Below are 243,793 nucleotides of genomic sequence, written 5' to 3'. Positions count from 1 at the left end.
TTTGCTCTGCTTGCTCCCTCACGGCCATTTTCAGTCCTTGAGATCTCTTCCCTGCTAAGCTGTCAGCTCCCTGGGGAAGATGTCCTTTAAATCTCCCATACTGCAGGCTCCCAGTGACCTGGGCCAAGGCAGGCTATGCCAAGAGCCACGTGAGATTTGGTATTGAATAGATCCAGGATGTATCCTGAGCTTTGCTACTTAGTAATATTGATAACACTTCTAATTTACTGGGGGCTTACTATTAATAGGTGCCAAGCCCTATGTCAAATATTTTATATCCTCTTGTTTAATGTAATAACTTTGTGTGGTATGTATTATCCCCATTTTACAGATGAGAAAACTTAAGCTCAAAAACAGTTTACCGACTTCAAATGCCTTTTTCTCAGTGAAGCCCAACTAACCCACCCTATTTAGAATGGCAGTCTGCCTATCTCAGCACTCCCAACTTGCCTTAATGCTGTTTCCTTGTTCCCCTAACCTCTAACATATTATATACCTTATTATATTATTTAGTGCCTGCCATATGTCACCAGGGCATTCAGGAATCTTGCCCGGTGATGTTCACTGATGTACATCCCAAGCCACTAGAACCACCACCCGGCACATAGTAGGTGTCTGATCAGTATATGCTGAGTGACAACTGGTTAAATAATTTTCCCAGGTGTCAGTTACTTAACTAGCCATATGACCTTGGATATCTTGTTTCCGATCCTCACTTCCTTTGGTCGTAAAATAGAATAAAAGCATCTATCCCATAGGATGGGTGTGGGGATGAACGGAGACGCAGATGTACAGTTCTCAGCACAGAGCAGGCATTCTGTAAATGTTAGCTCTCTTCCCCGAGGAGGGTTATTTCTTCTTGCTTCTCATTGTTCTCTGATGGCCTACCCTTTGACCACTCTGCTGTTCAACAGTGGTTTCTTCAGAGGACAAGTGCTGAAGGAGGGGTTGACATTACCTATGGAGTTAACTGGCCCCTGTTCTCTCACCCTCATCCCTCCTCCTTCTAGGATGTGCTCGTTGCTAAGGAGACGCAACATCAGCTCCTGACAGGATGTGGCTGGGGTCTGGTCCACCCCGAAGGAGTGAGACTGTGGCTGACCCCGGGGAGAGAGGGAAAGGGAGGAACGTGGCTTGCCTCAAGGGCTGAGAGTCTGGGTGGGGTGTCATTCGGGAATCTGCTGGAAAAAACCAGCTGGCTCCCTGAGAAAGATACGCGCTTGTCCTCCTGTCTCATGTGACTCTGGAATGATGACCAAGGGCTCTGTTTGCTGGCAGGAGTGGAACCCCTGCTTAAGCTGCGGTCCAGTGCTGGTCAAGGTGCGATGCCCAGACCCTGGGAGGGGGCCATAGCAGCCAGAGTGACTCATAATCAAACTCCTGGCCCTCAGAATGGCACCTCCCCAGAGCAGGGCTGATGGCTGAGCAGATGCTTGAAGAGGTTACATGGCTGATTGTGTGCCCGGTGAGGGAACTCCACACAGGGAATGGCATTTCTCCTTGCAGGTTGAACGAGACTGTAAGGACATTGTCTCAGATCCTGGGCCACCCCTACGGAATCCTTTCCATACCTTCTTTCCAAACCCTCCCTTGACCCTGGGCAGCAGGAGAGATCGTGCTTTTTAGTAACCAGTCGGCCAGCTCGAATGGAGAAGGAAGAGTGCGAGCTGAGGCCATACCACCCCGATGTAGTCCTGCCTCTGCCCGCCCCAATCGAGTGGCCCTGGACACAGCACTCAGCATCTCTGTAAGACTGGGACGACTACAGCACCTTCCTCTGGGAACTGTATGCAGATGCAACAAGCTGATTCTTGTAAAGAGTTCAGGTCTGACCCAGAAATACCAAGCACTCACTAAATGAGGCTAGTATCGTCATTTTGGGTGGTACATTCCTGGAAAGATCAGCTTCCCTGATGGCTCAGCAGGTAAAGAATCTGCCTGCAATGCAGGAGACACAGGAGACGGGGGTTCAATCCCTAGATGGGGAAGATCTCCTGGAGAAGGAAATGGCAACCCACTCCAGTATTCTTGCCTGGGAAATCCCATGGACAGAGGAGCCTGATGGGTTACAGTCCAGCGGGTTGCAAAGAGTTGGACATGACTGAGCGACTAAGAGAGATTCTTCCTGGGAAGAGGAACATCCTTGGGCAGAGTAAAAATGGTATTATTATCATTATTTGGTTTTTCTTGAAAAATGGGAAGTTCTGGCTGAGCTGGCCCCTCTTCCTGCTCTGCTGGATGAGCCCCTTCAGTGCTTCAGCTCTCTATTTGCATAATCCTTTTTAGCCCCTGCCATTATTTGTCAGCTCCTGAAGGCATCTGCTATTTTTGTTATAAACTCAGGCCCAGGAGAAGCCAACAAAAATGTCAGGAGCCTGCGTGGGGCTATCATCCAAAAAAAAAAAAAGAGAGACTGAACTGTTCATGCTCAGAAGGCAAAGGGCTTCCCTGGTGGCTCAGATGGTAAAGAATCTGCCTGCAATGCAGGAAATGTGGGTTTGATCCCTGGGTCGGGAAGATCCCCTGCGGAAGGAATGGCTACCCACTCCAGTATTCTTGCCTGGAGAATCCCATGGACAAAGGAGCCTGGTGGGCCACAGTCCATACGTGACTAACTTTCAGAAGGATTTGGGTGCCCAAGGGCCTCAGAGCAAGAGGAATTAGAAGGAAGAGGGACTCTGAGCCTGGCCGGTTCAGCACAGATCAGAAAAGTCCTACATTGAGGCCCTGGGCTTGGAAGGCACCCTGCTGGCCCACTGCAGGGGTGTTGTTATTTGGAGGAAGGTGAGGCTGAGTCGGTTCAGTACCTGCCTGTCCTCTGTATCTTTTCGCCTCCTGTTTCTTCTAACCCAAGCATCTTGGGGGCAGGGAACTTGACACCCTCAGAGGAGGGACCTTGTCACAGTATTCATGGGAGGGACCTAGTGCTCGTCACACAGGAGGTTTTCAGTAAATGATTCTGTTAGTCACTCAGTTGTGCCCAACTCTTTGTGACCCCATGGACTGCAGCCCACCAGGCTCCTCGGTGCGTGGGATTTTCCAGGCAAGGATACTGGAGTGGTTTGCCGTTTTCTTCTCCTTCAATAAATGATTGTTCAATAAATACAGGAGTGAATGCAGAGAGTCAGCTTTCTGGTACAGTGATCCAAGAATTTAGTTAGACTTTTTAGAAAGCCCCTCTGAGTCTGAGTCCCATTGCCATCCTGTGTACCGGGCTCCTCCATCTGGCTGGTGGGAGGCAATATGGGGACAGCAACCACGTCACCTTTTGTCCCCACTGCACTCGCAGAGCCTAGCGCAGTACCCGGCACATAATAGGTGCTCAACCAATATGTGTTGAAAGACTGAATGAACAGAAGAACGAATCTAAATCAGGGTATGAATCTAATACCCTAGACTCAGGATATTATAGTTGTGCTCTTAATAGCTGGAGGGATTTTGAGCTCCTCTTTGTAACTCATCTGGCCCCATCCACCTAGTAGGGTAAAAACCACACAAATACACCCGGTTATATGAAACTCAATGTGCAGGAATTCACGGTTATTACTTATAAGTCACCCTCTGAAGTCTGCTATCACCTCAGCTCTCCTGATGTCCTTGTCAGGCTGTCACACTAGCTGTCTTAGCCCTTATTTCTTGTGCTGTGTGTGCAGGAAGTCAATGAACACCATTATCTTGTTATTTACCATTGCATTTGAAACTGTAGTCTCTGTGGGTTTTGGGTTTTACTTATCTCCCTATCATAGATCCCCTTGTTCGTCTCTAAAAAGGCAGCATCTTCCAGAATGACGAGGGAATCATCTGAATGGTGACAGCGCTGTCTGTTACCCCCTCAACAAGACAGGGTGGTGGCAGAGGGCTCCAGCCCTGGCTTGGGGACCAGCTGGCTCACGACCTTGGGCTGATCTTTTCATCTCCCTGAGTCTCATGTCTAGGGCCTGTTCAGATCTTTAATTCTGTGTCGACACACAGGAGAGTGCTTCCCAGAAGTGGAACGATTTTTAAGTGGGTGTATGCTTTTCTGTGAGATTGTAGCTGTTTTTATTTTAAAACTTTTCATTTTAGCTCCCGTTCCAAGTGTAAAAACAACACTAGCAATGAGGAATTAATATTTTGTGATTTATGGGGCATATAATTATTATATCAGAATATGGTAGTTTTTTGTTAGATATATTTTTTTAAAGGGTTGGTGGCTTTCGTAAGAGTGATTTTATTATATCTTGAGGTGTGCCTTTTTTCCCAATCACATAAAGAATAGATCTGTGATTTATAAGGCTCCTGCACTACTGAAGCTAGTCATGAAAGTATTCTAAGGTGTTACATCATTACTAAAAGTGAGGCTTTCAGGAACTTCCAGGTTTCCAAGCATATTGCAGGAGAGACCAAACCATAAAGTTCTTTCTAGAAATTAGGGTAATCTGACACTAGGCATGCCTATGTCCAGCCACATTTTCAGGGGTCTTAGAAAGGAAAAGGCTCTTAGGGATACACCAGCCCAACTCTGCTGCTGTTTAGATGTGGGATACTGAGGCCCAGACTTCTGGAGAAGTGACTGCCCCAGAACATTCCCTCCGTGTCTGTCCCTTGCTCATTACACACGCCTCACCTGGCCAAACCCCAGTGTCCCCCAAGTGAACACTGGTGCACAAACCCAACCATTGCTCATGCCTGGGGCAGACACTTTCTCGGTATCATGAGTTGCTTTCCAAGGGCCACGTGATGGAAGGGCTGCTGCTAATTCAGCATTCCAACCAGCTCTGCTTGCCTCAGACACTTTTTTTTTTCACCAGCTAGACACTAATATCCAGCAGAGAGTTTATTGGTATAATTTGTTCAGAAAGAGACTGGAAGACTTAGCAAGTTCAAACTTTAACATTTTTTATCAAGAGTCCCAAATGGCCACCCTTTCCCCCACCCCCCATCATCACCACCAACCCCAATATGGCTTTCTCTACCACAGGCACTCAGGGCCCGCAGAGCAGAAACAGCACAGGCCAAACCAGAAGGCATGGGGCACACTGTCAAATCAACTGAGCAAGCAACCGCCTGGAAGCCATCTTTGTTAAGGGCAAAATAAGCCGCTCATGACACTGGAGGATACAGAAAAGACAGGACTATCTTGATTCTTCTGAAGGAGTGAGGGAGGCTGGATGGGGTAAAAAACATATTCTCAGAAGACATGCAAAGAAAGACTTCACAAGCAACTAAAGGTGACACAAATATCAGTATCTCCCAAACTTCCCTTTTCAAAGATGGCCACCCCCGCTGTCCATTCAGAAGGAGCACGCAGCAGAATCTACTGGGCATGGAGAAAGACAGGCAGCGGGAGAGATTTAGTTTTCCACAAAGATCGTTAGTTTTTTTTTTTTTTCCTTTATTGATGGAATTTAAAGTGCATATAACTGAAGGAAAAGTCCAAGGCCTAGAGAAAGAGATGAGGCCCAAGAGAGAGGCTCAGAGATTCTAAAGGCGGCAGAAGGATACCCACCTAAAAAGGCCACTTGAGCTGCAAAAAGCATGGAGTGGGAGACAGAAAATGGGGAAAAGAGAAGGGGAATGGGGGTGGGGTTGGGGTGGGGGAAAGCATTTGGGAGGAAGAAGACAAACACCAGTTCAGAAATTCAGACAAAGGTGAGCAGGAGCTAGTCTATATCCCCAGGTAAGAAAACGTGGGCTGACCCTAAGGTTGGAACATTAGTTTCAGGAAAGGGAGCAACAGGAAGAGCAATGGCTTCTGGCCAGGACACAGCACCCCAGGGGCCCTTCACTTGACGGCAGTAGTGGTGGGGCTTCTCCAAGCCTGCCATGGTCTTCCTTGGAGACCCCACAAAGGTCTAGGGAGATGTCCTCCAGCCAGGAGAAGGCAGGGGCTGAGAACCTCAATCTGGGGCCTCCCAGACTTTCATGCATTGGAGAAGGAAATGGCAGCCCACTGCAGTGTTCTTGCCTGGAGAATCCCAGGGATGGGGGAGCCTGGTGGGCTGCTGTCTATGGGGTCGCACAGAGTCGGACACGACTGAAGTGACTTAGCATAGCATAGCATAGAGCTTCCCAGTGGATGGCAAGTTCCCTTTGCTACTGGACGGTGGCCAGGGCCCCACTCACCCACACAGGCTGTGCCGTCCTCGTTGGGTTCATAGCCCCGACTGCATCTCTTGTTGGTCCGGCACCTGTAGCTTCCGTACGTGTTGACACACACGGGCTTGTCTCGAGGGCACACGAACGGGAACTGGATGCATTCGTTGGTGTCTGAAAGGCAAGGGGAGCCGCTCACTGGGGGCTGGGGGCAATGGCTCCTTGCTCAGGCTCTGCTTCCCCACTCCCGCCATGACCTTGGGCATGGCCCTTCTTCCTGGGCCTCAGCTTGCTCAGTCTTCTTGGCTGCCTCCTCCTATACTTGATCTTTACACCTTGAGGGCACTCATGCTTTCCTGGGTCTTCTTTTCTATCTCCCACAGTTTCTCTAGGTGGTCCCTTCACATACGGATGATTCCAGGCCTCCTATCTCAAGCCATGACCTCTCCCTGAGGCTCCAGACTCATGAATTCTACCCTGCATCTCAGACTTACTGGGTTGAAATGGAACTCTAGATCCCCCGGCCTTCAAGCCTCTTTTGTCCCCTGTTCCCATCCTCCCCAGCTCAATCAAGGCCACCATCAGCCTCTTGGCTGCTTAAGCAGACATTGGAGAGATTCCTGATTCTTCCAGTTTCCTTAATTTGCAGGTGATTTAACAACAGATCCTGTCAATTCTGCCCCATCGTACCTCTCCGTTCTGACCACCTTCCTCTCACTCCTCTGCCACCAGCCTGTCCCCAGCCACCAGCAGCTCTTACTTGGATTTCTGCTGCTGCATTCTCTCCTTCCCCTGTCCTGCCACCACACCTCCATCCACTCCCCAGGCCTCCTGGCTTCCCTGCTTCCTCCAATCCTATCTGCAATTCAGCAGTCAGGTGATTGCTGAAAATATGAACCATACCATGACATGCTCTTGCTTAACTGCAAAGGGCCCTGAGAACAAAGTCCAGACTCCCTTCTGGGGACTCAAGATCCTCCCTGTTGTGGCATCCAGCTTGTTCATCCTCTCCCAGCACTCTGGCCTCGTTCTTGTCCATTTGACACAATAAGCCTTTCTCCTGCTGCATGGTCTTTGCTCCCACTCTCCCCTCTGCTGGGCAAGCTCCTCTCTCTGCTCTTTCTATGGCTGGACCCTTCCTGTCCTTTAGGTCTCAGCTCAAAGGTCCTCTTCCTGCCCACATCTTCTAGAAGAGTCTTCAGAGAGCACCTTGCTTAAAGGGTTCTTAACTCATCTCATCCAGCTCTTGGGCCACGTGGTTTGTGGTCAGTCTGCCCGACTAGAATGAACACCCTTCCAGGGAAGGTGCCTGACCTGCACCCCCAGCTCCCCACGTAGGGTGCTGTGCAGGAGGCACCCAAATGTCTACTGGGTGATGAAATGAAGAGGCGGCTGCACTGTGGAGGTCATGGAATCTTCCCAGCACATGGGGGAGATGCTGGAATTTCTGGGTCTGGGCATCATCTGTTAGAGTGGCCATGGTGGGGACATGAGGAGCGGAGGGAACTAATTTCTTCCTCAAGCCACCCTTCCAGCCATCCTCTCCACTTCTGACCTGTGGTCCTTTGCCCAGGCAGCGCCCTCCATTGGAACACTTTCTCCCTACTGTCTGGTGGACTCCTCATCACCCCTCAGGTCTCAGCTCAGACCTAAACTATCTCTGGGGCACTTTCTTGGACCCTCACTAGACTGGCTTAGCAGCCCCCCCACCTTTGTGCTCCCATAGCACCCACCCCCCCACAAGCCCTGCCCAGGTTGTGTGGTCAATCTGTTTCTCTGTGCACCCCTCCCACTGGGTCTAAGCTCCAAGAGGGCAGGGATTATCTCATTCACTCTGGCATCTCAATAGCAAACCATTCACCTGGGGCTGATGAGTGGCTGCAGAGGGGACTTGGGAAGAATGCCGCCTGAGCATGTAAGGGCAGGTGGAGTCCTTGGCCAGACCCCCTGCTGGTCCTTAGGATGGAAGACATGGGGTTGAAAGTCTCGGTGCTGAGCCTCTTGGCTACCTTGCCCATTCCAGGCCTTTGAGAGGTCTTAGGAGGTCCCTGGATCCTCACAGAGCCTGGCTGTGCTGCAGTTACCTGCCCCCCAGTACTGCAAAAGGCTGCAATCTCCCTTCTGAGCTGTGACAACATGCCACATCCTAGTTTGCTCCAATGCCCCCTGGCTAGCCATGCCCACTCTTGCATGCCAGCCCCTTTGCTGGCTGCTGTGCTGGATGCAGGGTGCATGCCCACCCACCATGGCTTCCAGGAGCGAGGCCTCCCTGTGCGCTCTGTCTAGGCAGTGTGTCTCCTCCCGGTGATTGTTCTCTCTGTATTCACGGCAGGGAAGTGCTGCCAATTCCCAGAGCTGTAGTGATTCAGCCTGCAGGTTGCTACCATCATTCCCACCTTGCCGAGTTACCTGGCGGTTGTCTTGGCATCAGGTGCCCCAGGGACAAACAACACATTCCCCTTCTCACCGCTCCCACCGCCCCTTGTCTGCAACCTGAGTCTTCCAAGGCCCAGGCTGACCCTCCCCAGCGGCCTCTGCCTTGTCCTCTGGTACCTGCAGGCAACTTACCCGCACAATGGCCATTTTCCTGCTGGGAGAATCCTTGGCCGCACTGCAAGATGGGCAGAAGCAGAGACACTAGTGAGTTGAGAAGATCCCATCTTAGGTCCCCTCCCAGTCACAGCCACAGAGCAGCTGTCACCCTGACCCCACAATAAAGGACTGCTCGCAGCTCTGAATCAGGAAGAGCCCCTCCTGCCAGGATTCCTTTGCACTGATCAGAGGAGACTCGGGGGAAGGCCAAGGACAGAGCCTGTACAAACTCCTGCTCATTTCCCTCATGTGGGATCCACAGGCCTGCCCCGTGACCCCCAACAGAGTCTGTCCCTCCTATGGCATCACCTGAGACAACTTGGGTCTCAGGAAGGTAAAGTGTAAAGAGGACTGGATAAGCTCACTCCCCACACCCCTTTCTCTGAGAACCTTCCCCACTCCTGGGGCTGGGGTGCCTGTGAGCCAGGCCATCACCCCACCTTGGGCAGGGCTGCACAAGAGGTGGATATCCCATCCAGAGGAGTGACTCAAAGGCTTTGCAGCTGGAATTTGATCTAAGTGAGGAGGAGACAGAGATTGGGGAGCCTGGTCACTCCAGGCTGTAGGGGCTTTGCTAGGTTTCTGTGGAGGTCTCAGCAGCCTGGTGGCTGGGGACGGTGGTTGGGACTCAGAACACTTTACACAAGACAGAAAATGTCGACTGTTGGAACTGACGAATGATGGGGTGCTGGTGAAGATTACTGGGGAAGGATAATGCTCTCCCCACAGAGCCAATGCACTAAAAACAGAGGTCCATGAGCTCCTGGGGCCACCAAACTGCCATGGCTCTAGCTCATCCCGAGTGTCCCTTGAGTTTTGTGAGCTTCCCTGGAACCTCCCTGTAAGTCCCCTTGTCTGTATGAGTTTAAGTGGCTCCTATTATTTGCAATGGCGTGATCCTCTCTGGACAGGGGCCCAGAGCTCTTCCTAGGAGTCTGCAGAGGTAACGGGAGGCTGTCAGAGCCTTGGAAAGAATCAGAGATGAAGCAGGAGACCTGAGGCCAGTCCTTAACTCTGCTCACAAATGGCTGTGCAGTTTTGGTGGGTTCTCTTTCTTGGTCTCAGTTTACCTTCTCTGTAAAATGGGTGAAAAAAAATGCTTACCCTTCCAACATGCTAGGATTTCTTTGAGGAGCAGAAGAGCTGTGGGTGTGATAGTGGTGTGGAAACTACAATTGGAGGGGTCACTACGAAGCCTGCCCTTTGCTAAGAAGATTTCCATCATTCTAGAAACAAAGTCTACAATTCCTGGGAATCCAGCTTCAGCCCCCAGGGTTGTGGGAGGGGCCTGCTTGTTTGGCTCTAAGGTCCAGATGCCTCTGCTCACCTCCAGGCTGGCTGGGTCCTGAGGTCTGTCATCATCCCGGGGATAGGGAATCTCCAGCACTGAGTTCATCTCCGAGCTGGCCACGTTCCTGCTGGCCATCTTGCCATCTGGCCATGTCACCTCCACGCTGCTGGCTTCATCCTTCCCTGTGGGAAGAAAGGTGAAATGATCAGCTGCAGAGGAGAGTGGGGGCTGGGGAGGGATTCTCTTCAAGGGTGTCATCATTCATTCGTTCATCTGATAAAAAACATGATCTGAATACTGTTCTAAGTGCTGGGGAAATAGTGAACAAGGCCGACAAGATCCTGCTCCTTTAGGACAACGCCGTCCAAGAGAACTTGCGTGGTAACGGTGATGTTCTCTATCTATCTGTCAGCTACGGTAGCGGCTAGCCATAGGTGTATGCTGAGCTCCGGTGTGGCACTGGCGTGATAAGGGACTGGATTTTAAATTCTATTTAAAATAGAATTATTTAACCACTCACCTAGTGGCTACCATACCAGACAGCGCAGTTCTAGAACTTACATCCTAGTGGCTAGGCCAATGGGCAGGAGGCTGTTTTGGGGAAGAGGGTTAAACCTGGTGGTAAACAGATTGACTTTGGAGTCCTGGGTTCAAATCTTGGTTGTACCATTTACCTAGCATGTTGGGAAAGAAAGAGTGGGGGTGGGGCATCTGGGAGACCTGGGGACAATGATCAGCTTTACAGCTGATTTGCTTTTTAATATTGGGTGTATTCCATTGATTTGTATCTAAACTGATAGCTAAAGTCTGCAAGGGGCCGTCACTGGGAAAGTCCCTGTTTTCAGGGAGCTTCTACTCTAGTGGGGATAGATAGGCACACAGATGAACCGATAAACAATGCCAGATATTGACAAGCTCTGTGAAGAAAACAAAAATCGGGTGATGAGATAAAGAGGAAGTAAGAGTTACTGGGGGCCTTGTCTAGTCAAGGTGATGAGGGACAGGTTCTTGGGGATAAGGTATTTGAGTTGAGCTCCATATAAAAGCTGAGGTGACAAAAGCTCAGGAGAAAGACAAATCTGAGAAGCAACAGTGAGAACTGGACATGGAACAGCTGACTGGTTAAAAATTGGGAAAGGAATATGGCAATGCTGTATATTGTCACCCTGCTTATCTAACTTATATGCAGAGTACCTCATATGAAATGCTGGGCTGGATGAATCACAAGCTGGAATCAAGATTGCCGGGAGAAATATCAATAACCTCAAATATGCAGATGATGTCATTCTAATGGCAGAAAGTGAAGAGGAACTAAAGAGTCTTTTGATGAGGGCAAAAGAGGAGAGTGAAAAAAGTGGCTTAAAACCCAACATTCAGAAAACTAAGATCACGGCATCCAGACCCATCACTTCATGGCAAATAGCAGGGGAAAAAATGGAAGCAGTGACAGATTTTTCTCTTTTTGGGCTCCGAAATCACTGCGGACAGTGACTGCAGCCATGACATTAAAATACACTTGCTCCTTGGAAGAAAAGCTATGACAAACCTAGAAAGTGTATTAAAAAGCAGAGACAGCACCCTGCAGACAAAGGTCTACACAGTAAAAGCTATGGTTTTTGCAGTAGTCATGTCTGGATGTGACAGCTGGACCATAGAGGATGCTGAGCACTGAAGAATTGATGCTTTCAAATTGTGGTGTTGGAGAAGACTCTTGACAGTCCCTTGGACTACAAGGAGATCAAACCAGTCAATCCTAAAGGAAATCAACCCTGAATATTCATTGGAAGGACTGATGCTGAAGCTGAAGTTCCAATTCTTTGGCCACCTGATATGAAGAACCAGCTCACTAGGAAAAGACCCTGATGCTGGGAAAGATTGAAGGTAGGAGAAGAGGGTGGCAGAGGATGAGATGGATAGATAGCATCATCAATTCAATGGACATGAATCTGAGCCAACTCCAGGAGATAGTGAAGGACAGGGGAGCCCTCTTGTGCTGCAGCATGGGGTCACAAAGAATCGGACACAGCTTAGCAGCTGAACGACAACAACAAAGCCGAGATGTTTACAGAAAATAATGGTGGTGAAACTCAGGGAATATTCATTGTGAATCCATCTGCACACATCCTTAAAGCAACATGTTACATCACTGGCAGAAAGCAGGTTGGAAAGATTTATCAGGTGTTTAGGCGTCGTCACAGCCGGCCCCGGCTTCCTGCTTAAAGCAACAGGCCTGTCACTGAGACAAGGTCAGGCTAATGGTGATGGATTGGGGTGAGAAGAGCGGGAGCTGGGCCTCACCTGCTGGGAGAAGCCTTTCTCCAGTCAGTCACCTGGGAAAGAGGGCAGCGCTCAGTACAGGTGGGAGGGATGCTGCAGCCCCTCATTGACACCCACCTGGGCTGCCTAGACATGGGCTTGGTGCTCGGGGCTCCACAGACTTGCACACTCCCCCAAGCATCAATCGAGGGCTGAGAATAAAGTCACCCACATTTGCGTGCCACGTTCTCCTCAATGCGTATAGAGACTGTCACAAAACAAGGGAAACTGAAAAGTGCCATCGAATTTATAGCAGCTTTTGGTCATTACTGTCCACCAATGGATTTTCTACAATGATCACTGCGATGGGGGCGGAGGGTGGTCTGTGAAATATTTTGCGTATGAACGGGGTTCCTGTATTTTAGAAAAGGGAGCAGGGGGAGAAGGGGGTTATGAGAAATGTTTTCTGGTTTAATAGAGCCAACCTCAGAACCAGTAAGCCATGGGCCTGGAAGGGGTGAGTCTCCATGGGGAAAGAAGCTGCATGCCTAGACTTTAGGGGAATCAATATAGAGATTCCAGTATTGGAATCTATCTCTACCTCTGAGGTCCCCCTGGGGTCGGAGCTAAGACAGCACGGTGTGGAAGGACCCCACTGCAGCTTTCTCCCCAAGTCCCAGTGCGTCAGTCTGGAGCTTCCAGAGAAAGGTGCATCTTGAGAGCCACACTGTCTACTTTCTGAGCCTCCCTGGGCTTGCTTCTCTTCTGCTCCCTCCAACCCAAGGCCTCCAGAGAAGCCTCTCCTCTGGCCATCATGAATTAATAAGGGCAGGGACCAGCCACCACCCTCCGGAAGTGTCAAAGGTGAGCAGCCCCCTGCCCCTGTGCCTGCAATGGGGCAGCAGCACCAGATAGAGGTCCCCTGAGCAGAGACCCCCACATGACCCAGAGCCCCCAGACAGGATGCAGCTTCTCTCCCCATGGAGGTTCTCCCCTTCCAGGCTGGGGGTTTGCTGGTTCTGGGATTGGCTCTATTAAGCCAGAAAACATTTCTCATAACCCCTTCCTTCCCTGTTCCCTCCTACCACAATAATTTATTTTGGGGAAGGGGGTGAAAATAGGATTGGGGATGTCAACTGCCCACTCTTTTTCTGTTTGGAAGTAGTCTCTTGAGGTTCAAGAGATTTGGCATGTTTAGGGTGTTCAGCGCCCAAACTAAGTGGCAGATGTAAAAAGTAAACATTTTTCTATTAAAAAAAAAAAAAAAGGAGACAAAGAAGAACAAATGTTTCTCGCCTAAGCCAACAGAGCAGCTACACAAATACATTTTCCAGCCTGACAGAAGTGCCGCAAATAACTCAAGAGCTGCCAAATATTCATAGACAATCACAAATTTACATCCTGCCTCTGAATCCTGCTTCCTCTCTTCCTCCAGACCCAGGGATTGGCAGGACTAGGATAGAAATCAGCCATGGGGAGGGCACGTCTCAGTAGGACTCACTCTTTTGTTACTGATTATTTGGGGGCCTCAGTTTCCTCATCTGTAAGATGGGAGCTCTAGCCTATCCAGGAAGGACAGTCTTTTGGATGTGAGCGCTGCCCCAGCCAATTTTGACCCTCAGCATCCCCATCATCTCTTAGACATGGGGGGCACCCTGCAGTTCCCAAAGGGCTTCCCCTTGATGCCAGTAACGTTACAGGGTATGCACTCCAAACTGCAGGCAGTGATTCTCAGTCAGGGCACTGGATCCTCATAGCAGCCCCCTGAGAAAATACTAGTTTTATAATTTCCATCTTAGAGTCGAAGGGGATGAGACTCAGAGAGGTGAAGGGAATTGCTCACAGCTACCCAGAGAGGGAATGTCTGATCCTGAAGCCCGCACCTTCGAAACCCTTGTTCTATTGCCCACCTCCCCGCCCATGACCAAACCACCATGGACCAAGCATCATGCAGGGAGCTGGGATTCAGCAGGAAGGAGACAGACCTAGGACCCATCCTGGAGGAGCTGAGCCCTGTGGGGGCAATGAACACAGTGATTATGTTAAAATAAACTGGGAAAGTGCACATATAGTATGGGTACCACTTGGTGAGAGAGGCGGGTGTCAAAAGTCATTTTGTTGGAGGATGCAGGAGGAATAAGAGCTTGGGAGGCACAGAAAGGAAGGCAAGGGAAGGACGTTCCAGGCACAGGGTACAGAACAGGCAGAGGTATAGAGATATGAAAAGGACATGTGTGTTGAAGATCAGGGAGCAGATTAGAGTGGGCGAAGCAGGGTGTGAGCTTGTGCGTTAAGTGGGGTGGGTGGGAGAGGAGATGGGGAGGGACTTGGAACTCTCGAAGGTGTGACTGATTGAAGCCTCTCAACTACTCCACGAGGGAGAATTTATACCCACTCCCCCGATGGAGACACTGAGGCTTGGCAAGGTGCAGGGAACTGCAGGTGTTTGAGTTCGGACTGGAACCCAGGCTCCTGCCCCCAGGCCGGGCCGTTCCCTTTGCCCCAGAAATTTCAAGTCTTCCCGCAGCTGCAGAAGCCAGGGGGCCCGGCCACCAGACACTACACAAGGACAGACTTTAAGTTGGCCAGACTGCCGGGCCTGTGTGTCTGGGAGCAGAGGAGGCCCCATTAAGAGCAGCAGGGAGTCGCCTCCGGCAGCTTTTAAAGGACAAAGGCCAAAGAGGCACAGAGAATTGCGCTTTTCAGAAGAATCACAAGCAAAACAGATGGTGGGAATACAGTTGGTGGAATATTTTTGCACTTTATTAAAGCCGTTTTTATGTGGGCCACTGAATTTTCCTTTCCTAAAAGAGCACCAGCCGGCTGGGAGGCAGCTCTGAGTCACTTGCGAACAATCAGCTGAAGGAAGGAGGGGTGTATGTGTAGAGGATGGGGGCGCCAACAAAGCCTGGGGTGGGTTGGCCCAGGGAGTGAGCCCAAGTGGGAGGCTGGCGGAGAAAGGAGATTATTGGCGTTTGTTTTCACGTATTGGCTTTGGTAGAGCTGCCTTAGCTCTCTGCTAGCTCAGAACCAGAGAGCCTGGGTGTGGGCTGCACAGGGTGGGTGTGGGCTACATGGGGTGGGTATGCGGGGGTTGAGATGTTGGGGTTCAGAGCAACCCGAGTCCAGCAGGGCACTCAACAGGGACTGTGAGCAGAAATGCTCGTTTATGAGGTTGGCTGGCCGTCTGCATTGGGAGGAGCAGGGGAAGGGCAGGACAGGGTAGGGGATGGTGGAACGAGGCCAGGGGGCTCCCTGAGCAGGGGTGCGTGGGATGGTTTTATAGGATGAAGCTGAGAGCTCACTGCACAACAGAGTGGCCCGCTGAGAACCCCCTGCCCCTTGAAGCATGAAATGCAGCAAGGTCCCTGAGTTTTACTGTGTGATGTGATGCAGTCTGGACTCTTAGGCATGCACGTGAGGGTCTGAGAAGCTGAGTCCTCTAAGCACAGCTCAGTGCTGACCAAGCAAAGGCCCACAGCATGGGAAAGCACTGGTTCCCCAGCCAGTGGCCCAGGAGCTGAGAGGAGCTAGCCAGGTATGTGGGGGAGAGAAGTGCCCCAGGGAGGGGGCTGGCTGCTGAGGGGCACATGTGTGCACCCATACGTGTCCATGGACAAGCCGATCACCACACTTTGCTGCAAAATCCGGAGGAGGCAGGGGTGGTTTTGGAGGCAGGAAGGAACAGGGTCAGAGGGGATGAGCAGGAGCATTATGGGTGGTGGAGGAGGCTTCCTGCAGCCCTCTGCCCTCCTGCACAGCCTCGGGGGGCCCCACATCTTCTTCCTTGTCCTACTGACATCAGGACAGCCCTTTCTGCATTCCCATTCTGGACCTGCCCCTGTTCACTGCAAACACCACAAAACAAACTACTTCGGCCTGGAGACCGCCCTACTGTCCGTCAGCAGCGGCCTTGCTAAATAAATTATGAATGCAGCCACACAGCAAAATACTGTGCAGCACTAAAGGAAAACAAAGCAGACATGCACAGGCTTGGAATGATGTCCAGGATATACTTACTGTTAAGAGAGAGGGGGAAAAAAGCAAGTTTGGGAATGATAGGGAGAGTCTAATAATTTCCGTTAAAAAAGCTTCCGAGGCATATTTATTTATAAACGTGCTCCTGTGTATTTTACATGCAATAAAATCTTATCGAAAAGTGTGGAATTGGGAAGAGGCTGCCCCAGACTACCTACTGAAACCGTTCCCGGCTTGTTCCCTTCTGCGTTCCTAATTCCTTTACCCTGTTCTGCATTTTCTTTTTTCATAGCGCTTACCGTCTTCTAACCTTTTATATATTTACCTAGTTGTTATGTTTATGAGGTATCACATGTGACTCCTCGTTCCACTAGAATGTAAGGTCACCCATAGCAAGGATCGTCCTTCGGTTAGTGTTTGGCACATAGTAGGTGCTCAGTAAGCAGCAACTAAATGGGTCACAGGACCCTGGGGGAGGGTGAAGAGAGAACATTTCCTTTTTGCTTAATATTCCACACGTAGCGGTGAGATTGTAGGTTATTTTTACTTTCTTTTTTATGGTGTTATATTTTCTAATTTTTCTATAATCAATATGCATTATTCTTGCAGTCAGAAAAAAAAAAAACAAAACAAAACTAAAGCTTTCTAAAAAAATTGCAAATGCGGCTCTCCCTGCAGGGCTCTAGGTGCCAGTCTTGTGCCCGGAGAGGCTCCTGGGCTCCTCCTCCTGGTCCTTCCTCCCCAGCAACGCCCCTCCCACTGAAAGCTGAGCCTGGCTGTGGCTTTCCCGGCTCAGCGACCCCCTCCACTCTGCCCACCCTCTCTGCGTGGCTCTGGGAGCTCCTGAAACATTGGCCCTGGCCTCCCTTTTCAGATTCTGCTCCCACCAGACCCTTCCTGTCCTGTGGACATCGTGAACACTCTCACCTCTGGCCTTTGTTCAAGCCAGGACAGCCCCTGGATGCCCCGCTTTGGCCCTCATCCACGCCTTACAAATTCCTACCATCCTTCTAGACCTAGTTCAAGGCCCACTTCCTCGCTCAGAGCAGAGTGGGTTTCTCCTGTCTCAGTCCTCTCACAGCTTCTGGGCCAGTGTGATGGAGCACCCAAATCTGCTTGCGACCAGAGCTCCTGTGTCCATCAGCCTCTCTCATGGGACTGCGAGCCTGGAGGGCAGGGAGCATTTCCTTGTTTCATCTGTCTCTTGGCCACATCTCTTGGTTTCCCCTGCGTCCCATTTCTGTCTCCTTATTCTTCTCTCTTTCCGCAATCCTTCCTTCCCATCTGGCTTTCCCACTGGTTCCCTCTCCTCCTGCCCCACTGCTGGCCCCTCTATCAGTCAGGAAGGCCTGTGCTGTGCTGGATCCATGAAGATCCTTCTGGATGTGGGGCTCTTGAAGCTGCAGGGGTGGAGCCTCCTGCCCCTCGCTGTGTCCCTGGCTGTTGGCCCTGCTGCCTGCTGAGCGGCCTTAGAGAGTCTCACTGCAAGGCCCACAGCTGATCCACTGGGGTCGGTCTCCAAGTGTAGTCTTCCTTCTACGCCTCTCTGGGAGTGGATCCATTGGCAGGGGAGGCTGCAGGGGACCTGTGGAGCAGTCTGAACCAGAGTTCAGACCCAGAACAAACCCCATGGCAATGTAGAAGAGCAAGGACTGGCAGTCTGGGCTGTCAGGGAGTCCCAAGCAAGAGCAGCCTCCATAACCCTGAGCTGTGGAGGCAGACAGTTGGGAAGAGTCATGGAGGCTCTTGGGACCCTGTGATACCATCAAATGATCCTGCCAAGGCTTCCCAGCTGAAGAAGCAGGTCCATTCTGGCAGGGACTGACACTGGCCAGAGAAGAGGCCCAATAAGACCCATAAGACATACCTCAAAATAGCAGAGGCAGCTCAAGGGGAGAGGGGAAGGAGAACCCAGCCCCAGTCCTGGCCTCAACATTGATTTGCTTTGTGAGCCTCAGTTTCTTTATCTGTACAATGGGGTGTGGGTTGAGAGCCAAGCCAGATGTCTGGATAAACATCCCACCTGTGAGACCGTGGCTGTCACCGTGGTGTGGATGGGCTCACTTGGGTCATTTGGTAACTGAGGGGTCGTGGATGTCCAGTGAGAAAGGGGCAGAGCAGGACCCTGGCTGGCTGCGCACAGAACAGCTATGGGAGTCTGGCAGTCAAGTCATAGCGGTTAAGACGCCAGACTGGGGTGTTCAAGGAGATGGGGTCCAAATCCAGTCCTCCCTATCTTCTGGAGGTGTGACTTAACCTCAGTCTCAGTTTCTGGACCTGTAAAATGGGGTTATGATTCTTAGTTCATCCTGTGGTGCCGAGAGTGGAATAAGGTATCTTCGTAAAGCATCTAGACCAGGGTCAGGCATACACTAAGCACTTGATTAACGTTGACTACTACTATATCGTAAGAGAGGACTATGTATTTAAAAGTCACCTAGGACTTCCCTGGTGGCCCGGTGGCTGAAACTCTGTGTTCTGTGTAGGGAGACCAGGTTTGATCCCTGGTTGGGGAACGAGCCTGCATGTAGCAAGTAAGACCTGATGCAGCCAAATAAATAAATAGATACATATTTAAAAATAAAATAAAAGTCATCTTGTACCATCAGGGCCAGCAAAGTGAACGGCTGCCTTAAAAGTGATAGATTTCCAACTCCGGGCTGACCCACCCAGGGTGAAATAGCCTGAGAAAATGCTCATATAACCAGGCCCTGGGTCCCCTAAATATTTATGCTTCTTTTTCAGATGACATAAATATTATGTGCTGCCTATAAAAATTGGAAAACACATACACACATACACAAAATATGAAAGTGAAGTGTTAATCACTCAGTCGTGTCCAACTCTTTACAACCCCATGGGTTGTAGCCTGCCAGGCTCCTCTGTCCATGGAATTCTCCATGCAACGATATGGAGTGGGTAGCCATTCCCTTCTCCAGGGGATCTTCCTGACCCAGGAACTGAATCTGAGTCTCCTGTATTGCAGGCAGATTCCTTACCGTCTGAGCCACCAGGGAAGCCCAAAATACTGAAGACAAAGTATGGAATAAAATAAAAATCACCTGCCCAGTTAGGTCTGGATTTGAATCTCAGCTCTGCCATTTATGTGACTGGGGAATGTTTAATGGTTCTGATCCTCAGGTTTCCCATTTGTAAAATGGGGATAAATCATGCCCACATCAAAGGGTAATCACGAGGATGATGTAAAATAATAAGAGTAAAATGTCACCACACCTAGAACAAGAAAGAATTACCATACGGATCCAGCCACTCAAGGAGAACCACTGTTCACACTTTTTGCATTTTCTTTTAGTTTTTTTCTATGCCCATATGATGTATATATAATATTAACATACACATATATGTCTGTTAATTTGAGACCGTATTGCCTATTCTTTTTATGTTAATATCATGAGGTGCTAACATAAGGGGGAGGGTATCTGATTTTGAACCTAGGTATATTTGACTCAAATGGTTTCCCTTCTTTTTTTTTTAATACTTATTTTATTTTCCATTTTTGTCCATGCCGCATGGCATGTGGGATCTTAGTTCCTCAGCCAGGGATTGAAGCTGCACCTCCTGCAGGGGAAGCACGGACTCTTAACTCTGGACTGCCAAGGGAAGTTCCTTAAATGTTTTCTTAATCGTTGTGTTTTAGTAAAGACACTGTTGCCCCCATGTCCCACCCCATAGTGTTTCTCGACACTTTTTCCATTACTGTGCTTCCTCCCCAAGAAGGCCTTTTATGACTTTTCCCCTCTAATTCCCTTCCGTAGTGCATTTCTTTAAAAATGCTTTATTTTGAAAGAATTATTGATTCATATGAAGTTGTAAAAGATAGTACAAAGTGGTTCGGTATGTCTTTCACCCAGTTGCCCCCATATACCTTATGTTACATATACCTTATCTAACTATAATACAACATCAAAACCAGGAAGTTGACATTGGCACAGTGTGTGTGTATCCGTTCTTTGTTTTTTATCACCTGTTGAATCATGCAGCTCCCACCACGATCAAAACACAGAACTGCTCCATCACACGAAGACCTCCTTGGGGTTCTCCCTTTAAAGTCATACCCACCCCTCCCCTTTTCACCACTTCTAACCCCCAGCAACTACTGATCTATTTTCCATCTCTATAATTTTGTCACTTTGAGAATATTATATATATGGAATCAATAGTATGTGACTTTCTGAGACTGACTTCACCCCCCCACCCCTGCCACTCATCATAATACACATGAGAGCTATCCAAATTGCTGCATGTATCAATGGTTCATTCCTTTTTATTGCTGAGTAAGCTTCCCTAGTGGCTTAGCTGGTAAAGAATCCACCTGCAATATGGGAGACCTGGGTTCGATCCTTGGGTTGGGACGATCCCCTGGAGAAGGGAGTGGCTACCCACTCCAGTATTCTGGCCTGGAGAATTCCATGGACTGTAAAGTCCATGGGGACACGATTGAGTGACTTTCACGTTTCAATATTCCATGGTGTGAATGGATGGCAGTTTGTTGACCCATTAACCCACTGATGGACATTGAGGCTGTTTCCAGTTTGGGCTATTAGAGACAAAGTTACTATGAACAATCATGCATAGATTTTTATGTGGACATAAGTTTTCATTTACCTGGGATAAATGCCCAGCAGTGCAAATGCTGGGTCTTACAGACTGAGCGACTTTCATAGTAGTTGTACAGTATAGATTTTTTTTTTGTCATAAAAGAAACTGCCAAACTATTTTCCAGAGTAGATGTACCAGCAATGAATGAGAGATCCAGCTTCTCCACATTCTTGCCAGCATTTGGCCTCGTAACTTTTGTTACTTTAGCTATGCTAATAGATGTATAGTGATATTTTATTAATACCACAGGTATACTGTGTATCTGTTGATGTTAATATGTGTATACACACAGATACCCTATACATATTTATACATACATAATGTGTGAGCGCTCAGTCGCTCAGTTGTGTCTGACTCTTTGGGACCTCATGGACTGTAGCCCGCCAGGCTCTTCTGTCCATGGGATTCTCCAGGCAAGAATACTGGAGTGGGTTGCCATTTCCTTCTTCAGGGGATCTTCCTGACTCAGGGATTGAACCCATGTCTCCTGCGTCTCTTGCACTGGCAGGCAGATTCCTTACCACTGAGCCACCTGGGGATCCCATACATACATATATATATATATATACATAAAAAAGTAGACGTTTTTTCAATCCCCCTCTCCCAGTCAAGAACCTATTTTTACCTTCTTGGGGATGGCATCACCGCCATGCTTCTCCTGAGCCTTCTAGCTAAGAGAAGGCACCCAGGGTTTGCTGAGACACTTTAATTACTGAACCAATACCCAGGCATCTGGAGAAGTAGCTGGTGTGGACAGGTTTGGTGTAGCCATTGTTTGAAGAACAAGGCCATAGCCTTGAACACATGGAGAATTAAATACTCTGACCCCAAGGTGAACTGCTTCCTCAGAGACACTGGGATGGGGACCCCAGCAAGAAGTGGGCCATAAAGAACCTCCCTTCTGAGTTCAGGTTCATCTCAAAGCAGGGTTGCCTCCAGTAGCTGGTGGTACCTGAAAGATGCTCAGGCTGTGAGCCCTGCATTTCAGTGGGCTCTGCAGAGCCCTGCATCCCACTGCCCTGACAAGAGCCCATGGCACTCCCCAAACCCCCTTACCCCTGAGCCCTGACTCACCCAAGCCAAAGTGAGCCACGGGCTCCATCTCGCACAGGTAGCCTGAGCCCCCGTCAATGATCCTCAGGTGTGCCCCGCTCTTCTTGGTGTAGAGCACGACCTTGGCACCCCTGGCGAAGGCCCCAAACCGGGTTCGTGGCACCACCCTCAGCCAGTTGTTGCTGAAGCCCTGTAGCAGGGGAGGAACACAGGTCTGGGCATCAGCCGGGTGGATGGAAGGATCAGAGAGGAGGAAGAGGGGAGAAGAGAAGGGGCAGAGGAAAGAGAGGAGGAGGGAGCCAGGCAGGGAGGCTGAATGAGGCAGACCGACTGATTGAAGTTTGCCGGGAGCAGCTCTGGAAAGAGCAGGGAAAGCCAATTTTGTGTCTTATTGTTTAGTCACTCAGTCGTGTCTGTCTCTTTGCGACTCTGTGGACTGTAGCCCGCCAGGCTCCTCTGTCCATGGGATTTCCCAGGCGAGGATACTGGAGTGGGGTGACGTTTCCTTCTCCAGGGGGATCTTCCTGAAAACAGTTTTTGGAGATGTGCCAGAGGAAGGAGAGGGGCAGAAGACTTCTCTGAGAAGCAGCCCTTCTCAGGGGCTTACTGACTGTCTGGGAACTCATCTGCTTCCTCCCTGGGATGTCCATTTCCTGCCACTCTGGTCAAACAAGCACCCCGGGCTCCTCTGTTCTCGTTCATCCCAGGCCCAGGGGAGCATGCCAAGCAGGGCTCTGTGGGTCCCAAGGTCCAGGCACACCTGATTCCCCCGGAAGACGGACAGCGGCTGAGCCATGGACTCTCCGTGGGACAAGATGAGATCCAGCATCCCGTCTCCATCGAAGTCGGTCACCACGCCTCCTGCAACAGCACAGGTTTCAGTCTGGCCATCGGCCAGGAGACCAACAGGAGAAGGGCTCCTAACCTGGGCCAGCCCACGCCCTGAGTGTGAAGGAAAGAGCACAGCACTGGGGCATGAAGCCTGGACCATGAAGCTGCTCTCCTTCTCACAGCTGCTCGTGATAGGAATTTGTGGAAGTCGGGCGGGGGTCCCTTTCCTTCCCCTGGACTTTTGCAAGGAGAGTGTGGGTGCAAACAATTTGGAAGATGAGGGCTTCTGTCTGGTCTGTTATACATAATACAGACATGTGCACAGTTTTTATCAATCTATCACATGTTTGCACATACTAGTCTCCTTTTCGTCCTCACTACAACCCAGAGACACGAAGAAGGCACATGCAGTTATCCCCACTTCATGGGTGTGGAGAACAAGACCCAGAAGATGGAGCACCTTCTCCAAGACAATGGCAATGGCAGGGCCGGGTCTTAGGCCTCCTGATCCAGTGCTCTTTCTCTGCCACCAGCCTGAATGCCAGGAGGGGTCAGACTGCAGGACCCCCAGCCTCTCCTTTCCCTCCCCTCCCGGCACAGCATCAGCAGAGACTCTACTGCCCATGTCTCCCCACGCCTGTGACCCCACAGCCCTGGGGCTGGGAGAATGGATCTTTCTCTCCTCTGCTTCCCACCTGGCACTCCCAGGCCCCTCCCCGCTCCCACCCCAGGGACCTCAGCCTTCAGGGTGGGTGGGGACAGGACAAGCCAGGCTCTGGGGCTTGCTGCAGCATCCCTGCTAAGGGCAGCACTGAGCTGGGGGAGAGCAGGCTGAAGCCCTCAGATGTCCTCACCTGTGCCCCGGCCCTCAGGCTCCAAGGCATCGCCAGGGTTGAGTTCCTCGATGAGGGGGTCGCCGTGCTCCCTGTGGATGACGCTGCAGGAGGGGAGACAGGCAGTTCATGGATGACCACACGTGGCGAAGCCCCAGTGGGCCCTCTGGACGTGGGAATCCACTAACTCCATTCTCCATGCTCTGAGCACCCTGAGACCCTGCCACCTGCGCACCGACAGAGCCACTGCTCACAGACCCTGTCTACACCCTGGCTGTGCCTTTCTCGGGTTTTAATTTATGTTGGTAAATATCGATTTTTCCTTCTCTAATGGATGAATTATAGACAGCCTGGGGAAGGGCAGGTGATGGATGGAGAAGGGGCAGGGACGCAGCTACCTTCAGCTGACCTTCACTTTCCTTCATGTGGCCCTGGGTTTTCGAGTTCTGGATGCTACGTAGGGTCCCACCCCAATTCAATGCCACCTCCTCCACACCCTCCCTAATCGTCCAGCTAGAAGCAGTGCCTTCCTGCTCTGCCTCTGTCACTTTCCTGGCCTTTATCACTTTCTGCTTCGGGTTGAAGCTCTGCATGAATGCATCTCCTCAGTTAGACTGAGTTCTTTGCAGGCTGGGACCACGTATTCTTCTTTGAATCTCCTGCAGCATCTAACGATGCCTGGTTCTCAGGAAGCTCCAAGTGCATGTCTGGCCTGCAGGGAGGAATTTCGGAGGCAAAAGGGAGGGAGGGGTCCCTTTGGGTTGCTGGGGTTCTATTTTGCACTCTGAATCGTGGTAACATTTGCTGTAGACAAGTCCACTGTGAAAGTGCTGCTCTTCTTGCACTTTGAGCTGAATGTTGATGACGGCCTTAAGCTTCCTCTCCAATTTTTCTCCCTCGTTAGGGTCTTGAAGCCTTGGGGGCTCTGCCCTGGCTGTGTGGAGCAGTTTTGGGGTCAGGGTCAGGGAAGAACCAGGAGGGATCTTTATCACTCTCCCCACACATTGCAGGTGCGGCTTGTTGCTCAAATCACAGGGTCACCAGAGGGCTGTGCTGTGGCCAGTGCTTTCTTTTAGGAGCAGGTCAGGGTTCCCTGAGCCGGAGCTTCTGGGGGCTGGACGGCAGAGGGGGCTGGCAGAACTGCAGGGTGGGTGTAGGCTAGAGCACGTACCCTGGGACGTGTCCTCTGTCCACATGCGGCAGCTGCACGAGCACATGCTCGTGTGCAGCCTGGCCAGGGAGCAGCAGGCCTGGCAGCGCGCTTGGCGGGTGTGCCGGTCTGCTGCAGGTGTACATGCCTCAGCCGGCTAGCACCCACGGTCCCTTTACCCATTCACATCCTGTAACCTCTGTCACCACTGGGCAGAGACACCCTGGAGTTCAGGTGACAATGCAGTTAAGGGTTCCTGGGGGAGAAAGCCCAGAAGTGCCAGTGCAGAGCTGGGCAAACTCACCCAGATTTGGGCAACCAGGGCAGGCTTCTCAGAGGAAGGGTCAACAAAGCTGAAACCAGAAGGATGTCCATGTCACTCAGAAGAGAAAGAGGGGCAGAGGGTGTGGGCAGCCTGAGAGTCCAGGCCCGGCCCCGCCCAGAACTGAAGGAAGCTCAGGGTGTCTGGCCCTAAGGTGTAAATCGGGAAATGGAGAGTGACAAGGCTGGGGACAAAGCCAGCCTGCGGGATGTGTCAACGAGAAGGTGGTGGCGGTGGGGGCTTCTAAGGGGTTTATGTGGAAGAGGGGTGTGGCCAGAATTGCATTTTCAACAGCTTGCTCTGTGGAACTGGGCGCAGAAAGGCAGCTAAGGAGCGGGAATGTGCAGGGGTGGAGCCATGGGAACAGAGCAGCACGGTAGGCTGTCAGTGGTGCCACTATACACATCCCGCCTGGCCGGGGAGAGTCCTCGCTCCTGCCCGTGGTCCTGCCATTATTAACAGGGTCCCTGCATGCTTGTTTAGCACCTGGTGTGGGCAATGAGTTCCCCGGTTTCCCAGGCATCACTGAAGGACTTGTGGACTCAAGCACAGCGAGGTTTTGCATCTCCAGTGACTCCTATAAGGAGCCCACCATGTTCATTTCAGCAACAGGTGACAAGCCCGCTTGGTGTGGGGTGGTGGGGGCTCAGCTTCCAGAGCTGCCAGCTGAGTGGTGGCCCCAGCCAACTGCCACAGGGACTCAGGGCACAACCACGTATCTGGGAAATGGCTTTCCTGCTGCTGCGTGGAGGTAGACACACTGACCCTTGGGGTGACCATGTGGTGGGGTGACCATGTGGTGACCACGTCTGTGGACAGCCCCGGCCAGCCTGCCCTCGGGATGGCCAGAGGGAGGACGGGGATTTGATGGAGGCCATGCGGGCAGGGGAGATGCCTGGGTTCTTGGGCTACAGAGACTCTCCGGCGCTCAGGGGACCTGGTGAGGGACACTTTATTAGCCAGAGAAGGAAAGCAGTGTCTCTGTTAATGAGCAATTGATCTTCCACAATTAATCTGGAAGTTGTGAATAAGCTTTTTGCGAGGCACCTAATTAGTAAATCTGGGGCCTTCAGGGGGTGATTACAGCTGGTCAGGATTGATGCTTTGTTAATAATTATATTTTAAAACACACTTAGTCACAGCCCTTGCCTTTTATAAATAGTCGGGGGCCCTCCTGGGGGAGGGGGTGGGGTCTTGGGGAACCGAGCAGATGATGTGGCCCATTTCCTGCATCCAAGGCCCTGGGCCACCCTCCTCTCCCCACCTGGTCCTGAGGCCCATTAGCATGTTTCAGGCCAGGAACAGGGCCATCTCTGGCCACATGGGTCCTGAGGTTTGTCCCCCAACAGCAGCTCTCCAACCTCAATGTGCTAAGAATCACCTCATGCCTAGCATATGTGTTAAAAAAGACAGATATCTGGGCCTCAACCCTGGAGATTCAGATCCGGGAGATCTGGGCTGGGCCTAGAGATTCTGTATTTTAAAGAAGCACTCCAGGTGATTCTGACACCAGTGGTCTCTGGACCCTGATTAGAGAAGTGCTGCCTTGGAAAATCTAACCCCTCCTTCTTACATGCAATGCTCAGATGCTTTCACTCTTGTCCACCACTAATTGTCTCATCCAGCATTTCCCAAAGGATATTTTGCAGAGCACCAATCCCAAAAGCAGAATCTCTGAAAGCAGTGCCCTGTGGTCAAATCTATTCGAAATACTCCATTCACCTCTCAGAGCGTAAGATACTCAGAGTCATGTTAAGGTTATGAGAAGTCCTGTAGTCAATACACCTGTCTTGGCTTCATCCAGGTGCACCCAGATAGATTTGGCTCTGGGACTCCTTTGGATGGTAGAGTGGAACCTGGCTTCTGTGTACACTTTGCCCAGGTCCCCCCCTCCCCCACCCATTTCCACCCTCTGCTAACAGCAGGAGGCCAGCTTCCTGCCATTCTCTCAACTTTTCAATCAATTCCTGTCCTCCCCCCTTCTCTGCTCCTTCATCAGGGGACCTGCCTCCTCCCTTCCCTTGGAGCTCCTCTTCTGAGTCCTAAACCTTCCTCCCTGACCCCACTGCGAAGGCTGAGTAGCCACGAGCCGGGCTGAAGCATCTACCGGAAAAGGCGGTTGGCTGAGGAGCTGCGGTGGGCGAAGTTGTTGAAGAAAACCTCCAGCTCCTGGTCATTGTCAAAGTCGGCGGCGATGACTGTGCGGACAGGGGAGGGCATGGAGAACTTGGGCGAGGCGATGTCCTGGGGGAGAGAGGGCTGCAGGTCAGTGGACAGAGTGGGCCAGGGGCCGACTCCCACCACCCCTGTGTGTGCATGTGTGTGCGTGCCTGTTTGTGTGCAAAGATAAAAACCCACGCTAGCACATCCTCTATCATCTTTCCCGTGAGGGCTCCAGGGTGCTGTGTTTGGGACCACATGAACCCCAGGCTGCTAGCAGAAGAACAAGGAGGTAAGAGGAACAGTCCAAATTCACACCAGGGAAGCACCTTGCTGTTCCCTGGTGGGGACCACACGCGGCCCTTCCATCAGTCACTCGAGGCAGGGCTGACATGAGCGTTCCCATTTCACAGGCAAGGTAACTGAGTCCGGGAGAGGACGGAAACTGCCCATTGTTGTAGCTGATGAGCTGGGCCACCGCCTCGCTCCAACACCAGATGCTAGAGGCCCTTTCTAGTGTGTGCCCTTCCTCCTCCACAGCCAGAGGCACAGGCTGGGTGGAACCTGGGAAATCCTGTGTATTGAATCCAGGCCTCGCTGCTGACTCGCTGTGATCTCAGGCAAACTACTCAACCCCTCAGATCTCATCTTTCTCCTTAGTAACACAGGGATAAGTAACAGCTGCTCAGGCTGTGAGGACTGCATGTAAAGAGCTTGGCAGAGTGGGCTCAAGATGAATCCCGAGGGGTCTATCTTGGCCTTGCCCCTGCTGTCAGCCTCATGGAAAGTGGCAGAGGTGGCCTTCAGCTGGGTATTGCTGCCTGTATTATCTTTTTTCTTGGACTCTTGATTTTTTTTTTTTCTTGAGACATCCACTTTGGGACTTGCAGTATCAGATACCTCTGCCCAGGGCTCATGAGGAGACCCCAGACCCAGGACAGCCCAGCAGGGACCTCCAAGTGCTGACAGGGCCTTGTTGGGCCTGGCAAAGGGTCCCATGTAAGGGGCTTGACTTTTAAATAGAAGAAGAGCCGTATAGGGAGACCTTTTTTTTTTTTTTTTGAGCAGACTATCCATTCCAGGTGGGTTTGTCCCTTAAAGACTTAGAAACCTGTCTAAATTCCAGGGCCCATGTGGGGAGAACTGGGAAGGACACATGGGGGCTTCTGGGGGTGGCTCCCTGCCCCTTGGCCCCAGGCTTCCTGCTTCAGGCCCTCTTCCCTGGTGGCAGGAATGAGCTGCCTGCTCTGGGTTGCCCAGGGAGGGAGGCTGTCCCAATCAATGCAATCACAAGGCTGAATGAAAGCCTGGCCAGCTGTCAAAGGTGGGCTGAACAGGGCCACGAGAACTGGTAACAAAGAGACCTCAGGACCTTGAAGTTGTTATTCTATTGATTCTATAAAAATGGAAACCTACATAGGCCCCTTGGGGTTGCCCCAGCTGGATGCCCAGGCTTCCAAGATAATGTATGTAAGATGCTTAGCACAGCTCCTGGCACACGGAAGGCGCTTGATAAATGGGGCCTCTATTATTATTATTATTGCTCCTGTGAGCCCTGGGCTGGGCTGTCGAGAGGGCTGGTTGACATTTGGGGCTGGATCACCCTTTGTCGCCGGTGCCTCGTAGGATGTTTAGCAGCACCCAGTCCTCTGCACATGAGATGCCAGTAGCACTCGATCCCACCTGTGACAACTGATCACGTCCCCGGACATCGTCAAGTGTCCTGGGGTGGGGACAAAACCACCCCTGATTGCGAACCTGGGTTGGAATAAAAAGCTGAACAGAGATGAAAATCACCCAGGATCCTAGGATCAGCTGTCCCGAGTTCAGGGTGTGCCTCCTCCCCACCCGGACAGCCTGGGTCTCACGCCTCTGCAGGGAGAGAGTGGCTGGGCCCGAGCACGCCGAGGTGGCTACCTTCAGAGAGGCGGCTTGTGGTGGTCCCGCAGAGAGAAGGTCCCTGGAGACTTCCCTGGGATCATCAAGTTTCTTGCTCCCTTGGGGGCTTTTGGCAAGACTACATACCTCCAGAGCCATCCTGACTCCTGGAAAGCATCTCTAACTGTCCCATGCCCTGCATCACCTTCTCGGAGAAAGGCCCAGTCTCAAGCTCATTAGCCTGGTGGCACCTCCCTTTCTGCCACCGAACAGTCTTTCTGAAGAATTCTTGGCATCACAGACCATTGATAGCTCAGGGAGGGGGCACAGAGAGGGGTCTGATGTCACCTTGCCCACCACCTGCTGTTTGGCCAGAGGGGGCAGCTGTTGGGAGCTCTGTGACCTCAACCTACCCTGACCCCCACTCCCACTGTACCCTTGGCCTGAGCGTCAATTTGAAATGCTCAGGCCCGGGCTATGGGAGAAGCGCTCCCAGTTCAGACAATGAAACCCCTCTCATGGGGCCTTTGCCCTGACTCCCACCTTGGGGGCTGCTCTCTCTCCTCTGCTAATGACCATGCTCTGGACACTACAGACAGCACAGCAGCCCGGGCTGGCTGGATGTCACCTTCGCTGTGGCCACCCTGCCCCCAGGCTCTGCAGAGTCTGCTCACCCTGGTGGGAGTCACAGGCGGATAGAGGGTGGGGAAGTGGGAGAGAGGCCCCTTCTTACCCGAAAGCGGACCTTCCCGTGGGCACTCATTTGCAGGTAGAGGCGGTGGGGGCCGTTCCAGTTGCCATAGACGATGTCCACTTTGCCATCGCGGTTGAAGTCCGCCAGGGCGACTCCACGCCCGTGCTGGTGGGGGTCGTCCACACCTAGGAGGAAGGGCAGGAGCCCTCAGGGCAGCCCTGTAGGCTCCACAGACACTTGCCTTGTCGGGGGTTGAGGGTGGTGGGGGCGGCCTGGAGAGCAACCAGGAAGGATGAACCTCATTGTGTCCTGATTCCTCCACAGGGGTAGAAGAGGGGGAAGCTGTCTGGTTGCAGAAAGAGCCAGAGACTTGTTTTCAGGATGCCTTTGCCCAGAAAGTACTATTTTTTACTTGGTTTTGGGGTAGCATGACTTTGGGGAAGGAGACTTGTGGAGATCCTGGAGGACTTAAAGCCTTCCCCAGCCACCCCTGACATGGGGATACATTGAGTTGATCAGCACTCTTTTGCTTAAATCTCAGTGATTCCCCAGTGCTCTTAAGTCAAGTTCAAATTCCTGCCCACCTTATCTGTCTTTATCTTGCCTTCCTCACATGCACCATTCATACAGGGTTCCTTTCATTCCACAAACGAACCAAGCTCTTTTCAGCTTCTGGGCCTTTGCCTAAGCTGGTCTCTTCTCCTAGAATGCTCTTTCCCCAGCTCATGGTTACCTGGCTCCTTGTTTCTCTTCTGCTCTCAGCTATAATGTCACCTCCTCAGGGAAGCCTTCCCTGATCACTCCCATAAAAACAGCCCCTCCCACCGAGGGGTGGGCTGTTCATCCCAACAGCCTCCCATTCTCCTCCGTTGTGCGGATCACAGGTGCAATCATGCTCCATGGCAGGGTCCAGTTTTTCTACTAGACCGTCTGCTCCATGAGGTCAGGGTCTGTCTTCTTGCTCATCTGTGTTCCCACAGCATCTATCTCAGTGTCTGTGGTGACCTGGCAGTTTTCTGTAAATACTTACTGAATGAAGAGACATAAATACTTTGACAGAAAGCACCCGGGGACTTTGGTGACAGCAGAGGAAATAACTGCTCCGTGACTGGGAAAACCAGTTTGCCTTGTGAGATCTGTGGGGGGAACTTGTGTGTCCAGGGTCACCTGTTTGCATTGTGCCTGCATCTGCCAGGGGCCAGTGGGACTGAGCTGATCCTCGGGGAGGACAGAGGCTAGCTTTGCCCAGAGGGGTGGCCTGACCTCCTGGCTGCCCCTGGCAGACACGATCCCTCAGGCCAAGGGCACAGCTGAGAGGCAGTGGAGGCCAGCTCTAAACACCCACGCTGAGTCTTTTGGAGGACAAACTGCCATCGGCAGGTGAAATGACAATATGACGGGGGTGGGGATCACAGACCCAGGACACAGGTAGCTCTTGCCAGCTGTGAACATGGCGATCCTGAGATGGGGGCCAGGAGAAGGCAAGGTGGGATCCACCTTGGGAGCCTTAGAGGCTGATCATCCTCTTGGGAGAGGGAAGGATTTGGAGAATGGGTGGGGGTTGGGCAGAAGAGGCAGGGAGACCCAGATTTGAGAAAGAGGGCTTTCAAAAGAATGGGGGCAACCCCCAACCTCTAGGATTAATACCCCATTAATTCTCCACAAAACGCCCCAGCCCTAATGTTGGTGGCCTTCTGCGTTGGCCCATTTCTCTCCTATCTACAAGGCACCTTGACAAGGAGTTGGTTCCTTTTCGCGGGAATAATCGGTGCCAGGCTGCACTTCACAGCAGCATCTGTTTGGGTGATGAATGCCCTCTTGACATGTCTTGTTAAACCCCTGCAATCACTCTGACTTTCAATTACGGGCCTAGCACCTTTCCTCTCTTCCCGCCTGATACCTTCCCCCCCTCCAACTTGTTCGCTCACCTCTGCTTCCATCTCTTTAACACCTTATCAAGTCCTCTCGGTTTTCTCCACCACCACCTCCCCTTCATTTTATGATTTCTCAGCAATGAGAAAATTTGCTGCTGGAGTGTACAGCAGGTGAGCTGGGTGGGAAGACAGGCTGGGGAGATGCCTCCACCTTTAGCTTTGCCCGGAGAAGGAGATAAGGGGAGTTGATCCGCTGCAAGGATGCGTTGGCGGAGTGTTCGAGATGGGAACTCTGGAGCAGAGCGCTGGAAGGGCAGTTAAGTCACAGAGAATGGATTGGTACCTGCTCAGGGATTGGATGTTAGCTGTCAGCACGAGCTGGAGCTTGTAGGACCTTTGATCTGTGTGTCTGCATCCCCGCTCACCTCTTCTCCTGGAGACTGGAGCTTGTCGCTCCACTGCTAAGAGGAGGAGAAATCAAACCTCCCGTTCCTGGGCAAGGTGAGTGGGGGGAGGTACCAGGTGGGGAGAAGTAGTTGAAGGGCAGACTGATTACGTCCACAAGCTTTTATTATGTGTCCCAGGCCTTGCAGACACAGACAGATGGTCTTAGTGGTGTAGGAGCCTGAGTGAGTGGTACCCGCAAGGGCAGTGGGAACACAGAGGAGAGGGGTTCCAGTCTCAGCCAGGCAGCACATAGGGAGGCTGGAAAGGCTTCACAGACAATATCTGAATGAATATTGAGGGACCAATAGAAGTTCTGCAGGTAGAGAAGGGGGAGAGGGCATTTCACGTAGAGAGAACTGGCAGGTACAAAGGCCCTGAGGCAGAGGACAGAGGAGCACAACAGGAGGAAGGCGAGCAGAGCTGGGAGCCTGGAATACTATTTTGGGTGGATTTTACTCTGCTTCTTATTATAGCTATTCATTTATTTGTCTGTTTCCCCCTCTAGATCGTCAGTGCCTTGTTTATGGGGGGTGAGAGGGGGGTAGGGTGATCTTATTCAAGTCAGGGTCCCCAGCTCTTAGCACCAGCCTGGCACTTAGCAGGGGCTCAATTAATGGTCACTGGATTGAACTGAATGTTTAAGATGGATGGGGGATTAGAGGTGACACGCACCACTAGCTGTGCAAACGGTGACTTGTCCCTCTCTCCCTGGGGCCTGTGGGGCCGGAGGGAGCAGGGCAGCCCAGAGTCCCCTGTGGGGAGGGGGTGGGGGGCACAGGGCAGAGACTGCACTCACCAGCGCTGGCCGCAGCATCCACGAACGTGCCGTCACCCCGGTTGTGGAAGAGGAAGTTGGGCCCGTTCTCATTGTCGCAGAAGATATCCGAGGCACTGCTGCTGAGGATGGGGCCCACGCTGACGCCCCGGCCCCCTGGGGAGGACATTGACCTTCACTAAGTGGAAGAATCAAAGCCCCAGGCCCATGCAGAGGAGGGGAGGCCTTGGAGGCAGGCGGGGGGGGCCCTAGAGAAGCTGCGATGGTGATGCCACAAGGAGCCTGGGGAAGGGGGATTCTGATATTTCTGATGCTTCCTGGAGCCCAGATGTGGGCTCACGGTTCCATAAACCGATGCGGTGGGTGGCCGCACTGCTGGTGAGGCAAGTGAGGAGCAAGACAGTCACTTAGTGCCCACGGAATGAGTCCCTGCGTTGAGGAACACAGGCCACCACACAGAGCTTTCCCTTCCCTTCGGTGACTGAATTCTACTCCTAAACGCACCTCTGCCAACAACATTTTGATTAAGTCACAGATTCCCTGACAGCCCCCCGCCTTACCCTGATTGCACGTATGCTGGTCACGATACTGGGTGTGTTCCCATTCTAAGGACCTAGAGAAATGGGTTCCAGGCACAGGTACAAGGAGGCCTCCTTTGGTTTGACTGGTGTAGGAAACAAATGTGAGCACCTGCCTGTCTGTCCATCAACAGGGATGCTGAATGGATTACAATGCATCCATATGATGGCCTAGTCTGCAGCTGCTAAAAAGACCGTGTAGATCCATAATATTGACTTGGAGGAATGCCCATGACATATTCTTAAATGAAAAAGCAATTTGCCAAGTAATGGTCTATGATCCTGTTTTTATTTTTTTAAAGGAAAACAAATGATATTCCTGAATATATATTTGTGCAAACTTATTCTTGAGTTTTGGGAAAAGCCGGGAAGGCCACACCCTGAGCTGTTCACACTGGCTGCCTTTTTTGGGGAATGTCTGTATTGTTTGGCTTATTGCAACAAGAATTGCTTCTGCAGTTTGAAAGGAAAAAATCCAATAAGGTGTATATTTTTTAAGGAAAAAAAGAAAGAAAGCCAGCTCTATGTTAGGGTTTGAAGTGCCAAAGATCGATGTGGACATGTCACCAAGTTCAATCTTAAGATGTTTTGAACAAACCACCCCCAACCAATGAGTTTCAAATAAAGCCCTGAAAGCCTTCCCTCTGCCCCATCCCCACCCCAAGTTCAGGGGGAGAAATAGCTTGACCACGACCAGGATGTGGGTTCTAGTCCCAGCTTGGCTTTTTTGACCTCGGGCAATTCATGTTACCTGGTTAGCCTCAGTATTCTCATCTATAAAATGCAGATAATGTGCCCTGCCTTTTCTCTTTCAGGCCTTTTGAGAGGATCAAATGAGGTGAGAAAACTTAGAGGACCAAATGATGTGAAAGGTCTCTGTGAGCCCTACAGCCTTGCTACTCAGTCAGGTCCGTGGACCAGCTGCTGGTGTGCCACCTGTGAGCTCGTCAGAGATGCAAAATCTCAGGTGCCTACTCACCCGACCAGGACCTGCATTCTAACAGGATCCTGGGGGGTTTACCTGCATGGAAAAGTCTGGAAAGTACTGCTCTGAAGAGCTGTTCAGTACAATAACAGCAGTTTACTAGGGCACTCAGAAGAATGTGATTTTTAAAAATAAATAAATGAGAGCTCAGTAGACCTGAGTGATGCTGAGCCAAGCTCCCTCATTAGCCCACCTCCAGACAAGGCAGAGGTTTCTACTATGGATAATGTGAAGAACTGACTCGTTTGAAAAGACCCTGATGCTAGGAAAGATTGAAGGTGGGAGGAGAAGGGGACGACAGAGGATGAGATGGTTGGATGGCATCACCGACTTGATGGGCATGAGTTTGAGTAAGCTCCAGGAGTTGGTGATGGCCAGGGAAGCCTGGCATGCTGCAGTCCATGAGGCCGCAAAGAGTTGGACACGACTGAGTGATTAAACTGAACTGAATTTGGGATGGAGGTTTTCTTGGTCCCCAGGCCCTTTTCTTCTCTGAGATTTCTCCTTGGAGGAAATCATGGGACCTTTCTCACCTGTGGAGCCTGCCCACCAGGGGCCAGCTTTGGGGGCAGGGGAACAGACTGGGGCAAAGGGCATTGCTATGGGGGTCCTTGTGGGGCTCCTTGTTAACACATTCTGGGCCCTGTGTCTCCCGATTCCCCCCAGGGAATCTAATTAACTCTCAAGGTGAGCCCAAGCCTCATGAAAACAGAGCCCCTGAATCCACAATGCTTCCAGGGAGTGTCATCCAAGTTGCACAGGCCAGGCATTTTCATTAGGAGAGCCATGCATGGGGCTTTCAGATGCTTTTCTTTTCCTAAGTCAGCAGGGAGGGTGCCGGGCTACTATACTACCTGGGCACCTCTTCTGCCCATTCAAGGAGTTGCCGCTAAGTGGTTGCTGGTCCTGCCCTTGTCTTGCCAGACTCCAGGCCAGGAGCAGGCTTCGGTGAGAAATCCTCCATTTTGTCTGGACCCCCAACAATTCCAGGTGGGACTCGAGGACTTGCTGCCCTGCAACTCCATCCTTCTTCCCCCGCTCCAGCATCCTCCAATTTCCTCTCTGCCTCTGACTCCCAAGCTGTGACACATTCCCTTCATTTTCTCCAAAGCAGGTTATTTCCCTCTTGGACAAATTTCTAAATCTTTCTAATTAACTAATTGGGTTGGGTTGAAGCCTTGCACCATTTGTAACCTGTAATTACTAGAAAATTGCCATGGTAACCACACTACTAATTAGTGACAATTTATTGCCATGGCAACTGGACCATAACAGAGATGTTACCCACAACTCCTTCTTGGCAAGTTCACCACACAGTTGGGGAGCAGGTGAGTCGACAGTCAGGGAGCTAGCCTCCTGGGCACCAGCTGTAGCAGACTCAGGATGGAGGGTCTAAGGGGATCTGAAGCAGGGGCAGCCAGGTACCTGCACCCCTCTCTGAGGCCAAAAGGGGAACACTACTCCCAGGTCCATCGTGTAAGGGCTCTTCAGACCAATAAAATCCATTCATCTTAAGTGCAGCCTGACCATCCCACTCCATGCCCGGTCAATGACAGAGGCCCGTTATCTAGGAAGGATCTTTTGCCTAGACCTTGCCCTCTCCCGTAGCTCTTTTCCTGACTTCGCCCTGTCTTCTGTCATACCCACCCTGTTTCATGGCCTCTGAGGTTTAGCACACACCCTATGGGACAACCCCAGGGCAGTTAGGAACATCTTTATTCAGCCTTGGAAAATGATGTCCCAATAGGGAGTTAAACTCCACTTTACATCAATTAATTCCTTTATACTTGAGGCCAGAATATTCTCCTGGGGGCACGCAGCTCCGCAGTTGGGGCTAGAGAGGCGCACTGGTGGTGGGAAAGATGGGGGGGTGGTCAGGAAGTTCGAGTTGTGTGGCCTTGGGCACGTCACCGAGCCTTTCCAGGCATCTGGTTTCTCACCTATAACTCGAGACTGATAATAATAACCCCTTCTTGGGCTGTCATAATTATTAAATGAGCTGGTATTTGGAAGGTACCTTGGAAAAACGTCAAGTGCCACAGACTCATTAGTGCCAGTATTTCCCACCTGCTGGGAGAATAATATCACTTTATTTTGCTAATACTCTCAAGCTTCAAAGACCTCCTTGTTCTGCTGCTGAGTATGAATGCGGCTCCCTCCGCACCCCTCCCTGAAGGCTTTTCACTCTGCCCACCAGACTGGGTGGGAGAGAGGGTCATGGGGAAAATGCTTTCCTGTGGACCCCTCTTTCTCCGGTCGGTTCCTGGCACCCCTTGATGACCAGCTCCATGGCTCTGAGCCCAGGGGGCAAGCCTTGCTCACTCTTAAGAACTGCACCCCTAAACCTCTGGGGAGGGAGATGCAGACCCAAATCCAATTTAGGTGCAGAGGGAATCAGAGGATGAGATGGCTGGATGGCATCACCACCTCAATGGACGTGAACTTGGGCAAATTCTAGAAGATGGTGAGGGACAGGGAGGTCTGGCATACTCCAGTCCACGGGGTCGCAAAAAGTTGGACAAGACTGGGTGACTGAACAACAACAATCCATCTCTCAAACCACATGAGGGCAGCCCTCATGGTTGAGGGTGGGGAAGGGAAAGAGTGTTGTAGGAAGTTGGGGGCATGCTGCTGCACCACCCCAAACAGTACAGCAGAGGGGCTGGGATGAAGAGGCGGGGGATTCACTGTGCTAAGGAAGAGCCTCCAGGGACTGCCTAGAGTGGCAAGAACTTGGGGAGTGTGCCCTCCAGGCATTGGTCTCCCTCCCTGTGAAATGGTGTGGGGGTGGGGTGAGAAGGTCTCCAAGGCTCCTTCCAGCTCTACTTTTCAGGGCATCCTCCAAGCTGGACCTCAGGATAAGTGTGGCTGGGAGTGGATTCCTGGGCCCATTCACAGTCCGCACCATGGAGGCTCTGCAGTGAGGCTGTTAGACAAGGAACTTGGGACCTGTGGGATTATTCTGCTGATTAATGATTCCAGTGGATGCTAAGGACTGCAGGCTGCCAAGAACGTCCAAGATATTAAGAGTAGCAAAGCAGTGGCATGAAGGGGTGGAGGAATGAACAGTGTGTGTGTGTGTGTGTGTGTGTGTGTGTGTTGGAGAAGGGGGTGTGAGACGGGCAGGATGGTAACAGCCCACATTTCCTGAAGCTTCTAACACAATAATACGGTGTTGGTGCTGGTATTGCTGCCCCCGACCCTGTGAGAGCCGTCCAGGCGCTGGGAATGGTTCCAAGCGTGCAAGGATGGAGGGTGTTAGACAAGGATATTCCCACTCGTCTCTAATCCCTCCAGCCTGTCCCTGCAGAAGATTGAGGGGGTGGGGGGGGTGCGGGAGGACAACCCCCATCACTTGTCTGCTGGGTGGGGATTTCCAAACCTTGGGCGCCTGGTGGGTGCAGGAGCGAAGTCCTTCTCTATGTGCTCCCCTGCCCTGCCCCCAGGCAGGGCTGGAAGAAGCTATTTCATAAGAGAGGGCTGGAAAAGGAGGGGCAGGAAGAGATGCTCTGTGGTTCAGTCCCGTGTCCTAGGTTTTGTGTGATTCACCTCACCTCACCATTTTCTAGGTGAGGAAACCAAAGCTCACAGAGGCGTAATCTCAGGTAGGGGGCAATGGATCATAGCTGAAACCCATGCCCAAGTGACTCCAGAGCCACTCTCTCCCCACAGGGTGCTCTCAAACACTTCTACTCGAGTTCCCTCTCCCTAGAAGAGGGGTCTGTACTCTTGATAAGGCCCCAGAATGGCCAGCCATAATACGCTCGACATTAAAATAAAACTCAGTTGTTTTCGCTGAAGAAAATGCATACCAAGATTGCATTTGCATTCTGTAATACATCTGTGCTTGCTTTAAATAAAAAACGATGTCCCTTCTTGTCAGTCATCTAATGCATCTGACACTGTGTGTTGACTGGGGCTTTGGGTACCCCCGGCAGGCCTGTGGTTGCACTCCCCGGGGGTCCCAGGCCCTGGCTGAGGAGTCTGTCGCTCTAGCCTTGCCTGTCCCCAGCTGACACATTTGGCTGCACACTCACTGAAAGGCTAGCACCCGCCTGGGAACCCGGGAGGCTCTGAGGTCCCCAGGCTACCGCCCCTTCTCTGGAGCTGGCTAGTGGGGATCCGCCAGAAGGCCTCAGCTGGGCTTTAGGCATCTCTGTCTCCTCCAATAATGACTTTCTATAAATCAGATCTGCCCGCTGCTTTGTTCTACACTGCTCCCAGCCAACAGCAAAACTCTCCACCCAACATTGTAAATCCACCTTCATTTTCTTTCCAAATTTCTTTTAAGGCTTCTTTAATCACCACCTTGCAGCCTGGACAGATGCTCCCTAAAAGGGTGAGGCCAAATCGCATAGGTCCTCAGAAAAAGTAGAGGCTGGGGAGAGGCAGGGTCCAGAGGGAAGAAGGGAAAAATAGATGGATTCCAGCGGGAATAGGGCTAAAATGCCCACACCGGTGCCCTGGAGGACACGCCGGTGTAGACACATGGAGAATACCTCCAGGGCAGGGGCCGGTCCTGCTTGCTTTGTGCTTCCCTCTGTGTTCAGACAGTAGAGAATTCACCTGCAGTGTGGGAGACCTGGGTTCGATCCATGGGTTGGGAAGATCCACTGGAGGAAGGCATGGCAACCACTCCAGTATTCTTGCCTGGAGAATCCCCATGGAGAGAGAAGCCTGGGGGGCTACAGCCCATGGGGTCCCAAAGCATCAGATACAACTAAGCAACAAAGCACGTGGCTGTGCTCCCTACACTCAGGAAATGACCAGCATCCCTCTGTCAGAACCTCAGAGCAGGGTGCGGATGTCCAATACACTTGTGTGTACTGTCTGTGTGCCAGGCCCTGTGCCAGGCATGCCCTATGTTTACCTCTTTTAATATTCCCATTTTGCAGGCAAGAAAACTGAGGCTCAGAGGGGTTAATAAGTTGCTCTCTATTGCCTGGGCAGGAGGACGTGGTGGAAGCAAAATCTGCACCCAGCACTCTGGCTCCAGATCCTGGCTACGTAGCAGCTCTGCTAGAGGGCTAATTTAAGGTGCTCAGAGAGGCGTGGGGACATGTCTGAGATCACTGGGGGGCCATAGAGGCGGCTGCAAAACTCTTGGTCCCCTCGAGTTCCTGACAGGCTCTCGGCCATGGGGAGAACTAGTTCTTAGGATTCCCATGCAGGGCAGTTCAGGCTATAAGAGGCTGCGGGCAGCTGGGGAAGCCGGGGCTAGGAGAACCAGGAACCACCAGGGAGTGATCTTCCCGCTGCTCAACTCTGCATGCGAGGCTCGGGCTGCGCCGCCTCCAGGGACCCTCGAGTCCCCCGAGAGCGGGCGCGCTGGCCGCTAGATGGCACTGTGACCCAGCAGAGCGGCGGCCGGCCGCGGAGTCGGGCGTCTAGAGAGGATGCCTCCCCTCCCCCTCCCGCGGAGCCCGACAGCCGGGTGTGGGCTTCGCCATTGCCCGCCCTGCAGCCCGGGATGCTCGGGCCAACTCCCCTGCTTCCCTGAGTAGACCAGGCCAGGCAGCTGTTTCAATCAGAAAAACCGGGAGTCGCAATTAAAGTCCAGAGGGCCAATCCCTGGGGCTGCGTTTCTGGTGGGTGCACCTCTTCCTTCTTCACCAGCCCCTCCTGTCTTGCATGCTGGAGCAGGATTCTCAAGCTGGAGGTCGTTTGAAAGGTCAGCTGATTCTGGTAGTTTAGGTATCAGCGGCTGGGGCTCTAAGTGCTAGTGTCTCTGTAAACCTCCTGTGTGACCTTGGGCAAGTCCTTTCTCCTCTCTGGACCTTGATCTGTTCTTTTGCAAACGGGTAGTTCTCTGTGGTCCATCGGGCAGATGGGTGTTGTGTGCCTTGGCTCCAGGGACATGCGGCTCTCTGACTGCACAGCTGACCGAGGCTTGCTTCCCTCCCAGCCTGTTCAGGCCCTGCTCCTCACTGTCTACATCTCTCCCAGGGCCCAGGGCACCCTCCTGGAGCTGAGCCTTGGCCATGTGTCAGAGCCTTGGCAATCAGGCTGGGCTCTGGTGGTGGCTGTTACCTTTGGGGTCCATTCCTGAGGGGGCATCTGGGCTAGTTTTCCAGCCAGATGTCCATGTGTTGTGAACAGAGTGACTATGGGGGCTGCAGGGTAGCGTTGGGGGTCTTGGCGGGCAGGGAAAGGGTGGGCTGGGGAAGGCGGGTAGACAGAATAGTAACTTGGTGGGCCAAATAGGTTCTTGTCAGCCAAATGGCTCTTGGAAATCTGCAGAGCTGCTCTAACGTGTCCTCTGGGCATGCCAGCTGCCCCGGCTTGCCTGCATGCTCCATAGAAACTGCTGTCCCTTCCTTGAGCTGTCTGGTCCTTCCAGCACAGCCTGGCACAGCTGCCCGGTGCCCCCATCCCCACCCGTGCTCCTCAGCTGTCTTGTCTTGGAGACACCCCTGGTTCTGCCAGCCTTCCTTCCCCACCCCTGGTTCTGCCAGCCCCCCTGCCAGCCTGCCGGCATGAACAATGTCCCCTCTTGCTCACACCCTGCTGCAACCTTATGAATTCTTTGATTCTGTGTACAGCCCTCGCTCCCAGACCTTGCTTGCCTTCCAGCTCATCATTTTCAAGCGCTTCATCTCCCCAGCCCACCCTCCTTCTGCAGATCAAGGCACTTAATTGCCAAGCCAGCCCAGTGCGCAAAACTGGGAACTATTCAGAAAAATTGACTGTACAAGTCGAGGCTGAAGCTCCTGCATGTTTATTCCTTTTCCCAGGAAAACATGGTTTACTGCTGACACTCAGCCTCTTTGCTGCTCGCTCCCATGCAGAGCTCTCGCACTCTTTGATGGGGCTTGAGCTGTGTAAACTATTTTATTGTCTAGTCATTTGTTCCCACAAACTTTGTCAGACAGGTTAACATCAATCTCCCCCTTTCACTGAGGTGGAGGGCTGGCTAGAGAAAGGCATCGTAAACTCAGGGGAGGCCGTGACAATCGTTTCTGGGGAGGACTTTGAGATTATGCCATTACCCAGGTGGCTGAAGGCAGGGGAGTGGCCCAAATGACCCATCAAGGATCCTTCCAGCCCCCAGATTTGGAACCAGGTAGGCTGCCACTTGGAATTCTGTAGTGCCAGTTGGGACGGACATATCAGGAAGGTCAACTGCTCAGAGAATTTCTACATTCAAGGTGCAGGTAGGGTGTCAATGAGGCCAGAGTACACGTGAGAAGTTGTGTACAGCTCTGGCTTCCTGATTTTTGGCATCCTAAACAGGAACTAGATTGCTCTGCCATCAGCAGTCTATTGGCAGATTATCAGAGTTTAGTCAGCAGCCGTGCTGGAATTAGAAAAACAGCCTTCCCTAGAAAGATCTCCCTGTCAGAGACTCTGACAATAGGTCCCCCATTCTGAAAGATGTGGGGGGAGTGTGCCTTAAAAAAAAAAAGTGCTGGAGAGGTTTGGGAATAAGAACACAATTCTTTGAGCTCAGTTTACTGAGACGGGACCCAGCTGAAGCTTAGGGATTTAGCACTCAATTCCTGGCTGCTTATGTGTAAGTAAATAATTTCATCTGCTGTTTGGCAATAAAAAATGCTTTAAATCTTGGCCTCTGTGATTTGTCAGTTTTCTCCTACAGAACCTGTTCACCCAATCACTTGGGTTACAGCAGAGAATGGGGCAAGGGGTTCCAAAGAGAGAAAGATGCGGTGATCTTCTGGGCTATGTCCGACGTCACCCACTGTGCCCGCCAAAGCCCACCCCACCAGATGTCCCATCATCTGGAGAGGCGGCCTTTGAGGAAGCCGTCTGTGGGTGGTGGGATAGAATAAAACCTTCACCTTCCCTCCCCAGGGCACAGACGCACCCTCTCCTGTGGGCTCTGATGAATTAGACTCAGCCTTGTGGGGCCTGAAGCCTAGACCTAGCCCCCAGCCCCTCCAGCTCATAGGTCCCCCTGTTCCACTCTGCCTACCTGTGTATTTGCTGACCCCAGCCTCAGCTGCCACGTCTCTGAGCGCCAGAATGCCCCGGGAGAGGTCACTGGCCTCGGGGTCCATTTCGATGAGGGCGTCAGGGCCCACGTTACCGTAGGCATAGTTGGCGATGTAGATGGAGTAGCGTCCGGAGCCCTGAGCAGGAAGGGAAGGAGGGTCAGTGAGCAGGACCATCTGGGGGCCCGGAAGCAGATCCCCCCTCCACTCACAGGACCATAGCTCTTTCTCGGGGTTCGGGCTCTGCTCCTGGGGTCTGGCTCTGCTCCTGGGGTCTGGCGTGCATGACCTTACACGACACGGCTCCAGAGGTGCTTTTTCACAGAGGCTACGAAGTGTGGGATGCCCCCAGAGTCCTACAGCACAGTGCTTCCCCTTCTCTCCTGTTCCAGAAGAACATCCCTCCTTCTCCCCCACAACCACCTTTTTATAGACAATTTTCTAATGTGCCTCCCTCCAGCTGAGCTCTCTCCAGCTGCCAGCCAGGGTAGCTGCTCAATAAATATTTGCTGATTGATTGATCTACCAATTCCCATTATTCTCAGTCTCTCTCCCATTCAAGCTTGCTCCAGCCAAGATGACAAGCAAATTCCTGAGCCATCTCCCTCCCCCATCCCCACCCCATACTTCTTCACTCCTTAATTTGGATGGCACAAGAGGTTCAGCCACATCAGGCTCCTCCTTCCCACTTCTACCCCTTGCTTTTCCTGTACCAGAAAGAAATTGTATATTGCTTCTGCCTTTATAACAGTGTCTCAAATATATATATATATATTTCCCCCTTTGCATCCAGGAGAAGCCCTGGGCACCAGTTCCTTGTTACTGTATTCATTCTCCTCTCTAGTCCAAAACACGGCTGATGAAAGATTCTTTCCTGCCTGTTATTATAATGGTGTTATTTCTTCAATGGATGCTTTCTTTCCCCCAAGAGATCCACACAATTTCTCAATCAGTTTTCTAGCTTTCCTCTTATCCCTTGCAGCGTTTCCCTCCAATTAATCAGACAGTACATATTTCTTGAGCTCCAACGATGTGCAAGGTCCTGGGTTATAAATGTACTTCAGACAAAGTCTTTGTCCTTAGGTTGCTTATAGTCTGGCTTTAAGGAAGCTGACAAGCTGCTGTATAGCACTGGGAACTATACTCAGTATTTTGTAATAGCCTGTAAGAGAAAAGAATCTAATATATATATATATGTATGTATGTAGGTATAGATGAATCACTTTGCTGTATCCTGAAACCAACACAACATTGTAAATCAACTATACTTCAATAAAAAATAAAATTAAAAACAACAACAACAAAGGAAGCCATGAGCACAAAACAACCTGGGAGAAATAGCTGAATTTAAGACAGCACGGCGCGCTCTGTCTCTGCCCTCTTTTCAGCCTTCTTTACTTTCTTTTATTTCTTCCCCAGTGGTCCCATGAGAGCCCTCTCTCACCTAACTGGTCACTTTATCCCTTTGGAACCATTTTCTTCGGGGAAGTTGATTAAGAGCCACCTGGGGCTAACAGGTAGGTGAAGCAAGGAAGGTGCTCAGGTTCTCCTGGGGGAATCAGACGTGTCAGCAATTACAGGTCTGATTAAGAGTGGGTACAGGGTTTCCCGGGTACACAGAAGAAGGGCTCCTAACCCAGAGGAAGGGCGCCTGGCCACAGAAAGTTCAGAAAAGGTTTTCTACGAGGAGTCTCGGCCGGGTGAAGTGGAGGGGAAAGAACCTTCCAGACAGAGATGAGACAAAGAGTGATGTATACCGTGTGTTGGGAAGCTGCAAACAGTTTGTTCAATGTTCCCGGAATATAAAACGCAAGGTGTGGCATGTCGGGGGAGGAAACTGGAGCTGTTCCAGTTTCCAGCTCCATAAAGACTTTTCTGCCTCTTCATTTCTGGTTCTCTGGGTCTCTAGCCTGCTACCTGAATGATGTTTAAAGCGGTGCGACTCAGACTTCAGTTTTGCGTGGGGATCATGTGGGGATCTCGTGAAAATGCAGATTCTGATTCGGCTACCTGAGTCTTGTTACTCAAGACCGTCCCTGGGCCAACAGCATCCGTGTCACCTGCAAGCATGTTAGAAATACGGACTCTCAGGCTCCAGCCCAGACCTGCCGAATCAGAATCTGCATTTCCACAAGATCCCCATATGATCCCTAAGCAAAACTGAAGTCTGAGTCGCACTGCTTTACAACATCATTTGTGGTTAGGGAGAACTTTGAAAGATTCTTGCCCATCCCAGGAGCTTGGTGTACGTGTGTGGAATGACTGGATGAAGAGCGAACGGATGGGGCCAAAGGGGAAAGTGCGCCTTTACCGTGACGCTGCCTGACCCTACCAGCTGTTAGCAATCGCATCGGCAAATGGGCAATTAAGCCCAAATGAACTGAAATGCACTCTGCTAGAAATCAGGATATTTATAAAATGTGGTTATACCTAGTTCCTTACATCAGTGTATTGGGTTGACAAAATAGAAAAATTGGAGATGTGTTACAGTTCTAGAAGACTGCAGAAAGTCACATGTGAACTTGACCACGGTAATTGTGGGTGGGGGAGCTGATTCCAGGGGAAGGAAGATGTTCCTGCAGCTTTGGGTCCAGGGCAGTGTTACCCATCCTTTAGTCTACCTCAGAATCAACTGGCAGCAGGCAGGGGCAGGGGGGTGGTGGTTGTGAAAGCAACCTGGATGCTGGGTCCTATCCCCAGAGTTTCTGATTCAGGAGGTCTGGAGGGCACCCTCAAATCCGCATTTCTAACAAGTTCCCAGGTAAAGCTGGTGCAGCTGTTTCAGGAACCGCACCCTGAAAACCACTGGTCTAGGGCTGTGAGTCTGGATCCCAGTCCAAGCTCTGCCCCTAACTGGCTCTACGTCCTTGGGCAGGTTCCTCACCCACTTTGGCTGCACCTCCTCATGTGTTACATGCGAATCGTAGCCCCCCCTGCTTCCTGGCAGGGTCGTTGAGAAGATGAAATGAGACAACGCATGTGAAAGGACTTTGAAAAGATAAAAATGCTATATAAACATGAGGCATAATCATTATCGATCAGGGAACGCTTCTTGTAAGAGATCGGCTTTGGGCTGGATCCAGAAAGGTGGATGAGTGATGAGGCAGCTGAAGACGAAGGGCAGCGGTGTTCCAGGTTAGGGGCAGAGAATGGATGAGGGCTGCGAGGGGAGAGGGAGAGAACAGCACACTGTAGGGGTTGAGACTTTTACCTGGCGCAAAGCTCCCAAGCTTAGCATACATCAGAGTCACCTTTGGGCCTAGTTGAAACCCAGGCTGCTGGGCCCCACCCCCAGTGGTTCTGATGGGTAGGTCTGGAGGGTGGGGCCTGAGAATCTGCATTTCTAACAACACTGATGCTGCTGGTCCAGAGACCACCAATCAGGTACACTAACAGGCCCCAGCTAGGGGCTGTGGGGCTGAGGGAGGAGTAGGTCAAAGGCTGTAACAGAACCTGTGGTTAGAAATGTGTATTTGGTACAGGTTTACCCAAAGGCAGGGTAGCAGGGAGGTAAAAAGGTGTCTGACTATTTTCAGCTAGGCAGGACTCAATTTCTGGCTTTGCCTGTCACTTGCTATATGGTAACAAGGTCAGTTGCTTAAGTGCCAGAAGCCTCAGTTTCCCTATCTGTAAAATGGGGATAATGACAGCATTTACCTCATTGGCTTTTTTGAAAATTCAGTAAGATGGTGAATGGGAATCACTTAGCACAGAGCTTGGCACGGGGTTAGTTTAATAAGCATAATAGCTATTATTATTAGTGTTCTGTTAATATTATATTCCTACTGTTACGATTGCTCTCGTGTTTTCCTGCACCACACTGCATCCCTGTCTCTCAGCTTCCACTCAGCCTTGACCTCTCCACGGTTCTCGGGCCTCGGGGGTTGCCAAGGTGGTGGCTGAACACAAACAGAAGCCCCTCTTCTGATGGCAGACAGACCGGTGCTTTCTAGTTTCCTGAGGCTGGGTCTGAGTAGGGAGTGAGCGAGCTGCTAAGTGCCTGCCTACTGTGCTTCATGCCAAAGTGTCTTTTTTCCCCCTTTTTTCTTTTTGCACTTCACATGGTGCCTCTGTCCTGTGGTTAAATGCGTGGGTGTGTAGGTGACCTTGTTAGGACAGAGTGCGTCTCTCTGTGATTAACCTTCAGACCCTCCTACCGGTGCTGAGACGGTTCCTGCCTTAGCTGGGTGTGGGGCACCCTGGTCCTGAAGGGGCTAAGGAGACTGGAAGCCAGGAGGAGATGGAAGAGGCCTCTCAGAGGCCAGGCCTGGTGCCCCTCCCCGCCCCCCAGATCCTCCCCACTCCCTGGGGCTCTCATGGAGCCTCCTCCCCTTTCCTCCCACCAGGCGGGAGTCCAGGTGGCACAGATTCAGGTCAGGGCTAAATGTGGCTTCACAGCCCAGCTTGGCTGCTCTTCCTAGCACCAGCTTGTTAAGAAATAAATATTTATACCTGGCACCTGCCTTTTCCCAAGGCCTGGAGGCCCCTGCTGTGAAGATTCACTCTGAATCCCCAATCCCCTTGGTGCCATCTCAAATCCCAAATGAGTTGGCCCCCTCTCCCCAACTCCCACAATGGGGACCAGAGACGCTCCCCTGGAAGCTGGGCAGCAGCTGGGTCCCTGATTTAGTGATGATGTTTTGTAAAAGCCAAGGAGGGGCGGCAGGGGAGCAGGTGACAGGAGGGGATGAATCAGCGCCACGCCACGCTCTGGCTCTGGCTGGCTTGGCTGGGATGCCCGGGCGGGGCCCCCTCACAGGACGGATGGTTGCAGCTGCTGCTTCCCTCCTCACTTGGCCTTTCTCCCCGACACTTTGAGTTAGCAGTTGTATGCCGGGTGGACCAGCAGGGCAGGAAGGTATCGATGGTGCTTTGAATGGCACTGTACATTCAGGCAACCCTCCACTCACCCGCTCATGAGCCCCTTTGCTATGCCTTCATTTGTTCCATAAATATTTATGGGGGAGGGGGCCTGATGGCTCAGTGCCTGGCATATAGTTGGCACTTCATAAATGAGTTGAGTTGAATGAACGAACACAAGGTTACGAGCTGACTGATTCTGAGTCACATCTGAGCCACATCACCAATCCATTCTGGGTCCTCAGGCAGGCCCCTGCCCCACGCTGGGGCTCAGTGTCCTCTGTCCAGCAGACACAATGATGACAGCCCCTGGTTGCCGGGAGGGCCTCAGGGGAGAAAGGATGTGAAAGGATGTTAGCATCTACTTTGTGCAAGGCCCTGGGAGTGGCCTTGAGCTCTGCCCTTGGGAGCCGTGCTCTGTCTGGGGATGTCTGCTGGCGCTTCCTCCTGGCCATCACGCTGCCTCCCTTCTCCCCAGGCCCCCATGTTCCCCTGGACTCACCTTCCTGTCCACGCAGGCCACAGAGCGCCCGGCAAAGAGGCTGGCCACGCCACGGGCCACATTGACCTCGTCACTCAGGATGTCTTCCCAGCGGTTATTGCGGAACTTGAACAACTTGTCCGTGTACGTGGCCACCCCTGGAGACAGGAGGGAAGAGAAGGCTGGTGGTCGGTGGGGTGCCTGCCCCAGGTCTTGGGGCCACAGGTGGACGGGTCAGCTGCTGCACGGTGAACGCTCCTCACAGCCCTCAGGCAGTGGGGACCCCTCTCCTGGGGACACCCAGTTATTCTCAATTGAGGGAAGACACTGAAGCTTATGAAGATGGCCAGCCCAGGCCTCAGGAACTTCGGAAGAAGTGTGACCGCTAGTGTGTGTCAGAGCTGATCCTTAATAGCAGGATCTTATGGTCTGCACCACGCTTCTGCGGCACCAGGAGGGACATCCTGGGATCGCCAGTATTTCACATCCAGACTCAACCAAGAATGTCTCTTTCTCCAGGAGCTGCTCCCTGCATGCTCTGCTGAATCACAGAGCCTGATGTGGGTCTCAGAAGAAATGGTCCCCGTCAGTGGGTGGGTCTCAAAGTCCAGATGGAGGGTGGGGCTGGGAGTTGAGCTCTGACAGGGGTATCACCAACAGCCCGAGAAACCTGGATGGCAGTGGGGTCAGCACTAATGGGGCAAGGGTTAGTGGAGAGGCAACGGGCTCAGACTGAGGGGAGCAGGTGATGCGGCAGCTAAAACTTGGGGTTTTGAGTAAATTGGCCTGAGTCTCAGGTTCGGTTCTACAGAGACTCTTTCAGGATTTAGTTGTTGACTGTGGGCAATTTGAGCCTCAGCTTCCTTATTTGGAAATGGGGATAACGATAATAACTACATTCCACTTTAACTCGAGGGATAAATGAGATAACTCAGGTCAGAGGCTGCGCACAGCGCCCCCCAGAGTTGGGGGTGGTCCTCGACAGAAATGATTGTTCTGGTTTCATAGACGGGAGACCCTCTGAGGTGCTTCAGGGACTTCAGCCCTGCACTGCAGGGGTGTGTTGAGAGTGTCTGAGTGTGTGAGAGAGTGTGTGAAAGTGTGTAGGAATAAGCAGGAGTGAGTGGGTGTATGAGAATAAGAGTGAGTAAAAATGAGTGAGTATAAGTGTGAGATTGAATGAGTGTGAGAATGCGCGTGACAGAGAAGGGGTGAGTGCATGAATGTGAGCATGTTCCGGTGAGGGCTGTTTTTGGAAGGGTCCTCAGGGGGCTCTGACTCAGGGGGACAAAGGCTGCCCTCTGAGTGGCCTCCCATGGGGCCCTCCTAAGACCACGGGGACCCACAGGGGAAGGTGCATTCTCTGTAGGGCCTGGACTTGACCTCAGGGACACTTGCTGGACTCTGGGAAGCTGGCCCGGGGACTGAGCCATGCCACCTGGCCTGACCCTTCTGGGCGTGCAAAGACCGGTTTCCATGAAGGGGAAGGCCCTTCCCGAGTGGAACGGGAGGCTGATCCAGGAGTCCTGCAGGTGTCTGTGGCTGGTGGGGGAGTGCCCACTGGGACTCCCAAGGGTCTGCACAGAGCTGTTGTGGCTGCTGGGGGCCCACTGGGGCTCCTGGGGGTCTGCCAGAGCTGCCGTGGCTGGGGGTGGGTGCTCACTGGGACTCCCGAGGACCCCGATCAGGACAGAAGCGCAGGTGTGGACTCTGCCCGAGCCCAAGTCTAGCTCTGACTCCCATTTGTCTAAGCCAGTTCTTTATCCTCTTAGGGCCTTGGTTTCTTCATCTGAGAGTTGGGGGTAACAGCTGGCCTCCCCACTCCCAGCATGGCTGTGGGAACTGCAGGGGAAAACTCTACGGCCCTTGGCTGCTCTGCACCACCTGGGTCTCTAGGCCCTTGTCACAATCCCTGGGGAACAGATATGTTTAGAAACTTAGATTATTTTCCCTTTCACATTTCAGAAAGGTAACACAATGCACACCCTATTTATTATATAACACCCCCAGCAGGAACCAGGGCAACACCCTGTAATTAAACACATTAATATTTCTGCAGTGAAATATATGAATATCACACCAAGTGGGATAAATAAAGCCCATAAATAGCTCACATCAGCTCAGGACAGGTTTTGCTATCAATTCACTTTCCCACAAACTTAAAAAAAGCACTTGAGGCTTTCAGAGTGTTCTGGGTTTCAGGACTGCGGGAGAGGAACTGTGGACTGTCATACTCACGGCTGCTCCCCAGGCAAGTGGCAGCCTTGTCATCGCCTTCTAATGCCTGGGGGCCTCCGAGGATGGTTCTGCAGCTTCCGGATGCCCAGCCTTCACAATAGCGAGCGACCCTTGCCCTTCTCTGTCAAACCAGGGCCTCTTTAGACTACACCTCAGCGTGTCTCAGAGAAGGCAATGGCACCCCACTCCAGTACTCTTGCCTGGAAAATCCCATGGACAGAGGAGCCTGGTAGGTTGCAGTCCATGGGGTCGCTAGGAGTCGGACACGACTGAAGCGACTTCACTTTCACTTTTCACTTTCATGCATTGGAGAAGGAAATGGCAACCCACTCCAGTGTTCTTGCCTGGAGAATCCCAGGGACGGGGGAGCCTGGTGGGCTGCTGTCTCTGGGGTCGCACAGAGTTGGACACGACTGAAGTGACTTAGCAGCAGCAGCAGCAGCTTGTCTAGTTCCCCCTGAAATTTGACCAAGGATTAAACTCAACCAAAGCTTGGGCTGGATGAGAAAGCAGCTTCAGCAGTGGGGGCTCTGCAGACCTCTGATGGGCGCCTCTGCGTACAGTAGGAAAATTTTCTCAAACCTCTGAGTCCCTGCCTTAGCTAGGCAAGAGGAAAAAAAACGAGCCCAGGGTGACTTGATCCTCCCTCTATTTGCCTAATTACCCCCGATTCTTCCTGCTCACATTTCCCAAAGTGTGCTTAGTGGAACCTGGTCTCTGTGAGCTGCCTGGAGAAAAGATTTCATGATTATCTGAGCTCAGGAAAGACTGAGCCTTTCATCCCCCACTTGGAGATTCTCAGTGGACATCAGTCTATCAAAACTTTGAAAAAAAAAAAAAAAAAACTTTGAAAAGTCTTGCAGTATATTACAGGCTTAATTTCATGTAAGCCAGCCTTTCCCAAACATACTCAGCCATGGCACCCCTTTTTGCAGCTCACCTCTTAGCATCCTGCAGAGCTAGCACTGTTCTGTGCAAATTGCTGCCCTAGGGTGTTGACATGGGGCCAGATTCTGGGCTTTGTGGCCAGAGGTGTTAGGGTGACACGTTAGCCTCTTCCCTTGTTCCAGTCTCCTAGCTTCTGAGCTGACCAGGGACGCCCCGAAGAATAAACTAATTAAGGTAAAATGTGCAACAGTGATGCAGAGCCTTGTAGATCATAAATGGGAACGGCAAAATCAATGGCAGGCCTTCTGCAGGCAGAGGCCTGGAGGCCTGGGCGACAGGAGGGATGGGAGCCTATGATTTAGGAAGAGCAAACGCTCTGGCAGCTGCAACCTGGGTAATTAGGTGTGTCAGGAAGACAGATAAACATCGAGCTGTGCGGGTCGATGGCACTGGCAATAAACACCCAGCACTGGCCCCTGGCCCATGTCAGCGAGTAATCCCACCTTCCTGCTCCTTGTAGCTGCACTCTGCCCTAGGGTCCCTCACTGAGTCAGGGGCAGCAGCTCGGGAAGGAGAAGGCAGAGGGCCTCTCCTGGGTCCTGGGGGGAGATTCCTAGAAAGCAGAGGCCTGGGAGAAACAGAGGGCGTTCAAGGGCAGGGTGGGGGGCTCTGGAGGTCACATCCCCTGTGAGGCACAATCCTACCCAGAATCTGGCATGTTGGCACTAAGGGAGCTTAGAAGGCCTCAGTGTGTGTGTGCTGTCACTTCAGTTGTGTCTGATTCTTTGGGACCCCATGGGCTGTAGCCTGCCAGGCTCCTCCATCCATGGGGATTCTCCAGGCAAGAATATTGGAGTGCATTGCCATGCCCTCCTCCAGGGGGTCTTCCCAACCCAGGTATTGAACCCGGTCTCTCATGTCTTTTACATTGGAAGGCGGGTTCTTTACCACTAGCATCACCTGGGAAGCCAGCCCGATGGAAAGGCAGTTGCTGCCAGGTGGCAAGACAGTGGGAAGGCCCAGTGGAGGAGGCTCAAGGGCCCACCACTCCCTGCTTGTGCTGGAGAGGCCCCAGGGAAGTAGGAGTCTTGGTCCCTGACTTGGGGCGCTTACAGTTCATTAGTGGACAGGAAGTTTACAAAAAGGAGATGCCATGGGACTGTAGTAAAAATAAAACTACTTAACATTCCTACGGTGACTTCTATATGCCATGAGCTTCACATACGTTCACTCACTAACACTTGCCACAAGCCTACAAGGCAAGTACTATTTTCAAGATCAATTTACAGATGAAGGACCTGAGGCTCCAGAGGCAAGGGGACTTGCCTATGATCCCACAACTAGCAGAGCCCCGCAGAGACGATAGGATAGTACATCCGGAGGTGCTGTGAAGTCAGTCACAGTGATCAGGGAGGGCTTCACGACAGAGGAGGCACCTGAACCGGGACGGGAAGCATCAGAGGAACAATAGCACAACTCCAGCGTGCAGAGCACCCAGTACAGCCAGGCTCTGCACGAAGCACTTTTTTTTTTTTTACAATCATCATCTTGCCTGAATCTCACACTGCCTTGAGAAGTGGTGTAGCCCCATTTTACAGATGGAAAAATCGAGGGGCAGAGAGGTTAATTCCCCAAGAGCCAATGTGTGGTGCAGAGAGATTCAAACCCAGGTCTTTCTGACTCCGAAGCCTGCACTTCTGAGCACCGCACCCACGGCTCATCAGGTAGAGAGGAGGAGGGAGGGTGCTAAGGGCAGGAAGGGAAACAGACAAAGACATGGAGGGGACGCTGAATATGCCTCGAGGGGAGGGCTTGTGCAGGGGCAGGAGGAGAAGCAGGCAGGCCAGGAGAGAGCCGCTAATTCAGCACTGAGGCCGAAGGGGTCACGGGTGGTTTCTGATCTGGGGAAGACAATGTTTCTGGAAGATTCACCTGGCAGTGGGGTGAGGTGTGGGCTCACAAGGGAGATAGTGAAGTGGGGAGGCCACTTCTGTACTAGCTCAGGCACGAGAGGTAACAGGGAAAGTGGGGAGAAGTGCTGGGTTCCAGAGGCTAGGGCGGGAGGGCGTGGCCAGGTGTGGTGGGTCAGAGCAAGTCCACGGGGTGGGGGAGTGAGGGAAGCGGGGCAGGGCCAGCTAGGGTGGGAGCAGGAGCTTGGCATTTTCAGGGATCATAAGGTGGCCAAGAAGGCATGCCCAAGAGCTCGCTGGACATGACAGATGGCAGTTTGCAGGGAAAGGAGGCTGGAGCTGGAGTAAAAGGGAAAGCCCAGGGCCACAGACTCAGTCCCAGGAAGGGGGCACATTTGGGCATGGGAGAGAGAAGAAGGGGCAGCAGTGGAGGAGTCACCAGACAAATAGAAAACAGAGCAGTTCCTCATCAAGGGCACTGGTGTCCCTAGAACAAACGGTCTTCAATTCACCATCTTGTCATCTGCACACCCAACTCTACCCCCAGAAGTCATCCTAGAGCCACTGGGAGGGTGAGTTTGGGCTACAAAGGGCTCTCGCTAAGGATTGATAACTTGAGTGCCTCCTCCCTCAGGAGCTGCCCCCAACCCGGGAGATGACCTGACTTGAGTCTGACAATGGTGGCAAAGAGAAGCGTGGGCCAGTGCATACGGTAGGGCTGGGGGCTCAGCCTCCAGCTACATTCTTAAGGCAAAGAGATTACTGCCAAGCAGCAGGGTCAGGAGCTAGCCAGCAACATCCCGGGCCTGGGATGAACTTAGACAAGTCATAAATTTGTCTTTCTTGTGTATAAAATGGGATAATGAGAATGACCGCCTATTTATCAGGTTGTTGTGAGGATTAAACTAGATAATGTAAATAAAGTACTTAGAACAATACCTGGCTCATGATAAATTCAATGAACAATAAAAACACTGCCATCACCATCACCACCATCACCACTGCTATCTTCTTCCTCCTCCTCCTCACCACCACCATCATGATCGCCACCATCATCATCCAGGTAATTACAGGGCATGGCCACTGCAAATCCTCAATAAGCCACACCCCAGAAGACAACTGTGACATTAAGTATAAAATGCTTTATAAGACTTAGTGGAAAACCAGCAAAGAAGTGATGGCCCTAGGGGAAAAAAGAACTGGCTCTGGCAAAGGACATTTTAAAAAAGAAAGAACCCAGGCTTCCTGTGTCCCACTTGCATGCCACCCCCACCCCCAGGATAATTTCAGACCTTAGTCTTCCTTCCTCCATTCCAGGGAGAAGAGGGAAATCCAAAGAACTGCCGAGTGCTTCCTTCACGTTAGCTCAGTTGGTCCTTTCCATAGTCATGTAAGGAAGATAGACTCTTTGAGAGAGAAACTGGGGCTCAGGGGCTTAAGCCATCTACCTAAGATTGTTAAGTGGCAATGCTGAGCCTCAAATTGTGGTCTGACTGCAAAGTACCCCCCCCACCCACATATTAAAGAGTTGGGTGGACTGTGTAAAAAAGTATGGAGGTTCCTTAAAAAACTAAAAACAGAGCAACCTACATCAATCCTACTCCTGGGCATAGGAGAAAATCTAATTTGAAAGGATGCCTGCACTCCGATGTTCGCTGCAGCACTATTTACAGTAGACAGAACTCGGAAGCAATCTGAATGTCCATCAACAGAGGAATGGATAAAGAAGATAGAGTACATATATACAGTGGAATATTACTCAGTCATAAAAAGAAATGAGATAAAGCCATTTGGTGTGGCTTTGAATGAAACTAGAGATTGTCATATAAAGTGAAGTAAGTCAGAAAGAGAAAGACAAATGCCATGTAGTATCGATTATACATGGAATCTGTAAAAATGGTACAGATTAAGTTATTTGCAAAGCAGAACAGAGTCACAGATGTAGAAAAAAAAAAGCTACTGTTGCCATGAAGGGAAGAAGGGGCGAAATGGGAGATTGGTGGGATGGATTAGGAGATTGAGATCGACATATATACACTGCTATATATAAAATAGATGACTAATGAGAACCTGCTGTATAGCCCAGGGCACTCTACTCAATGCTCTGTAGTGACCTAAATGGGAAAGAAATTTAAAAAGAGTGGATATATATGTACAGCAGAAACTAAAAGTAAATAAATAGCTGGGTAGGAGCCAGTGGAAGGCTGTCCCAGCCCCTGAGGAACCTCTTTTTGTGTTAGGACTGAGGAAATAGGCTTCAGGGCTCTATACAATATATTTTTTAAAATTATTTATATATTTACTCATCTGGCTGCATGGGGTCTTAGGTTCAGCCCGATGGATCTTTTCTTGCTGTGTCATGTGGGATCTAGTTCCCTGACCAGGGATCAAACCTGGGCCCCCTGCACTGGGGGGTGTGGAGTCTTGGCCACTGGACCACCAGAAATGTCCCAGGGCTCACACGCATTATGGTGCTACTTTGACAGCCTTATTCCATTCTTGCTTCTTCTGAGGCCACATGGGAATGAGGCATATGGTGGTGGGGGGCAGGGGGCCTGAGCAGTTCATGAGCTCATTTCCCCAAATGGGGTCATGCTGGGTGAGCTGAAAATCTGGAGCTTATGTCTAAGGGAAATATGGCTGGGGGTCAGGAGACCCTAGGATCCGTTTTAGGTCCTATAAACTATTATTTTTAGTTTCTGCTGTACAGTAAAGTCCATCAGTCATACATATTCACTCTTTGAATTCCCTTCTCATTTAGGTCACCATAGAGCACTGAGTAGAGTTCCCTGGGAGTACCTGATGGTTCAGCAGCAAAGAATCTGCCTGTAATATAGGAGACCTGGGTTCGATCCCTAGGTCAGAAAGATCCCCTGGAGAAGGGATGGCAACCCACTCAGTATTCTTGTCTACAGAATTCCATGGACAGAGGAGCCTGGCAGGTTACAGTCCATAGGGTTGCAAAAAGTCAGACATGACTGAGCGATTAATGCTTTCACTTTTTTGGAGGATCCTAGGAAAAGAGAGTGGAGCCTCAGAGCAGTGTATCTCAGGCTTTACCAGGCACAAGAAGTCCTGGCCACCCTGGTAAAATGCAGATTCTGGTCTAGTAGGTCTGGGATGGGGCCTGAGATCCTGCAAATTGATGAGCTTCCAGCTGTTGCCAGTGCTGCTCAGTGGCAAAACATGCTTTGAGAAGCAAAGTGCAGAGCATCCTCAGATATCGTGGGAACAGGACCTGGGTGAAGAGCTGTGGACAATGGGTGTGCTCCATGCAGACGGCTCATCTGCTGTGGAGGCAAAAGAGGCTGAAAGTGCAAGGCGCCCCTGATTCCCTTTCTTCTCTCTGGCACAGTGACTGATGCCTCTTCTCTGAGAGGTTACAAAAGCCCCACTGAAGGCCTAAATATAATACGGAGCTCAGAAGCCATCAGAGAAAAGAGTGATAAATCCAAGCTCATAAAAACAAAAACGTTCCGCATTGCAAAACCCACCATGAACAAAGACAGAAGAAAAATGACAAACAAGAAGAAACTATGTGCAACTGGTATTACAGACAGAGGCTTGGTTTTCCTAATTTATAAGGAGGTGTTACAAATCAATATGAAGAAGGCCGATAATCAATAGAAAAAAATGGGCAAAGCCTCTGAGCAGACAAGAGACCCAAATATATAAAAATATGTTCAGCCTCACTCATTTTAAGAAAAATGAAAATTAAAACTGAATATAGATGCCAGTTTTCCTCCCATCAGATTAGCAAGTATTTTTTAAAATGATGACATGAGGTGGTGAGAGTATTGGTATGGGAGAGGCTCACTGGCGTGCGGGCTGATGGGAGTGTGATTAGGACTGTCCCTTTGAAGGACAATTTGGCTGTGCCTATCAAAACTGCCCCTGTATACTCCTTCGATGCAGCAATTGCATTTCTATGAACTTACCTTACAGACATACCTGCAGCTGTGGAGAATGGCATGCAGTACAAGCTTATTCATTCGGTGGTTTGCAAGCAATTTAAATATTCCTCAATAGAGGGCCAATTCAGGGAATGGCAAATCTATATAATAGAGTACTATACAGCCATAAAAAGAATTAGAAAGCTGTCTGTGTGTGGCTGTGACATAATGTCCAAAATCAGTTCTTAAATAAAAAGTAAGGGGCAGTACTGTGAGTAGTACTATTTGTGTAGAAGAGGAGGGAGGTGTATGTAGACTGAAGACGCCAGATGGGCAGTGACCATTCTGCTGAAATGAATGAATGAATGAAATTGTGGGGCTCACAGTCCACACTGGCCCATCTACTACCACACTGCTGTAACCCCAGGCAGGTCACATGGGGAGGAGAGCTCAGGGCCAAGCTGAACAACAGCGTGGGTAGTTAGTGCAGGACACTGGAGGGATGGGCTCTGAACAGGAGCTGCAGGGGGTCCTGGGTTCCTGGATTGTGGATGGGGTGCTGGAGCAGGCTCTTATCCCCCTTTGTCCTGCATAGGCTCCTACCTGATTTTTCCAGAATGGTGTTGCCTGAAACACTGGCTTACGTGTTGCCTGAAACGGTAGTACTTTTCCAGGTCAGTTAAGCCATCGGCTGCTTTCCTTGCTCAGGCCTCTTGGGATTGTGGTCAGTCCTCCTCTGCTCCCTCCCTCTTACCTACTTTCCAATTATTAACCCTTGAGCTGCACGCACTTGACACCCTCATTTGTGTGGTGTCTTATTTACATGATGATCCTTTCTTCTTTCTGCTCCTAGAGTCTCTTCCTTCAAGCAGCTGGGAGGGAGGCCCATGGTGCCTTTGTCCAGGACATTTTTAAAGTCTCTGCCTTTCTTCAGCCCACAGAATTATAACAGCAGTTGCTTAGAGAGCATGGATTAAATCCTAGACACCATAATAAGTGACTTTCATTCACTAGTTTAGCTGTTCAGTCAGATATATGTATTAATGTTTACTAAGTGGCATAAGTATTTCTTTGGTCATGGAGATACAGCAGAAAACAAGACAAAGTCTCTGTCCCCATGGCGTTTAGCAGAAGAGTAGAAAGATGAACAACAAATATATAACCTCCTCTCAGACAGTAGGAAGTGCTCCAAAGAGAAATAAAGCAAGTTAAGAGCATAGGGAATGACAGGGAAGACACATCTAAGAAGGGGCCTGAATGAAGGGAAGGACTGAGTCCTGAGAACAATGGTGGGAAAAGCATTTCAGGTGGAGGGAACGGCAAGTGCAAAGGCCTCAGGTGGGAATGAGGCGAGCAAGAGGAAGAGGGGAGGAGAAGGAGTCAGAAAGGCAAGGGACTCACATCTGGAGGGGTGTGGTGGGTGACGGTAAGACTTTGGATACAGTCTATGGACGGAGTTAAACTCATGAAGTTGATACAATTTTGCTTGTTCTACAGGTGAGGGGTTGAGACAGAGAAGTGTCCAGCACCCTGGGTGCTCAAGGTGACCCAGAAGTGAGGGGTAGATCCCAGGTTTGTACAGGCTGACTCCTACAGGACACTGCCAGGATGCAGGGTCCCAGCCCTCTTCCAGGGACTCCAGTGCTGACTCCCTAAGGCTGGCTGAGGGAGAGGGAGGGGCCCCCGTTCCCCAGGTCCCTCCAATGCTTGGGCACAGGCCGGGGGAGCCCCAGTCATAAGCCATGGGCAGGTGTGGGCTGGCTGGGGCTCCTGGAGAGGATCTCAAGTTCCTCATGGTGGGCAGGGTGGCAGTGGCTTGGCTGAGCCTCATGCCAGCTGGACCCAGGGAAGTGCTGACCTGGCACAAAGGTTCTGGCTCCACAACCCGCCCACTGTCGATGAATCAACTGAATCACTCAGCTGAAAAATTAACTCAAACCCAGAGAAGGCCACTGGGAGGTACATGCCTGGGACTAAGGCTGCAGGGCCCTGTCATCCTCACCCCAGCTCTGGGGGACAAGCTCCACCCTCTCCCAGGCGAACCTTCTGGGGGCTCCATATGTTTGCCTCTCCTCATATTTCCTCTGTTGGAGAACCTTCTCATAGGCCTAATGGTGTGTGCCTTGTTTCTGCTTCCTGGATTTATTTATTAAGTTTTAATTGTACTCTTAGGATGTTCAAGTTCTGGCTGGACCAGAATGGGGCACAAAATGACAAACACAGGGACTTTGCCCTCGAGGAACTTAAGAGTCCACAGGGCCAGGAGAGGGGGGTCAGGTTTCTAGAGAAATAGAAGGTTGCACTGCGGAGAGAGGGAAGGATTTTTGTCAGTTCATTCACTGGGGCATCATCAGTGCCTAGAACAGTGCTTGGCATATGGTGGGTGCTCAGTAAGTACATATCCAGTGAATGAATATGTGAGTGAGGGAATGGGCTGATGATTAGGCTGAGCATGGAACCAACATGACCCTAGGGTATTGCTGTCAACCTTGACTGCACGGGGGAATCACCCGGAGAGCTTTCCGATCTTCCAATTGGACTGACCAGGATGCTCCCTGGGAACTGGGAGTGTTAAAGCTCCTCAGGGACGTCTCACGTGCAGCCTGGGCTGAGCACCGTGGCTCTTGGTTTCACTACGAAATGCTCGAAGAGCATGGGAGGGCTGCCGCTTCAGAGACACCTGACAGGTCCCAGCCCAGGTGCTCTGTGTTCAGTGACTGGGAAGAGTCTGTCCCCTTCCTCTGGCATCGCGCCCGCTGAGCCAGTGTTAAACACCCCCTTCCACAGTCCTCCCCACTTCGGCTTCCCTCCAGCCGGGGACTCACCCCTTCCACAGCATCCCTTGCCGCTGCTCCCCTCCTGACCTTGCCCCACATTAAAGAGTTGATCAGCCCATCAATTAATTGTGTCCTAATCCAATCTTGGCTTGGTTGGAGAGAGGGCAGTAAATCCAGCTGGGTAATCATGCCTTGATATTTGTGTAGGGATAATTACTATCTCTCAGGCCTCACTTGGTGGCAAGATGAGATGAAAACCCATAAAACACCACTTGGGGCTGTGGCTCATTGTTTCTTGGCTGCACAAGGCTGGCTGTCAGCCAGTCAGCTCTGCCTGCCCCTGCCCCTCCCTCTGGCGCTGGCCCCAACCCCATCCCCTCCCATTCAGGCAACTGGCAGGGCTCAACAGCAAGGGCAGTCTGGGGCTGGATCCTGGCTTGGGCTCAGACACCAGGAGGGGCAACAGTATAGGCCAGGGTAAAGCCACTGTGTGTGTGCGTGTGTGTGTGTGTGTAAGCAGGGAGGGTGGTCCCCAAAGTCAGGTGACCACCTGACTCCAGGAGGCTGGGAGGGTGCAGGACAGTGAATGCACAAGTCTGAACAGCACAGCGTGGTCCAGACCAACCCAAGAGGCTGCCACCATCTGGAAGAGTCCAGGGCATGTCCAACCTGGCCCCACAGGGACATGAGACCCTGCATCCTTCAGGAGGAAGCTGTGGCCTGGGACTTCCCTGCAGATGTATGGCCCCATGGGAGCAGACTTCTATCTGCAGCCCCAAGAATACAGCCTCCCAACTCATGGAATACTGAACACCAACTGTGAGCCTGGCTCTCTACTAGGTCCCGAGGGCCTCAGATTGAGTAAGGCCATAGAGTGTGCTAATTAAAAGGATGGATCTGGAGTCAAACACTTGGGTTTGAATCCTGGGGTGTACAAGTTGTGTGCCTTGGGCAAGTCACGTGACCTCTTTGTGCCTCAGTTTCCTCAACTATAAAGTGGGCTATACCAGGACCTACATACTTGAGCTGTTGTGAGACTTAAATGAGATGATTCTGGGAGATAGTGAAGGACATGGAAGCCTGGTGTGCTGCAGTCCATGGGGTTTCAAAGAATTAGACATGACTGAGCAACTGAACAAGACAAAGCACTTAGACCCCCACCCTGGTGCCCAGTAGGTGCTACTAAAATATTAGTTATCATCATTGTTACTATTATGTAGCCTTCTGAGCATCAATTTCCCTCAGCCATTCCTTGGGATGTAGGACGTCTTAGACCAGCAGCAGCAGTATCGCCTGAGAGTTTGTTAGCAAGGCAGGCTCTCGGGCCCCAGCCAGGCCTTCTGACATTTACACAAGAGCCCAAGTGACATGGGATGGTGCTCTGGGCTAGGACAGGCCCCAGGTCTGTCTTCCTCCAAGTTGTGTCCCCAGCCCCGAGGGCCTCCTGTCTGGCAGGGAGCAGGTGCTTGGCAGGGATGTGGGGTGAAAGAATGAGCTCATCTGAACACTGTGAGGACCCCTGAAGGATTTCAGAGCATTTTAGAAAGGCCCCCTGAAAGTACCATGGAGGTCTATGCCAGGGGGTGGGGTTCATCTGCGGGTGATGGTGTGAGAAGTCCTGAATGACTGAGTCGCACAGGAGCTGGGGGAGAAGGGAGGGTGGGTTACTTAGGAGGATGGTTGGGGGGGCGGTCTGCTGAGACTGGAGGGTGAACAGGACATAAATTCTGAGGGAGAGGGACTGGTCTTCTGCTCAAGGCATCTATGGCCAGGCCCAGGGGCTGGGAGGTGAGAAAAAGCTTCATGCATAAGAGAAGAAAGGGCCTCCTGGGGGTGTCTCTGTCGGGTCATTGCTGGGACAAACCGAGGTCCTGGAGGTGGCAGGGCCTGGGCTTGGAGAAGCCGGTGACTGTAACCTGGTGATGGGAGGAGGAAGGTGGGAGCAGGGAAGGCCCAAGGCCCGCAGCCCTTACCTGAGAAGGCGTTGTTGGTGTTGAGGAAGTAGATCTCCTCACGGCCGTCCCCGTCGATGTCACAGGCTGTGACCCCGATGGCGTTGCCCTGCCGGTCACGCAGCGCGTAGTACGGGGAGCTGCGCTCGTCCACCGCAATGTTCACCAGCCGCTTCTGGGCCCGGTCATACTTCAGAACCAGGTTGGGGCCGTTGTACCTGCAGGAAGGCGGAGGGGAATGCTGGGGAGGAGTGGCTGGGCCCACCTGGTTCCACCCGACCAGAGCAGTGGGCTCAGAGCCCTCCTGGACAGGCCAGGGTGGGGACACATCAGTCCCAGAACATTCCCGGGAACTTTTGGCAGCCTTGTCTTGGGGTCTCCAGGCATCTGATGAGCGTTCCTGAATCAGAGGTGGACTTAAGCAAAGTGAGAGTCAACAGGGCCCACGTGGGATGCAATATAGGGAGCAGAGTGGTGGAAGGGAGTGGGCAGCCAGTGATGAACCCTTATCATAGGCTTTGCTGAAGAAAACAAAAAGCAACGTGACATTATCTTACCCATTTCAACGTAAAAGTCACTTTCATATTAATGATCTCATTAAATTTAACAACAAATGGGCTTCCCTCATAGCTCAGTTGGTAAAGAATTTGCCTGCAGTGCTTGAGACCTGGGTTCGATCCCTGGGTTGGGAAGATCTCTTGGAGAAGGAAAGGCTACCCACTCCAGCATTCTGGCCTGGAGAATTCCATGGACTGTATAGTCCATGGGGTCACAAAGAGTCAGACACAACTGAGAGACCTTTACTTTCACTTTAAGTTTAACAATAGTCAAGTGAGGTAGGCATGCTGCTGCTGCTGCTAAGTCGCTTCAGTCGTGTCCGACCCTGTGCGACCCGATAGACGGCAGCCCACCAGGCTCCCCTGTCCCTGGGATTCTCCAGGCAAGAACGCTGGAGTGGGTTGCCATTTCCTTCTCCAATGCATGAAAGTGAAAAGTGAAAGTGAAGTCGCTCAGTCAAGTCTGACTCTCAGCGACGCCATGGACTGCAGCCTATCAGGCTCCTCCGTCCATGGGATTTTCCAGGCAAGAGTACTGGAGTGATTGCCATTGCCTTCTCCAGAGGTAGCATGGGTGGCTGCATGGGTGGCTGCATTATTAACCTATTTTGCAGATGAGGCAACTGATGAACTTTAGCAGTGTAACTGAGGCTCAGAGAGGTTGAAGGCCCTTCCCAAGGTAACATAGCTAGTGTCAGGTACTGGGACTTGAACCCAGGCTCTCTCTGCTGTCCCAAGGGCCCTGTGGTAAATGAGCCCTAGAAATGCAGAAGGCTTTGTCCTTGAGGTTTGGAATGAATCTCTTAAATAGTAGCATTATGAATGCATCTAAAGTCATCAGGTGGATCTTTTTTTTCCTGAGGAACAAAGCAAAAGATTAAATTGCTCCTCAGTTCTCATCTCTCTCTTGTCTGCCTCTCCTGTAGCCACACTGGCCTCCCTGCTGTACGCTCCTGCCTCAAGGACTTCACACTTGCTGTTCCCTCTGCCCAGGACACTTTTCCTTGAGATCCACATGGCTGTCTCCCTCCTTCACATCCTTCAGACTTTCACTCAGTTGTCCCTTCTTGATGAGGCCTTCCTTCCCACATTTCTGAAACTTGCAATCACCATCACCCAGGATCCCTTACCTCTCACCCCTCTTCTCCTCCCCATGGCTTTTACCACTAGCTGATCATTTTCTATTTTCCTCTTTATCTTTTCTCTGTTCCTGCTAGAATATCAGCTCCATGAAGGCAGAACTTTTTGTCCCCTTCATTCCCAAGGCCTAGGACTGTGCCTGGTACACAGTAGGTGCTCAATAAATCTTTGTTGACTGAGTGGATCCTCAGAGCCCAATAGCTGAGTCAGAAGGGCTTAGGTGTCCCATGGCTGATTTCTTCCCGTCGCCTTTCCACCTGGAGAAAGTGGTGTGCCCAAGGTCACCCCCATGCAGCACCGCCAGGAATGTCTCAGGACTCCTCCCTCCTCCTGGAACACCTGCTAGGCTCGCCAACCCCCATCCATTATTCCCCGGGCTCCTGCCTTTGTTTTAGCCCAAGCGTGTGCATCCTGAGCAGAGTTCGGCTGCCAGCTGCTGGACGTCCCCTGCGGAGCTCACTGCGGGGAGGGAGGAAAGAACTCTCCAAGGTCTTTGAGAGAAATCACTTCTTGCTTTCCTGAAACACATCCAATTTGGCCCTCTCCTTCGTCACCAAGACACATAGCCAGTGAAGTTTAGGGGGTGCTGAGTGACTGGCCAGGCGCCTTCTGGCATCCACAGTGTGCGAAAGGGGAGCTGAGCTCACTGGGGGCTGAGTCAGCACCCGGTGATGGAAGGTCGTGCCTTCGACGCCTTGACAAAGAGTGTCTGAGGGCTGCATGTTGGGGTGTTGTATGACCTATGGGACGTGTCTAGGCAGCAGAGACGCAACACTTGAGTTCCAGCCCTGCCAACAGCTGGCTCAAGCCCTCAGGGGCAGCAAGTGCCTTCCGGGCACTAAATGCTGGTCCTCAAAGCCTTCAAGTCTTCCATTTACTACCATTATTGCTCCTCAAGAGACAGTATAGTTCTGTCTAGGCCTGGCTACAAGCACTTTCCCAGGCATGGCTTCACCTGAACCCCGGTAATCCAGAAAGATAGTAAAGAAGGCGTTTTTCTAGAAAAGGAAATGGAGGGTCAGAGAGGCAAAATAAGCTGTCCAAGGCTGCATAGCTTGTACGTGGCAGCATAAGGCTTCTAAAATAACTGTCTTCAGGTCCAATCCTGTGCTTTTTCCACACTGCCTGTGATGCCAACACTCTGTCCTTTTTTTTTTTTTCTGGTGACCTCTCCCAAAGTAGGGACACGGGAAAATGCCCAAGAACTTGCCATAAAGTGGAGACAATAACCCTACACTTTACAGTTTATAAAACACTTTCTCATCCTTGATTTCATTTGCTTCTCTGCAGGTCCTGACTCTTTCAGAGGTAGTTTAGGGACCTTAGGCTGGTCAGTTCACCTCTCTAGGTTGAGAGTTTCTCTTCTGTAAAACGAGAGTTGGACTAAATCACAGGGTCACAAAATGTGTGGACACACGTGGGGGTGGGCCTCGGGCCCTCTTTGCTAGGTTTCATCCAGAGCCATTTCTATGCGGATGCATTCTACTTTGGGAGCTTCCCCGATAGCTCAGCGGTAAAGAATCTGCCTGCCATGCAGCAGGAGATGCAGGAGACACGAGTTCAACCCCTGGGTCGGGAAGATCCCCTGGAGGAGGAAATGGCAACCCACTTCAGTATTTTTGCTCGGAAAACATCCCAGTCCATGGGGTCATAAACAGTTGAACACGACTGAGTCACTAAACACACATGCATGCATTTTATTTTATGCATCACATTCCATAAAATGCAGTTTAAACAAGGGATTCCAGAGCCAGCATTTAAAAGGCACTGGACTAAAACCTATGTGAGAGCCCTTCTTGGTCTGTTGCTCTTAAAATAGTGCCTTGAGTCTAACTCACCTCAGGGGACAGAGTGGGCTGGGCCCCACCCTCTAGGCTATGGTTGAGGAGCTACCAAAGAAAGTCCAGCCCTGACACCCCTCCTTCGCACCCCCTGTCCCTTGGGTCTCCTGGAAGGTCTCTACCACCCCCAGGAGCCACTTCCCAGTGAGGGAGAGGTCATGGCCTCCACACCTATTGGAGGCCAGTCCTTTCACCCTGAATGTGGGGTGGTGGGTGGTCACACAAGCTCCCATGGTGGTGACCCTGGGGTAGCAGATGACCCTGGATCATCTCTCCTTTGAACCACTTTGGGGTGCTAGTCCCAGTACTCTCTAAGGGGTAGAGGGGTGGAGGTGCCAGGCTGGCTCAGGGTGCCATAGCGTCTTCCCCAAACCTACACGGCAGCCTGGGATGAAACCTGACACTTTGGCCTCTGTGTCCACCACTACACCCAGGGGCTACAGACACAAAGCCAAACCAATGGCTCCTACACAGGGTGTCCCAGCAACCCGGGGAGAAGGCTGCAGGTGGGCACGGAGTTGCCACTCCTTCCTTCCACCAGGGCTTCCCTTGGCTGGCTCTGCTGCCCCGACACCAGAGCCTCTCAAAATCTCCCCCCAGGACAGCCAGCCGCATCCCCTCCAGCTCTGCTCCATGGAGCTCACGCTCCAGTTGGTTCCTCACCACCCGGCCTTTCAGGTGGGGGTTGTTCTCCCTGCCCTCCCCTCCTCCCAGGAAGCCTGCCCCAGCTGCCTGGCCTAGATGTAATCTTCTCTTGTTTGGACACCCACAGCATTTTGCACCTCACTTATTCCCTCGAGGCAGAATTGTTTGTGTTCCAACATTGCTTCCCCTCATTAAAACATATGCTTCTTGAGCCCAGGAAGAATGTGTGTGCATCTCTGCATTTGCTGCGCCTAGAGCCATGCTTGGCAGAGAGAAGGTGCCCAGCAAGTGTCTGAGTGAATGAGTGAGCGAATACAGGAAAAGCATCATGACTGGCACTCTTAGAGTAGTCACCGTGTGCCGAGCATCCTTCCAAATACTCTATAACCCCTACCTCATATCATCCTCATGACAGTCCTAGGATTTTACAGATCTGGAGACTGGGGTGTGAGAGGTTAGTCACGGTCCCTCTGGGGTGACAGTTCCCACAACAGGGGTGGGGAGATGGATGTGAGGTACATGGGGTTTCACATTTCCTCTAATACCTGCCTGAGCTTGTTGGGCACTTCTATAAATTCAGGAGGCTTTGAAGCGCAATTGAACAGGCTTAGGAAGTGGGACAGGGTCCCCTGTTCTTGAAAAGCAGCTGTGACTTTATAATATCAAAGGCTAGGCCAGCAGGTACAAGTGATTGGCTTGGTGGAAATTTAAAAATCTGCTTGCGAGACATCAGTGGGGCACGACCCATTCTTGCGTGTGTGCTGGCCAAGTTTCGTGCCAGTCGGCTGCAGTGGACAGGGAGGGGCCTGGGGGTCAGGTCAAGAAGAGCAGCCTGGGCGTGGGGTCCTGGGCCTGCCACTTCCTGGCTCTGACCTTGTGCTTGTCACTCTGTTCCCCTAAGCTTCAGCTTCCTCATCTACAAGTCTGTGAAGATAAGCCAGTGTGTGTGATAACACTTGGTAAACTGTGAAGAGTTACATAATTGTAAGTTCTCATCGTTATTAAAAAACAAAGCCAAGGCACCATCTCTCACCCTCCAGAGTGATCACTTTGAGTTTCCAAACACACAATAATGTTTCTCCTCCCCAAACATCCCACCCGTGATCTCTCACATTTCTTTATTCCCCTTTGTCACTCAACTCAAATAGTTGTCTTCACAAGTGGTCTCCACTTTCTTGCCACCCGTTTGCCTCACCCCAATCCACATTCTGGGCTGCCCAGGTGGTGCTGGTGGCAAAGAATCCACCTGCCAGTGCAGGAGATGTCCGAGACAGGGCTTCGATCCCTGTGTAGGGAAGATCCCCTGGAGGAGGGCATGGCAACCAACTCCAGTATTCTTGCCTAGAAAATCCCATCGACAGAGGACCCTTGGTGGGCTACAGTCCATAGGGTCACACAGAGCTGGACACAATTGAAGCAACTTAGCACACTCGCCATCCACCTTCCACCTCAACTCCAGTCATGTTTATACGACTCATCTAACTCCAGTCAAATTTACATCAACTTGTTATGGCCATTTGCGGCTTTCACGAGGCCACAGACAGGATGCATTTTCACTCCCTTCTCCTGGGGACTCTCAACAGTACCTGGCACAGTGGCCTGCGCTCTCGGCCACTTGCCTTTTAAAAACACTCTGCTCTCTTGGCTCCAAGGATGCCATCCTCCTCCGGCTTTCCTTCTTTCTCTCTGGTTTCTCCCCTTTTTCCTCTTTATAGGTGCTTCCTCCTTTTTCTGCCTCTTAATGTCGGAGTTCCCAGGTCTGGTCCAGGGCTCCTTTCTCCTCTCCTTGTCCCCTTTTCCCAGGGCTTAATATCCATTCCCATGACTGACAACTCCCAAATTTATATCTCCAACCCAAACCCCTAGTCCAAGCTCAGACTCATATATCCGACTGCCTACCTGACATCTTCCCCTGCACGCATCACAGTCATCTCCGACGGAACGCGTCCAAAATGGAACTATTGATCGCTCCTTCCCCCTCCTCCCTGCAGTGGGCCTCCAAGTACCAAAGCCAGAAGGCTGGTGTCAGTCTTGGTTCTCCCACCCTCTTGTCTCCACATCGGATTCATCAGTCAATCCCGTCATTTCTGCCTCTTAAAATATTTCAAATCCTTTCTCTTCTTTCTGCCTCCATGGCCACCATCTCTGGAGAGCCTCCTTTCTCTGCTTCCCCACTTCCCCCACCAATCGAATTCCCCCACACCCTAGCCAGAGTCATCGTTTTAACACATAAATCAGATGAGCCATTCTCCAGCCTAAAACTCTATGCTGGTTTCCCACTATGTTGGAATGAAACCCAGACCCTTTATCACGCCTGGCCTGGGAGCCGACTCGGTCTGCCACGTGCCTCGCTGACCTCCTCCAGACACAGCAGCTTCCTTTCAGTTCCTAACGGCCCAGCAGACACGGTCTCAGCCCTCTGACCAGAACATTCTCCCTCCTTCTCCCTCCTGGGCTGGCTTCTCATTTTTTAGGTCACACCTTGAAAGGCGTCTCCAAGAGACCCTCCCCTCGTCTATATTCCAGTCGCTGCATCCTCTGCCCTACTCTGGTTTGGTTACTTACTTATCATCCAGTTCTCCCTGTGAACCATGAGCTTTAGGAGGGAAGAAACTGTGAGTTGTGTTCACTTCGGTCTCCCCATCACCTAGGGCATAACGAGTGCTCAGAAAATACTAATAGTGCGAATGAAAGAGAAGGAGCCTGTGGGAGTACCAGATCAACACTGGGTGGCTGAGCAAAGCCAACTGAGCCTCCAGTCTATTGCCTGGACTTCAACCTTCTACCTTCATTAGTTCCCAAAATATGTACAAGCATGGTAATGACATGGAGTAGGTCGAGAGCGGGTGTCCTGGGTAAGGGTGAGAGAGTAGCAAGGTCTTCTAGATAAAGACAGGGGACCAACCTTTTTTCCTGTTGAAAATTGTTGACCCATATGAAAAAAAAAAAATAAACTCAGGCAGCTACATAAAGGGGAAGCCAGATAAAAGGATGTAATGCTTATTGGGTACCTGCTATACACTGGATACCTGCTATACACTGGATATGCTAAATAGTTTACACGTATTTCATTGTATGTAAATAGAAAATTTTCTAAAATTTGAAAAATGTACTATTTTGAAAATTAAGAATAGGGGAACTTTTTTCATTAAAAAGGAAATAATGAAAAAATATAGAGCTATCCAACATCATAATCAGGAAGAGATGCAGAGAAATGAGATAGATGTAGAGAAAAATCTGAATGCAAGAGAGATACACAAGAATATACAAAATTGAAATTGAAGGGCAGTAAAACCCTGAGAACAGAGAGAAAAACACTGTAAACACAGCTAAAGAGACTCGCTCTTAAAGAGAAACCCACAGAAGGGAGGGTACGCAGACATACGGAGACAGAGACCCCTGGAAAGATGGAAAGTTGTGGAAATATCAGCAGGGCTCTGAGACATTGTCACAGGGAAACAACTCATCTTGTGGCCTTTCTGGGAATTTCCTTCAAAGGTTATTTAAAGATGTGTGGTGTTTTCAGAACAACATTTCAGAGTAATGTTGATTACTTCAGTGTTGTTCAGTCACTAAATCGTGTCTGACTCTTTGGTACCCTGTGGACTGCAGCACACCAGGCTCCTCTATCTATAGATAGATGATGCTATCTAATCATCTCAATCTCTGCCATCTCCTTCTCCTCTTGCCTTCTATCTTTTCCAGCATCAGGGTCTTTTCCAGTGAGTCAGCTCTTCGCATCAGGTGGCCAAAGTATTGGAGCTTCAGCTTCAGCCCTTCCAGTGAATTTTCAGGATTGATTTCCTTTAGGATTGACTGGTTCAGTCTCCTTGCAGTCCAAAGGACTCCCAAGAGTCTTCTCCAACACCACAATTTGAAAGCATCAATTCTTTGGTGCTCAGCCTTCTTTGTGGTCCAACTCTCACATCTGTACATGACCACTGGAAAAACCATAGTTTTGTCAGCAAAATGATGTCTCTGATTTTTAATACTCTGTCTAGGTTTGTCATAGCTTTCCTTCTGAGGAGCAAATGTCCTTTAATTTCATGGCTGCAGTCACCATCTGCAGTGATTTTGAAGCCCAAGAAAAGAAAATCTGTCACTGCGTCCATGGTTTCCCCTTCAATTTGCTATAAACTGATGGGTCTGGATGCCATGATCTTAGTTTTGAATGTTGAGCTTTAAGCCAGATTTTTCATTCTCCTCTTTCACCCTCATCAAGAGGCTCTTTAGTTCCTCTTAACTTTCTGCCATTAGAGGGGTATCATCTGCATATCTGAGGTTGTTGATATTTCTCCTGGCAATCTTGATTCCAGCTTGGGATTCATCCAGCCCAGCATTTTGCATGATGTACTCTGCATAGAAGTTAAATAAGCAGAGTGACAATGTATAGCCTTGTCATACTCCTTTCCCAATTTTGATACAGTCAGTTGTTCCATATCTGGTTTTAACTGTTGCTTCTTGAAGGTTACTTCAATATCCTTATTTCATAGAGGAAGAAAGTGAATTTTAGACTTTCTGAAAGTCAAACAGCTAATCATTGGATGAAATATACTGAAAGACAAATGGATCCCTTATTCTAAAGCAGGTGTCAACAAAACCAAGCCTTTGTGCTGAGTCTGGCCGGCTGCCTATATTTGTAAATAAAGTTTTACTGGATCAGAAGCCTGCTCATTCATGTACAAGTTTTCCATGGCTGATTTTCCTATATGACAGAGCTGAGTAGTTGTAACAGACTATATGGCCCCAAAGTAAAGAATATTTGCCATCTGGCACTTTGCAGAAGAGATTTTAAAGGGTTGTCAACTTATAATATGAGTATATTACAAGTTCTAGTGATCATTATCATAACAGAACATAAAATTAAAATAAGCTTTAATAAAAATTAATTTGAGCTGTGTGCTTGGGAATATAGTTTTCTGAAACAAGTATTCAGGGAGAGAGTAAGTTGAATGGAAGGAAGATACTAGGTTTTAGAATGGAGATTGTGAGGCAAAACAATCTGTAGGGGAAAAGAGACAGAAGAGTATTCTATACATGGGGTTTATCTAAGGTTGAGAAATAAGCATGTGACCTCTGAGTGACTGAAGTGGTTAAAGAGATGTGGCAGCTGATCTCCAGAGATGGCTGTCATCATTTTCTTTCTTCTTTGTATGCACATGTTAATCCACCCATCAGGAGGTGGAATCTGCTTTGCCTCCCCTGACTCAGGCTTTGTGACCTGACTCAATTGGCAGAATGTGGGCAAGTTCTGGGTCTAGGTTTAAAGAGGCCCACCAGCTTCCACTTTGTCTCTGGGAGAAGCCAGTCACCAGTTGAGACGTCTGACTTCCTCGAGACCTCCATGCTCTGGGGAAGGGCAATCTAGCCCCAGCAAGAGGCCACGTGGAAGAGCATGAGGCACCAGCTAAACGAGCAAAGACTCTGTGGGCCTTCCAGCCCAGCCTGGCGCCACCGACAGTTGACTGCAGCTGAGCAGGTGATACCAGCTGATGTCACATGGAGCAGAAGAGCCGCCCCTCACGCCCCTGCCCAACCGTCCCCCCCCTCCCAGCTGAACTTGCCCTAATTCCCCACCCACAGCATTGTGAGAAAGGATAACTTGTTTTTAACTACATTTTCGGACAAGAAAGTAATAACAATGCCCAATCATTTCAGACCTAAGGGGAAGAGGAATTTCCCTTGCAAAGTAGGAATAAACATTACTTATTAATCAGTAGAATTCTCTAAGATAGCCATTTGAATTCACAGTAGGCAGGTCTTTCTAAGGGAGGCCTGGATCTGTTGAGTTGATACTTAGAATATCTGAGGGTCTCTGCAGAGCCTGAGGGTGGAGGCGTAAAGAGAAATACAAGGAGTCCAGAAACCCCTATTTTTTTCCTCCTCCTCTGAATTCTTCTTTCGTTTCTAGCTACATCTGTTTCCCATTTGGAAAGCACAACCCTGAACATGGATCATTTCTTTGGAATTGGGTATAGTGCACTTTTTTCCTTTTTACAAGCTTAATTCTTTGAAACCCATTGAAGTTAAATAGGACCAGAAAACATCTGGGAAGGCATTCCAACAGGAGATTCACAGATTGTATCCCAGAAGAGGACATATCCAGAGGCCAGGTATCAGTTTAAAGGAATGAAGACTTTGTTAACGGGAGGTTTTGAGCCATGATGAGAAATCTGGAGCTGGGGATTTTATTTGGGGGTAAATTGAATGAGTCTGGAAAGGGCATTCCAGAAATAAACAAACAAATTTGATCCTGAACTAGGAGCTAACCAGGGTAGAGAAGACCCCACAAATACAGGGCAAAGAATAAGAGGGAAACTTTAAGATGAGGATAAAAACCTTTTGTCCTAAGGGGTGGTTGGTTTTTCCAGAAAGGGATGTTTGGCACTGAAAGGTCAGAATAATCTGCAGTGATGAGTGTCTCTGTTCTGTGAAAGCTCCACGCAGACTGATTGATTTATGCCTTGTTCTAAAAAAGATCTGTGCTCAGCATGTGCTCTGTGCCCTTGGAATTTCTTATATTTTGATGAGCATGGAGGCATCCAGAAGGCAAACACTACTGTTTGCAGCTCCATGCCCTCCATACCTAGGTTGATGCTGGGAAGAGACAGGTCATGGTGTTGATGCTGCTGCTGCTGCTGCTGCTGTGATGATGATGACGGTGGTGATGGTGAAGATTATGACTCCATCCCTCGAGGCGGGTTTATTTCTCAAGAAAAGAGGAAGATGGGGAGGCAGGAATTCTATGAATTATCAAAGGAGGGATTCAAGTGATAGATGGAGGCTAGGTTAATCAGGATTCTTTTGCAAGTAGCAAACACTCCACCTGAACTAACTGAAAAAGGATTGGCTCAGGTGTCCAACCTGCCAAGAGCAATGGCACAGCGAGGCCTTGGGGTGCTTAGAACCAGGGTTCTGACCAGGAGGGTGTCAGGACTTCTTCTACCCTGCCCTCTCCCCTGTTTGCTGTCAGCTTCATCCCCTCACACCATCTTTCCTTGCAAGGCCTGACCTGTGTATATGCTCAGACTGACACCTTCAGCATAGAGTAGAGGCTTATTTTCCTCAGCTCGGATGTGAAAGACCCCAGGGAAGCATCCTGATTAGCCCAGGCTGTGTCACACATCCATTCTGAGCCAGGATCTGGAGCCTGCAGTTGACAGCCCTCAGCCGGGATCAGTGCTCATGAAAGCAGCAGCTCAGGAGCCACGTCCCTACAGGAAGGGAAGGGCCAGGAAGGATGAGCTACGTGTCTCTATAGAGACGGTGGCTCATCTGGGCCTGTACTTCTGGAGACAGACTTGCCAGGCCTACTGATGGAAGGCAGCAGTTCCCTGGCACCACTGAGTCCCAGATACATCTCAAGGTCCCCCCACTCCCCTTCAGGAGCCCCAGAAAGAGGTAAACAGAAAGTGGAACAATTGACTCATTAGGTTCTAGAAACGGGTCCAGTTCTTGGCTTCCTCCTCAGGCCTCTGTTCCAGGCAGCATGCTGGCGGTGGGAGGTGGGAGGGCATTGAGAGTTGGCAGTGCCAGCCCAGCATGGGGCATGGAGGGACACAAGGGGAGCCCTGGCCCCACTGTGTGATTAACTTGTGGACTAAGACAGATCATGTTTAACTGCTGGGTTACAAATACTTTAAATGTCTGCTCAAACTTTTTCTCCTTCCTGCTATAACTAGAAGATTTAGCTCAAAAGCTATTGGTCTTTGTCTCTTGTTTGATTAAGATGGGTCAGTTCAGGGGCAGAATGGTGGGGCAAGTTGCTCACAGATGCTTCACTCTTCTCGAAGAGTTAAAAAAAAAAAAAGATAAACCAATCATTCTCAATGAGTTCATTTCCCCTTCTGGGATCCTATTTTCAGACTGGGCATATTGCATGGCACATGAGGAATTCTCTGCTCAGACAGCCTCCAACTTAATATGCCAAATAAGGAGTCATCTCAAGCCCAAGCTTTCAGAGGAAGACAGGTCACTTCCACTGGGATAGTCTTCATAAAGAAGGTTCATTTGATCTAGAACTGGAAGGATATATAGAATTTTAATAGAAGATACAGGATTTGTGTGCTCAGTCGCTTCAGTCATGCCCAACTCTTTGCGACCCTATGGACTATAGCCCACCAGGCTCCCCTATCCATGGGACTCCTCAGGCAAGAATGCTGGAGTGAGTTGCCATGCCCTCCTCCAGGGGATCTTTCTGACCCTGGGATTGAACCTGCATTTCCTGTGTCTCTCGCATTGACAGGCAGATTCTTTACCCGTGAGCTACCAGGGGAGCCCCATACGATTCAGGCATTTACAAAAGAAATAGTGTGAATTATGAAGCAGATCAGAGAAGAGAAAAACATGGTTAGGGAATAGAAAGTAGACTAACTGAATAACACAGAGGTATGTATTGGACAATCATGGAAAAGAGCAGAAGCAAGCTGGAGAGTATCTGGCAGTGAAGACAGTGGAAGATGTGACATGTAAACCAAGAGTTTAGGTTTCATCTGGCAGGAAATGGGGAGCCACTGAAGAATTCTGAACAAGGGGTACCATTACATCAGAGTGCCGATTTGCAGAGTGTTGTCTGGTGGCCGTGTGAGTGAAGGATGGGTCAGGGGAGAGAACTGTAACAACAGTGCAGAAAATGGAAATTCGCCTGGATTATTCCAAAAACTTCTTCCTGTTCCTTGCCCGCAAATGACTCCTAAGACAGAGCATGGTCAAGAAGGCACAGCATGGTCAAGAAGGCACAGAAATGGGGAAAGCAAGGGTTAAAAAGTGAGGCATGGCCAACAGTACTAAGTGCTCCCAAGAGGTCCAAAAGGCCAAGGGCTGGAAGTGGAGAGTGGATTGGGCAGTTTGGAAGCTCCTGGTAACTGTCAAGGAAGCCGTTCATTACAGAAGAGAGAGGAGCTAGATCCAGGGCGTAGGAGAGAGGAGGAGTAGCCACGCACATAACTCACTGAGGGTGGAAAGGCTCAGGGAGGCCTGGGATACCGGCCAGAACACAGAGAGATGAGTGATGGGATGGGATCACCCAGCTCTGAGACCTATGCATGTTTGTGGGCAAGAAGAAAAGATGCAAGAGGGCAGTGGGTTTAGAGGGACATGAGCAAGAAGCATGGAAGGTTGAGAGGGAGAGTCTAAGCACCAGCAGGTAGGTTGGGTTTGGAATTCAGAGAAGACAGAGAAGGGTAGAAGGGTAAGAAGATAGGATGGGTGGAAGACTACAGAGCTGATGCCCAGAGACCTTGATCTGCTCATGGAAAAATAAAAGGTGAGGTCCTTAGCTGAGGAGCCACTACACTGCCATTTTCCACAGTAAATGGGGCAGGCAGGGTGCAACGCCTCAGAGGGTGAAGTGGGACAACGTGAGGGGTGGTGAGAGGCAGAGGGCAGGGGCAGGACAGGATTTGTCTCTGAGGTTGCAAAGAAGACACAGACACAACACCGGCAGTGAAGCAAGCAGAGCAGGGACACTGGGCAGGGGGCTGACAGGCAGCCGAGGGAGAGGCACAGGCAGAGGTGGAGGGCGGGCGGGGCTGGTTCAGGCTGCGGACAAGTGAGAACAGGCGTTTCAGGTTTGGGATCCAGAATCGGAACTGCCTGCCTCTGTCTGCAGTGGCTGGGAAAAGGCAGTGGGAACATCTTCTCTTGGGAGTGAGGAGAGTTCTGTGGGGGCAACACGGGGCAGCAGAAACCACAAGGGACCTGAAGTGAGAACAGAAAGGCTGAGAGGCAGCACAGCTCCTTGGTGAGGAGTGTGGACCACAAGCCAGACTGCCCAAGGTCAGGTCCTTGCTCACAACTCTCCAGTTGTATGGGTGACTTCGAGCCAGTCACTCAGTCAGTCCAGGCCTCAGCTTCCTGATACGGGCTCCTCTGCCATGGGTGGTGCTGAGGATGAAGATAAAGCCTGTAAAGTTGTCAGCGCAGTGCTGCGCGCAGATCAAATGCTCAACAAACACTAGTTAGAAAGTCTGTCTTCTCCATCTACACTCAGTGCCCGACACATGATGCGAACTCGATAAATATTTCTGAAAGAATGAGTTATTATGATTATAACCCGTGTAGCCTTGAGCACAGACGACTGTGAGCTCCAAGGAGTCCCAGACTGTATTTTATTCTTCTAGCCGCCATCACCGTGTTCGATAAAGGAACCTGCTTACATGCATTCTCGAGGATTCAGTTTCCTCATCTATAAAGTGGGGCTATTAATATTTGCTCTACCTCGAGGTCAGAGGAGAGGACATGTGTAAGCCACGATACAGCTGTGGGTTTTGCATGTGCACGTACACACACACACATGCACACACCCACATGTGCATACGATACATGACTGTTGTCTACAGCAGAGGCAGCTTCCTGAGCCCCCGGGGAGCCCTCACTCTTCTACTCTCTTCGACAAGAGCTGAATGATACGCCCATTGAGCTGCAGGAACGCCTCATGAAATAGAGACAGGAGGAATTTTCTGAGGGCCTGGTCAGAGACAGCTATGGTTTTCTCCAGCAGGGAAGAAGTCTGGAGCTGGGCACTGGACTGGACATGAGCTAGGCAGGTGGCTGCTCTCAGTCAGCCTGGCCTGATGCCCGGGTTGGACAAGCAATGAGACACAGGTCACAGACCCTGGTGAGGGCAGAGGACAGATGGGTGTTGGCTGGTGAGAGGCAGGGCTGTCATGTGAAGACAAGGACCAGTGGGCTCCTGGTGGTTGGAGCTCAAGGGGGAACAGAAATGGCCACCTTCAGCTTAGAAAAGGCCTGTTCTTCTAGTCCAGGGCTCTGTCCAACCAGAATCGCAGTCCAGACTCTAGCTGGGTGCAGGCCCCTTTTCGTGGTGATGAGCTTGCCCCCATGACAACTGTCTGCTTGGAATTGTGAGTACAAGTCACTGTGGAGCCCCCACCTGCGCTGGCCAGGATACAGGGGACCTATTGTTCCCCCTCTGCCCTCTGGGACCCCTCTGCCCTCCGGGACCTCCCCGTGCTCTCACTGGTTCCTGTGGCTGTGTCCTTCCGCTTGCTGGCCTCCACTCCCTACACACCTGGCTATCCCCACCCAGCAGGAAAATCAAGTTCCTGCCAGTTTCCCCTCTCTCTGCAGCTAATGGGGGCATGCCTGGTTGTATCTTGAGAAATAATGGTTGGAGGAAGCAGCAAAAGCCTGCCAGTTGCTATGGAGTGTTAACTGATGAATTAAACTCTTCGTTTTGATTTGAAGGAAATAGTCCTAGAAGAGATGCTTGCTTTAAAAAAAAATATAAAGCTGCCAACTATGAAAGGCGTTCATTCAGAGGGGTCTTTGTTGCCAAGCTGACTTGAATTCCCTGAGCCATGCATTAACACTAATCAGAATCTGGCTGCTGGAGCAAATGTGCTTTAAAGTTTTAGGGACAGAAAATGTTGTGTGTTAAGTATTGGTGAGAAAGCATTCAAATGTACCTAGATATTTATTCTTTAAAGTGCTTGCAGTACAAAAACTACCTACCTGACTGGCAACTCAAAATAAACAGTTATATTAATTACTAATGAAACGTACATGACTATTACCTAAGGTATTAGGTAACATAGGCTTTTTATGTTTGAACCATCCATCTAGATTAAAGACCATGCTGGAGCTGGTACCTTCCCATTGCAGGGGGTTGGGGGGAGCTTGCAGGTACTTAGAGCCCTGCTACTCTAAGTGGGGGTGGGGATAGGTGGCACCGGCAACATGTGAGAGTGTTAAAAATGTGAAATCTCGGGCCTCAGAATCTGCCTTTTAATAAGATGCCAAGGTGATTCACTTGCACATTAAAGTCTGAGAAGAGCTAGCTGGTCTGAATTCGTATTTCTCAAAGAGTAGCCTGTAGACCAAATGTAAATACATCAGAGACACCTGGAGAGCTCGTTAAAAATGCAAATTCCTAAGCCTAGGGATCAGCATTTGAAACAAACTCCCTGATGGCTTTCCTGTTCAGCAAACTGTGAGACCACCCCTAGTCCTTCTGATCTTTTCATGATCCAGGAAGGACCAGTTGATGGGAGGTGTTCTGAGTCCAGTATGAAAGGATTTGGATGGATGAGATCTCTGCCGTGTAGGGGCTTCTAACAGCCGAGCAGGTGGAGAGCAAGCTATGGCATAAATAACTAGAAGGATTCTATTACTGACTAGTTTACAATGCATTTGAGTCTCTCATCCACACTGGTGGATACGTGTCTTCCCTGAGGGTGAAGGATAACAGACCTGTGGTCCTCATCCTTCCTAGCTTTTCTCCTGGAGCAGAATAGACTCCTCCTTTCAGGGACCATTCATTCTTTGGGGCTACCAAGCAGAGACCAGCCCAGGGCTCAGCTGCTTGAGCCGAGATAGGAAACTGGTGATTCATTTCATTAGCCTTTTCCTATAAATCCTCCCCTCTCCTTCTTGCGTCCACCACCCCTTCTCAGGGTCAGTAGGGTCCAGCACTCTGTAGCTCTGCCGACGTGGCTTCCCCAACACAGGTCAGGAGAGGTCAGATCAAGGCTAGGCATCTGCCAGCACTCAGCCCTTGGGGATGGCGTGAGCTTTCTTCTTTCCCTTTTGATGTCTGCATTTCAGTTCCTTCAGAAAGAGAGACACAAACCATAACACTCTCTTTTACAGATAAGAGAAAACCAGCCAGCCTCTTTTGAAATTCAATGTACAACAAGTGGAAAAGGGCCAGTGTGTGATGGGAGCCCAGGTGGGGGTCTTTCTTGACTCGGAGCATCAATAAATGTGGGCAAAGAGGCTGGCACTCAACAGCGATCCTTTAGTGGAACAGTGTCTGGCCCAGATCCTGGGAATCAAACTTTGACTCAGACGGTAAAGAATCCACCTACAATGCGGGAAACCTGGGTTCAATCACTGGGTTGGGAAGAGAATGGCTAACCACTCCAGTATTCTTGCCTGGAGAATTCCATGAACAGGGGAGCCTGGCAGGCTGTAGCCCATGGTGTCACAAAGAGTCCAACACGACTGAGCGACTTCCACTTTCACTTTTCATGGCCTTGCAGGGTGTGTGTCTGGTCGTCTAGTGCTTTCTGGTTTAGTCACCGGTATGACTCAATCCTCTCAGCCATCCAGTGGGGGTCATTAGTTATTTCCTCTCCCCTTTAAATATGAAACTAAGGTCAGGGATTAATCATGGACCCATCACACAGCTGGAAAGTGGGCGGGCTGGGTCTTGAATTTGCTTCCTCAGATTCCAAATTTGACTTTCTTTGTACCCAACTGTAAGGCCTTATTTTTCTTCTGTTCCTGAACCAACATATTATTTTAACTAGACCAGGGATTCCTTTTGGCAAGCTCTCTCCAAATTACACCAGTAAGTGCAGATGTAGCCCGTGACAGCCCCTCAGCGGGTGCGGAGGGCAAAGAAGAGCTCTTGCTTCTTTCTTTTTGTGACTTTGGTGAATTCTCAAAGGTGGAGGTGAAAAATCAATGCCAGATGGCTCTTGCGGAGAAGTTTCCATGGCCTGGTTGCCAAGGATCCACTGGGGGAGGAACGTCTTTGCAGCTGATGAATGTGGCCCCTCATGGCAGCACTGATGTGACCCGGCTCGGCTCCATGTTCAATGTTCAAGGCTGACGATTGAGTGAAACCAGAGAGAAGGTGCTGTGGTGAGAGCGGCATCCGGAAGGGTTACTTGTCCTGAGAGCCCTCTCTGGGCCCAGATGTGGATGGAGACGAGGCTCGTAGGTGATAGCACAAATAAGGCTCCTGCCTCCACAATCACTGGCCTCAACAGATAAATGCAGGCCTAAATGTAATGCCTTAGTCCAAGGATTCCAGCATGTGCCCTTTGCACCTGTCCATAGAGCATGCGCTGGGGCCCAGTGGAGGCAATGAGCCCTACGTTAACTTCCTGTGGTTGCTGTAATAAACACATGGGTGGCTTAAAACAGAAATGGATGGATGTCCCTGGTGGTCCAGTGATGAAGAGCCTGCCTTCCAATGCAGGGAGCATGGGTTCGATCCCTGGTCAGGGAGTTAAGACCCCACATGCTGCACAGCAATTAAGTTTCTCTGCATGTAGCATCTAGAGAGAGCTTGCTTGGTACAATGAACACCCAGCACAGCACCACACCCCCCCAAAAAACAGGCAAAAAAATCCCCCACAAAAACCCCCAAAACCAGAAGTGGATTCTCTCACAGTTCTGGAGACCAGATATTCCAAAATCAAGGTATAGCAGGGCCACACTCCTTTCAGTTCCAGGAGAGAATCTGTCCCTTGCATCTTCCAGCTTCCTGTGGCTGCAGGTGAAGTTTGGCTTGTGGCCGCCTTCTATCTAGGCCTTTGCGATATGTTACCGCCTCCTCTTTCACAGGCCCCTCTGCTTCTTAGAAGGAAATGTGTGATTGCATTGAGGTCCCACCTGGATAATCAGGACATGCTCTTCTCAAAATCTTTAACTTAATCACACATTTTGCCCTATAAGGCAATCCTCACAAGATCCAGGCATTAGGCTACAGGTGTATCTTCTGTGGGAATCACCATTTGACCCAGTATAGCATCTTCTGAATTAACTCAACTTCTTTTAAAGGCTTCCCTGGTGGCACAGACTGTAAAGAATCTGCCTGCAATGAGGGAGACCCACGTTTGATCCCTGGGTTGGGAAGATCCCCTGGAGAAGGGAATGGCTACCACTCCAGTATTCTTGCCTGGAGAATCCCAGCGATGGAGGAGCCTGGTGGGCTGCAGTCCATGGGGTCACAAAGTCGGACACGGCTGAGTGACTGAAACTATCTTCCTATAAGACATACCAGTTAGGATAACACTAATAGTAGCCAGGGGGGCTTACTAGGTCCTGCGTATGCCTTAGCTCAGTTATTCTTCTCAGTAACTCTGGAAGGTGGATACTTGTATTACCCAATGCAAGGGGAGAACAGATGCTCTAACGTCCATACTCCAGCTCCACCAGGTAGTTGTGGGTCGTGGCCAGTGGGGCCAGAAGGTCCTGAAGGATTCTGGGGAAAAGAAAAGAGGGCAAGAAGGTCTCTGGCTCTGAAGCCTCTTCCACCACAGCAGCCCCACCTGGGTCTGATGTAGATGTTAGGAGGCTGCAGAAGATTTCCTTTTGCTCCAAAGGGCTCAGTTCAGTTCAGTCGCTCAGTCGTGTCCTGCTCTTTGCAACCCCATGGACTGCAGCATGCCAGGCTTCCCTGTCCATCACTAACTCCCGGAGCTTGCTCAAACTCATGTCCATCAAGTCAGTGATGCCATCCAACCATCTTATTCTCTGTCATCCCCTTCTCCTCCTGCCTTCAATCTTTCCCCGCATCAGGGTCTTTTCCAATGAGTCAGTTATTTGCATCAGGTGGACAAAGTATTGGAGTTTCAGCTTCAGTCCTTCAGCTTCAGCATCAGTCCTTCCAATAAATATTCAGGACTGATTTCCTTTAGGATTGACTGGTTTGATCTCCTTGCAGTCCAAAGGACTCTCAAGAGTCTTCTCCAACACCACAGTTCAAAAGCATCAATTCGTCGGCACTCAGCTTTGTTTACAATCCAACTCTCACATCCATATACGACTACTGGAAAAACCATAGCCTTGACTAGATGGACCTTTGTCAGCAAAGTAATGTCTCTGCTTTTTAATATGCTGTCTAGGCTGAGAAAATAAAGTTTGCGAACACAGTTCTGAATTCCACTGACTTGGTATTGTTTGTGCATTGGTCCAGGTTCAGGAATCCCGCCTTTGGAGGCAGACACATCTGAGTTCTGTGTCTTTGGACAAGTTACCTAACCTGTCTGAACACCACATTTCTCATCTGTGCAGTGGAAATAGTAACAGTGTCCACCTCAAAGAGTTGGCCTGAGAACTGGATGAGCTTACAGTGCACCTATAATGCTTCAGAAGTGCTCGGTAAAGAAGAGCTGTCATTTTCATCGTTATTGTCATTGACTTGTGCATTTCTCTACTGATCAGTTTCCTAGATATTCAATCTAGGACCTCTTGAAAGTGAAAATGACTCTCCAGAACTGGCGGGTCCAGCTGTTTTCCCTCACTAGAGCTTCTAGAGGACAGAGGTGCCTCAGGCCAGGACAACGGCATGCAGTGTCATTCCTCCTGGCTCATGCACGAGGACCCGGTCATCCACTGCTGCTGCTGCTGCTGCTGCTGCTAAGTCGCTTCAGTTGTGTCCGACCCTGTGAGACCCCATAGACGGCAGCCCACCAGGCTCCCCCGTCCCTGGGATTCTCCAGGCAAGAACACTGGAGTGGGTTGCCATTTCCTTCTCCAATGCAGGAAAGTGGAAAGTGAAAGTGAAGTTGCTCAGTCGTATCCGACCCTTAGCGACTCCATGGACTGCAGCCTACCAGGCTCTTCTGCCCATGGGATTTTCCAGGCAAGAGTACTGGAGTGGCTTGCGCCTTCTCCGCCTGTCATCCACACGTATGTCCAAAGGGTCCGAGTTCCAGTCTTGGTGATGAATTCAAGGCACAGCCATTGCCTTGACAGGACAGGAGTCCCAGAAGAGGCTGTGATGGTGAAGCTTGCTGGGCCTTGGAGGGAGGTGTGGGACTTTCTCGACAGCTTTGATAATTGAAAAGGTTTATTTGCTGACGTCTGTGGGGTTCCAGGTGATCTTGCAGCAAAGCAGCTGCTGCCTCAACGGCCAAGCACAGCTCCCTGTAAGGTGAGACGTAAGCGGCAATGGGCAGCTTACCTGCCTCTGTGAAGGGCTTACGATTGCATTTGCTTCCACTTGAATGAAACATGTGAGTTCCAGGTAGCAGGCTGATTGACACCAACCTCTTCAATGTATTAAAAAACAGCTGCTTTAAGCACAGGTTCTGATTGAATTTTAGAATGTATCATAATGAGAACTCAGCGTTTATTGACTGCATACTGCCTGCCAGGCTCTGGGCTAAAGATGTGTGTATCTGCATGTTCTTATGTTCCCCCAATGAGATAATTATCCCTTTTTACGGATGAGGCCCAGGAGGTCAAGCAGCCCCCCAAAGGTCACTTAGTTGTGAAGTGGGGGTGCACAGTGCAGATTGGGTCCATGGGAGCCTCTGGAGGCTGTGCTTTCAACTGCACCCAGGACTGCGACCTAGAACTGGAGTGCTCCAGAGAAAGAATTCACACTGCTCGCTCTTTCCCATCTTCACTTTGGACAGGATCTTCCCCTGATTGTCAAATGTCACATTCAGTAAGAGTGATAATTAAGCAAAACAAAACAAACTGCTTCCAGCGACAAAACCCACACTAACAAACAAAAATTTTGCTTTGGGGTCAGATTCTCCTCTAAATCCCAGAAACCTACAACTATTGGTTCACAGAAGGAATGAACATGAACGCAGATCTAGACTGTTTCTCTTAAAGCACGCTGGTGTGCCAGGGTGACAGACACGCTCTCAGATGGAGGTGCCAGGGCAGGGAGAACTTTCTGCATAGTGCACTCTGAGCAGCAGAACACTTATTTTAAGAGAAGAGGCACTGCTCTGGGGTGGAGTAGGAGATGCTCCAAAAAGGCATTGGCACAAGGGTTTGCCTGGCATTGACAGGCTCCCTACAAGGGGCAATGGCAGGATTTTGAGACTGAGGAGAGAGGTGACAGAATGGAGTGGTGGGGAAAGGGGGAGTGAGTGATAAGAAAAAGTACATCTTCACTGTGGTCCTCGGAAGGTGGGCTTGTGCCTAACAGCATCAGCAGTATCCACCAACAGCAGAAGCAGCCGCTGACACTCATTGAACGCTTACAGTGAGTGATGTGCACTTTTATCGAATGATCTCATTTAACCTTCACAACAACTCTACAACGAAGGAATGATTATTACCCCTATTTTACAGGTGAGGCAACTAAGGCTCCGCAAGGCTAAGCAACGTGCCTGAAATTGCACAGCTGGAAAGTGGCAGAAGCCAATTCAAACCCAGGCTTGTGGGATCCCAGAGCTTGTGTTCTTATATAACCTTCTTGTCTTTCATGTTGCTGGTTCCCCGCTCTCAGAAGGTGGTGCATTTTTTATGCAGTGGGCTGTCTCCCTGCATCGGTGGTAACTGTTGTATTAGAGTGTGATGGACTGTTCACACCCTTAAAGTTAGGTTTAAAGGATTCAAAGACACATTAGTGTGGTGATGGAGAGGGCTGGGGAGGGGCTTAGGAACCAGAAGTGGCCATGACATTTGTTAACACATAAAGCTGAAACTCCAGTCCTTTGGCCACCTCATGCGAAGAGTTGACTCATTGGAAAAGACTCTGATGCTGGGAGGGATTGGGGGCAAGAGGAGAAGGGGATGACAGAGGATGAGATGGCTGGATGGCATCACTGACTCAATGGACGTGAGTCTGAGTGAACTCCGGGAGTTGGTGATGGACAGGGAGGCCTGGCGTGCTGCGATTCATGGGGTCGCAAAGAGTCGGACATGACTGAGCGACTGATCTGATCTGACTGTAACCTCTCATCACTTCCTGTGTCAATCAGGAGAAGTAGGGTTTGGATGTGGGGGGACTGGGGCAGGTTCTGTGAGCCCTCTTCCCTCCTATCCCTGTATCACTCTCCGGGCCACATAGGGGAAGTCCCTTCCTTCTTTGCCTTCTTTAACTCCTGTGAGGGTCCCAGTGCAGCCGCAGCAGACAAGGAGGGGTCGCCCTCTGGAAACGGGACATTCATGAAAAAGGGTCATTCCATGCTCAACCTCTGGCTCACTCAGTCCCGGCACCTCAGGGAAAGGATGCAGTTTAAAGTCAGAGAACTGGGCATTCTGTGCCTTCTCAGCTGCAAGAGAGGATGGGCACATCACATCCCAGTTGACAAAAGAAAAGGGACAGTTGCTTCTCTTTCAAAGACATTTCAATGCATTTAATGGAGATAGTAGCGAGGGGTGTTAGACATTGTGTATTAGTCGTTCAGTCATGTCCAACTCTTTGTGACCCCGTGGACGGTACAGGTGCCCCTGTCCATGGGATTCTCCAGGCAGGAATACTGGAATGGGTTGCCATTCCCTTCTCCGGGGGATCTTCCCAACCCAAGGACTGAACCCGAGTTTCCTACTTTGCAGGCAAACTCTCTACCATCTGAGCCACCAGTGCTCATTGTTAGAAGTTAGTCACGCTTTTAAGAAAGCAGCGTCCACTTGCTGCCCTAATCTATACCCTAAAGCAAGAGCATGTTCTTTTTCGTTTTTTAGTTAATAAGTTTTACCTTTTAGAGCAGTTTTAGATTCACAGCAAAATTAAGTGCAAGGCATAGAGAGCTCCCATGTGCACCTGACCCCACCTGCCTGTAACATTCCCCATAATTGACATCCTTCCCTGCAGCGGTGCACTCGTTACAAGCGATGAACCAACGTGGACACGTCGCACCCAGAGTCCACAACTTACATCTTGGTTGTACCTTCTATGGGTTTGGAGCATGTCCCTTTTTTTTTTTTATCTGATAGGAACAGGAAGGTATGACAGGTTCATGGTCACATGGTGGGGCAATTCATCTGATGCCAGCCCCTAAGCCTTGGTTACCCTCATACCACACCTTCTTCGCCTGAAAATATAATCAGCTCATTTCCTGGGGGGCAGATGATAAGAAAGAGAGGTGGAGAGAGTCCACAGAGATGAAACTAACAGGAATAAATTCCATGGGCTTGGAAAAAAAAAAACAGGAAACACCCCTCACCCCTGATGCTTCAAGGTGGGCCATTCAGTGATTCATTCTCACCCCAGAAGACAGTGAAGTGAGCCAGGAGACTGTCTGGAAATTCAAGAGCAGCAGGACGCTCTGTGAATGTCTCCGGGCCTGTTATCAGAGCATCATGCTACTCTGTGATTCCAAAGAACAAGCGAATCTTTGGAGTTAATTCAAGTCCTGGATCTGTGAGTTATCAGCTATAAGTGTAGAATTGCTATAAAAATTCTATGATGTAATGAGAATTAAGCCTGTGGCTCAGGGGTCCCCGAGTCCACACCAGGTTCAAAGATTCTGCAGGAAGATTCTTAGAATTGAGCATATAGTACTCATGGCTAACATTAATAAGAATGAAGGGGTAAAAAGCGAAACAAGCAGAGGGAAGAGATGCCCGGGTGACGTCTGGAGGAACAAGCATCCAAGAGTCCTCTCCCAGCAGATTCACACAGAACGTGTCGAATTCCCCCAGCAACAGGTTGTGACAATATGTGTGAAGTGTTGTCTGCTAGGGAAGATCATTAGAGACTTGGGGTTCGTATTGGGAGCTAGTCACATAAGGCACCCTCTGCTCGGCACATACCCAAAATCTGAACTCCCAGAAGGAAAGCAGGTATATGATACAAACCACAGCCTAGACACTGTTATTCCAGGGGGAAGTGGGAAGCCTTCCCAAATTCAAGTTCCCATATGCCAGCCAAAGGCCAACCTTGCAAGCAGCTTTTTCTAAGGATAACAGGCTTATGTTAACTCTTTTCCACACAGCCTGCTTTGAAGTTTGGCACACAGTGGACGTTCAATACACTGCAGCTATCAATACCAGCGATGTCATGTGTTTGCACCTTTCTCTACAGGAAGGACAGCTCGTCATACCACCACAAGTGTGCTCGAGTCAAATCAGGTACTTACTTGGAAAACAAAGAACACGTGAGCACACAAGTGCACACACATCTACACATGCAAGTGTGTATCTAAGATAAAATAACTGCTTATAGAAAACCTTTTCCTCTTCAAATGTCGAATCATGATTCTTTCATCTCTGGTCTTAGTTGCCATTTACAGTTCTGATTAGTATGCTTTTCATTTCTTCAGCTGAGTCATTGATTAAAAAAAAAATGAGTTCATCAAGGCAGGACCTGGGACAGAGCCCCAGGCAGTCCACTTAAAGCCTTCCTTCAGGTTTTGGAATCAACTTTCAGGACATGATTCTGCTAAGAGAATGATCATCTATCTGGCTCATGGGTCAACATGTTAGTTATAATAATATGTGGAGAGGCTGTTAACCATTTCACCAAAATAAAACTAAGCTAGGTCTAGAGCATCCTGCTAAACCACCAGCCAAATGCCTCCTTGTAAGGAAACAAGGTTAGCTGTGTATGGATTATTCTTAGGCAGCCAGTGCTAGCTCCTAGTGATCACACCCTGTGTCCTGAAAATGTATATGCTATTTCTTCCAACTTTCTGTTAGTTAGCTTATGTGTGCATGCTCAGTCATGTCCGACTCTTTGCGACCCCATGCACTACAGCCCGCCAGGCTCCTCTGTCAATGGAATTTTCCAGGCAAGAACACTGCAGCGGGTAGCCATTCCCTTCTCCAGGGGATACTTCCTGACCCATGGATTGAACCTGGGTCTCCTGCATTGGTAGGTGGATTCTTTACTGTCTGAGCCACTATGGAAGCCCAGTTAGTTTACAGGTATTCTCTTTTTTTCCCCCCCAGTTTGAAACAATTTGCCTCTTCTCAGACTGCACCATTTTTCCAGCATCATCATGCATCACCATGCTAGTGGTAAAGAACCCGCCTGCCAAAGCAGGAGACATAAGAGACATCGGTGTGATCTCTGGGTCAGGAAGATCCTCTGGAGAAGGAAATGGCAACCCACTCCAGTATTCTTGTCTGAAAAATGCAATGGACAGAGAGCCTGGTGGACTACTGTTCGTGGGGTTGCACAGAGTGAGATGCAACTGAAGCAACTTAGCATGCACCCTTAAGAGCACAGCGGATTCCTCAGCCCCTGGGATGTGCATTGTGTTGTGATTTAATTTCAGTTGTGCAACTCACCTGCCTTAGGCTGTATTCCTTTAGTAGATTATTGGTTCCATCAGTCCAGTTTGAAGACAACTCACAGAGAAGATGGAAGTCAACAGAAGTTGCAACTTCTACTTTCTTTCTATCACATGCAACACTGTATTCCTCACATCCAGACCTCAACAACCTGTTCTTTTTCTCATCTTTTGTTACTTCAAACAAGAAATACCAACACTTCACTCCAGGACATCAATGATTGGGAAAAACAGTCATAAAAACCCATCCTGGGATTTCCCTGGCAGTCAAGTGGTTAAGACTCTGTGCTTCCAACTCAGGGAACTCGAGTTTGATTCCAGGTAGGGGAACTAATATGGGGTGTGGCCAAAAGATAAAAAAAATTTTTTTTAATGAAAAAAAAAAAAACCCACCCCAATTATAGGAGATTCATTACACTATTCTGTCTACATTTGTATGTGTTTTAAATTCTTCAGTATAATTTTTTCAAAAACCACTAAAAATCATTTCAATGACATCAGAAAACATAAATTATCAGTCTGGATCTTGAGTCAGAGGAGAAGGAGAGGAGGAAATGTGTTCATGGAGTAGAATATGTCGGTATAGGATCTTGGGGGAAATTATTCCCTTCTCTAGAGCCTTCCAATCCTAAACCAAGAGCCCAAATACACTTTCTTCTCGTACTTCCACTCTTTAGGGTGGTGGTGGCTAAGGAAGAGAATTCTGAATCCTCTTAAGCAGGAACACCCCGACGTTCACATGCATTGGTCTCATGCCTTTTCCTACAATAAGCACCTACCCCAGGCTTGCATCTAATTTGAATGGTAACTGATTAATTTCCATATGTACTTATTGCTGGTGTCTACCCTTTTCGGTGATATCTATTTTAGAACACGAGATCCCAGAAGACAGTTTCCACGTCTTTAACTCTCTTTAGAAAGCCCTGGAGCCTCACTGTGCTCCGAAAACAAGCAGATCCCTATTCTTGGACGTGCAGCTTCTGTGCCTGTTCCTCCCCTTCATGCAGTGCCCATCTGTAGTTGGGCCTCAGGTCACAGGGCTGGGTCTCTCTGTCTAGTTTCTTAGTCGCCATCCAGGTGAAAGAAAGGAGAGGCTGAGAGGATCAGAAGCAGCCTTCCCAAACAAGACCAGGAGGGCCAGGTCACAGCCAGGAGAAGTTTCTGATCCACAGAAAACAGGACACCCTGCATCAGTAAGAAACACTCAGGACCATTTTTCAAAACTAGCAGCTGGAAAGGAATTAATGCAGATCACCATTTCGTGCGCACACAGACTCATTCCGGCCTCAAAGAGCTTCACGGTCATTATTAAAGAACACATTTCAGAACATAATATTATCAGGCTATTGATGTTTGTTTCGATGTTTAATTCAGTAACAGCTCCAGTTGTGGAGAGCAGTTTTAAATGAAACGAATGTTCTGAAGACCTGCACAAATGTTCCAATTTTCCACTGGCTTCCACAAGAACTTTGGCAATGCCGTGGGGATGGGGGGCTCCTGATGCCAGGAGGATCTTAACAGGCGGGGAACTCAGGGGCCGGCTGCTGAGCAAGCCCCTGAGGTCTTTCCGTACAGAAAACAGAAAAGGCGGAGAGTTCCCCATGAATCCAAACAACAGCCGCTGCCTCCATCACCGCACATTAAATGATCCGGGACCGAAATTCAATACACACCTCGGGCACTCTTGCGGAACGGTACCCGCGCATCTCGGCGGCCAGCATCCCAGGAGGAATAGAAAGGCATTAAAAAAAAAAAAAGTTCTCTTTTGAACATACACAGAGATAAAGAGAGAGACCACATTGGGAAACCCTGCCAGGACAACTGGACTGAAGGTTCCAACAGGTATGGCTAGTCCACGCTGGCTGGCACCTCCTCCTCACCCCTGAAGCCGGTGGGCCGGCAGGACCCCAAGGGTCTGCAGAATCCAGGGACAAGCAAACCCAGAAGCCAGACTCAGAGGCTGCCCAGCTCCAGTGTCCCTTGAGCCCCGTCATCACCATTTCCTGTCCATCCACCCTTAAAACCTTGTTTGGAACCAACCCCCACCACCAACCCTGGTTAGTGCCTGCGTCTTCTTCATGTTTTCCTGTACTTGTCTTTTGCCTGGACCAGCGGTTCTCCAAGAGTGGTCTCCTGACCGGCAGCTTCAGCATCACCTGGGAGGTAGTTAAAAATGCAAATTTCTCAGACCCCCAAATCCAGACTTTCCACATCAGAAACTCTGAGGATGAAACTCAGGAAAATGTGTTTTTAAATAGGCCTCCAGATGATTCTGATGACCATTCAAGCTTGAGAATCACTGGCTTGGACTGTCACAATGGTCTATAATGATCGCCTGCCTCCAAGCAACCCTTCAGTCTGGCCACCACGACTGCCTTCTTAAACACAGACTAATCAGCTCCAGTGCTCGTTACAGCCTGGCACATAGTAGGTGCACAATAAATCTTTATTTGCTGACACTGAACTACAGCCCCTGCTTTTAACCCTATATGGCTACTCATGGCCTGTACAAAACAACCTAGACATTCTCAGCAAGGTAGACTCATATCTGACTGTTATTTCTTATTAGTACTATTTTAATTAGTAGTTATTTGTGGAGCAGTCTACTGACAATTTGGTAAATATCCTGTATGGTGCTATTTATTCTTTTTTCCCTTTTTAATCTGTCAACCTTTAGGGGCAGAGGTGTCCTTTACAGCTGAAGAAGTTGAAGCTCCAAGAGGTGATATAACTTGCCTAAGAACATACAGACACCAAGAGAAGAGCTGGAGTTCATTCCAGGTTTGTCTCCAGGGCTCACGCCTTAAATGTATTTCCTTACAAAATCAGACCTCAATGACCGTTTTACTCTCTTTCCAAGGACATGAGCTCTCAGGCTTTGGCTTGTGCTATAAGCCTCTGTGAAGTCTCACTTGATCCTCTTTCAACAGAGGATGAACCACTTGCTAATGACCCTTATGATCCGAGGCATTATGGTGGGTGGTTTATCGGTGACTGACAACCCTTCCGTGAGCATTTCCTAAAGTGTGGTCGTCAGATCACCTACATCAGAGTCACCTGGGGAGTAGATGCAAAATGCAGAGCCCCAGGCTGTGACCCAACCCTCTCCCCGCCCCACAGTTCTAATCCAGTGGGCTTGGAGAGGGGTCTGAAAATGGCTCTTTCCTAAGCACCTCCTCCCCTGGGGTTATTCTGCACACTGATGCTCCTGGCCCACTGCTCTGGGGCGTGAGTTCATCTTGTCCAGGCAGGTCTGTAACAAATGCCCAGGGCTACCCCTTGACAGGCCGTCAGTGAATGAATGGACAAATGAGCCGTTTTCTGTTAAAAGGATTGAAACGGGGTAGGATGTCCCATAAAACACTCACAGGAGAAAAGAAGCCTCGGCAGAGACAAGCTATCCAGATGTGGCACCAGCTGCTGGCACAGAAGAAACAAGCCCGAGTGTGAATAGAAGACACATGTTTCAAGCCACAAAAACTTGACATATCGACTCTGGCAAGGCTTGCCGACCACGTGGTGCTGATAATGTTATTAACGCTGAATGTATTTGCCTGACCTTATCAGGCCTTATAAAGAGCACAGGAGTCTAATTAAGTTCGGATGCCAGCACCTCTAACTTCTTTCTCAGTGGCTACTGAGCCCATCATTTACCCTGATGCTCCTGAAATGACTGGTCTTTAAAACCAAAGGAAGCTGGTCATTAGCATGTGTGAGGCGTTTGCAATGATTTGTGGGAAGACCAATCTGGCGCCCAGAGATGAAGGGTATTTCATTCTTCCTGGTGTCACCCCAGCCCGGTTGGTAGGGGACCCGGCCTTATCACCCCATGACACTTACCACTGCGCTCTGCCCTCCGTCTCCTTCTATTTGACATGCATATGGATGGATGGGAAGGGGACACTGATAGCCTGATGATCAAATGAACAGGTGACATAAAGCTGGGGAGTGGGGGTGGAGCCAGGATTCGACAGGGACCTGGGAGCCGGGAGTGATTTATAGGGAGGTCTTGCACTGTCTCCATCTTTGAGACAAATATTAAAGAGAAACAAAATGATAGCAAATGCTTATGTAGTACTGTGCGCTAGAAACTGTTCTAAGTGCCTTTTTACATATTCATGCACTTAATCCTCAACACCATACAAGGTATGTTCTACTGTTATTCCCATTTTAAAGATGTGGAAACTGAGGCAGGAGCAGTTAAGTAACTTGTCCAGGGGACTTCAAACATTATTGGACTTCCTTCTTCAGTTTCACCCACCAAATCTCCCCTTTTTTTGAGGTTGCCAAGTGTATTTGAACACTCCCATTGATGGAGCATTCACTACCTCCAGAGGCATTTTTGGGGTAAACTTCAACTTTGCAGGAAGTTATTCCTTATGTTGATTGTAGTGAATCTATTTGAAGAAAAAAAAGTGGGTAGTTGAGATATGAATATGAGGTGGCAGCCCGCCAAATAAAAGTTGCTGAAGTCACTGTGTATTATGCTAATAGAGATAGAGTGTACAAATTGAAGAGGGTAACAGAGTCCTCTCTTCCCTGGGCTGGGCAGCCACACTCAGAGGGCTATATTCAGTTATGGGCAAGTCAATTAACTTGGGAGGCAGTTGCTAACCCGAGCAGTCTGGAGAATGGTGATCTGGCCAGTGAGAGAAACTGAAAACAGGACTCAGAGGATGGGATGATGGAGATAGAGACCACTGGTTTGGAGATGAGAAGGCAAGTTGGGGAAGGGGAGAGGTGAGTCTGATAGCGGTGCTAGAGTGAATTCAGGCCAAGGACAGGGCCAAAGTGAGTAAGGAGGCAGGAAGACTGATTGTTTAAAAAAGAGATGTTTAAGTTTGGGATAGTTTTAGATTAATAGAAAAACTGAATGTATAGTACAGAGTGTCCATATATACCATACCCAGTTTCCTCTATCACTGTATGGACTTTAGTTGATCAGTTCAGTTCAGTTCAGTCGCTCAGTCATGTCCGACTTTTGCAACTCCATGGACTACACAGCACACCAGGCCTCCCTGTCCATCACCAACTCCTGGAGTTTACTCAAACTCATGTCCTTTGAGTTGGTGATGCCATCCAACCATCTCATCCTCTGTTGTCCCCTTCTCCTCCCACCCCCAATTTTTCCCAGCATCATGGTCTTTTCCAATGAGTCAGTTCTTTTCATCAGGTGGTCAAAGTATTAGATTTTCAGCTTCAACATCAGTCCTTCCAATGAACACTCAGGACTCATCTCCTTTAGGATGGACTGGTTGGATCTCCTTGCAGTTTAAGGGACTCACAAGAGACTTCTCCAACACCACAGTTCAAAAGCATCAATTCTTTGATGCTCAGCTTTCTTTATAGTCCAACTCTCACATCCATACATCTACTGGAAAAACCATAGTCTTGACTAGACGGACTTTTGTTGGCAAAGTAATGTCTCTGCTTTTTAATACGCTGTCTAGGTTGATAATGCATCAGTATTGATGCATTAAAGTCCATACTTCCTCCTTGCTCACCTTGGCTCTGAAGCTGTCCAGGTCATCAAAACTAAGGAAAGTGAGAAGGTGTCTCATCCAAGAGGAGCCTAAGGAGACATGACAACTAAATGTGGTGTGGATGGGATCTGGGATAGAAAAGGGACCTTTTCTTTGCCTTAGTTTTGATGACGTGGACAGCTTCAGGGTACTGGTTAGGTATTGTGTTGAATGGACATTAATTGGGATGTTCCTGATGTTTTTCTCATTGTTAGACTAGGGTTATGCATTTTTCGAAGAAAGACCACACAGGTAAAGAGCCATTTTCATCACCTGGCATCCAGGGTACACACTATTAACAGGACTTATTCCCACTGATGCTGACCTTGGTCACTTGTGTTTGTCTCTCTTCCTCTTCCTTTACATATTGCACCCTTTGGAAGAAGGACCCACACTTAAGGAGTAGGGACCTGTGCTTCACCTCCCTGATGACGGAGAATCCATGTAAATTATTTGGAATTCTTCTACATGGGAAATTTGCCTATTTATTCTCCCTCACATATATTTGGTCACGGGGAGCTCCTTCTACTGGTTCCTGGCCTCTTTAACACCCATCAGTGTTGATTTTTGACCATTTCCTTATATCCTAGCACTACCAGAAGGAGAAGGAAATGGCACCCCACTCCAGTATTCTTGCCTGGAGAATCCCACGGACAGAGGAGCTTGGTGGGCTACAGTCCACGGGTCGCAGAGAGTCGGACACAACTGAGCGACTTCACTTTCACTTTTCCACCAGATGCTCCAGGTTCATCGTCTATATTTCCTGCCCTAGTCCTAGGATCAGCCATCTCTCCAGGAAGCCCTGGTTCCTTTTGTTAAACAATGTTTTTAGAAACAAAGATCTGGGGACTCGGTGCACTCATTGCTACTGCATAGTCCGTTGCATCTAGGCTGTCAGATGACAGAGCAAGGAAGGATACTAATCCATGTATGTGTCCATATCTACAAATATTTCTATATATGACCATCTGTATCTATATTAAGCCAAACATGAGGTCACAGTGATTTCTCCAACTCTAATCCATTGCCATGTGAATCAGCCTATCCTAGGGGAGGCTGGTTTTTTTAAAACATTAATTTTTCTTTTGGCTGTGCTGGGTCTTTGTGGCTACACGGGCTTTTTTCTAGTTGCAGCGAGTAGGGGCCAGCATCTAGTTGCGGTGCTCGGGCTTCTCTTGCTGCAAAACACAGACTCTAGGTGTGTGGGCTTCACTAGCTGCTGCGTGGGGGCTCAGTAATTGCGGCTCCCGGACTCTGGAGCACCATCTCAATAGTTGTGGTGCACGGGCTTAGCTGCGCTGCAGCATGTGGAATCTTCCCAGCTCAGGGATTGAACCCATGTCTCCTGCACTGGCAGGTGATTCTTTACCCGAGACACCAGAAAACCCTGAGGAGGCTGATTTTTAAGCAGCAACAACAACAACAAAAAACATTTTGTGAGGTGGTGGGTGTATTAACTAACCCTATTATGGCAATCATTTTAATACATGTGTGTAAAAAATCATCTGATTGTATACCAAAGTTATTCAATGTTATATGTCAATTATATCTCAATAAACTAGGGAGGGAATACCATTAAAAAGACACTCCGCAAAGTTGGAGCTGATTGCTAATGGAGGTAGTGAGTACTCTGTTATTGAATATGTTCCAGCAAACAGGGCAACTACGAAGAAAGGGGAGATCTGGTGGGTGGAATTGGAAAAGTCAGTTCAACCTGACTATGTTTGAGGTCCCTTCCAGCCCAATGATTGTTGAAACAGTTGTGCCTTATAAGGAAAGGGTCTATATGGCTTCCCCTAAAGATTCATCGTCTTCTACCTATCAGGAGCTGGGCCAGGAGAAAGAGCCACTATTTAGAACACATAAAGGAACACTCTTCAACAGGTAGGAAATTTATGGCTTTTGTAAGTCAAAGAAGAGAAAACAGGCTTAAAATATAAATGAAACGCAAAAGGTTTTAAATTCACAGATGACAGAGCCAGAATGATTATGAAATGGAAGTGATGCTGGCCTGTGGGTGGGACACATGCCAGGGGATTGACATCCAAGGAGTCAATCCTGTTGCCCTTTTAAGAGTCCTGAGCGTGCATAGTCAGAGGGACAATTCTTTGTTCTAGTACCGCAGACCAGGGGCTGGTCAGGGAACACGCAGCAGTGCAGAGTTCAAGAGGAGACGAGGAATTGACCATCTTGAACACAATTCCCATGGACGGAGGAGCCTGGTGGGCTGCAGTCCATGGGGTCGCTAAGAGTCGGACACGACTGAGCGACTTCACTTTCACTTTTCACTTTCATGCATTGGAGAAGGAAATGGCAACCCACTCCAGTGTTCTTGCCTGGAGAATCCCAGGACAGGGGAACCTGGTGGGCTGCCGTCTATGGGGTGGCACAGAATCGGACACGACTGACGTGACTTAGCAGTAGCAGTAGCAAAACATGGGTTTCCCAGGAAGGAAAACTGCCACAGTTTTTGCATAAGTTAGGTACTGAACTGACACTCCACTGCAGGAAAAAGTTCTTCCTTCCTGCTAATGCCCTGTCCCTAAAGACTGTAAAACACCTCTGGAGGAAAGAAAAGAGATGACGGGATAAAGAGAGACTTCTTCTACCAAGGGTGAGTCCCATCCCCAAATGTTTTGAGCCAGTAGATCTGGAGACGGATTCAGAGATTTATTTTTAAAGTAATCTCTTTTAGGTGATGCTGATCTTGGAATTTCTGAACCATATTTGGAGCTACGCTAGTGGTCTTAACACAGGATAGTCCCAGTTCGTTTCTTGTTCTGGAAAATTATTAATATTAGGTATCTGAGCATTATATCAAAAGTGCCCCGGTTTGGGTGACAAATTATATGCTCATGCTTCTTAATACTGATATGTTTCTGAGCCACACAGGAAAGACTTGTAAATTTGCAAGGCATCCTTTTGGCCAAGCTATTTCACCCCAGCTCTGATGTGAGAGTGTATTTGCCCTTGAGAGTGAGGTCTCTCTACTGGGGATGAGGAGAGGTTCATGTTGTAGCTGGGGAGGGTTCTAGAATCTCCTGGGGTCAGGAGTATGAGGGCAGGGGAAAATAGATTAAGAAAGCTCCCTAGTGTTCTGATGCTCCTCCCCTTCCCCAACCCCTTAAGAATCACCACTTTAAGGAAGGAGCCGGAGGATATGAAGACAGCGCTGCTTTTCTCGCCCTGAGCCTCCCTTTGGACCCCGTGTGCCCCCTCTCTTCCTCCTCCTTGTGTCTCCTAAGCCTGCATTTCCAGTGTCAATATCAAAGGGCTGTCAGTGTGCTTCGTCCTGCTGATGATGGCTCTTGAGATTAAAGAGTTAGCTCATCTTTGGTCAAAAGTAACCATGGAAATCTGAGACATTCACCATTGCCTACTGGGGACCTCTAATGGGAGCTCTCAAATTCCCTCCACACTCAGGAAAGATGGGAAAAACCACGGGTGACCCTGCAGAGCCATCGATCTGAGACAGATCCAATCACGTCTCCGCCCCCACCCCTGCCCACGCTCAGTCTGCTAACCCTCAGGGTGCCAAAACCAAGCTGCAGGGTGCAAATCTCTCCTGATGTGGGAGGCTGCAGGCTCAGTCCCGGGGTTTTCCCCCTCTCCGCGATCCATTTCCTCCTCCTTGGTGACCTCACACAGTATCAGGGCTTTAAATACCATCTCTACGCTGACAACTCCCAAATTTATCTCTCCACCCTGGACCTCTTCCCTGAACTCCAGACTCATATATCCCACTGCCTACTCGACATTGCTCTTGAATGTTTAATAGACATTTCAAATGTAACTTGTCAAAAATGGAGTTCCTGATTGGCCCCCTTAGATTCCTGCTGTCTTTCCTTTCTGTACTGCTGACTTCCAGGTGCTTGGCTCACAGCTCAAAGTCTTACTTGACTCCTCTCTCAACCTGCACCCAAGACATTAGCAAATCCTGCTGCCTCCACCTTCAATATACACGGTGTCTGGCTTATTTCTCACACTTCTGCTGCTGACCTCCACCCCAAGCCCCACCACCTTTCAGGCGAATTACTCTAAGAACTCCCCAACACTTGTCTCCGCTTTCCTCCTTTTCTTCCGTCAGTCTATTCTCAATGTGGAAATGGTTGTCCTTTAAAGAGCAGGTCACAGCACGTTACCCCTCTGTTCAAAATCCGTCTCCTAATGGTCTTCTCACTCAGAGAAAGAAGCCAAAGGCTGAGCAAGCAGTCCTCAGGGCCGATATGGTCTGCTGCTCTGGCCACATCTAGACCTAATTTTTCACCCCCTCCCCTTCCTAACTCTGTGCCAGATCCCATGACCCCTGTGTTCCTGCCTCAAGGCCATTGCACAGGCTGGACCCTTTGCCTGATGACCATGGAGTTTCCTCACCTCCTACAGGGTTGGTCTCAGTCTGGGTGAGGCTCCCTTGACACCCAGCCCCCAAACTCTACCTCTCTTTCCCAATTAATCCTTTCTCCTTAGCACTTACACCATCTAACATATTACATGGTTTGCTTATTGTCTTGTTTAACATCTCCCTCACTAGATGTAAATTCCACGAGGGCAGGGATTTTGTCTGATGGTTCACAGAAGTATCTCCAGTGTCCAGATAGTGCCTGACCCATGATAGGAGGCACTCCAAGGACACAGGTGATTGTATGAAGGAACCTCTAATCTGTAGGCATAGCATGTAAAGTAATAAGCAAAACACTACATCTTTAACAGAAAAATGATCAGAGGACACAAAAATAATTTACGAAGAGGGAATACATCTGGCTAATGAAGATATAAGAAAAAGTTCGCCTTCATTAGGAATGCTCAAAGAAATGCATATTTAAAAAATGACATGTTATTATTCTAGTATCAAAGTAATAAAAATAAACCAAAAAATAATATCCAATGCTGATATTCATACTTATACACTGATAGAATGTAGACTTATATAAAGGTTTTGGAAAGCAATTTTGCATATATATCAGGTTAATTTAAAAAAAAATCTCTTGATTGATGACAGAGTCTATTGTAGAGAGAGTCCAAAATTCAGATAAAAGCTTATGCACACAGATGGATGAATGGGTAAACAAAATGTGGTGCAGACACACACCTTAAAAACATGTATTTCCAGGAATATTATTCTGTCTTAAAAAGGAAGGAAATTCTGACATGTGCTATAACACGGATGAACCTTGAAGACATGCTGAGTCAAAGAAGCCAGTCATGAAAGGATAAATGTTGCATGGCTCTCCTTATAAGAAGTACCCAGAGCAGTTACATTAAAAAAATATAGAAAGCAGAATGGGTGGTTTCTAGGACGTAGGGAGAGGGCAATGGGAAGTTATTGTCCAACAGATGTAGAGTTTTAGTTTGACAAGAAGAAAAAAGTTCTATGGTTGGTTGGGGGTGATGGTAGTGCAACAGTGTCCTGCTGCTGCTGCTGCTACTAAGTCGCTTCAATCGTGTCTGACTCTGTGCGACCCCATAGAAGGCAGCCCACCAGGCTCCCCCGTCCCTGTGGATTCTCCAGGCAAGAACGCTGGAGTGGGTTGCCATTTCCTTCTCCAATGCATGAAAGTGAAAAGTGAAAGTGAAGTCTCTCAGTCTTGTCTGACTCTTAGCGACCCCATGGACTGCAGCCTACCAGGCTCCTCTGCCCATGGGATTTTCCAGGCAAGAGTACTGGAGTGGGGTGCCATTGTGAATGTCCTAATGTCACTGAATTTTACACTTAAAGATGATTAAGATGTAAGCTTTGTGTTATATGCATTTTACTGCGGTTAGAAAAAAAATCCGAATTTTTCTAATTACTGAATTAAAAAAAGAGGACTTAGTTAAGTTTCTAAAAATAGCTAAGTTCACTAATAGTTTATTTATATCCCTCAGAGAGATAGAAAGTGTAACATGTTTTTCAAAGATAAGTCTTATTATACAGTATCAATGTTTAGCTTAGAGTATATACATTTATCTATGAGAAAAATACTAAAAACACAAAACAGAATTTAAAAACTATGTATGGCTGTAGAAATCAACAAAATGCCTACTGATAGGAAAACAGCTATATAAACTGTGAAATATCTGTGTTGTGGAATATTATGCAGTTGTTAAAAATGATTTTTATAAATACTTTTATAACCTGAGAGAATTCTTGTGCTGCAATTCTGAGTCAAGAAACAAGATACCAAATTTGAAATACAATGAGAACTTAAGCTGGAAAAAAAAAAAACAACCCTATTTCATCAACGTCAAGGCACAGATTTCCCCCCACCCAATATTTTAACTCCTCTGAAAAAGGATGCATCTCACTCCTTCTGCAAAGAAGCATTGTGAAAGTGTAACTGCACAGAAAGTAATGATGTACTTCCCAGTGATGAGGAGACTAAAAGCAACATGCCAAAATGTTAACAGTAATTATGTGTATGTTTCTTTGTAACTTTTCCACATTAAAAAATCTTATAATGAGCTCATATTGCTTTTAGAATCATAGGGGGAAAAAGTACGTTAAAAATATCTCTTCCATGACTGCTGATTGCCTGACAGGATACAGCACAAGCGCCTCAGCCCCTGTGCCCTCTGGCTTCTGTCTGCCTTTCAGTGATACCTCCCTCCCACTCTTCTCCTCACAGACTCCACACGCCGACGCATTATTCCTGGATCTCTACACACCGCGTGGTCTTTCATGCCTCTGCCTCCACGAAAATGCTCCTCTTCCCGCCTGAAACGCCCTCCGTGGCCCCCCTCTTCTGCTTGGTGAATTCCTATTTATTTTTCAATGACCCATCTCAAAACTCCTTTCCTCTGAAGTCCTCCTGTTAACTTCCCGCCCAGAAAGAAAATCAGTTTCCTCCTCTACGTTTCCTAAGCACTTGCTGCCTCTTCCTGCTCTGGGCCAAGATTCTGAAGAAGGCTCTACATTAAATGTCCCCACTCCCCTCCTGCCCGGGGGCCACACTTGGAAAAACTGACTCAGCCCCTTTTCCCTACTGGAACTCCTCTCCCGGGTCTCTGAGCCCGCTGAGGCACCTGGTGGACACCACTTCCTCCAATCTGAGCCCATTACCACCAGGGGCATCAGTGACATCTCAGGTTTCTGGAATGTTCTCCTCCACTGAACTTCTCCTCCCTGACCACTGGATTGTCAGTGTACTGCCAGTGTCCCCAGCCTCCCTTCTCTACACCCATGGCTCCTCCTTGGAGGTCCAGCAAGTCTGCGGACAGGCCCTAGAGCTTCAGGCATCTCCTACACTGTTATGCAGAGTTCTGTGATGTGACAGCACCTGGGGACACAGCCACAGTATTCTTTGTCTCATAAAAGAAAAGAAGGTTACAAATGATTGCCCGACACGTTCTCCAGTGACCTCATCTACTTTTGATTTGAAGATAAAATACCACTTATATTTTTATCTCCCCTCCAAGAACTTCTGAACGATGGGTGCTGCGTGCTGTGTGCAGGAGATATTTTTGCATGGGGAGGAGGCGTTTCTCTAAAATCACAACTCAGCCTGCTCTGCCTACACACACACACACACACACACACACACACACACACACACACACGGAGGAGGGGATGGAGACTCAGAGACTCCTAGGGAGGGCTTGTGTCTGTGTGTAGCAGGGAGGACTGGATGGAGTTGAGGAGCCGCTGGGCAACTATGACCCCAGAGGCGGGAGCCGGCCAGGCATCCGCCCTGGCGTGTAACATGCGGACTAACTTCGTTGTACATTTCATCTAATCACAACACTGAAGTCTGGAGCTTCACTACCCATTACTGCTTGAGCAGCAAGGTCATCAGCTTCTAACTTAGAAAAATACCAGAGACAACACTGCTTAGGGCATTCAGATAGAAGTCTTTCTCCAGGACTGGTGAGTCAGCCTCCTTCAATGCTTCACAATTTCTTTAAAAATAAAAAAAAATTTAATCTAGAGTGGGGAGAAGTAGCTTTGGCAGAAATGGTCTCCAGGGCTGTTTAACTCTTGAAAATATAAAATGAATTGCGTCTCTTATGCTCACTGTCTCCCCAGAATCCCCTGCACCCCTCTCTGCTTCACCTTGGCCCCTCCCCTCGGGGGTCACCCAGGACTCCAATGACCCGGCTGGCTGGCTGGCTCTGGACTGCCTGCTGTTCAGGATCAGGGAAGACCAGCTTGGATCCTAAGGCCAGCATTTATGCTCCCTGCTCAGAGATAGGAAAAAAGACCCTTTCTTCTGCTTGATATATTTAGTAACGACCTTAAAGAGTCTGCGAGGCTGAATGAATTGGTGCATCTCACTGCATTGGAAGCAGCTGCCACGGCGCAGACAGGAGGAGGGAGAGACTGGAGGGAAGAGGGGAAGGCAGGCGGGGGGAGCTGTTCAGAGGAAGGGAGCAGGAGGCTGGGGAGGGACGGAGGGAGAAGGGGGAGCAGTGGGAGGAAGCCAAGAGGATGCAAAGCAGTGCAGAGACAGGCTAGAGTGTGCTCAGGCCCCTGGCTGTTTCTGGGCTGGCTGGGGATTGATTCCTGCGTGACTCTGGAGGGGTCAGTGTGGGGAGTGGGGGCGGTGGGGAGTGGCGGTGGCCTGAGCCTCCGTTAAATCTGGCTAAATGGCAGCACTTGAGAGCCCCGTGAAGGAATCCAATTTGCTCACAAGCAACGTCTACAAATTTATATGTCGGCGTTTAACACAAAACGCTCCCGGACCAATCCCAGGGCGGAGAGGGATCTGGGGCCTGGCTCGCTGATTTGGCTGGCCCTCGCTCACCTCTCAGAGATCCCTGGGTGCGGAGGCAGGCAGCTCCTGTTCCTCACCTGCCTCCTGGCAGGAAGGTTCAAAAGACTTCAGACCTCCCAGCTCCTGAGTACAGAAAGAGATGTCGCTGGGGGAGGCGGGAGAATGGAGGGATGGGGGTGGGGTCCTGCAGACCTCTCTTTTTTTCCTTTTCTTCAGGGAAGAAGTAGCTGAAAGATTCAACATCACTTGGCATCAGAGAGAAGAAAGAGGATTAACCCTGTCGGTACTTTGGCCCAGGTCAGGACCCAGCCTTCTTTAAGGACATGGGGTTGTTGTCAGGCGGCACCATTTCTGTTCAGCCTGGCAGCCACATCTCCTTCACAGGGTGCTAGTGGGCCCTTTGCACAGATGACACCAAGGTGCCCTTTCCTGTAGGCCAGCACAGCCTCCCATTGAGGGGAGGGCTGGGGGGATTTCCAAGCCCTCAGCTCACCGGTAGGTAGAGGCCCTGCCTAAATGCCACCTTCTCCTCTGTGCCAAGAGCCTCTGGGAAGGACCACCAGGCAGAGCTTGTTCCTGGGCTCTGCCTCCTGGGGGCCATGAACAGCCCCAAGCCGTAAAGCCATGGAAGACAGAGCATCTTCTCCTCCCTAGGGGTGTGTTCCCCATCCCACAACCACATCTTACATCTCAGGGCTCTAAAGGGACCATGGAAGCTAAGCTCAAAGCCCCAAAGGCAGAGAGACAGGCTGAGCTGGCCTCTGAGGACTGGAAAGACTCTCCAGGGTAGGAGAGTAGCTGGCCTGGAGAGCCCACTCTCGGCTTCTAGAGCTCAGATAGCCAGGCTGCAGCAGGCTGTTCTCCTTGGGGGCCTGGCTGATTAGGAGGCTCACCAGCCTGTAGTGAGGGAATAAACAAACATCTTCAGGAGGTACTCAGTGCCTATCGTGCCTCCTCAACAGAGTTGATTAGTGATTTTGAAAATGAAGGTAAGAAAAAAGAAAACCAAATGTCTTATACATAGGGGCAATAGAGTTTTGGAGTCATCAGCCTGGCCACTGACTCCAGGCTGCTGCTGCTGCTGCTGCTGCTAAGTCACTTCAGTCGTGTCTGAGTCTGTGCGACCCCACAGACGGCAGCCCACCAGGCTCCCCTGTCCCTGAGATTCTCCAGGCAAGAACACTGGAGTGGGTTGCCATTTCCTTCTCCAATGCATGAAAGTGAAAAGTGAAAGTGAAGTCGCTCAGTTGTGTCCCACTCTTAGTGACCCCATGGACTGCAGCCTCCAGGCTCCTCTGTCAATGGGATTTTCCAGGCAAGAGTACTGGAGTGGGTTGCCATTGCCTTCTCCGACTCCAGGCTACCTGGATTCAAATCTCAGCTTTGCCTGGACCAGTACTTAGCCCGGGGCAGTTACCTGACCTGGCTGGGCTTCCTGTCTCACCTGTAATATGGGCATGATAACATAGGCACCCATCTTATGGAGCTAATGAGATGGCAAATGGGCTAACATGTAAAGCGCTTTGAACAGCCTCTGGTACCTGGTGAGAGCTTAATACATGGTAAATATTGTTCATTTCACTAAAAGTGCTCATCCCCAAGTTGAAATTCTATCCCATGGGCAAACCAGATTCATTGCCACCCCTTCCACAAAATCCTTCCAGACTTCTCCAGTTAGAATAAACCCCTCTGCCACCAGCCGCTAGCCACGCTCTGTTCCTGCTTTGAATCCTGACTTGGTCACATTCTACTTTGTGTACCAGATATACAGATGATAATCTTCTTGACAAAAAAGACTGCGCCTTTTACGTCTCTGTTTCTTCTCAAGTCATTAGCAAGCTTCCTTCACACACCTAAAGAAGCATTTGTTGAACTGAATACAATGTAGACAAACACAGGTCAGCTCAGTCATTTTTGTTATTTGAGGTCCATGGATCATTTCAGCGAAAGGTGTGAAGTAGATGATTCCCTGAGCAAGTCAAGAATCTTTGCTGGACTTTCAGGATGTCACAGGCAAAGTATTCACTGAGCATTTCTATGCGGTTGGTATTCGCTGGCAGTTGACCGCCAAATTAGTATTGGGTCTCCTTGAATTTATGGTTACATCCTGAACAGCTGGGCTAGGGGGGCCCCTGACAGCTAAGAGGGCCCAGGTAATGGATAAAGGGGCCTCTGCACCAGCATCTTCTGTGGCAGGTTCTAGAAGTCCTTTGGCGGGCTGCTCACTGTGCCAGGGGCTGAACTGTGAAGTCTGAAATACCAGGGTTGGGGAGGAGAGCTGAGTTCCAGGAACACTGTCTGGCACCTGAGCACGGTGGGAGCTGTGATTTCCCTGCCATGGTTTCTGGGAGCAGGGCAAGGTGAATGGTCCCCCAAATCATATGCTGTCAGTTTTTTCCTCTCTCTAATGGTGGTGAGTGCAATGATGGTCTTGCTGTTAAAAAGAAAGCCAGCTACTTGCAGTCTATGCTAACTTTTCCCTGGGACAGTCTTAACGGCGACTCTCCAGGGTCCCCATCCAAATTTGAGACTGGAGAGGCTTGGGGGGGGTGCGACGTTAGCTCTGAGGCCCCAAGAAAAGCAAGATGTGGTTAGCAAGGCAACCAGAGAGCTGGGAGGCAGCTATGCCATATCTGGAAACGAAGCCAAGAAGAGATATGTTGGCTTCGTGGAGCTGGTTTTCGCTATCAAAACTGAAAACCTAAAATAACTCAAGAGGTTGCCTATTGGAATTGATGAGCACTTCAGGAGCGTAAATCAGAGTGGCAGGGAGCCGATACGCTGGGTCATCAGTATGGACAGCCTGACCCGGAGGCTGCGCCCCAGACAAAGGAAGGATCTCACACCAGCTGGGACTCCGCCAGCCTTTCTGGTGCCCCTGAGGAGATGGGGTAGTCCCCACAGCCTCTTCCTGTGTGTTACATCAGTGTCTGGGAGGACTGCAACCTCTGACACTGGGCCCCTGGGTAGGTGGGGAGGAGGTCAATTCCAAGGATGTAGTCCACCTGATCAAAGAACCAGTTGATGAAATAATGACCTCAGGTTGACCTCATCTGGGAGCTTGTCAGAAAAGCACACTCTGAGGCCCCACCCCAGACCTACAAAGTAAGGATCTGCATTTTAACAAGGTTCGCAGGGACTTGTTGTCTATGAAAGTTTTATTTATTTATTTATTTATGGTTGCGCTGGGTCTTCACTGCAGTGTGTGGGCTTTCTCTAGTTGCAGGGAGTGGGGGCTACTCTCTAGTTTCCGTGCGCCGGCTTCTTTCGTTGTGGGGCACAGGCTCTAGAGTGAGTGGGCTTCAGGAGTTGCAGCACATGCTCAGTAGTTGTGGCTCACGGGCTTAGCTGCCCTGTGGCATGTGGGACCTAAGTTCCCAGACCAGGGATCAAACTCACGTCCCCTGCGTTGGCAGGCCGGTTCTGAAACACTGGACCATGGAAGCCCCACCCATGAAAGTTTGAGAAGCTCTGCCTTCAGCTCCATTTCTTACTACCCTGACACCTTGGCAGGGACCCTTTACCTCCCTCCACCTCAGTGTTCTCATACAAAAAAATGGGTACATACACTCTCTTTCCTCTACATCACAAGGCTGTAATGAGGCCCCCATTAAGAACAGATGTGAAGACCCTTACAGCACTAGGAAACTCACATGGTGGTCACACACCCATCAACCTTGGCTCGCTTTCCTGCTCTCTGCTCTTCACAGGCACCAAGTTCTTCCTGCCTCAGGAATCTTTGTACAAACGGTCCCCTCTGCCTGTGACACTTGGAGCTGGTCACTTCCTCTGGGCCCTCATCATTCTTAAGAACCCACTTGTGACATTCTTGATATAGGGGTTCTTTAATCCGGTCCTTGGAAGATTAGCTCCTTTTGTCATTCAAGTTGCAGCTCAAATGTCCTCCCTTCAGATTTGCTTGTTTCATATCACTTACCATTCACTCATTTTTTTTTTAATATGTTTGCTAGTTTCCTATAAGAGCTCCATGAAGGAAAGACTCAGGTCTGACTCTTCTACCTCTTTCTTAGAACACTGGCTGGCACCGAGGAGACATTGCATACCTTTATTGAATGACTGGGCAAATGAACACTTATTTCTGGAGGTATGTGTGTGATAACCTGTGACTGAGGGCAGGGATCGGGTGCTGGGGGGATGGGACTGGTCCATGACATCCATTCAGATGCCTCAGTGGTGACTCCTGCAGAAGTCACAGGCAAAGGGTCTAAGACCCAACTGAAAGTTCCTTCAGAGAAATTCTTCTTCCAAAGCACAGTTTTTCAATGGTCAGGAAGCAGGGCTGGGCCATCCTTGTGTTCATATGGCACGTGAGTTCCGTGACAGCCAAGACGCCAGAGCAGTGGTCCGAAAAGAGTGGTCTCCTGACCAGCAGCCTCAGCCCCACCCCTGACCAACTACATCAGAAACTATGGACACAGGGTTCTGCGATCTGTTTTAATAAGCCCCGCCTCTCCCCTGAATTCCGCTGCATGCTGTCGTTTGTGGACCACTGAAGTAAAGAAGTGAGAGAGGCCCCCTCAGGGTGCAAGCTCTGGCTAGGAAGCGCCTCTGGGGTTTCAGACCGACCTGGTGTTCGGTCAGGAGCCGGGGAGCCAATGGGCAATGTCATGTCACACCCTGCTGGGTATTTCACTTTTCTTCCTTCAGCCTTTACATGTCTTCCTTTGATTGCGGGGCTGAAAGCAGGAGACAGTTGGTCGACATGGAGTGATTCTTCTTTTATCAGTGTTTTTTTAGAGTGAGTCAGGCTGATTTAATTTTAATCAGCCGAGGCAGCAGCATAGTCTCAGCCCTGACTGCACTTTAGAATCACCTGGAGTGTCTTAAGATACCAATGCCTGGGTCCCACCCGAGTCCGATTAAATCACAATGACTTGGGGTGGAGCCAGGCACCAGCATTTTTTAAAAAAGCTCCCCAGATGACTCTAACTTGCAGCTAGGCTTGAAAACCATCACAGAGCCAACATGGGCGCTCCCAAGATTTCCTGATGCTAAAAATCACCAGAAAAAAGTGAAAGTGTTATCGCTCAGTCGTGTCCAACTCTTTGTGACCCTACAGACTGTAGCTTGCCAGGCTCCTCTGTCCATGGGATTCTCCCGGCAAGAATACTGGAGTGGGTAGCCATTCCCTTCTTCAGGAGAGCTTCCCCACCCAGGGATCAAACCAGAGGCACTTGTTAAAACTACCAATTTCCAAGTCCCTCCCCAGACTACCCTGCAGAGAAGCTCTGAGGGCCTGGGTGCTGTCTTTTTAACATACTGTCTGGGTGATCCTTCTGAGCAAGCTTGGGAGACACTGGTCACTTGGCCTGCGTGAGCTGTAGGGCTGATGTCTATCTAGCTTTGCAACTTAACCTCAGGAAGGTTTCTTAAACCTCCGTTGTTTCCTCACGCTTATCATGGGGGTGGGGTGGGGACAATCGTATCTATCTCAGAGGATGGCTGAGGAGTACAGGAGAAGATTGATGCAAAGTACTCAGCACAATGCCAGGCACACTGCAGGTGCCCGTGAATGCTACTTGTCCCCCTACCCCCCCACCCCCGCCCCCAGTAAGGTGGGTTTGGGGAAGCTCTAGCTAGCAATGCAGTTAACTTCAATGCAATCCATTTCCGTTATGGGCAAATGTCTGGGTCCTGCCTCCTTTTAAATCAGAGATCATGTCTATCATTTGCTTCTAAGCCTCTTGAACCTCCAATACTATATTCTATACTCCAAGAGTTCCATTCTTGCCGACTGAAGAGTGGGTTTTAATTTACCATTAGTAATGTCTGTGGAAGTTCTGGGAGCCATTCCCACAAAACATCACAATTGGGTTCTTCAGAAGACTGAGGGGATAGAGGGAGTGACCAGCTCTAAACCACACCTGAGATCATGAAGTCCAGCCTCCTTATACCATGGCTGGGAAGTAGAGGTTTTTAATTTCCAGCTACTGATGCCCACTCAGAGGGAGAGAAACCAAGGCAACTATAAACTAGGGCAGAGGCTCAAAGCAATTTGACACAAAGAAGACATGGAAAGGTAACCCTCATGAAAGCATCTGGCATTCCACCAACATTTTATAACATGTGTGTATTTAAGTGTTATGCGTGTGTGTGCACACACATAAACACACAAAATAGTAGCCTCCAGCCTACTTGTTATTCCTGGATGGAGAGTTGTTAAATAAGAATGAAGCTGTCCCTGAGCTCCGGAAAGAGCATTTCAGAGACCTTCCCAGTTAAGACAATTATTGAGGAACACATTTTTAGCTCTATCCTGTGATATCAGACAAAAGAATTCACAGAACCCTTCTGATTCTTGACAAGGTGCAGAAAATCATCAAGTGGCTGTAAGAACAAGGCATCTGGAGCCCAAGGAATTTCTGCTAAAACTTTCAAAATTAGGTGAAAGAAACATATAATTGCTCTCCCTGATGTCGTGAGGATCTGAAATGCTGAAAAAAATTCTTGGGTGACCCTATGGATGCTGCGATTATGATCACTAAAAATTTTTTTTTGCTCTGTGGTGACCTAGATGCGAAGAGTTGACTCATTGGAAAAGACTCCGATGCTGGGGGGATTGGGGGCAGGAGGAGAAGGGGACGACAGAGGATGAGATTGCTGGATGGCATCACTGACTTGATGGACGTGAGTTTGAGTGAACTCTGGGAGTTGGTGATGGACAGGGAGGCCTGGAGTGCTGCGATTCATGGGGTCGCGAAGAGTCAGACATGACTGAGCGACTGAACTGAACTGACCTAGATGGGTGAGACAGGGGGGCAGGGAGATCCAAGAAAGAGGGGATATATGTATATATATAGCTGACTCACTTTGTTGTACAGCAGAAATTAATACAACATTGCAAAGCAACTATACTCTGATAAATAAAAATAATAACAATAAATAGAAGTTCAGATTAAAAAGTTTTTCCTGATTATAAAAATATATTTCGTGCCAATTTTACAAAAATTGGAAAAAGATATGAAGTCACAAAGAAGGAAATTTAAATAATCTTTAAATCAACCACCTAGAATAACTATTAATATAATGGTGTATTTCCTTCTAGTCTTTTTCTGTTCACATTTAAATGTTTTACAAAGTGAAGACCACACTGTATCCAGTTTAACATTCTGCTTCTTTCCCTTAGTTATAATATCAAGAATATTTCCCTCATACCTTTAAATATTCTTTAAAAAGAATTTTTAATGATCACATAATATCATAATATTTCATCATGTTGGTGTTCCATAATTTTCTTAACCATTTTGGTACTAATGGATAATAAAGTTGCTTCTGTTTTTTTTTTTGCTATTATAAAAAAGGTGCAATAAATAGCTTTGCACATAAATTTTTGACCGTATATTTCTGATTATTTCCCTAGGACAGAGTTATAAAGGTAGAATTACAGAGTCAACGGGTCTGCATATTTTTAAGGCTCTCAGTAGCTTTAGACAAATTTCTCTCCAGAGTACTGAACTGCCACTAGGAGTTCATGAAAATACCCACCTCACTACATCTTTACCAACACAGAGTAGTATAATCTGCCTACATTTTTGCCAGTTTTATTACTGAAAACTATTGTCAGATTTTACACTGCATCTCGAAAATTGTTAGTGAAGTTATATATTACTTTCCTATCTATTATCCATTTGCATCTCTTCTTTTGTGAATTATTGGTTACGATTATTTTAAGAATTCACATACAGAGTGAAATTCCATATATTACCTTACAGGAAATTCTCACATTTGACCACTCATGAGCTTTGTCCTAGCTTCTCACTATGGCTTTAAGTCATGTAGACTTGGACTCATAAATGGTTACTTTTACGGCCTGCCAGTGGCAAGAAAAATCAGAAACTATAATCCTATTCTTCTTTTTTTTTTTTTAACCTTATCTGATTTCATGAAAGCCTCTGACTCACTCAAATGATAGCTACTATTCGAAGGCGCTCATCAATACAAATGTCCACCAAATTGTGTCAACATTTGTTTTCTCTGTGATGCTGTATGAGCAGAAACCTTTGATAATGTGTACATTTCCAGCCCCTTCAAGGTCATCACAAAAGTCAAACAAGGTTAGGTGTTCGTTTCAATGTTCCTTGACATTTCTTTTTCTGATGGTAAGTTATGTCACTAACCATCTTCTGGCACAAAGTTAAATCAGTCGGTGGACAGTAAATCTCCGCTGACTCTGAGGGAGAAGTAAAACCCACTCTGGTCTAATCAAATCTAATCATCAAGCTTAAAAATGCTGCTGCTGCTGCTTTAATTTCAGTAACAGATCTTCACACAACTGTCAACATCATTACCAAAACACATCAGAAAATTGGATGAAAGCACAACACGAAGACAATTACAATCCCCGTCATCAATCTCTGGCAGGTCCCCAGTTGACAATCCAGATTAGGGGTGAGCCTCCAGGGGACACCTTTTGTAAGCCAACTTCACAAGAGAGCAACATTAACCCTATAAGCGCCTCAACTGTGCAACTCCAGGCACGGGTCAACTGAAGAACGGCAAGAGTGAGTCAACATTTGAACAAAGTTTATGGCTTCGCCTGTTCTGGGTGACATAACAAAGGCAACTAATAAGAGCTGAACGATGTGGGGAGGGTGTTGTCTACAAAAAGTTTTTTCAAAACACAGAGTAAATGAGCAAACAACGTTTGACAAGCAAAAGCCAGGCCCACTGAGCAATGGTCGTCAATGTCAATTCTGGTTAAAAACCATGTGGGCCTTGAATTCTAGACTCCCAAGACAAACCTTATATGCCTAGTGTGGTACTGAGCATGCTCAGGAGAATAGCAGAGCAATGCTTTTGAGAATAAACACCCTCAAATGAATATGAAACATGCCCACGGGCAATGGAGGTGCCTACCACTGGGAGGGAACCCACTGTTAAGATTCCCCTCAATGACCAGGAAAGCCACAGAGTGTTAGAACTGAAAGGACCTAAGAAATCATCTCATTTACTCACACACATACTTACTGAGCATCTACATTGTGTCTGGCGCTGTGCTTATGCTCAAGAAAACAGGTTTGGAGAGGTTAAATAATTTGTCCAAGGTCAGACAGATAGTTAAAGCCAAGACATTCACTGAGAAACTAGCATTTCAATTTTTTATGACAAGTGATAGAAAAAGAATGTTTGACAGAAATGAGTTACAGAACAAATAAATAATCCAAGACTGTCTTAGAGCCTGCCAAGAGCAGAGATTCTTCTTTCCCTCCCCTTACTGGGCTGTGATCTTTGGTTCACAAAGAGATGGAAACTGCAAGACACCAAAAGACAGAAGTCAATTCTGAAAGCTTCACTCTTCCTTTTTCTTTTCCCTATCAAAAGAAACATCAAGAATGACTGCATTTCTCCTGCCTGTGGCCTGAAAGTGGGATTCTTCAGTTGTCAGAGTGCTCCAGGACTCTGAACCTGGCAGTGACATGGGAGTGGATAAGGGTGGAGGTGTTGTTCTCCTTGTTTGACTGGACACAGCCAGGTGATCACATCAGCCTGGGAGTGACAGTGGGGAGGGTGGGTACTGTCCACTCTCCTGTTTCAACTTGGTGCCCAGAGTGTCATCTAAACATTCAGTTCAGTTCAGTTCGGTCGCTCAGTCGTGTCCGACTCTTTGCGACCCCATGAATCGAGCACGCCAGGCCTCCCTGTCCATCACTATCCCCCGGAGTTCACTCAAACTCATGTCCATCGAGTCAGTGATGCCATCCAGCCGTCTCATCCTCTGTCGTCCCCTTCTCCTCCTGCCCCCAATCCCTCCCAGCATCAGTCTTTTCCAATGAGTCAACTCTTCGCATGAGGTGGACAAAGTACTGGAGTTTCAGCTTTAGCATCATCTAAACATTATGCACATACAACTCAAACACACACATTCTTACTTTGGGAAACTTAGAGGCAAGCCTTTCCCCAAACTAAGAAAAACTTCAAAAGCTAGAGAGGATGATGCCTACATAAGAGGATCTAAGGGAGCTCATGGATGTCACATGTTCTCTTGTTTTAATTCGCAGCCCATCCCTAAGCAGAGGACACTCGTCCTGCTTAAGAACAACGGATAATAACGACTGCTTCCATTTGGGCCTCCAGGTGGCGCTAGTGGTAAAGAACCTGCTTGCCATGCAGGAGACAGATGCAGGTTTGATCTCTCGGTCGGGAAGACCCTCTGGAGGAGGGCATGGCAACCCATTCCAGTATTCTTGCCTGGCGAATCCCATGGACAGAGGAGCCTGGGGAGCTACAGTTCATAGGGTCGCAAAGAGTTGGACATGACTGAAGAAACTTAGCATGCATGCATGCTTCCACCGTGAAGGGGAAAATCCTTACCTGGCCAGGCCTGGAGAATGAGTTAGGCTGGGGGCATGGCAGTGGCGGGGGGAGTTGTTGGTGTTCTCAGGTTGTATGCAGGGGATTTTCCAAAGGATCTTTAAAACAAAATCTAATTTTTAGGTTTAGAAACATGTCTCCACCGTGCAGTATGACTTTGAGCTCATGAGATAATGACATGAGCTATTTAATACAAATATCAGAATATATCCATCCAAACTGGTATTCCCTCCCGCTGCTGAGCCATCATCCAGAGACACCAGATATTTATCCCAAGGCCGCTGCCATTGTTCCAGATACTCTGGGGACTCCCTGGAGGATTTTCTTCAAGATCAATGCCACATTATTTGGAACAGACACAATGGTGGCAGAGCCTCATCCCGTGAGGCTGAATTTTATTTTTGGAAACAGTCAAAAGGGCTTTTGGCATTTGTAGCCAAGTCTGGTGAATAACCAGCTGATTGAGCTGGTAATGTTGTTTGGGGTCCAAATTGAGGCATAGTTATAAGGTCACGTGTTCTTGTGCTGCAAGGAAACAGCCCCCTAAGGCCAGTTCAGAGGAGGGGGTGTCCCTCTGAACCAGGTGTAGGACCTTTCAGCAGGCCACCGAGAAGAGGACCCCACTAATTTAAGGTGGGTGAGACTTGGTGGGGGTTCTTTGGTTAAAAACGACTGAAACTGACTCAACTTATGTGGAAAGGAAACTGGTTGGCAGGCTATGGGGGAGCTGGTTGGTTCAAGGAAAAGGCGGATGGACCAGGTTAGAACAGACAACTCCAGAAGAGCTGGAACCCTCTGATAGGCTAGCTCAGATGCTGTAGCAAAAACAACTCAATTTCAAATGTTTCTTCCCTCCTTACATTGCTCTACCCTCAAATGACAGTGTCAGGGGAGAATCCAATTGGATGTGCTTAGAGCTCGTGCCCACCTCTTGGCTCTTCCTCTTGGCATCTGATGGAAGAATCTTCAGGGAGTTTGTGGCTTCTGCAGAGTGCAGGCAGTATTTCTTGATTACCATTCTCCAAAACTGCCCGCCAAAGGGGAGAAGCAATTTTCCACGAGGAAGAAAGGGAGGGTGTGTTTCGGAAGAAGGACTAAAGATGAGGCACCAAAAAAATGACAAAAAATGAACCACAGCTCAGTTTTGCTATTATTACTCCTCCTCCTGCATGTTATGTATAATACTCATCAACATTTTCTCACTTTGTAAATTAAATACATCTGCCTCATTGGTCATCTCCAGCTCCATAAGTTGACAGAATGTTTCCCCTTTATCTATCATCACCTGAAAAATACCTAGGTCTCCAGTCTGGTCCATCTTCTCTAGGCAGAGCCAGACCCTCTTTGCCCCAGAGACTCACAAGTCCAGGGCACAAGCTCAGTTTTCTCCTCTCCTGATGAAGACAGCGGGCACTCTTCCTGTCTGCATGAATGGCTGTCACCACCGCAGCTGGCAGTCACGTGAGGACACACCAGGAGGCTGGGGCTGTGGATCAGCTGGGGCACGAGTGAGACCCAGCTCAAAGGTGCACTTGCCGCTGCAAGGTGCCAAGGTCCCCCAGTGCAGACCGAATGTGCACGATGCCAAGATGACCAGCCCCAGCCTGTGCACGCACTGCTCACAGAAGTAAGGCTGGGTGCATGCACCCAGGCCATTGTGAGCAAGCAAGGCAGGTCCCGAGGCCCTCAGGGCGGCCGCTGGCCTGCCCACCCCTGCCTGGCCTGCATTGACTGAAATAAGAGATCTCCTTGCGAACTGCCAAGAGCTCTGGGGAACTCACTGGACCTTCATGGCCCCGGCCAGTGAGGGACAGAATCACACAAAGCACCACCTCACTGCTGAGTCTCTCGAGAGGTTCTTCTGAACAGAGCACCGGAACAGAATCGCAGACACTGGCCTTGGTCTTCCAGAATGCTGTATATGGAGGTTCTGAAAACTGTCAAAGCTTCAATGTGTGGGGGAAGGGGCAGGCTCTGTGAGAGGAAGTATGAAGGGAAGATGCTGCAGTAACGTCAGCTGGGAGCACTAGTGTCTCCCCAGGCGTTGAGGTGGGGGGCGTTGAGTAGGGTGAGATGCACAGGGAGATGCTGGGCTCATGAGCAGTCTGCATCCTTACCTGGGAGAGTGAGCGTGTGTGGCTGGAGCCCGAGAACTTCAGCAAGGACCCTCACCTCTCTAAGCCTCAGTTTCCTAACCTATCAACCCTAGGCAATGCCTCCCTTTCATATTTTGACCTGAGATAATGTATGAAAACCATCCAGCCGGGTGCCCGCACATGGCAGGCACTCAATGAAGAGCAGCTCTGTATTTCTGAGATGCCAGTGTTATATAGAGTAGTCCTTTCCAGACTTGGAGATTTCATGGCACAGTAAAACTTCAAAACACAGATTTGCAGCACTCACGTGTGATTGCCGATGTTTTATTTTGCCAGCTAAGGACAATGAAAAAACAACTACCATCTATGATGTCATAACCATAAAAATATTTTTAATACCAAAAAAAGCAGAAAGCATGGAATCTTAGAATTGAAAACATCAGTCCTTTAGATGAAATATTTTTGGCTTTATGAAAAAATTGCATCATCCTTATTTAGTTTCTTTTGGTACCAAGTGAAAACAACTTCCTTCCTGACCTGCCTGGCTCTGGAACCAGTGGTAGGGAGGAAAAAGCCTGAACGCTGGAGCCCAATGGGTCTCGGCTTCACGCCTGCATGACCTTTAGCAAGAGACTCGCCCCCTGAGTCTCAGTGTCCTCCTTTACAAGTGGGAAACAGGACCACCTCCTTAAACGAGAATGCGTGTGAAGGGCAAAACAGAGAGTTTGGTATAGGGCGTGTGTGCATGCTCAGTCACATCCGATTCCTTGTGACCCCATGGATTGCAGCCCACCAGGCTCCTCAGTCCATGGGATTCTCCAGGCAAGAATACTGGAGTGGGTTGCCATGTCCTCCTCTGGGGGATCTTCTGCACCCAGGGATCAAACCTGCATCTCTTATGTCTCTTGCATTGGCAGGTGGGTTCTTTACCACTAGCATCATCTGGGAAGCCCCCTTGGTACATGGTACATAATAGATGCTCATTAAATGCTTTTAACCAGGGACTTCCCTGGTAGTCCAATGGTAAGAATCCACCTTGCAATGCAGGGGACATGGATTGAATCCCTTATCAGGGAACTAAGATCTCACATGCCACGGAGAAACTAAGCTCATGCTCCACAACTAGAGAGTCTGTGGGCCACAACAAAAGACCTCAGGTGATGCAGTGAAGGTCCTGAGTGCCACAACTATGACACTAATGCAGCCAAATAAACAAATAAAGAAATATTTTAAAACCATGCTAATATCAGACCCTCTTCAAATTTAAGAAGACTGGATCACTTCCAGTTTTTGAAAGTCTTAATATATTTTAAAAATGAAGGCCCCCTAAGACAGGGTTGCCAAAATCATTCACATAGCTTAAAAAATACTCATATTAGAAAAAATATTTGGAACACATCCACACACAAATACATATCTAATGCACCCAATACAAATCCACGCATCTAACATGTGTGAGAATGCGGTGGGGTTGCTGCAGCCCCTGGGCCCCTGTGACAGGCCCTGCTTAACTCCTTCCTAAGCCATGGTTCCCATTGATGACACTCCGAGCACACACCCATTTTACTCTCTACTCTTTCGTTCTTTCTCCCTGACTGGAGTTCACGTGGAACATTTCTCCAGACCTCCCTACCTTTAGTTCACAATTCTGAGCATGCAAATTTTCTTGGAAATCTAGCTGGTGTCTTTTTTGCATCACTGGATCTCAATAGGTTTCAAAAGGATTAAAATTGAGGGTTAGAAGGGAAGATAAATGGGTGCTGAAGTGGATGATTTAACTGAGGGATTCTAGGGCAGCCTGGAAAGGGGAAGGGGTCTGTGCCCGAGGCCCCCAGGGGCAGTGACAAAGGGGTGTCAGCACACGGCTGTGTAGGATCCTCCCAAGAGGTGTGTGCGTGTGTGTGTGCACATGCACGCGTGTGTGCACCTTCTTTCTCTATAGAAATTCAGATTTCCTGTTTCGTTGTTTATTGCTGCCTCTGTGTTGAGCAAGTCAGCTGTATGAGTGCAGGGCCACAAATGTCTTGGCTCCCTCTGTGTCTATAGTACTGAACACAGGCACTGGCACATAGTAGGTGTTTAAAGAACATTTGCTCAGTAAATGACTATTATGGTTGTCTGTGTGCTCAGCACTCTGCCCTCTTGAATCTGGGAACAGAACCCCTTCTACTTGAAGGGGTTTTCTAACCAGATGGTTTTCCTGAGCCACAGGGACCAGCACACAGCTACTCAGGACCTCCTTTTTATAACTGGAACTTTCTCTCTGGTGGTCAAGCTGGGAAGATGAAGACATCTAGGCAGGAGCTGCTGGTGGTTTTGGTTCCAGACTCAGGGAGAAAGATGCTCTGAAGTAATTAGGCTGACAGGCCAAGATGCAGAGGCCGGGATGAGAGGCAGAAGGCCAGGGAGAGTGATCCTAGCCATCTTTGGACTTTGGCTCCTGTCAATCCTGACGTCCCCACCCCTGCCCCTGTGTCTGCTTTCTTGAGGATCAGATGGCCAGATTTCCTTTCCATATGCCTCCACTACATATCCTCTTTTGTTTGGGGTAAGGAAGAATAAGTTAGCCAGGGTTACTTGTTATTGCAGTCAAAAGAGTTCTGACTAGCCCAGTTTGTTAAAGGTACTGACCAGGAGGCACACCCAGGTGTTTGTTGACACGTCAGTCTCTGGAAGGTCTCATGGGCAGATGAGAGGTGGGACAGTAAGAAAGGATGGTGACGATGGTGGTGGTGCTTTCCCTGAGTCAGACACAAGACCCAAAGTCTTGTGTCCACAGTTTTGTGTCCATTGTAACTGTAAGTGCTATGAAGTAGGTTATTAGGTATTCCCATCTCTGCTTTATAGAGGAGGGAACTCAATTTTCTGAGAGGTCAGGCAACTTGTTCCAAAGTCCCACAGCTGAAAAGAGAAAGAGCCAGACTTTCAAAAACTAAAATATAGTTAAGAATTTCCCTAGTGGTCCAGGGGTTGAGTATCTGCCCACCAATGCAGGGGATGGGGGTTCAATCCCTGGTCCAGGGAGATTCCACATGCCACGCGGCAACCGGGCCCTGAGGGCAACCGGGCCCTCAGTAGCTACTGAGCCTACCTGCCCAAGAGAAGCCACTGCAACGAGAAGCCCGTGCACCGCAACTAGAGAAGAGCCCCTGCTCGCCGCAACTAGAGAACGCCCAGGCGCAGCAACAAAGATCTTACATAGCCCAAAAAAAAAAAAAAAAAAAAGCTTAAAGAAAAGAAATATAGCTGACTTACAATGTTGTGTTAATTTCTTCTGTACAGCAAAGTGATTAAGTTATATATACATATATATATATATTCTTTCTTAAATACTCATTTCCATTATGGTTTATCACTGGATATTGAATATAGCTCCCTGTGCCATACAGCAGTGTCCACTCTATATATACAATTTTGCCTCTGCCAGCCCCAGACTCTCAGTCCATCCCTTCCCACCTCTCCTCCCCCTCGGCAGCCACATGTTTGTTGAGAGCGGGGCTATTAGTGCAGGTTTGAAGGACCCCGCGTCTCCCTTCCATACCTTGTGCACGTTCCCCCTCTCACCTTCTCTTCTCCTTCTCCCACTGCTCCTTTCTCTCATCCTCTCTCCGTCTCTTGTCTGATGTCCTTCACTCTTTTTTTCTGCTTTCACTGATGCTTCTCTGGCTCCTTTTAATCCCATTCTTTTGACAGTATGTGAGCACATATTTTAAGACCGTGGCTTTCAACTCTTTTTCAAGTATGAAGATACCTTTTTAATGTTAAAAAAAATCTCTGTAAAATAGTTGCTGTGCTTTAGCATCTATTGATAAAGTGCCCATGCATAGATGGATTCTCAGATACCTTGTAATAACTCTGCGACCTCTAGGTTGGCACCTACTACTTTAAAATATATGGAAGAATCCATATAACCATCCCTTTTATGGCTTGGTTTATTATAATATAGTAGAGGCTTATACATGCTACTATAGAGATCCTTTTTGCTCACTCTCTGCCTTCGGGCTACTAATTTCTTCTGAAATGTGGTCTTTTGGTTCCTTCTTTAATAGGTTTAATTATTTAAGGAGGCATGAACTATGATACTTACATTTTATATATCACCTCTTGATTATTCAGGAACTGATTAATTCATGGATTGCCCAAGTCATGTCTTTTTTTCTATAACCATTTGTTTTATCATTCTATTTCTTATTAGCATCTTTTAGCAAGAATGGACAGTGGGAGTGAGAAATGTCTCTGGTTTCAAACTATGAATTCTGATGCAAGAGTTCACTGAAAGAATTTGAAATTCTTTCCCAAAGTACAGATTTCTTTAATTCATCAGGCATATTGACTCTCTCTGAGCTCTGTGAAGGCAGGGGTTGCTCTGGCTCACTACTAGTTTCCAGGGCTCAGCAAGGTGTCTGGCACATGGTAGCTTAATAAAAAAAAAATTGTGAAATGAATGAATAAAATCTGAGTAATATAGTAGGGGTAAATAAACTTTTTTCTAGGTGGGGTAATGATTTATAGGAAACTAAGTAAAATACAAGGTAACTTATTTTAAGACAGCATGTCTGCAGACAGCACAGTATAAAAATGTCTATATGACTGTTTTAAAAATTAACAACAGAAGATATATAGTTCTAATTTAAAAACAGAAAATGTTCCACAGTACTATCTTTTTTCATTGATGGAAGAAAGGATCTAGAGAAACACTGAGGTTTCTAAGATGAGGGTTGGTTCTATTATATTAGGCATTAAATAAACATAATCACCCTCAACACACTAAAAACTGAGCATTTAGAATGTGCCAGGTGCTGTTATAAGCAATTTTTATGTCTTATCTCATTTGTCTTCACAACCCAGGAAGTATTATTGTCTGAAAACCATCAGAAAGTTAAGAGTGTCCTTTGAAAATTTCCTTAGCTCTCTAGCTCTCTGAGCCAAGAATGAAGTTGTCCTTTTTTTATTTCCTAGTTTTAAATTAAAAATTTATTTCTCCATGATATATTCCAAAGACTGATTTCGATTTCTAGATACTTTGAGATATGTTATTTCACTAGTTTTGCCCTTTTGACATTAATGAATTGTATGGAAAGGAAACTTTTACAGTAAGATTTGCTGCATGTTTCAAAGTTTTCCTAATTTGTGGAGGCAAACAAATGCTTTGTGTGTGGGTGGGAGTTGCAGTGAGGGAAGGACAGGGTTCAGCCTCAGATCTGTTCCAAGACTCTGGTGCTGTCCAGGAATCAGGTGCTGAAATGGCTTAAACCAAGGCCTTCCTAGCCCAGCTAGGTGGAACAATGAATGATGGAGGATAGAGGAATGCAGCCTTGACCATATAGCCTGGTGTACCCACAGCTTCCCAGAAAAGGGAGACAACTTGAAAAGATACTGGGAGTATTAGAATTAAGATCTCTTTTGGAGGGAGTTGGGGGAAATGGCTGGCTTCCTTCTGCCTCCTTCCATACTTTGCTTTGGCTTGGAGGGAAGAATATGGGAAACAGATTATTGATGGAAAAGTGTATGTTAAAAAAAAACAAAAGCAAAATAGGGCTGCTGGCACTTGTAGTTAGTGGTGCATTTCTGTGAGGTGTTAGATAGGAACCGGGAAGAACCAGGGCTGGAGGCTCAACGATTTTGTCAGTTCCATGGGACTTCTCGGTCAACAAACAATTATTGTGGTTTAATGAAAGGGCTGGGAATACCAGACCACTTACCTGCCTCCTGAGAAATCTGTATGCAGGTCAAGAAGCAACAGTTAGAACTGGACATGGAACAACAGACTGGTTCCAAATTGAAAAAGGAGTACATCAAGGCTGTATATTGCCACCCTGCTTATTTAACTTATATGCAGAGTACATCATGTGAAATGTGGGGCTAAATGAAGTGCAAGCTGGAATCAAGATCGCCAGGAGAAACACCAATAACCTATCATATGCAGATGACACCACCCTTATGGCAGAAAGCAAAGAGGAACTAAAGAGCCTCTTGATGAAAGTGAAAGAGGAGAGTGAAAAAGCTGGCTTAAAACTCAGCATTCAGAAACTAAGATCATGGCATCCAGTCCCATCACTTCATGGCAGATAGATGGAGAAACAATGGAAACAGTGAGAGACTTTATTTTCTGGGGCTCCAAAACCACTGCAGATGGTGACTGCAGCCATGAAATTAAGATGCTTGCTCCTTGGAAGAAAAGCTATGACCAACCTAGACAGCATATTAAAAAGCAGAGACATTACTTTGCCGACAAAGCTTAGTCAAAGCTATGGTTTTTCCAGTGGTCATGTATGGATGTGAGAGTTGGACTATAAAGAAAGCTGAGCACCGAAGAATTGACACTTTTGAACTCTGGTGTTGGAGAAAACTCTTGAGAGTCCCTTAGACTTCAAGGAGATCCAACCAATCCATCCTAAAGGAAATCAGTCATGAATATTCATTAGAAGAACTGATACTGAAGCTGAAACTCCAATACTTTGGCCATCTGATGCAAAGAACTGACTCATTGGAAAAGACGGTAATGCTGGGAAAGATTAAAGGCAGGAGGAGAAGGGGACAACAGAGGATGAGATGGTTGGATGGCATCACCAACTCAATGGACATGCATTTGAGTAAACTCCGGGAGTTGGTGATGGACAGGGAGGCCTGGTGGGCTGCTGTCCATGGGGTCACAAAGAATTGGACATGACTGAGCAACTGAAATGAACTGAACTGAACTGAACCTTCTTACCTAAGACCCTCTATCCATCCCTGAGACCCCTGCCTATTCCACTTCATTCATTAACTGAACACTGAGTATGATTTAGGTCCTATAGATGCACAGATAAAAAAGAGAAAGTTCTTGCCTTTAGGAGTCTGCAATCTAATGTGAGAGGGCAAATACTAAAGAGAATTCTTGATCAAAGTGTATATATAAAATGTCTACTGTTTAATTAAATACCATTATGATATTTCTTTGGCTTGAGTTTCCTCTTCAATATGATCGAGCTAGCAAAAATCCTTCAGAAACACAGCTTAACACTAATCACAGATCATCAACTGCTCTTATATATTCTTGAGACTCTTCCCTCTGTCTAGGCAACCATAGGATCTCCTTTGGGGCTAGGATGGTTATGCTCTGGTCTGCAACACAGAACCAGAGAGGGTGCTTGCTCTAGCAGGCAACGAGGCTGCCTTGGCCTAAATGTACAAATCACTGTTTTGGTATTTGATGAGAAAAGTGAGTCTTTGTTGAAGGTATGCAAGGTGTTCCCAGAACTGGAGAGGTGCAAGAGGTCCATAGGGGACCTCAGGGACAGGATCATGGCCTTGATGTCCCTGGAATCCTCTCTTCTTCTTTCTTGGTGTAACTTTTATTTCTTAGTTTCTTCCATGGGTATGGGGGATGGGGATATATCCATGGTAATTCTGGGATACAGTCTCACAAGTCATGATCCAAGAGCAAAGGTAGAGCTTTCCTTCTTAGACTCTGGATGGAAAATCTCAGATCAAGAAGCTGATTGGTGCTTCCCTGGTGGCTCAGTGGTAAAGCATCTGCCTACCAATGTAGGAGACACAGGTTAGATTCCTGGTCTGGGAAGACCCCACAGGCTGTGGCGCAACTCAGCCCAAGTGCTCTAGAGCCAGGAGCTGCAACTACCGAGCTCATGTATGCTAAAACCCATGCTCCCCAAACAAGAGAAGTCACCACAATGAGAAGCCTGTGTGCTGCAACCTGAAAAAAGCCCGCACAGTAACCCAGCACAGTCATAAACAAATAAAATTATTTTAAAAAAGAAGCTGATTGGACCATCTTAGGTTACAGAGAACCCCAGACTAATAATCCCTAGTGATGGAAAAGGTACTTGGCAGCCCCAAAGGATCCTGTGATTAGAACAGTTCTCCAAAAGGAGAAGGAATGTTCTTCCCAAGAGAAACAGTAAAGACAGTGTGGAGGTTCAAAGAAAAGATGCCGCTACTCTATTCTGATGACCTTGCCCATCCAGTGCTGCTCTTCAGGGTAGAGCCCCAGGTGGACCCCTCATTAGCCTGCTCATCTTTCCACTGCCCACTCGTGGCCAGTATATAAAGTGACCACAACACTAGGGCATGTCAAAGGACACCGGGTAGTTGCCCATGACTTCCTTTAAAAAAAAAAATTTATTTTTGGCTGTGCTGGGTCTTCATTGCTACGTGTGGGCTTTCTCTAGCTGTGGCGAGCTGGGGCTAGTCTCCAGTTGTGGGGTATGGGCTCATCCTTGTGGCTGCTTCTCTTGCTGTGGAGCACAGGCTCAAAGGCACACAGGCTTCAGTAGTTGTGGTACACGGGCTTGATTGCCCTATGGCATGTGGAATCTTCCCGGACCAGGGATCGAACCTGTGTCCCCTGCATTGGCAGGCAGATTCTTAACCACTGAACCACCAGGAATGTCCTGCCCATGACTTCTTATGGCTGTAATTCTATAAACAATATGGAAAGATGGCTGCTGAGGGAGAATGGGTCCTTTTTGATGTGTATAGTCACACATTTCCTTGGTTGACATAACCACGCACCAGTGACCTTACGTGGTATCCCTTACACTGGCAATGGACTTTGGTCTTAACTCTCCCATGCTCCTCCTTTGAGGCACAGTCCAAGGGTTTGGCCTGGCTACTTGAGAGCACATGGCTTATTGTACTTGCTTCTCTGCCCACAAACACACATCCCTATACTTCTCCATTTCACATGAAAGTATCCCATGTTACAGAGAAGTTTCTACTTTGCAAGGAGTAAATTAAAGCATCTCTGAAGAGCTAAGGAAGAGAATCTCTTAAATAGTACTTCTTTCAGCAGTACAAACCCTCCCCAAACTTCTTGGTAATAGAAAAATAAGCTCTGGAGATTCTAAACCTATCGACAACTCCAGACTTCTGTTTCCATCCATATGATAGATTGCTGAAGGACCTTATCACTACAAAACATGTAGGTTCTAGATAAAACTTATTTTTAATGTATTGTTGGGCACAAACTAATGAGAAATCTCCAAAAATTACCCCATCCCACAGAAAAGTGAGCCAAACTAGGTCTGTCAGCAATGAGTGGCAAACAAATGGGTTTGCGCTGACAGCATGGTGAAGATGCTGAGCCCTATAATCCTACACTGAATCCTGAATTAACTGCTGGAGAGACCCAGAGTGTTCCTAGGTCAACTGGACTCTCAAGCCCCCAGCAGAGGTAACTATAAACCCTCTCTGGTAAAAAAAAAAAAATTTCCACTTTAGGCCCACAGAGCTCCCACATTTTAAGATCAAGTAAATATACTAAGAAGGAAAGGCACTCCAAATAATCAGACGAAAAAAACGAAATAAGAACATATTAAACTGCCAAGGACTGTAGATATCAAAATTGTCAAAAAAGAATATATCTATGTAAGAAATGTTTAATGGGACAAGCGATGAAATAAATGAGTAAGCAACAAGGCACTATGAGAAATGGCTAGGGAGATTTTAAAAAGGATGTGAAGCCCCTATATATGAAAAACAGTTTTAAAAATGAAAATGCAACAATTTAGATGCAACTGAAGGAAGAATTAGTGAACTGGACATTATATCCAAAAAGTTACCCACCAGCATCACAGAGAGACAGGAGATGAATAATAAAAAATAAGGCTAAAATATTTAGAGGCTAAAATGAGAAAACATGACATGTCTGAGTGGAGTCCTAGAAGGAGGGAGTAGAGAGAAGGGATCGACTTTTTAAAAGATGATGGCTGAGAACCATTAAGAGCTGATGAGAGATATGAATTCTCAGATTCAGGAAGCACATGCTGGATTTAAAAACAAAATGAAACAAAACCCGTATCAATACACATAGTTAAACCGCAAAATCTTAAAGACAAAAAAGAGGAACAAGAGACAGACCACCTACAAAGGAAAGATCAGTAATGGGGTCTCAGCAACAAGTGACAGAGGAATAATAACTGTCAGCCTAAAACTGTTGAATGCAGAAAAATTATCTTTCAAGAATGGAGATACAAAAAACATATTTTTAGATTAAACAAAAACTGAGAGATTCTACCAGCAACTGGCATTCAGTAAGGAACAGCTAAAAGAGATATATTGGGAAAAAGAAAAATGATTGGAAGGTCTTTCTGAGATACAAGAAAAAAAATTAGCAAGCAAAGTAGTAAAATTGGATAAGAATAAAAAAACATTGCCTTTAGATAAAAAATAACAATAATTATAACTTATAGGGTTTGCAAAGGACAAGACTAAAGTACTATATGTATACCAGGAAAGGGTGTTCAGAGTTAAAGTGTACTAAAATAAAATCCATGTATTGTTATAGAAAAGCATTGATAATTTTAGAGTTCATTAAGTTAAAAAATGTACCATAAAATCTCAAAGGGAACCACTAGAAGGACAGAAGTAGAGGGTATAAATCTCAAATCAGTAGAGGCAGAAAATCAGATTTCAACAAGAATCTCTACCTCACAACCAATAAAAAAAAAAACCAAAAACTCCTAAATCAATCAATTTTTAAAAAGCAACAAAGGAAAAGAAAAGAAAGAAGCCTTCAAAACTTGAAAGTTAAAAAAATAATAAAAACAAGTTTAAACACATTAATGTTGTCATTAAATGGAATGGACTAATCTCATTGGCAACAGGTCACACATGGTTCAACGGTTGGAAAAAACATAACTTACACTTATGTTGCATATAAGAAACATATAAAACATAAGGACTTTGGACAGTTCCAAGTATAACTATGAAAAAATATATCCCTGGCAAATACTAGCAAAATAAAGATATAATATCAGGCTACAATAACATCAGGCCAAAAAGCACAATTCGTGATGGGTGCTGCTGTGTGCTGTGCTTAGTCGCTTGGTTGTGGCCAACTCTTTGCGACCCCATGGACTGCAGCCAGCCAAGCTCCTCTGTCCTTGGGGATTCTCCAGGCAAGAATACTGGAGTAGGTTTTCATGCCCTCCTCCAGGGTATCTTCCCAACCCAGGGATCAAACCCAGGTCTCTCACATTGCAGGCAGATTCTTTACCGACTGAGCCACCAGGGAAGTGATGGGTGAGGTCTTCATAATGATAATGGCTTCTATCATCAGGAAAATATAAGAATTCTTAAGATGTTGCAATATATATGAATATCAAATCATTACATTTGATTTGTAAACCTGAAACTAATATAGTGAGATATGTCAATTATATCTCAATTAAAAAAAAATAAAAAACTGCATCTACTAAAGTAGCCGCAACATATACATACCAACAAAGAACTACAGAAAGAAATAAACTACGACTATGATCTGAATAACACAATTAACAAACAATTTAACGGGCACATATATTGGGTTGGCCAAAAAGTTCATTTGTATGGAAAAACCTGAATGAAATTTTTGGCCAACCCAATAGAATAACAATTCCCACCTTTCACTGTCTCTGTGACTCTCAGCAAATCTCTGGGTCTCAGTTTCCTCATCTGCAAAGTGGGGATGACACTGTCTACAGTGTTTTCATGAAATCCAAAATATCATCAACGATAAGACATTATTTTTTTATGTACCTCTAGGAAAAAAAAAAAAACCCTGCCCATTAAATGCAAGCTGCCAATTTTAGGTCGCATCCCAATTTTAGAGATGTAAAAGTCACTAGGGGTAGGGGATTAAGAGGCAAAGACTACTATATATAAAATAAATAAGCTACAGGGATATGTTGTATAGCACAGGGAATGCAGCCAGTACTTTATAATAACTATCAACAGTATAATCTATAAAAATTTTGAATCACTGTGTTGTAGACCCAAAACTAACATAACATTGTATATCAACTATACCTCAATAAAAAGTGTGAAAAAATATGTGAGTTAGACTCAATTAAATGCTACATATCATAGGGGCTGCTGTGATGGTTTAAAACGAGATGATGTAAGTAAAATACAAGACATAAGTTGCTTCCTCCCTCCGCCCCTTGACAACTTTAGTCTGCAAACAAGGGGAGCACATGTAAAAATCGGAAGCAGGGAATGTCTGCTTTTAGCTTCTTCACATCCTTGCATGTTTTGAAAAGCAACTGATTCCTCACAAGGAAAATGAAGTCATAACCACATCATTCTTGAAAGAAAATGACTCATCAGGTCAGTAGGACTAGTGAGAAGGGGTGCGTGAGGAAAAACACAAGAGAGGGAGGCAGGGGTCAGATCGGACCCCCTGAGCGGAAGTGATTCTGGGAGTGCAAAGGGCACTTGTTCAAGAGAGAGGTGTGAGTTGAGTTTTGGGGAGGAGGGGGATGGGGGAGGCTAGGGAGCTGGGGGAAAAGGCCTAAGGGCTGAAAGGGTGGGGAGGAGGGTTGGTCTGGGCTCTAGCCTGCTATGGGCCTGCACTTTGGGGAGTCTGGTGTGGGACCCAGGGGGCAAGGAAGACCTTCCAACCACCCCACCACTTAAAAAAAAAATAGAAGAGAAATTAAAGGAAAGTGACTGGAGACAGGGCATATATCCACTTTCTGAATGGATGAAAAATTCAGACTAAAAGTAGCTTTGCCATTTTCAGCAGAGGCAATTTTAGTGTCTTAATTATATTACTATTTTGGAGCAGCTTTTTATAAATACTCTTCAATACTCTGTGAAAATCAGTTTGTCAGAATGCTTCAAAAAAATAAAAAGTTGAAAACAAATAAACAACAAAACCCAAATAAGCCTGAGGTTCTCTTCGACCTAGAGAGGCCTTTGCACCCTTGTTAGACAGACCTAACCTATCCTTCTTGCCACCATCCAAATGCCACCTCTGTGATTCTCATTGGGAAGGACTCTCCACCTGCTCCAACCTCCTGGAACGTTTGCATTTCCCTGGGGATACAAGTCACCTATGACTCACTGAAGTGAGTGTGTCTGTCTCCAAGGACAGTGAGATCTTTAAAAGCTCTGAATCCCTCTCTCAACTTCCAACCACTCATGTGACTGGGAGTCAAATGGTGAGGTGCAGGTTGAGTTAATGTGGTGGGTGGAGGGTCACCCAGGAACCAAGTGTGGTTTTAGGGACCTGTTCTTAGGGAACTGTCACTGAATAGAAATAATACTTTTGTTGGTGATATAGCTCTTTAAGTATGTTCTCTTATTCTTCTAAATAATATGTTTGTGGGTGGTATACTTCTCTTATTGCTGTGAAATTAGTAAAACAATACTATTAAAATGTTCATAGGTGATGGCCATTACCTCTCTGAGAAATATCACCAAGCCCCTGACCTTTGACTTCGCAGGTGCAGCAGTGGTAAAGAATCCACTTTCCAATGCAGGACACACAAGAGATTCGAGTTCAATCCCTGAGTTGGGAAGATCCCCCAGAGCCGGAAATTGCAATCCACTCCAGTATTCTTGCCTGGAGAATCCTATGGACAGAGGAGCCTGGCAGGCTACAGTCCATGGGGTTGCAAAGAGGCAGACACGACTGAGCACACACGCACCTGACCTTTACCTAATGTACTAATGTTAGTTTCCCTTTGTTGCTGTAACAACCCTCCACAAACGTAGTGGCATAAAACAATACAAACTGATTATCTGACACTTGCCTATGTTCCAACACTGGTCTGTGCTGCAATGAGAGTGTTGGCAGAACTGCATTCCCTTCAAGAAGCTGTAGGGGTAAATCTCTTTCCTTACTTTTCCCAGCTTCCAGAGGCCACTCACATTCCTTGACTCCAGGCCCCTCTCTCAAAGCCAGAAATGGTGGGTTGAGTCTCTCTCACATCGGATTACTAGGACCTCCTCTTCTGCCTTCCTTTTTTCATGTTAAGGACTGTGGTTACATTGGGCCCACTCAGATAATCCAGAATAATGTCCCTATCTCAAGGTCCTTAACTTGATCACCTCTGCAGAGTCCCTTTTGCTGTGCATGTTCATTGGTTCTGGGGTTTAAGCCGTGGGTATCTTTGGAAGGTCATTATTCTGTCTACCACACCTTCTGACACCTTACTCTGTGTGTGTGTGTGGCCACTGTAACACAGTAAGGGCCTCAGTCCTCTAAGCTGTCAGGAGAGTCTGTGCTTGGAGTAGAGAGTGGAATTTTTGCCCATTGCTTCTGGCCACCCAGGGCTGAGGAGAAGGAAGTTCATTTATAGCACTGAGACATCTCTGGAAAACCTGCCATGCACTGCTGAGTAACCTTTTCATAGAAGTTTTAAGAGTGGGTTTTACAGTCCTGGCTCCTGCTCCAGCTTATGCCTTGTTAGTATTCAAAATCAAGGGCAGTCCATGCTTAACCATAGCAGAAGAGCTGGCACCCTGCAATCATTCTTCCATGATACTGATGACAATGAAATCTTAGGGTTAAGGGTGACCCGTTTAAGAAATATATTTTTGCAGAGAAAGTTTTAGAGGAGTCTTTTTAGCAGTTTGAATCAGAGTATTGAAGTTCCTCAATCCAATTTTTAACAGCAGCAGCTTCTTTTAAAGATGTAGAATAGGACTTCCCCCCCTTCTTTATTACATCTAAATTGATAAAGTTCAGACCCTGGAACCTATGTGGCAGTCCACATAGTAGGTGTTTGAACAGCTATTGAAATCACAATCCCCCAAATCACCTTTTATTTCTAGGCTATGAATACACAGGAAAAGATTGAGATTGGAAACAATATTCATTAAGATTTAAAATGTACATATTACTCCCAGCATTTCCACTTCTTGCTATCTATCCCAGAGAAATATCTGCATATGTGTGCAAGGATGTGCAGTACAGCATTGTCTGCAATGGTCACAGATTACAGACAGCTTAAATATCACTTCAGGAGTGGCAAAACAAATGTGGTACATCCCCACAAAGTAAGTTAAAAAAATTAAGTTAGATCCACATATTAGAACAAAGAATATTTACACACTGAAGAAAAGCAAGTTTTGAAACAAGTTTGATACCCTTCAAAATTATATATTTTTAAAAAATATATGTATGTAACAGAAATTTCCATAAGTATAAGCATCAACCTGGAAACAATTGCTATTCTGGAAGAGAACTGGGATGAGCTTGGAATAGGGATGGGAGGCTGATAAAGATGGAATTTTTCTTTATCTATATTGCATGGATTCTTTTGCAAGAAAACATATTCATGCTATCAAAATGTAAAATGTATCTTAAACTTAAAAAGAAACTGAAATAATCTAACACTTCAGGTTGTCAAAACTGATGATCAAATCTATTACATTATATTTCATAAAAGTTAAGGTTAAAATTTCAAAAGTATTTTTCCTATTTTGTTAAAAGTATGTGTGTATATATATGTATATGTACAATATATATTTATACTTATTACATACATCTAATATACGTATATGAATACGACATCTATCTATTATATCTATCTGCACATACTATATACATCTGTTGTTGCTGTTGTTGTTCAGTCACTAAGTTGTATCCAACTCTTTGTGACCCCATGGACTGCAGAACAGCAGGCTTCCCTGTCTGTCACTTCTCAAATTTGCCCAAACTCATGTCCATTGTGGAGAAGGAAACGGCACCCCACTCCAGTACTCTTGCCTGGAAAATCCCATGGACGGAGGAGCCTGGTAAGCTGCAGTCCATGGGGTCGCTAAGAGTCGGACTCGACTGAGCGACTTCACTTTCACTTTTCACTTTCATGCATTGGAGAAGGCAATGGCAACCCACTCCAGTGTTCTTGCCTGGAGAATCCCAGGGACGGGGGAGCCTGTTGGGCTGCCATCTATGGGGTCGCACAGAGTCGGACATGACTGAAGTGACTTAGCAGTAGCAGCAGTAGCATGTCCATTGAGTCGATGACGCCACCTATAGATACCACATATATCTATAGATGCTTGTAATAAAATCCATAAATGCTGCTTTGGTTAAATCATAGATAAATATATCATTCTTTATCATTGTTCTTATTACTTATAATGGCAAAAATATCTCTCGTATTATTATGACTAATTTGGTAATTGAATCAGTTTGCCTTTTAAGTAATTCAATTAATTTTAGTAAATTTTAAAAGTCTTCTGACATAGTTACAAAATTAAGAAAAAATGAAACGCTGGTTTACAACATGTAGCATCCCTTTAAATGAAACCCTTCCGAGTGTGAGGAATGCACTAAGGTTTTATCAAGTGGATGCTCTTTGTGTATAAAAACTGATCTAAATCGTAATTTAAATTTTACAACCACTGCAATCTTTCCATTTGGGGAAAACTTCTTGGAAACTGACAGTGTAGAGGGTTTATCTCAGACCTCTGGGGATATCCCAGGAAGCAAAAGCTCCTCTGAAGGAATTGTGCAAGATTGACACCAACAGGGATTCTGTTCCAGACTGCATGAGACTGTAGATTGGGTGTTTAGTTCCACTGAGAAAAGGAGGAGCCACCGGGTTTTTTATTTACCCAGGGAACTCATCTCGAAGATCTTCAATGGTCTGTTCGTGCACCAACGTCTCCGGGGGTGATCAAATTCTCCCCTCACCCCGCAGGGAAGAGACTGTAGGCAGATCCGCAATCACGCACCTGCCGGTTAACAGATAAGCCCTCCACATGCGGAGGCACTCGCCCAGCTGTGGCGGAGGAGCAGAGCCGTCCCTCTCCCTCCCCCATCCCCGCAGATCAAAGGGCGGTCACTGTCTGCTCCTCCCAGGGTCGGATGAAAGCACACGCCTTCCATCACAATTAACGTAGGACTCTGAAACACAACACAAACTCACCCGCAACATGTTCAAAATCAATGCCATCAATACTCAGAATGAGGATACCAAGAAAGCAAAACAAAACAAACCTATTCAAAGAGTAAATACTCAAAGCAACAGGGCTGGAATCAGACACGCTACAAGGTCAACAAATCCAAGACAAGCTCAAGTACAGCGCGTCTTATAAACTGAAGAGCTGGCCATTATCCCAGGGGTTGAAACGCAGATGCCTTCAGGGGCCGGCTAATGGAAAGGTCTATACGATAATAGAGAGTGGGCCTCTCAGGAGCTGGACCCCAGGTGCCCACGTAAAGGCATTCACATTCCATTTTTTAAAGTTTCAATTCCCTCTATGTGATTCCTAAACAGCCTCTACCATCAAACAGAGAAGGAAACAGAGTTAAATACTGGTATGTGTTAGTCGCTCAGTCGTGTCTGACTCTTTCTGACCCTGTGGACTGTAGCACACCAGGCTTCTCTGTCCATGGAATTCTCCAGGCAAGAATACTGGAGTTGGTAGCCATTCCCTTCCCCAGGGTATCTTCCCAAACGACCCAGGGTATCTTCCCAAATGACCCAGGGATGAACCCAGGTCTCCCACATTACAGGCAGATTCTTTACTGCCTGAGTCACCAGGGAAACTCCAAATATGGGTGTAGGGTGGATGGAACTGAATAAAAGTCAAAATCAGAAATACTGCCAAGGAGTCCACAGGGCATGAAAGGCCGAGCAATGATCCTAGCTGTCATTATCTGAAAGGGTAGTGACCACTTACTTGGTTTATATCTTCAAAGGTAATAATAGCAAGGCAAAAGTTAAAAGAAATGGCTTACTAAGCTCAAATATGACGGGTTGAGATTAATCAGAAAGATTTTTTAACATAAGTTATTCAGCTGGATTATGAAAAGTTTGCACACATTCCCTTGAAAGGCTTTAAATAAATGGAGCCTCCAAAACCCATAGGTGTGACCTTACTGGAAGGCAAGGGGTGGACCGAATGACCTCCCAAGGTTCTGATTTAAATATGTCTGTATAGTCAACTCCTGGTTATCCAGCCCAAAGAAGAAAGACAGTGACAAATCATCCTGAGCTGAAGATAATAAAAAGTTATAATTTGCCTTTGGAATGTATTTTGGTACTTAAATTAGAACGTGTCTTTCTGACGCTCTGAGAATTCACAGTGCTTCATAACAGCCACAAAGAAGGCCTGACCTAGAGCTGGGAGGCTGCCCAATTTCGCCATCCTGCCCTCTGTGCAACTCTTCTTTTTTGCTGGGGGTGCATGCATGCGTGCTAAGTTGCTTCAGTCTTGTCTGACTCTTTGCAACCCTATGGATTATAGCCCTTCAGCCACCTCTGTCCATGGGATTCTCCAGGCAAGAATACTGGAGTGGGTTGCCAGGCCCTACTCTAAGGGATCTTCCCGACCTAGGGATTGAATCTGCATTTCTTATGTGGATTCTCATTGGCAGGCGGGTTCTTTACCACTAATGCCACCTGGGAAGCCCTTTGCTAGGGGTGAGCCAATATCATCTTTTAGAACACCCAGCAATCCAAACTTTCTCAGTTAGGAGCCACCTGGCTCAATCTTTCCCTGAATTATGGTTGATTCAGGATGGTCTGGGTTGCTTTTCTGGAGTTTGACTCCAAAGTGCTGCAGGCCCCACAGGAAGCAGCAAGCTTCCTGTGTAGATGTTTGGACATCTACTCTAAACTGCCTATGAAAGATGATCTAGCTTCTCTACCGGAGAAGACACAAAAGTAAATTTATTGAGTTCCTTGGAACAGAAAGTGAAAAAAGCTTCATTGGAAAGGAGGATGAGGGACTTCCCTGGTGGTCCAGTGGTTAAGAATCCTTCGTCCAGTGCAGGGGATGTGGGTTTGATCCCTGGTCAGGGAACTAAGATCCCACATTCTGCAGGGCAACAAAGCCCACGTGTCACACTTGGAGAGAAGCCCAAGTGCCGCACTTAAGGTCCTGCATGCCACAACTAAGACCAGACAAATAAGTATAAAGGAGGGGGGAGGGCTTCCCTGGTGGCTCAGTGGTAAAGAATCTGCCTGCCAGTGCAGGAGACACGAAGGGTTCAATCCCTAGTCCAGGAAGATACCACATACTGAGAAGCAGCTAAGCCTGTGTACCACAACTATTGAGCCCCTGTTCTAGGGTCTGGGAGCTGCAACCACTGAGCTCACATGCTGCAGCCACTGAAGCTTGCACACCCTGAAGTCCATGGTCTGCAACAAGAGAAGCCACAGCAATGAGGAGTCCATGCCCTGCAACTAGAGTAGGCCCTACTTATTACATCTACGGAGAAGCCCTCACAGCAGTGAAGTCCCAGCAAAATAAAAAACAAACACATAAATAAATTTTAAAAATTATTTTAAAAAAATAAAAGAAAGAGAAGATGAAGCGAATGCCCAGCACTGGGAAAGCAAAAAGCAGGATGCTCAGGAGATGCAGTAACCATCCCCTGCACCTCAAAGGGTTGGATGGGATGGAAATCTGAGGTGGTGGCCCACCGTCCAAGATGAAAGGAGAGCCTGCTCATCACAGTAACTTGTAGGGGCCCCAGAGGAGGGAAGGATGGGAAGCAGGGAAGTTGCCTCACTGTTCTTTGTCCTCTGTTGGCTCCCAGTGCCTACAGAGGGAGGCTGGTGTCACCTGGCAGGAGGCAGGACCAACCAGAGCATCTCAGGAGTGCCTCACAGCCCCTCACCCAGAGACCCTGGTGCAGTGGGCACAGGCTGCAGTTGGCGGGATTTGGCCAAGAAGACTTTTTTTGGATTTAGACAGTCACTGGACAGCCACAGACCTGAACACAGACAAGCTGCCTGGCCCCAACCCTGCACAGGTAATAAGGGGATCATTACAACCGTTTCCGTTTTTTCTATCACATTCTGCTCTCTAGTTTTTCCTTCTGATGTCCCAGAGCTGTGCTGTTACAATGAAATAAAGTCCAGTTCCTTGGTCACAGCAGCCACATTTCAAGTGCTCAACAGTCTCATGCCCGTGGACACTATATTGGACAGAACCAACATAGAACTTCTACATCATCATAGAAAGTTCTGTTTGTCAGCCACTAATCTAGACTTCCAGGAGAACCTAGAATCTAGGAATTTCTACTCTTTTGGGGGTAGAATAAAAAAAGGAAGAAATGCACTTACAAAGTATCTTGTCTATACGTCATTACCACTGATCCTCACCATGTGTGGTAGGCGGGGGTAGATTTCAACATACCCATTTTACAGATGAGGAAGGTGGAGCTTTCCCCACTTTAAGTAATTTGCACGTGGAACACAATTATTGGATGGGACAGGATTAAAACCAGGTTTTCTGGTTCCAAAGTCAACACTTTCTACTGTTACATGCAACGGCTACAAATAATGTTACTTGCCATTTACTTTGTTCAGTGCGGCCATAAAAACTCGGGCCTTCCAGAATGAGGTTGACAGGCCCCTGTTGTGTTTTTATTGATTGGCTGATTTTTGCAGTGATAACTAAACTTTGTACAATGTACTTAAGCAGCTCTATAGTTACGGAGCCTTGGGGTTCAAATCCTGACTCATCCTCTTACTATTTACCTGATGGAGGGCAAGTCACTCACTGTCTCTGAACCGTAATTTCCTCTTCTTGTCTATTCACTTCATAGTGTTGTCAGGAGGATAAGACAGTGTATGTGAAAGGCTTAGCACAGTGTCTGGCACATATCTGTGCTCCATAAATAATGATTATTAATGGCAACTGGCAGAACTTACAATGAACTGTCAGGTGCAATAGCCTGTTAAAGCTTTTAACAGGACAAGGAAGCACATTGCTATCCCCATTTTTGCAGATGATACATCTGAATCTCAGGGCACAAGGGACTCACTCAAGGTCCTGCAACTAGAAAGCTGTAGATCTAGGGCATGAACACAAATCTTTTCTTGCTACACAATGTTGCTTCTCAGGAGAGAAGGGAGCAGAGGTACCAAGGCATGGTTTAGAGGGATTTTAGCCATCCCTCTTCACCCCCATATTTCTCCCTTCTCTGAAACAGGCAATTAATGATTTCTTAATCTTGTGTAAAATGCCATGCAAAGGCAGCTTTGAGCATCCCCCTCTATCATAACTGCTACCCTCAAGCCCCTCCCATATAGAGATTCTACAGTCTCATTGGTAAAGAAGTAACACTGGTATAATTAAGGCAGTTGAAATATGAACAGAATGCCTTGAAGCACAGCATTCAAATCTTCTCTCTGGAAAGCCTGTGGATCAAATCGCTTTCTTCCAGTCTACCCTCCATCCCAATTCACTGCTACAGCAAAAGGGCAAGGATGCAGCCTACCAGACCCCAGCTGAGCCCAGCCAAGACCGATGTGAGTGAGAATGTGTGTTCTTGCCAGCCATTGGGTTCTTGGCGTTATTTGTTATCCGGCCCTATTGTAGCAAAAGCTGACTGATATATCTGTCAAACTCAAGGTAAGAGGCACTTACCCAGCCACAACGATCTCAAAGTCCCCATCACGATCCACATCAGTCACTGCCACTCCGTAGTTGAGCTGGGTGGGGTTGCTGTCATAGTCAGGAGGCAGGACTGAGTTGGTGACTGCCGTGAACATGGGTTCAGCCCCCTGGGACCCCTCAGTCAGGGGCAGAAACCACAGCAGCAGCAGGAATAGAAACACCTGGAACATCTGAAACCAGAAGTTACAAATGTTACTGACGGAAAGCGGCCCAGGAAAATCGAATCCCAGGTTGGCATGGAAGTGCCTTTCTTCCCGCTTCCTGGAGGGCTTGGCAAACCCTAGGCTACCACTTCTCCACAAGACCCATCCTGGCATGCTCTTTCAAACTGTGAGCTGCCCCCATCACTGAGGTCACCCTTATGCTCCTCTGCCTTTTCGTTTTCTACAGCATCTATCACTGTATAACATGCCAGATGAGTTCCTCATTCATCATGTTTTAGTATTTAGTGTCTGTCTCCCTCAGCTAGAACATAAGCTCCACCAGGGCAAGGTTCGTTGTCTGTTTTGTTCATGGATGCACATCAAGCCAAGGACAGTGTCTGGCACATAAGAGACACTCGACACATATTCGGGAGGGAAGGAAGGAAGGGAAGGAGAAATACACATGCACCTTTCATGCTCTGGGAGAAAGAAGAAAATAACAGATCTCAGATGATCCAGGGACAGGTAAGACCCCCGTGAGGGTCCACATCCACAACAGCAGAGAAAGTAAAGGATTATCCTTGTGTGGGACTGACCCAGAGGTAGCCCAGACAGAATCTGTGACTTGGAAGGTTCCCCTGCCAAGGTCCCTCCCTAGGGCCACTGGCCGTCGCCTCCAGACCAGGAAGCAGTCAGTTATGGAATGCATCCCAGCAGGAACTGGCGGGCAGCACATCATTCACTCGGAGAAATTAAACCATTGTGTGTGTTTTATTATAAATTAATTATGTATAATCCATTGTATAATTCATTATTATATTTCTAACATAACTCAGGGTGTTGCCAAACAGCCTGGGGCTATGGGAGCTGGCGGCAGCCACCCAGGAGACAAATGAGAATGGCCAAGGAAGTGGAAGGACTCCACCCTCTCCTTGCGTGAGCCATGAAGACACTTAGAACACTAGAGACGGCACCACCCTGAGATGCTGCCTGCAGGCTTAGAATCAGAGCTCACCGAGTGTTCCAAAGGCTCCCCTGGGACAAGTCCTACGAAGTCTGCACAGGTCCAATCCCACAGGCAAAGCCTTCAGAGGGCGGCACACCTCTTCCTGATGGAGCTTTTCCTGCTGGCTTGTCAGAGTGTCTGGCAGCCAAGAGCAAGGCTGAGTGAGGCTGATGTCTTAATGAAGAGAGGATCTGAAGACTGACTCCCCAGATGGAGACAGACACTCCTGCCAGCATAGGAGCTTTCTCCAGTTCGGAACCAAGAGATCAAAATGAAAGGCCCAGGCACTGTCTTCAGAGCTAAACGTGATTCAGAAGCCCCTCTAATGCCTCACTGGAGAGGCTGAAGAGAGACACAGGGGCAGGGCTCCAACTGCAGCGTAGAAACTAACCTCGGTGAGCCTTCCTGGGAAGGAAGTTCTTGAACCGTGTTCAGAGGGCACATGCTGGGTGTTGCACTATCAGAGTGAGGTCAGTCCCAATTACAGAGATTTCTGAACATGACAGCATCATCTACTGCGCTGTCTAATCACCAAAGACAAACACATCACTCCGAGAGACCCCATCTTGGCAAGAAGTTTGGTTGGATAAAGGGAACTCATAATTGGATTAATGAGCAGCTGGGGTGGGGTGGGGTAATGAGAAGCTAAAGAGTATTTAATAACCAGTATAAACATGTTGAAATGTAGGGTGGATCTGAAGGTCACAGGGCTTTTCAAGGTAGGGGTGGCAAATGAATTTCAGCTTGACAGCCAAACTGATTGGCAGTGGCTTGAAAGAGTACTGTGAACAGCTTACAACATTTGCAATGGACATGGAAGGAAAAGCGGTACTGAGCATGTCTTCTAGAAGATCTTAAGTTCCTCCTAGCACTGTGCCTGAAATTTGGGTCACTGCCACCAGGGAGTGGTAGGTCGTATAAGGGTCCTATTAGGGTCATATAAACATCAGGTAGAGATTTTCTAATGAAGGCCATGAAGGGCAAAAATCCAGCCTCTTGATTTATCTTTTTTTGAAAAGTAAAAGCTTTAATTAAAGGAGCCATCTGAAAGAAGTAGCTACTCTGTGTTATCCGTTTCCATATAAATAACCTAAACCTGGGCTTTCCAGGTGGTTCAGTGGGTAAAGAACTCAACTGCCAATGCAGGAGACATAAGAGAACCAGGTTCGATCCCTGGGTCAGGAAGATCCCCTGTAGAAGGGAATGGCAACCCACTCCAGTATTCTTGCCCGGAGAATCCTCATGGACAGAGGAGCCTGGCGGGCTACAGGCCATGAGATTGCAAAGAGCTGGACACAACTGAAGTGCCTTAGCACACACGCAACCTAAAGCTAGATTGAAAAGAAATAACACACCTATGGGCTGACCTCTATTTTGCTTGATGGCCTTGAGCAAGTCATAGCCTCACTGGGTGCCAGCTTCCTTCTCCAGAATGAGGGTTTGGGAGTAGATCTCTAAAGGTCCTTTCTGGCTCTAAAATTCTATGATGGATTAATTAATTTTTTTTAGAAGCAGGCCTTTGGCAGTTTTTCTCCCCAGCTTTTTCCATAAACTTCAGACCAACCTGTGTGGTTTTCCTTTCTGAGCATATTATTAATAAATATATTTTGAGCCAAACAGCTTTTCAGCAGAGCTCTATAGCGGTTTCCTTACAGGGGCCAAGGCCAGACAGGAACTGGCCATCATTAGCGTGGAAGTGAATGCATTGAGCAGAGGCAGACCAGTGGATGGTCTCCCTAGGGGGTGGGCTGAGAGTGGAGTGGGGGGAACAGGTCCTTTATTTTTAATTTTTCTGCTATGCCAAAGGCGCTTAGTGTACCCACCAGGGCTGCTCAGCACCAGTTGAAAGTTAGAGGGTCAGCTGAGGGCCTGTTGGGGAAGAGGTATAGTGGGAAACTTAGGAAAAGGCCTGGCAAATATTCCCCCTCTATCTCAGGCCTCAGATGAAGGAAATCACTGAAATGCTCCTCTATACCCTGGCTGCTCAGTGGTCCCCAGACCAGTAGCATAAGCATCAGCTAGGAGTTTCTTAGATATGCAGAGTCATGGGCCCTACCCTAGACTTAATAAATCAAAATGTGCATTTTAACAAGATTTCAGGTGGTCTAAATGCATATTAAAGTTTGAGACACACTGCTCAACCTTAGCTGTATAATGAAATCACTTGAGGAGCTTTAAAAAATACCCATGTCTGAAAATAATTTCTTGGCCATGACACCGAAAGCACAGGCAACAGAAGAAAACAGATTAAATGGACTACATCAAATTTAAAACTTTTGTGCATCACAGGATGCTATCAATAGAGTGAAAAGGCAACCCATGGAATGGGAGAAAATACTTGCAAATCATATATCTGATAAAGGATTAATATCCAGAATATATAAAGAACTCCTGTAACTCAACAACAACAAAAGATCCCAATTCAAAAGACCTGAATAAAGATTTCTTCAAGGAAAACACACAACTGGTCAATAAGTATAAAAGAAGATGCTCAATGTCACTAATCATTAGGGAAATGCAACTCAAACCCACAATAAGATAACACAAATGGCAAGCCACTCCAGTGTTCTTGCCTGGAGAATCCCAGGCACGGGGGAGCCTGGTGGGCTGCTGTCTATGGGGTCGCACAGAGTCGGACACAACTGAAGTGACTTAGCATAGCATTGCATCCATTAGAATGGCTATAATCAAAAAAACCAGAAAATAACAATTGTTGGTGAGGATGTGGAGAAATTGGGACCCATATGCATTGCTGATGGGACTGTAAAATGGTGCAGCTGCTGTGGAAAACTGCTGTGCAGCAGCAGTTCTTCAAAAAAGTCCAAAAAACAATTACCAAGTGATCTAGCAATTCCATTTCTGGGTATATACCCAAAAGAATCGAAAGAAGGGACTTGAACAGATAATTGTATACCCCAGTTTGTAACTGTATTATTCACCATAGCCACAAGCAAGTTACAGGAGCCCAAGTGTCCATCAATCTACATGTCCAAAGTGTGGCAAATACCTACAATGGAATATGACATGCCTTAACAAGGAAGGAAATTCTGACACATGCTACAACATGAATGAACCTAGAAGACATCATGCTGAGTGAAAGAAGCCAGTCACAAAAGACAAATACCGTATGATTCCACTTATATGAAGTACATGGAATACTCAAATTCATTGAGGCAGAAAGTAGATGGTGGTTATCAGGGGCTGGGAGGAGAGGGGAATGGGAAGTTAGTGTTTAATGGTTATGGAGTTTCAGTTTGGGAAGATGAAAAGTTCTGGAGATGGATGGGAGTGATGTTTGCATGACAACAAGAGTGTATTTAATATTGCTGAATCAAATACTTACAAATGGCCAAAACAGTAAATTTTATGTTATGTATATTTTGCCATAATAAAAAAATACTTATGCCTGGGCTTCAGCCCAAGGTATTCTCACTTACTTGGCATAAGATGCAGTGGGGGCATCAGAACTTTAGAAGCTCCCTATATGGTTCTAATTTGCAAAATTTGAGAAACACAGTTCTATACCAGGGCTTTAGTGCTTCTCAAACTTTCAGTTCAGTTGCTCAGTTGTGTCTGACTCTTTGCAACCCCATGGACTGCAGCATGCCAGGCTTCCTTGTCCTTCACCAACTCCCAGAGCTTGCTCAAACTCATGTCCATCGAGTCAGTGATGATATCCACCCATCTGGTTCTCTTCTCCTCCTTCCTTCAATCTTTCCCAGCCTTGGGGTCTTTTCTAAGGAGTCAGTTCTTTGCATCACGTGGCCAAAATATTCAGGACTGACTTCCTTTAGGATTGACTGGTTTGATCTCCTTGCAGTCCAAGGGACTCACAAGTCTTTTCCAACACTGCAGTTCAAAAATGCATCTATTCTTTGGCACTCAGCTTTCTTTATGCTCCAACTCCCACATACATACATGACTACTGGAAAAACCATAGCTTTGACTAGACGGACCTTTGTCGGCAAAGTAATGTCTCTGCTTTTTAATATGCTGTCTAGGTTGGTCATAGCTTTTCTTCCAAGGAACAAGTGCCTTTTAATTTCATGGCTGCAGTCACCATCTGCAGTAATTTTGGAGCCCCAGAAAATAAAGTCTCTCACTATTTCCATTGTTTCCCCATATCTTTGCCATGAAATGATGGGACCAGATGCCATGATCTTAGTTTTCTGAATGTTGAGTTTTAAGCCAGCCTTTTTACTCTCCTCTTTCACCTTCCTCAAGAGGCTCTTTAGTTCCTCTTTGCTTTCTGCCATACGGGTGGTGTCATCTGCATATTTGAGGTTATTGATATTTCTCCCAGCAATCTTGATTCCAGCTTGTGCTTCATCCAGCCTGGCATTTTGCATCATGTACTCCAGATATAAGTTAAATAAGCAGGGTGACAATATACAGCCTTGATGTACTCCTTTCCCAATTTGGAACCAGTCTGTTGTTCCATGTCCAGTTCTAACTGTTGCTTCTTGACCTGCATACAGATTTCTTAGGAGGCAGGTAAGGTGGTCTGGTATTCCCATCTCTTTAAGAATTTTCCATATTGTTGTGATCCACACAGTCAAAGGCTTTGGTGTAGTCAATAAAGCAGGAGTAGATGTTTTTCTGGAACTCTCTTGCTTTTTTGATGATCCAACAGATGTCGGCAATTTGATCTCTGGTTCCTCTGCCTTTTCTAAATACAGCTTGAACATCTGGGAGTTCTCAGTTCATGAACTATTGAAGCCTGGTTTGGAGAATTTTGAGCATTACTTTGCCAGCGTGTGAGATGAGTGCAACTGTGAGGCAGTTTGAACATTTTTTGGCATTGCCTTTCTTTGGGATTGGAAGAAAACTGACTTTTCCAGTCCTGTGGCCACTGCTGAGTTTTCCAAATTTGCTGGCATATTGAGTGCAGCACTTTCACAGCATCATCTTTTAGGATTTGAAATAGCTCAACTGGAATTCCACCACCTCCACAAGCTTTGTTTGTAGTGATGCTTTCCAAGGTCCACTTTTCTTCACACTCCAGGATGTCTGGTTCTAGGTGAGTGATCACACCATCATGGTTATCTGGGTTATTAAGATCTTTTTTTCTGTAGTTCTGTTTATTCTTGCCACTTCTTCTTAATATCTTCTGCTTCTGTTAGGTCTGTACAGTTTCTGTCCTTTATTGTGCCCATCTTTGCATGAAATATTCCCTTGGTATCTCTAATTTTCTTGAAGAGATCTCCAGTCTTTCCCATTCTATTGTTTTCCTCTATTTCTTTGCATTGATCACTTAGGAAGCTCTTGGAGGAGGTCACCATTAGCCCCACCATAGACCTGCCGAGCAGACGACCCACAAACCGCAGAACAATTATACCAAAGAAATTCTCACACTGTTAAGAAAGTTCTAGGACCCACAACAGATTTCCCAACCTGGGGATCTGGCAAAGGGACTGAGAACCCCCAGCTTTGACTCTGGAGGCCAGAGGTATTGATTATAGGACTTCCACAGGATTAGGGAAACAGACTCTTGGAGGGCACAAACAAAACCCTGTGTGCACCAGGACCCAGGAGAAAGGAGCAGTGTCCCCACAAGAGGCTGAGCCAGACGTGCCTGTCTGTGTCCAGGAGTCTATGGTGGAGGCGTGGGTCAGCAGTGGCCTGCTGCGGCGTCAGGGGCACTGAATACAACAGTATACAGTGGGCACAAGTCCTTTTGAAAGAGGTCTCAAACTTTAATATGTACTATATGAATCACCTGCGAGTCTTGCTGAAATGCAGCTTCTGATTCAATTAATCTGCAGGAGGGCCCAAGAATCTATATTTTGAATAAGCTCCCACGTGATTCTAATGGTCCTGGTCCATAAACTACACATTTATGGTCCATAAGCCATACATATATACTATAGTGATTAGTTTAAGAAACTTCTCTGCTTCTAGATCTAAGACTCTGAAACCAATCCTAGGGCTGCAAGCTCATTGATCATTAGATACTCGAAGTACTAGGTGTCTTCAGCTCAAAGTCAAATTACCACAATTGATAGTGAGTGACAGAGATTCTGACTTTAATTTTGATAAAGAATTGAGAAGAAGGAAAAGGTTGGAACTGGAGTGGTGGCAGGGGCAGGGGATGTCATCAGGTCTAGTAGGCAATGCTGCTGCTGCTGCTGCTAAGTCGCTTCAGTCATGTCTGACTCTGTACAGCCCCATAGACAGCAGCCCACCAGGCTCCCCCCGTCCCTGGGATTCTCCAGGCAAGAACACTGGAGTGGGTTGCCATTGCCTTCTCCAACACATGAAACTGAAAAGTGAAAGTGAAGCTGCTCAGTCATGTCCAACTCCTATCAACCCCATGGACTGCAGCCTACCAGGCTCCTCCATCCATGGGATTTTCCAGGCAAGAGTACTGGAGTGGGTTGCCATTGCCTTCTCCCTAGTAGGCAATAGACAGTTATTATTAATGGCCAGAGCCTAGAGGAAATGGGGTATGGGCAGGAATTTGCAAGCCAAGATGAATAAGCATGCCGGTGTGTTTCCCCAAACCCAAACCATCCTGGTATAGAGCACTCGGAGGCACTTAACGTTTGTTAAACGGAAGAAGGAAGGACTGTCCAAATGATAATGAGAATCAGCAGAAACTGCTTGCAACTTGTTACACAGTTATTTTGAAACTGTTCTTTCCCCAAAGCAGTGCTTCTTAAACTGTAACATGCTTACAAATCACCTGAGGGTCATGGTAAAATGCAGATTCTGATTTGGTGGGTCTGGGGTGGGGCCTGAGATTCTGCATTCTAACAAGCTTTCAGGTGATGCCGAGGCTGCTGGTCCCAAGACTCCATTTTCAGAAGTAAGGTTCTAGACTGATGAGCTGGAACCCCAGCTGCCCAGTCAACTCACGTGGGGAGTTTTTAGAGATAGGTTGCTGCCCAGATCCTTTACCCCAGTTTCTGATATAACTGGTCTGGGGCAGGACTCGGGTGCCACATACTGTATTTTTAGAAGCTCCCCTGATTATGTTAATGGTTCTGCACCCAGATTCTCAGCCTGAACTGAGAACCACTACCCCAGATTCGTGGTCCCCAGATGGGAGTGTAAGCTGCAATTGGAGTTGAAGTGAAAAATGTTTCTGCTACCAGAATTCATCACCAGCTTGTTGAGGTCTATCAGGAAAATCTATTTAGCCAGAGAGTATCATAGGAGGAGGCAGGATATGGAGTTTGGGGAAGAAAGCAGAGCAGGATGGTACTGCTTGGAGCAGAAGGCCAGCAGGTGCAGGGTGACCCTACATTTTACATGGCTGGCTCAGAAACCTCCTGTCACACCACTGTGAACATCTCAATCTTCTAGAAGAACGTGGAGAAAAGCTAAAAATAGAATTTTAAAAAGTGGGTTGAACTGAATGTTTTTTGCTTTCTTGAATGCTGTATATCAAGCACCTTCTGTGTATCTACAGTCAGGAGTGGCGTTAAGTAGTAACTGATGTAAGTGCCATGGGAGGATCCAGGGGCAGCACAGCCCAGGGAAGGTGAGGATAAATACCAAGGGTAGAGTTTGGGCAGAGGACGCAGGGCGTGAGCACCCAGGCTGTTCCTGCAGGGGAGGCGGGAGGAGGGAGCAGAGAGGGGTCTTAACAAGGGTGAGAGGCGGTAGGACTTGTGTTTCAGGAAGTGGGAAGAATTGCTTTGTAATAATCTCTTAAAAATGTTCCATAAGCAGATGTGAGATAGAGAAAAATAAATAAATAAAGAGCAGAGTCAGGGGGCTGGACTTGGACCCACCAGAAAGTAGCAGGCGACCTCGAGCATGTTCCTTCACCTTTCTGATCTCAAGTGTCCTCGTCTGTAACATGGGAATCCTATGACGTGCCGTGGGTTTAAGGGTTAAGTGAGCTAGGGAGTGCCTCTCGGAGGCCAGGCTCACTGCTTCTTTTCTCACCGTTCACACAGATAGCTTTAAGGTTAGGCAGTCTTTAGACATTGGCTGCAGGTCACATGCAGCCAAACTCAGTTTTCTGCGGCCTCGGGACTTCCCTGAATTGGGTCTGAAAACTGGTAACCAAGCAACCTAGATCTCTGATGTGGGGTCAGCCAGCTGTGGGGAGAGGCTTCCAGGGCAATTTTTAGGGCAAGCAGTTTTTTTGGAATGATCGCAAGCGCCAAGGACACCGCGCTGAGCTCTTACAAAAGCAAGAGCCCCGAATGCTTCAGATGTGGGAACCAGTGGGGAGCACAGGCCCTTCCCAGAAGCTGCAGGAGAGCAGAGGCTTGAGGAAGAGAAGCAGCCGTGGAGCACTCCACCCTGCATGGGCTGGGCCACCAGGGACCCACAGAGACTCGCTAAGGAGTGCCTGGGACTGAGGCTCCTCAGAGGAGAGCTTGGGGAGCTCACTGACCCACAGTGACACTTTCTGTGTGCCCCCCCACCCCCGCTGCCCTGCTCCATGAGCTGGGGACTGTGCTCCGTGCCCAGGTCCCAGGGAGAAAGCTGGTCAACATTTGCAGTACAGGGGGAGGGGTGCTGTGGAGGAAGGGGGACAAAGATATCTAGATTAGCCACGTGGAAGAGAAGAACATTTCCATGCAGGTAGGTGGGGTGGTGTAGCTGAGCGGTAAACGATGCTAAGTTAGCTGAATCAGGAGAAGCAGGACGAGATGAGAAAGAAGACATCAGATTCCTCAAAGTCTGGAGAACCAGATGTCACCCCAACCTGCCCTCCTAGCACTGCCTATTTAGAGGTCCCACACTCTGGGTCATGAGTTAGAGGGAGCACTCATTTTTCCCTCTTTGGGTTCCCATCCAGAGGACCTTCCATTGGCCAAGGGCACCGGTTCTCAACCAAGGGCAATTTGCCTCCCTTGCCCTCAGTATCTGGCTATGCCTGGACACATTTTTGGTTGCCCCAACCAGGGAAGGGGGGTGCTATTGGCACCTAGTGGGGAGAGGCCAGGGATGCGGCTGGCAGTGGATAGGATAGCCCTCTACAGCAAAGAATTATCTGGCCCAGCATGTCAGTAACGCTGAGATTGAAAGCTCCTGGACCAGTGCATCATTCCTCTTTTCCAGGGGGCCTTTCCTGCCTGCCCTTCCCACTCCCCACCACCTCAATACCCTCCTTCCTATGGGCTCTCTGCTCTTTCTACCTGTTGCTACTCTGAATGCCTACCCCTGTATCATGTCTCGTCCCTAGTGGACCGTAAGCTCCTTGAGGTCAGAAGCCATGCCTCAGGCATCATCTCTAACCTGGCCCTTAACATCTGCAAAATGCTTGAAGATTGGATGTGTATATGACTATAAACTGAGAGGTTTTGCGTTTGGAAAGCAGTGTTTAAAAAGTCAAAGAACTCTATCAGGGTCCCTAGACAAATCAGCAATAGAAGCCAGTCTATGCCTCAAAGTCTGACAGCCCTGTGAGTTCCACTGAACGTTTGGCAGCCACCACAGGACGGGAGCACCTGGTGGGCCTGGACTCCATCTCCTGAGAGGCGTGCATTCATTCGAAAAACACTTATCAGTAGCAATAGCATCCTTGCTGTCACCATTACCTTCCAAGTACTGACTTTGTTTGCCAGGCACTGGGCATGCATTATCTCATTTCATTTCCCATTTTAGAGACCCGGAAGTCCAAGCAGTTAATAATACTCATTAAGGACCTATGGCGCCTTGTGCGTGAGGCTGGGAGACTCCACTTGTCTTCGCACTTGCAGAAACACCATTTCATTAGCCTGCTGGTCTCTCTGGCGCCTCCCAGCCTGGGTCCCCTGAGTTTTCATCTGCCTCGTTCTGGACTAGGACCAAGTCTCTTTCCTGTAAGTGCAGCCTCAGGCAGCATCGGGAGCTCTCCCCAGGTAGAGGGAAGGAAGAGGAAGCCTTATATTTTCATGGTGCTAGGGAAGATGCATAGGACATAGAGGTGCAGAAGGGCTGTCTTTTGTCTTCCAGGCTGGCAAGGCAGAAGAGGGGACAGGGGACAGTATGGAGAAATGCCAATGACTGAGGCATTAGAATGTATGCTCCGCTGGGGCAAGAACTTTACTTTGTTCTCAGCTGTTTTCTCAATGCTCGGACAGTGCTTGGCAGAGGTACACGAGACCAGGAAGTGAATAACTGAGTGAGTGACTGAATGGCAGCCCCTGCCTTTCCCTCCACTGAGGCCATCTTTCCAACATGTCTCTCCAGCAAGGTCATCCCTAACCCTTTTGCTGTACATGAGGCATCCACAGCCTTTTCCAACCTCCGCAGTTCAGTTCAGTCGCTCAGTCGTGTCCGACTCTTTGAGACCCCATGAATCGCAGCATGCCAGACCTCCCTGTCCATCACCAACTCCCGGAGTTCACCCAGACTCACATCCATCGAGTCAGTGATGCCATCCAGCCATCTCATCTTCTGTCGTCCCCTTCTCCTCCTGCCCCTAATCCCTCCCAGCAGCAGAGTCTTTTCCAATGAGTCAACTCTTCTCATGAGGTGGCCAGAGTACTGGAGTTTCAGCTTCAGCATCATTCCCTCCAAAGAAATCCCAGGGCTGATCTCCTTCAGAATGGACTGGTTGGATCTCCTTGCAGTCCAAGGGACTCTCAAGAGTCTTCTCCAACATCACAGTTCAAAAGCATCAATTCTTCGGCGCTCAGCCTTCTTCACAGTCCAACTCTCATATCCATACATGACCACAGGAAAAACCATAGCCTTGACTAGACGGACCTTTGTTGGCAAAGTAATGTCTCTGCTTTTGAATATGCTATCTAGGTTGGTCATAACTTTCCTTCCAAGGAGTAAGCGTCTTTTAATTTCATGGCTGCAGGCACCGTCTGCAGTGACCTCCTAGCTGCACCCTTTCTCAGCACCTGTCCCACCCCAGCCACACCGAGCCTCCTAGGGCTGCATGACCCTGCTCGGCCGCCATGCACATGCTGGCTCCTCTGCCTGGAATGCTTTCTTCACCTTGTCCCTCTGGCCAGTCCTTCAGTGCCTCTCTCCTAGGCCTTCCTTGGCAGCCCCAGGCAGATGCTTGCTCCTTCCACTGTGTGTTCCCATCTCACTTGGTTTAAGATCAAGTGAGAAAGACCGTTTAGTGAAAGAGATTATTTAGTGTAGTGTCCAAGGACATCAATTCTGGAGCCAGTTGGCTTGGACATAGATCCTGGCTCTGCCACATTCTGGCTGTGTGACTTTGGGCAAGTTACTTAACTTCTCTGTGCCTTTGTTTCCTCATCTGTGAAAGAGTGACAAGAGCAGTGCCTACCTTCTAAGGTTACTATGAGGATTAAAGGAGATTATCCACATAAAGGGCTGGAGCAGTGCCTGGTACGTAGCCAATGGTAGGTAGGTGTTACTATTAATACTACTCATTCCTCATATAGTACTTGTTATAAGAATTGCTATTAAAAAAATATCTCTGTTTGCTTGTGTACAGGGTCCCCTGAATTAGCCTGAAGAGTGATGATCAGCTCCGAGACTTACAAGCAGGGCAAGATGAGAGTAAGCAGGGAGCAGTTAACAAGTATTACCGCTAGTCAGCTGAAGGATAAGGGGGGCAGAACCTTGACAGTGTGGATGGAAAGACTGGGCAGCTTTGAGAGAGATTCGTGAAGCAGATTGACTCAGTGATCCAGAAGTTGTGAAAAATGAGGAGGAAGCAAGAACCAAATATGACGCCAGATTTCCAGATTGATTGTTGGGGTCTGAAAGGGTCCAGTGAACAGCATCCCACTTCCCTCCCTGTTCATATTCAGGATTAGTGAAGGGGAAGAAAGGTGGGGAGGGGAGGAGACAGGTGGGGCTCAGACAGATAGAGATTAAAAAGCCACCATCATTACACATACAGCTGTTTGGAAGGCCAGGCTTTGGAGTGGGGTCCCTGGTGCTTGCTGATGTACTTGTACCCTCTTGCAGCCCTCCCTGTGGGGAGGGGCGGGCCTGAGCCTGCCTGGCTAAGCTCAGCACATGGCAGAGAGTAGCACGTGCAGGGAGGTAAGTCCAGAAAGGGCTCTCGATGCCCAGTTCTCCCAAACTGACCCATCTGAGGAGTCCTTGCTCCAGCCCTTAGGAGGGGGCAGTGGGGAAAGGAGGGAGGGCAGGAATGGTGCACTGGTCCTGGGGTTCTCAGTCTCAGCATTACTGATGTGCTGGGCCAGATAATTCTTTGCTCACGTGGAGGCAGCAGTTGGAGCCTGTAGAGCCTGCCTGTCTCAGAGTGAGGAGCGGGAGGTTTGAAGTCATGATCAGACAGGTTTAGAAATGGCATTTTAGATTTGGGGCAGCAGTGTGCAGGGCCGCTAGGCTGGCCATGTTTCCAAACAGTGAGTGAGAGTATCACAGAAGGGACTGGACATCCTGGATGACCTCCAAAGTTCTTTCCTGGGCCTAAGTGTCTATGGGTCAGGTTTTTTCCCTAAATCATTTAAAATGCATTAGTGGACCTTGCTATTTAAAAGCTTCCTCCTGGGAATGTTGCCGTGAAGCAATGATTCATTCCCTAGTCTGTCTTTGGTGGAAATCCAAATGATCATCTATTCTATCAGCTTGCTGCTACCAAGATAGATCCGCGCTGGGCTTCCCTGGAGCAGCCTGGTTGCTGGGGGGCGGGGGGCAGGGTGGGGGGGGGGCGGGGGTGAGCACCTGGAGGAGATGAAGAGGAAGAGAAACAGCCCGTCCAGGCTAAGAGCTGGTACCATGTTATGTGTGGGTCCTATGTGGGCTCCTGAGGGGGCTTCCCTGGTGGCTCAGACATTGAAGAATCTGCCTGCAATGCAGAACACCCAGGTTCGGTCCCTGGGTTGGGAAGATCCCCTGGAGGAGGAAATGGCAACCCACTCCAGCATTTTTGCCTGGAGAATTCCATGGATAGAGGGGCATGGCAAGCTATAGTCCATAGGGCTATGACTTCAACTTTCACTTTCAGACCTTGCTTGATCAGTAGGACCTTTGTGGGTTTACAGAGCCCTGGGGCAAATGCCAGCTCTGGGAAGAAGGAGCCAGAAAGAAAGCTGGACTGGAGATTCACTTTAATACCAAGGGCCAACTCTACTCCAGACTGGCCTCCTACATCCACACATTCATTAGTTCACCCACCGAGCACCTGTGGAGCCCCTCCCCCTGCCAAATGCTATGCTGCTGCTGCTGCTGCGTTGCTTCAGTCGTGTCTGACTCTGTGCGACCCCATAGACGGCAGCCCACCAGGCTCCCCCATCCCTGGGATTCTCCAGGCAAGAACACTGGAGTGGGTTGCCATTTCCTTCTCCAATGCATGAAAATGAAAAGTGAAAGTGAAGTCACTCAGTTGTGTCCGACTCTTCTTGACCCCATGGACTGCAGCCCACCAGGCTCCTCCATCCATGGGATTTTCCAGGCAAGAGTACTGGAGTGGGGTGCCATTGCCTTCTCCAAAATGCTATGCTAGGCACTAGATTTGCATTTGAGAACAAAAGACATGGTGTCTCAGCCCCCGCTGCTTGCAAGGCAGCTTTTCTCCTTCTCCGGGACTCTCCTTTCCCTGCCTGCAAAAGGCTCTTTGGATATACATAGCTTCTCAGATGACTGGTACATGATTGCCATTCCAAGAAAGTCTGTTCTTAGAGACCAGGGCACAAGGGAACATGACATCCCTGGGGCAAAGCGAGAGAAAGGGCCCTTGTGCTCACCAAGTCTCATTACATGGACTGACCTCCGGAGGCTGGCCTGCCCTGGACTTGCAGGACGCGCACCACGTTCACTGCAGGAACTGGGTGAGGTCTGTGTGTGTGTCCACCCTCCCAATTTGGCCAGGGAATGGTGTAGCTTTGGTCCTCTAAGGCAGAGGTTCCCAACCTTCTTGGTACCAGCGACAGGTTTTGCGGAAGACAGTTCTCCCATGGACAAGTGGCGGAGGGAGAGAAGGTTCAAGCAGTAATGGGAGCAATGGGGAGCCGCAGATGAAGCTTCACTCGAATGCCTGTCGTTCATCTCCAGCTGTGCAGCCCGGTTCCTAACAGGCTGCAGACTGTATCAGTCCATGGCTCCATGTTTGGAGAACCCTACTCTAAGGAGAGCCTCTAGGGACTTCCTACCTCCAATCGTGAGTGCAGGGAAGGCAAGGGCAGGGCCAGGCCTTCTGTGAGAAACACCAGCTGAGGCTGCTCCCAGGAACCCTGCAAGGCTCCTCTGTCCATCCAGGCAGGGAATCAGGTTCCTGGGCATGTTGCCTATCCCCAAGGAGGGTAGGGATGCCAATGCAAGTCTCCCGAAGTGGGGAGGCTCTCCAGGTAGATGGAGCGGCAGTAAAGGAGGGAAGAAGTCCCTGCAGTCCCTTCCTCAGTCAACAGGACCTCTTAGCTCTGCAATGACTCCCGTGACCTTGTCACTGTACTTGTTGGGTGCAAACAAAGATAAGAGTAACTGGAAACCACAGGAAGGGTCATTTTATACTCTCGGCACTCTCAATTCTTCTATGGCTAATTAAAGTAATATGTCAAAATGTCCCTTGGAAGAGATCTTTAAGAATATGTCTGTTAAGTAAACGAGGTTTTACTAATTAATGACATACCTGCCCACCCCTCCTTCAAGTTCCTTGCAGAGCTTCCCTGTGCCAAGAGGGCTGAGCAGGAAAGGGTGGCGAAGTCTTGGAGGGAGTGGGGACAAATCCAGCCCGCTTGTCAGTTGGGGAGCTCTCAGCTTCTCCTCCGGATGTTGATCAGATTTCCTGGGCTGGAACCAATTCACAGGGCCCGGGGACTGGAGTTTTTCCAAGAAGCAAACGTTTTTCTTCTTACGAAGTCAACATGATTTCTTTCAAGGAAAATTTTTATCTTCTTTTAAAGTGTCTAGGCTTTTTGAGGGGCAGATCTTTGGACTTTTCTTTGAAGATATTGATCATGATGAAATTGTCATTTGCTGAGACCATCGCCCGCCCCCCCCCAACCCCACAGGCCCTCACACAAGAGGCCTAGGGGGCAGGGGAATGATGCACCAAACTTGTACCATGAGTCAGTGGCATAGCCAGAAATAGAGCTTTCCAAACTCCCCAGTTCTTAATAATAACAATATTAATAATAACCTCTTTAGAATTTTCTAAGTGTTTTCACAGCTCACACTGAACCTTCACAACTCTGGGGAGAGTCTGGGGAAGTCACTCTTAGGAGACAGCAGATCTGAGGTGCAGAGGAGCTTTGCCACTCACTTGCTGCATGATTCTGGTTGGTCTCTTCACTTCTGGACCTCAGGGTCCTCAGCGGTGAAGTGGGAGGGCTGGGTGAGAATACTGCTAAAATCCCTCCACCTCTAACATGCTCTGAGTCCATGCTGTGATGCTGTGGTCCAGGGTTTCTCCACTTGGCACTAGTGACTTTTTTAGGCCAGACAGTTCTTTGTCGGGGCCTGTCCTGTGCACTGTAAGATGGTTGACATCATCCCTGGCCTCCACCCCCTAGATGCCAACAGTACCCCCGATCCAGCCGTCACAATCAAAAATGTCTACAGACATTGCCACATGGGCACAGTAATCCCTCTGCTCACTGCCCAAGGACATCAGTAAGGTCAAGATCATGTGGTTCAGTGGAGAAAGGTCTTTTTCTCCAACCCCTTCACACCTTTCCATAGACTTTTCAAACACAACCTCCTTGTCCTTTGCTAGCTTCTCATTTCTTAAATGCCCTCCGTGGTCCGGGGGTGTCTAGTGTGATAATGAACCAATTGACTTCATGCTTTCTCCTAAGGAGAGTTCACAGGTTTATGTCCCCTAAGCAACCAGTCAGGCTCCCCAGAAATCCCTCGTAGAACCCTGGCTGGCCCAGAAGCCTGTATCTGCAGCCTGCAGGAGGCCCGGTGAGCACGGGTTTGTCAGCACTCTTAAATCACTGAGCTCCGAGGAAGCCTTCTCCTAGCACAAAGATCCTTCCTAGAATCAATAGCTCAGGGCCTTCCATCACACTCAGAATTATCCTGGGACCTGTAAAATTTCTTTTCCCCAAGTATGGCAGAACCCCCAAATGAAAGCCCCAGTGTGGGGGAAGGAAGATAGCAGCTCTGTCAAGAAGGTCTTGTCCACAGCCCAGATGTTGCTGCGAGCAGAGGCTGACGGGCAGACCTGGACGTTTGGTCTCTTTCACAGGGAAAAGGAAGACCCAGCGCAGTCCCCAGTGACCCCGTAATATTATCCCCTCCCATCTATTCTTCTTTACATCTCACCAAAGGCAGAGCCATGTTAAAGACTATCTTCCTTGATGCTCACTATCTTACCCTCATCACTGCCTGCCAGCCTCACCATTTTGCAGAGGAGGAAACTGAGGTATGCAGAGGTTAAGCAGTTTGTCCAAGGTTCCTAAACAGGAAGCGGTGAGTCACATTCTAAGCCTGCATCCTTCCCACTACTGAGCTGCCTTCCCAGCAAGAGCAGGTTATAAGGGTCAGGTTATAGCAGGTTATAGTGGGACTCACGTAAGAGGCAACTTCTTGTTTCCTCAATGTCTGACGCCGCTTCCACATTCAAACAAAAATCTAGAGATCCCATGCTATCACTGTGTTTTATGTAATTATACTCCTCTGGCTTTATCCAAGAAAAATCCAAGCCTTGGGAATGCAGGCACAACTCTTCAGACAGAGCTGGGAGCAGGCACAAATCCCTAGTCCAGGCTCTCAGAACCCTACTTTCAAGGAAGGGACTGTGGCTCTGTGGTCCACATTATCCTACCACCCACCTCCCCCACCTGAAGACAAAGACACAACTTGTCTGAGAGCCTGAAGGAGATGAGAAAACTCAAGCACCTTCCCTGGCAACAAGCATCCCTTGGGTGAGCCTTAGGGACAGAAGCGGATCTGCCTCTCGGAGTTCTGGCTCGGCAGCACTGGTTCCTCCTGAGGGTCACTGCCAAGTCTGCAGACACTCTGGGGGAAACTCCAAGCACAGTGCAAAGGAGCAGGGTGAGGAGAGGACACCGGAGGAGGGGGCCAGCCCGTAGGCCACTCAGCAAACCTCCTTCCCAGGGCCCAGCTCAGATGTCGACAGCCAGACTCAGAACAGAAAAAGGGCAATGGAAATGGTAGTATCTTCCAGGTCACCCAAGAAACCCTCACATGAGGATTTTGCAAAAATAGAACATCCCAGCACTCTGACCTTGAGCTGGGAGCCGCAAGGATGGGGAAATGGGCAAATACTGGTTGGAAATGCTTCGCTTCACCCAGGATCCAACTACTGGAGGTCCCATAGGCAGTGGTGTGACTATGGGACAGAGACCCTACTCCAGCATTCCTGAGCAGAAGGAAGAGCCCTAGGCTTGGGTTCCAAGATCATCTCGAGGGGCTGGGCACTTCTGATTCCTAAGTGCATGGAGAGAAACCTGGAGTTGCATTGTTTTTCCCTACATGACCACTTGGAATAACAAGACAAGATAATGGAGGAAGGGGAAAGAATAACTAGAAGTTTCTATTACCCGTACATGTACATTACAAGAGCTTTATCTATTCCTTGCCTCCTTAGTCTGTATAACAGATTCAGAGGAAATTTTCCCCAAGCTATTAGATGTATTAATTTACCAATGTCGGTTCAGTCAGCAATTATGAACACGTATTTTTCCCTGGGAAATCCCATGGACAGGAGAGGCTGGCAGGCTATATGCAGTCTGCGAGGCTGCAAAAAAGCTGGAGACAACTTAGCGACTACACAATATCAACAACTGTGCAGAACACACATCAATCTCCATAGTAAAGAGGAAGCAGGTCATGGGAGCAGAGAGAGTTCTCAGTAGCAGAGTGGAAATCCTAGGACCCAGTCCTATCTCTTCCACCAGCCATGTGACTCTGGGCAAGATGCTTGCCTTGACTGGGCTTCAGTTTTCCCATCTGTAAGTTGTGTGCGCATGGGATGGCTTTGGAGTAGGTGCTCTTCAAGGTCCCTTTCTTCTAGCTCTAATATTCTGGGGCTCTATGAATACTGAACAAGCTCAAAGACCGCACCAGCACCAAGCACAAAGGATAATTTCAGAGAGCAGGTGGGGCTGGGTACCGGCTCTATTTCCTTGGAATGATGCACTTGTATCTATCTCCTTGCACCTGAGATCACAGGACCACCTGAAGTCCAGGAAGTACGTGGTAGAAGGGTTCCAATCAAGAAGGTGACGGTTAAAGGCCTGAGCTTGCTTAAAGCATTAAGTTACTATGGCCAGTGAAGGGCAAGAAGTGAGTAAGTCAGTGGTCCTGAGCTGGGTGCCTTTGGCGCCCCCTACTGGGCACCAAGGAGCTTGCTGGGCAGCTTCCATTGCCTAAGCAGGCTGCAAGATTGAAAACAGGTCTGTCACAAGCTGTTTAATAGGCCTGCCTTCCTGGTCTGCAGTCCTGCTCGCTTAAGAATATATTTCACTTTCTAGAATTACATAGACCGTTGGCCCACACATTCATAGGGCACTACTGTGCTGTGATAGTACATGTTAACCAAACATCAAGGTGCAGAGTAATAAACATCAGGGTTCGGAATAGCAGGTGCAGCCCAGATGGAGAAAAGAGAAGAAAGAGCAACAAGCAGGTATTTCGCTGTACAAATCCCCAGTGGCGAGAAGGTCTTGGGAAATGCAGAAGAAAAATGTTGACTGTGGGCAGAGGACGGAGCTAGGTTTGGGGGTATGAATCCAGAGCCCTGCTAAAAGATCTCCAGGCTGACGTAGCTGCCCCAGGAGTTCAAAACCCTCATCCACATTTGGGGATGAGATACAGGAGACAGCCCCAACTGAGCAGCCTACTTTTGACCTTCTCCAGAGACCATAAGTACCAAATGTAAACCAGAATATTCTATTTGTGGCCCACTGTGCCAGCATCTAGACCTTAAACTCCCTTTGTTGCCTCTTAAATGGACTTTAGGACCTGCTGCCAATAACATGTTCTTAAGTCAGATGGAGAGCAAATGCTTCCTCAAGGGCCATATTGGAACAACCGCCATATTCCCACTTTTCCATTCTCCATCTCCCCTCCCTTGTGGCTGAGAGAGAGGTACAGGGTGACTCTGAATTTGCTCCAATTCAGTCTTGGGTAGCTGCAGCCCAAGTCATCAGGGTCAAAAAAATCTCCCTCCTGTAGCGTTCTCTTCCCACTAGAGTTCTCCCCTGATTCAAGACAGCACTACAGACTTATTCCCTATCGCTGGAACCTGCTTCCTTTCCTTTTTCACCTGGCTTCACTTGGGAAGTCCTGCACCCAACCCAGAAGACACTCCAAGTGTGACTGAAGAAAATGTCTTGCCTAGAGAGCTGAAGCACCTCCTGGGACACAGAATAGCCACACTAGGTGTACCCCCATAGCACCACCAGCAGCAATATTCATTAGTCATTCCCCGAGGGAAAAAAGTGACCCTCCCACACCAACCCCAGGCACATTTCACCGCCACTCTGGTAGGCTCCTATCCAGGGCTGGGATGACTTTGGATTCTTGAGTTGGTTTCTGCAGAAACGGGACTAACCAAGACTCTCAACTACTATGCTGCGAAAAAGCGCGCTGCATTGCTGGGCATGCCCCCAAGCTCGGCCTCCTGCCCCATCAAAGCCTCCATGTGCCTCCCACCCCCGCCCCCTCCCTGGGCCGAGGAGGACCCCCGGTTCCCCTGGAATGCCTGAAGCTGGTTTGTCTAAGATTGGATGAAAGCAAGCAGACCACACCTCGGTCCAGCAAAAGCAGCTGACAGCTAAGCCGCGCGGAGCTGGCTCTCGGAGCTCTCTGCCACCCAGCGCTGTGCCCAGGAGCTCGGTTTCCCGGGGGTGAAAAGCGCTAGCTTTCCCCAGGGCTTTTCCCCACCCTGGAAGCATAGGCAGCTGGCCGAGGCCAGCAGCTTCCCCGGCCCGGAGCTGAGCCTGGTTCGCTGGGTGACTCCCCAATACCCCACGTACATCCCTCCTCACCTGCTCCGCCCCCTCCCAGCTCCACCGCCCCCTCCCCAAACAGCTGACCTCCAGGGCGCCCCCAACACTTTCTCTGCCAGCTGTGAGAGCTGTAGCCCCCACACCTCCGCTCCCACCTCTCCTCCACCTCCGGCCCGGCGCCCGCCTCTCCCCACAGCCCGCGGGAGGCTCTGCGCGCCAGTCTAGTCCTGAGCCTCTTGGCAAGTTGGAAACCAAGCCGCCGCCGCCGCCGCCGCCTTAGCGATCTCGGTGTTCTCAGCCACCATCCCCGCCAACCCTGCGGGAGGATCGGGAGGGAGCAAAGGGCGGGAGAAACTTTCTCTGCCTGAGGGGTTGGGGTCACTGAAGCGGGTACTCACCCCGGGGTCCGCGCTCGCAGCCATCCTCGGGCTCTCTCAGCCCCGCCGCCTGGGGGCGTCGGAGAGCCGGAGCTCGCTGCCGCCTCTGCCGCCGCCGCCGCCGCTGCCTTCCAGCTCGGAGCCCCGGTCCCGGGCTGGCCTCGAGCCTCCCGCCCCGACGCCGCTCGCTCGCTTTATACAACTCCACTCGAGCGCGCCGGGGCTTATGTAAAGGCTGGCGGAGACCCGCAGCCAATGGCGCTGCAGCTGGAACTGGGGGCCGGGGGTGGCGCGGCCAATCGCGGTCCGGAAAGCCCCGGGAGCCAGGTAGGGGGAGGGGGCGCCTCCCCGCGCTGATTTAGGAGCCAGGATTGCGGTGGCAGCCGCCGGCAGCCGGGCCGGCCGGGCGCGGCGCGGCGGGCGCTGGGGTGGGCGGCGGCGCAGGCGGCGGCTAGGGCGGGTGCTCCCCGCGCCTCGCCGCTGCGTCGCGTAACCTTCAGGAGGCAGCCGGGCCTGGCGATGGGGGCGAGGGCGTCTGGGGGGGCGCTGGGGGCCCGGGGCCGGCGGGAAGCAGGGGTCCCCAGGGAGGAAGCGCCGGGAAGGAAGGCAGGGGGGAGGGGAGGGCAGTGAGTCCTAGGGCTCCGCGGCCACCCCTGTGCGCAGGGTCGAGGGTGGCGGCAGGGGCAGTGGCGTGCCTTCCCGATTCCCTAGATAGCGATCTGGCGTCGCCGGGCCGGGCCGGAGCGGCAGCGCGAGCAGCGCTGATGGCGAGATTTTGCGCTGCGGAGCGAACGCCGAGCCGATCTTTATCCGGCCTGGGGACGTGTCCGAGCGCCTCCCAGGGACTGCTCAGTATGGAGAGCGGAGCTTCGCGACGGCCTCAGAAGGCGGGGAGCGGGCGAGCACAGCCCCGAGATGAGGCGCGGCGGAGGCGGCCGTGGGGAGCATCTCGCCCCTCCTCCTCAGTTCTCCGCCTTCCCGCTGGCCCCGCTGGCGGTGTCCCCATCCCATCCCACCTAGCCCCCGCCCCCACCCCCGGGCCAGGGCTGCGCCCGGCCCACCTGCTCTGGTCAAGTGCGTTCTTCCAGCTTCCCTCACCGCTTTGCTCACAGGTACTGCTTCCCCACTCATCAAACCCCAGCCCACTTCGGTGGGCAGGATAGTCTGAGCCTCTCAGGACCGGGTGTAGTGGGGGCTAAGCTTGGGAAGAACGCCCTTGATCGGCAATGCGCAAAGTCCTCGCGTGCGGGACTGGAAAAAGACCTGAAGTCAGGCGCCTAGAATAGAGCCTGACACCTAATAGGTGCCAGGAAGGATTTACCCAGTAAGGATTTACTGAATGAACCTTGAACCGAATATGGACTTTGGGTTTCTGAGAGCTGGGGGACCAGACTTGGGAAGAGAAAGACCTGGAAATAAGCCATCTGAGGAGGAGGGAGCTAGGACTGTTTTCTCGTCTATTGATGCCTTTATGACCATCACCCTGCCTTCTGGGCCCTTGACTCCAAATGTCTTCTTTCCTAGAAGGTCCCCCCAGCCCCAGACCCAGGTGTCCCCAGATTTTGAGCAGAACCTTCAGAGGCTACTTTGGGCCCTGCTTTCAGGAGGCTGTGACCCTCCTGTGGAAAGAAATAGCAAAGGATAGGCAATCTTTCTAGCTCTGAGGGTCCCGGATCTAGCTCAGTTTCTTAACTTGTTGAGGGTGGTGGGTGCTTTTGAGAATCTGATGAAAACCATTGAATCCTTTCTCTAGAAAAGCATACACATTTACACACACACACCTTAAGTATAATTTCAGGATCATTAGGGATTCTCTTGGGGCTCTGCCCAGTGTCAACATCCTGTTTCTCTAGGGGTCTAGGATAGTGGTTTATAATCACCTTCCTCTTGGGGAATCACAGAACTCTTGAATCTTTCAAGAGTATGATTAATGGAATGAGTCTGTGTCTCAGAAAAATGCTCGATCACATACATACATGTTAACATGCAATGCTAGGGCGTTCATGGATCCTTAAAAGCAGATTCGGAACCTTCGCCAAAGAGCAAATAGACTTTTGCCCCGTGGGTACCCGTGATCCCCAGTCCTCTCCACAAGGAGTGTTGGGAACTCTGTGCCCTGCTGCCTCATGCCACCACCCTATTTTGAGGGCATCTGAGTCACGTGGTGATGGCCCCGGCTCCACACTTGTCTCTGCATCTCGGTCCCTGCCACCCTTTCAGTGTAGAAATAAGTTGCAGGTTGTCATGTTCTGTCTGATCTGTGAGCCTTCCTTAGCCAGAAACTGCAACTCTGGGAGACAGCAAGTGACTGGTAATTAACCAGTTTCACTCAATCCCAAGCTTCTGAACACACCTTTGCTGGATTTTGTTCTCACCTCTCTCTTTGCTGGTGAAGCTGTGAACAGCAGCCCCAGATGTGGAGCCTCCCCTCGCCTAAACCCACCAGATTTTGTAACCAACGCAGTAATTATCAGATATTAGCCATCCAGATGTGACTAGGCTTTGTGCACAAAACAGCTCTACCTCATGCTTTCCTGCAGCTAGCTACATAAGGGTTCAGTGGACTAGAAGTGCTGGGGAGGGACAGAGAAACGCAGGAAATGACCGAGACGGTCTCTCCAGGAAGTTCTCTAGGTGATGCATTTGGTTTCTGCACTTAAACCTGTGAAGGTTCAACCAGTGGGCCATTCTGCTCCTTTCATTTCTAATTCTGCTAATGTCCTCCTTGTCTATTCAGTCATTTCATGTCTCTGTCCACTTGAAGCTTCAGCCCTGCCCTGCCTGACTCACTGTAGACATCTTGCCCTCACAAATTTCCCAGACACATCCTGCTTTCTCAGGGCACATGCACGTTTACGGACTGAATCGTGTCCCCTTCAAATTCATCTGTTGAAGACTTAACTTCCACTGTGACTGTGTTTGGAGATAGGGCCTCTAAAGAGATAGTTAAGGTTAAATGAGGTCCAAAGGGTGGGACCCTAATCCTTAGGATTGGTGGCCTTAAAAGAAAAGAAAGACACTGGAGCTCTCCCTTCCCCCTCGGGGCATGCACAGAAGAAAGGTCATTTTAGGACACAGACCAAGGTGGCCATTTGCAAGCTAAGGAGGGAGGTCTGAGAAGAAACCAGACCTGCTGGTGCCTCAATCTGGGACTTCCAGCCTCCTACTGCAAGAAAATGAAATTCAGTTGTTTAAGCCACCTGATCTGTGGTTTATTGTTATGGCAGCCTGAGCAGACAAACACATACACACATGTCTTCAACATGCTCCTTACGCCTATCCAGCTTTTTCAGTCTCCTCCCAACACATCGACTCTCTCTGTACTGTCCCTTTAGATTTTGCCCTTGCTTACCTGGGACACTTGCCTAAAATGTTTTCTCATCTTTTGGCACCCAAATTAAGTCTCACCTCCCACACCACCTTCCAAAAGTGCTCTGGCCTATGTTGGAGCTTTGCCTTTTCAGCCCTCCTGCAGGTCTGCAACGTCTTAGCACTCTATTGTGCACATTGTCCTGTGTTCTCTCTAATTGCTTCTTACCCAGAAAGCTTAGCCTTCCTCTCAGAATGGAAACTCCTTTAAGTCCAGAGTTTGTACCTTGTGCTCGGCTACCACATAGAACCCAGTGTGAAACTGGGCATAGAGTGAACACACAGTTTGTTGATTAATTTATTCTAATGAAACATGTTTATGTTTCAAAAACCTAGACCGACAGCATATTAAAAAGCAGAGATATTACTTTTCCAACAAAGGTCCGTCTAATCAAAGCTATTGTTTTTCCAGTAGTCATGTATGGATATGAGAGCTGGACCATAAAGAAGTCTGAGCACTGACGAATTGATGCTTTTAAACTGTGGTGTTGGAGAAGACTCTTGAGAATCCCTTGGAATGCAAGGAGATCTAACCAGTCAATCTTAAAGGAAATCAACCCTGGATATCACTGGAAGGAGTGATGCTGAAGCTGAAGCTCGAATACTTTGGCCACCTGATGCAAAAGGCTGACTCATTGGAAAAGATCCTGATGCTGGGAAAGATTGAAGGCAGGAGGAGAAGGGGATGGCAGAGGGTGAGATGGTTGGATGGCATCACCGACTTGATGGATATGAGTTTGATCAAGCTCCAGGAGATGGTGAAGGACAGGGAAGCCTGGCGTGCTGCAGTCCATGGGGTGGCAAAGAGTCAGACAAGACCGAGTGACTGAACAACAACAGCATTTCAAAAAAAAAAAATGCTAGAAAAGTTTCACAGCACTTCATTTTCTGAAAGCTCAAGACATCTGGGGTGTGTCTTCTCAGTCATCTTGAGAGACCATTGGAGCAGGGGCTGTCATGAACCAACTCTTTCCTTTGGTTCAGGATCAGAGGGTCACACAAGTTATAAGTTAGAGAGCTGTGCAGTCAGGGGTCCACCACAGCCTTCCCCTTTATTGTGCTCCTCTCTGCATTGTACTCTAAGCCAGCCCCTCTGACTACAAAGCCACTCCACTACAGTGCGGCAAAGCCTCAAAGTGCCCAGGCTGCCTGGGTACAGATTAACATTATGAATGGTCATCTATATCCATCATCGCTCCCAGGCTCCCCCTGATCCTAAGGGGCTCTGACTTTCCTCACTAAACTTTTCTAGAATTTCATAACACCCTCTGTTATTTAGTCTCTCTTTCCCAGGTCTACCGTCTCTACCTGGAGAAGTTTGCCTGTAGCATGTGCTGCCATTTTAAGCTGCTCTGAGCTAGTTCTCTGGCCTTCTGGAAGTCCATCACGGTTTGTGGTTTGTCTTCAGGAGCTTCCATCATCCTCACCCCTACTTGCTTCCCTTCAAACATTGCTTCTGTACCTCTGCCATTTATACGCCACTGTTAACACAAGTCTGTCTGAAACTCACCAGCCACCAATAAACATGTAGTCCTTAGAGAAAACGGACCACAACCCAATATGGCTTGGTTTGAGGAAGGGTCATTTCCTCACACTCCCTTAAATCTCTCACTTCTTTCCTGGTTCATGGTTTCTCTTCTGCTACTGGTGCTGCTTTCCCAGCCCCTCCCAACGCATTCATTTCTTTGGGGACAATCGAGCCTAAAATACCATTCCACAGTCCCCTACCTGCAATTCCGAATTTCCAAATCTCTGAAAATCAAAACATGGGTTTTGGGGTTTTTCAGTTTTCCACGGGTTTGATCCCGAATTTCATTTGGCAACAAAACTGGACAAACTGATGAGAAGCCGTTTTATCTTCACACCCACTTAGTATGATCATTCATATATTTTACTGCAGAAATAGCAATGTGGCTGATTATAAGATGCTGCCCACAACCTCACGGGGCGTGGCGTGTTCAGCATATTTGGTAACTTTCTGAATTCTCAAGCACCTGTGGCTTCAACAGATAAGATCTGTTGGAACAGGAGCATGTTTAAGAGCTGAGGTTCCCTGGCCTTTCCTCACCATCTGGAGAGTGAGAAGACAGCCAAGTGGATCCGTGAGGGTCACAGGGAAACCAGGGCTAGCAACTCTTCCCATTAGGAGACAGAATCCCTGTTTGGATACTGCAGGGTCCATTACTTGGTGGTGATTACTCCACCCTGATTTAATTAACCAGGGTTTGTTGAGAGCTCCCCTCCATCACCCCCTATCTCTGCACGTCTTGGTTCTTCCCCAATTTGTCCTAAAACTCCACCCTCATCTTGACACCAAATTCCATTGAAGATAGAATGGACTTCTCACAGGTTCAGCTTCAGAGTCCAGAGCTATTGTTATGACCTGCCAGATGCAAAGGTAAAATAAGGGTAATAAAACTCGTTATAGGCTTTCATAAGGAACACAGGAGATGATGTATGCACAGCACTCAGCAGAGGGCCTGTGCGTAGTGAGCACTCCATAAACGATGCTCCTGTCATCCTTCTCTTCTCTTTCCTCCAATCTCTGTGCCCAACCTGTCACTTCCACCTGCCTGTCCTTCCTTTGAAATGCCACTCGCTTTCATCTCTCTCACTTCACTCCCAGACCTTTAGCATCTTGCATTTGTATTCCTATAATGGCAGATCTGTAGGTCTTCCTAACCTTCATTTTCTTCTCACCCAAGCTATAGTAAGAGTTTCATTTGTGTAGCACTTCACAGAAGCAAAAAAAGGTGGTGCTAGTGGAAAAGAACCCGCCCGTCAATGCAGGAGACGCAAAAGATGTGGATGTGATCCCTGGGTCAGGAAGATCCCCTGGAGGGAGGGCATGGCAACTCACGCCAGTATTCATGCTTGGAGAACCCCCATGAACAGAGGAGCCTGGTGGGCTAGAGTCCATGGGGTTGCAAAGAGTCAGATGTGACTGGGCACATGCACAACATCTACCTCTGAGGTAGACACGTAAGCAAAGGCTCGGAGAGGTGAAGTGGTTGCCCAACATGGCGCAGCTAATGAAAGGCAGAGCTGGGATGCGAATTTAAATCTCTGGAGCATGGCCCACTGTCCACAGAGTCAAGTAAGTAATTGCTTCTTTCATGGTGTTATTCTTAGAATAAAGACCTGGTTTTATATTTCCTGTAAACATCTCTAGGTTCTGGCCCACAAGAGGCTTTCGACCATAATCAGCTGATTTCTTTCCTCTAAGGCTCCACAGCAGTACATGGCCACTCTCGGCTCAGCCCTGCCTCATCGGTAGCAGGGTGCACGCTGCTTCTGCGCCACTCTGCTCCCATCTCAGAGCCAGGGCCCCAGGCCTGACCCAGGGCTGACCACACGGCAGATGAGGGCTGACCAGAGCAAAGCCCACATTCCACACTCTGGCGAGCAATGAGAAAATCAGGAGGAATTAGGGTTGTTTAAGTGTAGCTCAGATCAGTAGAGAATAAAAGCAACTCCAGGCTCATTGCAAGAGGAAGGAATTGAGATTTCATGAAAAGAAGGCTTCTTCTCTGCGAGAGTTGTGAGATGTTAGAACGAGATTCCTGCAGAGGTTGTAGAAACTGCTCCCCTGGAGGTCTTTAAGAGCTGGAACACAATTCGCTTTCCAGCGAGAGGTGGATATGACAGCTGCGAGGGTAGGGCTGGGCCCCAGGCTGCCAGAGGAGGGTTTAGGACGTCTCTCTTGGGACGCAGGCAAGAGCTCAAAGGCATGACGAGTGGCTGGGCCAGGGAGGGGAGGGCAGGCTCCGTGGAGGCCAGGTCAGAAGGTCAGGCAGTAGGAACTGCGGTGACACGAGGTAGAGATCTGAGGGAGAGCCCACAGGCTGTTTGTTGTCTGATCTGCCCAATTACTGCCTGCTGGCTGGGGCTGGTGAGCAGGAGAGCCTGCAGGGAACTGTCTCCCCCTGGACCTTGAGGGACCCACTGGACCCCACAGGGGCAAAGATCATGGGTTCTAAGTAAAGCAGGGTGCAGAGGCTGGCCCACCGAAATATTAAATACAAATAAAAATGTGCTCTTTTACTGTGCTTCTTAAACAGGGCTGTTTGGGGAGTATTTCAGAACCACAAATTACCCCAGATAAAAGCACCTCATCGTCCTGGACTATCCATTTTTGCTAGAAAATGTACTAAGGGGCAGGGACAAGAGGAAGAAAGGTAGGTAATTTCACCGGTAAGAAATTGAAAATATACTTTTCCTTTTTGATACATTTGGGTATATCATGGAGTCCAATGCAAAACTACATGCACATTTTATACAAAAGACCTTTCAGGCTTTTGGTAGGGTGAGGTCCCCGAGCCCTGGGGTAGGGTGTGTGATAACCCTGGCCTCTGCTTTTACAGTTTCTCAGTAGAACAGTTTGACCGGGGCTGCTCTAGTATTTGCAGTGTCTCAAACACTATCTCATCGGGATATTCAACAAGCATTTAAGCACTTTCTGGGGGCCAGGCATTATGCCCTTTACGACAAAGAAGTGAGTGTTTATATTTTATTTGTAGTGGACTTGAGGAAACAGGAAAGACGGAATGATCCCTCCCCACCCCCCAACAATTCTGCAGTAAAGCAGGGCTGGGAATGTGGCTGCTCCTTTGGGGCGGCCATGCCTGTCCCATGTGCCCGAGCCTTCCCTGGGACTCTCATTCCTCCTCACACCCATTCCCTGCCATTAAACAGCTGCACAGCACTCACCACCATGCGCCCCCTCCTAAGAGCCTTCCAGGCAGGCAAGGGTCTGACACATTGCTCACGCATTTACAGATGAGGACATTAGCACAGAGTCACCAGTGTCCCCAGGTCACAGGCAGAGCATACAATTTCCAGGGTGGGTTGGAGGAGTTCAGGCTCAGTGTGTAGCCCAGGGGGGTCTGGGATGTGATCAGTTCCCCATGTGGCACAGGATGGATGGGCCACCAGCAAGCATTTATCCAGAGCTTGTTAGGTGTGGGCTCTGGGTTAGGCCAGGGAAGGAACAAAGATGAATAAGAGCTTCTCTGCCTTCAAGGAGCTTATAGTACACAGGGGACTGCTGCCCAATTGGTGCAGAAAGAGACAGGGAACAGGAACTGTGCCTGGAGACATGCCCCTCCTCCTGCATCCTGCAAGGTCCGCCTTCTGCCTGGGAACTGTGGGCAGGAGATAGTTCCCTGGCTTGGTCACTAGCACCTTCTCTCCCCATCTCCAGGTAGAGTTCGCCCCTCTCTCTGCTTCCTCATGGTCCTCTGGTAACTCATCTTTCTCTGACAGATACTCCTCTTTCTCTGCAGTCCCCAGCAGTTACCACAACCAAAGCCACTTCGGCCTGTGTGTTCATAAGCTGGTCTGCCTAGACAGTGCTTTACAAATGATAGTAGTTCACACTGAGGCTGTGCTTACACGCGCTGGGCACTGTTCATGTGCTCTGATTGTTTTAATCATCCTAACACGTCTGTGATTCTATTACTAGGCCCATTTTATAGATGAAAAGCCGAGGATAAGTAAACAGCAAGTTTTACTGGGACTGTCACTCAAGCACACTTTAGATAGCCTCTAGCCACTCCACACACAATACCTCCCTTGGGCCTCACAGTGACACTGTGCGGTAGGTAGATGGGGAAATTTGAGGCCCAGAAGGATCAACGCACTGCCAATCTTGATTGCTCTGTAGGAAGAGACTAGAATTGAGGTCTTAACCAGGTTTTTATCTCATTTTGTTGCTGAAATCAGAAAATATTCCTTGTGCATTTCCAGTAACTGTGTACCCCACAAGTTTTTGGAGGATTGTGTCTTGCACTTCTGTATTGGGTGAAAATAAGAAAGTCATGACCAGGCACTGGTGCCGCTAGAAAGGCTTGAAATACTGCCACCTGGTGGCTTTCTCAGTGGTGGCGGCTGAATCTGGGCCCATGGCCGGTGAGCCATGACCTTGGACGTCCATGATAAGAAGTTGGAACTTACTGACCACTATGGATGCCAGGTGCTCTGCTAGGCCCTTTCAATGGCGCCTCTCGTTTATTCCTCACATTAACTGTGTGAGGTTGGCCCTATTATCATCCCCATTACAAAAATGAGGAAGCTGAGGCTCAGAGGTTAGTTAAGTCATCTGCTCAAGGTCACACTGCTGGTAAATCTTAAAGCTGAGATTCAAGGTCCCATTTGTCTGCCCCCCAGGAGCCATGCCTACCTACTCACTCCTTACCCTGCCTCCCCATGCCTATGCCTTCAGGCCACTGCCACCTCTCTTATCTCAACCCACAGCCCTGGCTCCTTGGGCTGCAGCTACTCTGACCTTGTCTGTTTTTTGAGCTCATCCTCACACAGGGCGTTTGCACTTGTGTGCCTGTTTGCCTGAAATGCTCTCTCAGGTTTACCCATCACAGGCTACTCATCATACAGGTCTGGGCTTATAGAAGTCACCTTCTGGAAGATGCTATTCCAGCCACCCAGCCGAGGTGCCCCTACTCAAGCCCAGTTCCTCAATGTTTCATTGACTTACTGCCTTGCCTTCTTAGGGCTTCGTGCCACTGAGATTATCCTATTTTTCGGTTCAAGTGCCCGTTTGTGTCTATATCTGCCACCAAGAATGTCAGTTCTGCAGTGGCGGGAACCACTGCATCCCCAGTGCCTAGTGTGGTGCTTGGGAAGTAATTGCTCCATAAATATTCACTGGATGAATGATTGGAAGAAGCAGGGGAGAGAATGGTCTTTTATGCATTTCACACAGAGGTTTTCTTATCCCTCCTATGGCTTTCTGTCATCCTTGCCCCTTCTTTTATTGAATCCCTGCCCCATGCAACCAGGACCAGAAGCGAACTGAGGCTGGAGCTAGGACTTGGCTTAATTTGACAGATAGGTGGTAAAATATTAGATGCAGTAAAAATAAGATGGCTTGCTTTTCTAGTCCTCAGCATTTGATATAGTTAAAGTGTCTGTATTTTTTTTTTTGGTAGTAGTTGTTGTTAATTCTTGTTAATTAGCTTGCACCTTATAGATATTGCTCTTGGTCATTTAAAAAGAGGCTTAATTGTTCATTCAGGCCTGGAACCTATTCTGTTTTCCAACTTTATTACTTCCTCCACCACATTCACAACGTGGAAAGGTAGATTAGCATCTCGGGATTATAAACTGCCGGCTCTCACTCACCCACACTTGGATGTGCTCCAGAAAACAGACTCCAGTTTGTGAACTTGAATTTAGACTCCTGCATTTGCCCAGATCCAGGCCCAGTTCTCAGGGTCCATCAAAAACATGAGTGGAGTACAAGGGCTTATACAGATGAGCTTATGGCCAGAGGCATGAGGGACCTCAGAAAGGAAAAACCAGGTGGATCAGAGCTTCACATTACATCAGAGTTTCACTGGTATAATTTCAGAGAATGAGGAGAGCCACAATTCCAATTAAGTGAAATCCGGAGGATTGAGCTCTGAGTTGACAGCCCTGCGATGGTGACTGGGGACAGGGCGATGCTGGGGGTGGGTATGGACTAGGAGAGGGCAGACTGACCCTCCTCTGGGCCTGCCTGTGTCTCTCTGTACATCCTTCCTTCATCTGGAAGAGTAAAACAGAGCTTTTTATTCTGTTTATTCTGAGAGCCGGGCTTTCAGATCCTGCAGCTCTGATGTTCTAGGTGCTTCGTGGGGTGGAGTGGGGCAGAAGAAAGGACTGGAGGAAAGGAAGCTGATGTTGATTGAACTCCTGTTGTACATTGGGCACCAAACGGGGCACGGTGACACCAGCAACCCCATGAGGATGGTAACTGTTTTGTGGATGAAAAGGAAAAAAAGAAGAGGTTGAGTGAAATGCCCCAAACCACGTAGCTGGAAGGTGATGGGGCTTTGCCACAAGGCATCTGGCACTTACAAACTGTCTCCACCCAATCCTCCAGGACATCTAATTCCTAGAAGTAGCACTTGTCTCCTAAGGAGCTCTGCTCTGGTCTGCATGGTGACCGGGGAAAGGCAGAGTGCAGCTGGCATTGCTGGCTTTCTGGGTTTATTTCAATACTGTTCTCCAGCTCTTAATTAGGCAGCTCAGGGGTGAAAAGCTAACGTGGATATAAGTAATGAGCAGGAGACCTGGTGTCACAGGCCGACCCCGGATGCAGGACAGAGTGATTCTGTAATTATGCCAGCCAGTGTTTACCAAGGGTCTCTTGTGTGTCGGGTCTGAAAACAACAGTCACAGCAACAACAATAAAAACAGCACTACCAATAGTAACAACAGCCGCAGCAGCAGCAGCGGAGGGCTCATGATGCACAGGCAGGGTAATGTACTTAGCAGCACGTTTGCTGTGAGAGGAGTAAGTGAACTCCTCTTTTTTCCTTTTCGGCTACACGACTTGACAAGCAGGATGGAACCTGTGCCCCCTGAGAAATGAAACAAGTACCCCAACCCTGGACCATCAGAATTGTTATCTTCCTGTTTCTAGATGGTGTGGAAGGTGTTAAGTCACCGGGAAGGCCATGAATATGTGTTTTCTGAATGAAACACGGGGCACGTGCTCTGATGTACTGATTAGTGATGGAGCAGGCTCTGAAAACTCCAGGGGCAGTTGGTATCAGCACAATCACCTACCTCTCAGCAGCCCCTCTGTTCCGTGTCCCCCGCACCATTCTCTGGCCCCAACGCCTCCCTCACAGGCTCATCGCTCTGGCCTCCTTGCCCCACAGTACCTTATGCTCCAAAACTATGACTGCTTTAAACATACAGCCAACGTTTTCAGGCTAAACATTTCCCTGTCGTTGGAGGAGGGGAACTGGAATAAGAAGATTGATGTAATTTACGCTAAGTTGTGAGTGACTACCAATCTGCCCATTACTGGCTGGTGAACATCTTTTAAAGAGAACCTGGTTATTCACCAGACAGCTCTCTCTGACAGGATTCTAGCTGTGTGACACTATAGGTTCTTCAGGGGCAGGCTAGTGGGGAGAGAGATCGCCCTCCCTAAGGGACTATTTCCTGAGAGGAGATAGGGGCTTTATCCCCTCTTTCTGACTTCAGACCGCGTGCATCGACACAGGGAGAGCTCTTGGAAAACCCTAAAGGCACAGCACCTGTATTATCGGCATGCCTCACCTTTTGAGACCCTTTCTTCAATGAGAAACCATTTTAATAAGGCTGTAATTTCGTTACAGAATTTTATAATTAAATATCCTTAAAAGAAATGAGGTTGCAGGTCCCTATCTCTCAATTTATCACAGACTTAATGCCCCACGTTACACAGTGTTTAATCAAGAATGTATCCCCACTGTAACTCTCTGCAGGCCTTAGAGATATGAAGTGCTCTGAATTTATCACGAAGGTTGCTCTCTGTTCTTGAGATGTTATTTTGTTTACCAAGTGGCAAAATAAATGGTGGTTTCGTAGTCAGAAATAACAGGCTCTCCTTCATTTCTGCCTTCATCCCAGTCCCATGGGCTTCTCTCATCCTCAGAGGTAAATCCATCCGACAGCTCTCCAGAGGAAAGGTTTTCAGAATTGGCAGCTTCTTTTAAGGAGCAAGCGTTCTCCCCCTGCTGGTTGAGGGCAGCCAGTACACGAGTATGCTGCAAAATCACAACATTTTTTGGACGTCCTTCAAAATAAAATATGAACACTTACTGTGTTCATATTACATGCAGCGCTAAGGGATATTAAGATGAGAAGCACCCTGGCTTCCCTGGTAGTCCAGGGATTAAGAATCCTCCTTGCAATGCAGGGGACACGAGTTTGATCCCTGGACAGGGAAGATCCCACATGCCATGGGGCAGCTAAGCCCGTGCGCCACTACTGAGGCTGTATTCCAGCGCCCTTGAGCTGAAACTTCTGAGCCCACATGCTGCAACCACTGAAGCCCACACGCCCTCGAGCCATGCTTTGCAACAAGAGAAGCCACCACAATGAGAAGCCTGCCTATGGCAACTAGAGAGTAGACGCTGCTAGCCACAACTAGAGAAAGCCCACGTGCAGCAACGAAGACCCAGTACTGCCAAAATAAATAAATATTTTTTTAAAACGGAGAAGGATGAGGCCCTTGTTCTCAAAGAGCTTGGAGTCTGGGCAGAGAGACAAAATGTGCATATATACCTAACACAGAAAACGTGTTAGCATCTGTTAATTGCAGGGTCATAGAGAAGGGAGAAATTACTCTGTCCACAGATATAAAGGAGGCTTCATGGTGGTGTTAGCATTTTGCTTGCATCCTGAAAAAGCACTGGGATTTCAGAAAGTGAGAGGGAGAGAAGGTCAACGTATGGAGTCCTAGAAGTTAGGCGTGAAAGATACCCAAAGAATCATGGACTATGATCCTCTCGTTTTATGAGAGGAAAAAGGAGCTCAGGGAGTCCAGATGTCCCGAATATAAGAGGTGGAACAGAGACTGGAACCCATATCATTTCATTCCAACTCCAAGCTTGCCAAGCATTCCAGGCTGAGAGAGGAATGAAAGCCGGGTGAGGAAGTGCCAGCCACATCAGGGGATGGAGAACGGAGCTGGGTCTCAGTCACAAGAAATTCAGTCTCATTTACTGAGGAAGTGAAATGGTCTGGCTAATTTCATTTCCTAATTAGATGGAAGTCCAATAGAAAGGCTGTATTGTTAGAAATGTTGCTTTTTGAAAATTTCCTAAAGTTTTTCTTTCACTTTTCTGCCTTAGCAAGTAAAGTCAGCAAATCATCCACTGATAATCCTGGGTCTTGCAGGATCTCACAATGCTTTAGATGTAGACAGCATACAGGATTATAGATATAGATCCTTGGAGGATTTTTAAAAAATATTTAGCAGCAATGTATTTGCCTGTCATTTGTCTCTTTATCATTAAACATAGTATTTAGATTTCTTTATCAGAAAACATCTGATTGGGTGAGTGTCCTGGCTTACTCTGCTCTGGATCATAGAGGTTTTGCTACATTATTTAAGGTGATTCCTGCTGATCCTCCTATGCAGCTCTGTCCTCACCCTTGCAGGGCTGTGCCAGGCAGCAGGGTTTCCGAGAGGAGTTGCACAGACTTCCCATGCTTGCTTTGGAAAGGAGCAGCAGGACATTCCATTGATAATACTGCCTGGCTCATGCCCAAACTCTCCCCACTGGTAACTCCTGGAAAAGTATGAGCAATGGCCTTATCTAAATGGGGGCCCTGTGGGATTTGGCTCCAGCCTGGGTTGGTCACCAGCCTCCCAGATGCCTCTCAATGATCCCCACCTCTTGATATTCATGCCCTGTGTAGCACCCTCCTACATAACACCAGGATTGATCTGTGTAACCACTAAAATACAGCATAATTGATAGCATGTCACTTCCTGGTTAGGTTACAAAAAGGCATTGCAGTTTTCATCTTGATGACCCTCTTTTTCTCTCAATTTGCTTGCTCTGGAGGAAGCCAGGTGCCACGGCATGAGCATCACTAGGGAGAGGTCCATGAACTGAGACCTCCAGCCAACAGCCATGTGAGTGAGTCTGGGGGCAGAGACTTCAACTGCAGTCAAGCCTTCAGAGGACTGCCGCCCTGGCCAACAACTTTTTTTTAAATTAATTTATTTTTAATTGAAGGATAATTGCTTTGCAATATTGCTTTGGTTTTTGCCATGCAACAACATGAATTAGCCATAGAAAGTTATGACCAACCTACTGCTGCTGCTAAGTCGCTTCAGTCGTGTCCGACTCTGCGACCCTGTAGATGGCAGCCCACCAGGCTCCCCCGTCCCTGGGATTCTCCAGGCAAGAACACTGGAGTGGGTTGCCATTTCCTTCTCCTATGACCAACCTAGATAGCATATTAAAAAGCAGACACATTACTTTGCCAACAAAGGTTCATCTAGTCAAGGCTATGGTTTTTCCAGTGGTCATGTATGGATGTGAGAGTTGGACTGAGAAGAAAGCTGAGCGCCAAAGAATAGATGCTTTTGAACTGTGGTGTTGGAGAAGACTCTTGAGAGTCCCTTGGACTGCAAGGAGATCCAACCAGTCCATTCTAAAGGATATCAGTCCTTGGTGTTCATTGGAAGGACTGATGTTAAAGCTGAAACTCCAATACTTGGGCCACCTCATGCAAAGAGTTGACTCATTGGAAAAGACCCTGATGCTGGGAGGGATTGGGGGCAGGAGGAGAAGGGGATGACAGGGGATGAGATGTTTGGATGGCATTACTGACTTGATGGACATGAGTTTGGGTAAACTCCAGGAGTTGGTGATGGACAGGGAGGCCTGGTGTGCTGCGATTCATGGGGTCGCAAAGAATCAGACACGACTGAGTGACTGAACTGAATTGAACTGATACATATGTCCCTTCCCTCTTGAACCTCCCTCCCAGCTCCTACCCTTTCTCACCCATCTAGATGGTTATAGAACCCTGGTTTGAGTTCCCTGATTCATATAGCAGATTCCCATTGGCTATCTATTTTACATATGGTAGTGTACATGCTTCCTTGCTACTCTCTCCGTTCATGTCACCCTCTCCTTCTTCTCCCCCACCCATGTCCGTAAGTCTGTTCTCTATGTCTTCATATCCTTGCTGCCCTGCAAAATGTTCATCAGTACCATCTTTCTAGATTCCACATATATATGTTAATATATGATATTTGCTGTTTTCTTTCTGACTTACTTCATTCTGTATAATAAGTTCTAGGTTCATCCACCTTGTTAGAACGCACTCAAATGCATTCTTTTTTATGGCTGAGTATGGCCTACATCTTGACTGCACTTATGAGCGAGCCTGAGCCAACTGCCCAGATTTCTGACCCTTCACAATTGTGTGAGATAATAAATATTTGTTACAGAAGTTTAGGCTAATTTGGTACTCAGCAATAGATAGAGACTTCCCTGGGATGGGGGCTCTTAGGCATTGATCTTTCCCTGAACCCCATCTGGGTAGCCAGAGGTACTTGTGACATCCTGGAATCTTAAATCCAGAAGGGACCTCAGAGATTAGTTGTTTGGTTCCCTCCTTTTACAGATGGAAGAAAGAGAGCCCAGCATCGAAGAGGCTTTGTGTGGAGCCTTCAGGGATAAAACTCTTCTGTTTAGGGGTTCCTCCTTTTCTTTCCATATTCCATTCCTGGCACCTAGTCAGACTTCCTGTTCACTGTTTCATTCACCAAATATTTGCTATGTGCTAGGTCTGTGTTAGGCCCTGGGATATAGTGGAGACTCTGGGCTTATATCAAAAGTCATCATTTGAGTAACGCATAATTATTGTAATGGATGTGTGTTGAATGACCGAATAAGGCTGGATCCAGTCAGGAGACCCATGTGCTCGTCTGCACTTTGCCAGGAATGTCCTGGGTCTTCACTGTCACTCTTTGTAAAAGATGGTTTCGGGCTGGTGTGCAATACGGAGTCTTGGATTAACACACAGAACCTTAGAATTTTAGAACTAGAAAGGATTTTGGCAGGTGAGTGATGCTGAAGTTTTCAAGTGATAGTGGACTCCTTTGAAAATCAGAAGAATCTAGGGGCCCCTTTAACCTCATGTGTAAAACACTCTGCATGTAAAATTTGGGGAATTCCTAGAACATTTGAAGCTCATCCATGGACTTCCTAGGGATCCACAGACCAAGGACCTCTGATCTGATCTAATCTCCTGCCATTTTCGGTGAGAAAACTGAGACCCAGAGAAGGGAAGTAACTTGCTCCACATCACCCAGCAATTCAGTAGCAAAGTCTGTACTTGAACCAGGTGTCCTGAAACCTTGTCCAGCTTTCCTCTGCCATAGACCCCCGACTTACAGGAAGCACACAGGGAGTGAGGAAACCAGTTCCAGCCTCTAAAACACAGACCTTCAGGAAATCACACACATGCACATATTTATTTTCTGTTAGTATCTCTTGGGGACAGACAGAGTGGCTTAAATAGTCAACTCTGTCTCTAGAACTAGACTAAAATGCATCAGTGGGTCCTTCCTAAAATTCGGCGATTGGAAATCCTTAGAGAGGGGACTGACAGCCCCAGGGAGTGTCTAGGATGGAGGAGTGTGGAGGAAAGTCTGGTGATGTGGGTAGATAGCAGCGGAAGCCCTAGGGACAGTCAGCTTCCCTTGACCCACCAGCTGATCCCAGGCACTCGGGGGCACCTCTGTGGAGTGGACCATCCACATTTAGATGGGAACTGGTTTCTCACGATCATGTAGAAGAGCTGCTTCTCATAATATTGAGGAGAGGGGCTCTGGTGCCAGTCTGCCTGGGTGCAGAGTCATGTCTGGCTACTTTATCTGTGCTGTCTTGTCCACTAGCTAACTTCTATTTCTGATCTGTAAAATGCAGACCACAATTGCCTTAATACCACAGGCTTGTTGTGACACTCAAATGAGTTAATTTTTGTAAAGTGCTTACAACAGAGCCTGACCTATAAGAAGGGCCAGGTAAATGTATGATCATTAAGGGCGTAAAATCCATACTTCTTTGGCATCAGTTTTCCTCTGCTGGGTCCTTCAGAACAGAGAGCACTAAACTTAAAAAAAGTTACATTTAAAAAATCAACTTTATTGAAGTATAAATTGTCTACAATAAATACACCTGTTGTAGGTGTACATTTAGATGGGTTTCTATATTTGTGCATTTACCATCATGATCAGGATACAGTGTCTCCATCAACCCCAAGGCTTCCTTGTCCCTCATCCTAGTCAGCCCCCTCCCCCAGCCCCAGATCACTGTGAGCTTAACCACCAAAGAATATGATGGCACATTTCTATCAGTGAGTGGGTATTGAGCTGCCAAAATGTATTTATGTTTCCCAATGTATAGATGTGTTTACTAATATATTATATGTGTCCTGTTGTTAATCTGTATCATGCACACTAGAAAAGCTTAGTTTCTGTGTTATTTTTAGATTTCAAAAATAGGAGGAATTATTACAAAAGTGGATAAAATATGAATAATTAGTGAATCTGAGTCAAGGAAATATGACAGTTTTTTTATACACCTCTTGAAATTGTTCTATAAATTTGATATTATAACTCAACATACATAGCAGTAAACACAGGTATTGTGGTGTCCTGGGAGCACTGCTCTTTCTCAGAAGCTCCAGGAGGTTCACTAAGCCTGCCCAATCCCAGGCCCCACACAGCTGGAAGGGGGTCAAAATTCCAAGGGGTGGCTTTTTGCATCTGCCTGGCACCTAGTGAAGGGGCCAGGGCTCCTCAGGGTCATAGGACCTTGGCAGGAGAGTGTCCCCCAGCTGGCTGAGGCCACAGTGGCCTTTTGGGTAAAACGAGCTGTGTTTGAATCTGGGAAACAAAGAGCTGGCTTAAATTGGCAGGGCCAACGTGTGTGCAAAAATTCTTGTATCCATAAATCTCTGTTTACGTATGAGGGCTCAAAGCATCCACATCCTTTAGGAATGAGGCAGCTGAAAAGTGAATAAACATAAATATGATAGAAATGTAATATAAAGCATCGGCTAATTACTAGACCACCTGAGATGCTACTATTATTACACAAATACTACTTTTACTGCTGCTGTTACTGCTGCTACTAGGATGACTGCTAGCTAGGATGGCCATCCACCCTTGTGAGGCTGTCCCAGTTTAAGCACTGAAAGCCCTCTATCCCAGGAAGCCCCTGAGTTCCGGGCAAACCAAGGTGGTTGTTCACCTGAGAGTCTGTTACTAGTTTTCTGATTGCCACAGTCCCTTTAACCATCACCGTGTTAATCTACTCAGGCTGCACTAAGGAAATTCCATAGATGGAGAGGCTTAGACAACAGAAATTTATTTCTATTAGTTCTGGAGGCTAGGAAGTCCAAGATCAAGGTTCTGGCTGACTCGGTTTCTGGTGAGAGCTCTTTTCCTGGCTTGCAAAGGGCCACCTTGTAGCTGTGTTCTCACCTGGCCTTTCTCCTGTGCGTGCATGGTAAGAAGGGGAGCTCTCTGGAATGTCCTTTTATAAGGACATCAAACCCGTCAGGCTGGAGTCCCACTCTTATGACCTCATTTAACCTTAATTTCTTCTGTAAAGGCTCTATCTCCAAATGCAGTCACAGTGAGTTTAGGGCTTCAACACAGGCATTTTGGCGGAGACCATCCACCATCCAGTCTGACCATTACCCTCGCAGCTATAACTCTGTAGGCTAGTCCCTTCCGCTCTTGGCTTTGGCCATGCCTGCCCCTTCTTGGGACAGCTCCTCACTCCAGGCATTCCCCTGCCTTTACCTCCTTCCTTTGCTACTCCTGAAAAATGCTCTGTCTTTGAACATGCTTTTCCTTGTCTGCTTGCCTTGGCCAAGGGAAATCAGGCTTTTGTAGGAGCTGGATCTGTGAGCCCAGAAGAGGAACTTCCTAGAACCATCTCATAGCAGCAGCCTATCCCCCTTTATACACACTCACAGCCTCCCTGTTCTTGAGATCGTCATGACACTGGCCATCTGAGCGGTAGGCAGCCCACTGGCTGCGTGAAGGGCTGAATGGGAGGGGGGCTCACGCAGGTTAATGAGGCTCAGGCTGCTGGTCCTCCTGGAGGTTGCCGTCACCCCGAGTTGTGCCCCTGAGCCCTGTGCTGGCCTCTTCCTGTCGCCGGGACATCATTAGAAATGTTAATTATTAATTATCACTAAAAGCTCTTTTTGCTGCATTGCTGTTCTCCATCACTCTCTCTAGCTCTCTTTCCTCCCGTTTCGCTCTGTAACTGGATCCTGGTTCCTGGGTCTCCTGTCATTTTAAAATCTTTTTTCTAAGAGCCTCTCACCTGCAGGCTGCAGAGTTGGGGTGTCTGGAGGCAGGGGCACCCCAGAAAAGGCAGCTGGACACATCCTTTTGCTGTATCATTCTAGTCAGAGCACCCACTTCCTTCTCTCAAAGCACTGAGGATTCAAGGACATAGAAACTGGGCAGAACATGGGCAAGAACTGGGTTCTGATGTTGTGACGTGTGTTTAGTGAAGCCAAGAAACTCTCATTCTTTCCACTTTCTCTATACTTCAACTCAGGTGCTAAGGCCCAGTTTTCCTGACACACTGAGGGAGCCACTTAAAAAGATGTAATTTGAAGGAATCCCTGGAAGGATCACTCCACCAGCAATGTCTCCAGCATCCTGTTCTGGGGCCACACGTGTACTTTTGGGCAGGCAGCTGCGTGAAGGGAGGAACACTGGGGGACTCAGAGTTGCCGCTACCTGCTCTGAGGGCTTGAGTCAGCTCTTTGCATCTCAGGCCACAAAGGTCAGTGAAAAGAATAGCGTTTTGGAGTCAGCAGACTTGGGTTTGTATCCCTGCTCTGCTTGTGCTTGCTGTGCGGCCTTGGACAAGTTACATGACCTCTCTGAGCCTCATTGTTAAAACATGGCGATTGTCTCTCCCTCGCTGAGTTATTGGTGAATTTAATGAGATCATGACCTCTAGCTGCGAGCCTGACATACTGAGGGGCTTAATAAATGTTCATGTCTTATGTATAAAAAAGAGATGAACATTCCTGCCCTGCTTATGTGACAGAGCTGGGAGGATTGAATTTCTGAGCATTTGCTCTGTGCCAGTCACTATTCTATAAATGCTTTATACATATTAATTCATTTACTCCTGACAACAGCTCCATGACACGGACACTATTATTATTCTTAGTTATGAAGGAGGTAAGTCAGGTTAAGAAAAGCTAAGTAACTTACCTGAGGTCATGTGCTAGTAAGTAAAAAAGCTTGGAAGTTTTTAGGTGTTTAGGGACTAGAACTGTGTTGTCCAATTATAATGCTGCCATTTGCCAGATACGGTTATCTGGGCTCTTGCTATGTGGCTAGTCTGAACTGAGATGTACTTTGACTGTAAATTATAACCCCAATTTCAAAGACAATAAGACAAGAGAAAGACAATGTAAGACAGTCCATTAATAATTTTTATATTGATTATATGTTAAAATGGTAGAATTTTAGATATATATAATCTAATAATAGATTATTAAAATTATCTTTACTGGATGCTTTTTCCCATTTTCAGTGTGATTACTAGACAATTCTAAATGCCATAGTGGCTCACATTGTATTTCTCTGGGGCTGTGTGGCCTAAGACCCGCACTCATAGCCACCCACTGTATGTCTCCAACCGTGAATATGCGAAATGCTGAAGTGCTAGATTCTGACTAATCGAATAGACACCACCTGGTCCTCAGTGCAGGTTCATAGGGTTTTGTCAATATCAGGAGTCCCTTTATTAAGGTGTGGGCACCTCTGAGAGAAGGGGTCCTCCACCCCTCACCCCTGACACACTCCAGTCCAGGAGCAGTCTAGCAGACTGAGTCTTTGATCTTGAGTCTTTACTCACCTCCTTACTGCCCAATCTGGAGGGAGCAGTAAAGAAAAGAGCTTATCCAAGGCCAGTTTTGCTTCTCAGTTCTCCTGGTGTGGGGTGGGGATTCACACCTAGTTCCACAACATCCCAACCAGCTGCTTAGAGACCCCAGTGGTGGGAGTGGGAGGAAGACAGGCTTGGCTGGTGGCCTTCTCCTTGAGCTCACCTCTGACCTAATGCCTGTGGGTTTTCTGGCCAGTCCTTATGTGTGTAGCTCCAGGGACAGGGAACCCGGGGCCCCTGTCTGCCCACCAGTGGAAGCTTTTATTTTTCAGAAAACTCTTCTTTTTATTGATCCTCCCTTTACACGATGCTTCAATTCCATAAATAGCTCCTGGTTCTGTTTTCTGGAATTGTACTTCTCAGTATTCCAGAAAATATGGCATGGAGCTCAGTGCCCCCTAAGACCCATTGAATCAAAATCTTCAAGGGGTAGGACTCAGGAATTTGCATCTCTCTCTGTCTGCCTCTTTCTCTCTTTCCACCTTTTCTCTCTTTCTCTCTGTTTCTACTCCATCTTCCGCTTCCTCTCCCTTCTCCTTCTCTATCCCTCTTTCTTTCTCTTGTGCACGCAAACCCATACACACACGGTGCTGTAAGAACCAGACTCACAAGCAGGGACTCTCACCTTGGTATCACAGTGTCCAAGGATGTGACCTCTTGTAACATATGCTGCCAGTAATTTTTCCTAAAAATATAGTAGGGGAAATTTCGCAAATTATTGACTTCTTAAATTGAATTGTGCAGATTCAAGATTACTCCTGTAATAGTGTTGCCTTTACTCCTGGCTTTCTGGACACTTTCTTGGTTAGAGGAGAGGAATGTGGTGTTATGAACATTCACATGACTCCTTGGAGAGTTAAGAACCATTACTGGCTTCATTTTACCAATGAGGAAACTGAGAAGAGAGGTTAGGTCACTTGCTTGAGGTCACCCAGCTGACAAACGAACAAACCAGAACAAGATCTTGAACAGGTAGGTAGGTCTGTCTATTTCCATAGCCTCTAACTGTCCCATGACTACTGCCCCATGAGGGCTGGGGAGACTCTATAATCCTTGTCCAGGAACCGAAGTCAGTGGATCCTGCCACTTCTCCATGAGTGATTCTTAGAATTATAGAATGCAGGGAACAAGGCAAAGTGAAGGCATAGGTTATTCCTCTTGGGACTTGGGACCGTGGCCTCAGCTGTCATTGTGAGGTGTCACTGAGCCATGCTGGGCCCTGTCGAGAATGCTTTTCCCTCACGGAGGATAGCCTGGAACCAAAGCCAGCTGCAAGGCCCACTCTGCCAACTTGCATGCCAAAATGTTACCCAATTCTTGGCTTTTAACATTTCAGCTCAAGGAAAGGCCATACTTGCCAGTGAGAAGTAGATGAGAGTCCAAGAGACCAAGAGCATCTTGGCACATGGTGGATTTATTTATTCCTTGCCCTACTCAAGCTCCACCCCAGCAGGATGCCCCAGTCAGTACCTTCAGACTGGTTGGTCTGTTAAACACACTCTTTTCTGGGGGATGAGGAAACAGGAAGAGAAGCTGAGACATTTTCTTGACCACTGGACTCCTGCTGGAGGTTGACAAATCATCACAACTAATGAACTTTGTTGTGACAATGACAAGGTATTGTTAAGTTCTCTACTTTCCTGCAAGAATTGGGGGAGCTGAAAATGAGGATCTGCCAGGGGAATGTGTTGGGCATGTGAACTTTTTATCTGTCCTGTGGGTCCCAGCAGACAAATAGTGTTGGGAATGGTGAGTCCAGAGGTGTCCACCGAGGAAGTCCATAGCTTCCACGTAACAACCTGTCACTTGTCGGAAACAGCACCCTCATGCCCCTTTCTGGACCCATGATTTCAGTTCCCTCAAACCTTCTTGATGGACATGACTTTCAGCTCCTGCACCATCTGGCTGCCGCTCTCAGGAAGTGCTCCAGGTTCTCAGCGTTCTTCTTACCCTGTAATGCCCAGGGCTGAGTATTGTGCTCCAGACAGGACTGACCAATTCTGAGCACATCGTGGTCATGTTATGATTTACACCAGAGACACTGTACTTCCCTTGATGTAGCCAAGATTGCGTACCCTTTGTGGCTCGTGTATCAACTGCATAACACAGTTGGACCAGGCTGAGCTAGTGGCCAATTTACAGAATAACAAACAAATGGGTCATTTTCTCATGGACCGCTGCCAAACCAGGTCTACCCCATCCGGTACTCGTGCAATTAATTTTTAAGCTAAATGCAGGACTTTGCATTTCTTTCTTCTCATTCTATCATGTTGGTTTTAGCCCCGTGTTCCTTCCTGTTGAGGTCATTTCTTATTTCCATTCTGACATCTGTAGCGGTAACTAGTTGAGGTCATTTCTTATTTCCCTTCTGTCATCTTAAGTGGTAACTATGCTTTCTAGCTTTGCGCCTGCTGCAAACTTGATTAGAACACCTTGTACATTGTCTTCTGAGTCACAGGTAACAATGCCAGTGAGGTCAGCGCCAAGGACAGAGCTCTATGGCAGGCCACTAGAGACCTCCATGGGGTTGACACAGAAAAACTAATCAACATTCTTGACTGTGGTTGCTCATCCAGCTATGACTCCACTTCCTGTCCTCTGACCCAATTCTCATTTCCCCATCACATCCTCAAGGGCACCAGGCAAAGCATTTGTCAAATGCCATGCTGAAATCAAGATGCATTGGGTTCATATCATCGCCTTGATCTGCTCTGTGAACAATTGGAATTACTGCTGACATGTGATGGACAAGATCTGGGGGGTGGAAAAGAAAAATAAGTGTATGAATGACTGAGAATATGAGGATTCACTGTGGAAAATATGGAGAAGCCCCTTTAAAGTCGAAGGGTTAGTACGTTCACCTCTCCTACTATCGAGTATCATCTTGCTCTTGTAAATGTTCACACTGCTTTGTTATAATAGTCTATCATATATGGTAGTAATTGCATGTATTTTTATCTCCCCCATGAACCTCTGAATTTTTTTCCTTTTGCTCAAGCCATTTTTATATCTCTTGTTACCAAATGTTTTCAAAAGTACATACCTTAGGTCAGGGTCCGTGTTTTCGTCATTGAATAAGAATGTATGAAAAACACCCAGCCCAGAGCTCCACCCAAGGTAGGCACTCAAAACATATGAGTTCCTTTTGTGTGTCCACAGCATATAGCTCAGAGCCTTACACTCAGTGAGTACTCAATAAATGTGTGGATGGATGCACACCTGCCTGAGTAGCTATCTCATATCTTCCTGGTATTCACACTGACAGAGTGACAGACTAATCAGTGCATGTCTGATTCATATCAACCGAAGCAACTTGACAAGAGGCTGATTGTTAAACCAGAGTGCAGCATATTATTTTACTCTGAGAACTACTGTCTGATCCCACCTGGACGGAAGAGGTCCACGCGTGGCTGGAGGATGTTGACCAAATAGGCTTATTAAGTGTTTGTGTTAGGGGGCGGGAGTGGGACAGAGAACCCAGAGAGCGCAAGGGCAAGGACTGGTGATGATCGCAGACAGCGTCTGTGAGAGAGGTCAGGGCTCCAGGAGAAGTAAAGCTCAGTTGGTTATCAGGTTTAAGGGGCAGGATGAAGCTGGGCTTGAGAGACAAGCCAAGAGGGCAGATGCCAAGTAAGTGCTAGGAAAATCAAAGAGAAAAAGTGGGCGTGCTCTGAGAGGGTCCAGGGCTTTTATTGCAAATGGGCCTGGTAAGCCCAGAGCTCTCTGTGATTGGAGCCAGCTGCATGGGGTCTGGGATGTTTTGGCCTGGTTGAAAGATCCAGATCTGGGCAGGCTGCTATGATGGTTAAATGTATCAGCATACACATTTTTTCTTGCTCTGTACTGGAGAAACACTGGTACATATACATTGCTCAAGTGCTCCCTTTTAAACACTCAGGAAGTCCTGGGTTCACATCCTAGCTCTGCCTCCTGTAGCTGTGTGATCTTCAGCCACTTGGTTTCTCTAAGCCTCAGTTTCCAAACCTGCAAACTGGGTATAATAATAATGTCTACCATATGGTACTGTTGGGAAGTTAAATTTAGCATATCTAAAATGCCTGGCAGATAACCTGTAGTAAACTGAAGTTATCAGTACTGTGACACTGGGCAAAATGCTCCTAAGTCCTCTGAGCCTCATTTTCATCATGAACATAAAAGTTGTAAGAACTGTGAGGATGTGGAATGGAAGCTATTTTTAAATGTGTGATACATTTGATAAATGTAAAAATTCTTATTACTTACAGGATGTTTAGATAGCTTGCTGCTGCTAAGTTGCTTCAGTCATGTCTGACTCTGTGCGACCCCATAGACAGCAGCCCACCAGGCTCCCCCCGTCCCTGGGATTCTCCAGGCAAGAACACTGGAGTGGGTTGCCATTTCCTTCTCCAATGCATGAAAGTGAAAAGTGAAAGTGAATTTGCTGAGTCGTGTCCGACTCCTAGCGACCCCATGGACTGCAGCCCACCACGCCCCTCTGTCCATGGGATTTTCCAGGCAAGAGTACTGGAGTGGGTTGCCATTGCCTTAGAAAAGACTTATTCCTTATACCTACCAAACCCAAGGATGTGTCATGAGTCAGGGATCCAGGGACAGTCTTCAGAGAGGACTATGATGCCTTCAAAACTGTTTGCAAAATGTGAGCATCCTCAGACAACGTGTCCTGCAGGGGAGAGAGCCCTTAGCTTTAATTGTATTTTCAAAGGGGTCTATAGTCCCCAAACAGTTAAGAAATACTGTCTTGGGATCATGAAACTTTGGGAAAACTATAGTTTCTCAATATTGCTGTTAACTCTAGATGTGTGGAGTTCCTTAGAGTGTGGAGAGAGAATCGAGTCAGCACTGTGGACAGCTGGAACAATTTCAGATATGGGTCTCTTTCCTTGTATCTCTCTCTAGCACCCAAGGAACCCAAAGTCTTACTTTTTCAGACCTGCTTGTTTCTAGAAGCACTGCACCATGAGCCTGAGCTAGCTATTCATTACATCTAAATAGTCCTGCCTATTTACAAAGGCCTCTCATGCCGATCCCAGAGTAATTCCAAACAAGCCAACGAGGTCATTTAGAATCATGACCCTCATGTTGTCAGTGGTGAAAAGGGTTCAGGGATGCTCAGGAGAGTGGCCAACAGATTAGAGTGAAATTAGCACTGTGAGCAGTCAGGACGAGAGTCAGAGGATATGAATTATACACCAAGTTCTGCCTCTATGTGACTGATGGGACAGTTAATTCAAGGTCTCTGTTCAGCTACTACAGAGCACAGAGTGGTGAAGAGACAGAGCACAGTGGGGGTTAAGCCCTTTGTCAGATGATGTAGCTGGTCCTGGCCACCTCCTTTTCTAAGAGACAAGGAAACTGAGGCATGAGGAGGGGAAGTGAAAGACCTGCCTGTCACATAGCTAGTAAAGTGGGTGGTCCATCCATCCATCACGCACTCAGTCGTGTCCGACTCTTTGCAACCCCATGCACTGTAGTCCGCCAGGCCCCTCTTTCCATAGGATTTTCCAGGCAAGAATACTGGGGTGGGTTGCCATTTTGTTCCCTAAGGATCTTCCTGTCCCTGGGATTGAACCTGGGTCTCCTGACTTGCAGGCAGATTCTTTACTGTGTAAGCCATCAAGGAAGCCAAAGTGGTGGTGCTAGGATTCAAATCTAGTAAGTCTGGTTCCATAATCCATTCCCTTAAACACTGCACCATATTCTCTCTCTAAGAGGAAAGCATCTCTGGCCCTGCCTCATTTGTGCATCTATCCATGTCAGGGTCATTGCTGGGAGGAGTGCCTGGGCCTAGGCAGAATTTATGAATTCCTGGTTTGAATGTTGTATCTGGCCTCAGTTTCCTCACTTGTGAAGTAAGGCCTGTTTATGCCCTACTCTCTTACAGAATTATTTTATGCATCAAATGATCCTGGCCTTTGTACATGCAAAGGCTTTGTAAACACTGAGCATTACCTAATAAAAGACATCACCATCAGCATTGTTGTTTGAATGGCTCTGAGTGTCCCAGCTGCCTGGGGTGACGGCAGCCTGTGATTCTGCTGGAGCTGGTGGCTGGAGACCTCTCCACCTGATCCTCTAAGGCCCAGTCTCCTCCCTCGCTACAACCCCATTTTCCCTCAGAGGAAATCAGAGGAGGCATTTTGTCCTCTAGCTCAGAACTCAACCCAAATCCCAGGAGGAGAAGACGTGCCAAGGCACTGATCTGTTTTGCCAATGCTTTCTCCCAGGTGCCCTGGCCAGCTCCCAGTGCTGGCAATGAACCATTGCCAACCTCCACTAGCCACTTGCTGCAGCTATAATCTCTTTGTTCTCATTTGCACTCTACCCCATAATACCCATGTGGGTCATAAGTAGGTGTTGTGTTCCACTTCTGAGAAGACCAAACTCCAGGTCCCGGGTCATGGGGCACAGGGCAAAGGAGTGAAAAAGAAAGAAGAATGGGGGGGGGGGGGTCTATGTCATGTTTCTATAGTGTTTCCTTGCCCAGTTCCCACTGTTCACAGCAGCAGTTTCAATCGAGCATCTGCCTGTTTGGCCAACAGTTCTAATGGCAACATCAAGGAAGAGGGCCTCCCATATGCCCTTTCTCTCTCTCTGAGCTGGAAGGATTCTTGAGCGGGCAGTGGTTCCTGGTTGGTTGAGGTTTAAAGGATGGGGAGAGGGAGTAGTTTCAGGGCAGGTGTGGCTACAGAAGCAAGGAAACTGATGTTGGGGCAGTAGCTCTAGGAGTCAGGCTGGGGGAGGGCATCTGATGGGGGAGGTGAAGGGTGGAATTGCTGGGCTCAGTGTTTGCTGGATGGGTCCAGCTGCAGAGATGTGGGGTATCCAGGCAGCGCCAAGAGGACTGGTAGGGGTGGGAGGGGCTCCCTTGATGCAAAGACAGCTCTGGGAATGGGACTGCACCACGTAGGTGTCCCTGAGCTCCTTGTTATACAGTCGGGGAGACTGAGTCCCAAATAGGTGAAGTGATCTGACCAAGGTCTCATGCAAAATTGCAGAGCTAAAACTACAACTGGAGTTCAAGTTTGACCTGGAAGTAACTCCCAATACTGATGCTTATTAATTGTGTGACCTTGAACACCTTACTTAACCTTCCAAGCCTCGATTTTCCCCATCAGTAAAGTGGGATGATAGTGTCGACCCTGCAGAGCTGTTTTGAGGCCTAAATGAGATCATCCTTGTCTTTTCTGCTGCACACGCGTCCAGGCTGGGCAAACTTGACATCTGAGGGGTCCAGAGGCTTAAAGTATTCATAATCTGGGTCATTTTGAATTTTGGTGAGTATCTGGGTAACAGATACAACAAGGAATACAGATGGGTCAGAAATGTAACAGGGAAATGTGGACCTTCCCATTCACTGGTTCTGCTATTCTCCTTGCCTTTTGCTGCTTCTCTCTGGTCACCACTTTGAGGATGTTCTTTCTTGCATCTCCTTCTATGATGACTCTTAACCATAGGGCTGCCCAGGTGGCATTAGTGGTAAAGAACCCACCTGCCAATGCAGGAGACTTAGAAGATATGGGTTCAATCCCTGGGTCGGGAAGATCCCCTGGAGTAGGAATTGCAGCTCATTTCAATATTTTTGCCTGGAAAAATCCCTTGGACAGAGGAGCCTGGTGGATTACATACCATAGGGTCTCAAAGAGTTGGACATGACTGAAATGACTTAGCATGCACTTAGCCATCAAAAGAAGTACGTTCATCATTATTTTGTTTTTAATGATTTTGTTTCTTAAAATGAATCAGTTATTCTTGATTTTAGAATCACAGCTCTCTCCTTGTCAATTTAACTCAGTGCTCATCCAGTAAGTATTTATTGAGCATATAGTGTAGTGGTTATCATGTTCACCTCGCATGCGAAAAGTCCTTGGTTCAAAACCGGGTGGAAACATCTTTCCTTTTGGGCTTCCCTGATAGCTCAGTTGGTAAAGGATCCGCCTGCAATGTGGGAGACCTGAATTCAGTCCCTGGGTTGGGATGATCCCCTGGAGAAGGGAAAGGCTACCCTCTCCAGTATTCTGGCCTGGAGAATTCCATGAACTGGGGTTGTAAAGAGTCGGACACAGCTGAGCAACTTTCACTTTTTTTTTTTTCCAATTTCATTATACCAGGAGCTGGAGTTATAGCAGTGAAAAAAATAGTTTAAATTCCCTGCTCACATAGAACTTATTTCTACAAGGGTGATTGCCTACCTCCACCCACACTAATCACTTGATGTATTTTGTTTCTATTTTTACCACTTTTCTTCCTTGACTGATTTTTTGTGTGTGTGTGTGACTCTGTGGTCTTCCATAAAGAACAGTGCCCACCATGACTGCCATCCATTACCTGGTATAGCCAGACTTGGTTATAAAACAACACAAAAAGGGAAACAGACTAAGCAACAAAGCAGGTAACCTCCTCCGCAAGTCCTACCATGCTGTCTTCCAGGCCTGGAAGACCATTTCAGTTCAGCTAAATGAGCTGTCCACACGGCTCTCTCTTCCATTGTTCTGGAGAATTGGTGGGAGCAGGCTTCTTGCGCTCCAGGGTAACCCAGTGCTGGGCACATACAGCAGAGGCTCAGGAAGATTTGCTGAAGAAATGTGGGTAGATGGGCAGATGGGTGAGGACGGGACCAGGTACTCTAGGCCTCTGCTTTGGTGCAGGATGTCTGGCGAGCAGGTCTAGAACAGACCTAATCGTCCACGCGGGTGGATGAGGCATGAGCCCTTTTTCCTCTTGTGGAGGCTCTCCTCTTAGGAAACCTAGCTGTTAGCCTTCCCCGCAGCTGCTGAGTTTTACAAAGTCCCGGGGAGTGTCTGTGGGTAAGGGTAGGTCCTGCCTACCCCGAGATGCACTGCTCAAGAGCAAAGACAGAACAAGGGAAAGGAAGACTGTTGCTTGCACAGTACGTGCCTATATAATCTGCTCAGGAGGGGAACTGGGGTCTTATCCCTCTGAGCAGGAGATTAAAGCCCTGAACTTGTGATTGCTGCTCAGCTGGGGACCTCTGCCATTCACCCACAGGGAGCCGGGAGAGCGCAGAGAGCACAGCTGCCGCTGGAGAAAGTCAGCGTGGGGGACCGCCAGTGGCAGGCTGTTGAAAACAAATGGGGCAAAGAAACGGTTCTGATGCTATCGATCGGAGCTGATGTTTGCAGAACAGCCGGAAATGACTTACTTGCCTGCAAAACCAATAGGGAAACTGAAGTCAGTGAGCCTAGGATAGACCTGATTGAACCCTGCCCTTCTCCCCTCCCTCCCGGAAATACCCACACATCAATCAATGCACCAGAACATCATGGGAAACCTTGGCATGAGAGATGCAGGATTGGAACTCTCCCACCGACCCTGCTCAGTCCTCGCCACTCTTATCCTCGAATGGCCAACAGCGTTAACATCTTCCTCAGCGTCCCGCTGGGCTGGCTGCTACCACACCACATCTGACCTCTGATCCCTTCTTGCCACTGTCATCAAGGCTTCCGTTGTGTGTAGGTTGAAATGTGACTGAGCACCGTCCCATCCTAGGTCAGGTGAGACAGTGCTGGAGCTTTTATTGTTATCCTTGCCGGTTACATAAAAGGAACTCCTAGTAAATTACCAAAACAAACCAGGAAAAGAAAGTGAAAATGGATGAGTTTGCAGAGCAGAGACTTTTCAACCCAAGGTGACTCTAGACCAGCCCAGTGAGCACAGGGTTGAAAATGCAGGCCTCTTTTCTTTTCCTTTTCTCCTCTTTTCTCTTGTCCTCTCCTCTTTTCCCTTCCCTTACTATGTCTTCTCTTCTCTTTCTTTTCTCCCTCCTTTCCTCCCTTTCTTTTTCCCCTTCTTACAGTCTTTACTTCTTTTTTTTTTTTTTTATCTCCACCCTGTGTTAGTCCAGGTCTTCCAAGAAGCAGATGTCAAGATGGGATTAAAGGGGGATCAGTTCTATTGGGAGCATTACCTGTGGGAAAGAACATGGGGAGGGATTTGAAAGAAAGGTTGGAAGGAGCAATGCAAGTCTGACCTGGAGTGCAGAGGGGAAGGTTGGGCAGAAGCAAGCTCGACTGCCCTGCCACCTAGGGAAGGTTCAGCAAGGCTGTCGGGACATCCTCGAGTCTGGGTTGGCCACTGGAGGAGTCTGATGTCTCTAGAAGAGGCCTGCCATTACATCCGTGCTGTGGTCTGTCACGGACTGGGAGCAGCTGTGGAAAGCAGGGTCTTGCTGTGAACTGGGCAGTGGGTTTCAGAGCCTAACCCTGGGAGACTTGGTCAATCCTGCCTCTGTAGCTAGAGGTCTGCTTTGGCACATACTCATAGCCCCATGACTCTGCAGTTTGGCATGCCTAAAGCCAAGTCACAGCCTGATTCTACACTTCAATGGACTCTTTCTCTAGGCTTCCTCTGGTATCCACACGGCTTCCTTCCTCTACAGGGCTTCTCCACTAGACCCTCCCTGGCTGTTCCAGCTGGAACTGCAACTTTCCATCCAACACCCTCTTGCCTCGTTCCCTGCTTCGTTTTTCCCCCAAGTTGTTATTGATGTCTAGCCTCCCATACTTTCTTCTCCTTTGTTGTGTTTATTTTCTCTCATCCCTACAAGAACGTTTCATGAGGGCAGGGAATTTTGCCTATCTTTTTCAGTGTTGTAGCCTTAAGATCAAAACAGTGTCTGGTACTTAATAAATATTTGAATGAATGAATGAATGAATGCAAGAATGGCTACTCTTCAGAGTAAACTTTGGGCTCAGTGTCTCCAGCAGCTGGGTGGACACAGGAAAAGGGCTGTCTTCTTTAGAGCCTGGGGTCTGCACATCACTTTCCAGGGTGGATAGAAAGGCACTGTGCATCAGGGATGAGCATGGAGGTGAACACTGGACAAACGCAGGTACTGGTCCCAGTGCCATCATCTACCAGCTGCATGACCTTGAGCAAGGCACTTAACCTCTCTGAGCTGTAGCTCCTTCTTGGGTAAAATGAGGACAATGGCCTACCACTGTTAGGATGGTTTTAAGGCTGAGAAGGTTCTGATTACATCCAAGCAGGGCTTGAAAAAGATTTTTCTGTTTAAAAGTCAGGACTCCCCAGTGGTTTGTCAACAAACTGTTCCTTCAGTTGAGGAAAGATTTCAGCTCAGCCCACTTCCCCAAGCCCTTTGAGGCTGTTTCCCATGCTCTCACCCTCGGTCACTTCCCTCTCCCCAAAAGGAGGTAAAGTTTGGGAATTCCTGGGTCTCCATCATACAAATAGCTACCATTTTCTATGAGGCAATTGTTTTGCATACAGTATGACATGACTTAATTAATTAGAACTCTTTGATGACAGGGACCACATATCTGTTCCCTGCTGTGCCCCCCAGGTCTGGCACTGAGTAGGTACTCAGTGAATATTTGTTAAATGATCACACCAACTGGATGGTTACTATTATTATCCCTACTATACAAATGTGGAGACTGAGGCTCACTCGTGGCCACAGAGCAAGTAAGTGGTAGAGCCAGGACTTAAACCCAGGTATGTGTGATCTCCAAATCTGAGAGTTTTCAGTTCTATGGTGCTGCCTGAAGAAGATGGTTCTTTTACATAATCCCCCGGGGAAGAGCCCAGGTTGCAGGCACAGACTCATGATGGCCTCAGGACTCCTCCAGCCCCCTGTTTATAGGGAGTCTCAGGGCATTCGTGTTTATAAGAAGTGTCAGCACTGGGGGACAGCGTGGCCTCATGAGCATCGTGCTCCAACCCATTGAATTTCATTGCCAACATGTCATTTTCCAGGTTGAATGAATCATCCTTGCCTGGCAGGTAGACCTCTCTTCAGATTTTTTTAGCTTCTTTTGAATTCTTGACAATGTTGAGTCATTCCTTGGCAGGACATTGCCAAAGTTGTGGCAGTTGGGACAGTTGATGTGGGCCACATGGCTTAGTTAACTAACCTATAGGTTTTCTTTCAACACAGCACAGAGTTTAACCCTCTTCTAGGCAGTCTAGAAAGAGGGGTGGTGGTTCTTTAATCTGGCAGAATGCTTTCCAAGTCTCGAGGGTGGGAGGAGGTAGTTGGAAGACAGAGGGGGGTATGTTTGCATATTTGCAAATGATAAAGTTTTTTAACAATTCAAGCTGGGTGGTTTGTGCTTGAAATAAGACTCAAGCATGCACACAAATACACAAACACTCTGTGACGAAAAACTTTATTGTACAAACAGCTGTGTTTGCTTGTAAATGAGACAATTAAAACAGTATTACATGTACATAAGGTGTTCCATAGTGAGGGTCAGCTCTGAGAATCAGGGGGAAAGTTGCTATGATGGGATACAGTGTTTGGGAGGTACTTCAAAGGCTGTTCTTTCTCAGAGTTCCCCTACCTTGTCCTACTTTGACGGCTGTGATTTTTCATCATTGGTCACTTGTAGAGGGTGTGGCACTGGGCCTCCCAATAAAGACAAAGTGTATAAATAAGTGATGAGACAGCAATGACTTATTAACACACTGGTGCACAATAACACATCAGTCATTTTAGATGTCAAGCCAGCCGGTTGATAACCTGGAAAAGCTGGGAGAATACAGGTAAGAAGAAGGTAAATTTGGTTGTGCCTGCCCAATGTCTTTTTCCTAGATCTGGATTTTTATTAACGTTTGGGAAACCGTCCCACCTTTAATCTTTATCCATGGAATTTCAGTGGGCAGGTGACCTAGGCTTAACCAGTCAGAGCAATGCACTTGACCACTGTAACTGGTTCAAAAACAGGCATGTAAGTTGAATCAAGCCAATAGGAGGCCCATCCTAGACTTGTACTAGAGCTATTGGGACAGAGTTATATTCTTGGGGGTTATAAGCTACCCTCAATGGTGTAATAGGATTGCAGCATCTGGATGGGAGTGGAGGACATAATAATATAAAGAGAGGCTATCTGAGAATAAAGACAGAGCAAAGTAGAATGGAGAGAATGATACTTTCCTCAGGACTTCATTAGAGGTCCTGGATGACATCATGCCTGAAGCCAGTTTACTCTTCAACTTTTTAAGTTACATGATGCAACAAACTGAAAAACTCATTGCCTCTAACTCCCCTACTTTCTTGCCTAAGTTGGTCACCCAAACTGAATCTTTACTGATATATTTTGCTTGTTTGCTGTTCTTTCTCTTCCACCATACTGCAAGTTTCCCCCCAAAGCAGGGATTGTTGTCTTACTCATCTTTGTACCTTCAGTGTCTAGCAGAGTAGAACTTCAGTACTGAACTGTAGCAGACAAAGGAAGGAGGTGCCAAGATAGTGCACTTTGAGCAAGCTGGTTCTGAACAAGAAGATGGTCTATTCTGCGAGGCAGGCTGAAGACATGTGTCTCTTCTCTGCAAAGACATGTGTCATTGTGCAAGGGCATTGGAGGAAAATATACAAATGACACATGAAGAAGAGAATGGAAGTTGATCCAAGAAAGATCCACAATGATTGTCAACAAGGAGTGGGTGGGTGCTAACGTTACCATCCAGAGATGAAATGAGGAATCGAAAGGGGGTTGGAAAGCCAGAAAAAGCAAAAATTCACACACAGAAGTCAAAGCTGGCAAATAAGGGGGTGGTGACTAGATGAATTTTCGAGACAGGAGTCAATATCCATGGTTTGTCTTTTGATATAGAAGGTAGCTGGGTCTCCCTGATGAGTCAGATGGTAAAGAACCTGCCTGCAATGCAGGAGAGGTGGGTTTGAACCATGAGTCAAGAAGATCCCCTGGAGAAGAGAATGGGTACCTACTCCAGTATTCTTGCTGAGAATTCCACGGACAGAGGACCCTGGTGGGCTACAGTCCATGGGGTCACAGAGTCAGACACGACTGAACAACCAACATGCACACATAGAGGTCAGCTTCATTCAAAGTGGGCAAAGGGGAATGGGTAGGGATGAAACTGCTTTCAAGCTCAAGTCCATTCGCCTAACACACAATGAGGTCAAATAATACCAGAACATGGGAGTTTGGAGCAGAGAAAGCTTTACTGCAGAGCCCAGCAAGGCTCATGCCTTAAAAATCCCAAATCCTCCAAAAGCTTTCAATGAAGCCCTTTTCTGGGAAAAGTGAGGGAAGGGCATGGTTAATGGTTGCAAACTTCCTCTGGTGTCACATCACATCCTTTTTTCTTGAGGTCAGGTCACAGTCAAGTCACCATGTTTCTGTAAACCTCCACTGAAAGAAATGTAATTCTCTGTTCTGACAAGAAAGGACCAGGTCTAAAGGTTTAGGAGCATTTGTCCAGCACACAGTCTGGATCCTCTTACCAGTGCCCAGGCCCAGGTGAAGAGGCGATCTCAGCTGGTGGCAGGTGCCCTCAGGGCCAGGTCCCCACACCCTGCCCAGTCATCATCACTGAGGGAGCCAGGCGCCCAGAACCCAGCTGGCTCTCAGGTTCCTCAGGCAGCCCAAACAGGGGCCTGGTCCCTTGGACCACCATTCGTAGAGACTTCTGCTGCCATTAGGTCTTGAGATGGGGATGGGGGAGAGGTTTGCTGCTTCAGGGCCTAGGCCCGACCAGTGGGCGGCCATGGCGAGGGCTCCTCAAGCTGTCCCCGGCCCTCAGCTCACCCACCAGCAGAGGTCAGAGGGCCTGGAGAGCCCCGAGGAGAAGGCTGCGATCCCCTCTCACCACAGTCGCTGCTCCCAGACCACTGCTAGGCTAACTGTCGGCAGAGCGGGACCTCTAATCCCAAGTGCTAACGGTCCCGCACTTGCCTTGGCCCTGTTACAAGAACACCGGGTGCCTTCTGGGAAACCTGGACCCAGAACAGGTAACAGAGACAACATTCCCCATTTCTTCAGAAATACTTTAATCTGGTGACAGAAGTTGTGGGTGCCTCTCTTCCAACTCTGCCTTTTACAGAGATGAATTAATTAGGGTGGGAGAGGCTAGGATGGGCTTTAGAGGCACTTCGGCATATCTTGGATTATCTCATAATTACGCAAAGCCCCAGACAGCAGCCCCTGTCCAGCTGCCCTCTCTTCCAAAGCAAGTCCAACTGGTCGTCTTTCTTATCCACCAACCAGAAGACACCGTGTCACCTTGCAAAGGAGTGCAGGACTCTGGATACCCAAACACTGCTGAGCCAGGAGCCAGCTTACTCTTTCATTGTCAGACTCCTTGAACCTGTTCTCAGGTCTCCGTCTCTGGATGCAGTGCTCCAGAACAAGGGCTGGGAAGGTGTCCCCATGGTTGAGGTAAGCTGGACACTGAGCAAGTCTGAACCTTTAGTGCTGCTGGAACAGGGACCAGCAGTCCATGACCAGCAGTCCATGACTGTCCCGTTTAGAAGTCTTAACTACATTCCCTGCTGCTGCTACTGCTGCTAAGCCGCTTCAGTCGTGTCTCACTCTGTGCGACCCCATAGACGGCAGCCCACCAGGCTCCCCCGTCCCTGGGATTCTCCAGGCAAGAACACTGGAGTGGGTTGCCATTTCCTTCTCCAATGCATGAATGTGAAAAGTGAAAGTGAAGTCGCTCAGTGGTGTCCGACTCCTAGCGACCCCATGGACTGCAGCCCACCAGACCCCTCCGTCCATGGGATTTTCCAGGCAAAAGTACTGAAGTGGGGTGCCATCACCTTCTCTGAACTACATTCCCTAGGAAAGGCTTTTCAGTCTCCTTCCTTCTCTGTCCTGTGACTCCCCCAAATCCTTACTCTGGCACCAATCAGAAGCTGTGTAGCACATGGTATGTCAGCAAAGTCTTCCTTTCCTACTTGCAACTCTCGGGTCCTGACACCTTGGTGCCACCATGGGGAAAGGCTATGTGACAGATTCAAAGGGTGTCATTGATGAGCCAGGAGACCTAGGTTCTAATTACAGCATTTTCAGACCTTCAATCCTTGGCCTCGGGAAAGAGTCTTCTTTCTGAGCTTCAGTGGCTTGTTGATTACATGATTCTGGAAACTGATAAAGCGAATCTCTCTCTCTGAGCTGAGAAAGCTGAGCACTTGGCCTCCGTGTCTGGAACTTGCCTTGTGGGCTGCTTCCACCTCTTTGGGCTGACCCCTGCTCCAACCCCTGCTCTGTATATGCACCCTCTTGGCCACACCTTCCTGTAGATGCCTGGAGTTTTTAGTTGGGAAATCCAAAGTTGGCAATAATATTAGAAGAGATCAAAATATTGGGCCACCAGGGACCAATAGGGGTTTCAATAAATGAAACTTCAGCATTTAAAAGATTCAAGTCCAATTCCCTCCGAAAAGTTCCTGAAAATAAAGATTATCCACTTAAACACCCAAAGATAGCATTTACGAAAAAGGCACTTTGCTGGGAAATCAATCTCAATGTTGCCTCTCACAATTCCAAATCCCTTATGCTCTATTAAGAAGTGGCCCTTTAACCTCTCCTTGAGTCTCTCTTCACCGGCACCCTCCCCAAGTCAACCCAACCCACTGCTGCTTGGGGCTTGTCTTCTTCTCTGTAATGACAATTATGGGAAAACTGGAGGGTTAAGTGATGGTACTACCACCCTGCACTAAGCATGGTTATCAGGAAGGAAACTGGTTATTTGGTTCCCATCTGTGAAAGATTACAGATGGGAGGAAAGATAGAAGAATGCAAAACCTCTAGCTCATATCCCAAACTCTGGGATCTTCTCTCACATTTCTTATGCAGGGAGTGGGCGTTTAGAACCCTTTGCTTACCACTCATCCACATGCCTCTGAGTTCCCACCACTCAACCACATGCCTCTGAGTTCCCACCCCTCACCACATACCAAAAGGGAAGCAAAACTTTCTTACTGTCTGGATTAATTTGGGGGGTAAGGTAGCTTAGAAGTTGGGAAAATATCAAGAGATAAAGTGAGCAATGATATTCCTTTCTTATCTTTGATCAGTTTTTTTTATTTCCATTATAGCAGTATCTGAAAAATAGACGTACGTGAGAGGCATAGTATTTATTCATTCTATGGCTTTTTCTCGGTTGTCATGCAGGACTTGGGGTTCCCTGAGAATAATTCTGGGGCTCTACTAAGATCTCTTGCCTGCAGATTGGAAGTGGCTATTCTAGAACAACAATAAGAAAGGATTGACAGCATATACCGAGGGGCTCATACATGTCTGTCACTATGCTAAGTGCTAAGTGCTTTACGCACATTCCATTTCATTCTCATGTCAACCTTATAAAATAGTTACTTATAGTCTTCAATTTTATAGATGAGGGAACATAGACTTAGAGAGGTAAAATAATTCACTCATACAGATAAGCCCACACGGATAGCAAGTGGCAGAGTCAGGATTTAGATTCACATGTTTCTGATTTCAAATCCACATGCTTAATCACAGAAGTAGAATTTGGCATATACTGTTTATATTCTTTATAACTGGCTACTTTGAGTTTAGCTTTTTGTATGTTCTGTAGATCCTGGCACATAGAGAAAGCTAAATAAATGCTTTATAATTAATTGATTGGTGGTGAGGGTTTAAAATTTTTTTTTCTTTCCTATATTTTACTACTTCTTTCCAAATAGTGACATTTTAACCTCTATTGAAGGAAGATTTTGGATGGCCTTGATTGTAAAAGCCAAGTATCATTGTAAGTTTTGGATTCCAAATCAAGAATTAATAGATAGATGTCAGAGAATGAACTGAACTTGGATACCTGACTTTTTTTCAGTACTTTTCAAAAATATTAATGTATTTATTTTAATTGGAGGATAATTACTTTACAATATTGAGATGGTTTTTGCCATACATCAACATAAATCAGCTACAGGGATATCTGACTCTCGATGTAATTAGGCAGTTTGATGAAGATTATTTTGTTTACAAACCATGAGTCATCAGTCCTATTTCCCAGGGCATTCAGCTAAGTTTCATCTTTATCATCATCTCTGCCATTAATATCACCATAAACATTATCACTAGTGTATATTAACAGAGCTCATTATTCTTACAAGAAACTTTTCTATATTCTGGGGATAGATATATAGAGGCATAATATAGGTCCTATCCTTGAGGAGCTTCTAATCCAATGGGGAAATCAAGGAAAATGTCAGTGTGAAGGTATAAGTAGCCTGGGCCTTCAGGAGAGAGTTTAGAGGAAAGAAGGAGCAGAGTTTGGACTTGGAGAATTCTAGACAAAGGGAACAACAAAGGCAGAGAGATGTTGGAGTGCAGTTTTTGAAAAAAAAAAAAAAAATCCATGTTTAAAGAAATGTAAGAAGTAGAATTAAGGTAGTTTAAAAGTGGTAACCTACGTGGAATATGCTTTATGTGGTGTGAGGTAGGGATCTGACTTTGTTTTTCTCCACATAAATTGTTAATTGCCCCAAGGCAATTTAATTAATCACCAATTCTTTCCTCAATAATTCAAAATAACATCTTATTCTTATAACAAATTCCCTTAAATTCTTGGGCCTCATTCTGGATTCTGTTCCATTTCATTGTCCTTTTTCTCTATACCTGAACCAGTAGCACACTATTTATGTCTTGACATCTGGTAGGACAAACCCCTGTCTTTTTTCTTCTTTGAAACAGTTATGGCTATTCTTGCACCATGACTTCTCTGTATGGATTCTTGTTTAGAACTTGCTAAATAAATTTCCTGAGAAATCACAGGGGGCATAAAGGGAATGCCAAGAGGCATAGAGGGAGTGTAATGGGCCATGAGGTTGGTAAAGTAGTTTGGAGGTCAAATAATGGAGGCTTAGATTGTCAAGCCAAGACATACAGGGCCCACAGCACTTCTGGGCATTTCTAAAGAAGCTGAGCTAACTTCTGGCATCCTGGTCCCTTCCCTAAGAGCCTTATCTGCCAAGTTTTGCACATAGATTGCCATAGACTAGCCAGAATACCCATGTTCCCAGAGACCATACTATGGGCTGGAGAGAGATCCCGGCCTGTGTTAGAAGGCCAAAGAAAGGCTTGTTTATTTCGCTTATTCAGAACTCAGAAGTGACCTGAATCTGAAACCTGGAGGCAGCTCCTTTCTCTCCATCCTCGTCTTTTCACTGCCTCTGCCCCTTTCCACACGCAGCCCTCCCTGGCTGCCATCTGTCACAGTTACAGATGATTGGACAAGGATAAGGAGAGAGAGTCAGCCGCCCATTGTGTCTTCCCCCGAGAACTAATGTCAGCCCTGGATCAGAAATCACGGGAAGCAACCCTGGCCTTTGGGTGAGGGGAGGGAGGATGAGAGCCCTTCGGACAAGCCTCTGAGGACGGGATGCCCTCTCATCCATCCCATTCCATTAGCTGCAAGACAGAGACATGTGCACAGGGAAGTGCCTTTCTTCTGCTTGCCTCTTCCGTTTCTCTTCTTTGTTTTTGTTTATTTCCTCATCCAACAAGTATTTATTGAATACTTGTTATGTGTCAAGTCCTAGGTAAACAATGTGAACAAAGCTGACTTGGTTTTTGTTCTCATGGAGCTTATAGTCTGGTGGGGCTGACAACCAGCAACTAACAAGCACACAGATACTTCTTTTCTCCTCTGTCCTTCTCTCCTCCATGCACAGGTCTCCCCCTGGAAGCCTCTTTCCAGAAGTGGGTAGAGAAGGGTGGGGGTGATATATCTGCATAAAAAGACTCTAAGTGTAGCAGCCTGGTGCCAGTAGAGTGGGAGCAAAATGAATGATCGCTATGTATAAGAGGCAGTCTAGAAAGGTCTTAAAAATCTTACCTGGGTTCCCATTTTTTCTGACCCCATAAACCACTTCCTATTTCTGCTTTTGAGGGTCAGATAAGTGTCTCATGCCTGAATAACATCCCTCACTGAATGACATGAACTATAGGAGGATGGAGGAGTTTTCCTGTTCTATGCCGGGGTGGGGGGGCGGAGAATGGTGAATACATTCTACACCCAAAGGTGATGGGGAGGAGGACAGAATATTCAGACAGAGATGCTGGCTTACCAGAGGCAATCTGCAAAACACATCCTCCCCAGAGGGGTTCCTGGTGTTGGTGAACATGATGTGATGTGGATGATTGACATTCTGGGCCAGTTCTGCAGCCAGGCTAATACAAGAGCAAGGAATACATGAAAAAGGGAAAGAGCAGTGATGTGGCCTTGAACACAAAGCATGGGCAATCTCATGGAGAAGATGGAGGGGGAAGGAGCAAGGTAGATCCATGACGAGGAGTGCCAGAGAGTTGCTAATCAGGAGGGAAATTATTAAGAACTTGGGGCTGCTCTCCAGAAATCCAAAGATGGAAACCTTTAGTACTTTAATAGAGGTGCATGGAATTTGTTGAAAAACAAGCAGCAAACTGTAAGTGTAGCCTTGGGAAAGTCATGGGGCATCAGTATACATTTATAAATACATAAGCTGTGATGGGGAAGATGGGTTGGGATGCTGAAAGTGGAATTTAATGATTTCTAATGGTTTTTCCACCTTTAACAACATGTGATTCTGTTTTATCTCCATTGTGCTTATGTGCCTAGAAATGTGTAGAGGAGAGGTGCTTTTTTTTTTTTTAATTTACTTTGTAGGGGTGTCTATAGGCTCTTTGAGAACAATAGGTATCTTTCTAGGAACTTGCATAAAGTTGTATTGGACGAATGAAGAATGAATGAATGAGGCAAAAAATAAAACATATGAAAAGTTCCACCTTACCAGGGAACTTACTACTAGGTTGGAGGGGCCAGGTAATACACCTGAAATAGTTAAAGTCTGCTAGGCAATCCATTCAACTTCTAGTCTGACTCTACTCCCCACTTCTAGGGTACTGCAGACAGCTCCATGGTGCTGAAGGTAGGACTATAATGAGGTGAATGCACTTTCTAGATCAGGGTTCACTGACTCATTCACCCCACAAACATATACTGAAGGCCTATTTTGTTCAGGCAGCATCTAGGTACAATAGGGAAGAAGAAATCTTTGAATATTTTAAAGTTGAAGATAATCTTAGGGGAAACAATGAAAACTATTACAACATAGGTTCCCAAGAAAAAGAGGAAAGAAAACACAAAAAAAGACAGTTTCAGTTTATAAAGTTGAATTCAAAAAGACTAGGAGACTTTCCATAATAGAGACCATTTATTGAGTGCCTACTATGAACCATACATACTTTCTTTTGAAATACCTTTGTAAGACAGGAGCCCAAAGAGGGTATGGGTCCCAAGTCACATGGCTTCTAAATAGGAGCAGGATCAAGACCCATACCTGTTTTCCTCTAAAGCTTGTGGTCTTTCTAAATTCTCATGACTCCCTCTGTTAGGCCACTATGGAGGAAGGAACATTTCAATCTGCATGCATACAGCTTACTCGAGCTTATGAGGGAAAGGCCAGCTCCTCTGCTCCTCTTCCTCCTCTAAGGATCTCCTTGCCATCTTGACCCTGGAACAGCACCAATTGGTGGTGAGAGGGAGCAGAGAGTTCCCAGAATTATTTGAGATGTGTGAGGTGTATTGGATGGAGATCTTTCAATAGGATAATAGTTTCTCAACTCAAATAAGCTTAATCAAAAAGGTAGGTAGTTAACTCACAAGATGAAGAAATTTAGATATAGGCATAGATCCAACTTCAGATACACTGACTCAGTGGTGAGGAGGGGAGAGGAAGAGGAAGGGATGTTTACTGCATGATGTCATCATGACTCTGCCCCTTCCTCCAGCCCTCTTTCTCCACTTTGCTTTTTTCTGAAGACAGGCTCTCATTTGATGACAAGATGGCTGCCAGGAGCCCCCAGATCATACCCTCTCTGATTTGCAGCACCAGCAGTAAAGTACCTTCTCTCTCCCAGGGCAGATTCAGATTGGCTCTGCTTGGGTCATGTGCACATGATCTTGTTGATAGCCTGAGTCTCATGGCTTCACCTGTTGAGAGTAGGAGGGCAAACAGGGCAAGAGAATGATGGCTCAAAAGATGTCATTTGAAGTGAGGGAGCACCTTCCTAAAGAACCAGAAGAAGAATGATGGGGAATCAGACTGGACAATAAAAATATCAAGTAGAAACACACGGCCCTAGGCAGTTAGGTCAGGGGCTCTTATCTCCTGAGTGGGATGTGGGGAGGCTGTGGGAAGTAGGCTCAGGAAAGGAGAACAGCCCTACTCAATTAGCTCTTTGGGACAAAAAGCAACTCTGGTTCTAAAAACAAAAAACAAAAACCAAAAACCTCTGTTTTCACTTGCAGAGCTCGTCTTTATAAGGCAGAAGATAAAGCCTATCCACAAAAATAATAACCGCAATCTTTATTAAATTCTCTGCAGTTTACCAAAATCTATCTTATAATCTCCTCAGAGCCTCATAGCAACTCTGGTAGGCAGTAAGAACACGTGTTATTTCCCTATTTTACAGGCAAGGAAACTGAGACTCTGTGATGCTAAGTGAATCTGTCCAAGGTCACTCAGTTAAGTTGCAGAGCTGTGACTGTCAACCAGCTCCCCAGCATACAGAATTAATTAAAGTCCTTTGGAAAAAAACGAAACAAAACTCCATGAACAAGATTGGTAAGGGATGAGGAGAAATCTCATTGGCCAGGCAAAAAGCTGCAGAGGGAACAGATCTGCCAGTTGGAAAGGCAAAAACAGGAAGCTTAGTCCGATCACCCAAGAAAAGAAGAAAGAAATAGCCAGAATTTATAGGTGTGAGAAGAGAAAAATCAAATAAAGGAATGAGATGGAACCTGCAAAACACATAAAAGGAAACAGAAAAACATTCTTTAAAATACTCTAGGAACAAGAGGAAGATAAGGGAGAATGTTTCTTCCTAATAGATGATGAGCGAAAGCTGATAATAGATGACACCAGAAATGCATAGGTTTTTAATGCTTTATTCCTCGGGTAGCTGCAACAGACTGCATACAGACTAGAAGGCTAAGAAAAAACAATTGGGGAGTAAAAACTGAAGGGAAAGAGCCCACGTGTACCCAAAGATCTGGGATCACGACGACAAGCAACTTAGAACATCAAAGCTCAAGGGTCATTTGGCCCCACCCCTCACTTTACAAACAATACAACCGAAAATCAGTGACTGGGGAGTGGTCTGCCCAAGGTTGAATGTTGAAGCTGAAACTCCAGTAATTTGGCCACCTGACGCGGAGAGCTGACTCATTTGAAAAGACCCTGATGCTGGGAAAGATTGAGGGCTGGAGGAGAAGGGGACGACAGAGGATGAGATGGTTGGATGGCATCATGGACTCAATGGACATGGGTTTGGGTGGACTCTGGGAGTTGGTGATGGACAAGGAGGCCTGGCATGCTGTGATTCATGGGGTCGCAAAGAGTCGGACACAACTGAGCGACTGAACTGAACTGAACTGAACTGCCCAAGGTTACCCAGTTGGTATTAGAAGAGCCAGACTCTGGCTCTTGGTTCACTGGAATTTTCTAGCACTCTTGGGATATGGAGAGAAGGGGAGGGACAGTGACAGACAAACCAAGACATAGAATCTAGTATGAAAATTAGACAAATGCACAAGTAACCTTGATTGAAGGAAAGTGAAAGGCAGGACTTGGGTGGGGGGTGGGGGGTCAAAGATACAAGGTGAGGAGGAAGCTGCCTTGACATCAGGGTTCAAGTCTGGCTATTGCTCTGGCCCCCAGTCTTCTGGAGGGTCCCTGGTTCACTGACTGGTGCTCAGATGTTCACTGTCTTGCTTTGTCTCTTGCATCAGCTTTCTATGGCTACAATAATGCTAACAAACTATCCAAGTATTCAGAGGCTTCAAACAGTAAGCATGTGTTTAGCTCTTTATGGATTAATGACTGAGACTGGGCTCAGCAGGAAGGTTTTCTTAATATTTTTAAATTTTAAACAATATTTATTTATTTTTGGCTGTGCTGGATCCTTAGTGCTACATGGGCCTTTCTCTAGTTGTGGCAAGTGAGGGCGTCTCTTGTTGCAGAGCACGGGCTTTAGGGTGTATAGGCTTCAGCAGTTGTGGTGCATGAGCTCAGTGGTTGCAGCTCCCAGACCCTAGAACACAGGCACAATGGTTGTGGCTCACAAGCTTTGTTGCTCCATGACATGTGGGATCTTCCCGGACCAGGGATCAAACCCTTGTCTCCTGCATTGGAAGGCAGATTCTTGACCACTGAGCCACCAGGGGAGCCCCTGGAAGGTTTTCTTATTCTGAATTCTTCCACATTTGTGGGTGGTTGGCTTGTTATTTTGGCTGATCTAGGATGGCAGTGACGGGATGGCTTGGATGACTGTGATGAATGAAGTGACTCAGCTCTCTGTCAAGTGTCCACATAGAGTATGCCAAGTCCAGACACATTCTCATGGCATGGCAGAGTCACACGTCCACAAGCCTGATCACCCAAGGAATGGAAACACACAGCCAATTATCAAGTTTCTGTTTGCAAACATTTGCTAACATTTTGTTGGCCAAAGCAAATTACATGGCCAAGTCCAGAGTCAGAGTGGGCAGAACTGCAAAATTAAAGGGTAGAGGGTATAATTCAGCATGGCCATTAACTGGAGCTATTAGCACAATCAACCTACCACCAGGCCTCCGTTCTCGGGTCTTTGCTCTGTTGCCTTATTTTACTTCTCACCATTTTGGTTCTGCTAAGTGAGCTGCTTCTCTGGCTCTCAATTCTGATGGCTGAGAGTTCTCCGCTGCCCAGGTAGGCTTTGAGATGTCTTCCATATGGGCTGTTTGCTTTTCCTAGGATAGTGATGGAGACACTGCATGCCAGAATCTGCCTGCTGCTGCCAGTCTCAGAAGTAACACCCTCTTAAAAAATCTTTCACTGGGAACCCCTAAACCCCTCAACCCAGCTGATGGGTATTCATCAGCTGCTGTTACCTCCAAACCTCCCTTGCCCATGGACACATGTCAAGGAGAAGCCAGGTAGGTCCTCTGCAGCCTTAACACTCTGTTCATCCCACCCTGGACTCTTTCCTCTGAGAGGATGTTATGGGCTGAATTCTCGTGCCCTCAAACTCACGTGTTGAAGTCCTAACCCCCAGTACCTCACAATATGACTGTAATTGGAGACAGAGCCTTTAAACAAGTGGCTAAGTTAAAATGAAGTCATTAATCTAAAATGACTTGGGTCCTTGTAAAAAGGGATTAAGACACAGACATACCAGATGGAGGAAAGCCCATAACAGGGCATAGGGAGAAGATGGCCATTTACAAGCCAAAGAGAGAGCCCTCAGAAAAAAAAACCAACCCTGCCAACACCTTGTTCTTAGACTTCTGGCTCCAAGACTGAGAAAATATGTAGATTTCCATTGTTTAAGCCACCGAGTTTGTTATTATAGTCCAAATAAACTAATATGGAGACAGGAATTCAGTCTTGGATGTTTGACTAAAGACACCAGGATGCTTGGGGCTTCCCAGGTGGCAATAGTGGTAAAGGATCTGCCTGCCAACGCAGGAGACACACGATGTGGGTTTGATCCCTGGGTCAGGAAGATCCCCAGGAGTAGGAAATGCAGTCCACTTCAGTATTCTTGCCTGGAAATTCCATGGGCTCCTGAGCCTGGCAGACTACAGTCCATGGGGTCGTAAAGAGTCGGACATGACCGAGAGGCTGAGCACACACACCAGGATGCTGGGAGACAGCCCTCCCTTGCTACTCCCAGCTACTATGGTAGCTCCAGGCCCCAAGACAGGGAAGCACTCAGTGGAAACACCATTCCGTGGGAGACTGCCTCCTGGTTTTCTTTCTGAAGACGCTGCATGTCCTGACTGCCTGACTTGATGAGCCCCTGATCAGAGCCTATGGCTGCACCACAGCTGACCTCAGATATCCCCAGCCAAGGCTACAGTTTCCTTGGTTCTGACCCCTCTGCCTTCTCCTACCTGGCCCTGCACTCACTTCTGTCCCTCCTTTCCTCATCCGCATCAGACCAGTCCAAGCAGCTCTTCATGGGATCCTATTGTTGGGAGATCAGATCTGGGTTTCAGAAATCTAGAATGTCAAAGCACATTCTCTTTCTTCTACCACCCTCAGTTGGAGAGGGAAATGGCAACCCACTCCAGTTTTCTTGCCTGAAGAATCCTGTGGACAGGAGAGCCTGGTGGGCTGTGGTCCGTAGGGTCATAGAGAGTTGGACACGACTGGAGTAACTTAGCAGGCAGCAGGCAGGCATCACCCTCAATAATATATATTTCCATATTTTTTTCAGAAAGAAAAATATTCTTGCCCCTATAATTTGAGGAAGGAGGGAAATAGGACTCATTCTAAGTTTAATAAGAGAATAAGGACTTGTGTTATATTCTGAGGCAGGAGCATAGCCTGTCAAAGAGAGCTTTGATTGGATATTGAGACATGGTTTATTTTTTAATTAATTAACTTTATTTTAATTGAAGGATAATTACTCTACAATATTGTGATGTTTTTTGCCATATATCAGTATGAACCGGCCATAGGTAAACTCATGTCCCCTCCATCCTGAACCCTCTTCCCATCTCCCCCATCACTCTCACCTAGGTTGTCCCAAAGCACTGGCTTTGGGTGCCCTTCTTCATGTATCGAACTTGCACTGGTCATCTATTTTACATATGGTAATGTATATGTTTCAATGCTATTCTCTCAAATCATCCCACCCTCTCATTCTCCCACTGAGACCAAAAGTCTGTTTACATCTCTGTCTCCTTTGCTGCCCTGCACGCAGGATTGTTGGTACCATCTTTCTAAATGCCATATATATGTGTTAATACACAGTATTTGTTTTTCTCTTTCTGACTTACTTTACTCTGTATAATAGGCTCTAGGTTCACCTACCTCATTAGAATGGACTCAAATGTGTTCCTTTTTATAGCTGAGTAATATTCCATTGTGTATATGTACCACGACTTCCTTATCCATTGAGCCACAGTTTAGATGGCAAGGGATAGGCTGGCAGCTGGGAGAGACCCAGGTCACCACAACAATGGCGGGGAGGACAGAGCCCCAGACTGACAGTCAGATGACTCAGTTCTGAATCTGCTTCTGTCAGTCAAGCCTTGTGCTTATTGAGTATGAGGCTGTGTGCCACTCTGCCAGGTGCTGGGAGTACAGACTTGAATATGGCAGACCCAGATCTTGCCCTCCTGGGTGTCTCCACTCTTTTTCATCTTGACACTGGACGGTTTGTTCACACTGGAGCCTCAATTTCCCCTCTCTAAAACAAGAACTCTAGACTGTGATTCCTCCTGTTCTTTCCCGCTTGAACATCCCTTAAGGGCTGTTCCTTGGATTTGAGATGTTGAGGACTGAAATCTCTAAAAATGGGAAGGGAGGGATGAACCCAGAAACATTCCTAAGAATAAATCGGTTCTTTGGCTATGGGGAAGGAGTGAAACCGAAGGGGCAAAGATGTCTGAGGTTTTTAACCTGAAGGTGTTATCCACAAAGAAAATGGAAGTTGGGAAAAGAACGAAGATGATTGCTGGCCCAAATTAGACTATTTTCTGTATTTTTATTTAGACAGGCAAATATATCAAAGCTTCGTTTTTTCTCCAAGGAGGGAAGAATAAACTACAAGAATGAAAAGGTGTGTGGGGGAGGTGGGGGAAGTACCCAGTGACTCTCTATTCATATGGATGAACAAGATCCGGAGGTCCTAGTAGAAAATACGCAGACTCCAAACCAGAAATCAGCACTGCTGAAGGAAGCAATCACAGTTTGGTGGCTCAGTGACAGATGGGAATTGAACATAAAGGGGTCTTTCTCTATGTGCACTGGAGGGCCGCAGGCTTGGAGAGGAAAATTGCCAGGCCGCTGCTCCATCCCTAAGGAATTGTGAGACTGAAGTTACATCCTTCTAAACAACACACTTTTTTTTTTTCATCTTCTGAGTGAGCTGAGTGCTTGGTAAACCAGCCAAATCATAGTGCCTACTGTTTAGTCAACTCAATAAGCCTTATTGTAGTCCCTTTCATGTTCCAGGCAACAAGCTAGGTGCCAAGGATGCAGAAATGCATAAGTGAAGCTTCCTGTTTAAAAAATTAGAGGTAAGTAGGGAGGCAGACACATGACTGAGCCTATTGCAAGCATCCTGTGACTTGCGCTTAAAACACCATTGTTAGCAAAGTGCTGGTGATGAATTCTGACGGCTCAGCTCTGGGAAGGCCTCATGGAGGAGGTGATATTTGAGCTGGGCCTGATTTACAACCTGCACTGGATGAAGTGAGCTAAATGTTGGGACTTACGGAGGCATCATCTTCAACCTTTGGCAGGAGAAAGGTTGAGGGTGGATTGGGGAGTGGAGAATGCTCTAGACCAAGGATGTAGTAAATTTGGAGGTGGCTCAAGGGTGAGGGGGGGATGGGGGAGGACTCTGGATATATAAGCACCTGTATGGAGCATAATCAGATACATTGATTTAATTCAAAACTAAGTGGGGTTTCCAGGCAGAGGATGGGAGAAGCTATTGTGGGGAGAGGTGGGGAGAGTCAGTGACGGGGGAGGTGAGGCAAGAGGCAGTTACAAGCCAGCAGGAGGATGTGGGAGGTTTTAGACAATACTGCTCTTTCAGAAGGGTGAAGCAGGCCAGTGCCGCAAAGGCGTGGAAGGCTCCAGAGCCAGAGGGACAGTGAGCTGATGAGCTGCTTGGTCAGTGAAGCAAGGAAAGAAGCCGGGATGGCAGCTGAAAAGATCCATGAGGTCAGAAAAGGAGGGAGGCGACCAGCAGCCTGGATCTTAGTTCTTACTGACGCTGCCCTGCCTGAGCCTGGGGCTGGAGGTGAGGGGGTGCAGGCTTGCCAGGACCCGCGTAGAGGGGCTGTGGGCCAGCTCTAGGCCTCTGAGCAGCATGAGGAGTGATTAGACTGTAGACGCACAGCTGAGCTTCTGAGGCAATGCGGCCGACCAGATGCAGACTGCTTACCTGGCAGGTATTGCAGACAGGGAACAGGTGCAAGCCCAGCCTCCGTACGGTTCCTGGCTTCCTCCCTTACAGCCTGTCTTCTCTTTCCTCCTCTCCTCCCTTATTCCTCCCTCTCATCCTCCCCATCACCTCCCTTCCTTTCAACAAAAATTTATTAAGCATTTATTACATTTGCACTAAGCTTTTTTCTGCATGGAGGCTTAGTGATCCTTTTAAAGAGGAACCGACTCAGTTATACTTACACTAGCCTGGCTCCCAGCCCAGAGTCTCTGCAAGACCCTGCCTGTACCCTGCATAGCGGGGCAGGGCAAACCCTGTTGGCTGCTCTATTCTTCTGCCCACTCCCTCAGTTGACAGCATGCCAGAGGGGATTCTAGGTAGGGCTCTCAAGTTCTTGGGGAAAATCTTCTCCACAAACATGTTATCTTCTCAGCCATAATTATCTCCCTAATACCAATCTTACCTTTTTTCTCCCAGGCTCTTTACTTTCTGGCCTTCTCACATAGTTCTCAGAGAAAGCTGGAGGGTTCACCTGGGAGGCTTATTAATAATAATAACAGTTATAATAAAGTCAGGCATTAAGTTAAACAAGTAATTATATTTAATCTTTACAGCAAGTTGGTAAGGGAGATATCATTCCCCCCATTTTTCAGACGAGCACACCAAGGCTCAGAGAGGTTAAGTTAACTTGTTCAAGGTCACACAGCTACTCAGTGGTAGAGTTCATATTCCATTCCAGGTTGACCTGATTCTGAACCTATGCTAAGAAATCCCACTTTAGGCCTACCCCTTTAATCTGTAAACAAAGCCTCATAGGCTTTGTGTCTCACCTGGGATGAGAGAGCACCCCTGGCCCCTTTCCTTAAGACCCAGCTCCCCTCCCCTATGAGTCAGGCATCTTTAGTTCCGGCACCGTCCACACCCTGGTGCATCCAGCGTATCGGTACCATCTACACGGGGTGGGGGGTGGGGTGGTCATTTCACCACTAGTTTTTCAGAGTGAGGGGAACAAAGGTAATTTGGCAGCAAAAGGACAGAGCTCAGACACATAGAACACCCGGGGACAAGGGCAAGGGAGGGAGTTGGTTCCATTTTTCAATCCTGGTGACTTTATTGGCAGGACAAGGTAACCAAGCGTTGCCAAAGCTAGTTCATCAAGCTCCCGCACTTTCCTCTCCGGCAGGAGCTGAAGCTTCCATCCTGATCTGAGCTGGTTGGCATACCAGGGGCAGCTGCTGGCTCCTGTCTTGAGGCTACGGCCTCCTCTCCCTCTAAAGCTCTCGATTTCCTTGTTTGATAATTGGAGATGATGATAACTACAGTATGCACAGCCATCTAACACTCAGGATGCATTTTCCCAGGCATCATCTCGTCTCCACCTCGGTAACAAGGCCCTGTTCCAGGAGTGTTTTGTGACCCCCGAAGGGCCTTGTGCCTGTGTGCTTAGTCACTTAGTTGTGTCCGACTCTTTGCGACTCCATGGACTGTAGCCCACCAGGCTCCTCTGTCCATGGGGATTCTCCAGGCAAGAGTACTGGAATGGGTTGCCATGCCCTCCTCCAGAGGATCTTCCCAACCCAGGGATCGAACCCAGGTCTCCCACATTGCAGGCAGATTCTTTACCATCTGAAACACCAAGATATTCCAAGAATATTGGAATAGGTAGCCTATCCCTTCTCCAGGGGTTCTTCCTGACTCATGAATCAAACAGGGGTTTCCTGCGTTGCAGGTGGATTCTTTACCAGCTGAGCTAACAGGGGAGCCCGAAAGGCGTAGGCTACATTCTGAAATGCTGTTCCCCATCTCTTTGCCTGGATTCAAGTCTTCCTCTATCTCCTTAGCCAGGTTTGAATCCCATATCTTAGCTCCTGCCCCAAAGTACATAGAGCCTATTATGTGGGAGGGAAATGGTATGACCTGTGTTTAAGATACAGAGAGACTTAGGCCTAAAGAGATTGTGTCTTGAGTGAGGGTACACAGCTATTAGAGAAGCCAAGAGGCAAGCCTGGGGTGCTCCCTCCATGTCTGCAGGCCTCTTCCCCTGGGGGGTGGGTAACATTTAACTGGGCCACAAAAGGATTTTGATGGTGAGGTTGTATGTGTGAAAGGCATGAAGGTGGGACAGTGCATGGCCAGCACATATGGAGGACAGACAGGGCGAGGGCTATGGGGAGGTCCACTCTGAGGGTCTTTTCTACCATATTAATGACTTTGAACCTCATTACAGATATGGCCAATGGGGAGTCACTGGAATTTGAAAGTGGGGAGTAGAATCATCTGATCTGGGCTTTCAGGTAGATAGAATTTCTGGGGGAAATATCTGACACTCCAAGAACACAGCTGGCACCAGTCCCTAGAGAATCAGATGAAAGACCTACCGTTGAATCTAGTGGTTTTGTCCATGAGAATATCACTGTAGCTAGGATCAGTCTGAGGCTTCTTGGTCAACGGGGATGTGGTTGTTCCCTGGGCTGGGGGCAGGAAGCTTAGGGGCTGTCTCATGCAATAAGGGAGAAGATGGGTTCTCTGGGTTCCCATCAGTTGAAAGACCAGGTGTTAGGACTTCAGGAAAGAGTCATAGGGGTGAGAGAAATTACTTTCAGGCAAAAGGTCCCATGGGGCAGGCACCCATGGATTTGGGGACAGGGTCTGAGGCTCTGGGGCAGTGCTGAATGGACTCTATGGAACCTCCCCTGGAAGCCTAGGGCCTGGTATCCTGTGACCTTCTGAGGAATAGGAGGAGGAGCTCTGTCTTTCACCATGAGATCCCTTGTAGGAGAATTCTCAACAGATCCCAGGGTTCTAGGCCCTTGGAAGAGGATGTGGCTGAGTCTCTCAGGCCAGGATGACGTGCCTGGGCTTAGGCTCCTGGGTTTCAGTTAGACAGTTACCCAAATGCAGGCAGCTTCCTGGCTGGGGAGCTGGAGGCAGTTTTGGATTCTCTCTAAAAGTTACCCCATACCTCCTCCCCACCCCGCCTCCAATCACTGCCTCCTGGCTCACTGCCTCTGGCCACAACCGCTGCTTTCCTTCCTGTTCCCCTTCCTTCAGGGGTGTTCACACAGTCTCCCCTACCTGTCCCTTTTCTCTCATTACTCCTACTTGTTTGTGATCATCTGGGTCTTGGCTTAGACCTGCTTTTTCATGGGAAATTGTTTGACTCTCCAGACTGGCGCTAGGGCCCCTGCCTGGATCTCATGGCACTTTGAATGTCCATATCATAGCACCTTCTCACAGTCTGCAGTTTACAGGGTTATGTATGTGATGTTTGTGTGGTTTTATATCATGCCTCTCTCCTCTGCTTCTGGACTACAGGCTTCCTGAGGGCAGCTGCTGGGCCTGGTGTGCTGTCTACTATTCTCTGTGCCTGGCACATTTGGGCACTCAGAAGTGTGGTGCTCTCTGGGGTCGGCGCTCCCTGCCATTGCACTAAGTCAGCTATGAGACTGCACTGCCTCATCGTATTTACTAGCCTTGGCCCTGGGAGTCTGATGGGGCCAGGGGCTCAGGCATCAGTGGGTCAGCAGGGCTACCACAGCCCCTAATGAAGTGTGAAGATCCCTCAGAAGGGCTTTGGGGCCAGTTCAGAGCATTCTAGGTGCGGTTACGCAATCACTTAAGAGACTAATTCTTCTTAAACACATTTCTGCCACAGTTGCTCTCCAATCAACCAAAATCTCTTTTTTTGCCAATTTTCTCCTATAACATCATCCAATAAGAATGCTTTAAGATCCTGCTGTGATTATTATCAAGATTATTGAGAAGTTCAGAGTTTTCCAAACAACTATAGAGCCTTCCTTGTATTCGATACAAAGATCTATGAGGTCGGAAGGGCAAGTATTTCATCCCCATTTGACAGGAGGGGAAAATGAGACTCAGACAGTGACGTGACTTGCCCTGGTCACAGGTTCATATCAGAGAGCAGGACTGGAACCTTGGTCTTCTGACTCCTGGGACAGAGCCCACGATGCTTTCCTTGGAGGTAGTCATCATCGGGACATACCTCTCCCAGTCCTCGGGCTCCCAGCTCAATTCCTCTTTGAATCCAGAGCAGCTGTTGTTTGACAGAAGAGAGAAAGGAGAGGGATATTGTATTTGCAATTTTTTTGTCCACCCAAATGAAACTAACATCTTGTGTGTCAGGCACAATGCTGCCGCTGCCATCCTTGTATTTCTTCCTGTCTGCATTTTGTTTCTCCTTCAACAATCCCGTGAGGTAGGGGAAATGCTGGGAAACCATTTTGCAGAGGAGAAAATTGAGGATCAGAGACAGTGCGTAACTTATCCAAGGTCACACTATCCATAGCACAGCTAGGATTCAGTTCCCTGTCCGTTGGACTCCAAAGCCCATGGGCTTTCCACACCCTCACTTTGCATCTCCAAAAAAGACGGGGTGCAGATGTTGCGTGCCAGTGGTCTTTTACCAGAGGCAGGAGTCAGCTGCTCTGAGAGATGTGACTTGACCCTTCGGATCCCCTCGACAGATTTGCAGATGAACTGAATGAGGAGGATCTTTGCCTAGCTGTTACCTGTCTCTTCCTATACAGGGCAGGCTGTACCCAGAGACCAGAAAGTTTATTTAGAATCTTAAGAGTGTCTGCCCCTCAAAGAGATAGGAGCAAGCAATGGGGCATTTGTCAAAGGGAAAAAAGGAGAGAAGAACAAGGAGAAGTCAGTGGGAAGGAGGAAGAGGAAACCGGAGTCAAGGAGGTGGTGGACAACAGAGAGAGACAGAATGACTAAGGAAGAGGGATGGGTGCCCTGGGGAGGGGTTGGGAACAGGACTGAATTGGTGAGCTGCAATTTGTGAAGTTTACAGATAAATCTTAGTCCTTTCAGCAAAGCTTATCTGTAATGGGCTCGGCTCGCTGAGGCCCCATCTCCTGTAGACATAAATCATTTTCTAATTTATAACATGAATAATTGATTTTGCCTCTGTAGCCTCAACAATAAATCTCCCGATCACACATGCATAAGAAAATAATAATAATGAAAGCGATCAGGATATGCTGCCATCGATTAACTGTGAGAGGGGCCACTTGACTCACAATTCATGTTTTAAGTATTCCAGGTGGCACCAGGCCCACAAGCCACTTCTGACCTTTGCCCCTGGGTTCTACCTGTCACTAGCAGGGAGTGAAAGAAGTGGGAGAGGGCCAGGAGGGGAGGGAAGGCCAGGTCTGGCCATGACTGACCATAGACAGGATCAAGTCAAGCGTTTCCTCAATGGCTATTCATTTACCAGCAACATACTGAATATCTGTTATCCAGACAGTCCTGGGCAGGTGTTGTTCAGGGTGAAGCAAGACCTGGTATTTGGCTTCAAGGAGGTTATAATCGGGTTAAAGGGCAAAGCACAGAACATAATTTGGTGTTCAGGAGGGACTGAATTCAGGGAAAAGAGTTCTGTTGTGATCATCTCCAAGCCAGGAACCCTGGAGTCCTCCACAAGTATCTGGCTCCCTCTTCCTCCCCAGTGGGCCCTGGAATCCATCTGCTCCCCGCCTTTCCCCACTACAGCCTCAGTCAGGGCTCTGCCATCTTTCTCCTGGCATCACAGTGACCTCCTCAATGGCTGCCCTCCATCCCCTTGCCCCCTGCCTCTATCCATTCTCCTGTAGCTAGAGCCATCCTTAACATGATGGGTGGGCTTCCCACAGGCCCTCCACCCCCAGCCTCTCCAGCCTCGTCTACCAGGACTCTTTCCTCTCTGAGCTCACACTAGAGTCATCTTGTAAAAAACCTCCAGGGGTGGCGTGTTCCTCTTTGTAGCCTCAGACCTTTTCCCTGGGTGCCCTCTGGAGTGCTCTTTTGCTCCCCACTCCTGCACCTCCTCTCCCATCCTTTAGGTCCCTGCTGAAATAGCACGCTTGCCTCAGCCTGGGTAAGAGGTCCCCGAGGAGCACCCCTGCCTTCATCCCTGGCACATCTCCTTCATGCCACCTGTGACATTGGAAATTTGTTCAATATGTTTCTTTTCTGTTGGTGATCAAGTTCATGAGACCAAGATCCACATTTTCTCTGTTTGCCACCATTTCCTCAGGATGTAGACTAGTTCGTGGCACATAGGAGGCACTTCAGTAAAAGCTTGTTGAATGAATAAGTGATATTTCTGCCTCTAGCCTATTTCCTCTCTGGATCATCCTAAATAGAATAATTTTTTGTGTGTGAGCATTATGGCCAGATTTTTCTGTTCAGGAATTCTCACCCATTGCCAGCGCCTGTGTGTGACGTCCAAATATCCCAGCCTGGCCCTGATGGCAGCAGCCTGTCCTCCTTGGTCACTCCAGCTTCCCGTCTCATGAGTCCTCTCAGTGGGCTCTCTGTTCACCTCCTGAAATACACTCATCCTTCATGACTTGGCTCAGTTGCCAACACTAGTTAGGCACTTGTTTCTTTGCTTAAAAGCTTCACTTTGCTACTGGATGGGAGGGGAGGAATCGAGTTTTAAGTGGAAGAGAGATGTGGGCAGATCTGGGTTTGGGGTTGATTGTTCCAAAAGGTTCACAGGGGATGGATCTAGGCAGAGGGGACGGAAGGGAGGCAAGCCTTTCACTCTGATCCTGACCCTAGCCCAGCACCTCAGATCCAGGGAGCCAGGGGCCTGCTAAGGGCCTTACAGTGATTCATTACCAGACTTAGATTTATACTCAGTTGATGCCAAGGCTGCTGCCATTCTATCCACTCAGTTATACTGCTGATCCAGCCCCTGGGACTGTGGTTTCCCAGCTCCCTGGATCCCTGGCCTGAATCCCAGGGTCTCCCTTACAACGGAACCTAAAAATAGAAGCCGCTTCTATAGCATAAGGGAAGAGGCAAAGGACCCAGGCAGGACGTGAATAGATAGACGTGACCCCTCCAGGACTCTCTGGGGAACATGGGGATGTAGCCCTGGAGGTGCTGAGTGAAAGAGGGAGCAGAGGCCAGGCCTTCTGGCAGGAGATGCAGTGTCCCTTGTGGCATGTGGGCAGGCCTGGCTTCCTTTCCCTCACCTGCTCATAACCCCCTCCCTTTGCCTCTCCTGGCTCTGAGCCCAGGCCTTGCCCAGTGCTCTATTCTCATCCCCAGGGAGGGCTCGCATAGCCATCAGACCAACATACGGACATCAGGGCGAGCTAAGGAGCCACCAAATGCAAGCCAAGCAGGGGACGAGAGGATGGGGTGGGCAAAGGAGGGTGGGATGAAGACATGGCCCTGGGTATCTGAAGTCTGACCGACCACCGTCTCAAGCAGCACACAGCTCTTTCTGGATGACAATCTAAGGAGATCACTGCTTCCACCACAGTTCACTGAAAATGCTGTACGTAGATAGGCCCATGGACCAGAAGGGATGAACCACAAAGGCCTTGAGTTCTATTGAAAGGTTTCTATTGAGAAGTTCTACAACATGATTCTAGTCAAGTTGTCTTCCTGAACCATAGTTTCCTCATGTGTACAATGATAATTTTTTAAATAGTAGGGTTTTGATTAAAAAAAAAAAAGCAACTGAGGTGTAACTCACATATAATAAATCACACAAATCTTGAGTGTACAATTGACGAGTTTTTATATATGCACACACTCATGTAACTATCACCTAGATCAAGACACAGAACATTGCCAGCACTCCACAGGTCTCCCTCCAGCTCCTTCCCAGTCGTTGCCACTCACCCAGGCCCCTCTGCTCCACCAAGGGGAACCACTATTTCTGATTTCTGTCATCATAGGTTGCCTGCTTACGTCACTTCAGTCATGTCCGACTCTGTGGGACCCTATAGGCTGTAGCCCGCCAAGCTCCTCTGTCCATGGGATTCTTCAGGCAAGAATACTGGAGTAGGTTGCCACACCCTCCCCCAGGGGTTCTTCCCAACCTAGGGATCGAACCCACAGCTCATGAATCTCCAGCATTGCCGGTGGATTCTTTACTGCTGAGCCACTGTGGGAAGTTCCATAATAGGTTAGGTAGATGTATTTTTAAAATTTGCATAAAATCATACAACATGTGCTCTTTGGTGTCTAGATTCTTTCCCTTGTGGAAAGCATCTTGTAAGAATCAAATGAAACAGTCCATATCTAAGTGCCTAGGATGGTACATGGCATCTTGTGAAAAGTGAAAGTGGAAGTTGCTCAGACGTGTCCAACTCTTTGTGACTTAGAATTCCCTAGGCCAGAATACTGGAGTGGATAGCCTTTCCCTTCTCCGGGGGATCTTCCCAACCCAGGGATCGAACCCAGGTCTCCTGTACTGCAGGCAGATTCTTTATCAGCTGAGCCACAAGGGAAGCCCAAGAATACTAGAGTGGGTAGCTTATCCCTTCTTTAGTGGATCTTCCTGATCCAGGAATCAAACTGGGGTCTCCTGCATTGCAGGCAGATTCTTTACCAACAGATATCAAGGACTTCATGAATATCCAAGGAGATGAGATGGTTTGAATCCGAAAGACTTGGCTTGGAAACCAGCTCCATACCTTGCCAGCTTTGTGACATTCTGAGCCTCAGTTTTTCCATCTGTCAAAAGGGATAATAGTTGCTTCCTCACAGAGTTGTCATAGTCATTAACTGAGGTAGAGAAGGTGTGGAACCTGAACAGTAAGTGCCCAATTAAGGTCCAGTTTGTGCTCCTCCCAGCTGTGTTCTGAAGCCTGCTCAGAAGCCTGTTCAGACTGTTATAGAGAGTGGGGTTCTTTGCTATATTCCAGTGATTTTCAAATTGCATTTCTTGGAGCCTCAGCACTCTGCGGTCATGAATCAGAGGCTGAAGGTAAGGAGGAGGAGAACAGGGCAGGGAGGAAGCTCAGCAGATGGGGTTGGGGTTTTCTACCCCAGGTCAATCAGAGCAGCTCTGCCCTCATCTGTTTGGTAAGTTGGGGGATAGCATTTGCAAACTATTTTCTGCTTCTAAAGAAAGTTTGAAAACCACTATCGTCTTCTATAGCCCGGAGCACTGCCCATCGTGCCAGCCAGATGTTGTATAAATGGGAGAACAAATGGGAACCTAGCCATGCTAATTGGTTAGACCTTCCCGAAAACCTGTCCAGACAAATGTACTACATCTCAGTTCAAAAACACCAAAAGATGCCCCAGAAGTGAACAGAGCAGTTTCATTTTTATTTTGCTCAAGTATAAATTACTTTCAAGGGATATCTACATACCTATTTATTTTATGAGCTGTGATATAAGAATCAAGTCAAATTTTAAAAGAAAAGCCTTTAAGATGCTATCACTTTAATATGGCAGCTATGAAATTCATTTAAGAACACAGTGAGTATCTGCTGTTTTCATCTGACAAGAAAGCATTTACTCCTCTTCTGGTACCAGAATTTCATTTTTCCCTTGGTGGAACCATTTCTTTACCATTCATGGTTTTTGTGGGATAAATCTGAGTTCAAGAATGCACATATGACCCAGAACTGGTCACTCAGGAGTTCCAGCCCCTTGACCATGGTGATGGTTTAGGGAAGGGTATCACACAAATAGGCCAGTGACAGTCCAGGGCCTTTTGCTGAAACTGATGGGAAAGTGAAGCTCTCTTTTCCACTGGATTTGAAGATTGAGTGGCTGGGGGGCCACCAAATTTGGAAGACCTTCTTGAGAATGAAGAGAAAGCACAGGAAAAGGCCTGAGAGATCAAGAAAGATCAGATTCTGAAGATATTATTTCAGTCCCTGGATCCAGCTATGCCTGAAACAAGACCTAACTGTAGATCTTTCAATCACTGAGACAATAAATTATTTCTTCCCCCTCAAGGATTTCTTTCACCTGCCACCAAAAAGTCCTGCTTAATATATAAGTAGATCAAAGCTTAATTATGTTAAGTGAATTTCCTTTCAAAGCTGTCACCTTGAGAAGCAACACTTATTCCAAAGTATCTTTTAGAACTTCTCATTGAGACAACCCTTGTATCAATATGACAATAAAGTCATCTTACTTTATATCATTGTGAGAGAGGAGAAAAGTTGTCTGTTTGATCACTTAGTTTGTTCACCAAACTTAATTCTGATTAGTGAGTTAAGTCGCTCAGTCGTGTCCAACTCTTTGCGACCCCGTGGACTGTAGCCCACCAGGCTCCTCCGTCCATGGGATTCTCCAGGCAAGAATACTGGAGTGGGTTGCCATTTCCTTCTCCAGGGGATCTTCCTGACCCAGGGTTCGAACCCAGTTCTCCCGCATTAGAGGCAGACACTTTAACCTCTGAGCCACCAAATCTACCCTCAGATGAGACTTGCTGACTAGGATGCCAGCTGAAAATGTGTTGGAAGTACATCTTTGAATTGGTGTTTTGCTTTTCAAGGTGAATGGGGGAAGATTAATTTGTGTACATGCATTGTTGTCTGAAATATCAACCTCATTATCTTTGGTCATACCTCAAAATAAGAACAGTGCTTGTTTCCCTGACCTCTCTTCTCTGAGAACCACATGGTTTCCATCTTGCCCTTGTCCTGATGAGAGGACTTACAGTCCCATTCATGCATAAGAAAATGAAGGCGAACTTCAGTTCAGAATGAGGTGAAACCATGGATGTATTAGTATTCAGAACACTAAATGGAATCTCCATGAGGCAGGGCCAGAAGATGAATCTTGGGTTCTGAGCAGGGACAGGTGGGGCCAACAGGAAGCAGGATGATGGATATGGGTGGGGAGGATCAAGCAATGGCAATGACTCATCAGAAACAGGCTGAGGCCAAGTAAGAGCAAGGGAGACACCCAGCAGAGGGTTGAGGATCTGGCTCTGTTGGCATCTCTTCCTCCGGCTGACTGTGGGTTGTGTGTCGCTCCAGGGGCACAGCCGGTGTTCTCTGCGAGGTCCTTGTCAGTGCGTGTGACATGAGGGGAGGGCCAGGAGGGACTCCAAGGCTCATGGCTTCCACGCTCTGCCCAGGAAGAGGTGTCTTAACTGGAGGAGAGGTTTACTGCATTCAGGCAATTTAATCCTCCCAAGCAGCTGGGCAGGCCCTGGAGATAATAAAGAAAGAAGGTAACAGAGTGGATCTGCAAAGCCTTTAATACACAGCATTAAAGGGTAATGGGAAAATCGATGGGACTATACAACAGGGTCACCCCAACTGCCAGCAGTGCTGTCATTAATGGGATAGTTGGTGCTCCAGCCACTGCAAGGCTGCTGGGCAAGGCCCAGAACCAGGGCCCCGGCCTGACCTCTTCAGAGCTCAGATGGCTTCCTGGACTCTGGGACTTCCCACTTGGATCAGAACACTGGGGGACGACCTTCTTCTCTCCAGTGGGCACACCCTGCTGTCTTCACCCTGGCCAAGTGACTTAATAATAGCTACCATTTATTGATCACTTTCTATGGGCCAAGGCTCGAGGCTAAGAGCTTTCTGAATTGTTGCATTTAATCCTTACAACAACTCTATAAATTAGCTACTATCGTTGTAGTTTCCATTCCATATGTAAGTAAAGTAAGGTCCAGAGAGACACATGTGCCCTTGATCATCTGCTGGGCAGGAGGTGGGGGGATCAGCACAGATCCTAGGATGTGACAGCTGAAAAGGGTCCCACAGGACATCTGGACCGACCCCTCAGGACAGAGAAGTCCAGTGACTTACCCTGATTCACAGAGCTGCTCAGCAGAAAATGTACAATTACAAAGCAGGTGTCCCACCTTTTAGATCTGTGTTCTTTGTCCCCATTATATCATCTGATCATTTCCATCCACAAAGCACACAGTCCACTGGCTTTGGACTTCAGAGTCATTCATTGTAATTAAAGGGATGGTCATTTCGGAATTATTTCCATTCAGGGCAAAGTTCCTAAAGCCCCTCACTGCATTCTCGGGGAGGAGGTGCTCAGAGCAAGGGATCTGGATATTGTTCTTCAACAGCAGTCACATCTGCCTGGGGAGAGAAAAACACGCAGATGCGACCTTAGACCAGTCCTAAAACGACAGATAAATGTGAAAGTGCGCGATGCCGACTGTGTACACTGAACATCAGGGAATTAAGAGTAAAAGAGGAGGCTTTGTAGAGGTGAGGAGCTTGGAACTGGATAGTTAAAGGAAGGAAGGTTTGAGATTAGAGAAAACAAGAGGGAGGTCTTGATTGACAGCAGAAACCATAGAGGCAAAGGCCTGGTGGGTGGAAAGAACGTGGTGTAATATGTCGGACCTACAGGAAACAGAAGTCATACTGTTGAAGTCAAGAGATGTGAACTGGAGTGGCAGGGGATTTTAGTCTCAGTGTGGAAAGCAATGCGGAGCCAAGGTAGACGGTTAAGTAAGGTATAATGCAAAATACAGCAATGGGTTTAGGAAGATATGATGCCAGCCATCCAGGAATGTTGGAAGTCTGGAGGGCTGAATTCTAGAGAGGAAGAAACAAAGGCAGTCTTTCCAGACACGGAGTGGTGGTGGGAGCGGGGGCTGGTGTGGAGGCCAGAAAATAATTAAGGGGTGAAGGCCAGAGAGGGCTATGGTGAAGGGGGCACCAGGGTTTGGTGTGAGGGCCAAAGGAAGGAGGGCATCAACTGGAATCCATGTACAGGCCTGGAGGATGGGGGCAAACTGGGTAGCTTTGGAATTGAGTCCGGGGTGTAGGGTGCAGAAAGGAGAGAGTTATTTGGGATGAGGGCTCTTGGGCCAAGCGCAGGAAGACCTAGGGGAAGGGAAACAACTGGGAAAGTGGGCCTTTGAACCGCTTATGGGAAAAGAAACTTCCATAAAAGAAACTTCCCAAGTGGAGCTTGTGGAGCTGAGTTTGGGGCCTGAGATAGGGAGACTGTCAGTTTAGGCCTGGCCCCTGCTCTGCTTTGACTGACCTGGAGCCCTGGACCAGTTACATAACAGCAGTGAAGGAAGAAGACCCACCTCAAAGAGTAGGCAGGCTTCCCTGGTGGCTCAGGTGGTAAAGAATCCACCTGCAGTGCTCTAAGAGACCCAGGTTTGATCCTTGGGTCTGGAAGATCCCCTGGAGAAGGGAATGGCACCCACTCCAGTGTTCTTGCCTGGAGAATTCTATGAACAGGGGAATCTGGTTGGTTCAGGGGGTTGCAAAGAGTCGAACACAACTGACCGATTAACACTGTCACTGCAGACGTTAGGCTGGGGATTCATGATAGGCTTACCAAGTGCTTGCCTGATCCCTTCCACACTTGCTCAATATATGTGAGTCACTGGGCTTCCCTGGTGCCTCAGTTGGTAAAGAATCCGCCTGCAATGCGGGAGGCCTGGGTTTGACCCCTGTGTTGGGAAGATCCCCTGGAGAAGGGAACGGCTACCCACTCCAGTATTCTGGCCTGGAGAATTCCATGGACTGCATAGTCCAGGGGGTTGTAAAGAGTCGGACAGGACTAAGCTACTTTCACTTCACTGTGAGGACAAGACCAACTTTCACATATCATACGGTTCAAGTTCCCAAACCACAAAATGGCTCAGGGCTTAAATATGGAGATAATGAGAAAAAAGTGGAATTGGAAAAAAAAAAAAAAAGCTATTGGCTGGGGTTAGCAGGAGAGTCTGAGGTGGCAAGCTGTCAAAGCTCACCCCTGAGTTTCTTGAAGAGTGGCTGACTGCCTCCTGCTTGGGTCTCCCGAGAGGCTAAGGGAAAGAGCAATTCCCTGGCCCTTTGCAGATCTGGGAAGCTGAGGCTCTGGGGCAGGGCAGGAGCTATGTTTTTAATAACCACATACTATTTACTGTTGTGAATCTCCTTGGCAAGATCTCTGGCCTCTGTGACACCAAGGGGACGGGGCGCTCACTTCCCCACAGGCCAGCCCATCCATCTCACTGGAGTGAGGGTCTTGTTCATAAGGTCCTTCCCAGCCTCATGACCCCCTGAGAAAAGTGAGAGGCAAGGGAGAAGAAAGGAGCAGGGAAGAGTGGGAGACGGAGGGAGGTACCTGGGCTGGCGGTGGAGGGCGGGCACCACCGGGGCGAGAAGCGGCCAGCTCTGGCTCCCTCCCCGGTGCAGTCGTGCTGGGTTATTAAAGGGAAGAAGAATGAGCCTCTGTATCTCAGCGGAGCAGGGCAGGAGTCATCAGCCACCGTTATTAAAATCCTCTCCTCCCCAGTGAAAGACACTTATCGCTCTTCATCAGCAACACGCTCTCTTTTTGTAAAGGAAAATCAACTTAACAGGTGGGGACTGTCTTTTCACTCCTCCTGCAAAAGAGTCCAAGGCTGCCTCCTGGCAGCCTCAAAACTGGTGTGGGGGCTCCCAGGGCACCCCCAGCACGGCAGGAGAGGGCTCGGGACCTCTGTGTTCACGAGGAGGATGGCTCCCCTGCTGCAGGGAACACGTGGGTGGCAGTGTCTGCAGCACCTGGAGGCTGTGGCGCCAGGGATGACACTGCTGCAGAGGGGCCCTGGATCCCTAAACCTGGAGGCGCTCTGCTGCGCGGCCTGGGGGCAGGGCGGGATCTGAGCCGCAGCCTCCTGGCTCGAGTCCCTGCCCCTGCTCTCACCTCCCTCCTCCAGTGCCCCATCCCCCTGGGGGCATCTCTCCTGAGCAGTCACTCCTTTGCTGACAAATGCTCAGCAGTAGCCCACTGCGGCAGGAACTCATCCACGCACTGTAGCCCAGAGCCTGAGCTCCAGAAGGCTCTTTCTAGACTGGCCTCAAATGACCCTCCAGCCCTCTACCCATCTCCCCTGCTGGGCCACAGGCTCTTCCCCCAGCCCACGCTGCTTTTGCTGCTTCCCTGCTTTTGCTCAAGGCAGTTGCTTTGCCTGTAATGCCCTTCTCCTTCTCTACTAGGTGATCTGCTTAATGACCCAGCTCAAATGTCCCCTCCTCTGGGAAGTCCTCCCTGACCTCTCTGGGCAGAACTAATGATTTCCTCCTCCAGATTCCCACTGCAGGCACGCTATTGTTTTAACAATGATCCCACTGTATTCTAGGTGGCTGTAATCCCTTGTTTATATCTGTCTCTCCTTACAGGGAGTTCCCGAAGCAAGGAGAGGAGGACTGTATCCTGCTTCTCTTTGTCCCTCCCACGGAACAAGCTGTAATTCTTAATAAAAACATGCATTAGCTGGCATCTACTTATGGCTTATTCAGCACTCTGAAGGTCCTTCATATACACTATTTCATGTGATACTTTGGCTTATTAAACCCATTTCACAGATGAGGAAACTGAGGCTTAGAGATGTAAAGAGACCTGTCCAAGGACACATGACTAGTTTGTGGCAGAACAGGGATTAAAAACCAGGACCTCCTGATCTCAACAAATGTTTGTTGACTGAATGACCCCTCCTTCCCTCTCCCCACCTCTGGTGCCAGTAGCCCCTTAGGTAGACTGGCAGAGGGACCTGTGGTCGTGTCCAGGTCCCAAGTCAGAGCCCATCCATCCATCCACTTCCTTATCTCTGTGAGCTCAGGCTTTCTCTGCCTCCAGGGCATCCTACCACTTGCTCTGAAGTCTTCTATCCATTTTCCCCTGGACAGGGTAGGGCTCTAGAGAAAGTTCTGTCATCTCCCCCGAAGGATCCCCCATCACCCCACCACTCTCACTCTCCCCATCCCCAGCTCCTCAGTCAGTATTTCAGCTTCTCTTTCCTGTATCCCAGGCCCCAGTGCTCCTCTGACCTTAGGCTAAGCCCTGGAAAACCTGCCCAGGCTGGTGTTCTGGTTTCTGCCCCAGATTTCAGGTACTTGTGGAGGGGATAGAGCCTAGCCATCTCACAGCTTCTTCTTTCACTGGGGGATTCAGGAGGAGTGCCTCTCTTCTTTGGCCGCAGTTTTTAGGACAAGCTCTGATTTTACAACTTGTAAGCTCATTGGGAGTCCCTTGGACAGCAAGGAGATCAAACCAGTCAGTCCTAAAGGAAATCAACCCTGAATATTCATTGGAAGGACTGAGGCTGAAGCTGAAGCTCCAGTACTTTGGCTATCTGATGCAAAGAGCCGACTCATTGGAAAAAGACCCTGATGCTTGAAAGATTGAGGGTAGGAGGAGATGGGGGCAACAGAGGATGAGATGGTTGGATGGCATCAGTGACACAATGGACATGAATTTGAGCAAACTCCGGGAGAGGGTGAAGGACAGGGAAGCCTGGCATGGGTTTGCAGAGTCGGACACGACTGAGTTGCTGAACGACAACAAAGCTCTCTGAGCTTCCCAAGTGGCGTTAGTGGTAAAGAATCCTCCTGCCACTGCAGGAGACGTGAATTTGATCACTGGGTCAGGAAGATCCCCTGAAGGAGGAAATAGCAACCCACTCCAGTATTCTTGTCTGGGAAACCGCATGGACAGACAAGCCTGGTAGGTCACAATCCATGGGGCCGCAGAGAGCCAGACATGACTAAGCACGTGTGCGCACACACACATGCAAACACAAGCTTTCTGAGAATAGCAGAATTGTTTTCATCTCTGCAGGTGCCACCATCCATAGTCCAAGGCTGTGCAACCAGGTGAAGCCCGGTAAACGGTGAGTGAGTGACTCCACAGAGAACACCAAGAACATCCCATGAATATACTTTTCATAGTGAAATAGCCCATCCCTGCATCAATTGTCTCATCACTCCCTCTGGTTCTAGAACAGATGATGTCTCCTCTCCTCTCCAGATCTGACCCCCTCTCTACTGTGCCCACCTCCTAGGACAGCAGCTCTCTGGCTGCTCCGGGCAGGTGAGCAGCCCCGAGGACCTCGCCTCCAAGCACTCCGAATGTCCCCCATGCTCACTTTCTTTCCCTGTGAAGGGAGATTGCTAGCGAGCCCTGCAGATCAGCATCACTGCAAAGGCATGCTGACTAGCTTCAACTGCTTGGCAACTCTTTTAAAAATGTGTATTTAAACGATTTTCTAAAGGGGAAAAAAAAATCTCTTCGCCTCCACACACCAACTGTTTGCATAATTCAGTGACCTTTTATGAGCCATCATTGTATAAGCATCATTTTCCAGGGTAGAAATCAACTTATCCATCGTGTTTCATACTCTGCCTTATTCACCTAACGTTTTTCTGTATACGCTTTCTCACGTATTGACAGAGAACTCATATTTATCATTTGAAATGGTTATATAATATTCCATCATATTAATGTTTCATAGTTTGCTTAACCATTCCCCAGTTGTGGAGCATTTGGGTGTTTTCCAAGGTTTTCCAGTGATGAAAAGGGCAGCAATAAACATCTTTTTGCAAATAGCGTCCATTTCCTTTCCGGTTGTTTTCTTGGTGTATATTCCCAGAAGAGGGATTATGGGGTCAAAGGCTGGGAACACTTAAATGACTTTTGTTCCAAGGGGCCAGACTGTTCTCCAGAAAGACTGTACTAATTTGCAATTCTCCAGTCTTTTTATTCTTGTTTTGTAGCCTCCTGCTGTATTCGTCCAGGGGTTGTTTCAAATCTTCAGGGCCTGCCTGGGGCATTCAGCTACCCTCACCCTCTAGAGGTGGTTAGTACTGAGAAAGTTACAGGCATGTGTCCCCAAGTTTCCTCAACTTCCTTGCAGAGCAACATTTCTATTTTTACACTGGCTTCCCCGCCTGGGCTGATCTCTGAGGAAGAGGTTTCCAATTTCCTCTTCAAATAAACCTGCCTGTCTACATATTTGACCTCATTCCCTCCTCTCTAGTCCCTGCAGTCACAAGAGTTGGACACAACTTAGCAACTAAACCACCATCATCACCTCTTGTCTCTTAAAAACCGTGCCTCATTAGTTACTCTGCTCTTCTCACTCATTCATCCCTCCCCCTTCTCATGCTCCTTTCATGTGTCCTCAAGTCTCCCTCTGCCTAAAAGCGATAAGCTTTTCCCTTCTCCCCCTGAACGACTCTCTTCTTCCATCACCATCCACCTGGCTGAAAGAAGAGTCTGCGAGTCACCTTCTCATCTTCCAGTTCCTTCTCAGCCGCTTGTTCTTTTGAACTGATGCCCAACCCTCAACCAAAGCAGCCATCTCAAGGCCATCATTCATTTTCTTAATCACCCAAACAGATGACCTTTTATCAGTCATTGTCCCCACTACCTTGTTGGCTATTGCCTCCTCACTGAGACTTTCTCCTGTCTGGGGTTGCATGGCAGAGAAATTTCCTTAGTGCTCCTTGGATCTTACCAATGTCATAACTCTAGAAGGATCGGTTCCTTTAGTGAACTTTAAATTATTTTATGCCTACCTCCCATTGTACCATTGCCAGGAGAATGGGGTAGAATTGCTTTCATTCCCAGCTCTTGTGGTGAGCTATGACAGATCTAAACCTTTTAGTATAAACCCATTCCTTTTTATTTTTTTAAGTTTTTTTGTTTATTTGCTTTTAAAAATAATTTTATTTATCAATTTATTTTTGGCTGTGCTAGGTCTTCGTTGCTGCCTGAGCTTTGCTGTAGTTGTAGTGAGCGGGAGCGACTATCTAGTTGCCTTGGATGGGCTTCTCACTGCAGCGGTTTCTCTTGAAGTGGAGCAGGGCTCTAGAACACAGGCCCAGTTGTCCCGGCCCACAGGCTTAGTCGCTTTGCAGCACGTGGGGTCTTTCTGAATCAAGGATAGAACCCGTGTCTCCTGCATTGGCAGGTCGATTCTCTACCACTGAGCCACCAGGGAAGCCCCTGTTCTTCTTTCCACAGTGACTGCTCAGGGAAAAGAAAACCAGAGCAATCAACATGTGAGATTTACACGTGACCTATGGTGGATTCAACTAGAACAAAGCCCAAGACTTTAGTTTCACAGTTGAGGAAAGCCAGTTCTTTCTCTCCTCTTGGGTATAAGTGATAGATGCATTAAGCCTAATTGCTGTTGGCCACCAGCTTACAACCTGGAGAGAATCTTGTGTAAAGGTGAAGCCAAAACACAGAATAGAGCAGGGTGTAGAAAACCAAAGCATAACAGATCCAGATCCTTGACTGAACCATGTCTGAATCCCACTCCACTGGATTTTTCAGTTCTATAAGTCAATAAACGCTTTGTATTATTTATATCATAAAGTGTAAGGCTTTCTGTTAATTGAAAGATACAGCCATTATATCCCTTTTCACTATTCTCCCTTTATACTTTATATCTCATTTTTCTCATCCATTCCGGTACCTTCTATGATCACATCTATGTGGATGATTCCTCTACACCCCTACCTAACACCTGTCTCCTCACCTCTGATTCCAGCACCAGCTTTTTGCTAGATGGCTGTATGTGAAGCTTTAATCTTAACACGTTAACACCAAATTCATCACCCAACCTCACTTCCCCATATCTGATTATTCGATTGGCTAAGCTTAAGACTTTAGCGTCATCCATAGAGTTCTCTCCTTTACACCCCATAATAGGCAGTCAGCTGCCATGACTTAGCACTTCTGGCTCTGGCTGCTTCCTGACATTCATTACCTCACTCTCAAACTGACTCTCTTCCCGGTTGGTCTCCTTACTTCCTGCATACCCCAGCTTCTGATCACCCTACATACCTTTATCAAAAACATCTTAAACTTCAAAGCAATCAAATATTTTCAATGATTTCCCAATATGTTTTGGATTTAGCCCACCTTTTTTTTGACCAAAATCTAATTCATCCACTTCAGGATCTTTCCATTATCTTTTCGGTCTTATAATCTCTTTACTGTCTCATTGGTGCCCAAGCTACAGCTAAAATCGGTTGTTTTCGATTTTCTCCATATCTTGCTGCCAATGAGATGAATCCCACCAGGACCATCTTCCCTTCATATTTCATCTATCGAAATCCTACTCATCCTTTAAGATTCCTCTTGAAAGAAATCTCAATAAAGTACACTCTGATTTTCCTAAATAGGTATCTCCTTTTTTGAACCCCTCCAACCCATCTCTTTTGTGCCACACATCAGAATAGAAAACTGACCTTTATTTTTGTTTCCCCTAGGCACGGGGCCTTAAAAATAGTAGGTGCTCAATAAATACTCGTTAAATTAACTTGAATCAAGGGCATCCCTGTGAGAACAAGAAACCACAGTAGGGTGATTGAGAAGGAGTCTTTACCTGCATTAGAACCTCTTTTTCCTTTTTTGTATTCCAGCTAGGGATTTATCAAGTCAACAAATACTCATTTAGTGCTAAAGGAAAGTTATGACCAACCTAGATAGCATATTCAAAAGCAGAGACATTACTTTGCCAACAAAGGTTCATCTAGTCAAGGCTATGGTTTTTCCTGTGGTCATGTATGGATGTGAGAGTTGGACTGTGAAGAAGGCTGAGCGCTGAAGAATTGATGCTTTTGAGCTGTGGTGTTGGAGAAGACTCTTGAGAGTCCCTTGGACTGCAAGGAGATCCAACCAGTCCATTCTGAAGGAGATCAGCCCTGGGATTTCTTTGGAAGGAATGATGCTAAAGCTGAAACTCCAGTACTTTGGCCACCTCATGTGAAGAGTTGACTCATTGGAAAAGACTCTGATGCTGGAAGGGATTGGGGGCAGGAGGAGAAGGGGACGACAGAGGATGAGATGGCTGGATGGCATCACTGACTCGATGGACGTGAGTCTGAGTGAACTCCGGGAGTTGGTGATGGACAGGGAGGCCTGGCATGCTGCGATTCATGGGGTCGCAAAGAGTCGGACACGACTGAGCAACTGATCTGATCTGATCTGATGTGCAAGTTAACGCTGGAAACTGAGAGAAGCTAGCTTTGAAATCTTGTACCCTGGGATGACTCGAGCTATGATTCTCAGAGTATAGTCCATATGGACATTCCTGGCAACTGAGGGCTGATAAACCCTCCTACAGTATCAATAGTTAGGGCAGATTCCGAGCTGGAGAACTATTAAGGTTAATGGGAAAAAAAACAATGGACCAAGAGTCCATAGACCTGATCTGGGGCTGGATCTTTCGCTAATTAGCTGTGTCATCTTGCACTAGTCTTCTAAACCTCTCTGGGACTTTAAGACTTCTTTACCTGTGAAACAATAGGGTTAAGCTGCAGTGTTTCTCAAAGTGTGGCCCTCAGAACACTTTCTTCAGATTCACCCAAGTGAATGGCTTTTAAAAATGCAAATCCCTGGACTCAAACCAGCATGTTGAAACTAAATCTTTGGGGTCAGGGCCTAGGGGTCTGCACTGGAAGAAGCTGCCAGGTGATTCTCATTCAACTCAAGTTAAGCACCTCCAGAATTTTTGAATTACAAGGTTCCTCCTATTCTAAAATGTGGGGATGGGACTTCCCTGGTTGTCCAGTGGTTAAGACTTCATCTTCCAATGCAGGGGTTATGGGTTCGATCCCTGGTCTGGGAACTAAGATCCTGCATGTCTTGTGGTCAAAAAATCAAAACATAAAAGCACTATTGTACCAAACTCAATAAAAACTTTAAAAATTGTCCACATCAAAAAAAAAAAAAGTTAAAAAAATAGAAAATAAAATGTGGGGGTTACTGAATTAAGTAATAATCTGAGTTTTTTTTCGGAGATCAGTAGAATGGCCGAGTGAATAATCAAGAAGGCATCTTGCCCTCACAGTGTCTATGAAAGAAAGCTTAGAAAACCCCTATTCTCTGACATGCCAGCCAGGCCACAGCCCTGGGAATATGCTGCAGCTGATGCCTGTCTGCCCACCTGCCTCCTTTCTTATCCCTCCCTCTCTCTCTCCCTTTCTTGTCTTCTTTTTCATTCTTTCCTTTCTTCTCTTTCCTCCTCTCTTCTTGCTCCTCTATCTCCCCTCCCTTTCTTCCTTCTTCTTTCCTTTTCTTTTTCATTTCTTCTAAAATCCCACCAGCACCTGGGTAAACACATCATTAGCAATACATTTATTTGCACTTAATCAATATACTTTTTGTGATGAAGTCCTTCCGGCTCCCTCAATCAGGTATGAGCACTTCCTGCTCAGAACCTCACAGCACTTTGAACCAATCTTAAGCCATTAATCATGTTTTGCCATGCAATATCTCTAGGTGTACTCTATTAGGGAAAAGGCTGTTTTATACACACATCGCCCCTTCTACTACACCCAGCCCGGCGCCTTGCACATGTTGATGATACTTTACACTTATGTGGTGTACATTAGTTTAATAAGTATTTGCACAGACACTAACCAATGGCAGACCCTGAATGGATATTTACTGAATGGACCAATGAACAAACGCCTCTACTTTCCTTACTCTTTTCTTGAGCTTGTCTTATCTCCTGTCCAAGAGGCAGGTTTGCACAGTGACAAGGTCATTGACCTTGGAGTAAGAAGCTTGAGGCTGAAACCTTGTTCTATTGCTTAATAGTTGGGTAGTCTTGGACAATTGTTTAACCTCCTAAACCCTGATTTTATCTGTAAAGTAGAATAATGCCTTATATTCAGGGTTGGTGATGATGAGCTGCAATTACTTGTGAAATAAGTACGTGCCACAATCATGGCACATGGCAGATAATTTAAAAATGCTAGTTAAATGAATTTCTTCCCTTCCCCAACCCTTTTCGTCCATTAGAATGTCTCTTAGGACAAACACTGGCTTTTCTAATTCTTTCTCTCCGGGTTTGTATTCTGTGTCTTGGTGTGCTGCATACAAAGATGTGCAGAATAAATTTTGTGAACTCTTAAAAATAGTCAATGTCACATATGGAAAGCACTCAAACTAGAAATGAGCAGACTGTATTGTCAAGATTTTTTGTTGCGAGGTCTGTAAGCCCAACTCAAACAATCTTAAGGGAAAAAAATTTTTTTTATTGACTCCCATAATTAGGAAGTTCCGAAGGGCATCTGACTTTAAGCATAGCTGTATCCAGGGGTTAAAATACTGAAATCGGGATTCTGTCTTTTTCTTCAGCTTCGGACCCTGCTTCAATGGCTTCATTCTCAGGCAGGATCTCTGCAGTTGGTGGGAAGGATGACTACTGGCTTGCAAAGCTGAAAGGGAGAGAGGCCCTTTTTATCTGCGTGAAGCTTACAGATTTCCTGGAAGGATTCTCACTCACTCTGGTTGGGTCCTATTTCCACATCTGGACCAGTCAGTGAGTTCAAAGCTTCAGGATAATGGTTGGCTCAGCCTGGGTCACACGCCAACTCCTGTGGTCCCTGGGGAAGGACACAGTGATTGACAGTCCCTCGGACCACAGGAATGAGGGAGAGGTAATGCCTCCAAAAGAGGGGCTGTCAGCAGACAAGACCAACTCGTTCAGCACACAAGTAGAAAATACACCATTTTCCCACAGGATGCCTTGTGCTCAAGACCGCCTACTTTGTGTCATTTAAAGGACCTGGCTTCATTTACTCATTAATTTATTCATTCACTGTTATTGAGGAAAACATAATCATTTTGAGAGTGTCCTAATCCCCAGGCTCAGTGCCAAGGGGAGAGGTAAAGCAGGGATGAAGGCAAACACGGGTTTCCTCGGATGGAGCTTTGAACCTCTCCCTGAGTGGGCTGTCACAGTTCCTCAAGCTTCTCTGCTAACTGTGACCCTTGGGTTCCAGTTCTGATTTTCAGAACTGGGTTACAGTGTTTTAACTGGGAGGGGAATCGCTTTATCCGGTTATCACCCTCTTAGCACAGTCAGTTTGCTGGCTGGACCGGCCTCTCTTGGCAGAGGTCATGGAATGAGAGGCTCTAGGATGAAGGATGAAAGAACGTGTACTCAGTTCCGAAGAGCAGGCTTTTTTGTTTGTTTTCTTTCTGTTTGTTTTTGTACTATACAGTTTGTTTTTGTTTTTATTTTTTTTAGCTGCACTGTGAGGCATGTAGAATCTTACTTCTCTGACCAAGGATTAAACCTGCATTGGGAGCACAGATTCTTAACCATTGGACCACCAGGGAAGGCCCTGTTTTTGTAATAAAAAGTTTTTTAATTGTGGTAAAATATATAAGCTTCCCCAGTGGCTCAGTGGTAAAGAATCTGCCTGCCAGTACAGGAGCTATGAGAGACATGGGTTTGATCCCTGAGTCAGGAAGACCCCCTGGAGGAGGAAATGGCAACCCACTCCAGTATTCTTGCCTGGGAAATCCCTTGGACAGAGGAACCTGGTGGGCTACAGTCCATAGGGTTGCAGAGTCGGACTTGAGTGAGCATGCTTGCCCATACAAAATATATAAGCATAAACTTTATCATTTTAACTATTTTTAAGTATAAATTTCAGCTAGAAGGGATAGGCTACCCACCCCAGTATTCTTGGGCTTCCCTTGTGTCTCAGCTAGTAAAGAATCTGCCTGCAGTCCAAGAGACCTGGGTTCAATCCCTGGGTTGGGAAGATCTCCTGAAGAAGGGAAAGGCTACCCACTTCAGTATTCTGGCCTGGAGAATTCCATGGACTAGAGTCCATGAGGTCGCAAAGAATCGGACACGACTGAGAGATTTACACTTTCACTTTCATCTATAAGCACACATATTCTTGTGAAACCAATATCCAGAACTTTTTTCTTGCAAAACTGAAACCCTGTACTCATTAAACAACAACTCTGCATTGTCCCCTCCCCCAGCCCTAGGCAGCCACCATTCTACTTTGGCTTTGTGAATTTAACCAGTCTAAGTGAGTGAAAAGTGAAGTCACTCAGTCATGTCCGACTCGTTGCGACCCCATGGACTGTAGCCTACCAGGCTCCTCTGTACATGGGGTTTTCCAGGCAAGAGTACTGGTCTCTAGGCCAGAATACTGGAGTGGGTAGCTGTTCCCTTCTCCAGGAGATCTTCCCAACCCAGGGATCGAAGCCAGGCCTCCTGCATTGCAGGCGGACTCTTTACCAGCTGAGCCACCAGGGAAGCCCAACAGTACTGGAGTGGGCAGCCTATTCCTTCTCCAGCGGATCTTCCTGGCTCAGGAATTGAACTGGGGTCCCCTGCATTGCAGGCAGATTCTTTACCAACTGAGCTATCAGGGAGGCCCTAACCACTCTAAGTACCTCGTAAAATGGAATCATACAGCTTTTGTCCTTTTGCGACTGGCTTATTTCACTTAGCACTATGTCCTCAAGGTTCACCCATGCTGTATCACGTATCCAATTTTTATCCCTTTCTAAGGCTGAATAATACCAGGTTGTACATCTACACATTTTGTTTATCCCTTCATCCATCGATGAACACTGCGGTGCTTCCACCTTTTGTAAATAATGCATCTACAGACATGGCGGGGAAGATCAGTTTTGACGGCAGGAGCCCAAGTGTTCTGGAGCTTAGTAAAGGTAGGGCCCAAGAACCCTACATGGACGAGCCTTGCGTTTGAAGGGGCAGTGTGAGCATTCAGAGGGCCCTCTTCTGGGGTGGGCTGGGGTGAGAGGAAGGGACAGTCTCCTGGGCCTGAGGTGGTGTGTCCATGTTTGAAAGAGAGGGTCCAGAAGGAAGGGAAATGCCAGACTTTATCTTCCTCATACTTTGTCCAGCCCAGACCCTGATTGTACACTTTGTTGATCAAACTTTGGAACTCTTATTAGGTCACTGGAGGTGACTTACAAACTACAACATTGTACAAATTGCTTTAGGAGTGGTCTTTACTCATTCTTCAAGACTCACCTTCACCGAGCCTTCTCTCAAGGCACCCCCAGCAGCTACGAGCAGCTCACCAGAAGAGTTCGGCCCCCCTCCTCTGCCATCACCTAGCCCCAACTTCACTTTTCTTTGCCAGTATTGCCTATATCAAACATGGTAATTTGTCCATGTTTCAGCTGTCTATACCAAACTGAGATTTGAAGCCAGCCTGGTACCAAGTGCCCAGTTCTGTTCCTGGCACTTAAGAAGTAGGTGTTCAATCTGGCTTTGTTTGAAGGTGAAAAAGGAGGGTCACATTGATTAAATGGGGTTTGCTCAGTGATGCCCAGCGTCAGTGGACTGTTAGCTGGAGGCTGAGCCGAATAGAAGTAGAGGGTCTAGGGGACTTTGAAATGGCCACTGAAGACAAGGGAATTGCTTGTTGGAACTAGGCACAGGTTTCATGGCGCAATAGATCAATAGTGTTCCTTCTAGGGAAACAAACAGGATCAATGCTGGCTGCCCCAGGTCTCTGAGCAGATCTGAAAGCCACAGAGCCCACGGATGGAGGCTCCATGCTGGTCTTGCAGACTACGACAGCGTGTACCCATTTGGCAGACTGAACGACACTATATTGAATTTCACACCTGTGATTGTATCCCAGGTCACCAAAAGCCCAATATATAAAGTGACAGCAACAGAGGAACACACGATCGAAGGGTTGAAAGCATCCTTCAACGCTGGGGCTGGCATTCTTGCTCTGTTCCCTACTCCTCTACCCACAACAGACATTGCCATTGGCATCCACACACTTGTTTGCCAGGCAGAGATGCAACCTCAAAATGTTCTCACCAGTGTTTCAGGCAGCTACTGCCAACAGTTCATGGCTGGGACTTAACGTGAATGTTTTTTGCCTTTCCAATCTAACCCAATCTAACATCATTCCAGTAGGACTCCTTTGCATGGCTTTCTAGACGGCTGCTTCAGAGGCTTTTCAGCCTGTTTAGTTGTTGAACTCCAATCCAATTAAAACACATTGTGTTGCTTCTACAGGAAAGGCCTGGGGCTGGGTGCTGGGAGAGTGTTTAGAAGGACAGAAGTCTGCCTCGCTCTAATTTTGTCACTTGGTCCTATACCTGCCTTCTGGACAACCCCAGTAAGGCTGTCCCCACATCCTATGACATTTCTTTCACTATTTGAAGAGGCTGTCATGCCTCCATCCTACTGCCCCCATCCCACCTTAGTCTTTATTTTTACTAGAGGAAATCTTCTAAGTGCTTCTAGTCATTTCTTACAGCATTTGGTTTTTCAGATCCCTCACTCTCTGGTTAGCCTCCCACGGTCATGCTCCAATTTGCCTATATTCCTCTTAAATTGTGGTGTCCAGATACACATAGCACTTCATTTGTCATCTAACTAAATCAGAGCACAAGCCAACATGGATGGGTGAAAAGGGGTTCACCAATTGACAAGGCTTATCAAGGCACGAACCCCTGTGAAAGTGTGACCACGACTTATTTGGGGTAGATCATGCAAACTCTTGGACCAAATCCTTTATTTTTTATGACTTAACCGTCATTGTTAGAATTACAAAAGCTCAGAGCTCCACAAATTCTTAAAAGTCACAATCACCCATCTTATGATGAAATCACCAGGCTACCACATTCCCTGCAAAAGATGGGAGGTCTTGAGCATCTTCTCTAATGGGGAATTTTATTTTTGAAGGCAGACCTTTCAGTTTTATGACTTCCCTGTTCAAAAGTTTCTCCTTTTCAGTGAAACCTTCCTGATTGTAATGCTAGTCATTTTTCAGGGTTATTGAGCATTTCATTTGCTCAGTACAGTCCTAGGCATTGTGTGTGCAGGGCCACATGTGTGCCGGGGAACATGAGCACTCCACAGGGGTAATTGAGGTGGAAGGACAAGGACAAATAACCTCCGATTTTTGTCTCCTGGGAAATTATAGTCTGGTGGGGAAACACCCCAAAGAGTAAAACAAATACTATCATTGGGACACGGGCTAAATGGTTAAATGGTATGCAAATACAGAGGGAAAGGTAGTTACTTCCAGTGAGGAGAATGCAGATTATTCTGTGTCTATATGGCAGCCAGTTCTCTCTATAGAACAAAATCAGATCACGTTAAGTAATGTGCTCAAAACCTGCTCAAAACCCTCCAAGTTTCCCAACACACCTAGAAATGGACCCGAGGTCCTCACAGTGGCCTATGGAATTGTGTGTGGCCTGGCACTGGCCACCTCTCTTCGCCCACATAAACACATACTTTTCCACTTTGGTCACACAGGCCATCTTGCTGTACTTGAACTTGCTAGTTGCTATCTTAGGGCTTCAATACCGGGTGTTCCCTCTCATGGGTCTCCTCATGGGTCTCCCCATGGCTTGATCCCTCACTTACACAGTCTCAGCCCCATCGTCACTTGCACAGCAAGACCTTTCCATTCTCCTCTCCTGCCGTCTTTACTTAATGACATTTATAACTACCTGAAATTATCTTTATATTTATTACCGACAGTCTCCCAGTAGAACATAAACTCTACAAAGGCATGGATTTTATCTGTTTTGTTCCTGTTATCTTCTCAGTGCCAAGAATAGGGCCTGGCACACAACAGGTACCAGGTAAATCTGTGTGAAGTGAGCGAACGAGTTAATCCTGAAGACCTATTTTAGCAGTCATTCTTAGTAACAGCCAGTGTTCTTGCCTATTGATTCTCAAAACAAGTCCCATATTTTTGAAAGGGGCCCAAAAGGTTTCTCACTTGAAATTCTGTGGCATTTCCTAATTTTTAAGATTTCTCAAAGATTTAGACGGTGGTTCTCAGATTTGCAAATTCTTTCAGCTGTCTGGGAGATTTTCCTCCCAGGCTTAGGGACCTAGACAAATTGCATGCACAAAGAACGCACATCTAGCATGAAGGTTACATTCTCAAGTCAGCATAGAAAGCGAAAAGTGACATATTGGAACTTTCCTTGAATATCGTTAGCACTGCAGCAAATCACTGATTCTGTAGCTGTGCACCCAAGGAATTGGCTTGTTTGCATTAAAAGCCCAGTAGTATGAAAAACATGGATCTCTGACTACCTGAATCTCTCTCAGCCCCTTGGATGCTTTGCTTATAAGAGGTATTTGGGAACTGAGTCTAGTGAGTGTTGGAGCCAGACTGTCTAATTTTGAATCCTGGCCCCACCACTTGCTATGTGACCACAGGCAAGTTACTCAACCTGTCTATGCACCAGTTTCTTTATCTGCAAAGTGGGGGTAATAACAGTGCATACCTGCCTCATAGGGTTACATTGAGGACCAGATACATTAACGCATATGAGGTCTTTAGATGAGCACCTGGCACATAGTACTACAATCGATGTTAGTGATTATTTTATTATCTCCCATCGCATGTTCATACTGGGGCATACGCTTAGTAGGTGGAAAGGCAAGCAGAATGTGCTAGACTAAATTGCACTCTTGCTAGTTCTCTCTCCCTTTCTTTGTCTCTGTTTCTCTCTTTCCGAAAATGCCAATAATTGAATTTCTATGATGTGCCCTCGCTGTAAATTGCTTAGGCACTTTCCTTCTGTGGGAATTCTATATTTTTAGATTGATCATCGTACCGTTCTAGTTTGAACACCTTTGTAAAGACTGGAGAAGGTGAGAAAAAACAAATGTGGACTAGTTTGACCTCCTTGTCTCTATCACCTGAATATTTCCACACTTTCTGCCAACAGTGGCCTTCATTCTCTTAATGTTCTCTTGCCAGCATGGCTATTGAGTCCCTTTGGCTGCTTTTAGCTTTTCCTAGAGCATTGGGATCCTTCTTTAGCTTAGTTTTTGGACATTATTCTCACAGATTCATGTGTCTCCCTTTCTTTTAGCATTGAGAAAGTAAAAAAAAAATCAGAAACACCACTGCAGAAAATTCATTAAAAATAGCAAGCCTGTCTTTTTTTTTTGTTTGTTTTCCATTTTTGTTTTTGTTTTTAATGTGAAGAACAGAAAAGAGAGTAGCCTGAGGAGCTGGCATGAGGAGAAAGAACCATTTGCTGCTGCATACACAGAAGGTGCTGTTCGGCGTGTGATGGACCCCTTGAGGCCAGAGCCGCAGGATCATGCAAGGCTCTTGGGGCACTCCTACCAGGCATGCAAGCAAGTTTTGACCATATCTGGAAAGTTCAGTTATTACTGTTGTTCAGTGGCTAAGTCTCTTTAGACTCTTTATGACCCCATGGACTGCAGTATGCCAGGCTTCCCTGTCCTTCATTATTTCCTGGAATTTGCTCAAACTCATGTCCCTTGAGTCAGTGATGCCATCCCACCATCTCGTCCTCAGTTATTACAGGTATTTTCTTTCCTTCCAAGCCCTGGGACAGGATTCCTTGGTCCTGGGCTGGTCCTGAGAATAACAAGGAAACTCATGAGGGCCAGATATTATTATTAATATCATCCTGTGGCCCAGAGCTTGACTCACTCACTCATTCAACAAATACTTACTGAGTACTTATGTACCAGGCATGAAGCAAAACATTGAGGGTGAAAAATGAAGTAGACACAGTCTCTTCCCTCAGGTTATATCTAGTGAGAAAGAGAAGCACTAACATAATGTCCTTACTCAGGGTGAGTGCAGTGTGTCAGGTCAGCTGCCACCCAAACCATCCCAGGCAGCAATCTCAGGAAACACCCATGGAGGAGTTGAAGCTGAAACAGGGAAGAAAAGGAAGCCAATACCAGGTGTGTTAATGAACAGGTTTCTGCTGTGGGTAACAGGGGCTCAGTTCCAGGGGGGATGTCTCAGAGCTAGTGCAGAAACTGTCTCAGTGTTGCCCCCTCTGAGGGTGAGGATCTGAGGTACTGGCCCACCGACTCCCACCCTCTCGTCTGCCCTGGCCTCTGATTAGGTACATGCGTGGCTATCGGCAGAAAGCCATGTGTGTGTAGAAATGATGGCGCCAAGTCTATGTGGGCAGAGCACTGACCGTGTCTGCTGCATGCATTTATAGGAACCAGCCCAGAACCCCCACAGATGCCCCAGGGAGGAGCTTCCAGCTCAATCTGGTGAGATATAAGAAGTCTTCCTGGAAGAGGTGACAGTTGAGCAGTGCCCTAAAGAAGCCTTACTCCAGAGCTATTCAGCAGTGTCTGGGGCAGAGTCCTTGCTGTCTGGTCACACTAAAGATTTTGCACTGAGATGTCTGGCTAAGATGGACAAAAGTGCTGCTTATCATTCTGCTGGTGGGGTTTGGGAGGTTGAGAGCGGGGCAAGAACTCAGATGGCTGACCCCTTCATAGTGCTGTCCTTTTCAGAACTGAGTCAGGAGAGTCAGAACAGCAAGCAGTGAGCCTGTGTCTGCTCTGTAAAGAGAGCCTGCGGACGTTTCTGGGTTTGCCCCAAACCTACCCTGGGTTTCTGTCTATTTGTGGATTAGGTGCTTCCTCACAACATCCTCCCAGAGCGGTCACCCCACGCCGTGCCCAGCCCCCAGATGCTCGCTGCACTCACTCCTTCATCAGCACCACCTCCCGATTAGACCAAGGATGTGGCAATCGGGCTGCCCAGAATTGCTCTCCCCACCTTCAGTTGCCCTGAGCAGAGTTCAGATTGCACATTTCCCGACACTCAGAGAGACCCATTAATATTTAGCATGTTATATTTCCAAAGCACTTTACTAACACGAATTGATCTTTTCGGCACCCCCTTGTGAGATAGTTCAGTACTGCTAGCCCTACTGGGGACATAAGGCTTTGCGAAGATAAGCTACTTAGGCGAGGGCCACGGCTGGGAAGGGATGGATCCAGATTAGAACCAAAGGTCGATGAGACCCGTTGTATGAGCCTCCAGACAGAACTCCAGAGTGGGCCCAGTGCCCCCTCCCTGACCAGGACATATTGGAACAAATCCAGCCTTCTGAAGTTTTAAATAGAATGAGCTTGTCATCCTTAAGATTGGACTGTTACAGACAGTTGGACTGTTACAAACCAGCTATTGTTTAGAGAGTGCTTACTTCCTGCCAAGTGCTGGGTGCTTTACATAGAATGTATCATTTAGTTCTTATAACCCTTGCCCACCTCTGCAATGTTGTTACTACTATTATTTTGTACACCAGAAAACAGGCACTGAAAGATAAAGTAACTTACTTAAAGTTGAACAGGAATTGGTTAGAGCCAGGATTTAAACCCAAGCTACTCAGCTTCAGAGACTTTGAACCATTTTGAACCAGGTTAAAGGTGGATAGAGGTACCAAGTCAAGTGGAATTACTCTTGAAGTTCTGCCTACTTCCAGGCAATTCATCATATGCCTTGCAAGATTCTTTCTGGAGGTAAAGGAATTAGGTAGGGGTGAGGGGCTGTCTGCGAAAGGGTTCTTGAGAAATGAGAGTGTAAACAAAAGTTGGTGGTTACTTGATTTCCTCTGGCTTTTACTCTTGGCTCCTCATTCCCAGCCCTGCTTAAAAGAACAGAGAGAGGACTAGTTTATCCAATAAACAAGTGTGGGGCCCACGTGCCGTGCGTTGTGTTCTGGTGGGGCTGAGACACACATAAGTCATTATGACTTGGTCGGGAGCACTATAACCATAGAGTATGAGAGCTCACGGGAAGGAGGAGGCGGAAGTGACTTGCTAGCCTGGGGAAGTTGGGGAAATTTCTCGGCGGTGCCATGAGTTAAGTCCTGGTAGAGATGGAGGAAGGAGAGCAAGGGCATTCCAGGCAAAGGGAATAGCACGTAGAAAGGAAAGGAGTTGTGAAATAACATGGCAGTGTGGAGCGTAACAAGTTCTGTTTATGTGGAAACAGGCTGCTTGCATTCTTGAGTTCAGTGAGGGGCCACTGCCCTAGATAAGGGGCTGGGTTACCAATTCTAGACTATCCCTGAGAATGTAACCCCTTGTGACATGTTGAGCTAAATTCTTGATATTCTATTGCTGAGGAAAAAAGATGATTGTTTAAATTTAGCAAGTTCTGCTGTGTGCAAGGCACGGTGCTGGGTGCTCTGGATAAGGAATCGTAACTGAGCGCTGTGGAGCCGTGGAAAAGAGTCTGGGACTGGGGATTGTGTGCCGGGAAGGAAACTTGGTAAAAGTGCCCCTACTACTCTTCTAAGGGAAAAGAATTAATGTTGCAATTTAAAAAATCTGTTTATTCCCTAGTCATCCCTGTCCCTTAAGAGCAAAACCCTGTGTAATGTATACACCCCCTTTCCTTGTTGTCACTTTATAATTTACCAAACCATTTCCCATCCACTGTATGACTTAATCCTCATGATAACCCAGTGAAACAGGTGGCCTTGGTGGGTCTCCATTTTACAGATGATGAAACTGAGGTTTAGTGAATAGTCAAGATTATGTTTTATAGCAATAGAAAGTTTCCCCACAGTGGTCTCAAATTTGTCCCATTACGCACACTGCCTTGCCTTCTAAATCAGTGCTTAACTACAGCTTCTGTGCTATGTGCACCAGGGGCTCCCAGTGGCCCCCTGGGGTGGGAGGTGTCTTGCTGCACATCTGGAGGTAGGTATTGAGAATGTTAAAACCAAGGCATGGATGCTGCTGTATTGGAACTCAAAGCCCAGCTCTAAATAGTTGACTCAGTCGGAGCTGAGCCAGGAAATTCTAAGCGGTAGACGTTATTAGAATATTTTCTCAGTTATAGCTCGAAGGAGTCAAGTTGTCCTCAGATCAAGATGAATATGGACATAATATCACCTAGCCCTTTCCTCTAAGAAGCTTTGTGGTGTTGGATATTTTAGCCAGACAAGCCTTGAGGTCAAGAGGTGGATAGATTAGACTTGGTGCAAGAAAGCTAATTGTGTATACGTGTGTGTGTGTGTGTGAGAGAGAGAGAGAGAGAGAGAGAGACAGAGAGAGATTGAGTGTGTGTGTGTGTGTGTGTGTTGGAGGTACCAACACAGCTCACAGTTGGATAAGAGCATCAGATGTGTGACCTCACTGTCCAGAGAGTCAACCAAAACAATAGTTACTGCCATGCCCTTTTAAAGGTGGTTTCAATTAGAGTTGGGAGAGTTTTCTGGGCTCCTATCTTAGGTGTGGAGTCTGAGGTCATTGCTGCTCATCAGAGTCCTCTATCCTATTTTCCTCATGAATTAAATAGGAGTTCTCCCAGTTGATATTTTGCCCTCCTATTGTCCTAAAAAGTCTTATTTTTCCTCCAGTTGATACCTAAGACAGATAAAATTCTAGATAATAACACTTACTGATGCTAGTCATGAGGGAAGGATCCAAGTACCCAAAAGCCCAATAAAATCTGGATCTTTCTGCATTTATTGATGAAGGTCACTAAAGGAAAGAATTCTTAAGTTAGGGGGCACCAATAAAGGCTCACATTTCCAAGGGGCAGGTTCATTTAGTCCCTCTTTCCTGATAACTTTTCCTCCTCCATCTTCCATGTCATCTAGGTAATTATGGTATTATATTAGGAGGATATTAAAATTCCAAGGAGTTGTGAAATGTCCCCCACCAGAGTTCTCTTATATATGCCTTGTTCAAATTGTCCGTTTTGAAACTAGGCTGGAGATGATCAAGCCCAAATCATTGAACAGCGAGGCAACATGGAATCTCTAAAAGTCTGAGGACCAGATATCCTCTATTAATAGTTACCCGAGGACTCTGAAGGGTCTGAAAGAGGGGAGCTGGCATCAGGAACATTTGAGTTAGAGGCAGTGTAACTTAGTCCAGACTCGAGAGTCAGATTGCCTTGGCTCAAATCTCAGGTTTGTCAGTTATTAGCTGCACAGCCTTGGGCTCCCTCCACTGTGAAATGATGGTAACAATAGATTGTACCTTGTAGGGTTGTGTGAAGACTGACTTAGATCAGGTACATCAAGGGCTTAGCACAGCTCCTGCACACAATATGCATTTGTTAAATGTTAAACGCTATTATTTATTAAAGGGAGAATTCTTTTCCTGTTCTAGGGTGTTTCTTTCCTTCCTTATGTCCTTGACCCCCTACCCTCTGGTTTATATTTCTAAAGCCAGCTGCTTAAATATCCCCTCCTCTTTTGGTCAGGGATACAAAGAAAAAACAGCTTGCGCATGGGAGTACTTTCTTCTGTATTACTTATAGCATCACCTCAAACCAATATACACAGTTCATTTTAATCCAAGAGCTAAGGGCCCTTTAAACCAGCCATTCCTTATTTATTCGGTTAAAAAAAAATCAAGGTCCTTTGGTTTCATGTTCCTTTATTGTATTTTGTAAGGCACATATTGGATACTATGTAAATGCGAAATACTCTAACAATAGTAACTGAGACAGATGAGAAACTCAAGGAAGCAAAGTCACCATTTTGAGCTCAGCTCTTTATTGATGGGCTGAGTGATTTGGGAGCGACAATGTGGCTCCAAAGTTAAAGAGCCCCCAGGGATTCAGAGGGCAAAGGCTTGAGGCGCAGTCACGGCAGCAGTGATGGTGACCCCAGGCAGGCAGCTTCTTCCCCCGCAGACCTCAAATTCTCCCCATCAATACTAGGATTAATGCCACAGAACAGTCTCCCAGGGATGTGAAGCCAGGGCTGCCATATGTGGTTGTACAGGCTGTGTACTGCACACGGGTGCCAGCTGAGGGGGTAAGTGGGAGCTGAAACATAGCTCATACTCATCAATCTATGCTCCCTGGTGATGGACAGCGTCCACATGGGGGAAGGGACCCTTCTTTCTAATTTGCATAAAAGTAGTATATGGGCTAGTAGAGGCCCTGTGTGAAGCAACGGTGATAGCCATGAGTCACAGAGCTTAGCACTTAGAGTGGATACATTTATTCAGCACACAGTTCTTGAACACCTACTATGTGCCAGACCCTGATCTAGGGACTGAGGATATGGAGAGGAGTGTAAATAATTTCTGCCCTTGGGTCCTCTTTCCTTCACCAGCCCATCCTCCCCTAACGTTCAGTCGTCAGCAAGTCCTGTAGACTCGAGATGCAAAATATATGTCAGGTGCACCCACCTTGTTTCACTGCCAGCACTTTGTTTTTATTATTTCTTTCCTAGATTACTGCAGCAAATGGGCTGCTACTTCTACTCCTGTCCTCCAAACAAAAACAAGAGTGACTATATAAAAATGTCAATCAGGGGACTTCCCCAGAGAAGGCAGTGACACCCCACTCCAGTACTTTTGCCTGGAAAATCCCATGGATGGAGGAACCTGGTGGGCTGCAGTCCATGGGGTCACTAAGAGTCAGACACGACTGAGCGACTTCACTTTCACTTTTCACTTTCATGCATTGGAGAAGGAAATGGCACCCCACTCCAGTGTTCTTGCCTGGAGAATCCCAAGGATGGGGGAGCCTGGTGGGCTGCTGTCTATGGGGTCGCACAGAGTCGGACACGACTGAAGCGACTTAGCAGCAGCAGCAGCAGCAGCAGCAGCAGGGGACTTCCCTGGGTCCAGTAGTTAAGACACCACACTTTCACTGCAGCGGGTATGGTTCCATCCCTGGTTGGGGAATTAAGGTCCCACATGCCCCAAGACAAGGCAAAAAAAAAAAAAAAAGTCAATCAGATAACATTAACCCCTTGTTAATTATAGCTTTTCAGTGGCTATAATTTAGTCCAGGGTCCTCACCATGGCCTCAAGGCTGTGCACACATGATTCCAATCACCTTGTCATGTCATCCGAATCACTCAACCCCCACTTCTCCCCATCTGTATGAGAAGAGATTCTTCACAGAAATAGGAACCAATAGGATATATGTGTATCTCCTGTATGTATAGGTGTATGTGTATATATATATATATATATTTATATCCTATGTATATGTATGTGTGTGTATATATGTGGGGCTTCCCTGGTGGCTTAGCAGTAAAGAATCCACCTGCAATGCCGGAGACCCGAGTTGGATCCCTGGGTCGGGAAGATCCTCTGGAGGAGGGCATGGCAACCTACTCCAGTATTCTTGCCTGGAGAATCCCATGGACAGAGGAGCCTGGTGGGCTGAAGTCCACAGGGTTGCAAAGAGGTGGACACAACTGAAGCAACTGAACACACACATGTATATATGCATATATAAAACAAGATTTATTGTGAAGAATTAGTTTGTGTGATTTTATTGTGGCTGAGAAGTCCCACAATTGCTGTCTGCAAGTTGTGGACCCAAGAAAGCCAGTGGTGTAATTCCAGTCCTGGCCTGAGAACCAGAGAGAGTAGAAGGATAGAAGACCAGAATGACTCCCCGCTTTCCCAACTTTTTCTTTTGTTCACACCCTCAGCAAATTGAGTGATGCCCGCTTCCCAGTGGTAAAGAACCTGCCTGTCAACGTAGGAGACATAAGAGACGGGTGTTTGATCCCTGGTTTGGGAAGATCCCCTGGAGAAGGAAATGGCAATCCGCTCCCGTATTCTTGCCTGGAGAGTTCTATGGACAGAGGAGCCTGGTGGGCTGCAGTCCATAGGGTCACAAAGAGTGAGACAAGACTGAAGTGACCTAGCAAGCAGGCACCCACATAAGGGAGGGAAAATGAGCTACTTATCTCAGTCCACCCACTCAAATGCTAGTCTCATCTGGAAACATCCTCACAGACACACCCACAAATTATGTCTGATCTGGTTACTCAGTGACACAGTCAAGGCGACACACAATTACCTTTCATACTATTCCACAAACCTCACCGTTCTGTCCTTCACACAACCTAGCTTGTTCTCTGTGTGGTCTTATCCCTTTGGCTGGAACATCAATTCCCTGGTTCTCCCCTTGACCATCTCTTTCTCATCCTTCAGTGCTCAGGGGAAAGGTCACTCTGAACCTCAGAGAGGTGATCTGGACCACCTTGTTAAAGTAGCGTAGTATTCTATGCCCACCAACCACTCTTTGCTAGGATGTTCCACAACAAAGCATCCCAGCTCAATTTGTAAGTACACAGTTCTTTGTTTACAATCTGTCATATCTGCTAGATTGTGAGCCTTGTAACATGTTTGTTCTCCACTATAAATCCCTTCAG

At 48.0% G+C, this 243,793-nt stretch overlaps 1 protein-coding gene across 3 annotated transcripts; it reads right to left on the bottom strand.

The window, feature by feature from the left end:
* Positions 1–4,803: 4,803 nt before the first annotated feature.
* Positions 4,804–156,457, bottom strand: CRTAC1 (cartilage acidic protein 1). Of its 3 annotated transcripts, XM_027528889.1 has the most exons (16): positions 156,304–156,418; positions 134,958–135,157; positions 61,365–61,561; positions 47,707–47,843; positions 42,326–42,482; positions 32,851–32,985; positions 29,773–29,918; positions 27,109–27,245; positions 23,551–23,633; positions 22,626–22,726; positions 21,887–22,055; positions 9,995–10,140; positions 8,644–8,686; positions 6,106–6,249; positions 5,489–5,506; positions 4,804–5,146 (listed from the first exon to the last, which is right to left on the bottom strand). In XM_027528889.1, exons 1-16 carry the CDS (start codon positions 156,325–156,327, stop codon positions 5,115–5,117), a joined length of 1,869 nt encoding a protein of 622 aa, XP_027384690.1. In that variant the 5' UTR covers positions 156,328–156,418; the 3' UTR covers positions 4,804–5,114. The 3 variants fall into 3 exon arrangements, with proteins under 3 accessions (XP_027384690.1, XP_027384688.1, XP_027384691.1); XM_027528887.1 differs by having other exon boundaries at positions 4,804–5,506; positions 156,304–156,457; XM_027528890.1 differs by lacking the exon at positions 5,489–5,506 and having other exon boundaries at positions 156,304–156,457.
* Positions 156,458–243,793: the final 87,336 nt, after the last annotated feature.

Source organism: Bos indicus x Bos taurus, chromosome 26, assembly GCF_003369695.1.
Source record: "Bos indicus x Bos taurus breed Angus x Brahman F1 hybrid chromosome 26, Bos_hybrid_MaternalHap_v2.0, whole genome shotgun sequence".
NCBI lineage: Eukaryota > Metazoa > Chordata > Mammalia > Artiodactyla > Bovidae > Bos > Bos indicus x Bos taurus.
This window is presented reverse-complemented; position numbering and strand designations above follow the sequence as displayed.

What these genes read in the sequence shown, in the direction of transcription:
- CRTAC1 (XM_027528887.1), bottom strand. Translation starts at nt 156,327, where the DNA reads ATGGCTGCGAGCGCGGACCCCGGG. An exon ending in ACGGGAAGGTCCGCTTTCGG is followed by an intron (nt 27,246 to 29,772) that starts GTAAGAAGGGGC and finishes TCTCTCCCCCAG; the next exon opens with GACATCGCCTCGCCCAAGTT. An exon ending in TCAGCCAACCGCCTTTTCCG is followed by an intron (nt 23,634 to 27,108) that starts GTAGATGCTTCA and finishes CCCCTCCTGCAG; the next exon opens with CGTCATCCACAGGGAGCACG.